General features: G+C 38.1%; 11 protein-coding genes, 1 long non-coding RNA gene and 1 pseudogene across 29 annotated transcripts; 7 read left to right on the top strand and 6 right to left on the bottom strand.

Annotated features, from left to right (window-relative positions):
• Positions 1 to 18,301: 18,301 nt before the first annotated feature.
• LOC123707393 lies at positions 18,302 to 20,212 on the bottom strand. The gene is made up of 2 exons (XR_006753491.1): positions 20,082 to 20,212; positions 18,302 to 18,787 (listed from the first exon to the last, which is right to left on the bottom strand). It is a non-coding gene; the product is annotated as an uncharacterized LOC123707393 (long non-coding RNA).
• Positions 20,213 to 53,970: 33,758 nt separating this feature from the next.
• On the top strand, positions 53,971 to 172,722 carry LOC123706999 (leucine-rich repeat-containing protein let-4-like). Of its 5 annotated transcripts, XM_045656726.1 has the most exons (8): positions 53,971 to 54,191; positions 68,473 to 68,511; positions 85,682 to 85,718; positions 104,233 to 104,277; positions 117,947 to 118,000; positions 141,792 to 141,851; positions 168,334 to 168,393; positions 171,187 to 172,722. In XM_045656726.1, the coding sequence occupies exons 6-8, from the start codon at positions 141,798 to 141,800 to the stop codon at positions 172,720 to 172,722; spliced, it is 1,650 nt and encodes a 549-aa protein (XP_045512682.1). In that variant the 5' UTR covers positions 53,971 to 54,191; positions 68,473 to 68,511; positions 85,682 to 85,718; positions 104,233 to 104,277; positions 117,947 to 118,000; positions 141,792 to 141,797. The 5 variants fall into 5 exon arrangements, with proteins under 5 accessions (XP_045512682.1, XP_045512684.1, XP_045512681.1 ...); XM_045656728.1 differs by lacking the exon at positions 68,473 to 68,511 and having other exon boundaries at positions 104,233 to 104,272; XM_045656725.1 differs by lacking the exon at positions 68,473 to 68,511.
• Positions 172,723 to 172,755: 33 nt separating this feature from the next.
• LOC123707000 lies at positions 172,756 to 174,211 on the top strand. The gene has a single exon (XM_045656731.1). The coding sequence runs from the start codon at positions 172,756 to 172,758 to the stop codon at positions 173,161 to 173,163; it is 408 nt and encodes a 135-aa protein (XP_045512687.1). The 3' UTR covers positions 173,164 to 174,211.
• Positions 174,212 to 187,146: 12,935 nt separating this feature from the next.
• On the bottom strand, positions 187,147 to 188,615 carry LOC123707553 (translationally-controlled tumor protein homolog). Its single transcript, XM_045657682.1, has 3 exons — positions 188,474 to 188,615; positions 188,023 to 188,281; positions 187,147 to 187,549 (listed from the first exon to the last, which is right to left on the bottom strand). The coding sequence occupies exons 1-3, from the start codon at positions 188,499 to 188,501 to the stop codon at positions 187,318 to 187,320; spliced, it is 519 nt and encodes a 172-aa protein (XP_045513638.1). The 5' UTR covers positions 188,502 to 188,615; the 3' UTR covers positions 187,147 to 187,317.
• Positions 188,616 to 188,896: 281 nt separating this feature from the next.
• LOC123707772 lies at positions 188,897 to 193,760 on the top strand (annotated as a pseudogene).
• A 45-nt stretch (positions 193,761 to 193,805) lies between these two features.
• On the bottom strand, positions 193,806 to 205,199 carry LOC123707770 (tyrosine-protein phosphatase non-receptor type 23). 2 transcript variants are annotated; one of them, XM_045658110.1, is made up of 18 exons: positions 205,011 to 205,199; positions 204,726 to 204,928; positions 204,326 to 204,648; positions 204,070 to 204,243; positions 203,704 to 203,990; positions 203,427 to 203,620; positions 202,624 to 202,768; positions 201,978 to 202,542; positions 201,605 to 201,886; positions 201,320 to 201,400; positions 199,996 to 201,201; positions 199,459 to 199,868; positions 198,732 to 198,830; positions 198,470 to 198,604; positions 198,234 to 198,397; positions 198,005 to 198,165; positions 194,252 to 194,362; positions 193,807 to 194,173 (listed from the first exon to the last, which is right to left on the bottom strand). In XM_045658110.1, exons 1-18 carry the CDS (start codon positions 205,095 to 205,097, stop codon positions 193,995 to 193,997), a joined length of 4,806 nt encoding a protein of 1,601 aa, XP_045514066.1. In that variant the 5' UTR covers positions 205,098 to 205,199; the 3' UTR covers positions 193,807 to 193,994. The 2 variants fall into 2 exon arrangements, with proteins under 2 accessions (XP_045514065.1, XP_045514066.1); XM_045658109.1 differs by having other exon boundaries at positions 193,806 to 194,362.
• Positions 205,200 to 207,633: 2,434 nt separating this feature from the next.
• Positions 207,634 to 210,367, top strand: LOC123706751 (U11/U12 small nuclear ribonucleoprotein 25 kDa protein-like). Its single transcript, XM_045656138.1, has 4 exons — positions 207,634 to 207,744; positions 209,688 to 209,855; positions 209,963 to 210,034; positions 210,120 to 210,367. Exons 1-4 carry the CDS (start codon positions 207,721 to 207,723, stop codon positions 210,351 to 210,353), a joined length of 498 nt encoding a protein of 165 aa, XP_045512094.1. The 5' UTR covers positions 207,634 to 207,720; the 3' UTR covers positions 210,354 to 210,367.
• On the bottom strand, positions 209,906 to 216,769 carry LOC123706750. Its single transcript, XM_045656137.1, has 14 exons — positions 216,497 to 216,769; positions 216,168 to 216,421; positions 215,587 to 215,687; positions 215,067 to 215,216; positions 214,823 to 214,987; positions 214,534 to 214,740; positions 214,057 to 214,457; positions 213,517 to 213,987; positions 213,287 to 213,442; positions 212,962 to 213,213; positions 212,384 to 212,897; positions 212,218 to 212,309; positions 211,553 to 212,155; positions 209,906 to 210,588 (listed from the first exon to the last, which is right to left on the bottom strand). The coding sequence occupies exons 1-14, from the start codon at positions 216,527 to 216,529 to the stop codon at positions 210,460 to 210,462; spliced, it is 3,528 nt and encodes a 1,175-aa protein (XP_045512093.1). The 5' UTR covers positions 216,530 to 216,769; the 3' UTR covers positions 209,906 to 210,459.
• A 3,937-nt stretch (positions 216,770 to 220,706) lies between these two features.
• On the top strand, positions 220,707 to 221,276 carry LOC123707589 (mitochondrial import inner membrane translocase subunit Tim13-like). Its single transcript, XM_045657758.1, has one exon. It carries the CDS (start codon positions 220,866 to 220,868, stop codon positions 221,136 to 221,138), a length of 273 nt encoding a protein of 90 aa, XP_045513714.1. The 5' UTR covers positions 220,707 to 220,865; the 3' UTR covers positions 221,139 to 221,276.
• On the bottom strand, positions 221,226 to 222,949 carry LOC123707588 (splicing regulatory glutamine/lysine-rich protein 1). Its single transcript, XM_045657757.1, has 3 exons — positions 222,343 to 222,949; positions 221,892 to 222,202; positions 221,226 to 221,424 (listed from the first exon to the last, which is right to left on the bottom strand). Exons 1-3 carry the CDS (start codon positions 222,722 to 222,724, stop codon positions 221,338 to 221,340), a joined length of 780 nt encoding a protein of 259 aa, XP_045513713.1. The 5' UTR covers positions 222,725 to 222,949; the 3' UTR covers positions 221,226 to 221,337.
• Positions 222,950 to 224,433: 1,484 nt separating this feature from the next.
• On the top strand, positions 224,434 to 246,052 carry LOC123706662 (patronin-like). Of its 9 annotated transcripts, XM_045655961.1 has the most exons (25): positions 226,583 to 226,785; positions 233,246 to 233,341; positions 237,074 to 237,466; positions 237,545 to 237,789; positions 237,874 to 237,962; positions 238,249 to 238,374; positions 238,545 to 238,736; positions 238,809 to 239,033; positions 239,102 to 239,260; positions 239,368 to 239,487; positions 239,562 to 239,761; positions 240,008 to 240,055; positions 240,131 to 240,201; positions 240,273 to 240,510; positions 242,027 to 242,233; positions 242,306 to 242,865; positions 242,935 to 243,118; positions 243,199 to 243,435; positions 243,515 to 243,713; positions 243,791 to 243,862; positions 243,948 to 244,052; positions 244,200 to 244,307; positions 244,769 to 244,957; positions 245,027 to 245,309; positions 245,383 to 246,052. In XM_045655961.1, exons 1-25 carry the CDS (start codon positions 226,666 to 226,668, stop codon positions 245,525 to 245,527), a joined length of 4,611 nt encoding a protein of 1,536 aa, XP_045511917.1. In that variant the 5' UTR covers positions 226,583 to 226,665; the 3' UTR covers positions 245,528 to 246,052. The 9 variants fall into 9 exon arrangements, with proteins under 9 accessions (XP_045511915.1, XP_045511917.1, XP_045511914.1 ...); XM_045655959.1 differs by lacking the exon at positions 226,583 to 226,785 and adding an exon at positions 224,434 to 224,857 and having other exon boundaries at positions 240,008 to 240,201; XM_045655958.1 differs by having other exon boundaries at positions 238,599 to 238,736; positions 240,008 to 240,201.
• A 3,942-nt stretch (positions 246,053 to 249,994) lies between these two features.
• On the top strand, positions 249,995 to 278,864 carry LOC123706761 (protein spire). Of its 4 annotated transcripts, XM_045656166.1 has the most exons (15): positions 249,995 to 250,561; positions 258,788 to 258,825; positions 263,874 to 264,006; positions 267,154 to 267,299; positions 267,378 to 267,584; positions 268,033 to 268,205; positions 268,326 to 268,389; positions 268,552 to 268,651; positions 276,033 to 276,172; positions 276,340 to 276,433; positions 276,641 to 276,718; positions 276,998 to 277,206; positions 277,285 to 277,533; positions 277,603 to 277,731; positions 277,845 to 278,340. In XM_045656166.1, exons 1-15 carry the CDS (start codon positions 250,315 to 250,317, stop codon positions 278,199 to 278,201), a joined length of 2,364 nt encoding a protein of 787 aa, XP_045512122.1. In that variant the 5' UTR covers positions 249,995 to 250,314; the 3' UTR covers positions 278,202 to 278,340. The 4 variants fall into 4 exon arrangements, with proteins under 4 accessions (XP_045512122.1, XP_045512121.1, XP_045512124.1 ...); XM_045656165.1 differs by having other exon boundaries at positions 276,998 to 277,533; XM_045656168.1 differs by lacking the exons at positions 276,641 to 276,718; positions 276,998 to 277,206 and having other exon boundaries at positions 277,845 to 278,864.
• Positions 278,865 to 279,764: 900 nt separating this feature from the next.
• LOC123707565 (cytochrome b-c1 complex subunit Rieske, mitochondrial) lies at positions 279,765 to 281,515 on the bottom strand. 2 transcript variants are annotated; one of them, XM_045657701.1, is made up of 3 exons: positions 281,180 to 281,515; positions 280,963 to 281,121; positions 279,765 to 280,321 (listed from the first exon to the last, which is right to left on the bottom strand). In XM_045657701.1, the coding sequence occupies exons 1-3, from the start codon at positions 281,382 to 281,384 to the stop codon at positions 279,855 to 279,857; spliced, it is 831 nt and encodes a 276-aa protein (XP_045513657.1). In that variant the 5' UTR covers positions 281,385 to 281,515; the 3' UTR covers positions 279,765 to 279,854. The 2 variants fall into 2 exon arrangements, with proteins under 2 accessions (XP_045513657.1, XP_045513658.1); XM_045657702.1 differs by having other exon boundaries at positions 280,963 to 281,106; positions 281,180 to 281,501.
• Positions 281,516 to 288,358: the final 6,843 nt, after the last annotated feature.

Genomic DNA, 288,358 nt, shown 5'->3' with positions numbered 1-288,358 from the left:
CGCAGCAAACGCCCAGGACATAATTATTCTTAGATTCAGTAATATGAACCTAAAATCCATTAAATTGATTATCAAACATTCCAGAATATAAAGCGCTTGAAATTATTAGTAGAAATACCGTAGCAGTCGAGTGCATGGAGTATGGACAATTGGAAATAACATGCATCGCTGCAAGCCTTCCAGCTCAATGGCTGCAGCTGATTTGCTTGAGTATTGTGCAAGCATTGTGCTTAGAGGCATTCCTCTAATGCTATTTTCCTATAATAATAACGCTTGATATAAAAAGTAAGCTACTTTACCAGTATATAAAATTTCTACATAGTTTACTAAAAGTCCAAGTCAAGGGTATTTATTTTAATAGTCTTTCTAAATGAAAAATAACTTTACATAATGCATACAACTATTATGAATATTTTCCCTTTAAAATATGTATATACTATAATTAACAATCCTGATTTTGGCCATGACTCTCATAGGCAAAATGGTATCTTTTATATGTAATACAGCGTTGTACTCGCTACCGCAATATATGCATTATTTTAATGAAATATAGCTGTGAAAAAGGGCGCGTGTCAGGCAACACGCTGACAGAGCGCGTGACACGTGTCGATTATGTTGAAAGCATGAAACAGTCTGTTGCGACGTCACTTGTCACGGAACATTCTAGTTGCGTGCATTTATGTGAAAACAAATACGACCAGATTTTTGTTATTATATTTGTTAATATAATGGAATGTTAACCTCATCTAAAAAAAATAGGCTGATTATGATATAAGGTGACTTTTACCCAAAGTTGAAAATAAGCTTGATATAATTCTTAAAGTGTTTTGAAAGGATTTCTGAGAAAAAATTGGCCACATATCATTAACATTTTATCATTCCAACAATATCACATTTATAAAAGAAAAGCTACCTTCTTTTTTAAAGGTCGGCTAAGAATATGTAGCATTTTTCTACTTTTAATGTAAATTCTACACTCTACTACTTCTTTAAATTCTAGCAGCTCTAACGTAAAGTGTTTTACAAATGTACATATGTATTATACATAAATTGGACATCATGCAGTATTCGTACCACTGGCACTATTGTATAAAAGATTATATGAACTTTAGTTATTAGACCAAGCAGTAACACTGCTTGGTCTAATTGTGAACTCCACCTGTTATGTTTCTGTCTATATATACAATCAACGCAATATTCATACAGAGAATTCTTAATGTCTTTTAAGAACACAGAGTATTCTCAGAACGGGAATTTTACACAATACAAGATACGTTGCTTCTCAGTAAATAAGTACATAATTTTCTCAAAGACGTATAACAAACAAACCCCGCCATTTAATTATCTATTCTCTTTAACATCTTTCAGGTCAAGGCTTTCGCTATTGTAAGCAGATTTATGATTTTATACTAATTTATCTTTAAGATTCAGGTTTATAAATCTAAATAACATTGATGCTGTACTTATACCTATATAAATAATATCCTATGTCGGCGAGGAATCTAAACATTAAAATTTACCATTACGAAAGCGGGTTGCGAATAATTAATAAACTCTATTACAAACATTTTAATGACACTTTCCGCATTTATTAGTCTTAACAATAGTCAATCGCATATATTAACAAAGTCCTCGAAGCCAAAAACCCAAAATTCCATTAAAAAGTTTAAAATAAAGCTTTAATATTAAAAATACACGCTCCAAAAAGCTTACGCGCGTTTTCAATTATCGTATTTGTTAACATGCAAATTACTGGGTATCCCTGGCTAATAGAAAATGGACCCTTTCTATCGAAACATTACGGACCCGTATTGTCTTTAGATAATCTAGTCCTTATCGACAAGTTGTTCTGTACTTTGTAAACATGGAAGGTAATTCGTGTTTGTTTTCGCTTCGGGAGTTTAAAATTGTTCAATGTTGATGTAGGTCTACCGCGATTGTTGGAAATTATAATTGGAACGCCTGTACGATTGCTAAATTAAAAGTGAACTCGGAATCGAGACTGTTAAAATTATTTTATTTAGTTTTTAATGCGAAGCTTCCTTTGTTACCCATTCTACAATACTGATAAACAAAAATCAAAACTAATAAAAATTACTAACTAAATTAACTAGAATACACAATAATATATTAACGAACATTTAAGAAATGAAAGATATTTTTCGTTTCCTGTAATGTTTGGTTATCTGGACAAACTCAGGAGGTTATCATTCTACAGCGACGATATTATGTACTAGGAATATCTAATAGCCATTGAACGAATTGGCCTTATTACAAAAAGACGACACAAAAACAATTCTTTGATGTTTTCTGTTTCTTTGTGTTAAACCAAAGCTGCTAGTAAGATTTTTCTGATCATTTTGCTGTAAGTCATCGGCAATAATGACAATTATATAACCTATTTGAATTGTTTACTATGTTTCTAAAAACCTGGCTACAAAAATACGTATTCAAAATAAAGTATATTTCGCAAAATTGTGGGTGCCATGAAAAATATTAGGCTGAGTGGCGAGGGTTTTAATCAGAGCGATAATTTTACTTTTATGCTTGCCAAAGTATTTTGTGTGCATTATTTTTATTAAAAGGGTTTTCTAAAATTTAGGGGAAAATGTTTCCCCAGCTTTATGTTTTTAGGAAAAACCGGTAATTTATTGAAATAAATATATTTAGGTTTGTTTTGTTAATTTCACTAATTATTAAGAAAAATTTCAATTATATTAAAGATTAATTACTAGAATAACAATACAATAAGACACTGCCGTTTAAAGCAAATATCACCGAGTATTTCAAAGAAACTATGTAGATACAATCGCAAGCTCTCAGTAACTTGAACTTTAGACTTAAAAGCGAGACAAATATTGAATCACAGCTTTTATGGTATCGTATTTGCGTGTTTACGAAACCATTGACTATTTAAACCAGACGCCGCAAACATTTGGTATTCTTTTTCGGAGTCTGTACTTTGTTTAATAATTGTTTTGCGGAAAACTTAAAACAATTGCTATAATTCGAGTGTATGTCACTACGCGTATCAGTTGTTTAATAAATCTAACTTGTGGAATAGGCTGCCCGATTCCATACGATTGGCTACCTCTCTTTCATCTTTTAAAACTCTTTTATATAAATACATCTTAACCTTATCTTATCCAGATCAATCGTGACTTGTGTAATTCTTGTGTTTCCTTTGCTTTTGTATTGTATTTGCATCGCTATTCGCTGTTCATGAATCTGTAGGACTAGCTTTTTAATTTTTGGTTTGTTATTAATATTTTAATTTTTTATATAACATTTGGTTTTGCACTTCTTGAACTCATCATTTTTCTTTTTTAGTTTTTCTCTTACTAGGAAGTTGCCTGGAAGAGATCGCTTATTAGCGATAAGGCCGCCGTTGCATCCCTTGTAATTTTTATGTATTGTGTTATTTGTGTTTCTTTTTTTTTTGCAACGAAGTGTGAATAAATAAAATGTTTTTTTCCGTATTCTCACTCAGCCCCAGCCAGGGAAGTGAGTAGAAAAGTGAGCGTGAGCGTTAACACTTACTGGCGACGATATTGCAGGAAGAAGCAATTAGGTCATCTTCAAGAGCAGTAACAAGGTCTAAGTGTAATTATGATATTTAAATTACAGGCTTTACTAGCCAAAAAACGTTGTTAAAAAGTCCAGCGAAAAGCGAATTTACGTAAATAAAACGCGAGTTAAATAATATTTGTTTTAGTTTATTCGACACACTTCTTTAGACACTGTAGCTCTAAGAAAATATACACAGATTATAATTTCGATGTAACCAAAAGCTGTGAAGCTCTGAGATATATTCAACGCGAATATATATTAAATATATACACGCAGCGTCCATTATCATAATATGTACTTTACATACGACGAATTCACTGAATAACACTTTATTGTTAAGTGAAAAGTGTTGTCTTTGTAAATTTGAATAGAAACTTATTTTAATATGACGAAATAAAATTATTTGAAAGCGAAGTCTTTAAAAGGCCAATTATTAATTCTGAATTGAAAATAATTTTGTGTGCCTCTTTGAGGTGAACTATTTTATGAATAACTTTAATTCAAGTAATAATTTATGGAGAAGAAAGACTGTTTAAATGCCCTTTCAATAGGAAAATCTAAGACGCGTTATAATGTCCAGTTATATGTTAACTGAACGAAACCACACACGTTACGTTGGCTGACTTCAATGTGTTCATAAAATATCATAAATTAATGATTAAAACTAAAGTTTATATTTTGTTTATGAATTTCAGTTGAAATTAGGTCGACGTTGGAGAAGTTAGTCTGAATTCTTGATAACCACGACCGCGACGCGCTAGATAAATGTGTAGATTAATTTTCTCTAACTTACTTGGATCTAAACTTTAACAGTTTGTATTTATTTAGGCTTTTAGCATAATAACATCTCTGGGAATATCACTGCAGAGCAATAATTTAGCGAATATTTGTAAAGTTTAGTAAGAAATACATTTAACTTAAAAATAATCAGCCGATATATGTGTAGAGTGCATCATTTTAGTCTCCCATTAATGTCCCACCTTACCGTTTTCAAGTGTGTTTAATTATAATGAATTATTTATTCCTAAAGACCTACTCCTGTCCGGCGTACCACTTTATTCAGAACAAGTGGACGCGTGTAAACAGAGTTTTGATTTGGTAATGTGTTTTCTTTTTCCCTTAACACCTTTTCAATCCACTTTTGGGATGCTGTTCTGTAATTAAAAATATGTCCTAAACTTTTATGCACTCAGCTGGTTGCGAATGGAACTTTTGTATCTCTATAAAATAATTTATAAAATATAAATTCTTTCACAGAGAATATTCTTGGATCTATTGGAGCATGTTTAGATAGAACGCGCTCTCCTAGTAGAAAAATATATCTTTGTTACGTGCTACTTACCGGGATTTGAACGCACGACCATAGGATTAATATTCGCAGTCTTTACCACTGTAACATCGTTGCTCAATTATATTGAGGTTCATACAGAAAATTATAAACTATAAATATCGCGCTAATAGCTTTTTTAAATTAAAAAACAAGGTACATTAATATTTTTATTCACAATTATTACTGTTATAAGAGATCCGACTCAGAAAACAGAATCCTTATTAAAACGCAATCAATTGTCCCGTTTTTTTTTTGTTAGAACCATTCGAAATTCTGGGTACATCGAAATAGACCTCTCTGGACTATAATTAACCAGGCTCCATTAAAAAGGCACTTAAATGCGAGGCCATTATTTAGCTGTCAGAATAGCTGGGAATTACGCGAAATATATTAAAAGTAACAAATATAACCTCAGGTTAATAGGCTATAAAACACCTTAATACTGGATTTGCTTATTCATAAAAATGTAAGCAAAATTTAACGTCGGCCAATTATAATATCGCGTGAAATACGTCTTCATTTTGAGGTAAATAATACAATTTATTTATAAGCTACTTTGCTGAATAAACTCTTTGATAAATAGGGCTGTTAACGTCGACCGATTCTTCCAATATAAACTTGAATTGTTGATGCTTACAATTTGCTTTTGTGTTTCACCGTAAAAGGGCAGATATTTTTACATATGATGATATATAATTAGCAAAATGGTGTAAACGAAAAGTTGAATTACAAAATGAGTTATATGGGGTTTTATATTGTCTAGATAGGTGTTTCCCAATGTGGGGGCAATTTGATTATTGCTAATCGACAATTTATTAAAATTATTTGGAATATAAATTTCAGATTTTCATTATATGTTTTGAAAATTTACTTACTGTGTATAGTTATCAATTTACTTGTAATTCCTTCCTGAACAATACGTACGTATTACGTGAACAATTCAATGTTTAATATTAAAATAGATGTATGTGAGGTATTTTATACTCCATAAATGTTTTAGAAAGGCTAAGATAGGACAAAAAAGATTGCTAAACACTAATCTAGATTGACTAGTGTTGATCATAAAGTTTGTACCGTAGAGATTAAAAACATTTTTTTAGTTTTAAAACCTTTCTCTTCATTGGTTTAAATTAAAAATTCTTAACTATTAAAAAGCACTATAGTAATATATAGTGTAGTGCTATAGTATTACTCTTTATAGGAAAAGCGGTTATTGTAGCCACCACAGGGCAGACCACAAATTATAAATTCAGTACATGAGGTTGCGTCGCAATTCTAAACTCCAAATCCCCGGCGTCCTCTACGTCACAGCTCCTAAATTAGCATATAAATTAATATATTTTATAATATTCTGTTTAATAAATTATATTATGACTGATAGTGATCAGACATTCCTTAATTGAATTTCAATTAATTCACTATTTATGCATTATGCATTCGGGATATTTATTGAAGTTAGGAGATTTTTTTTAATGACCAGGTTACGTACACGCGGCATTTGAAAACAGGCGAAATAGGATCGTGCCTTGAGGATTCCAGGAGTTATTGGATTGACACATGTCAAGCATCAACAATATCAACATTCTTTTGTCCTCTCGAACCTTCTTTTTCCCTATTTTTAAAATAGGGGGCAAACGGGCAGGAGGCTCACCTGATGTTAAGTGATACCGCCGCCCATGGACACTCTCAATGCCAAAGGGCTCGCGAGTGCGCTGCCGGCTTTTAAGAATTTGTACGCTCTTTTCTTGAAGGACCCTAAGTCGAATTGGTTCGGAAACACCTCAGCGGGCAGCCGGTTCCACATAGCGGTGGTGCGCGGCAAAAATTGCCTTGAAAAACGCTCAGTCGTGGAACGTCGGACGTCGAGGTGATATGGCATTAGCATGGCAAAAGTGCTTAAATTAATTATATTCTCTGTTAATTTTGGTTCCGATCGCATAGCAGCTCAGAAGTAAAATAGAATTTAAATACCACAGATGATTAAGTAATGTTGACGTTTGACGTAAATTTTACCAAAGGTTTATAAAGAAACAAATATACCGTTCGGTTTCGCGAATTTCTTTCATACGGTTGACTTGAAATAATGTTCGGTTGTTCGTAAATATTCAATGAGCGAGCTTCGTGACCTTTGCATCCACCGGCCTCACAATGGAAGCGGAAAGTAGCGGGCCAGAGGTGCGCAACAATTACGATGCGTTCCAAGTTATGCGCTTTTAGGATTTCACTTAAAAACCCGGAGAAGGGAGTTTATCTTTCAGATAACACACTTGACGATTTCATATCCAACGGGCTATCTAACATAAATAGTTGGAATATTAAACCATTTCGCATTCGTAACTCTAGTGCGTCTTCTTTCAGGCAATAACCCCGCACAGTAAGGGCTTCCTTCCTACCTTCTTTTCTAAATCGGACGCGGTTTGTACTTTCATAAAAACCCTTATAAATTTTACACCTACAAGAAGCTTTAATTTTGGTATTTTTATTAGTACTACTGCATTATTTTTAGCCGGGCGAAACAAATCCAGAACGTACTAGAACAGGACAGGTCCAAAGTACCTACGTACTTTAAAGTATATTCCCGCTTTACCCTAAGCTTTGAGCCACTCCACTCTGAGATCTCAAGATAACCATTTAGCAGTTGCAACGAACCTGCCTATTACTGCTCTGGAGGGCCATTGTTCCCGCTAAAATAATAACCGGCTAAAAACTACCCGCCTCTGCCTCGGGAGGCTGTGATCAGATATGCTTATTGCTTAATGTCTGTAAATTCTTGGGTATTCTTGCTGTACTTTGAAGGATACGTTTTATTGGATGTACATATTTGCTTATCATTTTCTGTTTCGGAGGTTTAGATTGTACATCCAAAGAAGAAGATATGAAGCGTTTCGCTTGAATATGTGATTGTCATGAGGCGCGTGTCTGTAAAATTAATACTGATCATTAGAAATAAATAAAAAATTGCATTGTGCCGTTTTTGGTTTCACATTTTAAGACCGTAGACTTGCTTACTAAACAGTTGTTAGACGAGATAACAACTAAGACACGTTCTCTCCTACAGGTGACATTAAAATGTATCAAGTATTATAACTATATATTACGCTCCTCTAATGTATGGTTTTTGGAAATTCCAGCTCACTTTTAGGTAATTCGTTTAGGATCTCCGCCATTAAGTTGTGGAATACGATGCTCGACTCACACGATTCACAACCTCGCTAACATCTTACATTCTTCTAACTTTTTTCTACATAAACATTTCCACAACTATAATATATATATATAAGAAGACGATTAAGTAGTTATCGTAATTCACAAAGCCATGAGATTAGCTTTTTTATGTTTTTAGTTTATTTTATTTTCTACTATTTTAGATTAACATTGGTGGATAAGGATTTGGTTATGCATTTCATGCACATTACCCATCATTTTTATTTTTTAGTTTTATTCTTGATTTCTTTTTGATTCTAACTCTGTAAAGCGTTATGCATCCACGGAGGGCTCTTTAGCTTACCATAGTTGCATTATCTCATAATGTATTTCGCTCAGTAAGTTAGATGCTATTTGCGGGAGAAGTCATTACACAAACATCAGAACTGCATCCTAAACACCCAAAACTCCTGACAAAGGCTCAAAGCCCCAACACTCAACATCGTTCCTCACACTCTCTTGTTTACTTTGCAGTTTCAATCGCAATCAGTTTTGACATATAATTAAATCGTACTTTTAATGAACAAATATTCAATTTGTATATGTTCTATTATACATTACGGCATTTTTTGATGTATCCATCTTCGTAGTAGGAGGTTAACACATAAGGTGTATAGCCATTGATCCTGGTGACTCTGACGGAATAATGTTTATATTAAAGTAAGAACATAAGAATCCTTACCTTACTTGCCTTAAAAATTATACATTTTGGCAGTTTTGGAACGCCAAAAATCTAATGACGTGCTATACAAACAAGAACAGCAGTCTCGAAATAGGATTCACATTCGATACACAAATGCAAGTCGTAAACTCGAGCTGTTTTTTAGTTTGAGAACTTACAAGCCAATTCCTAAATCATATAACAAAGTTCGTAGCTACGAAAGCGCCTCCAAACTTCCTAAACAATTTATCGGCAATAGTGAGGCTATTCCTTTAACTTTGATGGGATATTCCCTGTAACTTGTCGATTCAATTCCCTTTTGTTCTCAATTCTTAGTATTGAATGTGTCGAATTAATATTTAGATTCATTCGGTACAATTGAACTGGTGGCGTAACAATGAACATCTGAAGGTAAATTGCCGTCATTTTGTATAAAAGATTTAGAACAATTACATTAATTGAGTTATAATAAAGCTTAATAATTATTATTATGTCTTATATTTTTTAGATATGGGGAATTACAGTGGTAATTCATAAACATTTTAGATATAAAAAATCAGTTGCGCTACAACCTTAGGTCTGGGCCTCAGATTTATGTATCTAATCTAATAGGCAAAAAGGTAACCTGCCTTCTGTGCCTATATACTCTGTCAACTTTTTGGGTCTAAAGCAAGCCGATTTCCTCACGATGTTTTTCTTCACCATTCGAGCGAATGTTAGATGCGCACATAGAAAGCAAGTGCATTGGTGCACAGCCGGGGATCAAACCTACGTACGACCTCAGGGATGAGTGTCGCACGCTGAAGGCAACACTGCTCTACGTTTTACATAGCTCACGTAATAACCACGGAGTTTTCAGTGACAAATTTTTTTAACAGTGTATCTTTATATATTTTAATCAGTCTAGAAAATTTAATTGATTCTATTTTGTATTTAAATTGTGACCGAGATGTTTATGAAGCGCTCTTGTCGATGTTCAGTAGCCAGATTTTAAAATCTGAAATTTATAAAATTTATCATTTTTAAAGAATATTTTAAATGAATAAATAATCAGACAGCTGCGAGCAGTAGACAGGCGAGGTACAAGTTTGTCAGAAAGTTATAACTGGCAGGAAATTGTTGTGCGTTTGACAGCTCGTATATAAACATCCTGCGGTAATGCTATCATATTTTGAAGGCTTTCAAATGCAACATTTACACAAAACTTTACATACAATTGTTGAAAAATTGTTTAATATTGATAACTAGAATACTAAATGGGTATAATGTAGTTTTGTTGTTTATTTAACTAATATTATCGTGTAACGTGAGTAAGTAACTTAACATTCGTTACTAACTGTTTTGTTAAAAAGGAAAAATAAATGCAGCATTTTCCGATAGCACTTAAGTGAATTGTCGCCACGTATATTCCTATACAGAGCAGTGTATCCTATTGGCTTCAGCGTGCGACCCTCATCCCTGAGGTCGTAGGTTCGATCCTCAGCTGTAAACTTAAGGACGTTCTTGCTATGTGCGCATCTAACATTAGCTCGAACGGTGAAGGAAAACATCGTGAGGAAACCGGCTTGCTTTAGACTCAAAAAGTCGACGGCGTATGTCAAACCCAGAAGGCTGATCTCCTACTTGCCCAGTAGATCGACAAATTACCATGAAATAGATTTAAAAAGTCTGAGGCCCAAACCTAAAAAGTTAGCTCCACATATTTATTATTTATTTTGTTTTTAAAGTATATTCCTAAAATGGAATATGGTGAAGCTGCATTCGTTATAGATTTTTTACCTGATTTTTAATCCTATAACTTCGGTGTGATGCGCAATTGAACGCGCTCACCAACGTACGTAGATTTTCGGACTTCTCTTTAAATGTTGCTTGAATAACACATATATCTCATCTACGCATTAATACCCAAGCGACTAGCGGGAGTTCCACACAATAAATCAACAGAAGGATATGCGACACTTGTCTAATCTTTCATCTCATGCCTCAAGGGACATACGTGCTCAAACATTACCTTATTTTGGGAAAAATATCATCTAAGCTATAGAAAACCTTAAGGAATTACTACTACGTGATGATAATTATATTTTTCTGTACCAAATCTCGGTTTGGAGCTGGTTTCTTATGATCACATCGCCCATAAGAAGGCACTTAAAATGATGTAATAATTCGTTACACATTTGTACATGTCTCTCTAAATATTTGATAATTATGGAGCAATTAAGTTTTTTACATAAGTGATACATGCCGCGAAACTCCGCTACCTTCAGAGTATATATATTATAGCCATGATTCTGCAACTGTATAACTTTTCTTGAAAGAATCTAATATGAATAGCTTCGAATAGACAGTCAGCTTTTAAATTTTGAAAGCGTATTTTGTATAGTTTAATTAAATTAATATTTGAATTCACACACGAAGTCGTTCATTAAATCGACTCTGACTGAGCGTGATCATTTTTATTTGTTGTCACTACTTAATGATTATGTAACCGTTAACTCTTAAATCAGTCTGAATTACGATTTTTGTGTCTAAATAAACTAGATTTTGATATATTCGATTTAATTTAAATACAATCAGAATAGTTAAGAAGAACTACCAGTTTTAAGTCGACACATGCCCGAATTGCTGACCCGTTAGAATTAGTTCTTATTAAAGCGGAAAACTGCTGAATTGAAAATGTCCAATTCACTTCATTATTCCATCAGCCCTTGTATGCATAAGCATGGAAAGTTTAATCAAGAAAATTCGTCTTTTAACGTTTGTCCACAAATCTTCGAAACTGTTAGCTCAGTCAGGAAATCAAATTAAGTGGAAATTTAAATCGCGAGTTAATTTATTGGGAACCGTTTATTATTTTACAAGAATTTTCTGCTTTCTGGCCTATAATCGTATCGGAAATAAAAATGTACTATATATCGCTGTTACTAGTTCAGCAAAGATAAGCAAGTCATAACTTAAAATTTAATAAACAAGCTTCGCAGCGCTGAGGTCGGACGTTTAATTAATTATTTTCTTAATTACAAGTTAATTAAAACGTAACAAACGTACCGATAGATAACCGGAGGAGTTAATTTGTTTAATTTACATTGCATCTAATGTAAATGATTATTACATAATACGTATATTATGTTTCATATATATAGTTAGAACGTATAGTTCACCTAGAGTTGTTTAACAAGTAAAATTTTATTCTGAAATAACCGGTCTGGAACGAAATCAGGTAACACTTGACAAATTGATTCGACCATTTTCGATAAAGTTTTTTAAGATGTGACCACCTTTTAGTCCGACCCAAATGTTTCACTTTATGCCGGTTCCTCAAAAAATTCTGGTGAATTCAGCGTACGAGCACGAGTCACAGCGTTCAACCGCTGATGTGATGATGACCACTTGGGGATCACTCCTCTTATACTGTGTTATTACAGAAAACCTCGTAGCAAATTTAAAGTGTTTAACCAATATCTACGTTCTATGTATATCTGGTACAGGAGCCGGTAGTGGGTACATATGTCTATGTAGCAGTAAGTCAGAGGCGACATGCATAATGGTGTGCGAACTATAACTCTTCCCGCGGCTCCTGTCGCTATCCAACTTGCTACTTGATTAATGTACTCCGTGGGAACTGTAGAAATTACGTATTTAATTTTATCTTTCTATACCATATTATTGGACTGATACCATTGGCTAAGTGAAGAATGTTTTTATATATTTTATTAAACGAATTAATAAAAGACATAAAAGTATTTTTCTAAAAGTCCAACTTAAAATAAATTTAAATATTTGATTTTTATTGTGAAATTCAACTGAATTGTACTACCGAATAAAAATAACCACCAAAAGCACATGTAGGTAATGTTTTCAATGTGTGTGTGTGACATACAAGAAGATGTCCCAAAGATAACAATTGGAAGTATTAGTTAAACAAGTTCATTGAATTGCAATAACAAAGGAAGCAACGGGCCAAAACAAGGAATTCAATTCGGACACCCAATAATGTACCGACTAGATTGCGTTTGCATATGCACTAGAGCGGAATACCTACTGTGCAATGAAATTATTATTATTGCTTATTCATCATCTGTGCAATAGAAGTCTATTCTATGGTCTATAGGTGTACTTATATCTCATTATAAGAACCTCGAAGGTCTAATATTTGATCGTTGTCGCAAAATTATGTTGGCTGCTTAGATTGGCATTTCACTAAACAGACACGCCATGTGTATTGGAAAGGAACTAGAATAAAAAATAAAAATCATAAATAAAATCTTTTCGACGTGCGTCCTTCTACAACTGAGCGATTTTTATGGCAGTTTTTGTCACTATGTGGAACCACCTGTCCACTGAAGCATTTCCGAAACAAGTCGATTTAGGATCCTTCAAGACAAGAGCGTACTAGCTATTAAAAGGCCGAGAACGGACTACAGTGTCCATAGGCTGCGGTATTAGTTAACATCAGAGCCTCCTTCCTGTTTGCTCCCTGCTCTATAAAAAGAAACAAATACAATCACCAAAACAAGCCAATAAACAATTTATAAAAGAAATTAAGAATTAAATAATATATATATATTTTTTTCTTTTTCACTGAATCTTCTTAATAGAGGCCTGTATTATTTAAGAGCTGATATACTCTGAGCACAGTGTGTATATTTGGTTTCTGATACTGCTGCTAGAACAAACAGAGAAACAGACAAGTGTTGTCGCCGCTCGGGACGATTTACCTAAGACAACATAGAATCGCTGTGCTTCCACTAACTCTACCGTCACGGGAAGGAACCTGACCTTTGAAATTGTAAAGGACAGCAAAAGATGAGTAAAATGTGAGTGACATAATGATTAGATTGTGTGTTTATTAACATTTGTAATCATTTTCTTAAAAAATGAACTATACTAGTAAAATCATATATGCACTTCGCTTTATTCAATTAGTGGAGTCGTGAATATCTCCAGAGTTCGATACTGTATTAATAATCACAGTAGCTATATATGTAGACCGGCAATATCACCTATGAAGAGTGTAATTTAGGTAAAATCGGTCATATGCATTGTATTTAAACTCTACTATAACAGAATTTTCGGTTGGCATGCACAGTGGACACAGGGCCCGAGAAACAGACGGTTTGTCAAGGGCCATCCCAAAGCAATGCGATTCCACTCCACTGTACATGCTCCGTGCACATACATGATAATTATATTACCAGTGCGTAATGTGTACACTGTCTAATGAGCCGTGAGTATGCTATCATTATATTTTTATTGTAAGCATCAAGCACATAGCATATTTAGGCCCAGTTCAATAACTAAGTCTCTATTTATAGTCCGAATTCTCCATTTAAACCTACCAAATAAATAATTTACGTAAAATATCTTGGGCAGCCTTAACATGGGAAGGTTTTTGAACAACCCCGTTCCTCGGATGAACATGTTTAATCGGTAACCACATAGCAACGATGGGGTTCAAAAATAACTTAGTGTCAATTTAAGATATAAATCTGAACTGTGTTCGTTCCGATGCATTTCCTGAGATTACAAAGTGTAAGTTAAATTATCGCTATTCATCAGGCAGGCACCTGCATCAGACGTGTCTCGACTTCCAACTTTTCTAACTTCTAACGCTCTATGTGCTTCAATTATAAGATTCTTTAGGATTTACTAAGAACTTTGCACGATTTAGGTTTATAGCTATTTGAAGAATAAAATGAAATAAGACTGTCAAACATTAACGTTATATTACTAAATATATCACGCGTTGATTGAGAGGAGATATTATTTATATTTGACACTGTTTATGACATATTAAAGGCTCCCCCATCACGTACAAGTCGAGGCTATTCAACTTCTTGACACCGGGTCTAGTGGGAAGATTGAAAAGGACAAAACCATTTGAATTAGTGAATTAGTGCACTACTAGAGTAGACTAACTAGTCTTAAGTCCTAAACAGTGGTAAGTGAAAAAATAAAATACAAGAACAGAGTGTTTTTCTCGTAATAGAAACTGTAAGTAGTTATTGGACACTTTCTTATGTTAAACGTCCTTATTAGTAAATAAGGTATGACTTAAATTAATAAGTCTTAAGTTAGGCTAGAACTTTCCATGATAGGGCCTCATAGCCTAGCAGTCTTTGTATGTGACTGCTGTGGTGAGGGGTACTGGGTTCGATTCCCGGTTCGAGTGCAAGTTTTAATTTAATTTAAATTCATTGTCGGCCGTACATGGAGAGCACAGTCAAATTTCTATAGTATGCAGTGGACATCGAACTATAGAAAGGAGACTGTGTAGGTTTAGAATGTAGCAATAGGTTCTAGGCCGAGGATGGAAATTACAAGTGGTCAGTAATTCAACATTCCTATTCCTTGGGTAGATTGCCTCGCGAACCCATCTTAAGGTGATGTGTTTTTAGTGGGTGGGGTCTCGCTACCCCTCTGAATAGCAGAGGGATCTGAGTGTAGACCCAGCCCCACAGTCCCCGCGTCAATCACGACATCCTTGGCGAGGGGTGGCCATTTAAAAAAAAAGAATTTTCCGTGATGTCACAGTAAATTGACGATGTATTAAAATAATACTAAACACTATACTTGTACCACAAAATAAATGTATTTTTATTCTTAACGCTGTTAGAATTTCCAGGCAACTAGAGCTAAAAGCAACTATCTATTAATAGCACAAAACAATCACGTAACACGTGTAACTCATCCACGTCATTATTGTGTAGGCCAAACGAATGTAGTATCAAAACAAATTACCTAAAGTAATCTGTGGTTATAGACTAAAATAGTGTTAGGTGTTCACAAAATATTTTAACTGTAGAAACAATTGATTCTATATTATATGTGAAAATAATGCCACACCCATTTTTCAAAATTGCATAAATCATTACCCCCACGAGTATATCTTTAAAGTAGGTTAATAAAAGCGGTGTCTCCAACAATAAATCGTGTTCCCACTACATCGACGCTTCCTAAATCCTTAAGGAGACCACCATTCTTCATTTCCCGTCTTTCGTTATTGTGTAGCCGACCAGTTAATCTTGACACCTGTCCATTTATACGTGAGCACCAAAACCCTACCAGGTACAGAATTTACTGCGGGCACAGAGGCTCTGTTTATACTGGGTGGTGCTGTTTGAGACATATTTCACGCGTAGTCCGGGGAATATGCCGATACGATGTGTAGTGGGTTAGGTATTAAGATTATGCTGTATTTATATAATAGCAATAAAGCTCGATTATTTCAAATATTTACAAATGTTAAAAATGCAGGTTAGCTTTTGTTACATACATTTTTTTCTTGTTATCTTATTATGCTAACTTCCTTCAGTATTTCCAAATATCTCTATCCACGGTTTTCTTTCTCCCTCTTCTATTTTCTTCTTTCTACCTTTTTTAAGGCGGTCTCTTCTCCTTCTTCCCCTTGGTCCTATCCATATCTGTTTTTTTTTCTACAAATATCTTTAAAGTGCACCTTTCTGTGCCTCATGCTATATGCCCCGCCTTTTGCCGTTTCTGCTTTAGGGCTGTATTTATATAGTCTCTTTAAAAAATATGACTTTCCAAAGCAAGTAAACTCAGATGAAAGGTGCGCATTGAAACATTAAACGACATACGTTCTAACCATAAAACAATTGAAAATTCCTCATTAGCCTTTCGCCTATTTGAATAAGCGACTGCAATAAAGACATAATTTCAAGTCATCATTACACACACCATCACATCTAATACTTCAGTCACGTTTTTTTTTGTCTCGGAGCCTCTTTCGCTCGTTAAACTAAACTACTTAATACAAAATGTTCTAGTGCACTCATTATTTATTGAACAATGAATAATTCGGATTAATCTTCGTGCAATAATCTATTCCTGTCTGCTATCGCATCAATAACTTTCAAGAGCAGTTTCAGATTATGTACCGATGATTCTATGCTTAGGACGAGTTTATAGTTTTATTATCACACATTGCCCACAGATCCATTGTATTCCATTTCATTTGTGGGCGTTATAATAAATATTGATAGGTCGATAAACATATCATGTGTTATCTTGAGACTGTTACTGGTACAAATCACTGTGATTTGAAACTGTTATTTTTCTTGAGAAGCACAAACCTAACATTTGTAAAATGATTATAAGGTTGAAAGAGAACATTTTTTTAACAGATTAAAGCTTTGTATTATTATAAACCTATAATAATTTTAAATTTTTCTGACGTTCTGTGTCTGTGTTCTAAATAAGTGTTTTCTTTCAATGTGTAAAAGCTATGTTTTCAAAAGACAATACGATTATAAGGTTTAAATTTTTTTTATTAATGTATAAACTGCAGAAAACAGAAATTCTTGTTTTATTGTTTCCACACAGTCTTCGATTCTCGAGTATCTAAGATTAACCGTTTTAAGGTATTGATAGTTCCTTAAAAATCACAGTGATCCAAGGGACGTACTAAATAAAAGGTCACTGTTATTTTCACAGCGCTGTTCCAATCTCGGCCAACACTAGGACTCACCTATACACCTCCAGCACAGCCAAAGGGCGAACTAGTATAGTAATAAATTCGCAGTAAATATTGTGCATTGTGTTCAGGATAGATTAATTTAGCCATTCGACGCTATCGCACGCAGGCCGACAAGATTTATGTATATAGCCAATACGGACGCCATATTGAAAAATATAGTGACCGGCTCCAGGATTTGATTGTGATAAGCTGTGACAAATTGTGTTAGGTTCGCTTGACGTTATGGCGTTGACCTTGAAGTTAGCATAGGACTGCAGTATTTATATTATTTTACGAATGCGTAACTTCGCACAGCATGTATCTTTACATCGTGCACAATCGCTATAAAGAAAGCTATGCTGTTCATACCAAACATATACAACATTCTTAATAATAATAGCCATATCTAGCTTAGATATTACTTAATACATAGCTAAATGATAAACAGATTTAGATTATCTGCCTCCTTGTACTTTATAAAACTTTACTGACATTTGTACCACGAAATGCTGATAAATACTGTAATTTTTAGTTTATCTTGAATATTGAAGGCGAAACTCACGCAAGGCTGTGTTCTTAGTGCGTGATTTATTGCAGTTACAACAACGCTTTGATGTCGTTTTATGTTACATTGGCCACCGGCTATCGATAACAACATATACAATGCTCTATAGTATGTTGTTGATATTCAAGCATAAATTATATACCTAGTGTTTACGCTAACACGCCATAAGAAATACGGCATGGCCATCCTTTTCTCGAAACAGTTCAGGTAATTTTTGTCCCCCTATAACTTGTTTGTGGATAAAATTGGATAAAACATAAAAGATTTATAATATTGATACGGTCAGTATAAAATGTTGTTATGTTAGCTAATTACGTAATAAGTTAAAGAGGGGACCTCTTAGGGGGGCTTCAGTAGGAACTGAATAAATTGACCGACTTGGTATCACATGGATCTCACAACTTTTTACGTGACTTTTTACAAGTTATGTTTTTGTTGGCATATAATTTACAATCTCTGTCTCTAACCATATTGAAGCTTAAAATACGAAGAAGTAGATGTTTTGTTTATTAGAAAAAGCAAGATTCAATAAACTTAAAAATTAAATTATATGATTTTTATAATGTTACAATTTGTATTAAGCCGCCACTGTTGTAGCGGCATCTATATTCGTAGAAGTTTCATTTCCACCTTCCACTGCTACTGTTTGGGCAGTTTCATCTGTATGTTGCAATGTATTCCCGATTGTGGTATTTTCCTCAGCTGTTCCGTTACTTGTTGTCGTTAGTATTTCCAATTCAGTTGTCTCAATTTGCTCTACCGCATCAATTGAATGGAAGTCAGAGGGACCAGCTCTTGATGAATAAATACAGGTAGCTACACATTCGTATTCGTCCTGGAACATGTTGAGATTTGGGAGACAGCCACGCCAAAGTCCTACCTCACACCTGGAACCTGGTCTCCAGTAGTACATGACGGGTACGGGCGGCTTACCACAATCTTCCCATCTAAACTTTGCGTAGCAGGCCGATGGTGGTACTGGAATGATAATTGTTTGGTATTTTCATCGTAAAAATTACTGCGTCGATAAAATCAGAAGATGAGTTAGGAAAAACTACCTAAACTACTAAAGTTAGGAAAAGGAAAAACATTACTATTAGCTTTAATTATGTTCACTTTGCTACAATAGTGATAAATTTACATAACTGATTGTTTTGTGTTAGATATTAAATAAAAAATCATTAAACAAAATAGTTCTTATATAATATTGTAATATGTCTAACATTGACACCATGAAATGCTAAGGAACAACTCTGAATTGTTTAAGCTGTCGAGGAATATGGTTAATACCTAAGATTATTCATAACGCGAAATCACCTGCATCATGAGCATACCCCACATACACACCTTCTCGTACATACCTTCAGTTTTCACTATCACATAACACCTCCAAATTAGATATATTACTCAGTAAAATGTATTGAATAATTGTTATTGTTTCTTTTTGTAAATATTATGTATTCCATCTTTGGCTACATTTTTAGTGTAATTGTTTGATTTTGTATAAAATTTTGGTTAGCTGCAGGATTACGAAATAAATAAAGCAAACTTCGATAAGTTCACTTGTTAGAAGGCACGGAAGGTTTTAATGCATCTCAACAATGTTGTTAATGTTTCCGAGTTATTACGAACATAACATTAAACCCTAAGAGTCAAAGCCGACGTTCAAATTTATTCTCTTTTAACGACATCTTCTACATTGTAGTTTTAAGAAACATTAGTGGGCAAGACCACACTGAACCTTTGGTATTATGTTACGTTTTAATTCTTCAATTTTGTTTAACGGCTGTAAGTCTTTACTTGCATAGTGGCACGAAAGTCTTAAGGCCAATATTTAATAACAGAAAGATCATATGATGAAACCTACAGTGTCATTCACTGGACAATCAATTTTTTATACGATTGCTTACTCTCCAAGGGTCTTGTCAATTGTTTGAGTATACAATATTGTACTTATAATTTATTCTAAAACCTAAAACGTGGCTCGCAATGGCATTACGAGCATTATTTTTGCTTTTGTGTAAATTATAAAATTTCAAGCAACATTACTCAATATATCAGTGCTTAAGGGCTTTATTCTGTTTCGCCTTAGGTTGGAGCTGTTACTATGATTTATGGATCTAAATGCTGGGAAACCCAGGTTATTGGGAGACCCTTAAGCCAGTATACCAACACTGATCATAAAGACATAAGAATTTGAGAAGGTTAAACAATCTCAAGGTTAATTTGTGGTTGTTACAGTTCCAATTTAATGATAATAAAATAAACATACCAGAATTTATAATTGTGCAATGAAAAACAATAAAGAATACTGAAAATAAAACGAACATGTTAGAATTATAACGAGCTGCAGGTGAATAAAATTTTAATTAACAAATTAATTAACGTAATATTTGTTTATAGATCGTTTAATTATTGTTGGTTTATTACTGTATTAATTAAATTGAAACGCCGACATTTTTGTAGGATAATATGTATACAAACAGACTACGAGTATATGTTAAAAGAAGTCCAAAATATTACTTTAGGGAATTTAAACAGCGATCTAACTTCGTCTTTTACTATTAATTTGTGTTTACGCATAGTTAAAAAAATCAAGATCAATGAAACATACGCAAAATATGTCTGCCACATTTGAGGAGTGTAATTATTTAAGAAATCGGCACCTAGTTAGCACATATAGAGATTCTTGAAACTAGAAAATCAATATATGTATTTCGCTTTATTTTATTCAAAACATTTGACATCTAAAAATAATTATGTGGAAATGAATAACTAGAGTTTAGACATTACGGGCATGTCAAACGATTCTTTAATTAAGGCAGTTTCAAATAAATCAGTTAAAGTGGAATTAATTATAATTAAGCGCTGAAATGCATACTTCACGTGACTCAATAAAATATTAATGTACAAGTCTTGTATTCGATGGTATATTAATTCGTAACGTTCATACATTATTTATACGATAATATAATTAAAGTGTGTCACAGTGAAATTAATTTAGCGTTTAAATTATTAGCTTTTGAACGAGCTGCTCTGAATAGCGGTAATTAGCGTCGGAAATTTTGTTTGCTTAATTTAAATTGATTTTTAAATCTGTCAGCGTTAATAGTTGTTGACGTCACCATAACCCACTTTTGATTGACTTTAATTGTTTCTACTTCGTTTTAATCGGGCTGATCTTTTTTCAGGCTTCATGTACATACACAGGTGAAACTAAGAGGTAACAGGTTGAACAGTAAAACACTGCTTAGAACTGATAGACATTAAATTCTTAAATACGATTTAATCAAATACCAAAAATATAAGCATACTAAGAGAAAAATAGTAATACAGTTGACTGTATTACTATTTGTATTACGGTTTGTGTATTAGGGGTTTGAACCCGTTTACGGCGAGAACGTTTAGAACAACATACCGATATAACAACATCTTGATTCCGGCTAAATTCTATGTGTTAGGTACTTAATATCAACGTCATTGACTGTTACGACTATCTATTTTTACGACCAAATATGGGAAGTCCTTTCGATGTCGTTATAACAGATTTTGATTGTAATATAAATGTTCAAATACAATTTTAAAACATTCATTTCCGCTTCCGAGTTTTCCTTGCCATGAAAGCAATCAAGAATTCGTAATATTAATCCCGTAACGAAATATCGTTTAGTCAAATTAATAACTAAACAACAAGGAAGTTGGTGCCGCACCGGATATTATTTCGTTCTGAGAAATCTATGGACTTACAGCGATCTAGCCGTTAAGTTTTACATAAGTAAATACTCAGTTTTAATAGTGATAATGTTCTTTTGGTTTCTTTTTGTACATATTTATGGACGTAGATACATCCTACATCGATTAAAATCGATGGGATTGTAGACTATCGTTTCGATTTTCTGTTAAATTACTGAGCTTCCCTCAACTAGTAAAACATTGACAATCCTAGACATAATATCGGTCGCACCTGGAATTGAAGATAATCCAAACTTAGTCTAGAATGTGTGAATGTTAAACTCAAGAGGAATCGCCGAACTATCACGGTTTGTTATAAACTTGTTCGAGTCAATAGCGAGCCGCTATTGGCTAACTTTGTCAAAACTATTGACAGACTGACTAAATGCTTCTAAGATCTTTGAGATTAATATTATTCTGTATCGCGAGAGTTTCTTAGTCTAAGTAAACGTGTGTGTTATTATATAACACAACAAGAAACAAGACCTTATTCGTTATAAATTAATGCGTGCAATATAGTTTTTACTTCTATTTACACCAATATACTCATTTAGCATGCTTCGTAGTCTATGTATAATATTTTCTTATTCACATTATATCTTAAAATATATAAAGAAAAGCCAATATAAATAAACAAAGCCTCACTTTATGATGGTCCTGAAGGTTGAATGTTTATGTGTCGGGTTGGAGTGACATGTGTCTCGAGGGAAAAACTTTATTGCTAACTTACAGCCGAGTATGCCTTCAGAGCTTGTAAATAATTATTATTGTGCCGAGAGGTCTAAGCGCAACTGACAAACTAAAATCATATGTATCATAAAGACGGTTGTAATCTATCAATCTTAGCTACGATAGCTACGACACTACAACCTTTTTAGGTCTGGGACTCAGATTTCTGTATCTGTTTCTTGATTATTTGTCAATCTAATAGACAAATAGGTAATCACTCTACTGTGTCTGACACACATCGTCGAATTTTTGGGTCTAAGGCAAGCCGGTTTCCTTACCATATTTTCCTTTACCGTGCCAGCGAAAGTCCTTTGATGGACACTGAAGCCACGAAGCCAACACTGCTCGGTAAATACCATATACTCCTTGTAATTAGTTACGTTATTTTGAATATAAAAATATTTAGTAGTTTCGATAGTTTATAAACAAAATGTTTATAAACTATCGAACGAAGATACGTCAACCCTTTACACTATGACTTTAGAAACGTATAATATGTTAAAACTGGTGTTATTCTAAAAGAATGCTATTTAATGCAGCTTCAGCAGCTTTTATCCGTCTTCGGAAATGGTTGTCGAATATACTATTAAGTCAGAGACTAACTTTAACCTATTAGAAGGTGCTTATTTCCCAAAAAGGCGCTACATTGCAAGTTTATAAAGAAAACATTTTTTAAAAGTTATTTTTGTTATATTCAATTTATCTATAAATATTCTAAAATTATCTTAAACGGTGAGTCCTACCTAAGCTCCAAACCAACCCACAGTAGCAGTAATTTATTGAGACGATATGCAAATACATACAGAGAAACCTGTCTCCGCTTAACCAATATTATTGAGCAGGGGTCGCCACCCCATTAATTGATTTTTAATCTCATTTCAAACCACTTCGCTTCATTTCATATGTTTCATTTGAATGGGGATTAGTGGATAATGGAGTTGTAATCGAATTCTTTCAGTGTGAAGACGCTTTAAACTCTTGTATTTATAAATATATATATAACTATAAAGCGTGTTTATATATGAAGAGTTATAAAAATTCAATATAATATAAGTACAACGAAATGTTATATGCCCTGCTATGTAGTCGTTTATCGACAAAGCAATAACAATAGATCTTTACATTATCCAAAGTAAAATAATATCTAATTTAATTTAAAAAAGCCAATATGAATTGCTTCAAGTAACTTGTAACGTTGAACTATTTGAATGTCTATGACCACATCCGCAAATTATTATCAACTACAGTTAATTCGCAATAATGAGTCGAAGTTTCTATTGTCCGTACACACACCCGAAACTGCCGCCGCCGGCTTATAATTTATCGCGACCAATTTTAGGGGATCCAAGTTAACAATTGGCATAATAACTAAAACTTAGGCTAACCGTGGTCTAGACGTTTGCGGTATACCTACTTTATAGTCTTAAATATGCCTTAGGCACTGATTACTTCCAATTGTCTTCTTATAGTCTTATTACGTATTCAATTATTTTCTAATGCAAGGTGGATGGATTAATCCTTCTGTGCCTGGTTATGGAGCCGCCTGGAATCAAACTCATGAGCTGGATACCACATTAATTGGCCTCGTCTGAAAAGACGTCGCCAAAAGCAATTGCCAGTTTCGATTTCTCCAAATATATTTACTGAATTGTTGCAATTATAAAAAAAATCCGATATCCATATGAATATAGAAAGTGAATGAAATGTCAATTGTATCATGTTTAATGTGACACAATTTTAATATGCGTAAGTGACAAATGTGTGTTGTAATTTAAATGTCATTCACAAAGTTTCATTGAAGCTTTTAAGGGCGTGGGTGCAAGATACCTATTTTGTTATTTTTAATGTTATTTCTATTTTCGTAATTAGACGATTTTTCGAATACTCGTTTTTCATAGTATACTCGCTTTCATAATATACTTAGTAGTATAAAATTACAGATTACAATTGACAAAATCTCACCCAATATTTATGAACACTCAGCTTAATATTAATAACTGTCACATACGAGGTCAGCTACGCCCTATAATTTTTCACGTAGCGTTTAACAACCGTTTAGCAATAAATGGTATTTAAAATAAAAGTTAATCAAAATCTGTTGAGCAATTGTAACAGGTGGCCCCTTGACCTTTCGTTATTCGTTCAATGCGGCATTATATTACGAGGGCGAAATTATTTGCAATTATTTTCGCGACTTTTTTCTCTCATCAATCACAAAATAAAATTTAATATTATATACAATTATTTAACAGAATATACTTCTAATGAAACTGTAATTTGAATGATTCCGATAAAAAATAGAAAATAATTACACTGTACTACGGAATTGTATGTTTCCAATTTTGACATAGAACTTTCTTCTATCAGCAATCAGACAGGAAGTTCGTCTGTATTAAGTGATACCGCCGCTCTGGAACCAATATTCATGTATAAAAATTGAATATTTGTAAAGTTATTTTTACTTTTATGATTTTAAAAATTACGTGAACTGAAAAAAAAAACGTTTTCATTTATAATTTACATCACTCACAAACGGGGTTTTCAATACATATTATAAACCTAGGGATTTCTAATTAAATCATTCTGAAAGAGGGCGAAAGTACTTGTTTCACTCATTAACCAGCTATTCAGAGTTATTGCTGTATCTCTGATCTTAATTTCCGGTCCCATTGACCCACAAATCGAAATTGTCACTCCTTCGTATTTCGAAATTAGCTCGAACGGTAATCGAATGATTACCACTAATTGTTCTGCCATTGCGGCATGTCAGGTATCAATTCGACTTCATTATCGATTCAGTGCAGAATTGTTATTAATTATGTAATAAGCTATTTCAATACAATAGTTTAAATACCACGTTTTCACTACAGTCCACCTTTGCATTCAACTAGACACATCCCTGCATCTGTTGTATTAATTGTTCTTCTCTGTTATTCCTGAGGTCGTAGGTTTGGTTCCCGTATGTGCACCAATGGGATTACATAATTTATCATTCACTCGAACGATGAAGGAAAACATCATGAGGAAACCGGCTTGCCCTACACCCAAAAAATCGAGGACGTGTGTCAGGCAAATAAGGCTGATCACGTAATTACCTATTAGATTGACAAATAATCATGACACTGATAAAGAAATCTGAGGCCCAGATCTATAAAGGTTGAACTGATTTAATTATTTATTAACACTTCGTTGCATATAATATAAAAAAGTGAACATAATTAAATTAAAAGGATGACAACCACAGTGAGAAGAGAAAAGAAAGATATTAAATTCTAACCTACCTAAGGTTAGGCAAGAAGTGCAAAAATACATATTAGACGTAGTTCTTGAGACAAAACTAAACAGGGACAAATTATTTTATGTCCAAGTTGATGAGTCGTCGTCAACTGACTGTGGATGAGCCCTGGGTAAAGAGTACAAGCATATATTAATTACGGCCCAAGTGTCAACATACTTAAGTACTAAGCTAAAAAGGGAAAGAAAGATAATCTAAAAAACATCTCAAATATCATAAAAAGACTTTGTAGGTACATGAGTACATAAAATAAGTACTTCAGTACTATGTAGTAAGGAAAGGGCAATGTAAACGTCACAAGAGTGATACATTTTGTGAACATTAAGCGTAGCAACTGGTCATTTATCTCCAGTTAAGTGCAGGTCTCTATTCGAATAGCTATTTCTCCTAAATAAACTGTCCTAAAGATTCGTTTATATAAAGGGATTTAACCAACCAACTAATAAATCATTATTAAACTTAACAACGAAAATAACTTAAATATATAGAACTTCAAGAGGCAGATAAACATTAAAACAATGCAAAACATTTGCGCTGGTGTCCGTTAAGTATTTAGTCCTAAGTGGCAATGTATGTAAGCATATGTCCAAGTTTTAATTTATTTTACGATTTTTGCCAACGACTGACCCACATTTATGTATGATAAAAATATTAAATGAACTGTAGCATGGGAAGTTTATTTAACCTAAAACTACGTCGCTTCATAATCAACTATATAATTCTAAGCGCGATATTATAAAACTGAAGATGGGATAAAAACTGACTGAAATCAAAGCAAAAATACAAAATAAGTTGTTCTCATTTCAATAAATATCTAGCGTAACGTTTCATTGTGTGCACATCGCAATAATATTTTTCAGGTTAGTGGGTCGGTTTTGACCCGCGAGGATTCGAGTGCAGTGTAATGGCTTTATGGGGCTGAAACGATCCCAACAACACTACGAAAGCACTTAATGCCGTATGTTGCAATATTTAGGGTTTAGATCTTGCATTGAACGTTTATTGAGTTTTACATTTTTATACTAGCGTTCGAGGCCCATTACTTTTAAATTGTTGCTTCTGTATTCTGTTAGCAATATTGATGTTTCGTCATCGGACGTCAAGGCAGAATACAAAAGACATCCGTCTTTCCACAACTGAGCATGACCGTTTTTGCCGCGCAAAGTATTTGCGAACCAATTTGACTTAGGGTCAAGAAAAGAGCGTACCAATTCTTAAAGGGCCGGCAACGCACTTGCGAGCCTTATGGCAATATATGTATATCACTTAACATCATGTGACTGAACTTGAGGTTTACCAAATTGTTAAAGGAATTATTATATAAGAAATGTTATTACACCGTTACAAAGTATCTTACTTAGACTATAAAAATTAAATTTATTAATAATGTTAACTACATTCTCCTTTTCGCAACGTGAAGCCAAAGGAAATATACCAAATAAATAATGTATAAGATTAAAAAATTATGAGAATAGAATTAACTATACGTAAGGCATCACAACATTGCTGTGTCACATGTGTGTGATTTTTTAACTGCCAGTTAAAAAATACAGGTACATATGTTATACAGGTTTATAAACCATTTCCACGGACTTAACGGAATTTCAATTAAATTAAAAACATTAACCGTATAAAATGTCAACTATAAAGTATCAAAGTGACACTATTCCCGCCCTAATTAGTATCCTTCAACCATGATAAGCTGCCACACTCCAAGTTTCTACTTATAAATTACACGTTAAGTTCTCTTTAATATTTGTATTTCTAAATTTGAAATGGATAAGTCTATTTAAACTAAATAATAACTGCGTTATTTAATAATTTATTAGAAATTCTTGAAAAATCCTAGCCTACAGAGCTTGGCTTGCTCAGCAAAGCAAGAAGGTACTTAACTCCGTACCATCGCTTGCATCTGTATAAAGCGCAAATTAGGCCACAAATGAAGAACTATCCTTACTTTTGGGAGGGAGCTCCCCATCCTTGCACTTGGGCGTATTCAACGAAGAGCGGTTCGAATCTCTGACGACCAATCCCTTTCAGAGCAGCTAAATCCGTTGGCGTTGCGTAGAGATATGGGGTCACTGTGCATTTTCTACCACATTTTTCTTGGAAAGAATTATTTTACTCTCTCACTTATATACTTGAAATTGTTAAAATATATTTTAACTAAAGCACAATTAAAAAGAAAGATACAAATTACTACTATTCATATACACACTAAGCTGATGATGACCCAAAAAGTGTCAGAGTCGTGATTATTGGTAATTAACTAAATAAATTTATTTCCTTACCTAAATGACAGAGATAATGTCAGTGAGATTTGTGGTTTTCATTATTTAAAGACGGTCAAATTGACCTAATGTAAGCTAGAAGCAAGAAATGCCACAACACTAGTATTATACGTTTAAAATATCAAGCCTTTGATTAATAAACGTCAGACATCATAAGTTATACAATATCATAAGATTAAAATGGCGTAGCGCAGCTGGCGTGACGAGGGTCGCGGGTTCGGATCCGGAGATTTATTAGTGTATGGCTCACTAGCGATGGGTGTTTTGTCGGTCTTGGACCCAGAAAATCTTTACTTAGTAAATAAAGAAAATACAACTTGTCGAAACTTCAATTAAGGATGTAAATAAAATGTTTTTATAAATGGATAACTTTAAGATTATGAAAAATGAGTAGGAATAATGTATATCTTAATTACTAAGGTGGACATATGTCGTCGGAGGTGATTATTACGAGTATTATGCTGTTTGTAATGGATAAATTTGTACCAATAGAAAGATATACTTACAGCATAACATTTATGCCCTGCAATTCTAATTAGCATGGTGGACTCATCGAAAAATTTAAAGTAACGCGTGAAAAAATATCCTAAGTAAAATACGCAACGGGACCTTATAACCTAAATAGACGGTTTACCCAATGTCTAATAATATTTCACTGAGATTTCGACGAAAACTCATAAATAATATTTAGACTAGCACCTTATAATATGTATGTATGTCTAGTGCCAGCCGAAAAAGCATCTGCCACGACTGTGACTTGGAAACTTTCATAGAGAATAAATAATCGATTTTTTATCAATCGATCTTTGTCCCGGCCATTCGATACAAAGCGATTATTTAACCGCGACTCGAGTGAGCGATCAGTGTGTCCGATACAGACGCGCACTCGACGGCTACCATTTGTCTAATCAAATGATTCATGTTTGCCAAACTTCATACAGAGTGTTTCATGAAAGCCCTATGACAACCCCAACTGACGGACCGTTCGGAAATAAACTCAGTTAATGCATGGTGGAGATTTATCTATCTAAAATTGTCCCGTTAGATCGTATATTAATTAATCGAGCAGCTAGTTTTGTAAATAAGCTACACCGTTCCTGAAATGTATTATCAAATGCTTTGATGTTAATTCAACGCACGCATATAAGAAAAGTTGCAAACAAATTCGGTGGAGTAATGTACCACAAAGAACGATTCGGTGGCCGTCGATACACAATCTTATACTAAAATAGTAAGTCCTGAGTACATACCTCGTTACAGTATATTCTTGGACCTTCTACTTCTACCTGGAATAAAGGCACACAATATTATCAGCCGTAAGGATTTGGAGAAATTCTATTTCTCCTTTGGGAGCAAAGAGTTTAGACTGATGCCTTATACCTTGACTCACGATAACTCTCAAAAACGCACTAAACACTCATTATAAAATTCTAAATAGTGGACGTAACTATTATCAATTATAATAAACAAAAAGTAAATATAAAAATAAAAATGTATGTGACGGCGCCACTATCAATGTTTTGTAAAACAACGTGCAACGGGCGATTAGTCGAACGATCGTACGATGTGTCACTCGATCCCCACTACAGAACCAATATAAAGCAGCGCGCGCGCACAACTTAGGCAGTCGTTCATCGACCATTGCCCGGTGCACACGTTACGTAATTACCGAGTAGCCTTCGAAATATTTACCTATTGAATTTGTTTATTGAAATCGTATTGAATTAAGAGACTGAAATTAGAATTGGAATAAATCATGTGATTGGGAGAAAACTTTGTGTTTTTTATCTTAACAATGTGGCCTGACGCTACATATGCAACGAAACCCGAGTAAATCTCAACAATGACTCAACTAATAAATGTGACGGTAGGCCGAGAAAAAATATTTGAGATCAACCTGATCAAAAATTATTAAATTGAAATTATGTATTTCGAACAAGTAATATGACACCAAAACAACCAATTCGGTAGGAATTTTCATTTATAATATAAACGGAATATACCTAGAATTTTCCGAATAGTTTTGTTTGTCGCGTCAAACGAATCGCAGTCACTGGCAAGTTTTTCTATCACTATTACGCTAAAGACTGATAGAAAAAGCGTTCAATAAAAAAAGGTTTCTATTTTGACAGAGCCGAAACTTTTCACATATCCCTAAAATAAACTATTCCTGCGAAAAATAGATAAAAATCGGGTATCGGCGAGCGAATCGTCATTTCCATTAATACATTTTTTGTTTCCGAATCTCAATATCCGGCTTTCAGCTCGAATCCTAAGCCTAGAGCGCTCGGACACGTTCACACTCTATTCGCGATTCGTTTTAGTCTAAGATACGGTTAATTAATTATTATAGTTTTATTTAAATGACAGGTTGTCAAGATGCGACACGAAAAAATACACTAGGCGCTAGTAAAGACGAAATATTACTTTTACAAACAATTTCAGTAAAGCATCGCCATTTTCTTGTATCGAGGATTATTTATTTATCAAAATAGTCTGCTAACTATATATCACTTGACATTACTTACATAACCTGATGTTTTGAGTCTCCAGTTGGTAGAGAACAATTTGATCAAAAGATTTGAGTCTAATTGAAATGTTGCCATCTATAAAAGAAATTTAATGAGCATATTTTATCCACCTCCTGCTCTATACCTTTTACCCTGGTCGGATAAAAAGCGTTAATCCGGTGGAATGGCGAGGGCCCGTACTGTATGTTTACACGAAACGCCACTCTTCACTACACGTACTCTTTAGCCCGAAGTCACTGAAAAAACCGGGTAAAACTCGCTAACACCCGGGTAAAGGGGTTTTCGCCAGTGTCATATGCCCGAGCTTTCAATGGACGCTACAATGACCTCTTGAACTAGCAATTTTCAATGACGACAATACACGGTTTGATCTTTAAAGCGTTTTTTGAAGCAAAAGTGAAAACTTTCCGTTCAATAATATATCTGACCTCGATTGATGTTAATAATTAAACATAATTTAAATTAAACATTCTTCGTGATAAAAACCTATTTTTTTCAACCTTCCCCATATGAAACACAACCAGCGTTATAGCAATAAACTGGCTTTAAAACTCATCTAAAGTTTTACTTTACTTTTACTAAAAAACGTGTATGCGATGAAATGGATTTAACTACTATTCTGACATGTTTTATAAAAATAATTATATTATTTATTTATTCAGACAATCATAAGTCCATATGGTTATTATTGTGTTAGTTACAATATTGTCCTAAATATTATGTTAGTTATCTCAAATTATTAGACAATCGCAAACGTAATGGTATAAATGTAATGGCAATCCAGCCTTCACGCTATTACTGCCAGCATGCTGTAAGGGCTCCCCCACACGCGCCTTATCAAACCTGCACAAATAAAAAAATTAATTTATTTAATAGTTTCAACATGCACTCATGAAAAGTTCTAACTAAGAACAAAAATAAGAATAGTTACTAATTACACTCGATGTTTCGCGACTAAACTTTCAGTTTAACATTTGAAACATTTATTCCTTATTTAAATATAATACGAATAAATTAAAAGGTAAAATGTCCTGAACCTGAACTCCTGTAATTTTTCAATTAATCTTTAATCACACATAGTATAGTTCATTTCAGTTCATTATACAGTGCATGGTATACGCAATCTAGAGCGTTGAACTGAATTTGATTACCGCAATGTTTAATTAAGCCACAGATATCGAGCCTCTGTTCCTGATGAAATATCTCGGCTACAACAAGGATATTCACTACTTGACCTACTGGGGTAAGAATATTTTATCCGAACTTTCTAGCTAAAACTAGCATAGGTTAGTATTATGTGCTCCTACCTATGGAGGTGATGGCACAAGCCTTGTTTCTAGCATTTATGTTTTATAACTAACTTTTATGTTTTGAAACTGTAAAGGACAATTACATCATCAAAATATATTGAAAAGAACGATATATATATTATGTTAATAATTATTCTCCAATAAAAACATAACGACCACCGCCAGGCTCCATTGTTTTGTGACATTAATTATTTATATTCTATAGATAAAATTGTTGACTTTGTCAATTGTTTTTTTCACAATTAATCTACTCTCAACGTAACAATTATATTCACTTTCTATCTATCACTATAACGCCGTCTTTGTGACGGCAGTGCTAGCGTGGTAGCTTCAAGATAATAACAGTCTCGAAGACACCAACATCGTTCTGTCCCAGATCCAGTATTCCGTAAGTAACAATAGCGTTAGCTATTACGATCCTGACTTTAATATTGAGTTTTTGTGTCTCGCGATCCAAAGTTTCCAACATCGGCGCTACGAATATCGTTATCACTATATCAAAATTGTATCCGAAAACGTTGGATGGGTATCGATTTATAAAGTCATAGTCGGCAGATAAATACCACCTAAATATCTTAGTCCAAAACTCGTCACGTTACGCCTTAGATGACGAAAAATACTTTAATTCCTCGCACCTTAAGAACTTATGCAAAGACATAAGTAGTCATTTCAATTGATTCCCATCGCAGTCACCACACAGGCATGCAAATTCGGAAATCATAAAGCAACGCTGAGATTTATCGCCGGTAATATATCTTTAACAGTTTTATGCTAAGAGTTCGCAGAAATAGATTAGCGGTTTTAAATTTATGTCTGTAATAATTTACAGAAGAGCAAAATATGGAATATTAATTAAGTTGTGCAAAAAATAACAATGTTCCACCTTAGTACATTATATATAAATGGTGTTGCCGTTAGATTTGTTTTAATTCTTTTTCCTTTACAGTTTATTATTAAGATTTTATGAAAACCACGTCTTCTATTCTGTATTTGTATTACATATTCATATTTACAACTCCGAAGCGCCTCATTTTTTAAGCTTTGACATTTATAAGTATCAAACTTTTCTTTTAAACTTTAACTTTTAAGCTTTCATGTTTATCTTTAAAAAGGCCTAAATAAGTGAATATTTCGTTTAATTTCTCTGAACACCACAGTTTCAACGTTAGAGGCACAGAAGCGTAAAATTGTCCTCCATTAAGAGGCTTTGGGTTTATTTTTTGTTTCCCCGGTGGTAATTAAATGACAATTACCGGGATCGGAGAACGGGGCAGGTTTTTTTCCGCAAAGGTACGGTTTGTTTATGAAAGGATAATTGTTGTGATAATTTATTTTAATATTTGAATATTATTTATTTGTTAACACACGTCTACTTATTCAAATCCTTGTATGTGTTTTCTGATTACGACGAAATACGTAATATGGGTGACGTTTTTTAAGTATAGTTATTACGATCATAATTATTAATTCATTTAAATTATATAAATGTTTATAGTTTAAGTGGCAAATTTTTTTTTACTGATTATGTCACTTTTCAAAAGCATTTATAATTTGTAATAAAAAAAAATATTCCTTAGAGAAATATGCAAACAGTGCTAAGCAAATCAAATAGAAATAATTTTCTGGAAAATGATAGAGGGAATAAAAAAGTAGACATTCTAACTACCGACCTACATTGCTTATCATTAAATGCAGCAACAACCTGTCATTTTAATCAGAATTCCAATTCATACTAGTTCAGTTCTAATTTTTATTTGCAGCTTTTTTAATCATATACCTTTTAACAAAAGAGACACGTATTACACAACTGATATTGTCGGGTATTTTTTTATTAAAGTGTTAAGCAGAAAAATCAGAAACAAAAGTAAATAAAATAAAAGATAATTCAATTATATTTAAAGGAATGCATAATTAAGTTTGTTATGGAAGAGCTGGGAACCCTGACACACGTATTTTTTACTTTAAAGGGTTCCCAAATTTTACACATTGTAATGCATATGTACTTATAATTAATAAACACATTTTTATTTTATTAATTTATTTATCCAGGCAAGACACTCTACTCTACTACTTTACTAGACTACTCTTGCTTGACCACTTGTATAACTTGCGTAATAACTTCATTGTATTAATACTGAGGATAGATCTTATTTTTATAATAATTTACTATAACAATACGTTATCTTTCCCTTATTGTGCCTTTTTAAAAGACAAAATCAATTTCTTTAAAAAAAACAGCAAAGTTGCATCATCGCAATTCATTCTAACAAAAACGTTTTTCTGATTAATTTTTCTCGAAAAATCCTAGACTGTTCTTGCAAAAATATACCAAAAAAACATCGACAACAGACAAAACCGCAGAACAACGCTAGCGAAATCTGCGGGTTCACTCGCATTAAAAGACGTAAAATATTAACCGCGATGCCACAAACAGATGCTTTGTATAATTCCCAACATCTCATTTGCAAATGTACATTTTATTTTCAATATTTTTTTTTCGTTTCGCGAGGGATCGGGAAACAGAATTTATTATAGCGAGCCTGAATGATTCTTGTTTTTAAACAAATGTATTTTGCCCATAGTTATTTTCCACAATTATTATTTAAGTTTTGCGATGCTGGCTTCGTCTGTCTATCCTATTGTTTAAATGAAAACGACACAAAAACTACTATGTATGTCACTGATAAATTGAAATGTAACAGGAAACCAAAGAAGGTTGTACAGCGGTAAACGGAAATAAACTTTACAGTATTTATGTAAATGGACGGAAATTAGGATATTTAATACAAGCTAAGTAAGAAAATGGAAATTGTTTTGTTTTGTAGCACAAATATATTTACCCCGTAGTCCTCTAGTTTATATACTCCGTCGGCACTGCATAAAACTCAAGACAATAAGAGCGTCTCAAATCGATTACTTAATATTCTATCGTAGGAACGCTAAGTACAGCCTAGATTATAATCTATTGCTAACCGATCGTCGGTATGCGAGTAAAATGTTAATATATCTTCACCGTTACATCACTATACGGGCCAATCTAAAACTGCACTTCCTAATAATTCCGTAACCCTACTTACATTGCCATAAGGAATAAAATCCTTTGATTAATTATTTGACGAAGTCTGGAACTAAATTGTCTTAGGAAATTTTCGCAAACCAACAGCTGCATGGATTTAATTTTGAAGTGTTTTAATGCAATTGATTAAGGGTGAAAATCGAATGAATTCAGTTTCGTATGTGAATATCAAGTTGTATTTCCTAAAGGCGTATTAGTAAGCGAATGAATCGGAGTACAAATGCAAATGTTGGAATGGAGAGCTGGAGGTGATTTCTTTGGAAATGATAAGGGGTTAAGAAATGTGAGAATAGCAATTAAATTCAAATGAGACTTACTTCTCAGGCTTCTATCGTCTTTATTATAACTGATTGTGGTATTTGTTTAACACTAAACCGTCAGTACAATATGTGTAAAGTATTTATTTTGCTAGACAAGAAGCACCTAGGTATTCAGCTATAACAACATGAAAAGGAGAAGGGAAGAAGGAAAAAGGTTGTCCCAAAAAAGTTGGAAAGATGAAATAGTAGCGAAAGCAGGAAGCGAATGGAGAGAAGAAGCTATGGCAGAGACAGTTGGAAATTCCGAACGACAGTACTGAAGGTAGCTAGGGTATAGGATAATAAGATTTTTAATGATTGGAAATGAAACGGGCTTTTATTTCTATAATCATTATTCTTAAAGCTATAATTTTGACCTTGAATATATGTGATATGAAACTACACTACCTCTCTTTCCACAAAGGTTCATCAGAAATTCACTAATAAAAGTACATTTTATTATATACTGTATTAGAATGCTGTATGGCTCAATATGTTACGATGCAGTAAATCAGATGGCAACCCTCGAGGCAACAAGCAAACAGGACCATTACCATTTTCCCGCCACAATTTATACCTGAATACCTGAATTATAATTTGCATACATTGCCTTGTTTAGACAAACACGGGCTATTTGCTTAGTGCATTAGCAGATGGCTGAGTTAATATAAGATTAAACGAGGTTATTGTCTAAAATTATACAGGTTTACCTAAATAACTTAACTTTTTAAAATAACCGACATTTTAAAATGACTTTTCAACTAAACTCTGCTTATACAAGAAAGTGTACCTTTTAATGCACCTGGAAACTCCTAGATCTGAACCTGGATCATCTGGATAGGAATTGGTCGTCGACGATTCAAACCACTTTTCGTTAAATACAGTCAAGCGGAAGATGTTGGTACTGGGGGCTCTTATAGTTCTTTTCATTCATCTAAGCTTTAATATAATAAACAATCTTTAAGAAAACATAACATGTTTTATCGTGTTATGTTTTCTTAAAGATTATCACATTTAACAAAATGCCACGGATCGAGGCTCCGAATTCCCAGTTAACTAAATATCCTTTTGTTATCTGACATATATATGAATATGTTATTTTACGTTTTATATATATCCTTTTTTATTAATAGATATCGCCAATTACCTATTAATAAAAATAAACGGCTTTATAACTATAATATGATTCACATTTATGAATATTTCGTAATACTTATTTTAAATGGAGCCGACTAATATCGCCTCCTGACACACATTCGTGAATTTCAGCAGGTACTTTCGGAGCGATTTTATACTATGAGCTTCTTATAGTATTGTGTGAGTTTCAGACTCGCTCTTCTGTTTGCTGGCTCGGCTCTGTTTGTCTGAATATTGTAGAATCTTCTTAGAAGCGGGATTTCAACGAGTGTATCTCATTTATATATTACATAACGATAACTATTTATAGTACATTAACAACGTAGTTGAGGGAACGCCAGTAAAATTAGTATATGAAACCGTTTTGTCTAATTATCACTATCCCAAAATGCTATAATGCAATTTGAAATCAAATTCGTCTTGAGAATTTCTAAAAGCGTTAAACTTCATTTAAAAAAGTTAAGAAAAACTTTTTAAACGGTTTTAAGCTATGTATTATTATTATAAACTATAATTATTTACATAATTTTAAATTTTCCGACGTTTCGCGTGCTTTACAGCGTGCGTGGTTACGGTGACTTGACTGAGTTTATAATAATAATACATAGCTTCAATCCGTTTAAAAAGTGTTTTCTGAATGTGTAAAAGGTATGTTTAAAAAAGTTACGTCCTTTAAAACAATTTTAGTTAAGCACTCAAAATTAAGAAATTGTATTTCATAAAAACACATAGTTCACAACATTATTGCATTATAACGACTGAATTGCGAGTATTAGTACAATAATTATTATGAAGATTAGTGGAAGAAAAACGGAAAATTTTAAACGTTAACCTGCAGGTGTAATTACTGGCGTAATGAAATACACGGCACTGCATGTTATTATATAATTTTGCCTTTTTCTACTCTGTACTGAGGTTTTATATAATAAAAGCTTAAGTATTTGTAAGCTTTATGAAAACTTTTTACAATTTAAAAGCTTGAGATTTTATTATCGAACAAATAATATTTGGGAACAGCGTTGTGATTATTTAGCTCCGTATGATTAAAAATGTGAATGTGAATTAAACTTTTAACAACTTCAAAATCGAAGATTTTTAGTATAACTACAGCTCTTAAAAACGTCGGTAGAATCTATTATTCAAAAAGAGAACAAACAAAAACTAATATTGCTAAATATTAAGATATCTAACCGGCCACATCTTACGTTTAAAAACAAACTTCAAATAGTAAGCCGGTATCGGAGTAGTAGCGTGCACAAAGTCTAGCAAATCAGCTTAGTCAGCCATTTCTCTCGCACTGCTATGCCCAGTCATTAAATACTGAATTCCTATACGAGTAGTATTACCACAATTATTATAAAACTAAGATTATTTTCATCATTTTATTCCAATAGATTACTATTTACTTGAAAAGGAAACCTTACAATGTACGTTATCAAATTATAATTGGTTGGTTTAACAATAGTTAAAGTCGACCTCCGAAATTCAATCGGAAAAGTCTCTTTATCCTCTTAATAACGAGTTCCGAGATTAATCTTACGTTAATCAAGAACCTGCATCGAGACAACGAAAAGCATGGTCACCTTTGAACGATGTCTGAGCGTCGCACCAATGCACCGAATACCGCAGCACTTTAAAACCTCGAACCTCGTAGTTGTAAACGCTAAAGGCTTTAAATGTAATGGTGATCTCACGAATCAATAATTCTATTCGACATCATAAATAACGAGTATAATATGTATGGCGAGTATAATGTGTTGGTGAACGATTACCTCCTGCTTTTAAAACAAAAGTAAAACTACAAGGAAATACAAAATTAAATCAATAAAATGTGTATTAGAAAACTATTCTTTTACACTTATAAAAGATGTTTTGTACTTCATTTGTGAGGTTTATTATTCAATGCTTAAACCAAGGATCGATTAACGAATTTAAGTCACATAAATTTAAATTTAATACACTTTGGAATTTGTATAAATATATAACAGCGCTATGTCAAACACGTAGGTAAAAGAAACTTAATAATCTCATATACGAGTACCTATACATAGCTATAAGCTTGATTGTATATTAAACCGCAACTCTTTGAATCCACCACACGGCAGCTTTCGTTAAGACTAACTCTTCGATAAAGTTAAACGAACGATTCAAAAGGATTTTCGAAATCTATCTTTTACTAGCTCTTGAAATCCAGACAACTTGAACTAGACAGGGCATAAACTGAAACGGTATAAAGCTAAACTTCTGCTAAAACATTACTCTCCTAATGGTAATGGCTTTTCATGTTATTGACGTAACAGTGATAAATAAAACATTTCGATTATTAATATGTACATATAATTATTTGTTTACTGCTCTCATTTGGGTAATCGTTGTTATTCGAAGTCTGTTAATCCTAGTGAAGCCTAGAATCTTAATTCTGCTACCTGAAGATTGTAAAGCTTTAGGGCTCAGAATATTTCCTTATATATTTATTACTTTGAACAATATTGCAATGTAAAGATTTGCATTCGCAAAGTTTCACACAATTTACATGATGTTTTTCGGCGCTATCTCTTCCGAAGTTGCGTTAACGGCTGTTTTGTAGTAACAAGTTTTTACAATTATGATTTCGGCCCGCTCCTGAATATTATATTGCCTTTCTTTAAGTACTTTTCTCGACTGTGAGACATATTTTTAACTATTATTACTATTGAAACATTTACATTTCTAAGCAATTTTTTTATCTATAGGTATACAAGGTCGGGGGGAGGAGATCTTTTAAGGTTGACATTTGTCCAGGCAATTTCGCAGCCTTTAGGGACGGCAAAATATTTGATGCATTTCAATTAATTGAAATGAAATGTCTAATTGTAAACCACCCATCCTGGGTTTTTGTACGCCGATTGCACAATCGCTAATCTCATAAAAAGCATACACTACATATATTATATGTACTATATATACATGTATAATGTATATAATATTTAAGTAGGTTACTTTCCTTAAACAATTAATGTACTATTGAATGCCATATGCCTAAAGCTCTGAGCCACAGAGACCACAATTGATTTGACAGACAAAAATCATCGACAAATTTGCTCACTGCCGCTAACAAAACCGGAAGATGAAGTCCATTGTCCATAATTTGACACACTTTTTCTTCGGGACGTCGCTACCTGACTCAGGTACATTTGTTTGACGCTCTGTAAAGAAATCGACCCATTCATCAATCGTTACTAGTTTAAAGAAACGTTACTAATGCTCTGTACTTTATCTAACATAACAGCGATACATTCAAGTCGTGTGTAATTGTCCAATCGCCAGCTCCATCTTTCGCAGTTAAAAGAAAATTTACACACACATTAATGCGTGTGTAGGAATTACTTGATTATTTCTTTGCTACTACTGGAAAATTGCTCACATCTCTGGGCCGTTGTTTCCAAATGCCAGCTTCTTGGCCAAATTCAGCATATCTCTTGTTAAATGGCTTAATTATCTCTCTCTCTCTCTCTCTACGCAGAGACATTGCGTCTCTATGCTTTTTTATGAACTTTACTTTGGAGATTTTCCTGAAGAGTTGTTTCGGTTGATCCCACGTTGAACGAGGCAGAAGCCTCGTTTCTGCACATCCGATGGTAGTCCACTTGGGGATATACAACCTCCAATTGTTTACAAATAGAGTAGACTCCTCTCTCAAAGGCCGGCAACGGCAACGCACCCACTAAAATAGGTGTATCTGGGCTGTCTATTTCTGTTGTCGCCTAGGTTCGTTTTCCCCCTATACTACAACAAAAAAAAATATTAATAACATGTTTTTATGTTGCAGTACTCCAGTTTTCCAATGCAATATGAATTAAACATTTTTTAAGTATAGGCCAATAATACATACACAGTATTTGCTACAATTTTAAGTTATACCATATAGTCATCCACTTGAACTGGGTCATAGATAGAAGCGAAAAGATGACCTCGAGAGGTAGAAGTTAATATTAAAAGCAGAACATTATAATTTTTTACAAAGTAATTTCAAATAAACTCACCTGCAGATTTGCGTCCGTCACAATTCACGACCTACTCACACGAATAATGGTATATCTCTATAGTCACCATACATTGCTGCTTCTTTATACAACATCCTTGCAAATGCGATCTGAACCCCTTGTTAACGCGGCAATGTATGTTCTGTATCATTGAATTTCCTTACAAAAGATAGTTTGAACTTTAATTCCTCGTAGCTCGGTTCTTTATCGCCATATTAAAAGAAACCCATCAAATTAATATTTCAACTTGGAGAGAAAATAGCTGGTCTCTAAAAATTAAATCCTCAATCATAAACTTTACTGATAAAATTAATTTGACCTCTTATTTACGGTAAATACTGATTTTGCTAAAGGTTTGAGTTTTTAACCGTGAACTAGTGTGTTCGAACCGAGTATGTATAAACCGTATACTATACGGTACATGTTTTATGTATATTCAAAGAACAGCCTTAGCGCTAGTCTCTTGCCTATTAAAATACCAAATTTAACTTTTTAATCGACGTTTTTTATATAGAACTTATTATATATTAATATAGATATTTCGCCAGAGATAATAATTATTCATATACCATTATGTATACAATATTATATACTCCATAACATCTGGGTTAAAAGCATCGTTTAAGCGAAATGGGTAATCCCTCTCTATTAGGTACGACTATCATGCGTATAGAATAATTATTATATTATGACTAAAATCTTATTATGTAGGCATTTAGGCGAAGTTAGTATAACACACGATAAGCTTTAAATATTGTATCGGTACATATACATTGTTTTATGTCCTATAATTTAAAAAAAGCTTTTTTCAAATTACCTTATATTAAATATCAATCTACTTTTATATGCAATATATGTATATCTTAACAAAATAAATCAGTAGCACTACAACCTTTTTCGGTCTGTGCCTCAGATATCTGTGTCTGTTTCACGATTACTCGTCCATGTAATAGGCATGCCTGTGCGACGTTTTCTTTACTGTTTGAGCGAATGTTGAATACGCACATGGAAAGAAAGTCCATTGGTGCACAGGGATGGAACTTACTATCTCAGGGATGAGAGTCGCACGCTCAAGCCAACAGTGCTCTTTATTCTATATGAATATCTATCTTAACTGAATTTATAAGTGTTTACTTCCCACATAAACACCTTTTACTTATATTGCGGTAACAAAAGGCAAAATGAGCCAGGCTTACATTAAGATTCCTCTGTGACCGAAACAAGCCAGAACGTAAACAGCCCCTTGTCATAACCGTTACTCGCTTAATGGCGGGTATAAAGTGACCGGCGACGTATGAAACATTTAACTAATCGAACTGGCGAACACTTTGCCCTTGCCAAGGGCTCGTTGCGCCAACGAATAGAAAAACATCATCTTCCGTCTGATATTTGAATACGTCATTGAATATCTCGAGCCGCAATTTAGTTGCTTCATTCAATACAGGTACAGGTAAGATTCGGAGCCGAGTCAGGACTGCCATATGTCAAAAACATATTACATTTCGCACTAAGTCGTACCTTAAGAGACGAAAATTGCAATCACGCTAAATCATATTTATGAGTAATTAATGAAAGCCTTATAAATAAAGGTGAAAGAGGCGCTATCATATTTTATAATTTATATAACATTTAGTGAGACAATTAATAGCAAAGTATCTCACCATTAACAGTTATATCCCATATTACGAAGAATAATACAAAGACAAAGGATTTTGGTTGTAATAATCATCCAAAGATGGAAATAATCAGGAAAGGCTCTTGCCAACTGAGTAGAAATAATATTCTTATGTAATTGTCTATAAATATGATTGTGGGAATATACAGAAAAGTGGTTTCTTGACCTATGTTTTAGTAACTCAATATACCGATATTTTAAAAAGTATTTCATAAAAAGTACCGTGTTACTGCTTCCATATACAACTTGTTGGTTATGATAGAAGTTACTAAGTTTTCTAAGTTTAAACCGAACCAACTAAACACCTAACTTTACTTTACTATATATCTAACTTTATGACTCAATTATTTAAGTTAATATGCTGTACACTTAGTTAAGCTCATGTACGGACGCATATCAACTAATAAAAAAGTGAAAGAGATAGATATATCAAGATAAATTTAAGTGGTAAGCCACGCCTATTTGGCCTCTGAAAGAGCTTGAACCTACATTAAAAAGACGTAATACTTATGACATACATTCTCCCATCACATTGTCAGCAGAGCCGTAAGGTCGCAGGTCACGTCCCATTTTGATGGCCCATTCCGTGACAACCCTCTCAATTCTTACATACCTCATTTCATTTTAAATTGAAACTTAACATTGTTTCTTATAGCCATTTTCGTCTGCATAACATAACTTTTTAAAACGTTTTAAATTCATTGGGTTCGAAAGCTTGTATTATGAGCGACTAAGAACTTTACTCAATGCCAAATACAGGTAACGAACTCTCAACGCATAGAATGGGATGTCACGGATTAAAATACTTCACAGATTATATCAAATTACCAGTCATTTAATAGAACATAATGTTGGTATATCTGATTGGCTTAGTTGCATTAACTTTGGAGCAAATTTTAAAACTAAACGTCGGTCACCCTTGAAACACACAAAGAACGGTTCGGTGGCTATTGATACACAATCTTATAATAGAATAAACACTCACTATAAAATTCTAAATTAACGTAACTATTATCAATTATAACAAAAAGTATATATCAAAATAAATCTCAACAATGACTCAACTAATAAATGTGACGGTCGACCGAGAAAAAATATTTGGGATCACCCTCATCAAAAATTATTAAATTGACATTATGTATTTCGAACAATAGTAGTGGCAAAAAAAATCAATCATGAGTAAAAGATATACTTATATTGCGACAGGCGCAAACTAGCTGATCTCTGGCAGAATAACCAGCACTGTGGAACAGTCTGCTCCTCACCATAATGGTGAGCCAGGGCCAGTTACAACCACAATACACAAGCATTACAGACTTAAAACGTTCTTGGTCTTTAAAAGAAAAAAAATGTTATTTTTCAGTATCTTTTTATTATTATTGTGTGTGTGTGTGTCGTTAATAATAAAATTTATTACTTTTGCATATAAATATTATTAATTCATATTATTATTTAAAAGATAAATATATATCAACCCCAATATTTACAATGTAAGGGACATCTTGCGATCTTTTCCTACCACAGATCTTCTAATTGCGTAACAGACTTCTAACTTAATCTGTAGAGCGAGCTACAATGATAATGAAATGTAATATAACGCTGATACCAGCTTATCCTGATTTAAGGAAGGCCAATTCTTCGCTATGCTTTTATCAGACGTAAATGAATTACATAATTTAATTTCAAGCTAAAATTAGATTAGGCTATTATTACGAAGTGTGACAATATTTTTAACTAAGTTAATCCTAGCAGTAAACCTAGGACATTTAAAATTAAAATTTTTATAGCTACCCGCTTCTTTACACAACTAATGTATTATCCGATTTACGCAACGACCACTTTTACACAAGTATTTTACAAACACATATTATTCACATACATTATTGTTGCTGAAAAGTTAATAAATTCGCGGCTATGTTGTTATAAAATTATCATTCTAATACATACGTTTATTTATGTACTCGATTTTTACAAATTATTCTTCCAATTCTCAAAACAGTGCAAATCACACAAAGACTGGACAAATGGAGTTTCTTCAATTTAGATACTGATTGAAAATATCTTAGGCGATTTCGAACAAATACCGACACGATTTGATACGAATTCTACTGAATTAAACGATTAAAGTTTATTGAAATCTTATCGAATCATTTTGGATTCATAGCGTTAAAATCATTCACATTACTGCATTTAAAATTAGTGTAATTGTCTATTTCAGCACTTTTAACCTCGTAGTCCATGGAATTAGCAGACCAATACTGAAACCATTATTTAAATGTTCTTGATTACTTGCCATCGGTTTTCCTATTGCAAAAAAAACCATACAAAAGGCAAAACAATTGCGTCCAACATTTAGATCTAGATTGAACGCAGCTGGGCCGTTTTTCCGACCTATTTTCCTTACTGGAAAACAGATCGATATTGCGTACTTGTGAAATAGTTAAACTTTCAATCAGCGTCTCGCATGCTGCCTTCACAGAGCTGCAGTTGAAAAACATGAAATATTGGTGAGCTTAGTGGAGGTTTTGCCGCGAATTGTAGGTTTCAGCGGAATGTTAGACCGGATACAGAGTCAAAGATGAAGGTTCCGTCCATACATTTGAAAATCATGAAAGGAACCGCTTTCCAAAATGATTATATAATTATTCTAATTGCCCATATTTTTGTTTACAAAGGAAGGTAATACTAATAAAAGTAGTTTTTATTGCACTAAAGGTGTTACGGACCTCAATCACTCAATGGTTGCAGACTTATTTCGCTATGATTTCCACTTCTAAATCTACATCAGTTGTGCTTGGTGACGAATTGTACCAGTAGCCTCCAAGTAAAAATCGCACAGATTGCATTCTTCTAACACTTGAGCCTGAATCCAGTAACGGTAAACGGAATCTCTCATATCGCGAAGCATCGATACGCCGGATGAGCCGGGTTTTTACGACGCGAACCGAAAAATGTGCAAATTATTCTGAACGTTATAGGAAATAACCAACGAATTAAGCAGGGCCAACGCCAGCACTTTTACAGGGCGAGGTTTTAATCTGGATTGGGAAAAGTTGATTTTTGCGAAAAATATTCACTAATAACTTTCATTAATATTATGCTTTAACTTCCAGAATCGCATAACGTGGCTCGCTCGCTCGTCTTTATTGAAAACTGGATGGTTTCCGTGACCTGGCCAGCGTAGATTTAAACACATTCTTATTAAAATATTGTCTCCGTTCGCCATTTAATGTCACTACTATAGATTAAGAAGACTACTTGCTACTTATACATTGTTTAAAAACATATTTAATTTATTGATGACATATGATGATCTTTGAGATAAAAAGAGAGGTTATACAAATATTAATTTGAATATTTTCAATTCTAAAATGTAATAAAAAATTAATACAATAATTCTGCCAAAACAGTAGCATCAAATTCCAGATCCAATGATCTCGTTCCAAAGCTGTAACGAGCTTGATTTAATTTTTCCTAAACACAATAAGTTCCGTAAGCCAATAAAAAAGCAGTTTCCTCGTTGATAGTGGCAACTCGGTAAGTACCTAATTCCAAAATACTTTAAGTTGAAGCCAGTAAACCCACATACTTCTGCTTCCGTCGCGAAAAACTTAAATTGCCTGTTAGTTGCTTTATCTGTGCGAGTTGAACCGCACCGGGAAGGAAAGAGTGGAACAATCTTGCTTTCGGGGAACTTTAAGAGGCAAGAGTTTTACGCCGTTTTAATAACTACATATGTTTATACCCTGTGATACAAGACTTTACAATTACTACGAGTACTTAGTGCAACTTTCTTAAAACAATTATATATTATCTGCTGATGTTGTTTTGTCAGAATTTATTCTTAGATAATAATTACTATGCAATAAAAGATATTGATAAAATACAAATGGCATGTTATACCGTGTTTTAAAAGTAAAAGTAAACAATATAGATTTATATATATATTTATAAACACTGTTGCATATTTGGTACGTATATACATTCTGGTAACATAAATTAAGAAAACAATGGGCGGTCTTATCGCTATCAAGCGATATCTTAACCCCAGTAAGGAAAAAAAATACAAAAAAGTTGCAAAGATTAATAACTTAATAAAAAATAAAAACTAATCTTAACCGTCTTGAATCACAAGGCTGGGTTCTAAAATACATAAAAATTATATATATGATAAGGATATGGTTAAGGGGTGTTGTATTTGATTTATTTATGCGACAAAATGTAGCCTGTAGCTTTGTCGGGTTTAAAGTAACCTCTTGTAGTGTCGAAATTAAATTAAAGTAAACTTATTTACAACTTATCCACCGAACGGGCTGCCTAAAATATTCACACGAGACTTTAGTGAAACATTACACCTTAAGAAAAATACAACCTTATTTATATTATTGAGTGCCTTATTTATATAGTTCGTGTGACAATTTTTACACTACATAGTGTATTTTTTTCATTAAGAACAAGAATTTTACTTATATTGCTTATTATAGATATTTACTAGAGCTGGCAAAGTAGTTCTTATAAGGTACTCTTTATTTTTATGTATAAAGTGTTTGAAAGTGAAACTGTGATATGTTTAATAAATAAGTATCAAGCCATTAAAGTTTGTTATTACTTATTTTCTTCTATACTACCTTCGCATCGTGTACATTAAAAATACCTTTTAGGATGTCCATTAAAATTAATAATGAATGCAATTGGCCTGCGGCTCTGTGAACGTGTAAGATGAAAATACAGACACGTCTACTTCCGACTAATTGTAATTTAAAAAAGATGCTTAATTAAGATTGAAGTTTATTTTACAGGAAATGACAATTCATTTACTGACATTTAGGGCTATAATTTGTGTAATTAAACTAACGTGTCTCTGTTTGGACCGAGTGTAAACTATTAAAAATTTAATTTTAAAAGATTTTTTATTTATTACTGATATTTTTCTTAATTCTTATAAATAATTAAATTCATACATATTTTTCATGGAATCACATGTAAATCCAATAGAATATACGTGCATATAACACTTTTAACTAATTAAAAATGGAAATGATTACAAAAACATGTAACGAAATGTATGGATGTTATTAAATCTTATTTCGATATTAGAAATATTGCTGTGTAAAATGATGGTGCAAATGTAAGTTTAAACGTCTGGGACGTACAGGGAATCGTAATATCGGATATGAGTCTTCGCCAGGCAGAGCCAATTGTTAAGGTCGGCTATTTGCATAGGGCAAGCGTGCTCCGTTCACAATGCCGTTGGCGGTTTGACTATGCCCTTATAGTCTGCTCGGCTCCATTGCTAAGGAAACCAAATATTAATTGAACGGTCTTTAATGATTGTTTTAGTAATGGGACTTTTTTGCATGAATTTCTTATACATTTTAACAGTCAGTAATATACAGTAACAGTCTAATAAATATAATGTAAGGTTTGACAAGTCATCTAACTAAACATTTAAATTTTACAGTTGAATCTTCACTTACCTTTTTTATAATTAATGGTATCCTCTTCCTGCATTTCCGAAAAGCCGATAATATTTCCTCAGTATGAGAAAACAGTTAAACAAGTCGTGTCGTGGTTAAATGGAGCCAGAGCTTCGGCAGCCGGAGGCGGTCGTGTCGGCGCAATGTCTGCCCATCGAGTATCGCACGACACCATCTTCAACGGACTTTCATCTTGTACAGTTACTGTGATCGTTCTAGTTTTATGTATATCTTCTGATGAGTGATGCCCTAAGGATTGGATTAATAGTCTGATAAAAGCAGATCGGCTTCTTTTTAAGTTTTTAAGATAAATATTCGAATCGAAAATATCGCATGCACAGCTCAATGTCTTTACAACCACTTATATTTGCTGTGAGCGACGTTTCTCTATCAGTGGTTCTATTGGAGGCGGTACAATTTAACTATGACTTGGTTTGAGAATAATAATTCTTACCTTTGAACAGGTAAAATAAAGCAGTAATATCCCGAACCAAAGGGTCCATATGGCCGGGTACCTGAGCATGCTCAACAACAATCTTTTTAAACAATATAATAGGACAGATATGAAGTGAGAAATCTTTTGTGATTTCTTATCATTCATCAAGCACTTTCTTACAATTTACTATCTAGATTGTTCTTTGTGTTTAGTGACTTCCCATACAACTGGCGAACGTACTGAATTGTGATTATTTCACACCTCAACATATGAATTGAACCAGATGTAATATTTGTAACGTTTACTTGTATATAATAGGTATAAATTTATTGTTTTTTTTTATTCACCGCTTCCGCTATAAAACTTCGTTAATAAAGATAGAAGCACTGCTATAGGAAATATTTGCTGTAACAGTGTTGGCTTAGTGTCTTCAGACTGCTACTCTCATCCCTGAAGTCGTGGGCTCGATGCCTGGTACCAGGTACTCCAATGGACTGTGTCCGTATGCGCATTTCACATTCTTAAGCCCAGACCTAAAAGGTTGTAGCGCCACTGATATATTTATTTTAAAGCAATATGTTAATGTAACCAAAAATAAAGAAAGACACGTAAATATGACGATTGAAAATGAAAGTCTTCGACGAAAATTCGCCTTTATATCAGGTATATTAAGGTGAATTTGTTAATGCGATTTTTTTGTGCTTAATTTATTCAATGCAATGTTAAAGCCTAATCAAAAGTTTCCCCCAAATGCTAGACCGCCATTATACATGTAGTACCCGGCACCCGGATGTCCTTAGGGAACCTAGGGAGAGTTCTCGGGTTCATTATTTATAAAACAGTCACTCGAAGGGAAGTAATGTTGTAAAATTTTATGTCCTGGATAGTTTAAAGAGATGTTACGCTAATTGAAGTCGGTACGTAATTTTGCTGAGTGCATTTCTACAAAATTATATTCGTATATTTTTAAAACTCGCTATCTGATTATTGAAACTTAAATTTAGGGTTTCTTTTTATTATTTCGTGGAGAAAACGTTTAGGAACAGTGTACAAAATATACATAAAATCTCCCAGAAGATTTTCACTAGATAAAATATTCCACGGACATTTTACTAAAACCCTCATTAAATTCGATCCAGCACTTGTATAAAGCTGGAATAAATATAATAATATTTTGTCCTTAAATTTATAGCTTTAAAGTTAAAGATGTTATTAAACCTCAGTCCTGAAAGTTATAACCGTGCCTCGACTTTAAAACTTTATAGGGGCTAACTAAAACTTTCAACAATTTTAGTTGGAATCCAGCGAATAAGTGTAAGAAAAACAATAAATCAGTCACTTCTCAAAGAAATCGAATCGTTCAGTTTGATAGCCACTGAAGTCATTGTCTTAAAAACTTCTTGAGACAGCGTTAATGCTACAAAAGTGGGCTGTACACGTGCGCACTTGGTCGCTATTTTGTCTATGGCTTGGATCAATTTTAAATCAACTACTATGTCAGTAACTGTCGTAAGTTTCGGAACTAGGCTTATGCTTTATATTGAGAATTATTCTCTAAAAAAACTCTAATAAATGGTTGAAGCTATTTGTTTTGTTACACATTTAGTTTCTTTAAGTAGGAAATAATAACGTGATAAAAATTTATCAACTAGTTTTCTTTCACGAATCACGAGTTATTATAATGACTTAACCAATGTTTATGATTTCATCTATGGGTCCGTCTAGAGGTTTTCAATATTTAGTAAAACATAATGTCTACACTAAAATTATGAAGGGTAAAAACAGTGAAAACGTTGTTTATTATATCGTCGTTAGTGTATATCACGCCTAAAAGTACAAAGAATGCGTTTATAACTGGACAAAGTTTCCGACGAACGATGATGGCATTGAAAGAGATTTCGCGAGGGCTGAGTAAGAAAGGATTCTTTTTGGAATAAAACTGTCGTTGCTTTGTGCTTATGATCCACGAAGACAAAACTCGGGAAGTGATAAACGCGAGTTCGTCTGTTTAGTTCTTTATTTGTAACTATCTAACAAAAATATTTAATAATACACACAATAAATTTGCGTAGAAGCAGAAAAGTTCTATCACAAATGTTGAGTTTCGTACGTTGAGAGTTGCCAATAACTAAATTTAATTATCACTATATAAATTATTAGTAGTACAACCTAGTTATCTATCCGCATCATGAAAAATCCTACTTTTTCTAAGGATTATATAGCAGAACTTCTCTGGCTTCGGTTCAACAGTCTTAGCAGAAAAAACAACGTCTACCCGCGGCGCCGTTCGTTCGTTCCATATCACAACGCTTTTTAAGCCGCTTTCTACCTCCTTATGAAACCAGCTGCCGGAAGAGGTATTTGCGAGCTAATACGATTTAGAAGCTTTCAAGAAAAGAGCGTACCATTACCTCAAATGTCACAAGTCCACCTGAAATGCGTGGACACCATACCTCAAAAGCTACTAACCCTTCCATAGTAGAATAATGTATATAATTTTTAGTTTTCGATAAAATATCATACAATTCTAAGAATATCACATTGAGGTCGGTTAATTAGAGTTTATATGTTACGTCAACATATGTATACATGTAGCGGTAGTGCCGCGACGAGTCGCCAGTTTACGGAGCTGATCCAAGCTGATCCAGTCTTATTAAGAGAGTTTTAAAGAATCATTACTAACACAATGGGCGTACTAGTGCCAGACCAATAAAGTATCACAGTTTGTGAATAAGCAAGTATACGATTTGCTTTCTTTTGCAATATGCTATGCATTTGTTTATTCCTCAAGAAATACAGCCTGTGAATCACAACGACGGTTTCATTCCTATATTCATCAAGTTTTATATCGCTGTTAGGATTTTACGAGTTCTGAGCGACCATTCGTCTGCGCCAAGAAAATGCTAACCGCTAAAACCATAAAACATTGTACTTTGTTCTTAACTCGTGCGAGTACTTTCGCAGCTTTGCGACTCAGGCTGTGAATATGAGACTTTAATATGGCTGCTTAAAACCATGTGAAGTCCCGTAGCCACCCAGCGGAGCTAGGTGATCATTCTTCGTTGTCGCACGTAGATCATTTTTAGGTCTAAAAAATGTCTGAATTTACAGCGTGCCTAAACGCTAAGCTTATATTTTTTTGTTGACAGTATATCTTAAAACCATCACCGGAAATTGGCATCAGATCCTAATTTATCGTTATCCCAAAGGCATTGCATGGTTTCAGTTAAATGAAAGCGCCACACGATTTATGTCTGACAAAATTTTCGCTGAATCCCTAACAAATTAACTTTTTTTCTGAGCAAATAAAGTCGCGGGCGTCAGTAGTCTATAATATCCTTTCATTCCGTCTGCGTTTGTCCTACATCCGGTACACGTGTGTACTTTTCTTTAGCATTAAAAGTTTAATCTTAGCATCGTGGGTCGCCCCAGGTTTTCATTGTCTCAGCTGAATTTAATTTATCGTGAATGGTTTTTGCTTTTATCCACCCCATTGAATACCTGCTCTTTCATTGGAAGGAAGGTGAAATACAAAACTGCTCGCGAAAGTGCCGCAATTTCTTTTATTATTGTACTACTGTATTATTGTATACTGAAGTCGTCGTTTGTTTATTGTTGTATGTAGTACGATGCTCGTTTGACATATATTTTAAATGTATTGTCGCATTATTTATGCATATATTATTTCCCAATATATGGCGCGAGTTCTGTGACCTAACAAACCTTACACGTTGTAAGCTGCTTCATAATAACTCACACGAGAAAAGTAAAAGTGATCGACATTATCGGCTGATGAAAGAGAAAGTTCGATATTTCACGAAATATTCGAGACAAGTACAAAATGCTTATACCTATAAAAATCTATAGTACGTATATGTAGTTGTTTGTTGACAGCTTTAAGTTTTAATAATTATAAATTAACTTGAATTTTACCTATATTTATTACAAGTGTGACAAACACAAACTTTTTTACGACAACCTTTTGGTTTTTTAACCGTTGTCTTTATATAGAGATAGTTCTTATTCCTGTGTCTCTAAATTAAATGAAAATAGCAATTTAATTTGGTATGAGGATAGCCTTGATTATGTTACATATAAACATATAAACGTGGCATCCGTGAACAAGCATTGTGATAACAAATCCTGCAGCTATGAGTATGAAATAAAAGTGTCTATTAATTTAACAGTCCCTACAGACATTGCGTGACCAACTAAACTACAATTCGAGTATCTATCAATGTACAGTTTACTTCGTTTCGTAAATAGTGATTAATGTAAAACAGTTTCATATAAGTTCCGTTTATTCGATTATGATCGATCTTATCATAACGCATGAAATCGACACATTATTTATGTGAGGGATGTCTCTTTATTGAAATCTTTCATGCCACTGTTATAACATTCACAGAATAAAAAGCTTTATCGTAAACGTAATAAGGCCGATAGCCACTTATCACTTTGCGGTTTACTTATCAAGGTACAGATCTCAACAATTCGTAACGTTGGAAGCGACTGCGATACGGGTCTATTTGTCACACATTAAATTGTTCCCATTTAATTGCTTGTTTGTTGTTTATTGGTGAATTAGATTGTTTCAAAATAGGAAACCAATTTGGTACAGTTACGCACGAATATCGTGTAATTAATCTATTCTTTAAAGTTGCGTAAAGGTTTTTCATTAGTCTCTGCTTCACTTATTAGTTGTCAAAAACTTATGTAATATTGATTGACATTTTGAAATAATAACTCATTGAGAAAAGAACGTACTTTATGCCAGCTGTCAAAGTTCACATGTGGGAAATTTATTTCATAACCGGTCTTTCGTTCACCGAATCTTTTTTAAATAGATACTTTCCTTTGAAAACTTTAATTAACAATTTATAAACTAAATTCACATTGTAAGTAGAATATTTGCCTTTCGATACATATTTATAGATACTTATTTACTAGCCTTTCTTGACAATAATTCCATTCTAAGTATTGAGATGTATTCATATGAAGAATTGAACATTGTATACAGATTATACCTATTTCTGTATCCACAGAGCAAAATAAAACTAAAAATTAGAATTTGTCTATCGTTACTCTATGAACTATGCCGATTGCGCAATGTAAAATATTTCTACTTGAAAAAATATAATATGATAATACTTAATGGACCAAATATATATTATTATTATCCTAAATTACAAAAATATAAAAACAATCAACACATCTGACGTTGTAAATCTTCTAAAATGTATTAAAAAATACATATGTATCCATAGCCTGGATTCGCGCGAAGTTTTTAGGGATTTTTCCCAACGTTGCATCTTTTGGATCATTTACCCGTCCTTCGTCCCGAACGGTGTCTTTTAGCTAACATTTGTTTTCAATTTAACTTTGGGGATTTTCAGGTTTCGTAAACAAAACAATAACTGTTTGATTTGAAACTTTATAAATTGCGTGCTTGCTTTTTTTGTTATAAATGTTTAATTAAGTTACGGCGACACAAAAATTCATTACAAAACTTTTATTAAAAGCTTAGAAACGCTTTGCCGAAAGGTCCTCTATTTTAAATTAAATTAAAATTTTATTCTAATACTATCGCTTTTATTGTAGGTCTACTGTTAGAATCTACCATTTTTATAACAAGATTATTTTTAGAAATAGATTTAAATGCGCTTTGCATTGATTACATAATATAAGTTATAGTATTAATATGCAAATCACAAATTTACAATTTTAAAATTAAACAGTATATTTAAGTAACGTTATTGTTAGTATATTTGCAAAATTATTTTGTATCGTGTTCCATTTCATTTACATTTATTAAGTTTATTTACATTTATTATACTACCGATCAAGTTAATGGATAGGTAAGATGCTACACATCAAGTATTATTTTTTATATCCTGAAAATTGATTTTAAAGCAAGTAGAAAGTATGTCTACGGTTTCCATAACGTAAATTGCTCGTATACATCATGGGTTTAATACAATGCCTAATGTTTCATAACCATCAAATACTAGATGTAAATTGTAATGCCAAAACTATGCGAAAAACCTTATTTGCTATCAATATTTCGTACGCACACGCGGAATGCGCTCAATTCGTTCAATCATTCAGTTCCCCTCAGCTTGCGCCGAGCGGCGTCACCGTTCCGCCGCTCGCCGCTCAGTCATTCAGCTGCCGCCGTGCAGAGTGGATATGTTGCTATTCCTCTTCACAGCCGCGTATTATTCTTCGTAATTTTTAAAACTAGTGTGACGTGTATGAAATTACAACTGTTTATCTTTTACCGAGTACATGTGCAAATAATGTGTTGTGTTACAAACGTGTTTGTTATACTAATGTGAATTTGACTTGGAAATTACTCAAGCCGGTTTCGAGGTACGTGAAATTGTGGTTAATCTTAAATGTTAGGCTATAAACATAAAGCAACGGGTTCATGCGATTACGTCTTAAATAAATATGTATTTGAATGGCACGGTGACTAATTATTATCCAAGGTAACAGTGACTATTCTCAAGTGGGACGGTGTGCTGTTTCACGCTTGAAGATTAGATTTCTTGTTTTTGATTGGGTAATGACTAAGGATTATCTACTAAGTAATGTAAGGTTATGCAGCTGAAAAATAATTAAAACAGTTGTAAATGAATGAATCGATGAATGACAGATTAAGTTTGTTAAAATGATTTAGTAAATACTAATAACTAAAAAGAGATTAGTTTAAAATTCGAAATTGTTAGACGGTAAATACGGCATTTTGCCAGAATAAAAAGGCGATTGTCAAGATATAAAGTCGAAATGTTTTCTTATTTATAAATTTTATCTGAATGCCTCAAATATCTCAGTTTATATTGCAAGGAAACAAAAAGAAACTAAAAAATGAACCAGCGGTTCATCCTCTTCCACTCGTCCTAATGAAACTGGAAAATGATTGCTATTCATTGTTATGAATGAAATATTAAAATGAACTAGATCACTGAAGGTCAATAAAATCAATTGGTCATTCCTGTCTGTACTAGAAAACAGTGGTGTTTGTGGTATTTTATATTGATTAATATATTTACTTTATCTTAGAGGCATAGACAGTTTTTATTACGCTTGGTAGGTACACAGGGAATATAAAATGAGCACGGACTTGTAAGAAAGCATAGACAAGAAGGAAAAAATATATGACACAATATAAAGTTTAGATCACCAAGCTGCATTGAAATATTCAAAAGTTATTTTGCATACTATATTAAAACTTCGTAACTGGTTCAGCTTGAGTTTGATACTTTATTTATTCGATATTTTGTTACGGGTTCTTAAGCAAAATAAAGCTGTAAATGGAGATTAAAAAACTTAATAATAACAACAACTAGATATGAATTTAAAAATAAATCCTAAATTTATAATTAAATAAAGATTCCACCCCATACAATGATACTCAAATTCCTAAACTCTCAACATATCATAATTGAATAGCTTCTTGCATAATTGTTTGGAAAAACTATAGCTCCGAATACTACGTAGTAGACTCATATTTTTACAGTATGAAGTCTCGCGGGTATTTCGCACAAGGCAGACACGTTTGTTTCTTTATTTGCAAGTACCTATTTATACAGCCTCCTGAGTTTTCGAGACACGTTTTCGATTTTCGGTTCTTATATGCCTAAAAGGTTACCTCGTTTTTTTTTCATTTCTATGTACGAGCTGTACGAGCAGGTACTGTACTGTATTGTAAGCGCACGTAGAAATTATCTGGGGTTAGAACGCATGACCTCAGTAACCGTTGCTCAACAATTTGCAGAGATATAAAAGCGTTCGAAAAGAAGCGGCCCATTGCGGTATAGTGTATCTTGCAGCATCATACTATAGGTAACCTTATTTTGGCACTAAATGTTAACTGAGAAACCTGTTAAAATAAATATTAATGTCATAGATATAAAGAGAGCACAAGGTTTCGTTTTAATTAAAAATATTATGTAGGTTTCCAGTCTAACCTATTTATTTAAAGTATACTAACGAACTGCGGTTTGCTCCTTCATTTTTAACTTTCTTATAGAATATTTCCAGAACGTTGTTCTTTATCGAAATTACTCTCTATTGTATCATTATCAAAAAGAGTATGCATATAAAAATGAGTTTTTGTTATCACGTAGGCAATTCACGGCTTTGGGGTCATATATTTTTTTTTAATGTAATAGCAGGCAAACGGGCAAGAGGCTCACCTGATGTGAAGCGATACCGCCGCCCATAGACACTCACATTGCCAGAAGGCTCGCAAATGCGTTGCCGGCCTTTCAAGAATTGGTACGCTCTTTTCTTGAAGGACCCTAAGTCGAATTGGTTCGGAAATACTTCAGTGGGCAGCTGGTTCCACATAGTGGTGGTGCGCGGCAAAAACTGCCTTAGAAAACGCTCAGTTGTGGAACGACGGACGTCAAGGTGATACGGAAGTTTTTTGTTTGTTTGTTTTCTTTGGTTACTTATTTCAAGATTATTTTAGCAGCCTTACACCCCGTAGCCGTGAAGGCGCATTATGGAGCTATAGTATAACATTTAATCACATTAGCCCTCCAGATAAATACTCGGGAGATGAAGCTCGTCCCAACTCCCAAGATAAGGGCCTACATCAAGGCAATTTGCGTTATGCGGTGTAACCATTAAAACTTTTTGGGACATGTTTTATCTTATCTTACAAGGACGATCTTCTAAATTTAAGAGTATGTCACCAAATCTGAATTTTATTACTGCAAGATAGACTTTTGTATATCAATACTAATATTATACTATGGTTTGTTTGTTTGATTGACGCACTTTTCAGGAACCACCGATTAACATTGATAAACATTTTTGCGTGGGTAAGCCATTTATCGAGAATAGCTACTTAATGATAATATAATCACGACCAAAATAGTTCAGTTAGTATAGTAGAATGTATATAACATTACATTATTTGAAGTTTTAACTGACTAAATCATTAAAGTTATTCTCTGAAATAAAAAAAAAAACAAAAAGCTTAGAACCTTAATTAGAAAAATAAACAAAGCCGGCTGTTTAAGCTCGTTCAGTTTAATCTGCGATAAAGTATCATTCAACACCTACTTATCAAAGTACAGTTCTAAGAAGGCATTGTAATACTAACGAGTAATATTATGCACGTAAAACAATAACTTGTAGCTATCTTCACTAAGAACTTGCCTTACAGCATTCTCAGTAGCGTCATTCAGATATTTTCATCTGCTCGTGAAATAAGCTATTTATTTATTTACGAAGCATTTTTAAATAATATCGAGTAAGAAGCAATCGTGTACGCATGCTCCTCTCGCAAATGTACCTTGCAACTAAAGTCTAGTAATAACAGTTATAATGTCTAAATAACATTTTGATTAAGAGTTTAAAGTAGCTTTTCTTAATAGTTATTGTTTTTATTAAACTGATAAATATATTTTAACTAAGCATAAGTTTACATGCAGTAGTTTCGTCCACACAAGTAGGTAATATTTAATTTGATCTGGCCAACAGCGGACTTCTGGGAACTCGTTTTAACTTTAGCCCTTTGCCAGCACGTGTCTAGTTTGTCTACTTTTAGAATCGCTTTTGTAGCTCATATCTGTTGTCGGTTGTAATTCATATCGTACAAGAAATTGTATTCTAAGAATTTCTTATTGCTTTAGCTGCGTTGTATACTCTACTACAAATCATTTTCATTTTAATAGAAGCGTATGAAGTATTATGTATTTATATTTGATTAAAAATTAAATGTAATACGTCTATTTGAATCACGCAAAATTAATCGATATCAATGTAATGAAATGGAATTTGTTAAACTCATGTATGTGGTGGTAATACGCCGCCCGCCTATTTGCGAATGTAATTACATTGCGGCCGATATTGTTTATCTGTTCTTGTTTATGGAGATTGATTTTGTTATTAGGTTATGTACGGTTTTATTAGACTTTTATACCTAGTCCAGTAAAAAGTTCTGTTACAAATATAAATAAATTTTTTTTAAATGAAGTAATATATTGAAGTTTATTATTAAAAATATATCAGATATTTATTAAAATCTTAGCAAAAAATAAAAAAATAATTTTCTATTCTATCCGCATTTATACAGGCCTTTAATCTTTTGGGCTACGAATCTATGGACTTACGCGCTGTTTCCAAGGGAAATCTCACCACTGCTTGCTCCAAAGATTTTTTAAGAGACCTAGCGGTAATCTACATTTCTAGCAAGTATTTTTGCTTTCTAAAAGGATATCGACGAATTCTGGCTTAAACAACCTTTGAAGTTCTAACAGCACGCGGCCTCCCCGATCTTTTCTGGTTTTCTACAGGCGAAGTGTTGTTGTATCTGTTGATAGTACGGACATGCGACTGATACCAAGCTTTGGAATGGTCTGTAATACGACCGACGGCTATACCAACTTTGTGCAAGGCGATCACTGCAATCCTATTTTCTTCGACATTGTATTCTGTAACATTTCATATTGTAATTTGATAATGAACACGAAAAATATGTGGAATGGCACAAAATCGAAAGAAGCTATTAAAAGAATACCTTCCAAATTCAAAATATCTAAAAAAAATAAAAAGAGAAAAGTTTATATGTATCTTTATTTATGGCCAGACAGGAAAGTGTAAAAAAACTTATAATTGGACTAATTATAGTATTCATTTAGGTAAATAACAATATAAAATATAGAAGATTGTCTTGAAATCGCCTTAATTTGATTTTCCAGCTGTATTGCTCATCCTTAGTAAGTTGAAGGGGAAAAAGTCCCGTATGTTTACTCCATTAAGACATTTTAATGTTTACATTAATAGCTTTTACTTAAGCCGCTTAACAGGTGCTCTAAACATTTTAGAACTCTAAAAAACTTGAGTGGTTAGTCGGAGAGCTATTACTTCGAATATTTGTTCTTTTTGTTTTGTCTACAAGTTTTATTTGTAAATGTGTATACTGTTTTATATATATATATAGATTATATAAGATGTCATGAAAGCAGATAAATATAAAGTAAACATTCCATTCTCAAATTTTTGCCGATGATAAGTTGTCGATAGTGTCCTTTAAACAAAAATAAAAATTAACACCTGAAGACCTTCCAGCTCCATCTTTACATTGTCTCAGTGATACCTGAATAAATTGGAGCTTAGAACTAACAGTCCGTTCGTTAAGTAGCCACACGATGACACGGACAGGTAAAGGGAGTTAATAAGAGAAACAAACACTACATAAAGACTTCGGAGCGGCACACCCAAAAGCGTTTTTGCTGTCATAAAATTCTGCCTGGCGCCCGAACTACAACCCCAATCGTGACATTCATATCTATTTTTCTAAAACACACGTGCTACCACAAAAACATAGATAACACGCTCTTTTTACGCTCTATTATTTATTTAACGAATATGGAAGCGGAATTAATCGACCGTTACAGAGTGAATTCAGAAAAACGATATAGAACAAAGTTTGAAGGTTTTTGCAGTTTTTATTCGAAGGGGATAACAGCTGCCGTTGCTTGTCAGCTCTAAATATAAAATCAACATTTCATTTTTATTATGAATCGTGTTGGAAGTATCGGGTTTACCAAAACAAATGTAACATATGAAACGTGAATCCTATTTTTGCAATGTTAATTAAATAACAAAGTTTATTTGTTATTTGGGAAATAGAGAAGTAATCTGTACCGTTGTACACATTTAATTAAGTTGTTATAATTTTAGTAAAAACTTATTAAGTAGTAAATGGCGGCCTCATTGTACATAATGTATTCGTCGTAGTTTTGGGTTGCTAATTTCGAGCATCGTTATAAAATTATGCAAGGTTATGTTTTGTAATGTAACGTGAAGAATAATGTTTACATTCACAGAACCTTTTCTTATTTAATTATTTTAGCTATTATTGGAAACTGGAGAAAATTTATTAAGATTGAGACATTAGAAAGGGATCATTCCGGCCAATTAGGTCGAATTAAAATTGTATCAATTTGAATTAATTATTGACTGAAACGTCTCTCTCTATGTTTTAAAAATAACCATTTTCTATACAACTATTAAATTAGAAGAGAATTCTCTAGCATAGTTTTACAACAAACACATAATTTAATTGTCTTCTATATAATTATACTACATTAGCAAATGACTAACTGAGCCGAAAAGTAGAATTTTATGTTTTTAGAATATTAATTCCCAACGAAGCTCGGCTGTGCGCCGCGCCCAGTCTAAATTATTAATCCGGAAAATTGAAATCATATCATGAAATTGTATCAAGTTGCGTAGTGTGTATACAGCCGACTATAATTAATCCCTTTACACGTTAAAATTAATTAAATTCAATGTGCAGTAGTTAAAGGAGCTTTAGGGATTGTTTAATGAGTCATCAACTATTGGTTATTTTTGTATTAATTTGATAAGTGGTAATGTTGCCATAGCGTGCACACAGATACAAGATTTTCCTCTCACACACCAGTGTTGGTTAGGGATATCCGACACGACATGGAGCATCACGAGAGGCCGCTGCAAGTGGTGATTCGTGGCGAAGGAAAAATTACAATGTTCAAACACCATTACTTAAAGCTATGCAGTCCAACATTCTAATCACTCGACCAATGCGTCAATTATTATCGATTTTTCGCATTTGCAAAGTATAACGAAAGTATCATCCGCAACGCTTAAACTAATCCGCCAACTTGCCGAGTTTGAAAGTTTAAAATGTATTTTTAATCACTCCGTAATTCCCGGGACGTTTTGACACGGTCTCCGATGTATGGACTAAATAAAATGTAGGTTAGTACGTCGCATCTCGTCGAGGGAAATTTTAAATGCGGCTCATTAGCGAAATTAATTTTAATGTTATATTTATACGAGGTGACGTTTATGTTTTTTTGAATATTTATATTTACATGCTGTATTATGAATCCGTCCATTTATAGACACATATGTACTGTGATTTGTAGAGTCGAATTCTTAAGATCAACTACCGGGATATTTTGTAACTTCGCTGACAAGTGGTTTGTTGATGACTGATGATCACATGGCACTTTCGTCTTCGATGACGTAATAACTGAAATTCAGCTTTCTTTGTCCTATTTAACAAGGATAAAATCCTACGTATGACAGTACTTAGGCAACTTATTAAAAATCCATACTGTATTTACATTTGTTGCGCATAATTTTTATTTATTAATAATTCCGAGTTTAATAGAGCTCCCTGAAATGGGTAGAAATAACAAAACACATTTGCTTGAGTGAAGCAATATTTTTATTAGAGGTAAACATTGTATAATATGATGAAATTGAAGGTATTTACAAACAAAATGTGAGGCGAGGTTTGTTTTGGCCTTGTTCACGTAGCGCTGAATAACATTGCACTAACGCGTTTATTGCTTGCGATGACCCAAATCATAGGAGCCAGAGGAGTAAAAACTATTCGCAGTTACGTTCGCACTTAGTTTCATTTGAAGAAATCAACAATTGATCCAAAACCACAAGAATATAATAGAATACAAAACAAGGGTATATCGCGAAATGTATATATCGAAGTCTTTAGATGTAAATAATCGACATGCCGATCAATTCAAATGGGAAGCAAACATCAGTTTGTATTGATAATAACTGAGAATTCTCGTGGCAGCTTACTATCGCTTGATCATCGCTCAATTGCCGATTGTTATTGTTTTACACCCTTCTATCGTGCATCTAACAGAAACATGTGACCAAACGATGCAAATAGAAACCCTTGTACAGATTCGTTGAATTAGCGCCTATCGGTCTCTCTCAGACACCATTTGCCCGACAAGGATGTTAGACACAGAACAGTTAATGCAGGTGCATTGGTGACGAATAACGTGGATACAAATTTTACCTATATTTACTGGGGAACAAAGTTTACTTTAGCGTGCGTATAATCAGTTAGTGTAATTATTGGGATGTGGGTACAAATATTACACCGTCACTGCAGGTGTGCGAGCGACAATAGATGACGCCAAAGCATGTCTTAACACCTAAAGAATAAGGCTGTATTTAGTAGGAATAAGTTTCAGTAATTATCGAGGTGCGACAAACCCGTTACTCATTATGAGGCTAGTCATAATCAGTTGGCAATACAAAGTTAATTTATTTAGGCAAGTTGGTAATTAAGTTGTAACTTTGCTGGGGATTAATTAAAAAGTTGCGTTCGCTGTTTATACGTAGTTCATTTAATGTCTAATTTCCGGTATAAGTTTTTTTGTAACTGCTACAGTTAAGTTGCCAGTGAGAAGTTGCTGAGGTAACCATAATGATAATTATTACACGAATTTTACGGTTTGGACATTCATCTTTCTACTTTGATAACACAATAGGTCGGCAACGCACCTTCTGGCAATGTGAGTGTCCATGGGCTACGGTATCAATTAACATCAGGTGAGCCTCCTGCCCGTTTGCCTCCTGTTACATAAAGAAGAGTTAGTAGAAGTTACTTTTGAACGTACTTGTCTATATTTATTTTTCTCTTCAGCATTTGTGTCTTCTTACATTCAAAAGCTACACTTTTACCAAAAGTGGTGGGCTTTCTTTGTATTTTAACATCAATATGACATCAAACAGATTTTTACAAGAACGAAGTTGTGCCCATACCTAGTATTCACTATTTCAATTTAATGAATTACCAATTAACAACATTACATTATACCTAAAATTTAAACAATTGCCAAATACTTATCTTGTCACATAATAAATATATAATTTAATATAACTAGTTAGATCCCAAGATCAAAGCGTATTTAACAGCATTAAAGGATTCGCCTAAATGTGAAATAATTAAGAATATAAGACAGGTCTCATATCAATTTACTTTGTACCTGAAATTAAGAGGGCTGGGAGGTCGGCATTTGCAAGTAATAACTACTTTGAGCTTCCTTCAAGGGGTTTTTAACCGGCGGTTTAATTTTATTACAATGTTTTCAAGTTGTTCTCAAGAAAATAAACGATTAGTTAGTCACACTAGACTAGAGCTACGGTTTTTTTGAACCACTCCGATGTTCGCCATTCTAAATCGAACTTATTTATATCAGTATTGTTTAAAAAACCATATATCCATATATATTTGGCATGTAGGTACCTACTTAAAATTATTGTTTTGTGGGAGTTAAGTTTAGAGTTACGATGACCACCAGTCTTCATCGTTGTACATATTAGTAACTACAAAAGTTACTACAGTTAAACACATTTCGAAGTATATATAATATTAAATTAACGAATACCTTAGGTGCAAGAGTGTGAGACTAAAGAAGGTTAAGTAGTGAAATGTTTGAATTTAAATAAGTTACGAAATGTTACCGGACCGGAGCTTGCTTATCTTCAACTAATTATTGAGGAATGCCTCTTAATTTATTTAGTTGTATTGAAGTGTTAAAATTTTACAAGTTTGATTAATATTGTGTGAAAGGTGTAATGGTGTCTGCCCATATTATGTATTCTGTAGCAATCATATTTTCATATACATTGATATCATTATGTATGTTGCCATTAACATCAATTAAATAGGTAATATTCGAATATGTTTTAATGACGTATATAGCAATATTTATAATTGTTTGACTTATGTAGTATTTTTTTAATTTAAATTTAATATTGTTTCTTGTTATATTAGTAAGAAGTGTAGCTTATATATCAATTAAATAGTTAATATATATATATAGGTTTCTTGCATCGGCTATCTATGGCGCGTCAGTGTTTGGATTTGTTTATGACGTTTTACGTGCAATTTTAAATCGCTTGAATGGTTTGATTGTTATAAATTTACAGTTAATATGTCACTGGCCTTAATATATATACATATATATATATGTTAATGATTTAAATATGTTCGACGTCCTGGTGGATAGAAAACCTGTGTACAGTTTGTGTTTCCACCACACCAACTTCCTTTATATTAAGAACACTTATATAATAAATAAATAAAATATATTTTTTATGAAAAAAATTGTGTAACAGGAATTTGCAAAGCTTTTTTGTTCTATATAATTGTAAAAACTTAGTAAAGCTTGGCTCGTGAATTACTAAATAAATCAGGCATAGACAACACAGAACAACCACGCCTCGACGATCTATTCCGTAGTGCCGTAATTATTTGTAATTGGTCGGTCAGCTCGAGCGCCCTAATCACCGGGTGTCTTCGATTGTACGCACCTAATGAATACTCGTAACCTGTGCTTAAAATAATACGAGCCTTTCTACTCCAGCTTTGTTTTCTTGGGAATAGTGTTCGTTACTCGATGCTAACTTTGCTGCTTCAGAACTCCAATAATACTGTATCATCTGCCTAGGCTGGGGACAAAAATATAAATTATTTTTATTCCATTGGCATGAGCTGTGTTAAAGCTGTCGGAACTTCACTCCTGAAACTCTGTCGTAGGTATATTAAGGAGTTTTGTCTGTTGGCACACTTTAATCAAGCCAATATTATACTTAGTCTGGCCATAAATACTGTTACAATTAAAAATAAACGTATTATATTTGAATTTGGAATTTGTCATTTTTATATGATTGTTCATTGGGTTTTCTCATTTTGGCGCCAATACATTGTATATTTTGTGCTATTAACATGGAGTGCGGTGATAAAGGAAACCGAATCGCTGTGGTTGCATTGCACAAAGTAGGTATGGAGGCAAATGCCATTGTTAAAACTCTCCATATGATTAGTATTAGTAAAATGTTTGTGTACCGGGCTATTAATAGGTACAATGAGACCTATGTTTGTGTGAGTAAAAGATTTTTTTTTCTATGTTTCAGCATTTATGGCTAGACTAGGTATATATTTTTTAATCTATTAATCATTTTTATTACGGCTCACCCAAATTATTCATTACGCTCACTCTTCCGATGCAATAGGAAAGTTTTTCAATTAATTGCAGTGCACGCGGTCCAATGCGCGCGGTGCGACGCAGAGGCGCGCCTAAGAATATTTAACTGGAAATGGAACGCGAACTATGAGTAATATACGTGCTACGTGTCTTCCGGTTTCATCTTCACGTTTTACAATTAGATTACATTTTAATTTATTGGTTATTGATATAAATAGCTGTTTTTTGTTTGGTCCTTAACGTTACTTACAAACACCATTAAAACATTCAATCCTTTTCGATTTCGTCTTAGTAATTTTCGATTTTTTCGTTTTTTTCGATTTTTTGTTTTTCGATTAGATTTCGTCTTAAATCATTACTTTATTTTAAAGTAATGATTTAAGTTTAAATATTAATTGAAGTGAAGTAGTAGTTTACTTAGTGGAAACTACAAATAAATATTCGATTTTTGCACAGCAATTCTATTTCTTATTTAGCCATGCATGAAAACAAAATGGCGGCTTGTCACTTGACATGAATCGGCCGTGAATAATTCGCCATTTGTTGACTTTCCCGCCATTATTACTTTTTACGGTTTAACAAGCTATTTTACCCATCTCTTTGTGGACTGCAATTGCCATTGTATTATTTTTAGGGTCGCACTAAGTACTGAGGGGTGTAATGTTGCGGGGGCTTAGGGTCGGACTTTACATTTTAGGCACAGGAGTCGTTAGTTATTGAGTTTTCATTATTCGTCTAAAGCTAAAAGATAAAGCATATTTAAAAAGCTCATTCTCCCATCTCCCGCGAATACATTACGTCCGCATACACATATGACTTACTATAGAAACGGAATTACCGTTTACTGTAAATAAATTGCCCGTAAAAAACATAAAAACGTAATAAAGCATCGAGTATGAGCAATGTTTGGTTACATCGCCGCGTGATTTATATTGTCGCGTGAAATCGCGGCACAAAACTAGCGAGCTATAATGAAATCGGAATTGAATGCGACACAGGCGGTCCAATAAATCGTCCTATCTGATCGCAGGGTAGCGGGTTCAATTATGTTTCGCGTTGATAACAAATTGCTTATTGCCGTCAAGTTTCGTCATTTCATTATTCAGAGATGGGATGCGATCATCGCGGCACATCTGCCGCTAGTTTTTAATCGTTTACGATCATCATGCCGCGATAAAAACATTTTCAAGTAATAATGGCGGCGATGAATATATTTTTCTGTTTCCTGACGTGTAATATATATTCAATCCTAACATACCTAAACAAGAGAATAAGTCTGATTTGGTTAAATGAGGCTTAAGATCCTCGAATATCAGTCGATGTCATGAACACGGTCGGGGCCCGCAGCCTTAAAACTGTGAATATCGATTTTAAAAGTGCTAACTTATTTAACCCGGCGATCACTCGACTTTAATGATTTTCCCACAAAGCTCTATTTGGGTGAATAATGCGTGGCTCGACCGGCAAAAAGGCAACCGATAAAAAAGCGCCTAAAAAATGAGCCAGATCGCTGTGTCATCGGAAAATCACTGTTATAAATACTGAGGTGGCATTTCATGTTGCCACGCTTTTGGACCAAAACGCGTCGACGCTTTTAACTTAACGAGATACGAAATGATAGCTAATATTAGCTTAATGTTCGGCGAGTTCTTTTAAGTTTGTCATATGCGTTTTTTTTATATTATTTTGTCTATACCTATAAATTTATTACCGTAGTTCAACGTAGTTGGGCGTAGTTGAGCGAGAGATTTGGAAGGGAAAAGGGTTATAAGAAAAAGCAATTATTATTTTTACTTATTATTTAACAAATTGTAGAGATGTTATTGAAACTGGATCTAATTACGCGTGATTTGTGAGTGATGCGGCCATCTGTCGAGGGAGGGGGTTCATTTATTTCGGTAATTAGCCGCATTGTTCGATAACTTGCACTATTGGGGTTTGGGCTTTTTTCGGGACATTCTAATCAACTGTTGGATTTCTTAGTGTGGGGCTAAAATTATTTAGTACTGTTGGTTTCAAAAAGTGTTAACTATAGCTATATGTGTTGGGGACTGATTCGAAAACATATGCACATTAATATGCAGATCAAATTGTTCAGCTAGAGTTAAGCTTTTAACGAATTTCATTTTCTATTTAATTTTGAGAGGAACAGATGTGTTTTTAAAATTCATAAGCAATTTAAAATATTGATGATGCCCCAGGGGTCTCTAAATCAAGTAGCTCGTTATCAGGAGCCGCAGTTGCCATTCAGGGCACGCCCTTCCCCTTTTTCATTACCTTACAGCTACCATTTTATCCCGGAGAATGTAACGCGCGACTTAAATTAAAGGCATTTCGTAACCCTTTACAACAACGCCTGACAAGTAAGAGTTTGTTTACGAGACTTGTGTTTAGAAGAATATTTGCGTTTGGTTTTTGAAAAGTAGTCCTATACGTTTTATAAAAAGAGCTAAATAATTTTACGTTTGATACAAAGTGAAATGCTATTTCAGTGAAACGTTTGTTTATTTCAATATTTAAACAAGTAAAACAAGAGTGCACATTTCTTTCCGACATGTTATTCAAAGTAACTTTGTTTCGCTGACAAAGAGCCGAGATAAAAGATATTCAAATGGACTCGGCAGAACGAATAAATAAACACTAGACGATTTCGTCGAATAACGTCTTGCTTTTATTTCGTCCTGTATTCCGTGGCTTAATTATAATTCTTCTATAACATAATAAACATTAAAAATTAAATATATAATGTATTTTTTCACAGTATTTCATCTCGATGCAAAACCTGTATTATTCAGTCATCTAATTTAGATGGATATAGGACTACTTTTCAAATTAATATATATTGCTCATATCTAATGACAGCAGTTACTTTGAAATTAATTAAATTATTCCTAAGCGTTAGATTTATTAAGATCTAAGCATATAACCCGTGTGGTTTCACAAATATTTAAAGCGTTTTCTAGGTAAAAGCAGTACCAAGTAGGATTTATGCGTGGTTCCTAAAAAGCCTGAAGGCTGCATTGCGCTCAATGCACATCCTTTGAGCATTCGCATTTCGTTTGAGAGATTTTTGATTTGGACTTTTATGATGGCATCCTCAATACTGTTTATCCTTACTGTTTCTGATTTTATCTATTTTATGAAGATATTCGGATTGAAAATCTACAGAAATTGTAAAATATTTTCCTCGTTCGATGCCATGCCCGTTTATTAGACATTAAAATCGGTTCAGCTGTTTAGTGCGACCAAAAATGCTATTTTATGTTTGTAATTAATTAACTTAGAATCGTTTTCGCAAAATTATTTCTAAACTATTTAAAAATAATAATATAATACAGGGTTTAACCCACCCTTTCATGTTTAGATTTTAGATGAATCTATATATGTGACATAATAGATTAAACAGTCTCCCCTCTTCGTCACAGAGGTGTCTGTTTTGCCAACAACAAATATAACAACATCAAAGGGCTGTCTGTGTGCTGAGCAAACATTGTGTATCTGATACAGAAATCGGTTATGTCGCCGACCGATAACGGACCGATACTGCCGATAATGAAATGATAACGATGAGTAGTTGCGAAATAGGATACCTGAGTACCACGTGTAACCTAAATTGTGTGTTTGATTTGATAATTGCATTTCCTTTTAGACATTTAATCGTTAACAAGGCTCGTGACACGCGCTTCTATATTTTGCCTTACGACCAAGATTTTGTTGGTCAAGTGCAGCTGGGTTGAGAATCACTCGCTTAATCAAAGTCAAAATATGCATGAATAATATAACTATAGAATATAGACATTTAGTTTTAATAATATCATTTTTACTTTCAGGTAAATTTTGTGTTCAATAATATACGACGCTGTGAAAATGTGAGTAGTTTCTGAATAGATCAATAGGAAAGTTTGTTTTGTTTTTCTCACTGTTACGCATTGAACATTCTAATACCAATCAGGAAATGATTACAGCATAACTCTCCATATAGCAAAGTATCATTATGACACACAAGGTTGCGAGCGATAGACGACATCTTTGTCATAACATGACCATAATTGTTGTATATTTTTTTGAATCAGCAATATTTTCCGTGTAAACATAGTATCGAAATTTAATATCGAAAAGAATTTATTTTATTTGGTCGTGTTGGTTTTTAACTGTGGTAACGAACGATATATACAAAACTATAGCTAAATGTTAAATTAATATTCTCATATGTAAGTTTTTAGCAAGAATAAAAGATGTTGAATGAGTATTCTTATCTCGCAGTCAAATGTCATCATCGAGGCCACTGGGCCGTGATATGTATCGTAATAACATACTTTGTTCGCTCCCGTTTTACTTTTCTTTGTGCTTACTCACATTATTAAACTTATAGTTGACAATTGAACTAAGCTAAAGGCACAAAATTGTTGAAATAATATATATTACTTAGTACCTACTAGGGTTTTTGACGCAATCTCGTACCCGTCCTTGACAAAGCACGCCTCGATATCCTTACTTCCTTTCTCAGGGATGTAGGATAAGACCACCCGAAGTCTTCCGCGGCTGACAGCTTTTATCAGCCGAAAGCCCGATTGAAACCATGACTAAGGATTTTATAGCGTTGCGGATACGGCCATATTTTCGAGGAGCGTGCTTTGAAATTATCATGTACTCGAATGTACTGCACTTGAATGAAGGTTGTTAAAACTTTTCATCTCGACTCCTGCTCACGAACAGGATATGAGAAATACGGAGTATCATAATTAGTTTTTGAACAATAAAAAATTACGTAACCTTTTTTTGTATACGTATATTTTTCTTGTTTTATATTCATAGAAAACTGAGTTTGTTTTCTCTTCGTTTATATTAAGCACACATACTAGTCCACTTCTCTTTAAAAACCAACGAGATTCCTATTCGGTATACGAGTATGTCACAGACACAGCCATTAAATGGTCGAACTCTGCAATTAAGATTGACTTAAATAAAGGTCTGGTTAGATCGGCCAGCCCCGTAGAGACCCAATTTGTCAATCTCGAGACCCGATAGTGGGACATTGGGACAAAATTGAACGCACCTTAATTAACCTCCTTTAACCGTTTAGTCTTTAAAGCTTACTCTTGATAGAATTCTATTCAAATCATCTACAAAATATATACCTATAGATTTACCTAAAAGTAGTTCCATAGTTTGTGTAAATGTTATTATTACTAGTTAACTAACGTAGCATTTTGGTTGCTAGCTTACCTAAATAAGTGTTTAAGGTAAATTAATTTCAATACAACTACTAATTACTAGTCTGAGGCCCCATATATTTTACTATAAACACAGATTAAACGTATTAAAATCACGTTAATCTCAAAGAAACCGTTAATCGCCGCCGAAACACCAAAACTCCAGGAACTCCGTCTTTTTTATTCCAATTACTTTTAGATCTGTAATTTTGCTTTGGTTCGAAAAGGATAAATTGGTCGAATGCCTTCGAAAGAATAATTTCGTTAAGCGATTTATAAGAGGCAATCAGGTGTAATACCCGCTATTAGATCCGCGCTGATAATCCTACCCCTGCGATGGAAAAGCCTTTGCCCTGTGTGTAATCAAACTATACATTAATAGGCATACAAGTGTATTAAATATTGATTAATAAAAGGAAATTAACATTTTCATAAAACATATATATACTATGTAATGTTACCTATATGTTTCAATTTTCGTGATCTAACAATAGACGTAGCTCTCGACGTAAGCTCGCCTAAGTGAAACATGGAAGCCTCACAGAAACTGGTTAATCAGTAATCAATTAGGTAGTTTATTCAGGAATATTACACTTAAAATCTAGACACAAAGTGATATTTCAATTAGACAGCATAACTTATTTATTGTAGTCTTTGCTAAATTCATATTAAAACGTAAATCCGTTTTAACTTTCGCTATTTAGCTTAAAATTATACACGTCGAAAAGAATTGTATTTCATACCAACCAACTGCTTTCCGTGGTTTGTGGACTGTGGTTAAACCTTAATTTGAGTATATTGCTTATTATGTACGACTTACTAATCCGGAAATGATTAAACTATGGCCATTCGCCTGTACACATGCAGTTTCCTTCAATTAACTGTAAGCTGGTTTAACTGTCACTAATCGCTAACGCAGAATTTAGACATTTTGGCTACATATGCAGCGTCGCACAAAGACCGTGATTCTTTGTGCTGCAGCCAATACCTTCAAAACTGTATGCCCAATGTCCAGGATGTTACAGATCAAATTATGCCAGACAGTATTTTAATTAATAGCGGCCAAGTACACGGAAGGTACTATATACCTTTGTTGCCGAGCTCATGTTTCTAAATAAAATATTGGGAACTTTCAGAATGCAGGTCAAAAGTGAAGGAATAAATCCAAAGTGAACAATGAATACGATATCCTATTTCACGGTATTAAAACGCTAACAAACGCCCATAAATTGAACGATCCGCGGGCGTTCATTGTATCTCTGATAGGACTATTAATTTGATAGAAATCCCACTATTTGGAGAAATCTTGCATAATGCCGACCTTTCCTCGCCTCCAATTATTTATGTTATCTTTACTGTTCTATAAATTTTCCAAATTATCGATAATATGCTGCATTTTTATTAGATACTTAACGAGCGTTTAACTAAAAGTTAGAGGTCAGAGGCGTCGGTTTACTTCGTATTTTCTTAATGTACGAATTGGTATTTGCTAATAATTGTAATAGTAGGTAAAAATTCTATCAGTGAATCTGTATCGAACGAAAAGAAAATCTTTTAAAAAATTGGCAAAGTTGTGAGGCACCTTCAATAAAGTATCGGAAAGACATTTACAAGTGTTTTTATTGACTTTCATACGCTCGCTTTAGTTTCACGGTTAATAGAATTCGCTAGGCATTATATATAGACACAGCGTATTTACTTAATAAAACATGTCTTTTACATAGACATTATTAAGAAGCCCATTTTCTGAATAACGTTATATTTTAATAATATTTCGCAGTTGTCTTCAACTTATCAACGATAGTTGTAAAAATAAACTAATTAATAAAACATATCAGTACAAATAATATAATTTTTCTTTGTTATTTTTGTTGTAGAAACGCCGCATTTTTTCACAAAATACTGGATATAACCACTATAACAACGAGCCGTTTTTCTATACATAAAGATTAAAGTGCTATATAAAAAAACAATGTTTAGAGCAGTGTTGGCCTAGTGGCTTTAGCAAGTGACTCTCATTTCTGAGGTCGTAGGTTCGATCGCCGACTGTGCGCCAAATGGACTTTGTTTCTATGTGCGCATTAATTTTCGCTTGACGGCGTATGTCAGGCACAGGAGGCTGATCACCTACTTGCCTATTAGATTGACAAATTATCATGAAACACATACAGATCTGGGCTTCAGATTATTAAGACTTAAACTGGTTGTAGCCGCACTGATTTATTTTATAAAAAAATCAACGCCGTCTAGTATGTTTGACATGGACATTTCAGCCTATACAAATAAATTTACAAATAAGGTTTTTATTGTGTCTAAGCACTCTACGGGGAAAACTATGTTAAAAGGGAAAGCGGTGCGGCGTGTTCCGACCTTGTTTAGTTATAAATGTCGCACATTGCTCGGATACTGCCCACGGTAGAGAGATGAGAAAGCGTATGAGAAAAGTGTTCAAAAATAAATACCATTTACACATAATGTAATTAAGTATTTATATTAAATAGCTTTTTGTAAGATAAGCAAGCTTACTTTGCGAATATAAAGTGTAGTTCAATACTTATATTTACGTATTATCTTTTGCCTTTTATAAGCAGATGTTTTAAATGTGTAAATTGAAAATTTCAATTGTTTGTCACTACTCTACAGTCATTGAAATATTAAAATCCTCAAAGCTTGTGTCAACTGGCCTTTTACTATAGAAATAAAATATAATTCGTGACACATCCTCGATGCTTATAAAAAGTGGGTCATTTTTATTTTTCATATGAGACAAACGTTTTTCATATCTCATTGGCTATCGTAACGTTCGTGTCACGTACTGCTTAGCTCGATAAAATATAAGGGTCCTTATACTATTGCTGACTAGACGCGCCTACAGATAATAAGATCTCCCCGATTAAATGCAGGGCTTTAGATCTGAGATTTCGACGGCTTTAAAGTCTTCATTTAAGTATTTTTATAGTTTTTGTTTTAATCTTAATCTTTGTAACTGACTGATAAAGAGACTTAATTGTAAAATTACTATGCCAACTTGTACCTGCGTACCTATATCAAACCCAATAACCATATAATTTATTATTAATTTTGTTTGTTACATTTCACTAAGGAAACGCAATCTTTCTGTTTATTAGTGTTAGGTTTGTATGAACATTTATGTTTATGTCAACCAGACAAGTAGGCAATCAGCCTTCTTGTGCCTGACGCTCACCTTTGGGTCAGTCAGTTCGTCCGTTCGAGCGAATTGCATCTATTGGTGCAAAGTCGTACGCAGAAAACACTAGGCCAACACTCCTCTATTTTTTAACATTATCTCTGGCTTTTTTTGTTTATGTTGCAACAGACGAAGATGTGTTAGCTCATTCCGAAGAATGAATTCTTAGATAATTGTAATTAGAAAAGCCACAACATTAATATTCAGGCTGCAATAAAAACACTTATATAACGTTGAGTAGTTACAAAAAGACTAAGCGCAGGTGCTAACGCTTTACGATGATTGCCGTCAAAGAACAATAGGTACTTATTGTTTTATAGGGGCTGTCGAGCATAATCTCCGAGGCCCCAGCCCTTAGTGGCCATGAATATGTAATGCCACATCTACACAATTATTGCTCCGTGACGATCGCGATTGCTTTACGACCGGCCATTCGCGATATTCCAGTTGCTATAGCAACCAAACGACCTAACCGAAGTCATAACCACAATAATTAGTCTTTATTGGCTCCGCTCCCAGTGCAAACAGAATTTCGTTAATTCTTAATTGTTTAAAATTAAGCTTCTTATTCTAAAACATATTGTCTTTTCTTTTAATATTCTATAGTGTATTCAACTAACTTATTTACTGTTCTTGAAAGCCTGTCAATAGAGTTGAATAATAATTGGAAATATTTATCATCTGTAATCGTTACACATTATCGTATTAATCGTATAATTATTAGTTTCATCATTGGGCCTCGAGGCAGAATACGAAATTTCCGTATCACAAATGAGCGTTTTGTTGCCCCACTTCACCACTATCTAAAGCCAGCTGCCCGCTAAATCTTTTCCGAACCAATTTGGTCCTTCAAGAGCGTACCAGTTGCTAAAACGCCGACAACGCAGCAGTCTTCTAGCAGTGTGTGTCCATGGGTGGTATCACCTAACATATCGTACATTAAACATTTCAAGTCAAAGTTTTCAATTTTAACCCCGTTCGAAAGGTAGACCCTTAACCGAACTACTGTCACTAAGCAGCCTCGCCACGAGATATCCATAAATCTCCTAAATTATGAGCTCCTGCGAGAAATCGAAAGTAAAATTGTGGAAAATTATTCGCGCCGCGTAAGGTTATTGGCTAGGCCAGTAACCCGACGCCGCCTGCCGATCTCTAGAGCGTATGAAATCTGCGGCGAGTGAAATATTATACCGGCCATAGAGTGTAAACTACTCAGATGTACCTTGGAATGTTTTGTTTTTTAGTAAATGTTAGACAAAGACAATAATTTAACTATTAACTCTTTTGTAAAATATCGTACTAGGTTTGTCAGATCAGAGCTTGGCTTCTCGAGAGATACATTTACATATATTCACATATCAAGGATCGTCCTGCTCGCTTAAGTGTCATTACTTGTCGCGACGTCCATGCGTCGGGTCTTCTGTCTCCCTAAAATATGGCAGGTGGCCATGCGTCATACTCGTGAACGGGTGCTACTTGTGGTGACTGGTGAACTTGAATTCGTGTATGCGGTGATGTTAGTTATTTTGACTACGTATTTGCGTGTTGTTCCCAAGAGACTGTATGTGCGTGCTCCTATTTCACCATGCCTCCTGCTGATAGAGGACAACATTTTGTTTTTAATTTATTATTATTAAATAACTCTTAATAACTAAATATGTCATGTGGAACATAGTGTAATGGTTACAAACGTTGTGTCAAACAAAAAACTTGGCGATTAAAAAGAGTGGCGGAGAGTTTATTGCCAGTTCTTCTCTTCTGTTCTACGCCCTTGATTTGAGCACTGGCAGTAAATGTAAAATTAGAAGCATTTATTATCTATTTCTTTTTAGACGTTCATAAGTGCACATTCTGTTACCTATATGAATAAATGATTTTGACTATAATATATAATGCCCATAGTAGTTAATGCTTGTTCCACTGAGGGACAAACCAAAGGTTAAATCCACTTCCCTAAACTAAATGGCACATCTGTGAAACTTTTCCAGCGAATCTTTGTCAGTGCCCTGTGAGAGCAGTCCTGGGGCCGGGTTATATTACGGCTCTCGTAAAATTCACGTTTTACCACTTTACAAATAAATAACTTACTATAAATTGTATGCCTACAAGCCAACATACTTTATGCTGTAAAATATTTGTTTATTTTTTAAATGTGATTATGTGTGATTACTCAGAATTCTTTTACACATATACAATTCGCTTTTTATGTACGCGTTAGTAGAAATGTTATTTTTAAAATAATTAACATGTAAATACCTAGTCCTACCTTGATAGTTTATTTAGTCCAAGACAATGTCTTCATAGTATTGCATTTAAAATACTTTGGGGTCGAGACACAATTAAGAAGCTGCCCTTTAGTTAAGCTTGCTTTAACAGTGATTACAATGTCAAAGTTAACTGTTCATTTTAACCGTGAGCACTTGGGCCTTTCATAAGAGCGGCATTATCTGTTTTAATGGAGACCTACTTTGTGGCACAAAGAGGGAGGGCATTTTAATAACGTCTCTAATAATAAAAGTTTAACAAGGATTTAGACGATGTAACTTTATTATGCCTAGTTATGAGAGCAGACTTAGTAGTCGCTTAGGAGTGCGACCCTCAACCCTGAGGTCGTGTGTTTTTGTATATTTTTACATTTGCTCGTACAGTAAATGCAAAATCCGAAAGCTCCGAAAGCCTGTACACCTATTCTAAAATAAAAATTAACAAATGAGATGTAATATGAGGTCAAAAAGGGTTGTAGCGCCACTGGATTATTATTATTATTATTACATATACTTGTTTGTATATGACGTGTTGGCAAAACTCGAAATATCTAGAAAATAATAATACTTCGTTTATTAAAGCTTAAATATAATTAATCAAATTTACAGTATTTACAATTACCTTAACTTACTTAGTAATAATAATAATAATTGAAAATTAAAACAAATTTTAAAAGTTAGTTATTGTGTGTAGCCTACAATAAAACTGTCGGCTCATATTTTTGCTCATAGGTGTCATTGCAATTTCAGTTTTGGCTTTATATACCAAAATGATTATGTGTTAGGATCCACAGAAAGACTAATTTGATCTCCAGCATCACATACACTGTCTAGACTTCAGTTACAAAAACGTGTATAAAGTTCGTCAGTTAGACGTGCAGTTAAGTGAATACTACCAAAGCGATAAAAATACATTTCACTTTGTGTTATCGACTCTCAAAAATGAAATATTAATTTTCTCAGTTAAACTTCAAACTTTCTATATACTCGAATACCAAAATTTCAACAAATGGGTATTTGGAATTTTGAAAATACGACGTTTTTCATTTGTTTGATATAATAAGCAAGAATTACTTTGATATAGATTACAAAAAGGCATCAAATAATACTATGCTAATGTTATTACGTAATGGAATCTTGAAATGACATGATGTCATATTACAAAAACTACTGTGGTTTCTTAGAAGCGGAAACAATAAATATTTAATTTTAATCTATTGTGTCTTATATGAATCATAATCAGATTGTTATCGGGTTCATGTAACACCGTCTTTCAACAACTTTGTCTTAAAATTATACAACTATCGACGTCAATATTTTTCTTTATGTTTTTTTTTTGTGAATCGTCCTCTGAATTAAGCGTCTTATAACTTTAATGTCTCCACATTCTTAGACTTATTTTGTTTGGAAAGTCCCAAAGATTAAGTAAACGATATTTGTTTGATTTGAACATTGATTTTAATTAGGTATTAAAGTCGTGAGTCTCAAATATTTATGAATTTTGTGTTGCACCAAATTACACCTGTCGCTACTGACAGATTTGATAGACATAGAAATGGTAGATATAAATTTTTTATTAATTACTAGTCACAATATATATAATAGAAAAATGACATAGTCCTCTAAAAATTTATTAGCGCTCCGCAATAGCGCTCAAGGTGAAAAACACATTAAATTCGCTCCCGTTTCGTGTAATCAAAATTTCTAAAAAAAAATATTCTTTATAAATAAAAGAAGATTTCAATATCTGAGATATTTTCCCTATTCATTATATCTGTTAGGACGCGTCTGAGAGCCTCTTTCAATGAATAAAGAGCTTTACAAGTTTTTTCATATGTACGGAATGGAACCCACTTAACTGGAGTAAATATTTGTTCGCAGGTGAGCGTTTTTATATGTTATGTACGTGTTTTGGAGAATTGTGTGACTTTTTAATTATGTATCAGTCACGCACGTGGCGAAGTAGTCCGTGGTTAGGTGTTAATATATGTGTATCTTTAATTACTTGCCTTATGTTGCGCAAAAACTGAGCAGCAAATGAGGTTAGCTGGCATAAGAAGTTTCAACAAAGCTCTTATTTAGAACACTCGAAGTATTCACAAAGCTTAAGTGACAGTGCCCCGTGGTTCAACGTCATATTAGTAAACAATGATGATTGCCAAGTCATCATTTCCTATACAAGTCCAGGCAATGACCTCGGCCCTACAATATCTATTTTCTAGTTCATGAATGTTCATAAAAATGTTATTCGGTTATTGCATATGACAGTTCTTAATTCATTCTATGTTCTTCGGCTATGTGTTCATGTGTAGTCTAATTATAGGTTAGTAACAAATTAAAGCAGCCAAAATAATTTAATTTAATGAATTCCATATTATCATTTGAAGAAAATCTTATTATTGTGGTAAGTTGAAACAATCGTTTCAAAGTTGGGCTGACACATTGCGGGCGGGCCTACTCAAGTCATTGCTAACAAAGTTTTATATTAAAAGCCGCCTCTATACTCTGTATTATGAAAACATTTCTTTATTAACTCAAGAAGCGAAGAGACTTCTAAACTTAGAAACCTTCGAACCACAACTTTCCACTTAGTATTAATGGAAGTCATTGAAAAAATACACTTACGCCTTGATGGACGTTGGTCTTCATTGTCCGGAATCTGATGTCACCATTTATAAATGTAGTATACCGTTTCTGATATTTTAAATAGGTACATATATTTATTGTACTTAAAATAGTTACCATTCAAATAATTGAATTCGGAAAGGAGGAGAATATTTAGCTGTAGTCAATTTTGAGCCTTTATATTAAGGATTACGTCATATTTCACGTGGCTGAAGAATTATTTTGACAAGTGATTACCGCACAGCCTAATTGGGCGCTCAGTATTATTCACCGAAGATATTTTTGCGTTTGAACAGTTGATTGCGCGAATTCGTGGTTTAAGTTTATGATCAGAATGAATAATACAACCTTTTGTTTAAAGCCCTTCTTTTAGCTCAACTGGTAAATTTATTAAACGCTTTAGGCTATCGTTTCTCAACCATTTTTATGTCGCGACCCTCGAAAAAGCAAAATGTTAAGTATAACAGTTATAATAATATGTACATATTACCTACATGTACGAAGTTGGTCCCAAAGTTCTGTCATAAATGGAAAAAAATGATAAAAACAAACTTTTGTGTCAGTACTTACTGATCAGTTTTTTTATGTTTTGACGCTCAAACCAGGCTTGAGTGGGCTTGGCTTTTTACTGTTTTCCTACTGAAACCCTTCTACAAAGACATCATCTTGTGTTTTCGGACAGGATTTCTTGCTATCCGCGCCTTGATAGCTTTGATTACTGCTGGTGTATACTGGAGACTTCATTGTACCTATCAACCTAACCCACAAACCTAAGCGGTTTGTGTACCGTACTATTATTCGGCAGCTATATATATCTCGCCAATAAAAAATACTACTTAACTCTCGGGAATCATATCCACGTTATCCAAGCTCATCCACCAGGTTAACAAAGCTCGGCGTATAATCTGTATTAGGAAACTGTCGCGAATATATGAAATTAACAATACGACCTACCCTTTATGATTTCGACATCAGTTACACACCTGAGCTCACGCTTAGAGAATAGTCATTAATCATACGCCATTACATAACCGCAGTACATTTAACTACGACGCTAATGACAGATGTAAACATCAGAGAAATTGCCGGGATAATCGAATTATTGCGATTATTCGATTTGACGTCTCGCAATCAGCGGACACAAACAAACACGCGAATGCAAACAGACCTCGAACGATTATCAATTCGATTGTCGAAAATGTCGAATGGATTGTAATGATTGAATCCATTGTTTTTGTTTGTCGACTCATGAATTGATATTTTCATGATAAAATTATCGTGTGATTTTGTTGTATTTAAATGAGGCATTTTTAAATATGTTAAGAGGTGATATACAATGAGAATTTTATAATATGTAATAAACAAATTTTAATAATTCTTTATTTTTACCATCTTAAAGGCCTATAAAGCTGGTAAATGGCAATATTGTTTGTTCTACTTCAGTGATAGCATTTAATATTTATGATATCCCGCAGAGGTTAATGTGATAAATACTGGAGCCAAATGTTACAAATTATTGGTTAAACAACAACAGTTTTAGGCAAAACGTTCTCCTTGTCCTATCTACATTTATGGGATAATTCAAAAATTTACACTGTAGTTAATTTATAAAATTTTTAATTAATGTGCCTTTCTTAGAATATTCCTAATAAGTTAATGACAAAATTGGAGGCGAAATTCAGGTCGCTGATAGTCTGAGATCCGGACGTGAGATGAAGTTAATTAAAAGTGCAAAATGAAGCGAACTAATATTATGCATTACAGCTCGTTATTCTTGCAGCACCTTAAGTGCCTTCGGCTTCCGTTATATCAGCTGCATTTTGTAGGTAATAATGAGCTGAATTGCTAAATTGGTCGGGAAGATATTTTCCCTAAAGGTAAACTAGTCTAAGCAAATCGGATATCGCCCTTGTCAACAATTTTTAATCTTAAGTTCAAATACGCCTGAAGGTGATATTACACATTTTGTTCCTTCCCATTTACAACCACATCCCTCTTTAATTGTAATTATGCTTTGAGAATATGATTCAGTTTTGCCTATTAAATTCCGATGTAAAATATTAAATGGAGATGGAGTCAAGTAAGATATCATTAGACCGACAATTGGAGTCATCGTATGACATGCAACGGAAATACCTCTTAAACAAATTAGCCGTTTAGCCGTCGTCCACAGTTCTTGTTGACATCTTAGACGTTCATTATTTAAACAACGTATTAACATATTTACATACTTACTAGGAAATTAATAATAATATAATATTTAATTGCAGATACTTTTACACTTAAACATTATATTTTTATCTTATTCTTTTGAGACCCCGCCATTCATGTCTGCACTGTGCCTCTCTTTGCCATGTGCTACCCGCTCTCGGGCACAACATTAATACTTGCTTGGCAGGAGTAACAGAAAATAAATAAATAAATAATGCTGGAATGTTAAATTTCATATATATGTATATAAATTAGCTACTTTTTTGTTTAAAAATATTACGCAATTTAATCACTTCCATAAAGTACGTGGAACTTCCATAAACTAGGGCAGTAGTAGCACTACAGTTCACTTTTGAAGCTCCTAATAAAACAGTTTAAAATTCGTCCATCGTAGAATCGCCGTTAGCATCCATTTAAAGAGTAACATCGACGATTATTCAATTTAAACGCGCTTTATTGAATAACGGATGTGTTAATTGTGACCACGCTTGACTTTAGTATCGTCGCACCTGGCTCTTTGTGTTTACATTAAGTAAAATCATACAAGTATTTCCTCTACATCCCGCAGTCGAACATACGAATCGTGAAATAAAAACTTCTGAATACATTGAATTGACTTAGCTTTATTTTTCTTTACAAATATTATAGAATTAGATCAAGTAGATCAGTTTAAGCATAACAAATGAGACGCATAGAATAGTTCAGTAAAAAAGCAGGAAGTTAAACGCAATTCTACTAAGGGTGCTTCAAGGAAAAGAGCGTACCAATTCTCGAAAGGCAAAAACGAACTCGCGAGCCCTCAGAGGCATTGAGCGTGTCCATGGGCGGCGGTAAGCCTCCTGCCCTTAGCCCCCTGTTCTATAAAAATGATAACTTGCGATACAACAAATACTGAGACTTAATCCAATAAGCTTAAAGGATTACATCTGCAGGTAACTCTAATTGTATACTGCATAATTAACGGCCAAGCCAGCCGTGTAATATCCTCCAAGGTGTAGTGCTATTAAATATTCAAGTATTAATTTTGTTGTGTTGACATTTTGGCCTTAATTGCTCCAAATCGAATCGCACCTAACCTGCTGTATCATTGCAGTTAGCATACTATGCAAGAGGGAGTATGGGCTTTACTAGTCATTCTGCCGACAACTTCAGACTACAAATATAAAACTCCGTTTATTGACGACGGGTAGTCAGTTATGAAATCCATAATATTCTTTCTCTAAGTCATGAAAACACCACTACATACATTTGATAACTAACAACTCTTGACAACTTATGAACTAGGAGAAAAAGCAGTGGCGCTACAACCTTGGCCTGGGCCTCAGATTGATATAGCTGTGTCATGATCTTTTGTTTTCAAAAAGGTAACGGTAACGTTGTCGATGAGTGCCCATTTTTGTGCCCATGATGTCTCGGTTTTCTTCAAGAGCGATGGATATATGCGCACATAGAACAGCCCATAGCTGGCGATCGCATCTACGACATCATGGGAGACAGTTGCACGCTGAAGCAACTAGGCCAACACTGCTCAACCAATGACCTAAGAAGTTATCTTTCTGTAACAAACGGTAAGAAGAGAACCTCGGCTATTTGTTTATTTATATATTTCAAAGAATTTGGCAACTTAAGCTTAAATACGCCATCGCAAACATATCAGTTTCGATCCCGTGAACCAAGATTATAAAGTTGGCTTTTACATAGCTTATTCAATATGAAAAAGTGAGGCGAAGGCGGTAATGTTAGTCGCGAGTTGGCTAAGTGAATAAAGAATGGCCCCATTTGTGGCGCATGTGTCGCACCTCTGTTACGAACTCGCGTTAACTTCCAAGGACGAACTTGTACAAATCAAATAAGAATTTAGACGGAAGAGAAATGAGGCTTAACATATTTTAATAAAATTAGTGTGAGTCGCGGACGAATAAAATCAATTAGTCAACTGTAACAATTCTCTTTAATGTATGAGGCAGTTCAAGTAATACGGAAGCACTATACCCCCTGTATTTTCTTATTTGGTGATTACGCCAACAGTCATTATTTAATTTTGACACATATAACCAACACATTGTCAATGCTTGAAAACGAAATGCGTTTTCGAGGATTCCTACAAAAAATTAGGCTAGCGTATATCTAGCTACTATTATTTTTTAAATATTGCTTACTTTAACTGACAAGAAGAAGAGGTGGTATAAATTGTAGTAAATCTGCTTACGTAACACTTGAACGGCCCCTATATGAATACAAAGAAAAGATTCAAATTCTCAACTCAATGGACAACATATTACACCATTAGATCGTGTTTACATGGCCGTCGCTGGCGCATTAAACAGTTATCGTTGATAATTCATAGTCGTTCTACAGAGGCAATAAACATTAATGTGGACTGTATAGAGGATTTTGTAATCGCATGTAATTGCCGTGCTGTGCTCGTAGTTTCACAGTTGAACGCAGTGAATCACACCTACTCTAATTATATCATATTTTATTAGAAATGGTCGTCCCACGACCGACTGCTTCTAAAGAAAAAGGTTTCAAGTAAGGCATTTCAATAAATATTGTTGATATAAAAATTATAATTAACTCTTTCATGTTATCAGGCAACTCGATCAAAACGGGAGACTCGTGAAACCGACTGCCGAGTAAATGTTTGAAAGGTTTTAATTACGGTAAGTGAGGGTCGCACCATCAATCTGGTTAATGCCAGCCTCACCTGAAGCGGGAACTTTTTCCACGTCATTTGTTTAGAATTGAATGTGCCGTGTACATCTAACGAGCTTCATTTTACGGCAAAAGATCTCATTTCGCAAGTCTTTCGTGAAAAAACCTCTTTTCAATCACACGAACATTGTGATCGAAACTTTACAAGATTAATTTCAGTGTTTGAATGCAAGTTATATCCATGATATTGGATGAATATTCTTTTTATTCATGTCTTTATTTGCATTACCCCACTTTGCTTCCATTCACGGATCACTGAGCAGTTATTAATACCACCAAAAACATAATTCGCTTTGTACGTAATATGAAATTGCGTTTTATGCTTTAATTCAAATAAAATATCATTAAGCTAAGTGCGGACCGCCGCTTCGTAATAAGTCACAATTTTGCAAAACGCTCATTATTTTCGTCGTCTGGTTTAATTTCATTTACCTTTGTATTGCTAATTGCACTTTCTTACATCTCTTTATGATATAAGCTATGATTAAAGACACGGCGTCGTCAGCTAAAATATTCAAAGAGGTGAATACCTAAATAGGTCGGTTAATGCGGCCTCACGCGCCTACGAGGTGCTACCCGGTGGGTTTCTGAAGTGCCCTCGTCGTACTTTCCTCTGGATGCCGGTGCTCTTTAGTTGGCCGGATAAATCTCAAATTAGATTAAGCCTGAGGCCGGTCGTGACGCCGCAAAGAATATGAATGATGACTATGTACTCCGCTGTAGCGTCCAACTCGAGATGGCCTCTGGTGCTCGACGTTTTGTTTGATTCCGCGTATTACTTACATGGTCGTTCTATTATACGTTTCACAATCATTACGGAATTAAAGCAATCTCTGTGTTCCGGTCGTAATAATTGAACCTTTTTGTTGTTCGTAATATCAATGTGAATGCACTGTCCCGCTATGTGCAGTGACGCAACTGTACTCGCACGACGGATTTCCTGGATTCAATTCCCAACACTGGAATGTTTACTGATATCCAATTCCCACAACTGGCAATTGCGAATATGTTTTCAATGATACCAGACATTTTCGCTAAATTTTCTCAAACTTAAGTCAAAATACACCTGTATGCTCAAAACTCACCCGAATCAATCAATGTACCAGGGTCGTATAAAAAGCGGGAGCTTCCCGATTAGTTAATCAGACCGACTCTAATCCAAAGGACTATTTGTCCGGTGATCGCAACATTAGTCCCGGGTCCGAATCCGGGGTCCCGCCGGGTTTGCCCGGGATTGCCTGGGATCACCCGGGATTGGCTGACTTCTCCCGGGTCGCGGTCGCAGCAATACCGGCATTATTTCCCTCGCCTGGAATGCGTTTCAAATTGCGACTCTCTGAGATGTTGCTACCAGCATTGAGGAAAATGGTGCTACCAACATTTACATAAAACTCAGTTATCCTTTGCATATCATTTATTACATGTATAACTCTGTAGTGCTCTCAATGTTGCCTGTTTGCGGCGAGCAGACAATCAGCGCTGAGGTCAGCAATTTAACAGATAATTAAATGCGCTTTCTGTATTGGTTTCTTTCTTATTGTTTTAATAGTTTATTGAAATTTATTTTTCAATAAAAATCTCTCGTTTACTATTTTAACGTATCGAGATGAATTGCGTATTAAAATCAGCCATATAGTTTTTTGTGACATCACTCCTTAAATTAAATAATAGTATATCTATGTGCTTTTGTAGTTAGAGAGTTGCAGTATTGAGGTAGGTACATTGCACCTAAGTAACAAAGGAATTCGAATTGCAAGATATCATCAAATATTGTAATGTTTGCGTAATCACGCTTACACACTGCAAATACTTTGGCGTTTGACTGGCAACAAGTTGCTGCATATTTCCCCCTTGTACGATTTAAATTAAAATACTTTTATTAGATAGTTTTGTGTTCGTGAAATTCTATTCCACAAATTCCTTTTAGATTGCTAGTCGAAAAGTTTGACAGCTTTAAATAGCGATTACACAGTTCAGTGCAGTTTAGACATGCAGATAGAGCATCTGCAAATTTTGTTTCATTATTCGACATTATTAACATTTCATTTATATATATTACATATTAAAACAGTTGTTTAAATCAAGGTTATCGTTAGTATGAATATATGCGTAGTAAGTAAGCACACTCAAGACGGCATTGTCACGGCTATTGTTGTGCAATTGCGAAACTCATTACGCACTATTTGTGCGCAACGTATGTGTGCTTTGACCTTAGCGTGGTGGTTGTCTTCCTCGTATAGTTTCGTGGAAATTGGATTGTTTAAAAAGTATGAGATTATCTATACTGGTAAGTATTATTTGTTGAAAAAGTGTTGGTTTTCGCATTTAGGATGTACTATGAAACATCTTCTGTATGAATGAAAATAATTTGTTTTTTACTTATTTTACTCTCCTTTCGAATTCAAAAATAAGGATATTCCATACGTTTTGAACTAGACGGTGTCACCCCGAGCCTCCGATAACGTGAACAGGCCTGTGAGCACGCCCGTTGCGGCTCTGCGTGATTGATTAGTCACTGCGAGTCACTCGCGTGACTGACGGTTATCGCTAGTTTTTAGCTCCAACCGGGATTTGTCACTATATTTAACGTTGAATGTCGAATTAAACATACTATCTCTAAATGTTTCTTGCCCCTTAGTTAATGATTAACATATGAAAAACAGCGAAAAGAAGGAAGGTTTTTCAATTTAGAAACAAATATAACATCAAAAATGTGTGTACCTGTGATGGTAATTCTATAAGGATTGTGTCAAATATGTTTACTAAATATTTTCCCTGACTTATTTGCCATCTTTTGTTTCAGATACGGCGGTAATGATTTCATTCAACAACACACCCTGGTAAGTGAGACTTTTTCAAAACACTAAATCACTAGTAAGCCAAAGCTCAACCCAGATAAGGCCATATTCAAAGCTTCCACATTTACACTAAAATTTTCCACAAATCCCGTGAAATCTTCGATCTTCCGGGCTTATCGCAATTTTAAGCGCCGCGTATATTAACTGAAGCCCGATCTTGGGCCATAAAGCGATCGGTTCGTTATCTGGTGTTAACGGCTCGGAAAATAGACGCGGTCCGGTCCATTACTGGTATTAGCTGATCGGTATCGGGAGCTTCGAGATTTTCTTTACAATATTCAAAGTAGACAAACAAGAAGGCTCTTTGAGACCATCATCCTGTTGCCATTTCGGTGGTTCAATCATAATTAACTTGCTATATTTATTTCAGACAAGATATATAATCATTTATTTTTTCTTTCATTTCCTCATAAATAGATCGGTAGAATTTCGGAGCGTTTCCGACGGACGGAACTGCGGAGCATTGTCTGTGATAGTTCGGCCAGAAATTATTGAATTACGGCCCGATATGCCTCGCGAGGGGACGATCGCAAACTTACATTATGGAATTGTTTCTGGAATTATTTCCGGTGTACGAATCAATATGAAGAATTTACCTTACATATCTTTGAAATATTAAGTAGGCAGGAACGTTTTTCAATGAACTTGTCCATTTAAATTGAACCTGTACTTAGGGCTGTCACGTGTAATACTCAAAATTATAAAATTGCAAGTGAAAGCTTCCTTTTTTTGAAAAATATCGCCGCAGTTTCTGTGCCTTGGAAACTATTACAGCAGTATTTTTAAATCAATGTTTTTATATCTAAAATATGTTTCTGCTCTATTGATTATTGTTGGATTAGTATTTTATTAATTTTTTTAATGTATATGATGTGGATTGGTGTTTTCTTGTTTAATAGTAATAATTCCTATACGTAAAAGGGCTAATCGGCAGCCCTATTTGCATTCGCACGTTCGCAGTTTTTGTTTATCTTAAATGAGATGTCTTACATCTTATCAAGTCTCGTTACTTTAAGAGGTTTATCAGATAATTGCTCGTTTAAAAATGCCTACCCAATATGTTTACTTCTATTGGCCTCTTGCGAATGCGATAAATAAAATAAATTATTACATTACAATGTAATTTAAATATTTCTTTTCAATTATTGTCATATTGAGTTCATTAATTTTGATAATTTATTGGTCACTTTGCACAAATTGGAATATCCAAATATTTTATTTTAAATATAACAAGGAAACAGATTATATATTTTCGTGGCAGATAATTAGTAGGGACCCGGGGCGTCGCGTGCGTATCACGGGTATCGAATCTACGAACTGCACGCGACGGGCTCACGTAACCCAAACGCCTGATTTATTACATCAAAAATTATATTCTAACACAATTATTTTAGTAATCTATCTGTTTGCTTGCTAGTTTCGAATTGCGTTTATTATTTTATAAGTGTTCATTATGCAGTAGATGACGATGTTCTCATCAATCGAAATGTCTTACTTAAAATAAATCTACGAGTGGAAGCTTCATTTCCTTTCCGATCGCTTTGAGAAATTACGATCATGCAACGTCATTAAGGGGCGACGACTGCGACATTATAAGGTAATAGTGGTATGATTAATACATAAGTTACGTCCGCTCGCGACGGCATCTAATGAAGAAATGCCCGTGTGACGATGTGACGCGGCTTATGTACTCCCCCACCATGATTGATGACACCGCCCGTGATGTGGGTAAGATCCTTAACTTAATTACATTGCGTGAAGAGCGATAAACTGAAGAGTAACGGACATTGGAATTTCTAACCAGACGATTTGACTTTGATCTACAGACTGTTTACATTAGCCTACTTAAACGACATTTAAATACGGCTTCTGGATATCAGCGTTATTGGTTGGCATCTCTGTTTATTTTAACTGCAGTTAATCATGATGAGATGTTTGTTATTACTGACTGGGTATTTGATATATTTCTGGTTAACTAGCCTAAGATCGGAAGAGTTTTGTGTATATGATAATAATTAAATAATTGGATGTCTTGTTACAAAACTTTAAATTAAACTTTAAATTGACTTGTAGCTTTTATTGTATTGAAATTTCAGTTGTGGATACAGCTCGAATAGTTTGTAGCTCAAACTAACGCTTAACGAGCACAAGTTCTATCTTCAATTATTGTTATTTTTAGATGAATAGTCTTAGACAAATAATGGCCTTGTTATAAAGCCTCAATACAGTTCTAAATTAGACTGTTTTGTGGTTCAATACTTTCGCCTTTGTCAACAGTTTCAGTTCAAAACTTTAACGCAACAATAATAGAGATTTAAAGTCTGTGTTATATTATACTTTTGTATGTTTAAAAAGATTCAAAGTTCCATGAACCAAAATTAATAAAATGAATATTGCGTGTTACGTGAATTTCCAGCTTTTTAATAGAGGGTCGTACAATTAAACAGCTGTAGACTTTACATTTTATTGAAGGTTCATTTGATGGTTTACGAGATAACGATTTCACAAAGACTCAAATTTATGCCTATTGTTATACTTTGCTTATGTGGAGTTAAAATTATTTTTCTATAATCGTAATATATTATTTATCTACATGACAATTTCTATAAGGTATTAAATTTATAATTTATTTATTTATTCACACTTCGTTGCAAAAATAAATGAAACACAAAAAGAAGTACATACAAATTACAAGGGATGCAACGGGCGGCCTTATCGCTAATAAGCGATCTCTTCCAGGCAACTTCCTAGTAAGAGAAAAACTAAAAAAGAAAAACGATGAGTGCAAGAAGTGCTGAACAAAATGTGATATAAAATCTTCCTAAATCGTTAATTTAAAGTAATACAAATTAATAACGAACTAAACATTTAAAAGACTAATGTTACATATTCATGAACAGCGAATAGCGATGCAAATGCCATACAAAAGCAAAGGAATCACAAGAATAATAAGTTAAGAGAGGCTGACCATAATTATTAAAAAAAGCGCTTAATACTTTAAGTAATACATTTTATATATACTGTATAAAATGTCTGAAACAATATTATTATGGGCCTGTTAAGCATGCATATAAGTATATGAAAAGCAACAAAATTGTATTATCATATTCTGTGTGTGTTTTGTGTTTACCGAAATAGACTATAAACAGCGTTTTGATTAATAAGTGTCGTTGACATTCTAATTAAGCCGGCTAAAAGTCAGGCTTTTGTTTCAGTGAGGGGAGCGCTCAAATGCCACGGCTCTTAGATACGTATTTACATTTTATGTGGTGTACGTTTTCGTTGGGGATACATTGTTTTACGAAACGCTCGACTGAGCGTAATAAAAAAGCGATGTGGCTATGACATCAGCTAAACTGTTGTTGTTGTGTACGTTTAACACGGGCTTTTGTGATAATTTAAGGAATACTTTAATATTCTTAAGGACTTATAATAAGTAGTTTAATAATTTAAACAAACCAACTTTTTCAAACTCCAACTATCACGCCCTGATTTGAACGGTTAAGAAGTAAACAATGAAAAAGGCAAGTAATAATCACGCGTGACCGCAACGCTTTGTCTTGGCCTCAGCTTGCACCATTAACGATTTTTCTCTTAGGTATATATATCTATTTAGAATGTCGTAATATTTTTTTATAAACCTGCACGTTCTCATAAAAACGAATACAAGCTAATAACACCAAAACACGTATTAAGAACAAATGCAATCCCGAGGTAAAAATTTAAATTAGATGCAAAACTGCGTCGTGCGCTAATGGTGTTGCTAGTTTAAAAATTTTCCCGGGAAATGGCGGCCATCTTTATTCGGGCTATTGTTTAACGGGCTCAACCTTAGCTTAATGCTTTTGTTTAATATGGAAATGGTTTCACCGATGAATATTTGTATCCAAATGAAAAGGCTTTAGTGTTTGCGTTTGTTTCGTTTACGACAACGTTCTTATAACAGGTTTTATTCGTTTATTGTGTATTTAGTGAAAAAATTTATCGGAAAGAACGTTATACTTGAATTACAAACATTATAAATAACCTCTCAAAAATCACCAAGAAAAATCCAAAGGGCTAAAGGAGAAGAGGGCGCCCTATTAGAAAATGGATAGAATAAATAGAAGCGTTAGCAGGAAGCGAATGGAGAAAGAAAGTCGTGGATAGAGAAATCTGGAAAAAAGCTGGAGGAGACCTTCCAACCCGAAACCGGATCAAGGATACGGAAGGAAGTTGGATATTAGGATAACAAGATTTTTTTTAAACAAATCTAATATGTACATTTGGAAAGATTAGAAATGAACTATTATTATTATTATTAAGCCTTTATTGCTGACAATTAACACTTATTTAAGTTACATAAAAAAAATCTTTATTATACATAAATATAATCAGCGTGTCCTGTGACCCATAGGCCTCTTCCAGTTGCTTCCATTCTTTTCTAACGTTAGCTATTCTTGTCCAAGCTGTGCCTCCTATTCTCTTTATATCGTCTGCCCATCTCTTGCTCTGTCTTCCTATTTTCCTTTTTCCATCGCGTGGTTGCCATTCTGTAATTATTTTCTCGTCATGTGCCCGGTCCGGTTATTATTATTCCATATCTCTAAATACTTCTGAGGCGAAAGCAGTACAGTAGCTTCATAATAGCTTATGAGCATTATTTGGATGATAAAATGCAAACTTTTATAAGTAAGCCGCCCCAACGTATTCTCGGACTTATCGCACCATTGTTTTCCCGGTTTTAATCCTTTACCCTTACAATGATTTTGTTTTAATATGTAAATCGCGAGATGGCGTTATAATGAATATAAATAGAGCCTTAAGCCTCGTCTCTAATGAAAGAGATTACGCGAACGATAACTCTGGATTAAATAAAAGTATAAGACAGTTATATCCTGGGAAATGTTTAATTATGGATTAAGCGGGAAACTGGGCCAGATTTAAATATACTTGGCAGGTTTTTAAATATGGCTACGAGCTTGCATTTTTGCCTTTTCACTGTTGGCGGATTCTAAAAGATTAAATGATTACAGATGGTATTATTAACAAAAGTGAAGATTTGTTCAAAACACTTTTGACTTGCAGCTAGCATAACCTTTTTTGGCCATATGTAGTTCAATAATAAAGTTATAAATAAAACTCGCGATATTATTGATATAAATAATTGCAATTTACGTCTAAAAAGATTTAACTCCGTGAGCTTCTCTTAACCCATTCAAACACACAAACTATACATTGAATTACAACTATTTATAGATTACAGAATAAATTAAAGAAAATTACATTTTCGCCCTTTGATCTCGGGCTATAAATAAGTATATAAATAACGCCGGAATCGTTAAGTCTGTCGGTTTCAACACGAACGCCTATAAACAAGGGGAAACGAACGGAACCGCGTAATTTTATATAAGTTGTGTGTCTTGTACACGCGAGAGAAAACGATTCTTATCGATTATCAACCGTCGACTTGTTCCTATAATAGCTTTACAATCAGCAAATCCTTCATAATAATATTAATAATATCCTTTTACACGCAACACATTATATTTCTATCATAACAATCTTTTTAGATATGTGTCTTATTTTGGGAAAAGCCTGCTCCAAATTCCGCCATTCCTGTTTGCACTGTCTGCCTTGTACCACCAGCTGTTTCCTTAATTTCGTCTATCTATCTTCTAAATAATCATTGAACAGCTTTGTGTGCTGCACTTTAGTCGGCACCCAAGTTTGAGATCCATATGTTAGTGGAGGTAGTACACAAGTATTGAAAAGCTTTATTTTAATTACCATGCTTGTTCTCTTATTTTTCGTGCTCAGGCGCCCTAAAGTTCTTTTATGCTATGGATATTCTTGTGTCATGTCAAACCATTCATACTTGTAACTAATTGTACAACCTCTACTGTTTAATATCATTTTAGAATTCACCAAAATAATTATAAGTTGCAATAATCATGCTGCAATTAATACGAAATACGTTTTTTGTTAATCGGAAGGGATACTTATCGCAATATTCAATAATATCAGTGAATGCAAAGATCCATTCAATTGGTAAAAATATAATTAGCTACATATACAAAAGTAAGTTTGATAGCGCACGTCGGGACCAGACGGTCTTCCTTCCTCGTCGCTTTCATGTGGAACCCGCCTGTGTGGTCCCAACCAAAAACTTTTCACACTATTAAAAAAAATCATACTGTTGTTATTTCATGAAACATACCTTGTTATATTAAAAAACTACTTAAAGCCAGCCACAGATGTAACTTTAAAGCTTTAAGTATATAATAATAATGATACTTGGAATGTATGAACAAATTATTCCTGACTTTTACGCATTTTAAACCAATTTTCGTTCTGCGATTCTAGGTTTTACTTAAGATTGTTTATTTTTTCTTGTTAGTATAAATCGCTTTCACCAGTCACTCAAGCCCAGTGATACATTCGAAGTCCCGAAATAACGCGATTAAGGGAATGAAAGGGCCAAAACGAACAAAAGCAAATGTGATTACCGCGTTGTCGACTAAAGAAATAAGTAATATTTCTTTTCTTTTCACTATTTCGGTATAGTCCCATGCCCCACGGAGCGAATTATACGACTAATGAAACGAGTGATGAATGATTCAAAATGTAATGTCTCGTACCTTATCAAAAATTGATTGATGACTCGCTTGTGGTTTTAATGCTCTACGAATATTTCTGTAACCGAAAGCCATTTAAACTAGTTTCAGATATTCGCTTTGTCGATAAATATGCCGAGGCTTTGGCGTCACTGTCGACTGCCATTGTCGTTAATCTGGTGTTGTTAACCAAAGACAAATTAGTTCAATATCTGTGCCTTATTTGATTTGCCAATATTAAAAGATCCACAAAGTAACGCCTATTTTGATAGTCAATTAATAGTAATAGTGATTCCATAGTAATAAAAACTGAAAAATGTGTGCGTGTACTACAATCGTAAGAAGAGAAACTTCTTTATGACCCTTTTTTCGAAAAATGATCTACTACATATATGCAACTTTACAGAAATTTGTTTAATAAAGTTAAATTAGATAAAGTTTAACGAAAGGCTTTTATTTTCATAGACATGAATACAATTATTTCATTTTACCGTATTACTAATAAGCTTATTAGAGAATTTCATTAATTGTCATTGATTTATTACAATCATTGTTATCGTTATTATATATTTAAACCTTTGTAACTTAAATTAAAGAAGAATAAAGTAATAATTTGTGGATGCAGTTCTAAGTTCTGCTGGCTTAAGTTCCTACTCTGTAGTCGATTCGGGTTCGGTGATGGTACGAATACAAGAAATATCACGAAACTTTTTTTATCACAAATTCGGGTTGCTGGAAATACAGGCACTGGTTGGTACGGCGCAGGTAGCGCGGATCAGCAGCAGGCAGGCGCGTAGGATAGAGAGCTTATTCCTGATGAGCAATTTGCATGTAGAATGTCCCGTTTCTGCTTTTATCACGCCCTAAGATTCACGGAGCACATCCTTACCGGGATAAATACCTCTTTGAAACCGAGAGCCACGGGTGCATCCTTTTTCGACTTAGCGAAAAAGTTGGCTTGGCTTACAAGCTCTACCGCCTTCCAGTGCCCACAAAAGTCGTGTGAATCGTTGACGACTTTGTTCGGCCGCTCCAAGCGCAGTCGTGTAGAGGGAATCTTATCTTCCCTCATCAGTGCCGGAGTCCTTCAAGGCTGGGTCCTCGTGCCCCTCCTCTTCACGCTGTTTACTGGCGACATCCCGTAAGCTCCCAATGTTAATAAAGTTAGCCCTTTAGCGATGACACCAGTCTTTTCTAACCACCCACAAAGACATAGGTGTCATCGTTAGCTCCAAACCGCAACCACCTCGCCTAATGGTCTCAGTTCCTTGTCCTTTTGCCAGTCTTTCCCTGTTTTTCCATTGATTGCCTTTGTCTTAACCTAATCTCTCCGTCATTATTGAGTTGGCTTCTTAATAACATGAGTACAAAATCTTAAACGTATGTAATAAATATTCTAACTCTCCACCCATACGAAGTCGTGAACAATCTCAGTCTTTCATATAAAGTAAAGTTACATTTGGCTCATTTTATCTGCCCTGTTGGGACCAGCTCGACATCCGGGATAATATCCGCGGGCGGACGAAGTTTCTGTTTAATCTGAAGTCGCCAGCTCGCGGCCACTTGCAAACAATTCTTATTTTCTATTGTTTTGTCTCAACCAACTTCGTCTCGTAAGCAATCTATCCTAACGTAACAAACAAAAACAAAAATATTAGTCAAGAATTTTGACAATTCGAGATTCTAATCAAAGCAGTCGTTCATAAACAACTATGGATGTTTATAGATCGAAAGCTAAAATTGGTAATGTTCTTCCAGCCTGTAATGCAGGATATCGTTTTAAAGAAGAGAACATTTGGTAAATATTCTATAATTTATACTTAACAATTTTGTGACACTCTCTAAACCTACCGACGGAACCTAGCACCGCGTTTTGTTCTTCCGCCCTTCACCAATAAACGAGAGACCGCCGACATTTTCCAGCGCCACTACTCGAGAAACCATATTAAATATACATAAATGTTATCTATTTTAAGTACTCTATTCAAAGATATTACTAATACAAATCATCTATTTATTAAATTACCTGATTTAAAATAAACTATATATTAATTCTATTATCACAGACTTTATACAACCATACGGTGACGGAAATATCGTGAGGCTCACAATAGGAGTGTTATTTATAATCTAATTATTAAATTAAATAAGTATATATATCAACTATTTAGATATACAATAACCATGAATATAAATATTAATTATGGTACATATAGTAACGTATTCATTTTACAAATTTAGAAACCCCAACAATAACTATAATAACAATGCCGTGCTTAAACTTAAGATGGTATATATATATATATATATATATATATATATATATACCTTTTTGAACAAACACAAACATTCCGGATATGATGAACGTATAAATCCGACTGACTCACGATTCTGATTCAGCCTAACAAACCGAAACCGATAATTCGATAGGCAAAGAAAAACATTGGCGGTTTGATTAGAATTTGCCGAATTTGGGCCATTGTTGATGGGAGTAATAGGTATACAGATATCGCATTGTAATAAAGCTCGAAATACAAATTTTGTTACGAAAGACGTAAAATTCAATGAATTGCGCGTAATTTTAATTGATTGTAGATTTCGTGAGAGAAACTCTATAATACCTTATCATCTTCATTGTTTTGATGATCCCATTGACGCGACTAATCTAAACGCAAAGGGTCCGCTTCTAAATCGCTTATTATTTTTAATCACAAGTCCTCATCAGCCCTGAGTTTTACCCGGCTTATTATCACGTCTCTGAATTGCCGAATAAGCAGAAACCCTACCATTTAGGAATATAGAAACGAGCGATTTCCTGGCTGTTGTCTGTGCTGCTCAAATGATGGATTTTTGAAGTTTGCATTCGCAATATTTTGTTGTAACTATACAGTTTATGACTAAACTTCTGGAAAAAAATATTTAAACCTGTTGTTAAAAATGTTAGTTCCCTCGACAATCAAATCAAAAACCGAGTCCAGTTTCTATTGACCAATTCAATTGATGATAGGTGTGTTGTAGCGAATGCTGAATACTGCTAATATACTAACAATCTTTCTCGAATATCTGCCTAGCAAGCCGCAAAGTATTACTAGATAGGGGGCAAGAGCGAGTCCGATTTGCATGGAATGAGTTCCTTACAAGGCCGAGAGAGTCGTCCGCCGAATCGCCGCTTAAATGTTATTTCCATTCATATTGCCCGCCTTATCGCAATCTTTTTATGTCCGCGAAAACAATTCTTGTTAGAGAAAATGAGATTTATGAAGCGCATTCAGCAAAAGGACTTGTAGTTCCAGACAATGAATTTAGTATGAGTTAAATTATATAGGATTTTCATTTGTGCTGTTTTGTGAACAAATTCAAATATCAAATAAGTATATTCGCACATAATCTTTTCTATATATTAACATGTATATATTTAACTATGTTGTAAAAAATGCTTAGTACTTAATATTTGCATACGTTTTTTGTCACATGTTTGTTCCCATGAAAAATAGTGATAATATTTAAAAAAATTAGAAACCTCTGAGTAACTTGTAGTATAATAAATTTCTTCTACGCGACAGCTAATTGAACTTCGGTGGCAGAGATTTATCATGCCGCGATAAAAACCGAACACTGATTGACAAGAACCTGTAACAATAATTAAAACCCCGCTTCGGCTTCCGAACACATCGAAATATCTTCATTACGAAGGAACCGACTGGAACTCTGTATATGTGTTTATTTCTTAAACATGTAATTTGTAAAAGTAAAAACTCAATTTTACAGAATAATTAAGAATGTTTCGTTAAAATCACACTGCACTAGAATTCCCTATGTCGTTGGCAGCTAGTCTCAGCAGACATGTTAACGGTACTAGACGTAATAATTTCTACATTTTATATATATTAAAACTATTCTACAATAACATTTCTTTCAGTTGAAGCATAGGACAGGTTGAGAAGACGTTTTTAAGAAAGTGGTTCAAGGTGAAAGGGCCTCTGAAGGCGAAAAGGTTTACTCAGTGTTTGGTTCCAAAGAAGTCATATAGCCATGAAGTAAAGTTGTCTAATTGTATTTTGAAGTTGATTAGCGAAATTCGTATAGGAATCGAAATCGGAAAAGCGGTTTCATATATCCTATATGATCAAGAATGGCGCGTTGGGCAGGCTCAATTTACAGTAGCACCTAAAGGAGTAAACCGGTTTAGTAGTTTGGTTTAGTGGCCTAGAAGCGTAACAAAATATCTCGTTTTGCATTAATAATAAAGTTGGAATTCTTGAATAGCAAAGTTTCCCAACTTCGTCACACTCATGCTTAATTGGGAATCTTCCAGATTTCGAAGCGTTGATTGTGATTTGCAAGTGTGTGTAATTAAAATCTGCCACAATGTGTACGTGTGTGGAGTGACAGCCTCTTTGGGATTCAATTGTGCTATAACTGGTGAATACTTGATGAGTCGATAGTTTTCATCACGAATTAAATGAAGAAGAAGGTCATAGATTTTATTCAAGTAAGGATCATCCTTTTCTGTCTGATACGCGTTATCAATTTTGTTTTCTTATTTTCCCCCTTCCGTGAACAGCCAGGGTTCGAATACACGATCTCAGAAATGAGATGCGCGCCTAACTACTAAGCGAACACTGCTCAAGACACAAATACTCGTAAATATGATATAATTGATTTGTAATTTTTGATGGAATAAAATTACCGCTACGTACTAATGTAACTTTTAAGTCGAACGAAACCAAAACCCACACAAAGTTAATGTTGAGCACGAAAATGTTGATGCTTTTATCGCTCTGTAGATAAAATATAAATTGCTTGTTATTTAAGAGTATTGAAATTGATTGAAGTATTCTCATACGTTTACGGGTGATTTGTATTCAATCTCAATAACCGTATATACACCGCAATGTATTTTAACATAAAAGTTTAAGTTAAGCTCGTACTGTACGTTTCATGCCTCATTTATTTAAAAACATGGCTGGAGGAACATGTATTACGGATAAAAGCCTACGCGAAAGCCGGCGACCTATATTTTATTGTCATGAATATAATTTTTCTACAATTCTAATTTTGCGTGGGTGGCTCATTTGTAATTCTGATTATGCAAGGAACCATTCTGTTCAAAAATTAAAAGGATATCGTCGCATGCACTTGGACGAGTTATATGTGTCGATGTGCGCCGCAAAAAGACGGCAGATATTTAAAAGGCGGGGGAGCGTTAATTAAGCAAGAATTTACCGTATTCAAAGTGCGACGCGAACTTTGAGAAAACCCCAAACTTTAGAAATTTGTTTTGCGTGTTCAAGGATCTTCGTTAGCTCCGGTCCAAACTTATAACGTATGTTTGACTAGAGCGTGGGCTACATTAGTCTTGCGGTGTCGCGACGCAAAGCCGATGTTTGGATCGGCACTAATTTTGGAGAATCCGCCCAATTATAAGCCGGGTCGACGCGAATTTGGACCAATTAGATTCAACGAAGTGTGTCGCACTCGGGAGCAGTTTTGTCGGCAATATAATTTATTAGGGAGGCTCAAAGTTGGTTTCGACCTTAAAGAGTCGACTCAAATTTGATTACGGAAGCTTAAAACGTGTCTTGTACGCGCCTTCGGGTGAGACGTCTCCGCCCTCTTCCCAACAATTACCACAGAACGTTGACTTTTTATAAATTAAAACGTGTAATTAGTGACCCTAGAACGTTCTCGGCAAATTAATAGCAATGTTTAAATATTACTTTGGGTTTCTTCCTCTTTAAATTAAGTTCGAGAAAATTGCGGTATAAACAAAGTTTGATATTTGTTAAAGAAGTGTGTTCATGTAATAATTGAAAATGTCTTTCTTAACCCGAATCAACCGGCTTAAAGTATCAAGTTCTAATAAGAATGCGATAGAAGGGATTAAAAGTGTACCAATAATAATGTTAACGTGTCATCGAGCCGAGTGATGTTATTTAATTATAGAGGGAATTGAAATCCTGTTCTAAGCAAAGGAAGTGAGTAGAATTAGAAACTCGTTTATATCATTCATCGAGTTCTAACGGCGTCCGTTTCGAGCTCGGACCCTCGCATCGAACCCTCACTTCTTATCAATGAACTTATTACGAAATATTTCCCTTATGTATTCATCGGATGGTTACACACGCGTTTGTAAGTTGTAGTTACTCGGACTTTGTGTTTACAACTTCCTTTGTAAGTTTGTGCGATTGATTTTAGGAAATGTATTGAATGGGGTAAAGTTTTATAACACTTTGCCTACACATAGGGGCACCACCCGCATGGGATAAATCAGCGTGTATGTGTGTGTATAAAATAGATTAAATGAATAGAATTGTTACAAAATATACCGTATTCAAATAATAAAATGCGTTGTAAAAGAAATGACTTAGTACGAGAAACAATCCAGGCAGCGAAAAGATTCACTCCTAAAGACGTTCTTGAGAATCAATTAAATTCTTTTGTCGTACCTTTTCTATCTATTTTCTTAAGTCGAGGGAACATCAAAAAGGTTCTGTCACAAAAAGGCCAATTAAAGGTTTTTGAAATTGATTCAGTAGATTTGGTCGGTCTTTGTAAACGATGTTATTGACATAAGATGTTCCCTGACGTTTGATGTAACGATACCATTTTCCTTGTACGAATCTTCGATTTGATTTCATATGATTTATGAAGCCTTTGCTTCTCGACCGTACAAATTTCAGATGAGTATCTCAAATGACGACCTCCACTTCTTACATAGGAATATACCCATAATGTTGTCCGTTTTCTCCGTTAACAATACCAAAAAACACGTCATCTTGAGCGCGAAGGTTTCAGTACCCTCGTGATCACGACTCACGACCGCCATGTCTACTACTTTATAAAACACACTCAATTTATTGTTGCATCGTCACTTTCCCCATTTGGTTTCGTTAATTAAAAGCGGCACATACACGCTAAAATAGCGTTTATTCTAATCGTCTAAAGACTTTAACCGCATGTGACTCTTTACGCGAGCCAACGTAATAAATCATGAAAATTGCAAAACGGAGCCAGGTTAATCAATTAATCACTGGGGATTGGTGCGCGGAATCTTAGCGATAGGCCTCCGCGACCCAGGGAAGGGTTGATTTATGGGAAAATAATACCCATTGGGAAATTTAAAGTGCTGACTGTGTAAGTTTGGTAGAAACCGCCTAATTAACGCTCTTGCAAAAACATGGCGTCGCACGCCGCTAATTATAATGTATGTTCCTCCCGAGAACTTAAGGGAAATGATAGCGGAATATATATTGTGAAAATCTTTTGTAACTTTTGTACAATTGTAAAACGCTGTTTATCATTATCAAAATAATAAACGTTTGAATGATTATAACAGAACATTGAAAGATTCAATTCAACTTAAATTATAATGTACTTACTTAAAACAACTTATGAAACTTTACCGACTTTCAAATATTTTCTCTCAGTCCAATCCATCGAGTGAATAAAAATAATAAAAGGTGAGTAATAAGTTGAAGGCGGTGTCCCCGTAGGAGCTCGCGAGCTCGCAAGAGTTACGCAATTACAAATCGCTTCTGAACGTCCGAGTTGCGAGTATTTTCGCCTTAACTATAGACTTGAAGATCTCTAGTTGTCGGAACCAACTTCGGGGATTTATCTCAGGGGGCTCCATTAAGCGTCCCTTCACTTTAAGGACCAATTCATCAACTGTGTTTGGAAAAAAGCTCCTTGACAGTTTTCACGGGCTTTAAAGTTTGTCAGATTGGATTTTCTTATCTCATGCCAATCGAAATGAAATTTTATACAGTTTTATGTGTTTATCTTTCCAATGCTATATCTACGTTCACATTTAGCTTACTTTACATGTTATTGAAGAATATTAAGTAATTGCGTAAAATGGCTGCATACAGTTGGACCTATCTTAATTTCCGTCCATAACTTGTCATTAAATGGCCCATAACCGAGGTAAGTCGCGAATACACAGTTAACCCAATTTCTCTTTATAGGTCACTCGAAAAACATTCAACCATTGTTGTGTCAAGTATCAGTCAAGTGACTGTATGAAAAGACTCTGCCACTTGGCGTTTGTTTATTATTTTATAGACTTGTACTTTCATGTCCTTCTTTATCCGGCTGGAGATACAAAATAGCTCTTTTCAAGAAGATTACTGACCGTCATCGTATAAATTAGTTATTGATTGGAATTGGAAACAAAACAACGTGACATTTTTCATCTAAAATCGCTAAATTGCATAAGGTGACTGTCAAATTTGATTAATTTGTGCAAAACACCCTCCACCTGATACCGTCATGTTCCATCCTTTCAACAGATTATTCGATTATGTTCATAATATTATCTATCATAGGGACGTTTTTGTTTACTTTTTAGATGCCATGAGGTGTAACGGATTTGATTATTTGAAAATGAAATCATGTGTTTTGTGTGATTTTATTATCTTGCGAATGATTATAAAGTATTACTTTTAATTATCAAAAGCAAACTTTTGCTATAAATAATACGTAAGTATAAAAATAGTTCCTCAAAGATCAAGCCATTTTAATTTGAATCATATTATCTGTACCCACATAGACGGTGCTGTGAGACGTACTTAAAGCTGCCCCAAACCCAATCTTCTGTAAGCGGCACTTTGGTACAATCGCTCGCCGCCACAGAGCAAAGTAATCCGCTTAGAGGGCGCCATTAGGCGATAATTATTACCACTGACCCTCAACTTGACCCTTTTTATGAATTATGATGCGTCCTGTCAAACTATCCCTCGTTAGTGAAAGTATTACGATTCTGCGACTATTTACTCATTTAAACTGATTGAGACATTGGACAGTAGTCCAATCCAATGACGGAATTCAAGGCTGCATTTATTGTTTTAAGAATAAATAACAGTAAAGTAAAGTTAAAGACGGGTCAATATTAAACACATATCGTAAGATAGAGCCGAACAGCGTTCAATCGTGGCCGCGTGACGTTGCCAAGTCGTTTGGGCGTTTTTAAACTCGATAGAGACGCAATCTTCACACAAAACGATTTTATTTGACGTGTAGTCGCTTGTTGTATGTAAATGTAATCTTTTGTGTGTATTGAAATTTTTGAAATGGCACTTTTGATATAGCGTTCCTTTCAAATGCGAAGATATATTGACGATATTGTTATTGGAACATGTGTTTCAACTTTGAGTTTTTCCTCAATTCGTATGTATAAAAACTATTACGTTAGAAACGTCTTATTTGTTATTCCGTTTGGTAAAATATCGTTTTATTTTATGAGGAACGGATTGTTTTCTGAAATTTAAGTATTGTTTTACAGTCCGCACTACTCCAGAAAGCATTAGCCTTTTATTCAATATAATAATAATTGGAACATTTAAGTAAAGAATCGTGTAAAGAATTTCGAGAGGAAGAATAAAACATCGTAATGTCAGGTAATGGCGTGTCTGTGCGCATGAATGGCATTTAATTTAAACAAAAAAGCGGATAAACAAGTTGCCGTGAATCGGCCAGGTGCGCGGACGCCGACGGCGTCATATTGTGTGGACTAAACAATACACTACAGCGGAAGTTATACAGTTTTCAAAGCTTTCTAGGATTCTTATTTATCGAATTTCACTTTCTGGTAACAATTGTAAACAAGGCACTGCTATTAGTACTTAAAATGTACAGATAGATGACAGATGCAAAAATGTGTCAGCAACGCTTCAAGTTAGTGAACCATCAGTTTTTATTCAAAAAGAAAATCTTAAAGAAGAGGAGTTTCAAAAAGAACTGAGGTTTTTTTTTTCCCCTCGAGATTTATTTGGACCATCGGCTCCTCTGTTGTCATCAGACGTAGATAATAAAACTTACGGGATGATTTGTGGCCTTCTCACTATCAAACACATAAATAATGTCATTAGACGTTTTAATACATGCTTCATTAATAGCGTTTAGTTTTAATACAAAAACTCGCCTGAATGGAAATGGGTTTTTATAATTGTCACTAAAAGATCTCATGGGAAACATTATTTCGCAAACTCTTGCCTTGGTTATTGGTGTTTGGACTCCGTTTCCGCACTTAGACGCTCAATAGGTCCATTGTGCGTAAAGTCCTGGCTAACTAAGCCAGCCTAACTCCTTCCAAAAGCACAGAAGCCTCCTGGGCACTTTGCAGGCTTCACGGAGCGACCTCTCTGTTCCAATGATTTCTGCACGGTGTTTCGCAGTGCCGGGGTTCCACCGGTTATTGCTTCCAGCGAATTGTAACACTCCAGTATCTTAATACAAAATGTTCGGTTAGAGCGACACAATCACATTGAAAAATTGAGCTGTGTGTGCCTACAGGTAGGTGGATGCTATGATCAAGTGAGAGTTTTCCAGCGCCGGAGCCACGCCCTGTTTTTAAGCCATCTGTATATATACGTAGCTCATTCAGGGTTGATTGAACGTTCCTCTTCTCTCATTTGTATCAGGTATTTCCTGTTCAGTATGAACAGATTAACGATCCTATCACATGGCTCGGCTATTACAAGTTGATACTCTATTGCCATGGTGAGAATCGAAGTTGGGGCTCCATATGCTAGCATTGGCCTGATTACGGCAGTGTAAAGCGATAAAGCCCATTTGACGCATTTTTTTGCATTCATAAAAGGCGATCGTTGCTTTGTTTAGTTTATGTAAAACTCTTGCATTTTCGAATAAGTTTTTTTTATAGATTAGATATTAAATAGGCAAGAGGCTCATCTGATGATAACCGCCTCTCATCACAATAACATATGTATATCATAATAATCGTGTTTTGTTGATTAATAATAATCGTTAAATTTCTCAATTCAATGTGCGTATGTTAAAAATGCAATGTTAACTCACGCGTAGAAACTACAAACCCTCGCCTCCAGTTTAACCCCACTGGCCCTTAACCTCGTGAATACTGACCCGACTGAATGTAGACACAATGGCTTTGACTTTTATTTTATAAATTATAAGGTATAACTTAGCAATTGTTAGTTTAAATAAGTTTGTAGACCTTTCGAACAATGATTTTAATTAAAAAATAAGATACATATTTCATTATGTTGGCCCATATTCCCTGTGATAAGGAAATTTTTAAAATCATCCGACTTCAACTACATTGTCATTTTAAACAAAGAAAAGTAATATTTATAGTGAAACAAAATACTTAATCCGCAGGATACATTGTTGTATTCCTGCGAGGCCTACAAACCTTTTCAGGTGTTAAATATTAAGGCTGAAGCCTAGGTTTTGAGACCCTCGTATTTTCTACGACGCCTGACAAATGATTTATCTTGAGGCCTTAATATTCAAGTATTTAAAAAATAGCTTGTAATATTTAGCCATTTTAATCGTAGTGATTTAAATTATTTTATTACGAATGTGTTAATGTAATGAGAATCGACATTATGTTCTATTCTTCCTCAATTGAATTTTACTCGAAATGTTTAGAATTAAACATGAACCGGTAAGAAAACATCTTCCACACACAAAACACAATACTCGGGGGTGAATCGTGGCATCGCCAGTTGAAAGCAACTGACCTAATTTAAACAAGTCGTCTATTTGATGTAGAATCAAATATTTTCCTCCCGGTAGCCATTTAAGTCAGAAACGTAAAGTTTTCGCGAAAGTAGCGAAATTAAACCTTTTTAACTGTTTACAGAAAAACTGCAGGTTAAATACGAACGTTCAACTGAAAGTTGCTTTTATTTTATGTTTACTGTGCTAGTTACAAATATAGCTTCATAATAAATTTATTGCTAACTGCAGAAACGTTACAATTTCTTATTTATTGCTTACTTATGTACGAATATAAATATATATTGATTTGTTATAAATGAAGTAAAAACCTCGACGAAGCTTTTTTTTTCAATTGATTCATGCAATATTGATATATACCAAGCAAAATTACAAAATATTTTATTTATTTTCAGGAAACTAATAATCTGGAACGTTTAGGCGACTCCCAACTATGTAAGGTGAGTTTCTGATTTTTATTATAATCATTATTTAATTTAATTAACGGAAATCTTTTAATTGTCAGTATCGTCTTCAGTTGTTCAGTATATTAGGTCTGAGACTAACTTTAACATAACTTAAACTTAACAGGCCCGTTTGTCACAAAAGTTTTGTAAATTTTTTGTCGCTGCAGTTTCGACATTCCATTTATAATTATTATATGAACCATATTATTGCAATAAATTATTATTATAAATATAGAGGGTAACTTGACTGAGTTAAGACCTACCGTTTAATATTTATAAAGGCATTTAGGTAAAAGGCCTCGAATGGAAATCCTTTCTAAGAACACTCGGCATGATGCCCCACTGTTTGTTCTCACATTGATATTCTTGCATTCATCTAACCTACTTGTAGAATACAAACAGAAATCAAATGAATTCGAGAAACATACTTTATACCTTTAAAAATTTTAACAATACATCGTAGTATTTTCGTAATGTCTTATTAACCAACACGACAATGTGTGTGTAAATGACTTTTAAACATCTTCGAACTTATCAAAAGACCAAATTTTACACAAAGGCCCAAAATTATGTATACCATAATATGTATCATATAAAATAATGAAACACTTAATATAAATTAAATAATATGAAAAAATAGATGTCTGAGAAGTACTCGACTGTTATTCACCGTGTATTCAATAAAATTCTAATTAAATCGTTTCGTAATCGCAATCGGTTTACGATTAGAGCATTTCGCATCCGTTGCTTCGGTTTTAATTGAGTTTATTGAGAAATTGGGTCGCAGCAGTATCTTCGCATTCATTTGATAACTCGCTAATAACATTAGCCTGGCTCACGCGCTAAGGCTATCGCGCCGTTCACTAACTAAACGCATTATTACGCTGATTGTGAGTTGTATTTACAAGTTTACGTAGTTCATTTACTAAAGCTTGTTAATATATAAGATTTTTGTCGCTTAATACTTACGTTTCAAAGAGAATTAGATGAAATACCATTGCATGTTAATTAGTAGGTATAAAGCAAGCACATCGTTTGAAATATCAGAGATATTTTACAGGACTAGGTGAGTAAGTCTATTGCGAAATAAATTAATTTGGGTCACGTATACAGTATTAAATAATTAAAAGAGTAAATTGGCGGAGGCTTTGTACGAAGCCGCTGAGGCTCTCGACCTAGTTGCTCTGACTTAATAAAATAACCTGATGATTTCAGTTATGTGCATTAATTAGTTTAACTGGAAGCCTGAATAGCCGAAGGACCACTCGCGAAACGCGGCTTCATCAGGCTTTCACCTTCTAATAACCCAATTTTAGAACTTTTCATTTCTAAACCGCGTTAGAGTTTCACTAGATGGACCAAATTATAACCATAACGCGTAACAAATGTGCATCGTTTACCCCTGAAAGTACTATATGGATAATTATAAAATGTCTCGAGTATTCTCACGGTACTTTTTATGGATAGTACCACCATTTACATCCGTTAGATACTTTGAACATTGAACCTGACCCGCACCTGCCATTGCGACACAATGACCGTGGTATTATTGACACGGTGTTTCGCCAACTCACATTAATTCTGCGCACGCGCCCAGTGTAAATATGCGCATGTAAATTTAAAAATTGATTTATGCTCAACACGTGATGCTTATTTAAAAAAAAGTTTTTAGAAGGTTGCGTGTTCATATCACGTCAAAGGTATTAACTTAAACGCTGCAGAGCTTTTAATTTGTCTATTATAACTGCCCAGTTACGAAAGTGCCTTGTTTTTGTGTTTTTGCTATAGAGTTTTGTGAAACTTACGGAACTTAGTTGTAAAAATTTGAAGATTTTATGTTGAGAATCAATTGCAAATAGTATTGAGGTATCGTTTCAAAGTTTGTTGTTGGTTCGCGTGGCTAAAACGCGATGTTTGTTCCCAACTTCAACCGTTCGTGATATGCCAAAAGCTTTGAGCAAGTTTTATTTATATGTGCTGTGCATATTTCGTAAGCTCCAACTCCGATATCGGCTCCGCACATCTTGCGTTTTTGGGCATTTCAAGTTTGTAGCTTCTTACCTTGGTATTATGTTCTGTAAATATTCAATAAGTATTTAATAAAAAGTACTATTTAAAAGATGATAAAATAATAAAAATTGCACGGTCTAAGGAAGTTTATACTTAAATTTCAATAGCTGTGAGAAAATGATTTCCTTTTAATTCAGTCCCATTGCGCCGCAAGACTGCGAGACCAGATTGTCTGCACCTGCGTGTCAAGTTACGTGATACTGGAGTTACCTTCCTACCTGTTGTGCTAATGCTATACCAATTTCTTTTGGGGAATTTATAATTTTAAAAAGATATAAATGTATATATACTACATTATAAGATAATAAATTTATGTTTTTAAATGTAAACAAATTAAGTCAATGATTAAGAGGAAATAGAATTGTATAAATATTTATTAATAAGGGCTTACTATTAGCAAAACTTCTAACACACCTCAAAAATATCAAGCTAATTATATGATGTGTACAGTATCACTAGCATTTAACATACAGGCCGGGTGCAAAGTGACCTATCACGAGCACTGCGCAGGCGCATTTGAATATCCGCAGTGTACGAGCGGCCTTAATATTACATGAATCGCATTTGAAAGTCAATGACGATCGCCGCAACACTTTTGTTTTAGCATTTAGATATACGAAATATGAAGACGACTCGTGATGTTGAATAACGCAAAACTTTACTGAATTTCATTTCGTCACCATTTCTGAACTACCAAGAAACAACTCGTATTGTTCATGGTTGTTTTTCCACCTGTCCTGTGCAAACTTACATTTCAAAAACCCTGGGAATTAAAAATATAATCATGCATCTTTACAGATATCAGTCTGTCACTATTCTCCTACCTACCTTCTATTAATTCGTAGCAATGAGAATATTTCAATAATCCAATAACTAAACTATACATTGATCATTATTACGTGTAATAACCAAAGTTGTTTTAATTAATTGGACCCAGTTGAACGGTAATCTGGTAATTAGTTCGACGCTATTAACTATATTTATCGGTACCTCGATTCATTTATCCCTAAATTGGACTGTAATCTCCCGGTGCGTGTGCCAAAGTCTTGCACACAAAAACCATATCAATTGCACATAATCTCCGAGCCTTAAGAGCTGGAACAAAAAGTCAGTAAATACTGATATCGAACAGTAATTACGATCATTTCTCAGCAATTACTATTAATTGAAGCGGCGCCTTACATGGAACATTGCTTTATGCTTTAGATCTTTAACTGTTTAATATATGGCCTTGCTATATTAGAATAAAGTTCCTTCGTAGAATTTTGCGAAGTACTTAGCGGCTGCCGGCACCCGCTTCTGAAATAATTAGAAACAAAAACGTTTGAGTACTCCATGTAGTAGAAACGCGTGTTCGGTGACTTCGTTGCATACCTTATCGACACATTGCCTTCTACCGATGTCGAGTTACCTCCCTCCATTCTTAGTGGTGGTGTAGTATTTGCCGGAATATTAGGGCAAATTAAGCCATTATTAACTACACACAACAGGTCTGAGGTTAATAACACATTATCGATTATTGAATCGATAACCGCACTCGATGTTATCTCGAATTGTTCACCAGTAATGAGATAACTCGAATTCTATGGGCCATTAATTCGATGTATCGAATGAGTACGTCTATAAATCCTAGCCTAGAGATATCGATTTTAATTATTCCTTGCTTATCTCTAATGAAATTGCCTTTGCTATTAATGCTTAAGTGCACTCGCTTAGCTGGGAATTTACCTAATCTTGAAATTTTATCACAACGATAAGCTTTTTGAGATTTTTGTCATGTTTAGTTTTACAAACGCGTTAATTTAATAAGCTCGAGGCTTTCATGCAAATATAAGCGACGATACGCCACCTTAAAAATCCATAAAATATTTCATCTGAAAAAGGCGATATTTCACGAAAGCCTTAATAAAGGTATAGGCCTGGTGTTATGATGCCGGCGCTTGCGATAAAAAGTCTCCTTGAGGGGTTAAGATACGGTTATTACCCCAGCAGGCTGAGTGTATGGGTTAGGCTGAAAAAAATTACTATCCAAATTAAAGATTTGAGATTTAATTTGTATATTTGTATAGAATTTGTCTGTGATGCCGCTTTTTAATTAAATAAAAAGGTTTCATTTCATTAATATTGAATCTCAAAGAAGTTTTTACTAAATCATTAGGTTACAATGACACATAACATTTAAATTGTGTACGAAATATCAACTTATAGGTATAGTTCGCTTAAACCAATGTTCGCAGTTGTCTAATGGTAAACAAAACAAGGTCATTGAAGGACACAATGAACTTAAAACCCGATCGCCCACAGGCTGCGACGCGACGCTTCCTCGTGGGCGGAGCCTTCTGCTGATCATTCAAGGCTCTATTACGTCGACAGGAAGACATTTATGCTTGTTCTATTTGTTTATTATTAAAATTTCTTTTCAACGTTACCTTGCATGTGGTGTGTGTTGTTTGCAGGTTCTTTGCATTATTTGTACAAAATACTTATGTGTGAGTACAATCGTAATGTCTTACCATGTCAAAATATTGAGTTTTAGACGAAGGGAAAGGATGCTGGTTCTATAGAGTATGATAGAAATAGAGCATATTTAACTGTGAGCTACATTAAGATATTTTGTTATTATTAGGATATAACAAAGATATGGCTTTTACAAATAGTCCTATTTGCGTAGCGGGGACGGGCTTCGGCGCTAGTGGGTGCTCGCGTGTGACCCATTTGAGCCCAGTTATAGGTAATTTCCTCCGTTTGATTAAACCCACTTGTCGGCTGAATCGATTCGCGTTAGCTCCGGTAGCTCCTATTAATAACTTCATATGGACCTTATAATATTATTATTTTAAATACCTGGGACGTTTATATTTATACTTAACGTTTATATTTATAATTTGAATGCTGGTAAAATGCTACATTATTGTATTAATATCTTTATTCTCCTGTTAAGAATACATTTATTATAGTAATATGAAAATTTAGTGGTTATTTTACATAAATACTTTTGCAGGTGGTTTCGATGTGTGCAGTTATAAAATGCTATTTTCAAACTCCATTTGTTCTTTTAACTTGAATAGAATAAAAAGTTTCGCAATATTCGAGTGAATAAATAACGTCTTGAAAATAAAGCAAATCTTAGAGCGAACGGAATAAGTGCTTCAATTTAGGAAACAAAGCCGGCGGAATTCCTTCGTATGTCTGCCTGCAACAGACAGTGCTGTAGGGCCACTAAGCGACAATCGCATTTGCGTATAGGAAAATAGATTGCTTTTAGTTTAGTCCAAAGCTTAGTTTTATGTAGTGGCCTTTTCGACCAGTTCCTGAGTCCGTGATTCTGATAGTGTGAAGAACGCTACAACTACGAAATAATGATAAAAAAATGTTTCATAAATTTTTTGCCACAAAATATATAACTACATATATTAGACGATTCAATAACGTATACAAATACTATATAAATGATATTTCTCTATATCGCCATTGTTATAGCCTCGTGTTGGCATGAGAAAAATAGAGACGGCACGTAAACCCGAGTGCAACATATTTTGGCAGAGTTTTGATTGCCTTTGCCGAATTCACAACTATCTTCACATTCCAGTTTCGTGACAAGTCTTTATGTTTCATCTATTTTATTACACTCAATCTTATGAAACTAAAAAAATGCTATAGTACGGGATCCGGCTGCAGGATTAGTGTTCATCTGTTATTTGCGTAATACCAATATTTATAATGCGTCGAATGATAGTGTTCTCAACCTCCGGGGATTAACAGAGTTAATTCAAAATGATTTCATTAAAAATACTAGCGGCCAAATTTTGATAGATATATATTCTCCTAATTATAAATACATATAAATTTGGTTTTTAGCAAATAACAGATGAACGCACTAACCCTGCAGCCGGATCATAAACTATTATCATACATTGACACTTTAGTTTTTCATTATAATTACCAAATGATCTATTTAATAATTATTTTCCTTCGCAATTTGTTACACGTTTCGAGACAAAGAAGCTCAAATAGTTGTGTACATTGCACAAACTATTATCCGCACACATATTCTGTGTAGCCTACTGCTGCTAATTCACTTACCAGATCAAGCAAAGCAAATAAAGAGCAACACTTAAGTATGCACGTTGTCGCAGCAATGATGCTAACGCTACAGCATAAACCCAAGCCTCAACGTAACAAAACTTGTACGTTTTTGGCAACATCAACGGGCGAACTAATTTGTTTTTACGACGCTGCTGCAATCGGGTTAAAATTTTATATTTTCTTATTAAATTAAGACAGCATTTTTAATTTTAACCGTGCATTTTGTATGTTATTTACCCAAATGAATCGTTTTACATCGAAAAGCACCCTACGCGTAAGTGCTTATCTTAAACGTAGTTTTTATGCACTCTACATTCAACTTCTATAGCAATGGCACTGAAAGGTGGGCGAAGCGAGGCTCGTATAGTTACAAAAGTATGAGCTGAAAGCGTAGTTTTCCGTAGCCTGTTGTGAGGAACACAATCGCTCCATTAGCGCACGACACGCCGAAACCAATGCCTCACTTACATTTGAATACAGCTTCGCGGTATCGATCCGTGTTTGCGGAGAAAATATTTGAACTTGCGGAGAAAAGACAGGCGACAACTGGTTTATTGTTAAACAAATATCACCGATATTTTAGTCTTTGTTTGAATTAAAGTTTAATGTAAATTCAAACTAAAATTATTGTTTGATACATAAACATTTATAATATAGTCGTAACGTTTGTGAAAACGTTATCAATACGCGAACTGTCCATCTACGAGAAAGATGAAACAATGCCCTGCCGAGAATAAATCTCTCGACTACGGGCCGGAGATTGAAATGTAACTAGATTTTTACAACTCTACTCTTTGTAAGGTTCGTCACTTGCTGTTGATTTATGACAATTTTGCTATTAGATATGTCCATATTGGGATCATTTATTTAAATTTTTTGCCATCGATCACTTCAACATAACGTCAGCTTTGAATCGGTATGCGCTATTACAATTTCTTGCGGACCGAGAAAATCTTGAATTTAAATTAGTTTTATGTTTGTTTGAATACCGGTATTATCTGTCTGGGTGACGTCGGGCTCAACTGTCCGTTTCTCAGGACATTAGCAGAGTTCCAGCTCATTATGGGGGTTACCAGTCTCCGTAAATACTGTTCAGTTAATGTCTCACGTGGCACGCGCCGTGCTGGCGTCAGGCCAGTGTCGCAACAGCATGGAGACTAATTTTATGGCCGCCTATCAGCTGATAATGATTATCTGATTGACGCTTTGTATCAATTCTCAAAATTGTTTGTATTTCTAACGAATAATCCAGGTGAAGACGGGCATGACCTTCGCTACATTAGAGTTTTTATAAATATAATAATGCTTGAGCTAATATATACCATATTTGGTAATCTTAAAATAGCAATTTAATGTTAGTTGAATAAGATTATGCGAAACGTCTCGCCAAGGTCGAAGCATCCCTTTACCAAAGCTCGTCAGAAGAACTTTGGCAAAGAATTTAATATTAATACCTTAAAGTATCTTCTAATTAAGAGTTCTTAACTAGGTTTCTTTCTGAGCATCATGTCACGTAGTCAACATCGTCCAAACCAAGGGTTACAACTTTCTCAATCTCTCCAAGAATCAGGCTTAAAATTAAAACTAATTTAATTCTGAGTTAACCCGAGTTTAGTCTAGGAGTTAGTCGAGATCTAAGATAGTTTATGTTAAACTGGCGTCTCGCTAACCATATCTTTAAACTTCCAAATTCCTGACGTATGTCGTCTAACTTATAATTTGCTTAAGTTTTGGAGCGGATGCGCCGCTGTTTGAAAACAACGCAAGCCTTAATTTATTGCCTTTATGAGGCAGTTTTGTACTATATATAGATCTATATGTAGTATCTATATCTTCTCTCATCACTTGATAGACGGAAAATTACACATAGCTGTCAAAATATCACTATAAAGAACATATTGATACAGCCTCAAATCAAATTACTTCAATCGCTGTTATAAATTTTACGATCATGACAACACTTTGCATCAAATCTTTTATTTGCTAATGTAACCTTTAATAGCTTGTAAAATAAAGTACTAAATAAACACAACTGACTCTAAGATTCACTAAAAAGTATAACAATTCTTATTTGTTATGTATTATTAAGAAAATTAAATGTATTACTTATTCATCAGCTTATTACCTATAAAAACGGACATGAAGATCGTATAGGCAACTTTTTGCAAGTCGGTCCCAAGTCATAATTATATACTCGTATGTATGTATTCATCAAATTCGTAACACAATACTTCTAGATTTAATAATAATATCTGGCTTGTTCATTATCTAAACATATGGTGATTGTAATTATAATTATAATATATATACACATTGATTTCGTATAGGGTTATATTGACTACAAATAAGCTTCATTTTACGCTGTGATATTATTTAGAAAGGCACTCTGATGTCTTCACACGCTATTGTCGGTTTTATTATCGACATATTACATTCATTAGACAAATTTAATGTACCTCATAACTTTGATATCGTGACGTGTTATATCATGATTGCATTAATAAATTCTTAAGATTGTGATGTGACGAACATGAGAAATGTTTAACAGTTTGATCCCCTAGATGGACAACGAGCTAGACACGGAATCGCGTTTGTGTGGGCTTTGGAAGTGAAATGTAGAAAAAATATTTTTGACAAAGACTGCTTTCACGGTGTTTTATTCGAAGTTCTTGCAAAAGTGTTGAAAGTAGGTTATTCCGAGGCTCAAGTAACACTCGTAGGTATTTACCTTGCTTAGTCTAACCGTGCCACTTCTGCCTTTTCTTTCCACTCCACTGTAGCTGAGTAGGTAATGTCCCCTTTATGAGTGTCATGCCATTTGATTTGATTTTGTACTTCAGAAAACAGTAATAAATATGTAAAACTGAGTGAATCGAGAAGGTTATATCAAAGGATTTATTATCTTCGCGTGAATAACGTCTTTATTTTTATATGAAATTGTATTTTAATAAAACCTTATTCAATAAAGTAAATAGTTCGTTTGTGAAAAGATTTGAATGTGGACAATTTTATGTATAGAAGCGTAGAAGTTGGAAATGTGTGTTTTGAATGTTAGGGTTATCAAATCGGAGTGCAATCACTGCCAAATTCTAAAGGCATTGTAAATCGTGTTCACTTTAATAATAAAGTAGCTCGAAATCAAACATTTATAACGGTTGGCGGCGTGCCACCAGCACTCGCTCGTTGTGTAACGGATTATGCATCTCGTTTTGATCGAATCGGAACATTGGTATCTTATACAAAGCCGTGTTATTAAAAGCAGTTGTTTGTGCTTGAGCCCAAACGCTCAACAAAAGTACCCCTCCATACATGGTAAGCAGAATTAGAAGTATACATGCCTTTAAATAAGGCAAATAATGCACGAGGCGCCATCCAGTAGGTCTGCGACTTGACGTTCTGCTGTGCTTGGGATTTTAGATTAGGCAATTAAAAACTACGGAAATATAATATTAAGTGGCCTAGTAGTATGTCGTGGTTAATTTTGATATTAATTAATATACTTTATGAAAGCTGCGAGGTATATTAAGACATTAAACACAGCGTCCCGGCAATAATATCTCACATTCAGTGCGAAATTACTCCACGTTCCGAGCACTTCTCCCGTCTACGATATTTATGCACAATAAATAATGCACATCACGCTGCATCTAAAAATGCATTTCGCTATTAAGGATGGCCATGACGTATTATGCAATCTGGAATATTAAATATACGCAGTGCTGTGCGTGACTTGTTCAGTAATTTCATGAATCTAAATAAATTCATATTGAGATATTACTTTTTATTTTTTGAAGATTTATTTTAATATCAAAGACTCAGACCTTTTGAAGATTAAACTCAGTCGAAATAAAATTGAATATTATAATTAGAGTCGGTATTAAAGTCAACTATGTCTACGATAAACTCGAAGGCCAATTTCTGAAAACAATTCGAATACTGAGTGGAACAAATCTCCCCGCTCGTGAAATTAATGCAAATTATAAGCTAAAATATTCGGAGAGCTAACAAAAGGCAATAAGGCAATCAAACGAAGCGTCGATATCGATAACTCACCGCGGACGTCACTATAAATCACTAGCGCACTCCGCTGATAGTGATGCCTACGCTCCAAATAGATTATCGATGAATATTCTAATCTTGATACTCATAAAGAGTACTAAACGTGATTTAGTTCAAACTATCAAGCCTTGCACCTAATACAGTAGTGTTTCCCAACCATTTTTGTCCCTTATGTAAAATACGTAATTTATATATTAAGTGAAGATACGTAAAATTTTTATTGAATTGTTCACTTTGATATTAGATTCCTATTTGGTTATCTTCAGTATATGCAATCAAATTGCCACCGGGTATCACGTTGGGAAACATTGTACTAAAGTAATTATTTTTGATACCCTAAAGTCAAGGTTGCTATTTGACATATAAAACGACATCGTTATTAAATAAACGTCCTCAACTAACCTTATCAAAGTCTTGACCAACATTGTATAAAGCTAGAAATTAAGAACATCAAGAAATAATTAAGGAGGAGCCCATCAAAGTAACATTTAACGTTTCCAAAATGAAATATTTCTTGAACTTTTTATTCCTGACTGAATAATTGTAGTCTCACTGTCGTATAAACTGGCAATTTTTATTAGAATCCCATAAATATCCGTCAAACATTCGCCATATTTCGACGTTTGGCCTATTTGACCTTTGTTATTATAACGGTGAAAGCCTAAAGTTTTGTTAGTCATTCGAATTTCATTTAAATAAATATTGTTTGATATTATTTTTGTTAGGTCCTCCGTAAACAGAGGGGATTTGTTAACTTTATTACAGAAACATTTTTAATGGTTCAATATTATTAGCAGAAAGTGTTTAAGAGAGCATGTGTAGTCAAGTAAAAAGAAGACAATTTCAATTGCTAATAAAATGTGTGATAAAACATTTTATTAAAACATACAATGCATTACCCTTTAGAGCACCTTAAGTGATGATATCAATGAAATTCTTCAGAGAGAGTGTTTCTCAAACAAGCATCGTAACATCTTCAAAAAATTATGCAGAAACGTGACTCGAAATTGGGAGTTATGCATATTCGGCGTCGCCCGCTGTATCGAGCTATCACGAGCACGTCTCGCCTAAACTCAAATATGATATCAGTTTAAATTGCGGCCTCCGTGTGAAATTTTATGCATTACCCCGCTCTCGTGTCGACGACAGAGCCGCGACCTGTCACTGCTCTGCATTCGCCGCCCGCCCGACGCCGCCCGCCGCAAACCGTTTTGACAGCTACACACCATTATAGCGAGTATTGAGTTTGAGGTTATATTCAGTTGTCTCATCTGCAGATGATATTCTCCAAATGTATTAAACTATTCGCCGAGAATGGAAGGTATTAACGGTGGTGACAAGTTGCTACCTGTCGTGGATATATTCACTTTCATACCTTAAGTTGAAGGTTACCTTCATAATATTTGATGTTGCCCTTTGGCCTAAATACAGAATTTGTGTCATCTGTTAGTGCGTACTGTATAACCATAAAACCAGGTCATTGGCTACCCTTAGGGACGCACACATGGCATTATAAATGGAATTATGTACGTTTATACGTTTTTTATTATCAGTTGGTTAATGGCTTGGCAACTACAAAAAATTGTTAAAATTAAGGACGATCTTTTATATTTTCAGAGTTTTTTGTAAATAGTATCATTGCAACAGTTATCAAAAAAGTTAAAGAGCGGAAATTTTATTTTCCTTATTAAACTGCAGCCTCTGAGAGAAAATTAAAAATTCCGAACGAGTTCATTACGTTAGTGTTTATTTTAACTCGTTGCGAAGCACAACTTATAACTACCTCTACATCGCTCTTCTGCTGCTGCTTCTTAAGCAGCGCATTTTTATTCATACTTTTCGAAATTAACAATTAAGGCAATAATCTCATACGAATTTTTTTATTCGCATCCATCGCTCGCCTCTCGTGTTGGTACATCTTGTAGACTTTGCAAGTAACAAAGCAATAGAAGTGCAAATCGCTTCGAGGCCAGATTGCTTTAGCCTTTCCCAATAAGGTGCTAGAGGCACTCTAACTCAATTCTAATTGGCGGCGAACAAAGGTGGTCAAAGCCGGCTCTACTTAATGGTGGTGAAGATTACTATACAACGTTCTGTGGCCGTCTCACTCCTTTGTGTCAAATAGTTCTGCTTGAAAATTATTATTTTGTTCCAATATATTATATATTACACGTCCTATTTGTTAAAAAAATATTTAATTTTCCTGTGGCCTTCAATTTTCCCTATTTAAAACACTTCTGTGTTGCATTTACAAATCACCACCTTCTTTCTTATGTCGTAAAGATACCATAACTTTTATCCCAACTCTCATTCACACATCAGCCCTAGAACAGGAACGTCAATCAGTTTAACAAAGTAAAGGTTACGTTGTGGTATTCCATTGCGCAAGAAAACTACAGTAGAGTCAGTACCCGTACAGTACCCGTCTGTATGCAATGTTGATGAGATTGAAGATTTTTAAGGCAAAAAGAAAATAAATTATAGATTATAGCTTTTTGAACTGCATAATTGCTAAATTTTCTCACGGTTTCTATGCAGATTTCGCAATACTTGTGAAATATAATTTCCAGGAATCTTGATACTCCTGCTACGAGCGTGTTGAGGATAACAATAAACTCCCGCGGGAAAGCTCAGTGCGGGCGACGGACTGTGCAGTTCTACTGTACATTTCTAACAATATTAACCGAAATACATGCATACCACCTTATATTAACTTTCTATTTGTAGCTTAAGAAAGTTTCTATAATTTATAGAAACTTACCACACATTTTTTGCCTATATTATTAAATTGCACACGAGACTGAAAGTGTCCAGTTAAAAAGGTAAATAAAGGCCTGTTAAAGTAAATAATTAACTACCATTGTATCTACGCCGTAGCTATTCCTAATAAAATCTGTATTGCTACAGCGTAGTCGACTGCGTAGAGCGTAGCAAATAGTAATTTGGTACGTCATTAAACTATTACTCAATTAATGAACAACAATTATTTCCCATCTTAAAAGGGAGATCTTACGGTATTAGCGTTTTCGTAAATAAAACGTAGCGTATATTATTGTAAATAAAGCATGTTTGGGTAACAAACACGGTGGTTCAGTAAATTACCAGGCACGTATAGGGTCGTCCCAGGTGCAACACTCACTCCATTACCCCAGCCCAAGCTCGGTCCTGCCAGTGATGAATATGTATTGTATCTTACTAAAAACGAATACAATTCCATTCCGTGAACATGTAACAAGTGAGCTAGTTTCACAGTACTTTAGAATATTATTTTTTAAAATATGTTTATCCTTATACCCACAGGTACATATAGTGTTCATTTAAAAATCCTTTAATTAATTTTCAATAATAGTACACCCACAAAGAGCCAAACCCATAATCTAATTGGCGTTTATTATGTCCGTCCTTGTTAGTTTCCTTTGTAAAGACAAACTTTTGTCATTTGTTACAGAGAACTGATGACAGCTGCTGATTTGTTCACCGTTCTCCAAATACTACAACAAAGGCAAGTAAACTGAAAACTTAATATTGTATTAGTCTTAATTAACTACAACAATACAACGTGGTAAGAGCGTCTTACAATCTGTTACACAAGACACAGTTTACTTTCATAATGCAAAAACACGGTAGCAAATTACATGCTTCGCAACACCTTAGATAAAATCCTAGCGTCTAAAAGCTGAACATACGGGCTCTTTAGCAGGCTCCAGTGGAGAGTTACTCAGTGGAGTGGGGGGCGAGGGGAGAGAGACGGTTCCTTTGAGAGTAACGAAACAAACACACGAGTTAAGAATGCTTTTCAGAAGCTTCGGCCATTGTTAGTAATAGTGATATCTTAGTGCGGCGTCTTAGTTTAAAATTTCGAGACAATTTATCACTCCGTTGCCTCGAAGACGCCCCTGATAAATGATCTTTTTGTATCAATTTCATTAGTCTAGTTGTTTTCATTTGCTTCCCGTTTCTCAATATAAAATGATTAATAGATTTCACTGTAAATATACCAACCGGCTTAAAGAATCAAATCTATTTCGTTTTAGGCAAAATACATTTCAGCTACAATTACACTCAATTGGGCAATTTAGTTGTCTGCCCGATACCCTCGTGTTTATAGAAAACATTTAATCAAGAAAATGAACGGTTAAAACGGTCGTTTTTGAAATTGGGTAAGCGATGTTTGGTCATGAATGATAATAGAATAGGAAAGAATTACATTGTTTACAAGAATGCACAAAGTTGCGAATAAGTCCGCTGTCCCGAGAGTAATCTGAACAAAATGATAATGCGAGAGACGGGGGCGAAGCGCGAAGTTAGCGCCAGGAAGGAAGGGTCAAAAGTTTGACCGAAAAAAACCCGGAACGGGCTGAATTTATCCCCGCCGTTTCCGATGTTTAGAAGCGTGCGTAAATAATATTATTCCGGGTTCCTTTTGTTTTACACTTTAATATTCGTGGTCCGATTGCGTGACCCAAAATTAACGCGGGCTATGCGAACCCACAATGAACCTTAAGTTTTGAGAGCTTTTGATACAGAAGAAAAGTAATTGGTAAGCTCTAACGAAACAATAATTTCTATATTTTGCTTTTTATGTCTTAATATTGAAATTACATATTTTTCATAGTGTTTAATTTGTGATTAACGTGGTAGAATATATTATAGGCGGAATAGGGGTTCCTTTTCAATACCCGAAGACAGACGTTCGCATTTATAATATTAGCGTTAAATTAGACTTGCTCTTTCCACTGACCATCGATTCGAGAGGTCATAAAGAGAAGAATTTTATTCTCCGAATTCCGGAGTCTTTTATGAAAACGGTCCCCTTCGAGATTGTGTAATTTTGCTTTGAGTGATTCCGGTATGGATGGGCAGATGGTGCGATATGACCCCTAGTTTTATGAGCCAGTAGCCAAACGTATCTAACGTTAAGATAGTCTTAACGTAGCAAGTAGAACTATAGTAGTCAAAACTGTGTAGACTTGAAATATATTTTACAAATTATTATTTAATATAAAACTAAATACACTCCACTATATTAATGAAATCTCAATTAGTTTAGTTGCTCTTTTTAATGAGAAAAATTTGAAAACATATGATCAGTGGAATTTATCAAACCTAATACATTACGAACATGAAAAATATTTTTCTTTCATAATAATTCAAGTGTAGATATTAATTAAATTCGTAATACCTTTGAAGCGTTGTTATAACATTTAATAAAATACTTTATAACTTTTGTTCTAAATTGTGGAAATTGAATCTATCGTATTGACCGGCGCAAGCCCGCTGTAACGAATAAAATGCTTAATATTTGTACATTTCGTTCGTTAGCTCGAGCTATTTTGACGCAACCAATTTAACCCTTGTCGAATTTGCGCTCGCGATATCTTATTTATCATATATTGAATATTGTCTTTTTATATTACTAATTATCCGTTAAAAGCAACTTCTTGTTTGAAAGATCTCCGTAGATATCAGTCAGCAGTCGGCGCTCAATGTGCCTAGGGTTATCATCAGTAGTATGGGTGACGATTGACGGTAACAATTTGTCTCGATTATTTATCGGCTTGTAGTTAAACTTATCTCCTGTTCAAATAATTTATTGCCACTTTGACCTACAGCGACGAATGGCAGATGATTTATATACAATGACATTGAAATAATGGATTTATAGGAAAACAATTTTAAAGCTTCGTTCGACTTATTAAGGCTCTGTAGGCATTATCGAAATAATAATATTTTAGAACGTATAGAACATAGGCAACGCTTATACAATTACTAAGCTATTCTTAATGAAAACGTCTTTCGAATATAAACACAACGAATAAATAAAACATATTTCCGTATCCTGCATTTGAAAGCTCTGAAATCAGCTGCATTACCTAACAACTTACACATATTCTTCTCGTGCATTAACTGTATAAAAATGTGAAGATATTGTCTTGCAAAGAGCGTACTTAAACTCACAAACAGACTTTCTTTTATGGGCTACATCGGCCCCCTACTCGTAGTTGATTTGACCCCCTAGTGTGGGGTCGCTTCGACCCCTGCTACCAGATGTTTGCCGCTCTCCGATTACTCGTTTATAGTTAAGAATACGCATTCGATGTTTGCAATGCTCTTATATCACAAGAAAACGTCCTCAGTTTTGTTTTACCTAGCTTTGTGATTTGAATCATTCTAATTATTAACTTTGGAATTAAGAAAATGTAAAGTAAAACTCGGCTCGAATGACACAATAACGACAAACTTTTAGCCTAGTATTCAGAACAATCGTGATGAACTTTTTCTATTTAACCGAGAAACTTTACTGATCTTTGATTTTTTATCAATTTGATTGATTCGCACGTTCTATATTTAAAATCTCATTGCACTTAAGCTATCGCCTCCTAAACTTACACCGGTGGGGCAAAATCGGTTCAAATTGACCATAAAAATGTCCCGATCCCTTCATTAGGCCCCCCATAGATATGTCCCTTGTCGAATCTCCTCACGTCAAACCCAACGGGCATCGATTTTCTGAGAGCCACGTTACTCAGAATAGTGTGTGTATAGAAATAAAATAATGTTTGAACTGTCGATTTCAGATTTGATAATAAAAAACTACTATTATCTAACACTCTTTCTACATTCCGAAACTTTCGTCTAATTCTGAATTAATTTGTCTGCTTCTTAGTATTTTTAATGTAAGTATTTATTTATTTAAACAATCTAGAACTCGAAAAAGCTTTTCTTAAATATACCAAACTTACGACGGCTTTTTATTGAGATTCTTTCATCACTTGTATACTTGCTAAAACACCGTAACGCAGTCAGTATGTTGTCCTGTGGTGAATTCTAGGTTCTTTTAAATAAAAAATTATATCTATCCCTCGGGTGCTCTGCAGCAAATCGCTAGGGATTTTGCATCTGTCAATGTTCTCCGGCTACTCGGCCCATATGCGCTCCCGGTAGATACATGCAACCGCACCTTAGGGGAATTAAATTGTATCTTCTTACGTAAATAAAATGAAGCCCCTTCTTAAAATATTTAAACTTTTTTTACCATTTACTTATATAAGCCAGAATTATATGCACTGACTTAGTGGATTAAATCTGTGTTTACCGGACCTGATGAAACTGTTTGTTGCCAATATCTATCATCGTCCAAGGTGAGCAAACACAATAAAAGAACAACAGTGGCATTTCTATCCCTCGGAGAGGAAACACGAGGGGAGTGCGTTCTTATTGAACCCTAGACCCTCGGGCTCACCGGCGTACTGCACAATTGAAGCTTTGCAAATTATTAACCATGTTTGGATATAATTAGTGGAAGTACTGGTTCTCTTTTATTATTATTCTATTTTAATTTCTATCATATATAAAAATGCGTTTAATTAAACGTATGTTTTACCTTATTTAAGACGCCCATAGAACATAAAAACGGGTTAAACTTATCCCCTCTTATTTAGAGTTAAGATTTAAGTTAAACTTTCAAACAGCTGCTTGATAATGGATTGTTAATATTTGCGGATTTTGATATTAAATAGACATTGCTTCAGAAAAAGATTAGAGGAATTATTAATGAATATTTTATTAATGTAGTATAGCAAGCACGGGGTAATTTATAATACAAACTCTTACATTTTTTAGTTTCATTTGTGATCACGCTTACGCTTCTAAACTAATTCCGGTTTTCTCACATATTGCTGTCGTTTAACCAAATTGCAATCTTATAAAGTACATAAAGTTAAATACACGGAAACATATCGCATACCTCATTTCACATTTAGCTCGATACCGATATAGATAACCCAATAAAAAGGCGAACTTGAACCGGCTGAATGGCCTGGCCAAAGCGGCATAAAATTTAAAAAAGTTCGTTTTGAAATGGAGGGAAAAATTGGAAGTTCCGCATTTCGGTTCGTTTTACATGAAAGGTTTTAACGAACGCTTCGATGGCTCCTTTTGAATGTTTTATTGACTTTAACTTTGTTATTCACATCATAACGTAACAAAATAATAATATTTTGCGTTGCGTTTTTGCGACGCCGCGTAATACTTTCCGCCGTTTATGGCGGGAAAACGTACGTTTGTTACGACTTTTTCAAAATAAATACGAATAAAGTTTGTATGCGAGCGTAATGTTTAAAGGCGGTCTTTATATCGGGCTATAAATGTAAATATTTCTCCTTATGTAAATAATATAGAGGATCATAAAATTTCTTCTCGGTATGTCTGGAAAGTTGCAATGATAATGATTTTTTAATAAAAGCCAGCTTAAATCCCATATACCTAGTCATATAAAAGTCTTTCCTCTCTAATTAAAGCAAACGAATTGATGTAAAATTGTCTTTCAAACTGCAACATCTACATTTGGTTCAGTTATATTTATGTTTGGAAACGTGTACTAGTGCAGACTACAAATATAACGAGCCGTGTATAAATAGGTTAGGTCGATGTCCGAAGACATTGACCAGATGTGGTTAGGGGCTTCCGTCATCATAATCACATTCATTCATGCTAACTTTGCTTTCGATCATGCAGAAATAGTTATGATAATATATCTGTAGCTTATATTTGAAACTTCTTTATCGGCATTGTAAAAAAAATTGCCGTCACATTATTTGGTTACGCGCCATCTTTTTCTTGTCCCTACTACGGTTGATTCAAAGAGATTCGAAGCCATTAATAAAGCAATTATTTAATAACGATAACAACGATAGTAATAATATTAAATGAAATAATGTTATTATTTGTCTTCATGTCTATGATAATAAAAGCCTTTTGTTAAACTTTATCTAATTTAACTTTATTTAACCAATTTCTGTAAAGTTGCATGTAGTAGTTCTTACGTGTGTACACTAGTACACGCGAACATTTTTTAAATGACTCTTGAAGTAAAACATACTTAAAACTTAAAAGTAAAATACTACATAAAACATATATATTCGAATGGCAATTTTTGATGAACTACTTAAACTGTTAAAAACATTTGACATCTACGCCTGACCTACTTAGCTTTATTACACCTGTGTAGTCTCAAGTAATTACATATAATTAAGAGAACGGTTAAATAGCACCAATGTTTGAGGGAAAATATTGAAATTAATTTTTCGCCGATCGACACGAAATAACATCTAATTGAGGCATGCCGCGCTTCCCACGCTGTATTTGCGTTAATACACACTCGGCAAACACATTAAATTAGGGTCTAATATTCGTTATATACATAATCGAACATCCACTCGAGTAACGGCTAAAACTTACTTGTGTAGTACCATAAAGTTTAGTATTCGTCACTAATTCCAACGAAATTGTCTGCGCACTGTCTACCGCGATGCAAACTTCGCCACATCGAATCAAACATTAAAGCGTGGGTGGGAGCTATATATCTATTTATTTATATAGCTCTCTAGTTTAATTACGTTACTCGATAATTCGACTTAACACACTATGTGCAAATATTTTGTTACATACTTTATTCGTGCAGTGGCCAATGTTTGGCTGAATTCCAATGAGGAAGGTCGCTGAATTCATTCATCACCCGGACCCAAGTTTCTATTCTAGCGGAAACCTTTTTTTGTCCCCGCTGCACTCGGCTAGCCGTACACCCAATTCTCTAGATTAAACTGTCAATTTCGATACTTACTATCTTCTTCCTTTAACTCGGCGGGAATTAAACTTGCCCCTCGAAAATGATTTATTTAATCTTGATAGTCTCTTAATTCTCGTTCGCTTTCGTAAGTTAAAATCCAGCGTTTAAATAGTTCTGCAACTGGAGCAGTTTTTTAACTCCATCGCATATTGTATCTTCTATATGTTACCCGTGGCTCCGTTTCAAGAAAAATAGAACGCCCTACAGTATGTTTTAGTGTTCATCGATCTATATCGATATACATATGTAATATATATATTAATATATCGATAGACCATGTCCTTACCATGATGATGCAGCATACAAAATTGGTTAAATACTTACTCTTTGCAGATGTTTTCATATTGAATTTTGAGAAGTAGCTTTCTTCGGAGGCTTTCTGAAACTGGTAGCTGAAGCGTAGGTATAGGGTTCTTTCCTGAAAAGTTAAATGTGTAATGAGACTAACGCTGGTGACTTTTCAAAGTTCTCATCAGTTATTTAATACTTACGTGTCTTACTTGACAATCCATCCTCCGCTTGGCGTAAAAAAGGGCCTTTCAGGCAAAAATACAAATAAAATATTCGCGACGCATCCTCGATACGTTTAACACTATATCAAGCTTCACTAAAGAGAAATAGTGCTATAAACAAGACAAATAAAACTACGTGTTCCCGTTACCAATTGTCACTTTATTTGGATTGTTTCCCCCATGTCAGAGCCCTTCGTTACGCGTAAGGGCCATAATTTAGGCCTCCGCAGCTGGCTCATGTAATGTTGATTGTATTGGGCACGATAGCAACGTAATCGAACGCTCGCCCTCCTCATGTGGGCAGGCTCGGGCTCACTGTTGCACTTATCAGACCGACAGTTTTCCAGAGGACAGTGTGAACAGCGCTTTATTATACAATCTCTTTATTTCGGATTAAAAACCTAAAGCTTTTATTAATATTTTGCCACTTATACAACAAGCTGAATCATAATGTAATCATTTAGTTGTAGTAATAATTAAATACTTTGCGCGTACTTTAACAACCAGGCGCTAATCTTTTACAGTAGTTGAATGGTGAATAAGGTTTTCCCGAGCTTTTGATTTATAACAATCGTAATTACAATAATTTTGACCTATGTTTATATTGGTTCTATTGATTACGTAGAATTTTATAGGATTGGCACTCTCAAGCCATAGTTCACTGAGGCTAGTAAACGATAGGCCGATGTAATCCCTCTTGGTGTGTACAAAAAACTCAAAGGCGTTTAATTGAAAGTGAGGAAAGCCCTGGTCTCAGCTGATAAGAGGTAATCTTCGTTTAAACAGGGGATTACGCCTCGCTCCCGGTTAAGGCGGCTCTACATCTGCCGCTAATTGTGCTGGAATTTCCTACAGAAAATATATATCAAAATGGGCCTCATGGACTCTGGAAAAGATACACACCAAATAGACAAAATAGATTCCCGCCGCGTTGTTTAAAATATAAATATCATGAGCAACTTTATGTATATACAAATAGCTAAAAATTGTTTTCTTTTAATGTATAAAAGCTATGTTAACCAAAGACAATACTAACTTTATGTATATTTCTCAGTGCGCTTTGTTGTACATGATTGGTTGGTTTGTGGACTCCGTTTCCGCACTTATCCTCTCAATAGATCCGTTGCGCGTTGTGTTGTATATCATACATAACCAACAATTAATTACTCTAGGGCAGCGAGGAAAATCTGCATTCGCGTCTCAGTAAAACATAAAAGTATGTGAAAGTCAATGTAATGGTTAAATCGCTCGTTCTTAGACCCCCTAAAATATCCAGCGTTAACTGATTACAAGTTGTGACGTAATCTCCGGTTTGTTTTAAGAAATGTCGCGTTAAAGGATTAGTCGCGGCCCGTGGATCAGCTGAGCTTATTACTGGCTGATACTTTGTCATCGAGAAGTGTCAAGTGCCACTGTCTACTGCCAATTATATTTTAAATAATACTTAAATTTATACTAAATGATGACTAAGATATTTAAAATTCCTGATGTAGAAACGCATATAAGGAGACTGAACACAATTGACGTACATAAATAAGTAGCAAGTTTATTTTTTAAATACTGAATTCGTCGTATTTAGAGAGGTATATATACGTAGGAATGTTTTTAAACTATATTTTAACGATTCGTATATCAAAAAAGTTTTATTCGGCAAACGCGTAGTCACTGAATGCCGGCCTGGGATAATTTTATCCCGACTCTAATCCCGCAGGACTTCAGTGAATCGCTTTTATTATGCTGTTTTCGCAGCCATCATTTTAGCGAATGCAATTAACCGAATCGCGTGTGTCATTCAGAAGCCTATTGACTAGTACCTGGACCTGGCTTCGCCTTGTTCATCCGATGTGAAGTCATCTATTTAAAACACTATTTACAAAATGTATACCACACTATTACTTATATAATGCCCTTTTCTACATAATATTTGAATAAACCTATGTAAAAAATATAAACGCCAATTTGTTATGAAGATTCACCTATTTCACTGTTCGGACATCCGGGTTAAATATAGTTAAACCACTGAGAACTAAACGAGCATGCCTTGCAAATAGGAAATTCTATATTTAAAAAACCGTGAGATTCCATAGGCGCCTGACAATAATGGAGTCGATTTCGACCCCACGACTCCGGATAATATTATTCCGGGATTGATTCCCAGGATAATATTATTCCGGCGGATACGTCACCACGTGTCCATTCAGCTATTTCTATTATTCTCTACGATTCTGCAGATTAAATAATAATCCTGATAGAAGTGTGAAATCAATACGTGAGGGTTGAATGCAGTCATCGCGAAAATTACATGTTTTGTTTACAATATAGTATCTGTCTATCAATTAAGCTGAATTTTATTTATTAAATACCTAGGGCGTTGTGTATTTTATATTATACGAAGGATATTTCATTTATAAATATTTCAAATAGAAAAATAAAAAACATAAGTACATGTTAACCAACCGTTCATAGAAATCCTGAGCATCCAGGTTATATAAGATTAGTCTAATAAATATATAAAGACTATAAAATTAAACTATTATACCCTTTGTAGTTGTCTTTGGTGTTCCTTTGACTATCTTTACAGAAAACAATAATCTAATGTGAAGCTTCTAAAAAATAAACAGTTTCAGATACGTTCAAAGTGTTCAATTTTCCTTTATACTTTCTTTGTACGAAAATGTTTCCTTTATTCCTTCCATTGCTCTTTTTCGGTTTCAAAACTCATTGATGTAATCAAAGTTGCGTATTTATTTAACATTAAATTAACTGATAAAATCTCTAATTAGTCGCGTTGACTAAAAAGACACTTTTTTCATAATTAATTTAGGGTGTGATAAAAGCTTTTTAATTAATACAGAAATTGAATAATTTATTCATGATAGTGTTGTTTACTATTGAGTTTAATAAGTTTCTTGAAATGTTTAAGCCTGATTAAATTTAATAAATGATAACATATTGGGTCTCGGTTTGTATTTAATATTAATAGATAAATATAAAGATTAAAGCTCTCCAGCACATTACAAGCTGTATAATTGTTCTTAGATAACAGTGCACTGGAATATCTTAATTAAGGTTTTAGGAGACGCAGTAATGCGTGTGACGAGGCTAGTCTGCTTTAATTGTTCCTAAAACGAACCGTAATTGTTCTTAAATGAAACTTTGCGTCTGGCTCTTTAACTATTTTAAATTAAATTAATTCTGTCCAGACACGTTTATTTGATGAAACTTTGTATGTATTTTATTTAAATGATCCTGAAGCTAGTTTTGTTAATATTAAATACAGCTCTGTAGTCTGTTTTAAATGTAAAGCTTAACACGTGAAAACATTAGCTTTATAAGTGTTGACTGGTGGTTAATGGGGCGAATCTCAACCCATTTTTTTTTCTATTGATTTTTATTTATAATGCAAAGATAATTGAAAATAGTGCATTCGAACATTATAGCTATAGAACTCAAAATTTGCTTCATACCAATATTAATAACGTTTTCAATAACGTATATCAATATTCAACTCAACGCATGAGAATAAGCGGCCCACCACGTTTATTATGTGATTATCGCCACAAAAAGCTTTCCTATTACAATGCAGGCGGCTATGCCCCATGCCCCGCTCTCCGAGAGTGATTGTAGATTCATATTAAATATCAAACTTTACACACTGTGTTTATGAATTTTTTTTATCAAACTTTTAACTATTAATGTAGTTGAAAGTTACGTCCCACGCCAACACTTACAAATAAAGACAGAAACCTAGAAGTCGCTGAGTTTGACGGACGGCTTTCTCGTTAATAAACTACCTCATGTTAACATTTGCAGGAAATGCGAAGAATTCACTTAATTATAATATCGATCGTCGAAAGGACGTTAAAGATTGTTAATATATGGAATGGATACTTATAAGGAATAAATAGTGCACTCCTGCGTAGTGAGGAAGCGTTTGAAATGCTATAATAACAATTGACGAGTAGATATGCTAAATGGATTGTAATGGAAAGCGATTGTAATTCGAGATCGGAATGTTTCTTTGTTGACTTTAATATTTAATCGGTTCAAGGGTTTTTTTCAACTCCGGACTTGATGTTTGTCTAATGCCTTTAAAACAATTTTTTATCAATTGTTTTATATCTTAGTCGGATTGCAGTTATACATTTGAAATAAAGAATATTGTATGAAGTTTCCTACGGCAAGCATATAGATATTTAACCTTATATACCTATATAAGGATGAAATTATATAAATAATGAGCTTTATTATTATTGAGTGAATAAAACTTTCGGAATCAGCTACCTTGAAATAGCATTAAGAGGAAGAAAATGAATTAGAATAAAATTTGGTTTACAAATAGTCGGTATGAAAAAAGGCCGCTCCTTACATCAAAAGTCCATTTGGTGCGACCAGTTTCGGTCTGAACTGTTATAACTGTTGAATGGCTTACTATTCTAACTATTGATTTCTTTTTGTACTCAATCAATATTGTTTTTGCTTCATTATTCATTTCAATGGCTAAAAGAAAAGGGTTAGCGAACGTCAATTTCACACTTTGAATGAAACCTATTTTAGCGATGTCTCTGGAAATGAACCAATGTTTTTTTCTTCGCCCTTGCTTTAACTTTACTTTGACAGGGCTCGATATTGCTCCATTTTATTTACAAAGAATGTTTACTCTCTGAGCTTTTTACACGTCTCTACCTTTTTTTTTTTATTTACACTTCGTTACACTACAAAATAAAAGTAAAAATTAACATAATTAAATCAAAAGGAGGGCAACTGGCGGCCTTATCGCTTACGAGCGATCTCTTCCAGGCAACCACTGTGACTAAGAAAAAAAAATGTATTAAATTACATAAGATAGGCAAGAAGTGCAAAAATACATGTTATACACAGATATTAAAACAAAAACTAAACAGGAATAAAATATTAAAGATACTTTAAAGAGTAAAAAGACACATAAATCTTTTTTTTTTTTTCACTTTTTTTTCAAAGGGATTAAATAAATAAACTAAAATTTAATTGGCTGTTAAATAAATATATTGCTAGATTTTCCATTTATATGCAAATAATGTTTAAACGTTTTCTTAAGTTAATATTTCTATTATATTTTTAATTAACGTCGAAAGAATAGAAAATATATTTTTTATCCTTCCCTTTATCGAGCTTCTGCATTTTAAACTAATAGTTAGGTTTTTTTGGTAGCGTCGAATAGGATTTGTAATGTATTGTAACGTCACTCGTAGTGTAGAGTATAGGCGGCTGTCAGCAGCAGCCATACCTGCCTCTATTTTGTTAATTGAACGGCCAATTCAAACACAATGTGCCTTTGTTTACTTTCAAATTCGATCTGAAGTATTGCCATACGTTCCCACTACGCGACAAAACCGTTATCTCTCGCAGATCTCTATTTGAGTTTACAATTTGTTGCTTCCATTTTCGATATTGATTTTCTATCGTGTTAGTTTGTAATTTCAATATATTCGATTATATAAGCTTTTTGTTTATGAAGATTATATAGGAAACAAATCTCGGAGCACAACGGCTCTTTCGAAGGCACTTTCTCACAAAAAAAAACTCAATTAGTCTAAACAAAACGGCATAGAAAAATGGTTTAAACCGTACACAATTATGTCGGGTCCAATTCTCCGTGTACCATCCAATAATACTATTTCAATATTTGCCAAGATAACAAATAGGACAAATGTTTTGTGCTCCGCAAACAGCGCCATTGTCGCTTCCAGGCGCGGGATTAACTTTCAGTTAATGATACTGTCACTATGGACGATATAAAGGCTGTTGTTGTCCTATTTCCTGCTTACACGAGACGCGCGAACCTAATTGCATACTGAACAACACTTCTAATTATATATAATTTTATCGTGTTTCTCGGTAAGTTTACACAGCTGACCTGTATTAAAAAATAAGTGATTTTAAAGCTGTTGTCGTAAAAAGCTTTGCTCGCATTTTCCTAAATTAAAAACGAACGAGCTGAGTGCGGGCGACCGCTAAGTAACTCGGTACAACTTCATAATAAACAGCAAGAACATTTATCATTAGAAATTTCGAACGACAACCGAATGTTGTTCGAGCGAAGTTTCGAGTTTCGCTAACGACCGCCCGACTCGGCCACTCCATTATTTCCCGAAAGGGAACACGTTCTATTTTTCATTTTCACCTCCTTTGCCCAGGCGGATAAGGTATACCTGCAATTAGATTTTGATATTTTTTGATTAGAGTTGTTTGTATGCGGCTGCAGAAGAATTATATCTTAGCTTTTAATTTTCTACTTAAATGAGCACACCAAAATGTGAAGAAGCACTTCTTAGGTTAGCAACGGACACCCATATACAAATTCTAGTTGCGTAATTGCCTGAGAAGAAAAGTGTGGTGTACTGCAAGAAAAAGGCTATGTGTACGATCTCCCAGAAAAAAATTGCTATACGATATGTTCCTGTCGTCTAGTTCAGCACTAAACAATGGAAAAACCGGCGTTACACTGTAAAATACCCGGTTTGTTCAGAAAACAATACGAAACATTATCTTCTCTCTTACCACTTATCGCGCTCACTATTTGACTTTATAAAGAATCTGAAATTTAACGAAATAATGAAGAGGTTAACGGAAAATTGAATCTATTCTTCTATTGCGAGTGTAATTACCAAAACAGAACCGGACTGCTGGAAAGTTTTAATATGCGGAAACGTCGAACAAGGAGGGAACCGAGCCCCGACTAACTTATAACTCGAAGGCGAGTGAAACTGGGGAAGCGTTTTAGTGCACTCAGGCCGGGCCATAAACTAATGTTATTCGGTTTGTTATGCGCCTTTCGGGAAAAGGCGTCCCTGACACATAAATATTTCATGAAGCGGCCATTTCTTCGACTCAGCGGAGAGGTGATTGAAAAAACGAGTTCCGCGATATTGCTCTTCACTTGCGGTCGCTGGCCAGGCTCGCAATCAAAGCGTTTCGCCGCCTTTCAGTCGCTGCAAGCATTTAAATTGTACCGTCACTACCCAGTATCCAAGCATAGTCTAAATGCCTCCTGTCAAATGCATAGTAATACACAATATATATAATTAGGATTAATATTCTACTGTAGCCAAACCTAAGCTGTCAATTCAACCTCAAGGCGTCATCCGCTGTCTCAAATCCCAACAGTGTGAGGATCAGTAGTTCTCTCCGCCGATCTTAATCTCGCAAAGTCCCGACAGTCGAGCCTTTTTCACTTGCAGCTTAAAGAACATCAAATTTTGAGCTTTTAAAATTGGAATCATAAGCCTTTGGTTAAATTTAATTCGCACATTTTGTATGGGATTTCGATTTGAATTTGACATAGTTTGCTGTCTGTTAAAGTGCGAAGAATGGTCAATTCAATGGTCAATGGACTGCTGTTTATCTCGAATGAATAGTAAAATTCCCGTTACCAGCTAATAATAGGTTTTTTGTTTCAATTAGGAAACGGTTCTGGGAACAAAAGCGTTTAAAAAGTATTCGTGAAACAAAAGTTTTGCATAAAATCTTCGTTAGCGATGTTTACTGTTATGTCTTTTTGTTTCAAACGCAAATTAAATCAACCCGCTTTGTTACAACTTTTTAAGTATGAAATTCAAAGGAATAATAATTTGACGTGTTTTTGAAGTTATGGTTTGTTATCAAATTTAAGCGACCACTTAGAAATATTCTCGTTTTACAATGTTTGTTATAACCTTGAGCTTACACCGCGTAGAGTGACGATGCTAAACACAGCAGGGTAGAGTCCAAATTTGTGCAAAGGTAAGTTGTAAATGATGAAACTAATCCACTTTGCGATTCCGTTTGTATTCAGCCACTTGGTTCCAAAAACAGATCGGACGTCGCCTGTTGCGGCCATATTTGCATTTGTCTGATTGATTATTCAATCGGCCGGCAACGCCAACCCACTGTGGACTGCTCTCTATGCTAATTGATATTATAATCCTGCCCGCCCTCCGTCCTACGCCCGTACTAACGTAGCAACAATCTGGCGGCAGGTTCTTTGTACGTCGCATATAATACTGAGGTTGTTTGGTTTCGAAACTATTCTAAATTCAAAACTGTTAAAATAAAAATCTAGGTGTTTGTTAAGCACTTCCCATAAATTATCAAAAGCAGTAGCGGACAATAAAACACGTAACGTCTAACTCTCGGCAGTGGGACGCTGCGGTAGCTCACAGGCACTATATAATAAAGTGTCGCTGACAGCTAGTGTCCGGAAAAAGTGTCGCGCACAGGTGTCCCTAGTAAATCTCAGCTCTACAATAGAGCCGGCTTACTGTGCGATTTTTACTGCATTTTCGTGAAATGTGTGTTGTATAACTTAATAAGTAGTGCGAATGAGGTTAGAGAGGATGCATTATTCAGCAATGGAGACTTTAAGCGAAAAAGCTTACATTTGGCTACATTCAATGCATCCCTGTCTGCTTTATTGGCGCTATTTTTAAATTAAATGATTGCAAAATATATTAAAAATGAGGAAAGAAATAGTCAAGGAAACGCAAGAAAAGGAAATTTCTTTTAGCGTGAGTGAGTCGGGCGTACCGTCTCGAAAACTCGCCCGAGGATATCCTGCGGCACAGCCGCCATTTACACGAAAGACATGGAGTATTATAGTAGTATACACTTTACCCACAGTACTGTATGGCTTTCGTTTAAGCAAGTATAACCAACGTTTTAAATTTACTCTCACACGAATTACACAAGGACCTCACAGTAGATGGGTTGTGGATTCACTGCGTAGTTTCTAAATACGAGTTGCAATATTAACAGTCAAGTTATCAACACGAAAACGTATTCATTTACAGTATGCCATTTTAATAAATTTTGTTGCTTCGATTGTTTTTTCAACAGTATACAACTATTTTAATGCTATCTACTGTGGTTTCATCTCCGCCCTCGAGTTACAATTGAGAGGATGAAAAATTACAGTTTTGCATTTCTGTGGAAAATCCTATACTGGGTTATTTGCTTTATTGCGAAAATGTAGTTTGAAATCGGAGTTTAACATAAAATCTAACTTACTAGCTGCGATAAATTCATTTCATTTAGCTAAGTAACTTGAAAATACCAAGCTAAAGAAATAATGAGAACTATTGTACCAGACACGTTCATTGTAACTAACAACTTGAACATTAAATAAATTGAACTGTTGGTTTAGAACTAATCGCTGGCACGTACCAGTAATCGGTTTAAAATTCCCCCCTAATGTATCCCCCCCCCCCCTATTCGAAGCGAACAACTCGACCGGGCTCACAACTAACTACGTTCTTCTTGGAGGTGTGCGAAAACAATAGTTAAGGACTCAACTGTTTCAGGAACTTTCACATATGAGTACAATCGCGTGATTACAGCCATAGAAATACCCATTTGGGAATAAGTCAACTAAACTTGGAGTTTCTTTCATTAGCAATCTAATTTCAGTGAAGTCGACAGTTTTTTGACACTGTTAGCACATTTCTAGTAATGTATCATTTTGTTTTACACTTTACGAAACAAAGCGGTACAAAATACATATGATTTTGATTCATTTGCGGTAATTATAACTCCCGAACGTATTTCATTACGGCTTGACAAAGTTTTTACGAGATATCAAACGCTTGTTACTGCCTGTAATTTAATTTGTCAACGTGAACGTAGGCACTCCATAAACCCGTGACTTTACGACTCACGGTTTATGTACGAAGAGTAATTGAACTGTTTATAGTACATACGATATTGCATTACCATTACATATTAAGTAATAGTGCGCAAGTTCACAAATATGTATACATTACCATCATTATTAAATATATATATTATATACAAAATGCTATAAGCAAATAACAATACAGCGAGTCGGCAGAGGAAGATGCTCGAACGGAATGGATTCCATCACCGATTGTCTAATATAGATTATGTTAAGTCGGTAATAACGCTGGAAGTCGATTTGTTTGCTCAACAATCTCGGAGTGAATCTCACTAGCTTACACATAAATCCTGAGGAATCGAGTCGGATCCCATCGAGCTAATACGCAGTATCGTTAATCGAAGCTTATGCTTATTGACTTTGCTTTGGCTTCTGACTTAAATTATTTCTCGAAATAGTTTTAAAGCTACTTGCCTATTACCCATATTGGCCATTTACCGCGCAATTCAAATAAATTCAAACAAATCACCGCTCAGGACGTGACATACTTTGCGGAGAAAACTTTTGCTTATCGTCCGCTACTTTGTATGTATCTTTGTAACCATTGGAAATTTGTACTACAGGATACCATTGAAGATATACACATTATTACAATACATTCTGAATTAATTATTGAAACGAATTTTATAACATTAAATCGAAGACAATTCTTATAATTTATTTCTGATAGGGCATAAATCTTAGTTAAATTGCGTGTGGGGTAGGTACTGGGGAACGCTATCTGTCCTGAAATAAATCCACGGGAAACCAGGGGACGAACTTACGACGAGTTTCATTAGCGATCGTCCAGATACGGTCGGTCGGCCTCATCATGCAAGGATTCCTTAGTAGTACTGACTATCGGAAAGCTAGTATATTATGGAACGCATGACTTTGTTTCGACGTAAAGGATTTACAATTTAATTTAGTGTATGATTTGCAAAGTTGCATCTGTAAACCTTAAAAAAATGCAAGTTTTGACTTGTTTTTACACATATTTACCGACAAGACCGTCTAGATTTTAATTAATGTAAAATTTTAATACCTTTAATTATTTTTTAATCGTACTGAATTACATTAGAAAGGCAATTCACATACTCATTCTAGAATTGTTGTTCGTTTAAATTATAGAATTTGTTACGTCACGTTGCGTCAAAAGAGTTACTTTCAATTAACAAGTCTCTCGCTGACCACACTGTTGAACTAAACTTTGAGTTTTGTTAATAAATAGTTAAGGCGTGAGCTATTATTCAGTATTCGTTTAAACAAAAGAACTGCAACTAATTGTACATAAATACTTTAACTGTAGTTAATTTGGAAAATAATTATATTAAATCGTTGTTTGAAATGTTCCCAAAATATCAAATAATTCTGTCAAAATCCCGAATAAAATAGCAACTCCGAGTGGGGCATTAGTGCCTGTTCGTCGCGCCTGTAACGTCACATCCCTCATATTTCTTCTCATTCACTGCTTTAGCCGCGATAACATTTATTATCATTTCAAACAACGATTTAATACAATTATTTTCCAAATTAACTACAGTTAAAGTATTTATGTACAATTAGTTGCTGTTATTTTGTTCAAACGAATACTGAATAATCACGCCTTAACCATTTATTTACAAAACTCAAAGTTTAGTTCAACAGTGTGGTCAGCGAGAGACTTGTTAATTTAAAGTAACTCTTTTGACGCAACGTGACGTAACAAATTCTATAATTTAAATGAACAACAATTCCAACAAAGGTGCTGAAATCCGTTGAAATCTTCAATCTCCAACATTAGGTGGAGCGCGAAGCCCACACGAGGGTGCCTTCCCCCTGTGTCCCTCCACTTTCTGTGTCGGTCACTGATTAATCGCTTAACACTAATGAAATAACTATAGCGGCGACCGCAGACCGCCTGAAGGGCCCGTATCAATTGCAATATCCCTCGTATTGCGAGTACACAAGAGTCAATTATTGGGCCCAGCTTTGGGCTTTATTAAAAGCGGAACTACTTCTTCGGAGAATCCCTTTTATTTTTCAATTTAATAGACCGAAGAAGAATATTATTCCATACAAACTGCCCTTCACCCCTGTACCTACGCGTTGGATGTCGTGGGGCTTCAGTAGTTCGAGTAACGCTTTAAACGCTAATAGATATCTCTTTACAAGACAAAAGACAGTAAGCTGAGCTCTTAATCTAAAGCGGAATCCGTTTTTACTGTCTACAAAAAATCCCCTAATCCGATCGAATGCCCCCTCCCGATTCACATTCGATTACTGTCTCAGCAATAAATAAGCGGAGTTAAAACAAGTGAATCTGATCGCGCGCCAACTCCACCCGAATTACAGGAACATACGACCGTTGCGGAGAAGTTCCAAAGCATCCAGCAATAGTTTGCACACCGATATACTTTCTCAAATTAATATAATGATTTGACCCACCCATGTCGACGTGGAAAATATCTTGGAACGCAGCTAGTGAATGATGACACTAAAGAATTTTTATACTGAGCACACCTTAATTTAATTCTTCATGGCTCCAGAACTTTAGGAGAACAGAATGCTATTGCAAATCGATACATTTGGAAAAAGAATAGGCTTCATTCAGTTGAAAGGCAGCGGATATTAGGCGCCTAAAGGCAATTTTCCATTGTCGGAATGATCCGCAATCAATCGGGAATGAGCGCCATTTCTGAGACGAACATTAATCACGGCTATCATTTGTTTCGTTCTATTGTTTATGTTTAGTTTGGTGCTACTGCTTTATATACTCACTGTACCCGACCAACACTTAACTAATGATAATTAAAACACGTATTAATACTATTATACGAAAGCTTAAATGTATAGCTTAGCTCTGGTGTCATGTAACCGTCCATTCGCCGAGTTGCCCAATTATGCTTGATGTTTGTTTTTTTATTTGACTCGGTAACAGTGAGTAAACCTACAAAATAATGGAAGCCAGCTTAGAAGGGCGGTAATGACGATGCAAGGGCCCTCAGCCACGGAACGTGCCTCTCCACCTGTCTGCTTATTTTTCTTACCATTGTGTTCTATATAATGTCGAACTAACGACCCCTTCGGAAGGTGTGTACGCATTAAAATTGTAATTAGACGTGAACAGTCACCGAGTGTCATTTGGAATGTTTAGTTATTTTAATTGTAAAGCCTTAGCAAATGCTATATATACTAACTTCATTGAAGCTAGATAATATTTATTTATGATACAACTTTGAATGTCAATCTTGTGTGTTTAGACCTCTGCATGTACTAGAATAGTTGCGTTATCAAAAGTTGGGGTGATTTTGCTGAACAAGTCAGTATAAAGCTTTCAAATGTAATGTTGCGTAATTTTATTTGCCTGCAATGTGGTAAAAGTAGTAAAAGCCGAGCCGATTAACATTACACCGCATTAAGGATGCAAACACACAAATTAATTATTTATGGAGCTCTTTGCAGCCGGCTGTTTCGTTAACATGCCGTCGACACAAATATGCATATTCATACAGCATTTCCAAAATTGTATGCAACCTATTTCGAAAATGCTATTGCCAAATTTTTATCAAAGCAACTAAAATTTGCGTTAGATCTGTGACATCATCCGGTCACTTAAATGTCGTATATTGTTTTTAATTTGCGTAGAATAAAGTATTTCACAGAGATTCGGTTTTGTATCCTCTAATTGTTATGGCGAGAACGTTACCGTTGAAGTGCATATAGAAATGGTAATACTCTTACCGGCAACGTGCTAAGACTAATTCGGAACGCCCCTTATGACTAGGACTGAGTGGAATGGAACAAAGGATGACCGGAGATGGTTTCTAATTACGAGACGGTTATGCAAATCGAGGGTCGGGCTCGGTCTGTAATAAACATGCGCTCTTATCCCGAAATGCTCTGCCTTTAACAACCATTACTGCCCTTTGATCAATCTATTTTTGCATGGACTTGATCCTTTTAGATTTGTAAATGCATGCAAAAGCTTAACGGTGAATAAAACATATCTTATTTATATACAGATATTGCTAAATCTAGAATAATAACATCTATCGATTTCCTAAATAAAAAATGTTTCCTAGATCGTTAATATAATCTGAGCGAGATCCTCAGCACTATTAGGTGAAGCTATTTAGCGGAGCACTCCAATTGACCGGCGAAGGAAATCGTCCGGTCGTGCCGTGACTGCCCGAAACTGGGCTAAAAGCGCCGCATTCGGGGGCACATTTTTCACGAAAAACTGTCCGCGGACAAGCTGCCGGACAAACGAGTTTACGAACGTTTTAAAACCCGCTTCGTATTTTAGTAATTTCGATTAAGGCGGAGATGTGTGGATCTACTACATAATAGACCCCAGTTATACTCGATCCGAAAATGAGTTCGACATAGTGTAGCCAAAAACTTTTCAAAGGAAATGAAATGCCTGTATTTATTTGCTTTCATCGTTGCCGAATGAAATATGCAAAACCGCTCGTTCTCTCATTGAAATGCAGCCTAAGTCTGGGTGTAGGCTCAGTTGTAAAACCTTTTAGGGCGGGGAGTGTTTCCGTTTGTAACGAAACAATCGGGGCTCGTCAAAGGCGCTGAGGGCGGCTCTCGCAGTTCAATGCGTTACACTCGTTAGTGACGAATAAAAACAACTGCACCACAGTGTACGGCATCAAACTAACACTGAAAAGGTCTGTGACCAGCTCTCACCCCCCAGTTATGGCATCGAATGCAGACTTCTGTTTGAAATTCTTGCCAATTGACCTCGTTCAAAGTAATAAATGTATCAATGTAATATGAATTTCTAATAATTAAATTTGTTAATTCAAATCTTATTCCTAATTCCAAAACTGATATTTTAGACATTGATTAATAGTGAAACATCTTTTTTAAATTGAATCAAAAGCGTCTAAGATATCAAATCCTACTTAATAGGTTTGCCAAACGTTTTAATAAAACTGAAAATAATTTTCTCTCCAATTCACAAATGTTACTAGACTGTGGTGTCTGAATGTTTCCAATGCAAAGTGAATATCGGCAGTGTGTCGGTGGAGTTGTCGCGAAGGAGCGACATCACTCACGCATAAGTTGAGTCTCGAGTTGTCTTCACCGTGTCAACGACTCATTGTTTCCATCGATTCCTTTACACCCACAGTCTATATACCTTTATTGTCACTTCGTAGAAGCAATAAAATTGTGTCATTTTTTAAAATATAAATTTAATATATTTAAATTAAAACAGCCATATTCGAATAACCAATAATCGTTTAACGTATGTGTGGTTCCCGTTTCAATAAATCGAACAAATTATAATTGTCCATTGAGGCGGAACTTAAACCGAACGACTTTCCTGTGCGGGGTGACTCACGGACAGACACAGCCGTTTACGTAACTACCCTCGTCACAGACCATTTCATTTCGTATTAAGCTCATAACATTTTCAAATTTCGTTTACACTGACAATTAAGGCGCCATGCAATTGCATAATCCCCACCGTTTGCCCAAAAATTTAAAATTTCTTTATTTGTATCCTACGTCACTGTGCAAAAGTAATTGAATAGACTACATTCTATCGGATATAATCCTCTTACAAAAGCAGTATTTGTCGGCGCACGTTGTAAGTGCGCAAGTGTACATTGTTTTAATTACGCGCGAACCCGTTGCTCGGCTTTGTTAACCCGATGTTGACTGCACCGCTGCTATCTGCTGCACTCACATGACAATATGCCTACATCGCGTTAAATTACTGCTCATTAGCAACACCTTTCATCAATTTACGATTAAGACTGAAATGTCGGATGACATATGAAAGGGCATAGCGATCTACTAACTTAAAAACAACTAGAAGGAGTTACTACACAGTATTTTGTATTATCCTTTGTACTTGTTCATTTCTAATCCTATCTGAACACACGCAAAAACATCGTTTCCACACAGGTCTGCAAAAAGCGATAGTTTCACACGATTGAAAATTCATTTTTTCCCGGAATGTACACGAGTTCGCGACAGTGCAGACGACAGGCGATGGGTCGAGTGTGATATAGTGAGACACCTTACATAACTTTAATTTGAATTGCAATAGGCTTACGGCAATCGGCCCAACAGTACAGACTACTTCTCGCTACTTTATGATCTTCTTATCTTAGCCTATGAATAGGAATTTTTGAGTTTAACATTTTAAAACTGTCCCGACGTTTTTGTTGTTATTTACAATGCGGAATCACACATAAATATATTTTGTTCTTTTCACTTTAAATAAAGAGTGTATTTTTTTTTCAAATAAAACATTAACAAATTTCACCTTATATATTTTTATCCAGTAAAAGTGCATGCTTTTTTCAAAAGCCGCTGTTTGTTGATACTTGTCTGTATTTTTGAAATATTTTGAAACGTATTGTTAATACGAAAATAGCAACACTACATTGTGAATATCGCGTGTCGCTTAATGAATGCTGAGCAAATTTTATTTGTGGTGGAGGTTGAAAATTAATATTGTGTTTCGAGAATATTTATAATATATTATATTCTCGTAGGCAGCTCTCACAGTGGGTCTCTTGTGCGATGAATTATTGTATCGCAGAAACAGCAAAAGATCGGCTTGTATTGGACTGAAGCAGAATATTATGAGATCGTAATAGATTTTATCGTAATAGACCAGATAACTAGGCCTAGGTTATAACCTACCTACATTTGAAGCAGACTCGTTGCAAAACATGTGAAAAAATTAAATTATGTATGTTCTAAGTAAAATATGAAATTTCCCGCCAGGATTTCGTAATTAACTAAATAAAATAAACTAATCGAACAGTTACCACGTTCCTATAAAGGCGAATACGCAGCTCTATTTCAAGGCTGACTCATTAAGGCGAGGGCGGGCGGAGGAGGGCGGGCGGATAATGACGCTAACCGATATCCTTATTTACTGCAAATTGCGTTCCGCCCGATACTGGGCTCATTTGGCCGATGTGAGCTCGGCTCATTCACGGCCCGGCACAAACTAATGTTTGGGATGGACTTGGTTGTTACCACGAATACTTTAATCATTGCGCAAACAAATCATTAGGCCTTGTGTTTAAAGATTTGCCTACGATACTCGTTGAAATAAAATTGAAATAAATGTCAAGAAAGAAAACACCTTTCAACATCTTACGTACAAATATTGGAAGCGTTGCAAATATTGTCCAATTCTTTACAGCGTAAAATTTGTTCCATATCGACGAGAACCGTCGATCTTAATATTTAATATAACGTGTACTCTACATATTGCGCACAATAACTCCATCCTAGGAGCTAATAGCTCAGTATTTTTCTCTTCTTTGTTTCGTTATTATTTAAAACGTGGACACGAGGCTTTCTTTCCAAGAAGTGTTTCTATGTTTTTAAGCCTCGATTGAAAATGGTTTAAATTTTTGTAGAGATAAATCTTGTGCAATTTGTAGGATATTTCTTGAACTCATCAATACGATATCAATATCCAATTAATAACCAAATTATAACAAGAACTTTTTGTCCACAGATAACAATGAAAGGCATCGGAAGACACGCACACAGCGACGCCTCCTTCAGAATATCCACGGTGAGCAAAGTTTACCTTGTTACGTACTCGTTAGGCGCGCACTAACTGCGCTAATTAGACGTGTCGATGTAGTCCTGTGTCTGTAGTCTGTAGTCATATGTGTACCTCTTCAGACAGATGATTATTCAAGAAACTTAAACTTAGAAAAGAGATTTACATAATTTGGGCCCGTCCGTGGCTATATTTACTATACCCTCGGCATAGTAAATATTCTTGTTATTATCGATGTCACGATAATTGCTCTGTAATTCACAACTTTGGTACAAGGCAAAACAGAAAACATGCACAACAAAGAATACGCGTGTCAAACGAAAACTACAAAAATAGTATTAGAGAAACAAAAGCGGCGAGGCCATAAAGGCTGGTTTCCACGCCACTAACCCGTTCATAAATACAAGTCACGCCACACACGTCACATATGTACGAGGAACTGCAAACTACCTTCAAACAACCCCCGAAAAACGAACACACAACCGTGTCATTCCGAATCTGTATTCATGAGTCGTACCTTTACAGCTTTGAAAATTGTAAAAAACGATCGGAGTCGATCGCTGCGAGCTCACTTGCGACCCTTCACTCTTTGCTTTAATTGCACTTCAGTGTGTCCTCTGTAACGAACGCTTTTTTAACTTAAACTCTTCGCAGTTCGCTCCTGCCAATTGCTGCAAAGTTTGTTTCCTACTTGGAGGAAAAGAGATGCAAATTTCAAGCATAAATAAGTGGTGCTGTCTCCTTAAACTCCATGGTATAATAAACGGTTGAGTGATACTTTATTGTTATATTGCTCTTTACCTAATCTTCGGCAATCTATATACCAGATAAAATAGGCTGGCGTTGTCAAAAAGTCCTAAATCATCACAGGATGTGTAGAACTTCACAAACTTACTTTGGCCTAAAGTGAAATAATATTCAATGTTCACTCTTATACAATGGTAACAATTATTACACAAATTTTGGCTAAAGTACAGACTTTATGATTCGAGAAAAGTGAGTAGCACTTCGCGTGGCTGTTCTGAGCAGGAGCACTTCGATTCCACCAGTTTTGCAAAGATGCCACAAAAAATAATATTGCTTGGCTTATTACAGATATACCAATTACAAGGTAATGAATTCTCCGCTATTCCCTGATCTTGTAACATTGAGAATCGAAGGCCAATGTTTTAATACATATCCGGATGCTGGTCGATAATTAAGGTGTCAACGTTGTAAGCATTCGCGTAATGAAATGCTCACCGAGCGTAACCCATTACATTTAACTACGAGAAAACTAATTGAAGCCAGAGTTAGTTTCCGAGCGAAATCGCAAACTGGAGAAAGAGAGAAAACAAAAATTAACGAGAACGTCAGAAACACAGGAATATTGAAGGCAGAACGAGAAATAACTCATTACTCATAATTAGCCGCGTAAACTTAATTCGCTCCAAGTGATGTAGCCGCTGGCCGGTACAAGCAATCTCGCTTAATTATACCATTGAATTATTGGTGGCTCGCTGTAATAATTCCGTTTGAGGCAGCCTCTTGCGCTAGATTGCGAACGCTTACCAAAATGGGGTTTCCCGCCCAATGAGATTGGATAGTTCATGATTTGTCAAGTTGGGAATAAGTGGATTTCTACCGACAAACACTTCGTAAATACAATCTGTTTCGTAGGTAATCACGTTGCCATGATAACGCACAAGAGCTCAACGATCTTAAACGATTTTCAAAATTAGAATTAAATCTGTCACAAGCCGTTTCACAATAATGTTTCTTTGTTTTTTACAACAAACAACATGTATGTTGAATGTAGTAAAAATACAATGGATAGTTCCCATTAACAATTTTTACAAGACGTTGCCGTTTTGTGTTGCGCTGTTATGGAAATATTATTTGTCCACGAGCTGGTGCCGATCTCTTATGCGCGCGTATAATCTTAAGTCTTACGATTAAAGAAGTTGTGATTTGTTGGTGTGGAATTAGCGTAAAAACCTAGGTATAAATAATAATATTTGCTAACAACAAATATAATTTTTTTTCCACATCACTACAAGGTAAACGTTAAAGTGAAATGCCGCAAAAAGGAGTAAAAGTTTTCTCGGAAACAGCCGTAAGTTTCTTACTAAAACCTTATTATTGTAATTGTTTGCATTTTATTCTAAATTTTATCATAAAATAATAATTTTCATACACAAATAATCATCGTACATGCAACATAAAGTAGATCGACTCATTTGTTAGGATAGCTTATAGGTCCAGTTATGTAGTTATGTGAAAGATACAATTATCAAAGACTACGCGGCACAGGTTAAATATAGTTGAGATTTATTAAAATATTCATACAATACATTGAACATCTAAAAAGTAAACAATCATAGCCTATTAATGTGAATTTGTTATGATTTTGACACATGTGAACTTAGCGATAATATTTACGGCCCGGTTGTAGGTATTCTTTTAATATAGGACACCAATGTACGGCGTTGCCATTCACTGATGTCTAGTATGAATGAATTAGCAAGGGTGTTAATTATTACTCTTACGTTAATGTGCATAACGTATAAAACACGTTGTAAGTAGCTCATGCACTCTTGCATTACATAATATTGTAGCACTCTTAATCTGTATTATAACAATTCCTAACACGTGTGTTTAATTATTTCCGTGGGCTGAAAAAATAGCAGCGAAACAAAAATTGGTAAAAGTAATGCTAAATTAATACAGATCGCTCCCCGATCCAAACAATATGTCTCGGCCTATTACGAAGGTCCACAAATGATTCATGATGACACGACAAATTAGTCGTCCGAACTCGACTGAGGAAAAATTCTATCGAACAAAACACGGGGCGTTAATAGCCAACTAATGTGACAGCTAATTTCCTGAAAGAAACGCCCCACCTTCGAGGTTTTTATTGTTGGCATCGAGAGTCTCGTCACGAACCGATCCCCCTCAAGGGGTGCAGTCATCAAGCCCGAAAACTTGCGAATTAAAACGTGCTTAGATTCTTAGTGCAGAAGTTGGAATCGACGAGATTGTTCCTACTAAGTTTTCGAATCCATTAATTTCTCAAGTCGTTCTTTAGATGTCTTCGTTGTATCTACCTTTTGACTCGAAAGCTGTGGCTGGAAGTACCTACTGAAACTATATGCAACCAAGGCTTGTGACCTAATAAAAAATCAGAAAGGGTTTATTAGTGAGCTTATCGATGAGGATCCGATAGTCATAGTTTAATTGGCACGGGTATTGATGCTTTCGTAGGCCCATTTCAGCGTAAGCAGACAAGCTAGCTCGTTACCAGGTTTTAATTAGTCCCATTGACAACGTGGGTATAAAACGGCAGGGCGTTATGAAGTAGCGATCGGAGTGAGTTCACAAACTGCGATTGCATCGAGACTCGAAACATAACAGCTAAGAGTCGAGAGCACTAGAAGCCCGGAGCTCCACCGCAGCCCTAAACAGACGCCGTTGAAACTAATTGGCGCTGAACTGAAGCTCAGATTGCACTCTCTAAGATCTGCTAGTCACGTAGCCCTAACTTTCTAAGGATTGTAGTTTCTGAATACACTTGGATCTCTTGGAGATTTAAGTGTACACTAGGTAACGCTTCGTTACAGACTTTTTCAGGAAGCATTATCATTCATAACCACGTCATTTCTTTAAGCATTTATTAAATTTTTAGTTTTGATGATATGCTTCTATTAAAAATTAATGTATTTCGCGTCGGTTGAGAAGAAATCGTCTTTCATGCTTGACGCCAGCTTATCCGAAAATAAAAGTAAATAACTGTTGTGACAGGAACCTCTTTTCCTTATAACGCTCAGTCACGGAGTAGAATTTAAGGAATTCGGTATGTAACCAGCTCTTACGGCTAAAAAACTTAAACAAGAACAAAAATAGGTACAGTAAAACGATTGCTGAGTATGGAATCGTGGAAATGCAAAACAGGACACAAACAGTTGTATAGCTTACGTAGACAAACATTAATGTTTATTGTCGATTGCGGTTTTAAACCTACTTTGTGGTAGCACCTCGTGACTAATGGCGCATTGGAGGAATAAACGGGAATTTTCCACTTTTAAAAGGCATTAGAGTGGAACGGTAGATCATATTCCGAGCCATTTATTCGCAAATCAAGTTATTGCTCGCTTTACACAGGTCATTTGTGGGAATTGCAAATTTCTGAACTTAGATAAAAAGATTAATGACTTCACTTTTTAGTTACCATTCTCATACAATCAGTCATCTGGACGGGTAAACGTTAAAGGACATTAATAAATTTCCCCTTTTCAAGGAAACAGTGACGCAATTTCTCACTTGACAAAACCACAGTTTCCTGCTTTTAGAGCAAAAATTCATTTATATGCTTGTCTCATAGGAACTATGGTAACGTTTACGATGTCCGTGAAATTAGAAGAAAGAGCTGAATTAACTGTTTCATTTAGCTCCTGTAGTGGAGTCAACACGCCTCAATTGTTGCCTCCGAGGCGGTGGTGGCACTCTTTCAGTCTGTGGTTGTTGTTGTAAAATTAAAGTTAGCGTGCATTCCTGGCGGAACGTAATTTATTTTGTATTTAAACTGCACTACCACGCGACTGTTTGTGCAAATTATCACAAAGGGAAATCGAGGCAAGCGAGTGACGCCGTGCGCCTGGGCACAGTTAAATTCATTTATTTTGCTACATGCACTTTTGCATATCGCAAATTAAATTAAGTGTTGGACTACGAAACGAATAACAGTGTGCTTGAAACCCGTCACGGTTTACAATTGCAAACTATAATTTTATTTTTTGGATTTGTTTTGATCGCTTTAGTTCTATGCTTTATATTGTCGTAATTAGACAATCTAATACGGAGACTGTCTGCTCGTAGTACGTATTTGCTGGCATGGCCCTGGGAATAATAAAATGGGGCAATTTTATACAATTTCAGTTGAGTATGACGAGACACCATCATTAATCCGACACGGTCGAGTAAGACGGGAAAAGCTTTTAATAACACAATAACGGAGCTTTCCCGGAGCGGTATGTAGCGACAATTTGAATTTAAACCAACAAGTAACAACCGTCCTCCGGCGAGATTGCGAGATGCGTTTAAATTTTGATAGGATCTTTTATTTCACGACGCGATAAAAGGCACACAGCTAAGAGGAATATTTTATTTCAGTTTGATCGTCGTTTACGTGAATCGCTCGAACATTTAGAAACATTTTTGTTATCAAAAATCAGTAGTCTTGAGAATAATAGTTAATTAACATAAGTGATTGTTTATTTACGTAACGAGTTATAATCGTTTATTATTTCGGGTGGCCTATTCGAGTGTCGTGCAAGCGTATTATTATCGAATCGCACGCGACTAGCGTTAGGGCGCGTTGCGTGCGCGGAACGCGAGCGTTACCTTGCGCGCTAATTGCGGCCGCGCCTGATAACTGACACGGAACGACTGTTTATTAATTCATGGCGTTGTGTCATTTGAGCAAATAAAAAGCTATGGTAACTTTGTCTGCTCTTTGCACAGATTAAAACACACATTAATCTTGATTAAATTGTAGCTAAGCGTCAATAAGCAGAGATGAAAACTTTATTGGACTTAAACTTGTATTTACAGCACAACTTTAAACACCCGGCGTTTACATCGCCCACTCTCGATTCGCGGCTCACGGCTCGCAACTCTCGACTCCTAGCTCACTCGTTCGCTTTATATATAGTTCTAGTGGATATTTCAAACGTAGTTTTGCATTTGGTGAAACTACTAAAGCTTTATAAAAATATCAAACGCACTGCTAATTTGAAGCAAATACAAATTTTCGCTACATGTAATCAAAAACTTGGAAAGCAAATGAAATGAATGAGAAAAGTTGAAGTGCTGAAGTTAATTAATAGCGCGTGTGAAAGTTTACTAACGAGGCAAATTTATTTATTTTATTATCAATAACTATATGGAACTTTTTATATCACGTCAAGCACACGTGAGCACACCATTTTTTTTTAATAATACCGTGAATTAAATATACCCTAAAAAAAATTATTTTAGCCTGCCAAAGCAAGTAATACACAATGTCATCTTAGCTCTCCGACACACATCTTTGACTTAACGGTATAATAAGCAGAGGCTGAGAGCAAAATATTTTTTTAAATTTGTGCTTTGAAAATTATATTTAATATATTGTTAGTTTATAAATCAAAGGATTGTCGATACAATTATAGCTTTGGTCGGAATCCAGCCTTTTTATTCATCAAAATCTATTAATTATTAATGAACTGTAATGAGAAACTTTTTTCTATGTTTTTTACTATTTAGGAACTGACATCAAACACATACTACATGTGTACTATTATTTGTTATTTCTATTTTCAGTCGGTACACGATTTTTTTGAATATGTATGAAATTCCAGATAATCCTATGTATTTTAAAAATATTATGCATTGACTATCAGACTCTAATGTACAGTTAGTTATTTTAGTCGTGCTCAATCCAAACGGTTTATTGTCCTATGTCTATTTTCCCATTCCTTTCGGGATGAATCGGGGAATATCGTGTGTGAATAGAACAATAATCGTAATACGAGCACAGTAGTAGCGATTTTATATCTGAGCAAGTGTGAAAAATAAACAATGCCTTTTCCAGCCGCGTGGAGTGATGAGCGATGAGACCGATGGTGTAATAAATGCAAGCTGGCCCTTTCAACGTCAATTTATCGACAATTTCCCACGACCTTTTATCGTGTTTGAGGTTATTATTTGCTCGTTAATAAGTTATTACAAGATAATTATTTCTCTTCGTTTAGAATTAAAAAACCTTCGCATTAAAAGTTTTATAAAGAAATCTTTCATAGAGAAGGTTTTTATTACTGGGTAAGACGATGATAATAATTGAATTAGAGAGTTATGATATGAAATTCGTAAACTAACACAAATTAAGCCGCGGCTCATATTTACAAAATACCAAATTACCTCCAAAGATATTAGTTACCCAATGGCCTGTTTGGGGCCGTAATGTTAACGTTTTGACCGGAATTGTCTTTAAAATGTTTAGCTTAAGTACAATTGATGACAATTTGATGTTCTCAATATAAAAAAAGTTGATATCAGGTTCACAGTTACGTTGATGTGATGAAAATTATTAATTACAATTTAAATTAAAAATATATATATTAATGTAGGTATATAATGGGTGAATTTCATATTCTACTGATTCTTAGAAAGTGAAAACCGCTAATAAACGCTTCTTTGAATTAAATATTTACAAACTTGTTAATTGTTAGAACTTCCGTTGATTCTCTTAACGAGGCCGCGATGGAAAACTAAACGAAGTCATAAATAATAAACAGCCGTGAACGGATTATTAGCATTCTCTCCTTAATTCTTAATCGGAGTCAGTCTCGCCATTCAGCAAATACTTAAACAATTAAACATTGAAATTTCTGAGAGTCTAGACTTAGAGAATTTTAAGTAAATACCGCTCCTTTGAAAAAAGCCTTAATATTATTTGGCAACGACGTGGTTTTAGATTTAATGGCTGCACTGAAAACTTTTCGGAGAATTGTATTTTTTTCAAAACAATTGCCATAGAGTTTACGCGAAAACGTTAATGTAATTTTGTTAATATATTTTGTTGTGCTGTTCCTACGGGTGTAGAGAGATGTCTCACTTAGTTGGGAACAACTCGCAAGTGTGAGAACAGAAGCTCGGCAAAAAGGCTTTTAAGGCGCGCGTTAATAACGTCGCCTCGTCTCAAGTTCATCCTTTTGTTATTTCTTCAATTAAATGAGCTTTTGCCTTGTTTTTCTGCTTACTCTCGCCGAGAACAACATCTATTGTACCAGTGTACAAATCTATTCAACGATTTGTGTCCGATATTTGTGAAACATTGCTACAGTTAACAAAACGCTTTCTTTAACGATGATGAGATATTTCGAAAACAATCTACAGATTCTCTGGCAGAGAAATTATGCAACTCGCTGTAAATATTCCTACTTCTGTATTTGATTTTCCACGGTCGGGCCTTAAAACTGAAATTGCGAACCCTAATTCCTATCATAGCCGACATAATAACTGCTAAACAAATTTACGAGCGTCGCTAAACATAAATGAAACATTCTCGGAATATTATGGCGATCTAGTCTAGTTGGAACAAAGAACATTCCCGCCACAGACGCAGCGGAAACGGCCAATGCATCGTCCTCTCTGTACGGGGCTTTACCACAAACTTTTAAAAGTTCAATTGTGAATACTATAATTGTATAAAATAAAAAATATTTATTATTCTACAATCACTTGTTGATCATGAACATATAAAGACATTTATCAAGTCTTTTTTTTTATATTTTAATAAGCACAATCCTCCAATTTCATTTTAAATTATTATCGTAGTCGTATTAAGTCGCATTTTGTACGAAACAAACATTTTTGAAACCCAACCTTTTCTCCCAAAGAACTCTTTATTACCGGGGTCACATGTGTGCGTGTAATTTATGCCTGCGAAAAGCCAAAGAACCACATTACCTATACTCTTTACATTACAGTAGACTTTGTGATATTATTGTATTTTTCTAATGGGCAAGCTCACTTGAATATTGTAACTTGAATACATATTAAAAAAAAAATTTAATCAGATATATACATATTTAACCGTAGCGTTAGCTATCTCTGAATACTATAACGAATTTACCCTTTTATCAAATGCAGTTCGCTCCAAACTTCATAAAACAGCGGGTATTAAAATTCGTCTGCGCAAATAAAGATAAAGCCGTATTCACACAAGAATATCAAATCTGGCGAGGACTGCAAACACGGCAATAAATGTAAAATATACACGAAAACGGCTCATTATTCAAAACTCTATTTTAATATTTAAACAAGCACAATGCGTCTGCGAGCGACGGATGTGTCGGCCATTTCGCGCGAAAATCTGAATTTTGCACAAAATGGCGGCCACGGTCAGTCGCATTGTGGCTGCGGCTTCAGCAACTCGATGCGAGCATTATGGCTTTTATAAAACCGCTAATTGTTCTGCAAAAGTATTATTTTTTCTTTATGAAGAGAATTCATTGAAATTTTCGAAGCCCATTGTTCTCTAATTGTGATGTTTTCGTAAGCTGTCATTCTGTTCGTATTGTTTATTGTGATTTTAAACTATCTCGATTCTACTTTCTGCTCCAAAAAGAATTAAAAGGCTTTCAAGTTTTATTTGTTGGATCTTCCCATATATATTATGTTGGTTTTGGGTGTTACGGTTTAAGGTTAATCTTTGTTTAAAATCAAGCGTCGATAACACTAGATTCCCGATTCCCTCTACTATTGACGATAAACTTAATTTTAAAGATACGCTACAGTTCAACACAGTTTCAGTGTACTAAGTAAAATGCTCCGAATTATAAACGAATGAGAGAAGATAATATCGACACGATGTCGGCTAATTACGGACAAAGCAAAATAAAGCACGTATCGAGCATCGATCGACAAACATCGAGACGTTGACTTTTCAATTAAGTCCGATCGGTGCCGACAAGCGTTCGATTAATCAATCGCAGCTCCTCTATTCTCGGCCCAATCGATATCTGGAGGGCAGTCCGCTCGAATCAATTATGTGGACATCACTCATTCCACTACACCTCTTTGGTCTTGTACTCACTTGATTTGACTAAGTGAACTTTCAGGTTCTACACTCTATAGAGTTGCCTGCGTTCAAAATGACCCTGTACCATACCTAAAGCCTTGTTATTTTTCGTTGCTTGTTTATTGCAAATATAATTCAAATACAACTAAGCCTGAAGTGTTTGTCTTCACTGAAGTGTAAATTGCAATTGTTGGCAACGCAAAGGTAGTATCGCAATTATAGTTGAGCTTCAAACCAAACATCACCTCACGCGATCGCGGTGCGTCTGCGGTTACTGCACAAACCTTTACTCAATACAGTTCTTACTTGTAATTGCGAATATATTTTTGAACTGTATACGATTAACTATCGACGAAAGATCGTGTAACATTTAATAAATATGTATATTTATTTATATACAAGTCTTGTTAATTATGGAAAATTAAACCATCGAGTAATCGGATCCCAACGATAAATCGAACGCAACACATCTCTGGTATCGAGAAATCTTAATTATTTAGTTACGTATATTCTGAATTCCACCTGTCGATCGCTCCATGTTTACTTTGAATTATCACTACGTTGCCTCACTAATGTTGTATCTACCAAATAATAGATAGACATCAGCTATTATGTTCCGTTGTCGAGTGGATGTCGCATGATTGAATAATAATAATGTGAGTTTCCACATTTGTTCGACCCATTCGTCAGACTTTGCTATTAAAATTATTTTATAAATGACTTTAGTGTAAGTGGAATATTACTTGATGTTTAGTTGATTCGTTTTTAATTTAAATGTCGTGACAATTATTTGATTACTTACATATGTTATATATGACCGCCGCCCTTATTTGCCATCAATGAAAAATTAAACTACTTCAGTACTTGAATTAAGGACACTAAAAAAAGGTTTTCTAATGAATTCCATTTCGCCTGAAAAACCTTTATCCTGCGGGGTTGGCCGTACTCGAGACAATATCATTACAATGATATTTGAATCGTTAGCTATTACAGGCAAATAAAATGATTGCATTTGTGTACAGTATCGGACATGGCGGTCGCATTATACAATCCGCAAACACCACCGAGTTTAATTATTTATTGACAGCAAGATCGGTTACAATCTGTTATATCAGATCGCTACGTGTAAAATAAAACAAATATTGTTCTAGGCAAACTGTGTACGATATTAAAAAAAATATCACGAAACAGATACAGACATCTTAGGCCGAGACCAAGGATTGTATCGCCATTGATTTTATTGTGTTACAGTGGGTACAAAAATATGTTTGGGTATTCATATTAAAGAGAAGATATAAAGCAGGCTCAGTAGTAAGCTGAAGTCAGAGGCTCTTCTGCAAAACAATTATTATTCCCTAATCCCAGTCTAAAGGAGAAGAATGCTAACGGCACAGATTTAATGGTCCCTTTTGGGTTAACGTTGCTTTGTTCAATATTTTGAAACATAACGTATAACCTACACATACATTAGAAAGTTTCACAAGACATCTTGTGGCGGACGGATTTGTGTGGTTGTCTATTAGAAGATCTTGCTTCTGCTTCTCGACACTGTCCCAAGTAAAAAGGTATCAGAACCAATGGACTATAGATATAAGAAGCATAGATAGATAGTGTCTTATCAGTGTAGTCTTCTTAGTATATTTGATTAAGGGTCTATTAATTTGTTTGTACGTAATATTCAACTTAAAAAGCTCAGAAGTAGACATTGAAAACTCATCTCCAGTACAAAAGTTTCCCCGCGCTAATAAACAGTCGAGTGGAAACACTTTATTGTAAGCGTCGGATCTTAAAATTCAAGTGCCAAGAAACCCAATACTGGCCGCAATCGCAATATTTTCCGTCCGCTGTAAACTTGGAGCGAGTTTACAATAACTCCTAGTAATTTAGTACTGGGATCCGAGACAATAATCGTTATCGAATATTGTACGAACGGCCGAAGTTAGCTCGCTCCACTTCTACGACCAATCATCGCCGGCTTCATAACTTTACATTAATACCTCGCGCTATGTTCTAGGAGTTATCTTAAGACGAATGAGGAGTATGGAGATAACCACTGCCTCTGAGACACTAATAATTTAATTCCTTTTTTTTAGAAAATGCCTAAAAACGGGATTCGAGGAGCTGGAACTTATAACTCCTCGAACGTGTTAATTATTTACTATGTAATAAGCAAACATTTTGATGTTTGTATTAAAATGTTGACGGTTACACGTGTGAGCTTTGCTGCCTGCACAATGCCTAGAATAAAGTCGAGTGTAGCTGTAGGAATCCTGAGTGAATAACCTCAATAATCGACAAGCACGGTGGGCCGAGCCCGAGGATTTGCCGGAGTGAGAACATTTCCTATACAAAGCGGGCTAATAATGGAGTTGAGAATTATCGTTAGTGCACCCGGACGCATTATCCAACCGGCCACAAATAGAGCGAAACCGACTTTATAGTCAGACGGCAAGGTGTAAATTTGAATGATGCTTCCGCCACCGGTGCAAATGTGGATGTGATTCGCGCTGATAGCACCAAATGATGTTCTCAACATATTCAATGAACTCAATTTTAGTTTGGATACGAACTGCTTAATAGTATTTAGCGAATGGACGTTTCAGTGTCCCAAATACCTGAAACTGTTCTTTATTACCTCGAATAAAGTAAAAAAAAACTGTTACAATACGAAACTGGTCAAATAGAAAAGCTTTTATAATAAAAAAAACGGGAAAATTTGCGGCCGGTTTGTTCTAATCAATTCCATCAATCTAAAATGAGAAGAGCATCGCTTAATGCCGCGTCAATCAGTATTAACATCGCTGCAACCGAACAAAACCTGGGCCTGATTAAAATCTGTGCACCGACTGAAACGAGTACTTCGGTCAGTGCTAATTAGTAGATCGTTAGTTTAAATTATACCTTAGCCAATTTAGAATATATCGCAAATTCCACTTGTTTAATATCGTTAATATCATACTATTGCTCACTTATTATAAGTAGTAAACTTCACCGCAAGACTCACTAAGCTATACAGTACTATCTAATAAATCAGGTTCCAGCCTCTTGCCTCTAGGAGGGATTATAGCTCGGTTATCATAGGATAAGCTACTTTATTACAAGCAACCCTTCCTTGATGGAATCTCGTTCAAGCGAGTTTCTTTTACATTGCCGTCATCCCAACTCGATTGGTATTATGCAAAATAATATAAATAACCCACACGAGTGCCGTTATTGGGTGATATCTTGCAGGATTCATCTGCGGTATAAGTTGAGCAGTTTTGGCCTAGTGGCTTTAACGCGTGACTGTCATGCCTGAGGTCGTAGGTTCGATCATCGGCTGGGATTTGATTGATTTCTTGAATTAAATAGTAATTCGGTACAGTTAAGAAAAATGTGTTAATTTTATCAATACATCGAGTTAAAATGGCCGCAATTATTGTGTATTAATGTGATTGAAGCGAAACTACAGCTTTGGTAAAGTATAAAATTATTAAATGAAGTCAATTTGTGGCCGGGTTCACTTCGCTCACTATGATCGGCTTCTCGACTCCCGATCAAAGGATATGTTCAGGCAGATCATTAAATATATCGGCTCTAGGTATATGTACTCTTTATATAAATAGTACTCAAGTTTATTATAAAGAAAAATTTAGTCAAGAAAGAGATCTGTACCAATCAGAATCAATTCAAAGAATTAGAAATTATTGAAGTTTCGTACTACGAATAAAATATTTTAATTGGAGGTTTTGGGTAAAACTTTGAATTAGAAAGTGGCTCTAGTGGCAATAGCCATTCAGCCAACATTCTTCTAAACGTGACAAAAGCAATTAAAGGTGTATCTCTATTTCCAAAAACATTTAACGAATTTTAAACCAAGACGTTTCAATATTTTCTCCTAAACACTGCAGTTCAAATTCGACAACGGTTATTAAAAATGGTCAGCTAAAGTAATTGTCCCCTTAATAACCCTTTTAGTCGTGCTTTGATGAAATATACAGCGAAGGGGAGTGGCCGCCCGCTTATAACTAATGGCCGCTACAATAATGCCTTTTATGCTAATTGGGATTAATAATATTAGCCTGTGATTATTCCAATTAAAGTTCATTTCGATTTTGATATTTTTATAGTCGTTTGATCAGTCACCAGCCACATGTTCAAACAAATTTCGAGACTACCCGACGGAGTTCCGTTATAAGTCGGCAACGTTCAAAATCACTCAACATAATTAACGTCTGCATTGACGTACGATATCGGCGCGCCCGCATACGTCGCACGAGACATTCCAACAATACACCTTCAACTAGTATATATATACCATAAATTATTGCAGAACTTATCGGATATGAACCATCTAAAACTATAATAATATTGTTTATCTAGCGGTGCACCTCGTCTGAAAAGAAACGTTTTGCTCGATAGACAGCATAACATGTAATATTTGTTACAATACATTCACGTTTGTGCTTATTTTCCGCATTGATAATATTCCCGAGCGCACTTCAAACGTCGGAAACTTTTAACGCTTCAATCATTACTAATTTTGATTTTACTTTGAGCACAAAATTGGTTTCCCGAAGCAAATGGACAAAACAAACAAATATGATGTATTCATAAATGTTGTTGTTACTTTCTGGGATATAATGACTGACATTTTTATTCATTCACTCGTCCCGAACCAACACTACGTTTATAATTTCACCTATTGTTATTCACTCCGTTAAATTTTATTTTTATTACCAGCATACACGCTTTAATATGTGTTAAAACAACATAATTCACAATTTATGAATCGAAATCGCATCGTTTTCAGCAAATTTTACGTTCGCCGGAATTCCATATTCATATTTCGTACAATAATACGTTGAGTCCATACTTAAAGATCCTAAAACCTATTTGTATTTAGCCCAATAGAAAGTGCAATTTTTTTTCTTACATCGTCTATCGATCAGCGGCCCTTCATTGGCGGGTTACGTCTAACTACTGCTTAATGTGCTCAGTGTGATCGATCACCGACCCCCCATCGCCCCCAAATCCATTTAACCCCAGTTTAATTGATCGCTTGACGAATTGAAAATTGCAAAAGTAATCCTTAACAGTAATGCGTCGCTACTGACATCGTCCGGTTCCATTTGCCAGTCCGTTTTTAATTAATTTATTATTTTATTCACAAAGGTAGATAGGCGTAGCTCACCGGCGAACGATGAGTGCAAAAAAATTGTCAACGTATATATAAGTCACGTGCTTCGGGATAAATTTCAGGTTAACAATCCTCAACACTACAAAATAAATTCAAATATAGGCGAGCGTAAAAGCACGTAGGCTCGACAAATGTATCACAGCAGAAGGTTTTATAGAGTCCAGTCGATCCGAAACAGTTTAAAAATGCAAAGCTCCGGCAATTGCGACACGGACCACGTCCTTGATACGGTAAAGCACAATTTTTATGAGAATCGCACGCGTCTTCTTATTTATTCCACAAACAGTCCTCGGCGCTGTATTTCAGTGTTTTCCCTAGTTCAGAAATGGTAGGAATTTAATTCGGAAATGGCACTCTGCATGTCTGCTGAAAATGTTTCGAATCACTCGCTGCTCCGATATTACAATGAAGTTTCTGTACGACGAGACTGTTTCCGTTTACGCTCATTATGCGATAACTGATGTTTTTGTTTCTACTAATTAAATACTAATGTAATACATATTATAATCAGATTTTATTTAGAGACATACTCTAATCTATAATATAAAAATGAATCGCAAAATATATTGGTAAGCGCATAACTCTACAACGCCTGAAACAATTGTACCAATTCTTTTTTTAAATGTTCGTTGAAGTTTAAGGATGGTTTTTACGGCGCGAAAAATTCGAATAATTTCCGGGAAAACCCTAAAACAGCCCTTTTCTTTTTCCTATACAAACGTTTTGTAAATAAAATGTAGACTCCATTTGAACTTTATTGCTATTCAATAAAGTTCATATTAAATTACGAGCACTCACTGTTGTATAAGCAATGTTGCGTGTGACAACATTGCTTATACAACAAGTGATAATATCGCTAAACCGACCAAATTGAATAGTCAAAAAATGTGAGAGCTATAGATCATTAGTACTGATTTTTAATTTGGTTGGCTTCGCGATATTATTTCTTTTATTTTAGTTTCGGCATGCGACATAAAATGCATATGTTTTCACGTCATTACATCTATCAAACAAATCGCGTTAAAAAAAGGATTTAATTTTTGAATTATTAATTTAATATCCCTATCTGAGCAAAATTATTTGAATACATACTAATAGGAAAATCACTCACACACACTTCTTAAATATTTGTCACTTTTAGGTTCCCACTATCCTTTAAGATTATTTTCCAATCAGGTTTGAACCCTAAGTGCGCCTCTTAGTTTGAAGCCCTCTAGCAGACATTCCAGTCGGGGTTTTTTTAGTGGGTCACAGAAGAGTGGCACAAAGTTCGTGGAATCGAAGATACTTTGGTCACCCGAGCTGAACCTCACACATCGGCCTATCATCAGGGTGATGGCAGAACCATCAATCTCATGAGAATTTTTTGTGCCGACTATAAAATTGGTAGGAACAAAAAACTGTCACATTTCAAATCTTTTTAACAGAACGAAGTCTGTGGGATCCGCTAGTACTAATATAAAAATAATATTGCAATAAAGTTAAACTAGTAATATCACGAATATTACTACCTGTGGACAGCATACCACGTTCTATGCCTCATTGCCATGTATTCGCAGGACTCAACAAGATTTAGTTTAGATATAATATACTGGTACTAATTTATCGATACTGGTACGAAAGTACTTGATTTACCGATTGCTTGAATAAAACCTTATGGTTTACCACCAGGCTGGTAGCCATGTGCCCATCTACGGCCATACCAAATTTTATAGCATGAACACGGGACCAATTTAGTTTACAAGTGTGATGAGTCGCTAAATTATTTTTATTTAAAGCACTGAGATTTTGTAACAATTAATTATTTAAACGAATGAAATATATACACATACAGTGCGATATCAGTGGAAGAAGGTGCACAATAGCTGATAAGTCTCAGTGATCCTTCGAGCCGGGCACCATCGCGGGCGCGGCACAATGGCGCGTGATTGCGGCTTGCACCTGCATAAATCACGCTCGTTATTCGTGGTGCAAGCTATGGAAGATCAGAGAGAGCGTCCTGAACTCTTAACTGGATTCTGTCATATTAGAAAATCATAAGAAGTCCAGAGTAAAGTCTTTATTAGTAATTGATAATATGTCGTCTTTTCTTAGTAAAATAATAATATTTCAGTTATTAATAGTCGTAATTGTAAATTACGAATATATTTTTGTGTTGATTTCATTTTAAAAATAGTTTAATGATTTGTGCAAGAATTTATTAGAGAAGTATTAATTGTATACTCTCGCGAACTGCTGTACCGGGGACCGCCTCGAAGGCGGATCGTCTCTAAGAAATCCCAGATAATTCTAGGAAAAGGCAGGGCTCGTTCGTTCCCCTGTGATCGATCGCACTCTATACTTTTCACCGCCACAACGATTACCAAAACGGTAGGAATTATCTCTTACACTACATCTTCCTTATCTATTCTTCTTCTCGCAACTAGCTATCACACTAAAGGGGCTACACTTTAATCCATTTACTTTATATAAATTCCCTTTTCCCTTTAAGTTTTACTGAGGATAATTTTATGTGCAAATTTTAATAGGACATGTTTCTCAATTGAGCTTACAGCCACATTAATGCAGCTTTCATTAGTGTTGTGCAAGCGACTCACGGGTGGTCCGTCCGCCCGACTATCGATACGAATCATCACCACTATTATTGTCGAAGTAATCCTAGCCAAACTACAAATATGCTTCATTTAAGATCACATCTTCATCATTATATCCCTTATAGATAAAAATTCATGAAGATTGCATCTGTTTTAATGTTAACAAGTAAACTCGACATTGGATAACTAACGGTTAATAAAACTACTAAAACAGTATTGATAAAATTAAACATCAGTAAAATGATTAACTTTGAGAACCAACAGGAAATATGAATACACATAATATATCGAATACATGTACGAATTGTGTTTAATTGAATGTATTTGTTTTAGTTTAGATGTATCAATCGGATAGAAGCCTCGCATTTTCTTAGAGTATCTTAATTGCGGCTAATTGTGAGAGTAGCCCCCATTATCGTGCAAAGAGTAAACGAATTAACAGACACGCCCGTAACAAAGAGCCGGTAAATTCGTTTTAAAACAGCGCCGGTTCAGGTGCGAAAAAGCTTGCTATTAAGTAAAATTTATTAAAGTGAGAAAACGCGAGAGATTTCCACGCGCAGCGAACGAACAATAAATGTACACAAAAATCGTTGAACCGTTTTTCGGATTACATCGTATGGCTACACGGTACACGGCAAAGTTCACGCCTTTCATTTAGTTATATAAATGTTTCAAGCGGCCGAATCGACAAATGCGTTCTCCGCAAGGGCGAACGGCGTACAGATAAGGCAGGCCTGTGCTTCGTAGGGCTCCAAAGCGAACGAGGCGTTTGCTATAATTCAAACTCTCTGCAGACACACGTGTGGTCTAAAGACGTAATTACGGGAGATAAACGTCCGCACAGATTAATGGCAGAATGCATTAATTCCGAACATCTTATGTCGGCTTGTCTCACCGGCTCGCTGCACCGGCACCTGCTAAGCTAATCTGCACGAGTTACGTGACGTCTCTGCACGCAAATTAATTCAATACTCACTCACATGATTCATTCATTCATTTAAATTTATACCAAAGCATTTTATAGTGTTATCTTCATTAACTATATCGTATATAGGCCTATAAACCCTTTTTCATAGTACGTTTATGTGATAGTAGCCATTACGGACTGAAAAATTAAGCTTATTTTTATATCAATTCATTTAAATAAAACCTGACTCTGCGTACATGTTCGTTCGAAAGTATGGAACGCAATTATCAATATATTTTACGTATACATGTGTAAGGCAATCAAGTGTTAATGTTTCCACTGGAGTTATCTTGCCATAGAAGTTAGATAAATATGTATGCATGTGTCCGAAATTAGCATTACGTATATATCCAGTGACTAACTATGCAAATGGCAGGTGAGGGCTTGCACACCGTCAAAACTGCTCGCCTGCTTTCATCTTGGGTGACTCTAACGACAGATTTGTTTTATGTAATTAGTAATCTACATAACTTTCATGTGTTATCTTCTCTTTTTTTATTTCAGGCTAAAAACATTTATTTAACGCAAAAAATTCTAATTTAGTGCCTTTGGAAGCGGCAGCTTTACTGTCGATCCCTTTCGTTCTATCATAACAGTAGGTTTCGCTACTCTTTAAGGTATCCTAAGGATCCTCGATTTTTAATATAAATGATGGACGGTCAATAAGCTCCAATCACCAATAATTGCGAATGTAATTGAATGACACGAGTTTAGACAACAGATGTACTGGCAGTTCAATTGCCGGGTGACCGCACACTCTACGTTATTAATGTCGCGTTGTGCCGCAACGCGTCTTAACCTATTTCGATATCAGAACATTCAATTATTACTGAATAATTCGACTGAAACATAAGGTCCGTAATTATTATATTACAGTATATACTTAACACTAATCAATAAATTTTAACGAGTTTTTTAGCCATTTGATACATATAAATTTTAATTTCTATTATTACCTATGTACGGTGCCATCGAAACTAAAACATCAACAAATACACAATAAAAAATATTTTCAGTTCTTATTTCGCTCAGACAACATGTGGGCAGCAGCCAATGTGATATGGCAATAAAATGAGGATAATTCGATTCGGTGAAATATGAAGCCAAGCGATTTACTTTGATTACGTTTACAAAATGTCGTCTATAAAAAAGTATTGTATGATACATTTATTAAAATTGTCTGAGGAAAAACAAGCGTCTCGTTTATATCGCAATCATAACAGCGGATCCGTATTTCGTGCATATGGCTCGGAATAAGAACATTTCTGTGAATTCTTAAGCAATATCAGGAATTGGGCGACAAATCGCCCCATAGAGCTTCCAAGATTTGGACGCTTTGTGATTTTGAATTTCACCGCCTCTAAACAATGCATCAACAAAACGATAAGCCTTATATACATTCTGTCGAAAAACTATCGGCAATTGATTGATTTATTTATAGTTGAAACCTCCGTTTTTTTGTTGTTATATTGGCTCATCTATCAACTTTTAGATTAAATAATTTCATAATGATATACTCGTATGTAGTATGACTTAATACGTGCTTATGCTTATGGTACAAAGCGGTCCAGATGTGATGGAAGATCCCCTCGCTTTGGTAGAATGTCAACGAAATAGAGACTGAAAATCCTCATGTGATAGAAAGAGACAGAGATAGCCGCTGAAATTTGTGTGTCACGAGTCCATTCGTACCATTTTAATGAAGAAGATTTTGCACCACAATAAAGCGCCTACGCACAAGGCCATCATTGTGAATGAATTGTATACTAAATTCTCATCAACTACAATCGACCAACCGACCTATGCTATCAGATATGACGCCGGCTGACTTATTTTTCTTTTCTAAACTTAAATTACTTCTTTAAAGGCGGTGAAATGAGTCAAATCAGTTCCTTAATACTTCCCTGATGAAAATGAGATGAGATGAGATGATTTAATCACTTTATGGAATATAAAGTGATGAAAAGTATGTATCGCTAAAAGAATATTGAAACACACCTCAGTCGATTATTTTTGCAGGAAATTACGTGGCCACTAACAAATTTACTCAAGCTGCCGCTTAAACATCGCCGGGTCATTTCGCGGCGTAAACTTAATAAAGCATTTGTGCGCTACCAACCAGCCTTATTGCTTAAAGTGTACGGATTAAAATCCTTTGTATCCATAGAGTACAGTTTGTTTCGCGCTTTTCCCTGATTTCCCCGAGGTCCGTGTCAAATATTTTTAAATTTTTCGCCACAAAGACCGCGCTTCCTTTTCCAGAATTGTCTTTATTTTGACGTGTTATTCCATTTTCTCAGTTGTATTTTCGTTCTCGTCCGAATAAATTTGCTTTATCGTTTCATCTTATTTCTTTTCGTATTAACCGTATCGTAACAAAGACCAAGATAACGTTTTAACCATGTTTTATTGTATGGTCTTTAAACAAAACGCAAAAATATCAACAACGTTGGCATATTTAGCACGATGGCCACAAAACTATCTGCACTGAACAAACCTCCATTTAGTGCGTTAAAACAACGAAAGGACCTAATTCAGATCCGAAATGTTTGCGAACATCACTTGGGCCGGCAGATCGAAATACGGGAGGATCGATTTATAATATAATGAATAGATCCATTTACAATAAATCACACGTATTTTAGCGTGAAATTTTTATACGAATATATATTTTCAAAAATATTGCATACTTTACACACCACCCACTACTAATTATAATAAAACATATATATCTGTAGTCCAGTACAGCATACTATTTGCTCATGACACTACACTTAAAATAATAATTAACAACGAACAAGACTTAAAAAAGTACCTTAATAAATCTCTAGACAAAGCCGAAATCAAATTATCTACAAATAAATATGACCTAACGTAACGTAATTAAAAAAAACATTGACATACAATAAAAAAAACTCTTAACTAACTCTTAATAACAATTAACTTTGTAATTGGAAAGCACACATTGAAAAACTGTCTAAGAAACCCTGTTAACCATACCAACATAACTGCTTATCATTCATCTATATAGCTAGATATAATATTATTATTTATGGAAATTCAGCCGAAATAATACCTTATTTACTTACTGGCTCAAAATGAATTACAGCAATTAGTGGTAAACAAGACTATCTTGATATTTGTGTATCTTTCTTGAAGAAGATCAAAATTCATCTGTTTCGTGTATATAACTAGTCTGGCCAATGACTGTTATATTAAAACATTTTATTTTTTATCCCTTTTTACTTACTTCTAAAAACTTTTTGCGTTTTGCGCCATTTCACAGATTTTATTCGTATTCATTATTAAATTACAATATGGAATGGGGTGTTAAAGAAAATATGATTGCAGTGATCGCCTTGCACATCACAGCATTGCATTGGCACAGTGGTTATTGAGCCCTCGGGCATATTACAGACATTTCAAAAGCTTGGTATAAGACGTATGTTCGAATATCGTACTATTAACAGATACAACAACACTCGTCTGTCCAAGACCTGAAAAGTTAAAGCCAGTCTGTTAAAGTCTGTTAAAGCCAGAATTCGTCCTCATTAGGAAGCAGGTGAAAAGCACAGCAATATTTCTCTTGGAAACAGTGCGTAAATCCATAGATTCCAAACAAACAGATTAAAGGCCTGTTTATAAGCTAAAGGTAGGATAAATTTTAACAATATTACACAATACTTCATTTGAAAAATGCGTTTTTATTACAAACATAACTTATGGCTGGACTAGGTATATTTATACATCTAGATTTTCCTGACATTTCCTGTTTTGTTCACAAAAACATAAATATTTTTATATCAATGGGAAACATTGGTTACACCAAAATTTTAACTGGAATTATTTAGAACAGTCACTTTTATCTTTCAAAGACTTTTAATGAAACATAATCTTTCTTAAATATTGGAAGATCTTAGAAATCAATGTATTATCGTACCAACACCACAGCCTTGCAAATAAAGGATTATTATTATGAATGTTCGTAAACTTCGTGTTCAAAAGGACACTTAGTAATTGAATTCCGTGAGAGCTCTAACTCGCACCGTACAATTGAATTCGTCGAAACGTTTATAATTTGGCAACTTTTAATTGTGTTTATTACGTTAATTATCTCGTCGCTACGAACAAGTGTCGGTATAAGGCTGTCGAGGCTCCGAAGTGGCGCGGCGGCGGCTCGGCAGTCGCCGATGCGCGAGGGTGGACACAATGTAAACTTTCTGATACTTATCGACGGCAACATCTCGGGGACAAGAATGTGGTATTTCGAACTTGTTGTCAAAAAACACAGTAGTGCCTCTAACATATATTAGTTTGTTACATTACTAACAGTTAACAGTTATTATCAGTAACTGAGCATAGGTCGTTTTACTCGTCACCCGATCAATTCCAATCGTTCCGGATTTTGTTAAGTTCCTAATTCCTTCGCAAACCCAATTAATCGATATTTCTCAAAAGTGATTTGAGACGTAATCAGTAATTCGCTGACATCTTCTTTTGACTAGATGGTGCCACCTTATAAATTTGGCGAGTGCAGGCGAACCAATCACCACCCCTCTCGAGGGCCGCGGTGTATGGAGGGCTGAGGACTGAAGGACTAATAATTCTAATAAATCACCTTCTATCCCGCTCAGAATTAGTAACAGTCGGATTTAATGGCGCACTTAGCGGACCTTTCCTTGTTAAACCGAACGAATGATGAATAGCACAGATGTATGGGCTCGCTAATGAAATTATAAAAATACGTGTTTCTCGAGTTACAACCTGACCACAGCGTACGGAATTGTCAGTTGTTATTAATGTAGTAAACCTGGCGAGTCTTCTTAAGTCTCTAGTGGAGATGCCAAGTTATTGTTAAGTTAGAAATTAGTAGTGGAACGAGTGAACTGCTATGTTCATATTATAATCAAAAACAAATTTAATAATAATAATAGTTAGATAAGACACATGACATTTTAAATATAAGAATATCTTTTAAAGAAAGGTATGTAAACAACATATAGCATATGACCAATGTAGTTTCAAAGATGGTTATAAATTATGTATATTATAAATAAGTGCTAATTGTGAATCCTGTCTGAATATCTAAGATTCCGCTCATGAAAGCATGACGGAGCGTTCATATTGTTGAACTGTAATTCGGATGGCGAAAACAAAAGCGTAACTTAATATGAAAACGAGTGAGTTTGCAAGTTTCTCAGCGCCGCAGCAGTCAAAGTACAGTTAGGTTCAATACAAAGGCAGACAAAGTTATCAGCGATCTGCGCACGCACAAACGAGAAAATATCATCTATTGTTACACTTACGCCCATACTGAGACCTTGTGCTATGTAGGTGTTTGGCTTAATTTCATAGATTGGAAAAAGATTTTTTTCTTAAAAGCTTGTTCATAGTCCTTAATTTGTTTAAAGATTATATTTTCAGACACAGAAAAGGGGAATTGCTATCTTTCCTAGCAAGATGGCCGCGTTCTTGTATACTTTACCCCACAGACAATTTAGGGGGAGCCCTTATCGCGACACAAGCTTCGTGACGCGTGCTTATTTACGCGACCTAATCCCCTATTTATGCCTTGAGATGTATCTGAAATTAGGGATCACGCGAAACGGAGTTAATTTGCTAGAGGGTAGAAACATTACTGAGAACAATGTTACTTCCTACGAACCCTGTATTTACAACTCGCTTTATATTTTCTTAAAGTCGCGTAAATGTACACAGTGCCTGCCTCGTTGCATTTATTAATAATCTAATAACGTCTTCAAAAGCTTAGAACTCTTGGCTGCTTTAAAAGAATCTTTATAAATGATTTTAACGTAATTTGCATAAAACATTTAGGCACCAATTCAACTAAATCGAAAGAGAAACTAATCTACCCTTTTTGATTTTTGATCTACCGTTGTACGTAATGTTCATGTTCGGTACAGATTGCGCTCAGCTAATATAAGAGTATAGAAGCAGGTATACAGCCAATGTTCTCGTTGTAATTACTGCCCGCTAATGGATTTTTTATCTGCGATGTTGAAAGTGGGCTAGCCGTGTTATTAGTTATTGTAAGGCCGTCTTCAATGTTATTATAATTGTATCTTTTGTCCGTAGCAGATCGGCGAGCTTATCTTCTCTTGAGGAATACGTGAAAGCGCCTTAGTTATTTATTGACCTATGGAAATATATTTATACACACTTATTTGCCTCCTAATACGTCGTATACAAAACGCTAACCAAAAAAACTGTATCCATATAAATGGGAGAATTTATTTCACAACCTCTCATACCCTACTTGTAGAGCATTCCGAACTAAACGTTCCGACAATATATTTTGATAGGCGAGTATTACAAATAGTACCCCATTAGGGCGCTGCGGAGAAAATATTCGCGATCGGATCACGGCCGGATAAGCGTCGCTGTAACAAGAGGAAATGGCGTTTCTAAACAAAACATAATACCTATCACCTCTGCCTTCGTATAACCGAACAGTTTATTTCCAAATCTGCAACTTTATGTATTCTAATTTAAACGAAAATAGGAAAGAGATTGTTGTATATTTATAACTTTTTTGCAAATATGTGGGTAGGTTCAAAATATGAATGTGATGAATGTGTCATGCAAGAGCCATTGTGTACGTATATAATGATTTCATTATTTCAGATATTATCGTAATGACTCCGCAGCCATAAGCGATTACAACCATGGCTTAAATTCTCATAGCAGATTTAATAGAAAGCTTTTTATTACGATGCACTTTAAAAAGAATTGCACACTGGGCGCTTAAACGTATTTCGTATTATATTGGTATCTCGTACAAGAAACATAAATCACACCGTGAATGAGCGAATGGACAGTGAAGAATATAGCTTATTTGTAGGGAACGTGTAATAAAAATATATTTTAGCGGAGGACATATTTAAATACTTTAATAGAACAGTGGTCCGTAGCAGTGACGCGTCGGAATTCCACCGCGAGTGGACTCCGAAAACTTTTAGTGGCTCGGTTTGTTTGTGGCGGCCTCCGCTCGTTACCGCTTCCAAAACACGCTGAAAGTAATTTGCGACGTCACTTCGTAGCTCTACAAGGTATTTACAAATGCAAAACAAAAAGCTGGCGATGACGACGCTAGTTTCAAACCGGTACAGTGAGAATTCACGCGGCCACAGACACGACCGCTGCCAACTCCTTGGAGCGTAAGTTCATTCTTTGTATCGCGCTAACATTTATCAAATTAACTTATATTTCGCTGTTTCATTTCATTGTTTTCTCTTCTTTATCGTATTATATATACAGAACATGAAACAGATCAGATATTTTTTGCTCTTTTGATTGAAATCGGGGCTGGTGATAATAAAATATATAATATTAATACAAAACGATTTTATCTAATCAAAATTTCACTTTGACCATATGTAAAATCGTCAAAATAACTGTTAAGCAGTTATTGCTTTGCAGTGTATACGCACTCCATACACTTATTGCGTCTTGTCAGAGTGTGACGTCAACGAGCAGCCTCCACAAAGGTCCTAACTCCCGAGCATTAAAGCCTTTGTCAACATGCTACGTACACTTTGTGTGATAAAATTGTATTTTATCTTCGCTTTTGACCGTATTTCACATTGATATTTTGTGGTGTGTGAACTGAGTGAGATGTTTACAAAGATCGAAGGCCGTTTGTGATGAAAGTTAAGTTTCATTTTAGGTTATTGTCGTCAATTACTACAACTGTTTGGATGTAAACTATTTTGGTTCTGTTCCTGATGCTCCTCCCAATTAATGAAGGCAAAACGAAGTCTGTCTAAGTCAAAAGTCATAACAGTTTTTACTTTAAATGATTGGATTTAATGTAACATTTATAAAAACTCGGCGGAGCATGGTTACTTAATATTCTGTTTATTGAAACCAAGAATTAGCAGTCTATAATCTACAATCAAAATCCTTTTTATACTTTATTACATTGCAATAAAAAGGTTAATAAATAAAATGGATAATCGTATCATTACATGATATATTAAATCCGGGATGAACTCTTAAAGCTCGCGGAGATATCCGGGAGTACCTCCCCTCATAGAGGTGGACATTTGCAACTCAAACACGATTGCAATTTGTCGGATTGAAATTATCGGGTGCAGCGACTAATTTATGTCTCCTCTCCCCAGATGGCACGGGCGCGCTGTGCGACCAGGCTTCTTGAGGTCATCGCGTCGAATGTCTTATGTGTAAGTATTAAATTTCTACTATTAAAACTTAGTTTTTAATTTTGAATTTGTAGCAAAAATAGTGATTAAAACTTTACAAATACAAACCGTAAGCATTGGACAATGAATCGCCGCAATAATTGATAAGGCGAGAGCTTCACGAACAATTTGTTGCAGTTATCGTAATTAAATCCGCATACATCGAACCCGTCTATTTGCGCGACAAATCGCCGACGATTCACCAACGATTTCCCGACAATTCGCCGGCAATTAACAGTTTCCGATTAAACGGCTCGCTGTTGTCGGCCGCCTGCGTGCCCCAGGTACAAAATCTGCATAATGCCCAACTCATTTGCCGAACGTTTGTCGCCAACAAATGAAGCGGGGAAATGCATTTCGCTCAGCGCCGGACTCTTCAGAGTAAAGCAAATACTGGCTTGATGGGAACCAAATATTTATTTAAATATCACTCACTACCGCCTACTTTGACGAGCGTACTTGGATTCATTTATTATATCGGACCCATTTTCTCTCTCTCTAAATTATTTATTTCGAATTAATAGCACTAACACTGTTATAGTGTTTATAACTCCCACTAGGAGTGCGAGCCGACTCTGTGCTCCGACCAGGGGCCTATGATCCCTCGTTCTTTGAATGGTCAATACTAACTGATATCAAAGTGAAATGGTCAGGAAAACGCAAATATTCGCAAAATGCCCACTGTAATAACCGGGACGACCGTGGCAGCTTTTATTTTTCGTATCAATGCTCTCGAGCCTCCGAAATTGGTTTTAGTTACAGCTCGGTCCGAAACCTGCTTTTCGAAATAGATTATTATTGAACCTGAGCCTTGTTCTATCTCAAAACCATTTAATCTTATTTCATTCTTCAGTTCACATTTTTTTATTACATTATTTCAAAATATAAGTTTTTTTTATTTTGCCTTAAGATTCCCCATTTGACTCGTCGACTTGTCGAGATCTTCAAAGATTTACAAGAATAACAAGACAAAGAAGTTTATAGCAAGGTGTAGGAAAGAGAGACCAGACATTAATTAGAATACAGTTGCTGGCTCTTTGTTATTATGAACCTTAAAAAGCGGCTGAACATATGAGTTATATGAGTATTTTCGAAAATGCTCCACTTTATGATGCGAAATGGACATGACGAAGTAGAAATGAAATGTCGTGTGCAAATTGTGATAAAGCGAAAATTGAAGCCTCGCACACGTCAAACAGCCACTTTTGGCAACCTGCACCACTTTTTAAAGTAAAAGATGTGAGCTAATTTTGTAGCATTTCCGCTCTGAATATTTTAAAAGATTAAACGAGGTACATACTCAGTTACGAACCTGAGCGAGAACATTATGTAAGTTGTCGTTTCCATCTCGAATTATTTCGGCAAAGGGAAAACACTAACCGACATTTAATTACCCTTATGTACAGTTTTGAATTATATTATAAAAAAATATTTAATTAATCGGGTCTATGTCCTCTCGGCCTAATTTCCGGATCTCTTGTTATTCGGCATTCGACGCTCGGCTCTCGCATTTTTAATCACAAACCCGGCAAATTCATTCACTAATTTGAATAACGGTAACGTTATCCTTTGCTGAAGAAATGGGGATTGTGGTCGCCTCTTTTTTCATCATTTAAATGCGTAAATACTATCAGAGTCGTCCAACTGCGCACTTTGTCGGATATAAGAAAGGGAGATGCTGTACTATTTGTCCACTTTGCTGTTATTTTTCTGTTAATTGTTATACATACAATTCTATCATAAATTTAAAGCGATTTCCTTTACTAAATGAAAACACAGCGAGTGGTACTTTTATACAAATGAAAAAACGTTAAGCCATTGTACGCGAACATTTCCGAAACAAGTATTCGTTGAACGAACGTAATCCACGTCGAATAAATCAAAAGCTCTCGCTAAAATCTATACGTACACGTGAATTGTTAACAGAAAACTGATTTCGCAAAAACAACGGGACATTCATAAAACAAGAGCTCGCGAGGAAATGCACCAGTTTATTGGATTTGTCTGAAAACAGCGAGCTTCAGCCCGACGCCCGCATACCTAGAGGCTAGTTAAGCCCGAGGGCTCCGTCACTACTCGCACAGCCTGTGCTTCGACAAAAGTTTTTGGGGGAAATAGGAATGATATTAGAAATAAGTCTCAAGCAACGGCGCGAAGAGAAGTGCTACAATTGGATTTCATCCAGTGAATAATAAACTTATTTGCGACAAACTATCCTCTTTGTAAAACACAGACTGTTGATGTTGCATCGGTAATCGCCGCCAACGTAATTAACTCCGCGAATCCGAAGCTGAAATCTCTCCATCGCTCAGATCTGCTAATTGTTGTAAAGGGAAAAGTAATAAAGGAGCTCGCCTTTGAAGCAAAGAAGCTGCCCGTCTCCGCCCCGGGCTCTCGACGAGCGCATTTTAATAAATTAAAACTTCGCGAAATTCCCATTCCAATAATTTTTACTTTTTTCTTTCGGCTTCACCGAGTTCCGTTTCTACATTGATTCCGTTATTTCATAATGGAGAGGCTATCGCCTCCCACGACATTTAACGATGTTCGTTTGTATTTTTAGGGAAATGGAAATGTGGGACACATATTTAAAGATAACAAGAGTATATGAATTCGTTACATATGTATATGTGAAAATACCTCATTCACTTTGTTTGTATGAAAAGCGTACGCGTTGAGACATTCGCACACATTTAAAATGCTATCGCTTTAATTATTTCATCCGAATCACTATGTCTGAATTGTCTTTTTAATTTGGAATGTTATGTATTCCAGGTGATCATGTGGTCTATGGCGCTGTTGATTTGGAGCGGAGGCGCGACTGCGCTGGCCAACTGCCCGGGCGGCTGCAGTTGCAACGACGACACACTGGTGGTTCTGTGCGAGGAGAGCCGCCTCGACGTGTTGCCCATTGCGCTCAACCCCTCCATCCAGCGCCTAATCATCCGCAACAACAAGATCAAGACTATAGACGCATCTTTGCAGTTCTACACTGAGCTACAACACCTAGACTTATCGCAGAACCATCTCGTCAATATACCCCCGAAGTCGTTTTCGTTTCAGAAGAAATTACAAGAGTTGCATTTGAATCATAACAAATTGTCGTCCGTTTCCAACGCCACTTTCCAAGGACTCAACTCTCTCACTGTTCTTAATTTAAAACACAACTTTTTAGAAGAGCTTACAAATGGCGTTTTCACCACACTGCCGCGCCTAGAAGAGCTAAACTTAGGGCAGAATCGTATATCCAGAATCGATCCGAAGGCATTTTCTGGACTATCCGCGTTGAGGATTCTTTATTTAGATGATAACCAGTTAAGTTCAGTGCCGACCACGTCTTTTACCCTGCTAGGGAGCCTTGCCGAGCTTCACGTGGGGCTTAACGCATTCTCCTATCTACCAGACGATGCTTTCGCCGGACTCAATAGGCTTGCCGTACTCGATCTTAACGGAGCCGGTCTCTCGAATATTAGCGAGTATGCTTTCAGAGGTCTTCCAGGTCTAAGAAGTCTAAATTTATTCGGTAATCGCTTGACAGCGGTGCCCACAGAACAATTGTCCAGTTTGACGCGGTTAGAAGAACTTTACCTGGGGCAGAATGACTTCATCGCTTTGGAAATTCATTCTTTCAAAGGATTAAAGAACTTACGACTAATAGATATAACGGGTGCGACGCAGCTCGAGAGAACAAGTAAAGGCACCTTCGAAGACAATTTAAACTTAGAAACAATTGTTCTATCCAATAACAAGAAATTATCTGTCATAGAGGAGGGGAGCATGCTGGGCCTTCCTAAGTTGAGGCATTTGTCGTTGCGAGACAACGCCATTATAGCCCTGAGCGAAACGACTTTTATCGGTAAGGAGCTGAGGCAACTGGATTTGACAGACAACCCGATCTTCTGCGATTGCCAACTGCTCTGGCTCCGGGAACTGTTGAACGACAAAAGCAATTTTACACAAATCCAGTGTGCGAGCCCCGAAAACCTTAAAGACAAATATTTACGGACTCTCAACGCCGACGACCTGGGTTGCGTCCTTCACGACTCGCGCCAGCAGACGATCATCTGCATCATCGTAGTGGCCTGCGTCGCGTCCGTCGCGACCTTAGTTCTAGTTCTGTACAGATATCGGAAGAGCATGCAAGAAAAACTGAAGGACTACAAATGGAATAAGGGAAGAAAAAACTTAGACTACCACAAGCCGATCTCGACCGAGGAGGACTGCATCGTGCGCGGCATCCATCCCTCGCACTACCCCGCGCCACCTCCGCACGCGTCCGGCCTCAGGCCCATTCCGGTGACGGAACTGTAGCTAGAGCTTTACGCCTCGCCGAGCGTGTTCTTCATGTCGGGCGGCCAGGGCTCCGCGCGCCGGCCGCCGCGCTCGGGCGGAGGCGGAGGCGGCGGGGGCACCTTGCCCGCGAGCGGCTTCACCTACGTCGGCAACAGGCAGCCGCTGACGCTCAACAACGGGGCGCCGGCGCCGCACCTCAACAACGGCTCGCTTCGCTCGTTGCCCGACAAGGGGAAGCGCAACGGGACGGCGTGCCGGTCGGACGACTTCAAGCGAAACCTCGACGCGCGTTACTCGCGCAAGCAGGATAACGGCTACCCGCGGGCCTCCGAAACGGTGCCGGGGCTGGGCCGAGGGCCGGATCGAGACGCCGACTACGGCGAGCCCGAGTACTCCGTCATCGCCGAGAGCTTCGCACGAGACGACTACTGCTCGCACTCGAACACCTTCAACTGTTGAGGCGCCCGCTCCGAACCTTTCGACTTTGTGATTTTGAAATTCTAGCAATAATTCTTCATTCCGTTAAGTTTTCTGGGAACGTCCCGAGACGTTTCGTCGAGAGAGTACCTTATTTGTAAATTATTTAATATAATAATTAAGTTAACGAGTAGCGATGGATCTATTTTTCAATGGAAAGTTAGCAGAAAGCCGAAAGTGAAACTTTCGGCCGCGAGCCGGTTTCGTATCGTTCGTAATTATAAGATTAGGTCTGTACATAAAACTAAATTCTTCGATAGAGCAATAGTTATCCAGCGTGAAGCAATAACGCACGAGCCGACGATACGGAGCCTCCGGGCGTACAATTGACTAGTCGTTACAAGTATAGTGAGGGGGTCGCGTTGCGATCTGCGGCGGCTGCCGAGCGGCGCGACGGTAGCTCGCGGAAACTCGTTTTGTACAAAAGCCATTCCATTAAGCGGTCGCTCTCGAAGGCACGCGTCGGAGACCGAGACTCCTTCCCGTCTCCGAGGCGCGTCTCCGAGTGCGTCTTTCGTCTTATCAATTGATTCATAGACGAGGTGAGTGTGCGTCGAGACACCAATGCGTAAGAGAATATTAGCTAGCTTTAACGATTAACGAATGTAAATATATTTATACTACATTGAGATATTTATAAAGTTCAATAAGGTCCCGTTCTAAAAGATGACAAAACTGTTTCTCGTCTCGTGATGACCGATGACGTCGTCTCGCTCTTGTAATACTTTGTATGTTAAACGCGTTATGTGTACCTACACTGCGCTCTGTAGATATGAAGCACTCATTTTCTAATAATATCACACGTTTTTACGCTCAATCATATTAAAAATTAATTTTTATAGTTAAGAAATTGTATAAAATTTTGCCTTTGATAGACCATTGTAATCGTAACAAATTCCAATAAAAGTCATTTCTCTCAATGATCGGGCTTCGGTGCGAGAGAGACAATACTTCGAAAAGCGTATCTTGTCCCTCATAATATTTATTATCGATCTTAGTTACTCACACAATTATTTCTGCACTAAACTAAGTTCGGTTAATTTTACATAACATAATATGTATGTGTAAAGTATCATCATCAGAGCTAGAAGGCTACTTTGTGATATGTTAAAGAAATGCGCAGGATTTGCAATGCGCGAGACCTATTTGGCATATAATGTTGTTCTTTAACTCTACACAGTTTGAAACAAAATATATGGATCCTTCGGCGCCATCTAATTATCAGTTAGTTCGTAATCAATATTATGACCTTGTCTCGCTGTAAACCGAGCCCGACAGGCTGCAATTTATTTGAATAAGCGTTTGAATAATTTTGTACATACGGAGAAATTAAAGACTAAAGCGATGTAATAATGGCATATTACTATGTTAGTGCCTAGATAGAGCCTAAGTATACAACATACATATGAAATTTGTGATTAGTGGTCTACGGCCGCCGTCGTAACTCTTTAATGATAGATCGTCGATCACTTCCGTACTTTATTGTAGCTATTACCTACATACAAACTCGATAAATATAACATACCTCGAAATAATGTATTTCATTTAATTGAACCCCGTTCCAGATTCACTCATCACAAAAGCTGCGCATCGTAGGGCGCGCCGACCCGCGTTGACAAAAATACTTTTGGTTGGCACAAACATTATCCAACTTGTCACGGTCTGCAAAATTGTATAGTGAAACATTTGCATGAAAACGTGTATTGCTACCGGTTTCTAAATACCATATTTTCCATATTAATCATGAAAACAATGATCAATTGCTCATTAGAATACCCCATTATTTGAACCTATGGAATTTAATCAAGTTTTTTTTATTTATTTATTTCCACATAATTATAATGTGACACACTAGCGACAGAACTACACAATCATAACTACACCGATAATCTTACAATTAAAAATCATTAAAATATTACTCATTTCATTGTTCAAAGACATAATTCGGGATTTGAAGTGTATATCACACCATACACTAAACGATCTGCTCGGATTACCGGTATTGGAACCGTATTCAAACACATATTTGGAATTATAACTGAGGATGACGCACTTAGATATTATAAAGCAATTCCTAAAATGCAACAAATCCATAAAGATATTATATCAAATCTACATCTCTAAATCCGCAATTCCAAATTTCAATGCTTCTATGAACGAACTCAATAAGAATCAAATCCTACTGAACGATGTTATCGATAAATTATCTCTTTCCGTCAAAAACATTTCTGAGGCCATCAACTCGTGTCAAGTTTCAAACAAACATAGATGAAGTCTCGAGTGTGTTATAAGCTAGCCTATTAACACCTTCATTCAAAATTGGAGATATTGTGAGCAGTGTATTATTTTCAAAATCAAACACTATTCATCCTTCAATTATTACTCCTAAGCACATGTAGCGTCAAGGCCCCGACATTGTTAACATAACAAACACAAGTTTTCTCCCAATCACTTGATTTATTCTAATTTCAGTCTCTTAATTCAATACGATTTTAATAATTCAATAGGTAAAGAATTCAAAGGCTATTCGGTAATTACGTAACGTGTGCACCGGGCAATGGTAGATGAACGACTGCCAGAGTTGTGCGCGCGCGCTGCTTTATATTGGTTCCGTAGTGGGGATCGAGTGACACATCGTACGATCGTTCGACTAATCGCCCGTTGCACGTTGTTTTACAAAACATTGATAGTGGCGCCGTCACGGCCATACTGACATACGCTCGTCCTCGTTCGTTCATCCTGACACATTTTTCTAATAACAGTTGCAATAATGAACAACTACAATAATGAGCTGGTCCGGCAACCCCTTCAGCGTACTAGAACTCTTAAGTCCCTCTCATCAGTTTTAAAACCGGAGACTAGATTGCGCTAGACCGGAAATCTCTATAGCTGTGTTAGCTAGACCAGATATCCCTGTAGCGAATGCTAGACCGGATTGCAATCTCTATAGCCAAAAGGCTAGACCAGAATGCAACCCGTATAGCCGAGTCATTGGACCGGACTCCCTGCAATGACTCTTTCCTACATTTTTTGATATAGTACTTCTTTTTTTTCCCTTTTTTTCCCTTTTTTTTTACTTTTTTTATCATTTTAATATCTTTCCCATTTTTTTCCTACTAGCTTTCATCATGGTGTACAATGGCATTAGTCACAATGCTGATAGAATCTGGTGATTCTGATGATAAACTCTCTAAACTATTGCTATTAGCGCTCAAGGTACGTGAACTAGCCGACAGTCATGCTATGTTAACCTTGACCCTAAATGTTTTTTCAGCAAAAGTAGCCGTTTTAAAAACTACAATAACTGACCACTCAGCTGTGTTCTTATACATATTCAAACACACGACTTCGACCGAAGTTAGTAAATATAATACCATAACCGACTATGAAAGTGCACTATCCACCCTGACGCAAACCGACCTCTCTCATCTATTAACAATCGATAATCCCAATGATTGAACGCAAAAACTGACTGATATCATTACACAGATTCTTGAGGCAAACACTAAAATAAAAACTATCCCAAAAACCAAGCGTTGTTTAAAGCCCTGGATTACACCCGGTGTTCTGAAATGCATAAGACACAGGAATAAACTCCAATTCCAACTCAAAGTAGACTCTAGTAACGACATACTCCAGATAACATACAGACGTTATCGTAACTACTGCAACAATTTAATCAAAAATCTGAAGCGCAAGTATTATCGTGACCTATTATCTAAACCAAGCAATAATACTAAAACCCTCTGGAATGCAATTAAAGAAATAAGTAATCTACACAAATCAAAAACCAATAATTTAGAACTTATGCAAATAAAGCCTACCATTGAAGCATCACTTGCTCATATAAATAACTATTTTGCAAATATAGGTCAACTATTAGCAAAAGAACTACCATCCACCCCAAGACACTTCGACTTCCAGTCTAACAATAAGACGCAATTAACATCAATAGGAATTGTTGACACTGAACCCAATGAAATCTCTGCTATAATAAAAAACCTTAAATCAGAAAGTGCAACTGGAATAGATAATATTTCCAACCGCTTCTTAAAACTAGCATCACCATTACTTTCTCCTATTATCTCTCAACTATGCAATGCATGTTATAAAACCGGTGTCTTCCCTACCATTCTTAAGAGTTCAATTATCCATCCAGTCTTCAAAAGTGGTGATAAAAAAGACATCAGTAACTACCGCCCAATCTCTATCTTAACAGATATATCCAAAATCCTAGAAAAAACTATTAACTCAAGAATAATAACCTTAATAAATACAATCTCCTCTCACCAACACAATTTGGTTTTCGGTCAAATTGTAGTACTGAAGATGCTATCCTAGCCGTTATAAATTACCTAGTTGAACGCCTTGACCGGAAACAAAAGTGTCTTACACTATTTATCGACCTCAAAAAGGCATTTGATACTGTTTGTGTTTCAACTCTGAGCGCCTGGATAATATTGGCATTAGAGGAGTATTTCTCAACCTCTTGACCAGCTATCTGACAGATAGGACTAAAAGAGTCAAGCTAGGTAACTTAATTAGTAACGTGAATGAAAACCCGATTTTTTTTCGGCGTCCCTCAGGGTTCGGTTTTAGGGTCAACGCTGTTCTTGATATATGTCAATGAAATGTGCAATACCAAAATCAATAAAGGTATCATCGCTTGTTATGCTGATGACATGGCACTAACTTTTTATGGGGATACATGGGAGGAAACTTATAAAAACGTTGAAGCGGATCTTCACAAACTTAACGCGCACTTAACCAGCAGTCAGCTAACTATTAATCCATCTAAAACTAACTTCATAACTTTTGCTATACGTGATAAGAGCCAACCCCCCTCCAATCTTAACATAAAATTACACTAAATTGCAATTGTAGTGAAGACTGCGGCTGTGACACGCTGCTTAGGGTGAAACAGATTAAATACTTAGGTGTGATTATTGACCAAAATCTAAACTGGCACGCCCATGTTGATGCAGTAATAAAAAGGATACGTAGGTTAAGCTGGATTTTTTGCAATCTACGTCATGTAGCGGAACCAAAAATCATATATACCGTGTATAAAACATTAGTTCAATCTGTTATCACCTACTGTATCACAGTGTGGGGTGGTTGTGCGAAAACCAAAGTTCTAGCACTTGAAAGAGCTCAGAGAGCAATTATAAAAATAATGTTACTAAAATATAAAAGTTTTCCAACTGAAGAGTTGTACAAGTCTTGCAAACTACTGACCATACGCCAGCTCTATATTCTCCGTTGTGTCCTTAGGAGACACGCAACCTCTCCACATAAAACAGACACACCTCAAAAAAGCTACACAATTTGCAAGACAATCTTTGCACGTAAGCAATACAACAATCGCTCAACTTATCTCTATAATAGTTTAAATAAAACCCTTAGCTTTCTTAATCTTACATACCATAAATGTAAAATAACTTTAAACCATTGGTTCGGTACACTTAACAACAACAAAACAGAAGCATTGTTAAATTATCTAATATAATTTTTTCCTTAATCCATCTTTTCATGCAACACGCGCACACATTTGTTTCGTCTTTCACAAACACATTACATAGTCATCATAATATATTCATATATTTGTTTATTTTTATTTATTTATTTTTCTTTTTGAAGTGAAACTTCTTTAGAATCGTTGTGATTTCAAACCGGATGCAACGAAAAAACGACAGGTAAGAGACACAAATACAAAAATGTGTAGGATGAAGCCAGGGGAAAGAATGAGACAGAAATATACATACAATTTGTATATTATCGGTCTCTCCTCTTTGTGCCATACTTCGTAGCGTCCCCACTCCCGTCTTCTAAGCATAGTCGCCTGTAATTTGTGAGCCAGAGCGAGAGAGCAGATGTCAGTGTGTATGTATATTGCACACTGTTTAATACGTGCTTGTATTTGAGCATTTAACGTGTGTAGTGCATGTGAAAACTACGTGAGCTTACTGTACACTGTATGCGGCTGCGTATTACAGCGTTTTAGTAAGATAGCGTGGTGTGTTATTATTTAACTGTTTGTGAGTATTTTTTTCTAATAGGCAATGATCAGGCTTCTGTACTAATAGACAATTAAAGAAACACATAAAAAAACCTTAGATTCCTTGACTATTGAAAGCGATTGGAAGTGAAACTTATTTATCGGCGTTGGAAAAAAATTACCGTCTCATTTTTGAGTTACGCGTCACATATTTCCGTTACGTACTATCTTTTTCGTGTCCCTACCACGGTTGATTCATTAATAACAAAAATATATAATAACGATAACAACGATATTAATAATTGTATTACAATTAATGAAATTCTGTAATAATCTTAGTAGTGATAAGGTAAAATGAGATAATTGTATTATTTGTATTCATGTCTATGATAATGAAAGCCTTTTGTTAAACTTTATCTAATTTAACTTTATTTAACCAATGTATATAAAGTTGCATATATTGGATAATTTTTCGAAAAATAAGGTCATAAAGACGTTTCACTTCTTACGTGTGTACACTAGTACACGCACACATTCTTTTTTAAACCAATTGTGTTGGTTGATTAAACTTTGTAAATTTAAAGAAGAGCGAAGCTTCCCTGTCACAGGTCTCTGACTTACTAGGGAGGCCTCTATCTGAATTGTATTGTACATATATCTGAACAAATAAAGAATTTTGAATTTTGACAGTGTTACTATTAACAGATATAGTGTCGCTATCAGAAAGTTCATCGTCAGCGTCACGAATTATAGCTAAGTGATGACTAATGCGAACAGTTTCATGAACAAAATTACTTTGGCTAGCATCCGCCGTCACGGCATGATCATTATAAGTTTCGGATACTTCTAAAAAACCTAATGTACCACGGGGTACTTCGCGTAGGTTTTCATGGGCAACTTTGTACGTTCGTTTGGGCCCGTTAACAAGCTTCAATTCATACCTATCGTTTTCTAGGACAGCAATGATTTTATAGGGGCCTTTATACTTTGGGTCCAACTTAGTTTGATGTCTTTCTTCACTTTTCGCGAAAACGAAATCTCCAATGGCAAAAGGCCTTATTTTGGCTTTACCCCGGTTAAAGCGCATTCGCTTTCATGTCATTACATCAGACTGAGCCAGTCTCTTTATATTATCTGACGCACTAGACCGTGCCGCTTCCAAATCTAACCTACTAGGATTATCAATATTCGCAGCTATTCTGGAAATACCTAACGAGTTACCTTACACTCCAAACATCAACTCGATTGAAGTGAAGTGCCTGTAACTCTGCATCGAGTACTATTCAGTGCTAGTTGGATCTCACCTAACTGTTCCTGCCACGACCTGTCGGAATTACCTTCAGCTATTGTAAGTAGGCTCTTCAGAGTTCGCATAATGCGCTCCACTTGACCATTAGCTCTGCAGGCTCCCGTAGCGATAAGATGTAACTCAATATTGTTATCTTTGCAAAAGTCCCTGAAATCTACATTGTCGTAAGAGCGTCCACGATCGGCTATTATTCTCCTTGGCGCTCCGAACAAATTTACCGAGTCTTTCACTGCTTTAATAGCGTCAACGGAATTCAGTGTCATTGTGTGTTTTAGTAAGACATTTTGTAAATGCATAAATAGTGACGGAACAATACTCCTTGCGGTAGCTCTTACCACCGAGTTTTCCTGTAAGATCTAAGTGGAGAGTGTGCCATGGGAGTGGAACCTTGGGGATTGGATGCAGGCGTACTAGTTGGGCACCAGATGGACCCTTTCGAAGACTTGCAAACCACACAAGAATATACAGTGGAAGTGTGTGCGATTTCAGAGGGGAATTGATTCGCTTGTATTTTAGAAATCAAATTTGAAATTTCAGAGTCTCGTTGTTGCTCTACAGATAACCATCCCTTGTCAAGTTCTGTTTAGCTGTGGATGGTTTTGAAGCATTTTGTAAGTCTTGAACTATGCGCGGATTATGTTTGAGAGCTCCTGAGGACACGACATAGCCTAAGTACTCGATCTCCTTTTTCATACTTGGTGAAAGCCTGAGGCCATGTCCACAATACTGTAATAATTCGCTCCATGCAATTTATTAATTTGGTCACTGATTAGAGGAAGTGGGTAGCTATCCGGACGAGTATTGCTGTTGAGCTCTCTGTAATCTACACAATTGATCGCTACCGTCTTTCTTTTTTACTAATAGGATGGGGCTTGAAAATGGGGATGAACTTTCTCAAATTATACTAGCATCTAACATTTCTTGAATCTTTTCATGAACGATATAAAGCTCTAGAGGAGACAAACCATATGGTCTCCTGTGAACTATCCTAGCAGGGTCAATAAGATCGATTTTTAGTTCACCGGTTTTAATACGAGTAGTTGGCAATGTCTGTATAAAATTATTGGAGCATTTTTTTGGTATACCCAACAATCAGTCGAAACAGTCGGTATCAATCGAGACTTCGTGAAATGGCAAGGGTGTTGTACAAGAGTTTGATATCTGAACGGAAATCCCTAGTTCTAAAACATCACGGCCTAATAAAACTTATTCACTGAGAAATTCATCTGGCAAAGCGTGATAAGTGATGTCAAAATTAAGGTTTTGGACTATAGTGGGACATTTGATTTGTAGCAAAGAAATCACATTATTACTACCTACACCTTTTAAAGCTATTTGTTTATGAAACTGTTCACCCTTAATAAACTTGCAATAGCTTTGCTTAATCAAACTACATTCCGAACCAGAATCAAAACAAAATGCAATTTTATGCCACTTATCTCAATCAATCCATGCGCAGCTCGAGTACACACGTTAACCTGCTTGCTGGAACATACCGAGGCTACATGGCCGGGATTGGCACACACGTAGCAGGCGACAGATGGGCGAGGATTTCTGGGGAATGGCTGAGAAACGTGGCTCTGTCTTGGCTGCCACTGAAGAGTCCCTTGCGACGAATCTATTTCTGTCGCGGCAATCTAGGCCTCGATGACCGTGTCTCCCACAAAAGTGGCTGCTGCCGCGAAATGGTGTATGGTTTTTAAAGCACTTCGTGTCCGCATCAGATGAACCAATGTTTTCGTTGCGTCTCTATAATGTAAAACCACATAATGTGCGAAATAATTGGCTTTTGTTATTTATAACCACTGAATTTAACTCTCGACGAAACTTTTCATCGCACTGAGTCAGCACAGAGATTGCAAAGCCAGTGAACACCTTCTCGGCCATATTCACTTCAGGAATTTTCTCAATTAATTGCCATAATCGCATTCCCGCTTCAACAGGGCTCTCTTTGCCATCTAACTGAAATTTATTGATCTGATCGAAGTAGTCTTGAGTCATCATGGGCTTAGCAAATCTTGACACCAGCATCTCCTTGATCGTCAGCCATGATATTTGATCTGGTTTGATATTCGTCAGACAGGTTGCAGCACGCCCCTTGAGAGAATGTGTTAGGGCAAGTATTAAATCGATTCCTTTTAGGTTTTTCTGTTCAATTATCATTTCGCTAAGTGTGCACCAGTTGATGATGTCAGATTCAGGTTCATCCGGGTCATAATTGACAAATTTTATCGGTGCATGCTGACAAGGTGTCATATTATCAGCGATTTTTTTGATGATCTCTTCCGTACCAGTCGAAAATAACATCATTTGCTCCATTACTGTATTCCTCGGCGCATTTGGCGATGATGGTTGGTGTGGGGGTGGATCCGCAACTTCTGATGTAGCGTCAAGGCCCCGACATTGTTAAGATAACAAACACAAGTTTTCTCCCAATAACTTGATTTATTCTAATTTCAGTCTCTTAATTCAATACGATTTTAATAATTCAATAGGTAAAGAATTCAATGGCTATTCGGTAATTACGTAACGTGTGCACTGGGGCAATGGTCGATGAACGACTGCCCGAGTGTGTTGGTTTATGCTACACCCTCCCTCGCGAGGGGGATGTTTTGTCCTGTTCGGGGCGTATGCCCCCTTCAGGTGGTGTTTTTGTTCGCGCCCTGCTGATACAGGGCGGTACGGGGGCGGGCATATAGCCCTTGGTGGGGGCTGCAGGCGCGCGGGGAGACTCAGTCTCTACCCGCTGCGCGCAGCCTATGGGGTCATGTCCGGGATGTCAAATCCGGTGGTAATGAGGGGGCCAAGGAGTAATCTCGACTTGGCCCTGGTGTCATGATAAGTGGTATCGGGCAGCTAGCGCGGCTCGCGGTCAAGCTCCGCCGGGTGAGACCCCCGGTGGCCCCGGGGGAGGCCCAGCGAGGCGACCAGCGGTCGAAGCCGCAGCTGCTGCCCTGGTGTCGTCGGGACCCGCGGAGAAGAGCTCACGCGGGTACTTGTATCGGTCGGGCGGCCTGGAGTGCCACGGCGCGATGTTTTGGAGGTGAGGATGTTGAGAGGCGTCCGCTCGATCAAACATCCTCATCGTGAGCCGTGCGACGAACTCGTCGATCGATTCCATCCGCAAGTCTCGCGCTATGGTGGCGTTCCTCACGTAGCGTGGTGCCTTTACTGCGCATCGTAAGACGGCTGCCCGAGTTGTGCGCGCGCGCTGCTTTATATTGGTTCCGTAGTGGGGATCGAGTGACACATCGTACGATCGTTCGACTAATCGCCCGTTGCACGTTGTTTTACAAAACATTGATAGTGGCGCCGTCACACATATATTTAGTAAGTAATATTAAAGATGTATCTAGACTTAAGGATTTCCCTGTAGATTTAAATTTAGATAATATGTACTAATGAACCTCGCTAAAGTATTTTCATATGTTATCGATAATCATCTAGTATTTGTAATAAACATTTCTCATGTAAATGTAGAAACATACAATCTTAGTAAAGTTATACCTATCCCTGTACCTCATAACCCGACATCTCCAAATTCATTGGCACTTATTACTGCAACAAACCCTTTTATATGTATTAGTGAAGATAAGAAATTATATTTTAATTTTGATAATATAGATTCTTGTAATTTAATGATTGGACAGCAGCATATTTGTAACTCTTAGAATATTCTCAGTGTTGTCAATAACCGAATATGTAAAACAGAAATAATCACCAAAGCTGTTGAAAATTTACCTAAAACTTGTAATACAAAATTTATATACGGTAAAGTTGATATCTGGCATAAATTAAATAATAACAAAGGGTTTTATGTTGAATCTAATGATGAGAAACTGACTATTGAATGTTATCATAAATTAATTGACATTGTTATATCAGGAACCGGAATAATTACCTTGACATCCGGTTGTGCCGCATTTTGTAAAGAAAATAGATTTGAAGCAAAGTGTTTATGAAATTACCATAAGTCTTGTTGTTTCAAACATTACCATTATCAATGGCAGATGTTGTAATTTGATAGAATTTTCCAAAGTAAATATAAATATTTCAACACATCAGTTACGTCATGTGAATCTTGATGGTTTAAACTTAATTCACGATTTACCTATTAAGTCAATTAATGATGATTTAGATGATATCCTTAATGACCCTTCATACTATGTTAGTTTAGCTTGAGCATAGTTTCCTTTATAATCCAGATAATACCTCTTCAAACAGTAAAACCCCACATCCTCAGACTCGTCTTCGTATGGAATAACTATATTACCCTTTTCCTTTTTGCAAGCTTACCTAAAACCGTAAGTTTACTCTTAAGCGGGACTTTGTTATATTATAACCTTGCACCATGTCTGGTTGACACAGTAATACCGTCTGTTTAGTCAGCATTTCCCACCTAGAGGTGAAACGATAACGCTAGAATTCTACATGTTTAATGCTGAATAGAATGCTCAAAATTAAAACTGCTTTATCAGCAACTATGTCCGATGCCTGGTTCACCAAAAATTTACAAAACTTAGAATGGGAAGTGGTTCAAGAATTAGCAGATCTTTTAAGACCTCTTGAAAAAACTTACTGCAGTCTTTTCCGAAATCTACCTACTGGGATCCGAGATTTATGAAATTTGGTTTTGGCGTAGAATCTAATGCTGATAGGGCTATGCCGTCCGTGATGGTTAAATATGTATCAAAATAGTTATTTTATTCTACTAGCGGCATCTAGTTATAATATATAAAGAAACAACTACTTTGTGGGTCTATGCATGATCAATTATCCAATAAAACTTTTAGTTTGTGGCGAGCACTTGTAGTTTCAATAGTTATTGATGAAATTGACACAAATTCAGGTAATCAAATCAAAACAGAATCGCAGTCTTCGAAGTCGTCAAGCCAACCGCAACCTAAAAATAAGGATGTAAATGATTTATGGGAACATTTTGATACAAAACTTTCGGAAGGTATTACAAATCAAACATCATTAGCCTTGGCTATTATCATGGTGAAGAAATACAAAGACGAAAAATACTTAGATAGAAAAGATGATCCTATTGCTTACTGGGAGAAAAGGAAACTAATTATGCCAGTTCTGTAATTAGCTATGAAATATTTATGCATCCCAGCGGCTTCTGTTTCTTAAGAACATGTTTTTTTTAAAACTGCGCTGATATGTAATCAAAGAAGAAACCGTTTGCAAGGGAAAAAATTGAGCAAATCATTTTTTAAAATAGTTACTACAGAAATTTCAGTTAAATTTGTTATCTCATAAGAAATACATTATTTCTGTACTTTTATTGAGTTTATTTAAGTTAATTTTAAAACATGTTTATTATTACCTAAAATGTGTGAGAACGTAATAAAACTGTTTATATTTGGATCTCAAAAGTTTTTTGTTAGAATAAATTGAATTCGATTAGAAATTATTAGTAGTAGATTATAATATTTCAATTTTACTGATAGTTCATATAAGAGGTTTTTTGATTATGTATGACAAGTATAGTTTAAAGGAAAATTCTATTTTTTACATTTTTTTGAGTAGCTTTTACGTGAATGCGATAATTAATACACATTTTCTATGTAAAATTAATATTGTTTTATTCGTTTTAATACTGAAGTCAATAAAAATCACTCGAGTCGCATTCGAGTGCGAAAGTTACCAGTACCGAGTGGCTCGTGTGAAAAAAAATGACTCGAGTCGCATTCGAGTGCGAAAGTTACCAGTACCGAGTGGCTCGTGTGAAAAAAAATGACTCGAGTCGCATTCGAGTGCGAAAGTTACCAGTACCGAGTGGCTCGTGTGAAAAAAAATGACTCGAGTCGCATTCGAGTGCGAAAGTTACCAGTACCGAGTGGCTCGTGTGAAAAAAAATGACTCGAGTCGCATTCGAGTGCGAAAGTTACCAGTACCGAGTGGCTCGTGTGAAAAAAAATGACTCGAGTCGCATTCGAGTGCGAAAGTTACCAGTACCGAGTGGCTCGTGTGAAAAAAAATGACTCGAGTCGCATTCGAGTGCGAAAGTTACCAGTACCGAGTGGCTCGGGTGAAAAAAAATCACTCGAGTCCCATCACTTCAACGAAACTATTGAATTCAATCTCCGATGACTTTCACTAAGTGTCACAGAAGTCTTCTGTCAACTTCAAACCAACCGCGATGGCTGCTAGCGCCATCTAGTATATAATAAAGAAACTATAATTATTATTACTAATAATATAGAAACTCTTGTGAACCCAGCCAGCGACAAACAAATAGGTCTATCCTTGAAAGAAATTCTCTCTTGTAGAGGTAACAGGTAAATTTACTTTGTACTCGCTCTAACGTGAGACTGCATTTAGCTTCAAACGGGGCGCACACCAACACATTGCACTCCAAGTTACTTCAAACAAAAACCACAGTTTTCTGTAAGCCTTTTTGCAATGTCTTGATGCAGCCATCTTCTATACTCTCATACAGTGTATAGAAGATCATCAACATCACTATGCATTCTTGAGGACAATTATATTCCAGATAAAAATGAAAAAAGTTCTACTTAAAAAACATATATTAAAATGTAACATGTGAAACCATTTAATTAAAATTAAATAAATTAGCATACAAAAGTGAGAGAATAATCCTTTACATTAGCCGAAGCATACAATGAGAGAAATGAAAAAGGACATGTTATTGTTCATTGAATTTATTACAATAATATGCAACATTTTATCTTTACAAAAGTTCAGCCTTTTGACGGGGAGTAGCCAAAGCCGAAGCCATACGGACATGATTGTAAATAAATAAAAAGGATATAGGCGTTAGTCTGGAATAATGCTGAGTATCACTTAAGATATTATGTTAGAATTTTTCCTCCTCTAAACCATGTTTGAAAAACATCATCACTGGGGTAGAAACTCCATTGAGTTCCCGGTATTCCATCATGGCAACCATCCCATCACAGTCCATAGATTCACCGGTGAAGAACTGTAGCTCCTTAAACCTTCCCAGGATATCTTTCATTACTTTGTTCATGTTAGTTTTAAACACATCAACTTGGTCAGGAGATTTTTCTTCTAGTGTTGAAACTAACCTGAAATATTTAAAATTTACTTTAATTTAAAAAAAGTGTGTCGACACATTTTAATTCCACTAATTTAAAATTAATGTAAGCTTCACTTCATTAACAGACATTATAAAATGAATGTTATTTCATTTAAAGTTATTTTCTCTAGCATCGTAGTCTCCAAGGTACAATATTGACAACTGACCATGGTATTAGATGATGCCCCATATCAACAAAACTTATCTTATTTATATCTAGACAATTATTTGTCAATACTTTTCTATAAAACTACTGCCATCAATGAGCTTGACATGCATTGAAGCACTACTAGTTTCATAATTGAATTATCTGATAGCATGTCATGGTTAATGTTGTTATTGTTGAACAATTGAACAAGTTTTGTTGTTTTTTATATACCATATGAAAATGTTATTCACGTACTTTTCACAAACAATTCGTAATTAAGCTTAATGCTATATTACTCGTCACAAAGCACTCACTTTTTCATGTAGTCTTTTAGGTATAAGGTGTAAGACTTCTTGTCACCAAAGGCATATGTCTCTACTAGCCTGTGGTTAAGAACTATATCTACTCCACTTTCAGTGGCTGAGTCCGTGCCTTCGTCCGCTTCTTCGGCTGAGGGGTTGAAACCCTCAATTTTTATATCGCCCTGTGATCTCGTCACCAGTTTGCCGGTCACTTCGTAAATCACTTCATCCACTAATTTCATTCTGTATGTATCCGAGAACATCTCGTCACCTGAAATATTAACACACTTTTAAGCATCATAATTAATTAATATTCCAATCACTCCACGTAGATAATACGGCTTTAAACTACAAATCCAGATTTCACACTAATGATGATCGCCAAATGACAATTGCAAATATTCAATGAAAATTAAAAATATTAGCATATAATCGCACTTTAAAATATATTTTATTAAATTACCAGTAATAATGTCCTTATAGATCCTCATTTTATTCGATTGAGGGCGATTTTAAATAATAAAACCCAAAACTACGGCTACTAGCCCCGGGTACTAAACCGGAAAGGGCTGTCAAATTTTAGAAGGACCGAATGACGAATTCGTTTATGTCACAGATGACAGAACCAATTACAGACGATATTTAAGTTATCAATACCGGATTTTTACTTAGTTATTCTTTAACATTATGTAACTGAATTAAAAAGATAATATAAGATAAATAAACAAATCCCTAAGATGTATTATTGTTAATTTTTTAAAGTAAACATAAATAATCTCATAATAATAAGATGGTCACGTGATTTGTGATCACGGTTGTATACAGTGCTAACATATCTGAGCTTATCAATTGTCGGTTTGACACAAATGAAGTAGGCGGAAGTAGATGACGCCATATTTAAATTGAGTGTTTTCACTCTTCTATAATGGAAGTTTATCTTTATAATTCTACAGTTTGCAGACTTTGTGGAGAAGAAAATGATAACGGAACATTATTATATACTAATGAGGAATATAATCAAGAATTGAGTGAAACCATTAATAAGTATTTGCCACTTAAGGTAAGGTCCTTAATGTAAAACGTACTTGATTTGACTTCTTACTAAACCAAGATGTCTGACAGCGGAAGACATTTTATAAAATAACATGTAAATATAATGAATAACAACTACAATTCAGTTTTTGTAGTTTTAAAACATGTCAAATAATACGGAATAATTTTTAATTAAGTAACTACATTAGCTTCACCGAGCATTATTTTCTAATGAACTTAAATAAATACTCGCGCCAGTATTTGACTTAGCCGATTCATATAGTTTAGTATAAACTTCTCGGCCTTCTCCAAATGTTAACACATAATTATTATAGGTGTCTGATGATGGACAGTTACCGCGGACGATTTGCCCTGGGTGTACTATTCAGGTTGAGGCAACTGTAGAATTTTTCAACCTTATTATTAAAGGACAGGTACTTAGCCATTACAATATCCAAGGATTGAGAAAAATCGCGACGGAGTGTTATTTAATTACCGTTTGGTTTTGCAGAAAATATTGCGCGACTTACATGAAAGGGAAGTAGAATATAAAAAAAGTATTACAAAAGAAATTCCTGATACAGAAGTAATTGCTGAAAAAATTGTCTATGAAAGTAAGTTAAATCAGATTGAACCGATCCGCATCCCCATAATCCGAGAAAATGTGACTAAAGTTTTCGATACTACATAACATATTTATTAAAAGACCTACAAAAATAATGATATCTAACACAAGTTATTTATAATATCACACTAAACTAATATAAATTCGGGTTCCAGGGCATAAGTAATCGGATTAAGCTAGATTTTTCCTAATTGTAATTTCAGTAAATACAAGCGATGGCATTTACCATGTGGAGCATCCGATCAGCCTGCAGATGGCGGGCTTGGATAAGCCGAAGAGGAAAAGAGGTAGGCCCTCCAAGAAGCTCAAGACTCCCGAAGAGCTGGCTCGGGAGGCAGCCGCGGCCGTGGCGGCTAAAGAAGAGGAAGCCCGACAACAGGCGCAGCGGGCTCAAGAAGAAAGTCACGGAAAGAGAAGGAGAAAGATGCCCACAAGGTTGAAAGGAGCCGTGCAGGTACAACTTTAACTCACCGAGTCTCGGTTATTATTTATTAACAAAGTGAGGAAATAATAAGTTACAACTGACCTACCCGAAACCTCCAGATATTTTGATTCCGCGCAGGACTGACTAAGATTCAGCCGCACAGTGTGCCGAAACGTTTATCATCGTCTTATTAATATTTCAATATCAAGGGAGAAGTCTGAGAGATTGTTCCGTTCAGAGAAGCGAAGCGTTCGACCTTTTTTTTCAGGGAAGGGAGCTCGAAAAGATATTCATAGAAGAGGGCGTCATCGACAAAGCGGAGTGCGACCCCGACACCGCGGCGGCCAAGGAGGACGGCGCGTCGACGGAGCCGGAGGTGAAGACGATCGGCCACGTCGCCTCCTCCGGGGAGCCGGTGGTGGTCAACGTGCGCAAGGGGCGCGGCAGGCCCAAGGGAGGTGAGCGCGTCGGCGTCTTCGCGCGCGGCGTCGTCTCCGACGTCCGTCTTCACGTTAACCCTCTCCCTCGTGTGCAGCCGTGCGAGGCGCCGGGCAGCCGTCGCAGTGCGCCCTCTGCGGGCTGCGCTTCGCGTCCGCGGGCCGCTACATGTCGCACGTCGCGTCGCACAATCGCGACCCGCTCTTCGACGTGAGTTCACCCGTCGTCTCGTGATCTCCTTTTCGCATCATTCACTCTCGTCGGAAGCATCTTAGAGTTCAACAGTTGTGTCTGGTCGCCAATGTATTCAACCCGTTCGGCGAGGCCGGAGAGGGCGCCAAAAAGTTTTTATACCATTTATCCTTTAAAAATAATAAATGTGCAATTTTAAGTAAATATGAGGATAGGTTAAATTGATATACCTCGGAATCTCTGAGCGTTCGTAGGGCAAACGTCGACTCGCTATACCCATTTAAGGTAATTCGGACTTGCGGATTGCCCAGAAATTTTAAAACATTTATCCATACGAGTTCCTCGGGTCGGGAGTCGTGTATACGATCGTAGATGTTTTCACCTCCCACATTGTCGAACAAACGTTGCCAGAAACTCTCCAATAATGAAATTGCACAGAGTTTTGACATCTTCCATGGTTCTCTGGCCTCTGCTAAGTGTAGAATTAGGACACAGTACCGATAATTTATTTTCTTAGTTCAAATAGTTTAATTTTTTTATAATTAGTATTTTAATTTTTATGATTGTTCGTATTAACACTGTATATTGAGTCTACTCGACTACGCCGGTCGTGTGCACGCGTTATAGGGACGGCACAGCTTTTTTTATTTTTTTTGTATGTATGTCAATTTATATCATGTGTTTGTCCTGATAAAAAATAAAAAAATTTCATTGAGCGGGAACGGACCTCGTTACACATTTTCAGCCCGAAAGTGAAAACCGGCCGACGCCAGAAGAGAAAGAGTCGACGATACCCTCCATGCCGATGCCCATCGAGATGAAGGAGGATCCGGACGCGCGACCGAACAGAGAAGCCGACGCGTCCGTCGCGGAGGAACCACTTCGTCAGTATTCCATTGTTCGACGTCACGAGGCCTGGTCCGCCTCGCGTCTCTCTGATTATGAATACTTTATTTCGTTTAAAGGATAACTAAAACTTGTGCTCGCTCACTCATTCAGCTCCGACGGATCCGGATCCGGCTCGAGAGGACGGCGAGGAGGAGCCTTCGGGAGCCGACAAAAAGAAATTCGAGTGTAACCAGTGCGACAAGAAGTTCGGCAGCAAACAGAGCAAGTCCATGCACATAAAGGTTCCGCCCTCCCTCCTGCGGCACTCACCACGATCACGATGAGACGATGAGTCATAATAATGGTCTTCGCCGTAGGCCGTTCACCGCGGGGAGAGGCCCTACCGGTGCCCGGAGTGCGGACTCTTCTTCGCCTACCCTCGCTCTCTGGCCCTGCACACCCTGGCGCATCGCAGGAGACGCGCCCCCGCCGACGCCGGATACGCCTGCGACGTTTGCCACAAGGTCTCCGCGAACGCGAGAGCTCGAAGCGGCGCTCGAGCGGGACGCGAGTCTGACCGTGCCGATGCCCTCAGGTGCTGAGCCACCCGTCGTCCGTGACGTACCACAAGCAGGCGGCGCACGGAGCCACCCAGTACGTGTGCGGCCAGTGCGGGAAGCGCTTCCACCATCGCCAGCTGCTGCAGAGGCATCAGCTCGTGCACTCCAAGCGGCGGCCCTTCGACTGCGAGGTAACGTCGCGGGGCGCCCGTGCGCGTTTCGCTCGGACGCTTCTCAGACTCGAGCCGCTTCCAGATCTGTGCGGCGACGTTCAAGACGAAGGCCAACCTGCGCAACCACCTGCAGCTGCACTCCGGGGTCAAGAAGTTCTCTTGCGAGGTCTGCCACCAGCGCTTCTCGCACCAGACCAGCCTCACGCTGCACATGCGCTGGCACACGGGTAAGAGGAGTCGCGAGGCGGGCGACGGTCGGGCGGAGGAGCCTTTCGCTTAAAGACGACGCGTTCCGTCCCCAGGGTCCAAGCCCTACTCCTGCGAGACCTGCGGCAAGAGATTCAGCCAGAAGGGCAACCTGTCGGAGCACGAGCGCATCCACACGGGCGAGAAGCCGTTCGCCTGCCCCCTCTGCCCGCGCCGCTTCACCACCTCGTCGCAGAGGCGCCTGCACGCGCGTCGGCACGGGTGAGCGCTCCGCCCGCTCGTCCGTCCGCTCGTCGAGCGGCGGACGATCGACGCGACGAGACGTCTCTTCCAGGAACGAAACGTCGAGGAGGGCTCCCGCGCCGCGGCCCGGCCCCGAGCGGACGACGGCGGCGCCGGCCCCGGAGGCCCCGGGCGACGACGCGTTTCGGGTCGGCGAAAAGGTCATGTTGGTGAGCAAGCAAGAAGTGGGCGGCGACGTCATCTACGTGACGTACGAGGCGTCCGACGCGTCCGCCTTCCGCGTCCTCCGTCCCCGAGAGGTGAGACCGTCGCCCGGGCCGCGTCGGCCCCGTCGCCGCATTTCCCGAGCGCTCGAACCGCTTCCGCAGGTGGAGGAGGCGGTCGAGGCGGAGGCCGAGGACGCCGAGGCGCCGTCGGCCCGCGAGGCGTACCCCGACTCGCCGCTCGCCGAGTCGCCGGTCGACCGACCGCACTCGCTCCCGATTCGGTCGGGAGGCGACGCGGGCGGTCGATCCCCTCTGCGCCTGCGCATGCGAGACGGCTCCGTGCTCGCCGTCACCTCGCTCGACGGAGAGACCCTGCAGGTACGGAACCGACCGAGGCTCGATCTTCGATCGGTCACGTTCGCTATAAAGACGACCGAATCGTTCGCAGATCCTGACGCAGGACGGCCAGGCGATTCCGGTGGAGGTGAACGAGTACGACGAGGCCGCGGTGAGTCTCTCTCGGTGGCGAAAGCCGGCCGAAGACGTCGGACATCTTTCAGTAGAGTCGCGGTCGCCTTTGCAGGAGGGCGTGGCGGCGAGCGAGCTGGAGGCCGACGGTGCGGAGCCGGCTCGGTTCTTCGCCATCGTCTAGCAGACGGACGCCCTCGCGAAGTTAGATTCGTTAATTAAAAACTATGAATAGGTAAAGATCTCGTTAATTTAAATAAACAAGAATGTCGATGTCACGCCTCGCTCTGATTTTAATTTATGTTAGAATGCTTAAGAGTAAGAAAAATGTATCTCATTAAAGTTATTTTTTCACGAGCTGTTTTATTTTCGACGGGACGAGTTCTATCTGCATGCAAATGAGCACAGTGTTTTACAGTTTACACTTTATTATCGATATCCGATCTCTATAATACAAGAGAATTGCAAACAATTGTTATATTCTTATAATAAGGTTAACCTTTAAACATTGAATAAATATGCTCCGCCGAAGCCTCTGCGCGGGCTGAGATCTTGCATATACACGGAAATGACGGTGCGCGACGGCCATTATTTCTTTTTGAGGGTCCAGAGCGGGTCCAGAAAGTTCAGAGGGTCGGTCATGTCGCCGCTCTTGAGTCCCGCCGCCTGCCGCATCTCCTCGAAGGACTCGCGGCTGAACCTGTTCCGGTGCGCCGTCGGCCGGGGCGCGGGGGCCGCCGCCGCCTCCCCTTTGAACGCCGTCGAACCTGGCGAATCGGAGGAAACGTTAGCTGCGTCGCGAGGTTCCGTGACGGGCCGCGAGGCGCGCCGGAGCGGAGCGTTACCGGAGTGCAAGACGCCCCGCGCGTAGAAGAGCACGGAGCGGAGCAGGTCGACGGGGTCTCCCGCCGTGCCGCCGCCTCGACTCAGAGACTCCATCCCCGTCGATAAGGTGTCTGTAAAGAGACGGATACGGTTCCGACTATAATGAACGCAAAAAACAATGAAACTTTGCAAAAGCTGTCGATCGCCAATTGTCAGACAAAATGCTGCCCGTCCTTGAAGAGACGGTGTTACATGTTCTGACCGACTCTCCGATGTATGGGTACGACGGGTACGACACACGAAGGCGGATTCACCAGAAGGCTGAGTAGGTTTGAGCTTAGGGCGGCGGATTCGAGGGGGCGGCAAATTAGTCCCAAAAAATTCTTTATTGTCTTAAGGAAATAAAAAATAAATAAATACCTAAATGTTATTAGATTACACGACTGAACCTGTTTTTTTTTTTTAAATCTTATTTATTTAAAAGTAAATAAATATAAAGCCATTCATCTCACGATTAAGCCGGCTTAAATCTAAACTTAGACTATAATTTGTTTTACATAAACATACTTTTTAACAAAAACCTTATTAAATACTAAGATATAACATTGACAGTTTGGTTGACTTCGTATCTTAGGGTTAACGATTACCTTAGAAATCTGCCACTATATTCATCTTTAAAGCCAGAACTGAGAATGCGGTGGAAAAGGAACATTAAATTCCCCAATTGGCACTGAGTGTCTTTCAAAAATAAAATCCTTTCCTGTTCGTTAATTTCACACTCGAGTACCAAATGAAGAAGATCCTCCTCCTCACGAACCGGGCATTTATCCTCAGTGGCTTTTTTATTAGGAAATTAAATTTATTTAAAGGGACATGGATATGATCTCAGTCTAAAACAAATAACCATTTCTCTTCTACTTAATTTTAAGGAGGTAAACCGGGGCACACGAGGAGGCTCACTAACTAATGACCTATACCATATGCCTTTACCTATAATCGAATCATCATCAAAATATTTATTCCATTGGAGATAACTATTATGTTTAACATAAGGTATGCGATCAGCGAAATGTGTCTGTACTGAAATCGGAACTCCGTTGTTTTGAGCTTTTAGCGCCAATCTGTCAGCCATCTCATTGCCAATAAGACCGACATGAGATGGCACCCACTGAACACGGACTTCGACCCACTACGTATCTACGTATAAGGTAAGACTCTTTTTCTCCCTAATTTACCTCTAGCACAACCTAACAATTGAAACAAGCTACTTTTGTTATTAGTAAAAATAACCACCCTACGATACGAAGTTGATTCCAAATAGTGAAATGCTTCACAGACCCATAATTGGCTTTCTCGGCTGTTTTGGAACTATTAGTATATATGTGACAGTAGTCTGAATATGGTTCACTTACCCAAATTTCAGTTAAAGACTTTAATTTTTTATTAGTTAAGTTAGCTTTAGATTTAGTAATAGTTTTAATATCTGTGATAAAAAATTAAGTTCCATGAAAAAGATGAAATCTGGAAAGGTAGTTCGAATTCGGGCCAAATTTCCGATTTAACCATATTCAAATGGGAGTACTACATAAAACTTTCTATACGTAAGGGAGTTCTATTTTTACGCCAATGATGTAAACCATCATTTAGAGAATTTCGAAAGTAAATTAATTGTTGAATTAGAGGATCCTTATCACTCAAAAAGGATCTTCTCAAGTGTAATCGAATGACACATAATTCACTTTCCATGGCAAACACAGGTGTTGAGCGTATAAATCCACCACAAATTCGAAGAGATTTATTCTGTACAATATCTAGCATACAGCATACTTCCGTATTCTAATCTCGACCTAATCATAGCTATATACAGTCGTCTTAAGTGAATGGGATGTGTGTGAATGTGTAGATGGGTTTTGCCCAGCTAAGGCGGCGATCGACCCACATACCTAAAAATTTAATGGTACTAACACACTAAAACAATATTATTAATTTTTATATCGATACGATATCTTCTAGTAAATACACAGAGTTTAGTCTTTGTTATTGAAATTTCCAACCCAATATTTTCAAGTAATTCATTAACCATATTAAGACAAGACTGATTTTGATGAATACAAAAATATAAATCAATATTGATACAGTAAAATGAAAAATCATCCGCATATTGAGATATTTTCACAGTGTTAGGCAGGTTTCTGCAAATATTAGTAGTAACAATGTTAAAAAGAATCGGAGACATCGGATCTCCTTGGGCAAGACCACGTCTGCATATTCTAGTAAGTACCTTCCCATTCTGTAGCTTGTAAACCAAGACTCTCTCCTTCAGAAACTCTATAATATCTAATAAGAAAAGGGTCAACATCGAATTCTACAAAGAATAAATATCAACGTTATTATAAGCATTATTGACATCTAGAAAGGCGCAAGAACATATTGATTATTTGAAAGAGCCATCTTTGGCATTATCTTGGCATGAAAAGCCCCTACGAAATCCTATTGTGCGTTTGTTAAAATAGTTATTACTTTCAAAATGAAATTCTTTTAAGAATGGCTATGAGTTTTACTTGTCTCCATTGCATTGGCATGACTCCAGATTCATAAATCAAATTAAATATGTACAGCAAAAGTTCCTTGGCGTTATACGGGAGATTGTATGTCATTGAATAAGGGATATTATCGAGCCCGGCAGAATTGTCCTTTCTTTTTAATAATAAAACTAATTCAGAAATTTTGGAGATCGAATTTCAGAAAAATTATAGTTGTAGTCAAAGGGAGGGGGATAAACCGTATCAGCTAAGATAAGCTGTATCTTCTGGTAAATAATCTTTAGTAGAACATCGACCTTTCATCCATTTTAATTTACGCCATACAACGCTACAGGACATAGAATCAATACTATCACAAAAGGTTTGCCAGGACTCTCTTTTAGCTTTTTAAATTAGTTTCCTACGTGATTTTCTAAAATGTTTAAGAGCCAAACGTCTCTCTGCAACCGCTTTAGATAGTTCTTTATACCACCATGGTTTCGGTTGGAATTTTGAGAATTTAATTTACATATGGAATATTTTTGTTAGCTGAATCTTGAATAATATTTAAGAACTTATCGTAACTTTTTTGTACTTCCCCATTTAATGTAATATTATCACAAGAGTCCTCAATATCCTTACTATAGTCCAGTCTGTCTTACATATGTTCCTTTTCTTTTCAATAAATGTTTGACTGTTGTTTTGTGTCTTGATGAAAATAATAAGGTGGTAACCGACCAATCAAGTTCTAATGAAATGTCAGGGCTACAGAAAGAAACGTCTGGAGAGGTACAAATTATTCTATTATTATTTGTAGCGCAACGTGTTAAGTCTCCATTGTTTATGAAAGAAAACTGAAAGTCAGAACTGACGTCTAACAGTAATTTACCCCTATCAGTTAAATATGACCACCCAGCATTATGTGCAGTAAAATCACCTGCAATTAAAGTTTTTTTGGAAAAATCCTTGAATAAGGCTTCATAATCTTTTTGATTTATACTAATGTTGGGAGAGGAGTAAACTCCTACCACGAATTTCAAAATGCTATTGTTTAAAATTTCTAAGCACAAAGTGTCTATGCGATTGTTAGTATACCACTGAACCTGTTAATACTTTTATGAAAAAGTTCTTTAAATAAAATATATAGAAGGGGAATTATCTAGGATTATAAATTTTAAAAAAATATTACTACCACCTAAAGATCGCGACCGCTCTGTCGAGAGTATACGGGATGAGAAGAACGAGACTCACCGGCGAGTTCCACTCGTCCGGCGCGCACTTGGCACACGACGGCCAACAGCAGCGCCGTCGAAGCTCCCTGACCTCCGCCGTCGCAGAGGAGGCACACCCCGCCCGGGCCGCTCGCCCGCAGTGCCGCGTCGCACAGGGCCACCCGCGCCGAGCCCGGCGTCCTGCAAACGGCACATCGTGAACGACGTCGACGACGCCACGCGGACGGAGACGGCCGAGGCGAACTCACCCGCCGGACGCGGCGTGCGGCCGGAGGAGCGTGAGCGCGCGCTCGCGGGTGTGGGGCGACACGCGCAGGCGCAGGCGGCGTTCGCTCCAGTACGCGGTCGGACGCGGAGGCTCCGGCGTCACCGTGACGTCACCGGCGGACGTGAGGTAGATCGCGCTCTGCGTCTGCCCGTGAAAAGTGAAGTTTAGGAACGAACGAGAGAGAGCGACCTCTCCGCGTCGGAGCGACGGACGTACCTCGGTCTCCGTCTCCGACTGGCAGCAGACGACGCAACCGATCTTTTTCTCGAACATCGTTCTCCAGAACGTGTCGACGTTCGCGTCGTCGGGAGGTTTGCATATCACGAGGGGGATCGCCCGAGGCGCCAGTTGCTGCAATTGAATGACTACTTTGTGTTTTTTGAAAAAAATTAGAGTCTTGTGAGAAATTCATGTCGAAATACGGAAACGTACTCGTTTAGAAGCCGGACGTAAACGGGTTATGCGACTTCACACGTACCTTATAATAGCGAGCGTCGAGATCGGATCTGAGCGTCAATCTCGAGTCGGGCGATCTATCCGTGGACGTGCCCTTCGACCTCTTCGCGTCTTCTCGTTTCTGAAAATGAGAGGCTGCGTTATAGCAAAAGAATGAGAACGTGAGAAACGTCGTAAAATGTAAGACAGAAACGAACAAATCTTTTAAACCGGCTTTTAAATCTTTTGCGGAGATCACTAACGGCCCCAAAAGTCCATCACCGACGCTGGAGAATGAGACGCCTAACTTTGGTATAGAAGAAACGTTTAACACCATTCTTTAAAGATATATAGTCTATTCCCAACAAATACAGTTATAATAAGGCATAGTTTTACATACTTTGAATATGAAATAGAAAATTATTCACGCTTTTGCTGTGAGGACGTCGTCACAAGAATGAAAAAGCCTGCTGGAGCCCACGACCAAAGGTGGACCATCGCGGCAATGTCGAGGCTATTCAACTTGTTGAAACCACGGAGCCCAGTGAGTTGAATTAGTCTTACGTGCTCAACAGTGGTAAGTGAAAAAATATAAGAAAAGGACAGAGTTCCCCTTAATAGGGACTAAGTAGTGTTATTGGACACCTTCTTATGTTGAATTTCCTTTTTAGTAAATTGGGTTAGTTTTCGATTACTTATTAGTCTTAAGGTAGGTTAGATCGTTGTGTTCCACGATGTCTCGGTGAAGACACACGTATAAAGAAACTCACTTGCGCCTCGCAAACGTCCAGCACTCGTCTCCAGTCGGCGCCGAACGACGTCGACCCGTCGCCGGGAGAGGTCCCGTTCGACAGGAAATCGACCAGATTTTGTAAATGTTTAACCTCCTGGGTGAACCGGTTGACGGACCCGGGGTCCGAGAAGACATTCCCTTCGGCGGGTGGCGTCGTCGGCTCCTCCTCCTCCTCCTCCGGCGCGGGACTCGGAGCGACCCTCGGAGCCATCGCAGGCTTGAGAATCCGGGCGATCTCCGAGACGCGGGGGACGTTTATTTCAGGAGTCAACGGTTTCCGGTCGACGCTGAAATCTATGTCGGAGAGCAGATCGAAGGCGCTCGGTTCCCCCCCCTCCGCGGGGGCGGAGGGAGGGAGCGGCTCGCTCGCGCTCTCGCCAGCCGCCGCTGGAATAGGAACGGATAAATAAAATACGGTCAACGTTTCGCACCCGTTTATTACGCTTTCACAATACACAGTCGCGGAACACTCGGCGCAATTTCGACGTTTAATCCGCCAGATTGACGATCTTACCTTGCGGAGCGGGCGCGAGCTGGGCGTCGACGGGCGGGACCGGGTCGCGGAAGCTGCGTGCCGGCTCCGGCGCGGTCTCCTGCGGGGTTTCGGCCGGGGACTGCACCGTGTCGTAGTGTCCGGCGCTGGTGTACACGCCGCCGGTCTCCCGACGCGCGTTCGCCGCGTCCGTCTGGGGTTCGAGGTCGGCCGGACGCTCGCAGGCGAAGTAGGAGTTCTGCGAGCCGTAGCTGTAGTCGTAGTTTCCGGTGGCGACGTTGTACGTGTACCCGGGATGGTTCTGGTAGCTCTGCCCGTACTGCGCCGCGTACCCCTGACCCGCCGCCGCATTCGGAGTTTGGGAAATCGGATCCGGAACGTAGTCGAGCGTCACGTAACTGGGCATCGGCATCGGCCCGACGGACAGGGCCTCCCCCTTGGCGTGGGATCTTATAGGTCTGTCGAGTTCGTCGAGCCGAGCCAGAGCGGGGTCGACCGCGGAGCTCGGAACGTCGTAGGGGCCCGGCGTCCGCGCCTCGGAGCCGCGAGCGCCCGGAGCGAATCCGCTCGAAACGCTAAGATTCACGTTCAGATTGGGATCGGAGCCGTCGGCCAGGCGGGGCGTCCGGTCACCGGCGGTGAAAGAGTTCGAGTCGTAGAACAGAACGTTCGCCCCCGCCTCGGGAGGGACCGCGTAGGACTGGAACGCCAGAGGGACCGGGACCGACACCGTCGAGTACGCGCTCGACGAGGTCGGCGGAGCTCCGGGGGCGGCGAAGGGGTCCGGTCGCTCGACTCGCGCGTACGGGTAGTTGAGGGCGTGAGGCGCGTGCGCCGTGCTGCTCGTGTGGATGTCCTGCGCCGCCCGACTGTACGTGGCGACGTCGCAGCTGCTGGCCGGGTACTGCACGCTGAAGTACGTCTGCGCGTACTCGCCCCCCACGTGCATCCGAGCGACGTCGGCGCTCAGGTCGAAGGTCGCGTCGACCGACGGCGTCGGGCCCGCAGGGGCGAACGGGCGGTAGATCATCTCCGGCGCCGGAACCGAGAACTGTTGCCGGGAGCCGTAGAAGTCGTAGTTTTGGACGTCGTCGGGTCCGTCGGGGGGATTCCCGTACTTGTACGGGTAGGCGTCGACCTCGGAGGGCGCGTAGGGGGGCGGACACTGGGCGTAGGCTCCCGACGACACGCCGTCCGAGAGACCCCCGAGGAGGCCGACGTCCGTGGCTTAGGAGAAAACCGAAAAAGATTTTAATTTTAGTTCACACACACGCTTAACATTCGGAGGCGCAATGCGACATCGAACAGTTCTAGCACAGACTGAACCGAGCGAGTCCGCGCTTACCTTCTGAGCCGAGGGGCGCGGGGCGGACGGCGGGGGGGCAGAAGAAGTCGGGCGACGAAGCGGGCTGCGGCTGCGAGGGACCTAAAGGTTCATTCGTATGTCTGTTCATTTATTTATTCCGAGCCGGGCGATTACTACTACTACTACGGGGCTACTTAACAGGTTATCGTAATTATTTGAATCGTTTGAATTGATATAAATGGATGTAATTCGAATGGAATTACAAAAGAATGAATGTCTTAGAACGTAGAGGTTTCACTGGGACATCGAGACTCGAGACCCTACCTTGTGGCGGTACGGTCCTGGCCGACGTCCTGTTTTTCATGTAGGGCAGATAGTCTTTGAGCTTGGGCGCAGCCGAGGGTGCGGGAGCCGCTGCGACGGCGGCGGCGACCGGGACGGGGGCGGCTTCGCCGAGTTGGGCTCGCTCTTCGCGCTGCACCTGACAAACGGAGCGGGCCCGAGCGAGCAGCGCCGTCAAGTTGTGTTGAAGCTTGCGGTAGAATTCAAGCCCCTTGGTCGACTTGTTGACGAGCTCACCGAAGCTGTCGTACGACGTCACCAGACCTGCGAAAGATGCGGTCGTAGACGATGAGAGCTACTCGGCTCTCGATCGGCGCAGGACGGGAGAGGTGGGGAGGGAGCCCGACGGCGTTACCGTTTAGCATGGCGTCTCGCTTGCGCAGCACGTCGGCGAGCAGGCGCCGCGAGTCCCCGTACGCGGCGTACAGTGAGGTCAGGCGATTGATGATGTTCTCCTGGGCCGCCAAGTTCTGTTCGATTATCTTGACCTCGGGCGTGTGCTTCTCGATCTCGAGGTCGAAGAGGCGGTCGCGGTCGCTCGCGGGGTCGGCCAGCAGTCGAGGCGTCACGTCGTCGGCGGCGAGCGCGACGCGCAGCTCGTCCAGCAGGGCGTGGCGCTGCGCGCGCATGTCGTGCGCCTTGGCGAGCACGCGGCGCATCTCGCGCATGGCGTCGCGGTCCGGCCCGGGCAACCGCGCGACGCCGGGCAGCGCGCCCAGCAGCTCGGGCAGCGGACGCGCCAGTAGCTGCAGGTTGGCGATGTGCAGCGTCATGGCCTTGTGCAGCACGGCGTTGCTGTCGGCGGTGCGCGCGTGCGCCTCGCGGTACTTGTGCAGCTCCCTGGCCAGCTCCGTCTGCACCAGCGACGGCGGCCGCGCCCCCATCGCCTTCTGGTACCGCTTCTCCGCCTCGTTCTCCTCCTGCCGGATGGAAACGTTCGTCGTTCTATTACGCGGCACAGGGAAGGACGCGACGCGTTCTCCGCGTCGAAGGCGCGGTACCTGAATGACGGCCTCGACATCCGCGAGGGCGTGCTCGACGTCGGTGATGAGTTCAGCGAGAGCGTTCATGGAGCCGGCGAGGGTGTCGATCATGTCCGTGTTGGCGTTCATGGCAGCACAACGGTCCACGACCTCCTGCGGAATCCTGCCCGACCGCATTAATTTTTATTTTTTGCACGAACGCTGCTATCAGTCTAAAAGCGGAGTACGTCGATTGACCTTATCGCTCTTTTAAGCGAGGATAAGTGAGTCTCTTCCTGGCGACCCGCGCTTAAAGAGTGCTAAGGCAGGAGGAGTATGTTACACTTTCGATGTTTTCCAGATGCATACTTTTATATTTTTAAATTATTATTTTTGATAGATTACTCAGCTGTACTCTCACCTAAATGACAACACAGCCAAGACATTACGAGGCCAGATAGAGCCACAATATTAAAAAAACAGCTGACTTAATATGTATGTATTATTATTATTAAAACTAGCCGCCAGCTCCTTACGACATTTATTGCTTTTTAAAAATCTTTAAAATAAATAAATAAATTGTTTAGTAGTTTTTGGGTTCCAAGAAAACGAGCAAGTAGAAGCAACATTCCGAGACTTAAATGATATAAAAATACATAAAGAACAACAAGAGTCAACGCCCTAATCTGCGATATCGTCAAGATAAGGCGATAATAGCTCTGCCAGAACAAAGAGAAAATAAATTTAACTTTTTCTATGAATTTAAATATGTCAAATGGCTTTAGGGTCTGTTTATAATATGTATATAATGAAGTATGTACGCGGATTAAGCGAGTACTGACTTTTGGTCGTCATCGTCCAGACGGTCGAGCTGATCGAGCTGAAGCGAAGAAAGGAACTCGGTGAGCTCTAGATCCTTGGCGTCGGCCTGGGCGCCCACTTGGCGCAGGAGCTGCGCCTTCCGCTCCGAGTACAGCGAGGCCGCCTCGTGCGCGCCCAGGGGCACCAGCCGAGCGAACACGTCGTTGCCCGCCACCTGTGCCCGAAAAGACAACATTAAAGACCCACAAAACACACGCATGGATTAAAGACGAAGGACCTACGGCTACAGATGCTCACCTCGGGGTCGTTGAAATCAATCGCTACAGCTTTCACTAAGCACACAGGCTTAATTTCGGTTAGCATATCTTTGTCTGGAACTTCTTCATGGTATATAAACTCATTTTCGTTCTTGGCCGCTTTTCGTTTGCCCTCAACTATGTCGTTTGTGAAGGTGAGACCTTCTTGGGTCACTTGCACCGGTTCGATGTACTTTGCTAACTTTCGAGCTTCATTCAATTTATCGACAGCTAGCTGGTAGCAAGCGACACGCTCACCCATTTTCTGCTGTTCTTCAGCACTTATTCCTATCAGAATACAAACAACTCATTCATATACATTAATTTTAACACATTCAATAAGTTTGATAAGTACTTAAAATTGTACCTTGATAAAGAGAAACAATGCAACCAATGTAGGAGGCCTTAAAGGACAAGTGGCGATACCAGTTATTGTATAATTTGGTGCCAATTATCTCATGGATGTTATCTGTTCCTGTCGAGGGTCCCAGTATAGCCATTGAGTTTTTATAAAAATGTAAGACCTGTGTTGCCACCGCACCTGTACCGTTTAGAAAATGTATAATTTAATGTGTGTCTGATTTGCAATACTTTATTCTGGCACCAAAGTGTACTAATCATACCGATAACACTAGGTTTTCTTGTATCCTGTCTGCTCTTGTCCAATATACACTCTTGAGCTTGTGCAAAACATATCTCTTGTAACAATTTGAGAATCTCTGAAGACACATCAGCCCCAGATGGTTGAGGGTATTGTTCTCTTAAGTACTGGAAAGCCCATGCAGCATTTTGAAAATGCTGACATGCCAGTTTTAAACTATCTGCAGATGTACGTGTTTCAGATGATGCCAGTTGTGTATGAAGAGCCCCTATGTTATACAGAATACATGCCATCTCAAATCGCAAGTCTGCCAATGATAAATTCATATTTGCATACAGATCCTTCCTGCAATATACAAACATCTCAATTGTTACAACCATACAAAATGGATGGCTAGACTAATGTCATTAAATGAATATTACCAAACAAACATGCAAGCAGCAGGTTGTCCTTTAGCCATCGGAAATCGACTCTGCATAGCTCGGAGCTGACAAAAGTATCTGTTTAAAGCTTTGAGTCCTGCGGAATCAACCGTCGGTCGTACAGCAGCAGATCGCATGCCTTCTAACTGATGCATTTCGGCCGCATAACTTTCAGGATCCTCTCGATATACCTCTGCTATATACTAGAATATAAAATAATTCATGGAAATAAGAATACTTTTATATACATTTAATGACATAGATAATTTAATACAAATCACTTACTTGTTTTAGTCTTGGCCCAAAATGCGTACTTTCTGGGCTAATCTTTAGCTCAAAACTTATAAAAGCCAATTTTGGTACTGCCTCCATATTTATATCTCTAGCAAAATTTAACAAACTCACAATTTATTTAATATTTGCTTGATTCATTATAATTTTGTTATTTGTATGGCTTTTTCGCTTTTGTAATCTTTCGTGACTATGACAATTGATCATTTAATGATTTGACAGAGCTACAGACTAAATAAAAACATCAAGATTTAGCAGAGGTTCCTAAAACCTAACATAACCTCGCCACAATAGAAAATAAATATGCCTTATTTATTTATTAAAGCTTACCACATAATACATTGTACTTAATCTACTGCATATTTTATAAAATCTTTCATCTAAAATGTATGACAATTGAAGTAAACATAAGTGTTTCAAAAAAGAAATTGAAAACTTAAAAAATACAATTAAAACATATACATAAAAAAATATCATCAGCAAAACAGCGTATTAGGTTCGAGATAGGTACCTAACAATGCTTTCTCTAAAACCGATCAGCCCACTACATACATAATAATATATCCAGCTCCGGATAAGCACTATTGAATCCGTCCGAAATCGCGATGAATTCGAAAGAGAGGTGCTTGGTCTCCTAGGTAGGCTTTTGTAGGAGAAAGACCTAGTGACCTAAAAATATTTATATCATGTAAGAGGTCACTGCTCTGTATATGATTATTTAGCAGATAATAAGGTAACACCAGCTAAGGTTCTCCGATCATACAGTGATATACATATATATATTTTTTTTTAAGTCGCTGTTGGTTCGGGTGTCTATGTGAAAATCCTCTGCTTACAAAAGCTAGGTGTCGCGTAAAAGATCTTATAATGCTTTCAACGCGTTGCGAATGGATAGCATATAGTGGATTCAATATAATACTGCCATATTCAAGATGACGTGTAAAGAAGTGTTTTAGTCGTACAACCAAAACAATCTGTTTAAGAACATTTAAGAAATCCGAACATTCGTGCGGATGTGATGACTACTTTGTAAACCTGAGAAATAAACGTGAATTTTTTGTCTATAATTACACCAGTCACGAATCTCTTGAACCTCCTTCAATGGCGCGCCGTCAAGCTCATACATAGTAACAAGTGTTTTTTTTAATATGAAAGCACTTGTTTATATTGAGGATCATGCCATTTAAAAAGCACCAATGTTTAATACCATTAAGGTCACTTAGAACTAGAGCAGCATCACAGAGTTAATAACTTTATAAAATTTAAATCATCAGCGAAGAGGGACGCTTTACAGTGCTTTATATGATTCCTAACGTCGTTGACAAATAATGAAAATAGCAACTGCCCCAAATGTGATCCTTGGGGAACACCAGATCGCGAAATGTATGGAGTAGACTCAGCGCCTCCAACGACTTCTGCTCTCTCTATGCTAGCTGCTCTCTGTATGCTAGCTGTAAGATTACTAATAAATAAATAAATATATTTATTTACTTTTCACTCTTCGTAAATCTAAAACTAGTATACCTAAAAAATTTGCGATTAGCATTTCTTAATGAAGCACCATCTCATGCCACTAATTACTATTGGTTTAACGAGTTAAGGCGTGTACATAGCAATCTCAATGATGATCCGCGTGAGGGACGTCTTTTAACAGCGACTACTGAAGATAACATCAGTACTGTGCGACGCATGATAGAGAGTAAGCTATCAGCAGATGCAGAGGCAATTGGTATTGGCCTAGGCATTGGTATGAGTCAAGTTCAAAAAATATTACACGAACATTTAGGCGTCAGGAAGCTTTGTACCAGATGGATTCCCCATACTTTAACCGACGACCAGAAACACCTTCGCATGGACTGGTGTCGCCAAACGTTAGATAAGTTCAACGTTCAACGGCGGTGACTCAAATGCTGTATTTGACATCGTCATCGGTGATGAAAGCTATATTGCTACGAATCCGAAACCAAAAGACAATCACCTCAGTGGGTGTTTCCTTTCGAAGATCGGCCAACTAAGTTAAGAAAGGAAGAAGTTAAGGAAAAAAGGTAATTGCCTCATACTTTGGTCGGAAATATCATTTTGCGACGGTTGTACTACAAGATGGAAGGATAGTTCCTGCAGACTGTTAAGTCAATCGCTGTTCGCGTGTTGTCTTGGAAAAAAACCCTGTTGTATTTATTCCTAAGAACTAAAGACAAAATTCGAGGTATTCTCTTTATGAGCCCTGAAGATGCGATGAAAGCGTACGAAATTGCTATAGAAGGGAAGAATGGGCCCACTGCTTCTCTCGGTGGTTCCATCGAATGCGACGATGTGTAGAGAGGAACGGATATTACTTCGAAAAACAATAAAAGTATTGGCAACTTTCTACATTAAGCCGTTTTTCATTTTCTAAACATTTTCAGTATTAGGTTAGGTTTTTAGATTTTTTTATATAATGGCAGTAGGTTTTAACTTTATGCCAGTTTTTAGATGAAATTAATAGCTAAAATAGCAAGTTGTTTTCTGTACCCTTTGAGTATTGTTGTGAATTTTCGTTGCGAGATGTATGTAGCACAGAATACGTGAATACGTAAGTGAATTATGTATTCTGTACCTCTCAAGGGCAAGTGTCAACGGTGGAATTTTTAAGTCTCATTTATAAGTAAACAACAATAATTGTGAGAATTGTTTATAATTATTGTAGGATTTCATAATCATATCGATGTTGATGGATCGCAATTGTTCGGTATATATGTAAAAGGTCTGAGATATAATCTCAGAATCTCATTATTAATTTAGAACCAAGTCGCCGCCGTCTGCGTTATCTTTAAATCTCCGTAACTGTTTATACGGACGGAGGCTTGTCCTTTTGGTAATTCTCAAAATAGTAAGTGTACGGTTCCGTGGTCATTTGGGTGCTTTAAATAATAGAAGTTTATTGTTTTATTCTATATTAAGCACTCCCATATTACAATTTTAACCGAGAGTGCCTAATCCTGGCTATGCTCTCGGGGTGTAACTCCCATGATTTATTTAATTGCTATGAAACGAATAACTGTAATGTAGAAGAGAGTGCCTGCGTTTGGCTATTCCTCGGGGCTTAACTCCGACAATTTAGGAAATCGTCGCGCTTATAGGTGATCAAAATGTACAGCCATAGCACATACATACATAGGAAATTGTCATGGTTGTAAATGAGAAGAATGTGCAAGTCTTAGCACGTACATAGGGATCATCATGCTTATATAACTAAAAAAGCCTGAGTGAGCAAAATGTACAGCCTTGGCTCATACATACAATATCCCCCAGGCAATACTCCTCCAAAAGTGCAAGATGAATATGTAGTGCTTAACAAGATTCCATCCATTATATGCTTAATAGTCTCTAAACTTTTGCTAACACTTCTTACACTATTCTACGGCACTATTACTAACACTGAGAAATATCAGTGTCCAGTCCCGGGTGGGTCTCCCTGAGGCCATTGCGAAACTGGCTGCTGATTCAGCTGTTGCTACACCTACTGGTCCGCGGCGTCCCCTGATATTTATATGATCGTAATGTCCTATCCATTATCTGTCCAGAGCACATTCTGAGAACTATCATGAGCATAAAAAGTACATAACTGTTTTGTTGAATGCAACCATGACCTAGGTTAACATGGGCAGGAAATTGATATTTATTATTTACTAGTAAATTTTAAACGCCGAGTTTTACTATTCTGTAAAATCATCAATTAAAACAACATGAGGTTAACAGAGGAAGTCATATAATTACTAATCTTCTTAAAACTTTATTTTTTTAATGTATTGAAATTAAGACTAATAAATCCAATTAAGCCGTATTCTCCTTATAGAGGAGCCTGAGTTTGTGAGCTCCAGCTATCTTTGTGATTGTACTAGTGACATTCTATCCTATAAGGTCCTGATGCAGGTTGTCCACCATTATGACATTTTATTTGTATCTAGCTCTTACCGGTACAGCCCCACAGCTGTCTGCTCTTACAGGCATCAAGACTTGTTTGTAGAGTAAAACTCCTAAATACTATCTGACCATTTTTTTTTTATCAATTTGAATTTAGGTTTCTAGGTGTTCTTAAAAACCTCAAATTTTCGTACTTACAGCCCATTTCCCATCAGGAGCTCTCATAGTTTCTTTACATTATTTACAGCTTCGCTGCAATAGATGGTGGATTATTCAAATGTTATTTGCTTTGAGAGACATTAATCTTTGTTTTACAAATTTTTGAGTTTACAGAGTTGATAATGGGTCAAAGTTTTTTGAGCACCCATCTATCTGCCACCGTTCAAGCGGGCAGCCTTTTTGCCTTTCAGAACGTTGGAGACGAAAATTGAGAAATGTGTTTTCGGTACGCCGATGTGTTTCCCGACTGAATATATGCCGACTTACCAAATTTCAGCCATAAGGGCTCCACAAATGGCGATTTTAGCCAAGTATGGCGGTCATCTCGCTTTGGGTATTTCGGATTAAAACTTTCATCACACCAGATTGTCACAAATTTAGGTTAGGACTGCGTTAGGTTAGGCGGCCCATTTAGAAATTAACGAACTTTCGGTCTGGCATTGCGAGATTTTGTACCGTTTGAATTATTCAATAATATTCAAATGAAAATTAGTTACGGAAACATTCTACTAGCAGTTAATATCTTTAAAAACATTTGCACATTTGCAGAGCGGCAATGAGACGTACAAAATGGAAGAATGGAAAAGTATCGTAACCACTTTGACGCACGATGAAGTCGTCGAAGTGACAAAATCGTCTCTCTGCACCTTAATAAGCACCGATCCCGTGCTTAGAGATTTGCCTCTAGATGTCATAACAGAGGAAATATTATTACTGGTCGGTATAGTAATCTACAATTATGAACTAGAAATCAAACACTTTATACATTCCTTTTAAGAGTTTATTGGCCTTATACTGTCTGTAAACTGTCACTCCTTTCGCAGACTGCAGCGGAACACGGAAAGTGCATTACGATATTCATTCGTAGGGAAAGCGAACCCCCGTTAAGAGTCATAGTAAGTGTTTCGATTTGAGAGTTTAACCAAATAATCGCAATAATTACTTTAACGAGATGAACACGAGTCGTTGTCCGTCATCCAGGTACCGCAAAGCGCCACGGTGAGGAAGTTGAAAAAATCGATAGCGCGTCATTTCGAACTCTCGCAGCAGAGAAACGGGCCCAAGGTGAAGATTTCTTGGAAGTACGTCTGGAAGACCTTCGACCTCTGTTTCGACGGAATCACATTAGACGACGATAACGGTTCTATCGACAGTTACGGAGTGGGTAACAAGGAGAGCTTGACGTTCAAAAAGAGAAATGGCAAAAATAGATAGAATTTAAACCGGAACTCGTGTTTTCTCTGCGTTTTCATACATTTCCGTGAAGCGCCTCGAGTGGCCTTTTTTATCCTTAACGCTAGGCCGGCAAGCGCCCGTCGCCTCAGAGCTGTTCGAAGTCCGTCTGCGGCGGCGGTTCCTGAGGCAGCGGCTCGAAGTCCCCGAGCGTGTAGTGCTGGTCCTCGTGGCGCGGCGTGGCCAGCGGGCCCTCGTAGCGGGGCGGCTCCCGCTCCTGCGGACGCGACAGACCTCGATAAACGGCGGAGCGGAGTTTCAATAGAATCTCTATTATAAAGACTTAAAAATAATTAATTTTGTGGTTTCTCTGTAAGGGAACTCTGTCTACAACTGTTCACCTCACCTCATTCGTTTAACATATTCTACCAGAAGCTACGAGCCTTCTTCGTCTAATATTTTTAAGCATTGTTATCATTTGTCGATTTGGTTCATTTATTAACCCGTAACGGCGTTAATGAAGTTATTAAGGTATCTGAAATTGGTTCTGTGTTCGGATTAGTTGTTGTCCAAACGTGTTGTTTAGTTCACATAAACTACGCGATTTAATTTACGTATTCATAGTTTTTTAGGGCTTATTTTAATTATTATTCGTTTTGACAACACGCAATGTTTTATATGTCGTAAAAATACTATGCATAATTCTCATTGGCAAGTTTTACAAGAGACGTCGCCTCTTTGTGGTACTCTTTTGTGCGAAAGGAAGGGAAATATCGTCTTGTACCGCTCGGAACATCGCCTGCCCCGCCTCGCTTTCCTTCCGATACCTAAGCCTAAGCTACGTATGGTTTTTACATTAAGTTTAATAACCTGAGTTAACCCAGTTTAATTGAATTTTATCTCTAAGTATTGAATTAATTAGAAAGAAATAGATAATTATAATTGTCTTGCGCTGGCGCAAAGCGTAGTTGTCTCGTCTCAATGGAGCGATAGGAAGCGAGAACTAATGTGATGTAATTAAAATAATTGAATAAAAACCAAAACGTAGACTAGAGATGATGTCTTTCTTTTGAAATCCTCGGAACCACAAAAGGCTTTAGTTTAAAAGTTAACAAAATAAAAAATATGTGTTTCGCACAACCCCAACAATGACACCTTCCGCAAAGTGCAGAGCCCTGGAATCGGATTGGTGCAAAGTGTCGTCGAGACAGTCGAAACGAGTGAATTCGATCTCTCGGTACCTGGTCCTGCTGCAGGAGCGAGGGCGGGGCGAGGTCGTCCAGCGACAGCTGCGTGTTGATGACGGACGCCGGCGCGAACTCGGCCAGCGGAGACAGGCGGCACTCGACGGGCCCGTCCTCCTTGGCCGCCTCGGTCGGCTCCTCGCGGGCCTCGACCGCGCCGGTCCGCTCGCGGGGCGTCTCCGCGCTCGCGGGAGAATCCTTGCGGTCGTCCCGGTCGTCGGGCGCGGCGTTGGCGCGCGCGTCCTCCTCCGAGGCGTAGACCGTCGAGTGGCGCGTGACGAGCAGATGCGTGAGCGCGTCGGTGCCGACGGAGCTGGAATAGCCGCAGACGCAGTGCAGCGGGCGCGGCGCGGGCCGCGGGGCGTCCTCGAGCGAGTGCGGCCCGGCGCAGAAGCCGCTGTGGCGCAGCATGGCGCGGTAGCACGACGTCGCGTACGGGCACTTGCTGCACGACGTCACGCCCAGGAAGTGCCGCTCGGCCTCAAGCGGCGCGTCGCACTCGCGGCACAGGCGGCCCGTCGGCAGCACCAGCGTCAGCCGCTCGAACGTGTCGCCGATCGAGTGGCTCGTCGAGTCCTTCACCGGGGGCCGGGCCTTCGTCTGAAAGGCGAATCGCGTCATCGCGTCGTCCCCTCGGAGACCGCCGGCGATAGAAATCCTACCTTGGGTCGGTTGATCAGGTGCTCCTCGGTGCACAGCGGCAGCGCGTCTTCCCGGGATTTGTGGTCGCGTATCTGGTGCTCCTTCAGCCGACCTGGAAAGCGGAAACGCGGAATCAGCGACGCTCCCGGGGGCGGTCCCGCTTCGCCGTCGTCGTCGAACACGTACCTAGATGCACGAAGCGCAGCACGCAGCGGTCGCAGCGCACCTCGAGGGCCGCCCCGTGACGGCGAAGGTGGGCCAGGAACAGCGCCACGTTGGCGCGCAGCTCGCAGCCGTCCGCGTACACGGGCACGGCCTCGAGGCAGAGCGGGCAGAGCACCGCGGCGGAGCGGCCGTGGGCCGAGAGGGCGTGGTCCACCACGGCGCGGTGGGCGGAGGCGCGGTAGGGGCACGCGGGGCACGCGTAGGGCAGCTCGCGCGGCGCGTGCGTCTTCTGCATGTGCGCCGCCAGCGTCAGCACGGCCGCGAAGCGCACCTCGCAGATGAGGCAGGCGTACGTGAACAGCTCGGGCGACTTGGTGTCGACGGGGTGGCGCCGCCGCAGGTGCTCGGCCAGCTCGTCGGCGGGCATCCGGGTCAGGCAGTAGGCGCACGTCGCGCCCTCGCCGTCCACCGCGTGATCGACCAGGTGCCGCTGCAGCTCCCCGCTCTCGGAGAAGCTCTCGTCGCACTCGGGGCACTGCGGAGAGAGCCGGGGATCAGCGAGCGCCCGTCCCGCGACGCGCGACGGAGGCGGCACTGACCTGCACGGCGACGGCGACGCGGTCGGCGGCGGCGGCCTGCGTCTGGCCGAAGTAGTAGCGCTCGAGCGAGACGGTCTCGTCGGCCTTGAGTTCCTTCTTGATGTTCTTAAGCGGGATGTCGAGCTCGTTGTCGTCCTCGTCGACGTCGAGGTAGGACTTGGCCCGCTTGCGTCGGCCTCGGCCGGGCCCGCCGCTCTCCGCCTCTTTGTTCTTTTCCTGCTTTATCTTGTTCCGGCGCTGCGCCAGCGGTACCTGAAAACTTCGAGATTCGTCAGCCTGTGTCGCGACGATCGAGGGCGCCTCGGTTCCGGCGAACGTCACCCACCTCTTCGTCGTCGTCGTCGTCGACGTACAGCGTCTTCTCCTTCTTTCTCTTGCGGGTGGGCGCGACGGGCGGCGGCGAAGGCTCCCTCTTGCGGCGTCCTCTTCGACCTCGGCCCGTCTCCGGCTCCGCGACCTCCTCCGCTTCGCGATCCCTTTTCTGCAACGATCCACGTTTGAGTCGGTATTCGGCGACGCCTCCGGGGGACCGTCGCCCGTCGACCGCGATCCCACCTTGGCCGGGTACTTCCAGTTTTTAAAGGGGTTGGCGGCGATCTTGTTCAGGCGCACGGTGATCGAGTCTTTCGAGTCGAGCTTGGTCTGCTCGGCGAGATGCGTCACGATGTTGTCGAAGGCCTGCCCCGGCGTGGAGCCGAAGCGCTCGCGCCACACCAGCTCGTCGAGAAACTGCTGGATGATCTGACGCGAGAGCAGCGACAGCGTGTTCTGGAACATCCGCGGCACGATCCGGCGCAGATACTCCATGATGTTGGCGTTGGAGTGCTTGCCCGCGTCTCCGTGCGACGACGACTGGTGGACGTTCTTGAAGCCCATGCCGTGCAGTGTGCTCTTGTCGACAGTCAGATCCGTGAGGATCGCGGCCCCCGGATGCACCCACTCGGCGAGAGGCTCCAAGATCTTCTGGAAGCGTTTCTTGTAGTTCTTCTCGTGCTCGGCCAGCGGCTCCACGGCACGTAGCCGAATCTGAAAACGGGAAAATTGCACGAATCCATGCGGGGTCGAGGGGGCGGGAGTGTAACGGGAGACACCCACCAGCTTGTCGGCGGGGTCCAGCACGCCCAGCACCTCCACCTTGACCTGGCGCTGCGTACCGTCGTGCGACGTGGTACCGAGCGAGATGACGCCCACCTCGACGGGGCGGCCGGCGGCGCCGAGCGGAGGCAGGTGCCGGTGCGTGGCAGCCGTGCACACGCCGCGCAGCCACGTGAACAGCCCCTTCACGTATAAGTTGTCCACCTTCACCCACTGCACCACGTTTTGCACGTTGGTCTGACACGCCCAGTGGTAGATCAGCTTCAGCAGCACGCTCGGCGGAAACGTTGCGCCCTCGAACAGGGAGCTGGAGAACACCGACACGAACCGCGTCGGGCAGCACTCCGATATCCAGACGTACCCACCCGAGTACGGGAACTTGGTCGAGTCCGAATACATGCCTGAAAGAGAAGTCGCGGATCAGGCTCGCGGCCTACGTCGGTCGACACGCGGCAGAAGCGAGACTCGGGGACGCACCCAGCTTCAGCTTGTTTCCGCGATGAATGGCGCACCACTGCTCGGAGCGCACCAGACCCTGCTGGATGAGCCACTCGGTAAACTTCATGGGCGTGTGCACCAGCACGGATTTGACCTTGGTGTCGAGCGCCGCGCGGTCCGAGGCCGGCGCATCTTTGGAGCGCAGGTAGGGCCGCGCCACGACCACCAACGACGGGAAGGTCTTCCCTGCCAAACAAAGGAGCGAACGCATTAAGATCGACCGACGTCGGCCAAGTCGCGAAACACTGAGCGAGACGATCGTGTCCACCTTGGAGTTTATTGAAGGAAACTTCTCTCGAGTCGGCCACGTTCTTGTTTCCGTCGTCTTTAGTCAAGTCGACTATGGCGGTGGTCTTGGCCGCGCTGCCGGTGAGCAGACCGCCCACCGCGGTGGCCTCCGAGGGACGCACGTTCGTCACTACGCTGTGCACGTCTGAAAAATTCATCCAATGCACTTATGAATTAAGCGAAGGAAAGAAAACACGTACATACTATAGATGGGAATCACTAACTAGATGGAGCCAATGTCTTATCCTTAGTTTTGGTTATCTCTTTGGTTTCTTTATCATCTTTCTTTTTCTCCTTGTCTTTCTTCTTTTTCTTGCTGGGTCGAGGTTCCGGACTTGCGGTCTTATCCCGTGAATGATCGCGCTTGCCTCTTGCTACAATGATATTATGGCAATCAAAGTTTAAGCACATAACACAATTACAATGTAAATATTGTTTCACAATTTACGTTAATTATTTACATTGATTATACATACAATTAAAGAATACTTTAACAATATATAAAGGGATTTTGTAACTTAATATGTAGTTAAATAAACAATGTTCCCCTTGTTTAAAAGTACCATAACACTACTTCATTGAAATAAATGTTTATAATTGATACTTTGAAGTGTATCACAATGAAAAGAAGTCATTAATTGAAAAGATTGCAAACTATTTCTGCTATTGAAATTGATACAAGTTTAAGTAATTCATGAAAAGTGATACATATTTCTTATTTTTGGTTATTTCTAAAACACTTACTTCTCTTTCCGGACTTTGACTCTTTAGATATTGATATGGACCGAGATCTTGATCGTATAATTTCTGCACTTTGACGTTCCAAGTCCTTCAAAACAGGCTGCCTAAAAATATATATATCATCATTTTAATGGTTCACAATTACTACGTGTTAATTTTTCACAATGAAGGAAAGGTAATTTTTTTTGCAAAAATTTGGAATTTGTCAAATCAAATAGAATTTACCACTATACAAAATACAACATTCCTTAAAATTTTACATAAATAAAAAATTTACAAATCCAGGTTTTTGGTGTGCTACTTAAACAATGAATGTCCAGTTTTATAAGATATATATTTTTGATTGATTTTTATAGATCAATTGATGAATGTGGTGGAAAATTTGGGTCTGCTAGTATTACAGGCACTTGAGTAATTGGTGATATATCCCCAGAATAAGTTAAAAAATGAAAAAAAATTAAGAGGTTAAATAAATTTACATTATTAATGGTAATAAACATAGACCTAAGATACAATTAAGCAAATATTGGATAAAAACATTAATAAATAAAATAAATTTAAAAACAACACAATTTCATACATACTTCCCAAGAAGCTGATATGCTGTGAATTGATCTCCATTATATACAATCTTCCCTCCTGTGTCTTTCACAATATCATCAAGAGTATTTTGTATTTTCTTGTATTCTTCATCAGCATGCCTGTAAGCTTGCAACTGCACTTCCGAGAGTTCCTCTTCCCAACATTCTAGCTCTAACGTCGGTACATCAGGACCAAAATAGGATCGTTTATATAAGTCTGCCTCAATTATTTCTGGTGCAGGTAGTGAGACTGGCTCCTACATGTAAGAAAAAAAACAAACAACCATACAGAACATGTATAAACTAGTTACACAAAGATACATGAAACAAACCTCCGAGTCAGATTTTAACTTCTTTAGCTTCATTTTTCAGTTTTATAACTTTAGGAAATATTAGCAGTGCGTTTTAAAATTCATTATTTATAACTTTATTTCAGAATTAGCACAACTCACAAACAAAAGCCTATCACTAATATGACAGTTTAAGCTTTGAAGTATGGACCAGAGCTTGAGACATTTTTTTTTAATTTTATGACCTGGTAACATAAACCTTTAAGTCACAACAGATTTGGAAAAAGTTCATTACTTTGGAGTCACTACATATCTTTTAGCTTGAGATAAAATGTAGTATAACCACAGAACACTATTACTTCTAGCGAGAATAACGCTAAACAAATTGTAACAGGAATGTCATTAGCTCACGCTTTGTCACATAAATTCGTTTGGCATTGTTACAATTTCAGTCCTCTTTTCAATAAAGATGTGGCACAACAATTTATGCACTACACGATTATTATTATATAGCCATTATTATTTTTCAAAACTAAATAAAAGGTTTCGGACGCACAAGCAAAGTCAAGCAAACGACAGAGAGCTACTCGCAATACACTATGGCTACGAAGTATTTTCGCAAACTATATGAAAGAAGGGACTAATAATATTAACAGATCCCAAGCCTTTACGCTTTAGGAACTATCGTCGATGACCGAAACTTCAAAACGCATACGGCAGCTTCTTTTCATTAGCAAATTAACTTTAAATTCACCACGACAACATTGTTGCCGATACACTGAGTCCCTAGACGAAGCCATATTCACCACCCCATTCACCCACATTAACCACCGCAATATAGACGACTTGCATTTGCTACTCTTCACAACATAAGTGCACCCGAGGCATCGGGGACGGAGCAATTCAGACGAATTAATAATATCGGTGTTAGATTACAAACTAGTTTACGACTACAACGTGTACATGCCAAGGCTGTACATTTTGCTCACTCAGCCTTTCTTAGTTTTATAAGCGTATTTAAATTTGCAAATCCGCCACCGCCACCTTGCAAGAACGTTTAGCCCTGGTTGGCTGTGACAGATGGGCACCGCAGAAAACGGAATAAAGAGTTCCAAGCCCTGCAGGATCACTTCGGCGACAGAGTCAACGACGGAATCTGGAGCAGCAGGACGCAAAGAAAGACTGCGTCCTGTCCCAATCTGTTGACCTATAGTGCCAAATACGGGGACAGCCTGCAAAGTGGGGCCATGGAGGGTGCGTAGTAGGCACAGTACTCCGGACCAGGTCAATGATCTGACGAACCCAGGAGAGTGTCGACTGAGACTTGGCAGTTCTCTGAATGTGAGGTCAAGAAGATCCAACAAAGATGGTTTGTGACTACATCTGGTATTTACCTTATTTGTGTCAGGTCATATGCTTGGAAATACCGGGCGTACTAGTGTAATGGCTGATATAGTTCTGACGTGTTAAGAGTTTCTCTAACTCATTATTAACCGAATATTTTATTACGGCAATTTCGTATTAATATGATATAAGTACTTCAACATATATATATTATGTATGTAGTATTTAAGATATTATGTTTGAACAATAAATTAGGTTTGAATATTGCTCTGTCGTATACATTTCTCGCTTCCTCTCAAAGTGGCGAAGACTATTTCAAGCCCTTAATTATCGTGGTGTGCCTGCCCGATAGCTTTGAAATAATCCTACCACCTCAAACCTACCTTTGACCCTACCCGTAGGGCTCCGTCTGTTACCTTAGGTCTCTTGGTGCAGACATCCCGTACTTATTTATATATTCACTATTTATGTGATAGGGTACATCTGGAGGGCTTAGGGATCCGTAGGGTTGTTAGGTTCTTACATCTCAAATATTTAGTTATCTAGTGCAGCTTGCTCATACATACATTACATATACAATACAGAAACTCCTGACATACAAAACATATAAAAATTAAACACACATTTCACATTCCACTAGCTAGCAAGCTGTACATTATCCATAAAAAAAATGCGCCAAGCTTAAGACAAATTTCACTTTTCGACAGGCGTGAGTCATTAACGCCAAACGATTTTACGTATTAGTGTTACTACGGTTTGAAGACGGCTTAAAGATACTTGTTTAATACAGTTGCTCAAAAAGTGGCGTATTGCAGAGACGTATAGCGTTCGGGATGTGATCTATTACACACTTGAGCTTTTTCTTTACCTTTTCCGCACTCGTATGTTCTCTGTCTCAACTCTTAAAATAATGTCTATTAAAAAAGAAAAAAACAACCACGATTTTTTTTAGTAAAAAAAATACAATTATTGTTCAAGTTTAAGATAAATAGATATTAAAAACTGTAAAGTTTTGTGCTTCATGTAAGTTAAGTTATAAGCTTATTAAATACAAACTATTTCCGTAACTCAGATATGTATCATATACCATTAGATGATAACATAAATTACCAGCAAATATATACTTAATGTAACTCAAAATACAAAAATGTGAGCGTGTACTAGTGAATACACGTAAGAAGTGAATCTTCTTTATGACCTTAGTAAAAAAAAATCTACTATATTCAACTTTATAGAAATTGGCTGAATAAAATAAAATTAGATAAAGTTTAACAAAATACTTTTAGTATCATATACATGAATACAAATAATACAACTATTTCATTTTAGCTTAATACTACTAAGATCATTACAGAATTTCATTAATTGTATTAAATTTATTACTATCATTGTTATCGTTATTATATATTTTTCTTATTAATGACTTCGAATCTCTTCGAATTAACCATGGCTTTGTTTCCAAGAAGTTCCACTTCAAAAAAATAATAGATTTTTTTATGATTTATGCAAATATTTCTAAAAGACTAATTTGTTTCAATATCAGATTTAATGATTTGGTTCAATGAGTTAGCTTAGATTTCATGACATTTCATCTCATTAAATTTCATTTCATATCAATAAAGAAATTCTACTGGAGACATGGCTGTATGGGCATAGTACCCTTTGCCTACCCAGAATGGGTGAAGAAAAGAAAAAAAATCTGCTTATATTCTTTTACGGTTGGCGGCATTTTACAAAAAATTGTCTTGCTATTTTAGTTGTTTGTTGCACAAAATCAGTAATTTCGACGATATTTTATTTGAATCAATACCACCCGAACTCAGTATAATTGCACAAAATGCTTCGGAGAACATTTTACCGGAAGTTCAAAAAATCGCTACATATACTACATACGACGAATTTATTGCGTGGAGGGAACATAAAAAAGCAAATAGTTTTATTAAATTGCTTAATTTTTTCGCAACTGTTTAAAAAAAGTTGTTCTGTACACGTGCGGGACCGTCATTGCAACTTGTTCAGACTGTTAACCTTTGGCTGCGCCTCGGCTCGGGTAGACATTTTTCGGAACTCTTGCAACGACAGGCTTTCCGCAGTCGTAATGCAATATACTATATTCCGTGGGATGGGAAACTGGATAAAACTACCCACGTTATATAATAATCCTTCGTCATTTCAAGTTGAATCTTGCTATCCTGGGGTCGACTTTTGCCAGGCGTTGAAATTTTGGTTGACGTACTAGCAGCCACTTCTCCTTCTTTGGAAATTTTGGTTACAGTTTTTTCGGATATACCTGGAGACAAAAAATACAAAAATGATAAGTACAAAACCTGTATTTGGTATACAATGTGAAAAACTAAATTTTTAATTCTTGTGAAATTAGGAATTTTATGAGATTTCATTCGTGGCTCGCAATCTTATTTTGCTTACCTGTCTTGGCGGCAACCCGAAGACAAACTAATTCATACGGAATTATTAGCCCTTTGTTCGATTTTTCTTTTTCACAACACGATTTCACCTGCAAGACCTGATGGTCTAATCATGCCAAAAATAATAAAAGCGATCACCCTTTTATTGGTTTTGGCATGATTTAACGCACAAAACTCTCAAAAATTCGGAATAAAATATGGAACTCGACAAGGCGTTTTTACTTTTTGGTGTTTTGAGAAACAGTGGGTCCAACAGAACGACGAAGGGAACCATCGTGAAACGCACTATAGTATATCACGCCTGCCGAAGTGATTTTGTGTCGGGCCCTATCGTAACTTCTAAGTTATTACCAAACCTATTATTAACTAATTAAATTAACGTCAAACAAAATTGACATTGAGATTTATTTTGTTATTAGACTTCGATCTACATGTCTAGTCTGTGAAATCCTTTATGTTATTGACAACTGACACAAACTTATCTATGGTGTGCAGTATGCATAACAATTTTTTCTCGGAATTGATATATGTGAGACTTTAAGGTTAGGTATCCGAAATTGTCGTTCTAAAATATTGATTAATATTTAAGAAAATTTGCTGTATTTTTTGTCCTTGTAATTGTTACATCATACCAACGAGCAATGGATTCTCTATCCACTGGATCACTAAGCGGCGCACAGAAGGAAGATTTAATGGACCAAGTCAAACAGCAGATAGCAATAGCTAATGCTCAAGAGTTACTGACAAAGATGTCCGAAAAATGTTTTAAAAAGTGTATCAACAAACCTGGCACTTCATTGGACAATTCCGAGCAGAAGTGCATAGCAATGTGCATGGACAGATATATGGATGCCTGGAATCTAGTTTCTAGGACTTACAGCAGTCGCATTCAGCGGGAAAGAAACAACATGTGAATATGTTTATAGGCAGACAAATCTGTTGAAAGTGAAATTACAGTGCTGTATATAATGTAGAGAACTAGAACCAGAAAATGTTACAAATTGTGTGTTGCAATTGTCTGTTATGTTTATTATTAAAATAAATTTAGGTTACACTTTTTTTTATTCAAAATTCATATATTCACATCACTCTAACTGAAAAACTTATTGTTATTTATAACTCTCCTCTCAACATTTTTTTTCGGTATTGGTATAATTTCTTAATCCACATCTCTTTTAGATCTTCTTGACATTGAATTTCCTGCAATATAGAGAAAGGTTTAATAGCAATAGCTAAAGAGCAGATACCTAACACTAACATATATCATACATTTATGTATGAGTAGCTCTTAGTGTGACTCCGATACAATAAATACATTATTTTTAATATATGGGAGTAATACTTAGGGTGTGACAAACAATACTTACTCCCATAACAGTAAACAAAAAGATTTTAACTTATTTTTGAAATAGATGAGATTGGAACACCCACAGCACATAACATATTTTCATAGCTGTGCCACAGTTACATCCACATTAATTTCAGTCGCATCTCGTACATCACAAATTGATGCATGGTTTTTGTTCATTATTTTGCTACAAATATTTTTTAAATATTTGTAATTATATTGGATTTAACTACAATAATAACTCCCAAAATAATAGTCAAATCTCTACATAATCTCCAGCAAAATTTGTGATGAATTACATATTAAGATAAATACTTACACTAAAATTGATAATTGAATCATCTTTTCTAACTTTAACATCAGCTTCTGGCACTTTAACAGTTTCTGCATTTAGATCTATAACAATATTTTGCCTTTTCCTTTTTGTTGATGAGAAAGATTTTTGTACAAATGAATCATTATTTAGTTCATCTAATAGGTTACGATCATGTATTGTAGGCATATCTTCTTTCACAGCCACATCTTTGTACTCATATGTTGGAATCTTAGTCATAGTCAAGCCTGCTGCCTCTGCTGCCTTTATAGACTTTTCTACTATGGTGTCTGTATCATCTAATTGTAGAGGAGGCTCTAAAAGTTTTGATATATCAATCATTTCTTTTATTATTTTTTTTGGTATGTATAATACTATACTTAATACCCTGTACTAATAAATTTATTTATAATATATTATATAGAACTGAATAAATAAAAAACATAAGTTTAATTACCTATATCGAAAGAATTTGACCTGCTCTTAGACCGAGACCACTTGTGACTCTTTTTATTATATTTTCGGTCACGAGAGGACAAACGTGACCGAGAACGGTCACGGGAGTATTTAGAGCGCTTAGATCGAGAATGTGAAGATGAACGCAGTTTAGACCTACTTTCATACCGCTCTATTGACGCACTTCTCGAATAACTCCGTCTCCTATGTTTTGACCTAGAATTGGATAGTCTTCTCTTATGACTTTTTATAAGTAAATGGTCTTTCGAACGCGATCGTCTTTTATGTTTAGTTTTAGACTTTTTGCGCTCGTAAGATGACTCCGAGCTATATGAAGAACTTCGTCGATCTCTGGAAGTACTTCTTTCACGATCCCTGGGCATAATAGAAATCAATTAGATGCTATGCATAATAATGGTAAAGGGTGAGCTCAAGTTCTTATACTTGTAGAAATACTGATAGTTTGTATTAGTATATCTATGTTTAATGCTAGTTCTGATGGTGTAAGAATAATGTTTGCACATCCGAAACACTATTACTTAAAGATGAACGAGAAAAGTTATTTGTAACTGTAACTTTTTTTACGAACTGTTATAAGAGTATTCAGTCATAAATGATTAAATGACAAATGACGACAGTTGTCATTTGTCACTGAATTTTGTATTTTTTTTTTGAAGATTTTATGGCCGGGTAAAAGAGACCGAGTCTTTTAAGCCAAAAGAGCAGCTAAAGTTTTAGTTCTCCATTCCAACATATTGTAGCTTTCAAAATGAAAACGAACCGTGTAAACGGTAAACTATATGCTATCAAATTAAGTCTATTGTTAGTAAACATTCCTCAAAGTCAATTAAATAACAACGTTTACGTTTAGTAAAATGACATATGATATGATAGAATTTACAAAAATATGTAAATTTGTGGATGTTATTTTAATATATATATATATATATTGTAATTTACTTTGGTTAGCTTTACGTTTGATGTCAAACATAAAATCGAATTGTAGTGGTTATTCTTTTGGTATAATAGTTACGTTAATATTAATATATCGATAATATTGCAAGCAAAAATAAAAACGAATAACTTCATAAAGTGTGCGGCTTAACTAATCAATTAATTAGTCATACGAATATAGAGGTCAAATAAAAACCGATTTATACCATACTCGATTTCTGTAGAGAATGAAATAAAAATATTCTTTGAAGAAATTATACCAGATAAATCTTGTGAAAATATATCAAAAGTGTAAAAATAACATCAAATAAAGTTAAGAAATAGATGTGCAGCAACAGTGTATAATAAGACACATTAAGTCCTTCCGCGGACTCCTGGTACCTGAAAAATCTCTGCAGCTGAACTTTTAAACAATGTGTCACTGACTTATACGAACAGCCTCGGTCAGAAAGCGTCTATATGCACTCAAGCCTTGCACGGTGTAGTCCGCCCCGTAGACGACGAAAAGCCGGATGTGCTATCGACCTACTCAAGAAGTGATGCCGTTATAGCCCAAATCGTTTTAAAATCCCGTACAATATAAATTCGGCAGTAACTTGAATTAGCTTTGGCACAGCGCTTTGATGCTAGATAGAATCTCCGGATAATTATACAACTTATTAACAGCTTTATACAAAAAACAAGTGGTCCGCAATCCACCTTTTTTGGTTGTGTTACCGCTCTTTATTGATAAAAAATGTTGACAAATGAAAACACTAGTCTGGAAGAATACTACCAGCCTATTATTTTAGCTCAGCTAAGGATAAGGATGGTGTTAGGAAATAAAGGATCCACATATTTTTTAATCTATGCAGATTTTTGTTCCTATGTTTTTTTTCTTCTAATTATTTTAATGCAATCCACTGCGAAGATTAAAAAAATAGATATAACTTCATAGGTAGATAGTGCCGAAGGCCCGTAACGTGTACGGCCGCCTTTAGTCTGAAAGTACGTATATTTCTTGATTTAAAGTCCAGTGATGCCAACTCATTTTGCAGCCGGATTTAGTAGCACAATTTTATCTTTCATTATCGAGCGATGGCAGCACTCTTAAGCCACAGATTAAGAATAAGTTTAAATATCTAGGCAATATTGCAATATTCGATGACGGAATCTCCCGAATATTCAATCATCAATGAGTAAATTTTTATCAATTTTACGGTAGTGATTGGTGAACAAATATGTGTTTTCAGATTTTCGTTTCAATTAATTAGCAATCTTGAAATATCGCATTTCTTATGATAGATAAATTAACATCTATGTTGCTCCAGCTGCCTGTAATAAAGACTAAATGAAGTATTGTACCCGCACTCCCAAGAATTAAACGTGTTTGTGAGGATCATTGACATTCGATGTAGCGATATTCTTTAAAAATCTTTAGTTAGTAATGTTTGTGCTGGTTATATGTGCCTTTATTGCTCCCGGTAAATGGATTAGACGTTTCTGATGTTTTGGAAGCCATGGAAAGACAGGAGCGGATCCACGGCAACATGGAGGCGCCCGATACCATCGACACAAGACAGGTACGAGTTTTAATACCGGTCCTTTGCCTTTGTAGTTTACTCTAGAAATTATCATAATAGTTTTTAAATATATATGAACAGGGAAGTCTTAGACACTTAGCAATCCAAAATACATTTTATTTTAATGTTATATATTTTAATATATAAGTTTTCAAGTCATTGTGTCCTAATAACATTCATAGAAAATATTGTATACATGTTTTTGTGATATGTTTCATGAGTGAATGGTGTCACCATATTATATTGTCTGTACAAATAGTTACTTGTGTGGGTGATGTAGAGAGGTGACTGCAGGGTACTGCCCACACAGCACTCTGTTACTGTATAATTTATTATTCATAGGATGTTCTGTTCCTTACGTGACTTTAAAGATGTCATTGCCTACAAAAGATTGTTAAAATATACAAGCTTAATAAATAATAATTTCCTATAGCACCAATCAACCAAGATATTAAACATTTTTGACAAACACTTTGTAAAGCGTCTCAAGACCATGTGCAAAATTTTCTTATTTAACTTTCCTTACATTATTTAAAATGTTCACTGAAATACAACGGCTGCTAAAAATGCTTTTTTTTCTTAATTATCTTAAGTTAAACTATATAGTGACACTGATGGGACACATTTTCTGGTATTATAAAGAGTCGCATGTGTATGTTATGTAAGAAAACAAGGCAAACTAACTAGAGTCAGGGTATTTCAAAGTAAAATAGATGTTGTGTGAGTGTACATTTTATTAAAAGAAGGACATTCCTCCACAACTTTTCCTTTAGAACATGCATGTTAAGTAATAAGTTGTAGTTTATAGTCAAATTGACTATAAAATACAACTTCAATTAGAGTGATAAATGATCAAAAGTAGTTAACAAATTTGTAATTGCATTAAATTTCTTAAAATAAATATCTTACAATATTTAGATCCCACTCATAATGTATACTTACATCTGAAAAAAAATTAAACATTCATTTGTAATATTCTAAAGATGAGCTTCAATATAAAGGCTATGTACTAGGTTGTTGATTTGTTATCAATATCATTATCAATATATCACCTTTCATATTAACCACATTAGTCCAATTATACACTCTTTTATTTTAAGTAAAATACTCAACTGTCTCTTTTTGTGTCACAGTGTAAACACAATTTCATATAAAGAGACAAAACACTACTTTAGTTAATTCATTGTGTTTATACTGATATATTTTGTATGAATTCTGAATTTATTAAATTTACTGCGTAAACGACACCCTTTGATTATTATAATTTAGACAGAAATCATCTCCAATATCAAGAAATAATAATCAATGTAACATTTGCATAATAATAGTAAATTAATTAGAAACCTCACTTGGAAGTGACCAGGCACAAACCTGGGGAGGAAAAGTATTTTTTTTTTATGTGTATGATGTGATTAATGTACATATAATTAATTTGCATTTCTATTCACTTTTATATAAAAAAATACAATTTATTGAAGACAAATGATGCTCATATATTTTGTGTAACTTTTTCAGTATTCAGTATTTGCATGTTAGGTTAAAACAAAAATACATGACTAAATTAATAAAATTTGTTAATTTCTATGATAAATAATAGTTGTGAAGAAGCTGCTGCAGCCTCCGCGTGTCAAATGGCAAATGTAGGGATACAATGAGAAGTTGTACCTCTGCAGAGTAGAGTGAAGGCAATGGTGGGGCGGGTGTTTGTGGATGTCAGTAGACTCGCGCTCGGCGCGTTGACCACGCGCGCTCTTCGCTGGCGTTCAGTGATGATTCCACGATACCTAGTGTTAGTGTAGTGTTTCGCTATGGTAGCTATGGTTGCCTCTGCCTCTGGATATGGCACTCTGCGCAGATTCCTGAGTGCTCCAAACGGCGCCCACTCCGATGACCCCGCTTTCGTACCGTCCGCTTCTGTAGCCGTCTCGGTAAGAATTGTCAAACGAGCCTGGCAATTCGAAAGTGTTTAGTTTGAAATTCTCTATTTTAGAACCTATCTGTAGACCTTTTCTCTCTTATAAGATAATTCAGAGGTCAGTGCCTCCGCTTAACATATTTATCATCATTACTTTTGATAATACGAACTGCTGTAGATGCGTTGCGACCTTGGCCCCAGCACATGTGTATTGTGATTTCAATTGCTGTTTTAATGGTATGACATATGATGTCACGCGCGAATATATGTCACCAGCATGAGTAGGAGTGGTCGGGATCGAGGTTGAGCTAGCAGGGCCTGGTTAATGAAGTTATTACGTTGGTTGACGAGATTGTCACCAATTTTCTGTGTTTTTTTGGCCAGCAATGTGTCTTTAATGAGATTATTATATATATAATACGTAAAATATACATTATTTGAGTCACAGGGCGGCATATTGTACTGACCCGTCACAGCTGAGCAACGCCGAGCGCCCGAACTATTTTCGCATCTATATTAAAATTTCATATCTACATGCTTGGATTTACATATTTTTCATTTGTTTTCATAGGAAAAAACAGTGAAAATATTTAAGCTACACCTATGTGTGTTTGCGTTTCAAGTGCGAGAAATTTGTAAACATTCTGAGAGACAATTCAACCCAAAACGAACTTAGCTTCCCCTTATAGTATTAACAAGCTGTGCCTTGCAGTTATGGTACTATTGGTATGGTATTGTTTTGTTTCGAAGTAATGCTTTACTAATTAGGGCTTAAAGAGTGTTTATGAATAGGAAATGTTTTTTTTTCTTCTGGTGTAATGAATTATTTATACTTTTGTTGATAAGGACATGACGAAGGTCCGAGAACTAAACGAGTTCGTATCAAGAATTCCAATAAGGCATTATGTTGCATTGAGATTGGATTGCCTTTGAATTAATTATTGGTCTAATTTGTTTTGTATATTATGCAATGACTCATTAATATGGCTTGTTTGTGAGACATGTTGTGTTAAAGGATAAAACTTATTGATAGCTTCCAAGTGGTAAGGTATTTATAAGTTGTCAAGACCAAATCAAAGTTGAAATCAAGGTTCCCAGCACCAATACCGAAGCATGGACAACTCACCAACTACCCGTGTATGCGCCCACACCATACCTCTTTTGGCGTGGACCTTGTTAGTTGCTAACGTTCGTGTGTAGGCTCATCTATATCTCGCGTTTCGCAATTATTGCCAATAATGCTTGTTTGGCAAAGTTTCATCTGGGCTTATACAATTATACCTAAGCGGGTCTCACTTTAGTCTTATTTTAAAGAGATCTTTAGTGCCTATTAGGTATACTAAATATCAAAACTATTTATCATTTTTTTATCGTGCGGTGATAGGTAACAATGACATCTCTGATATGATATCCATTTCTCCGTTATCTTTGACTTATATGTACTACGATCTGTAATATTTGTTATATATTGAAAAATGACCGGTTTTCATCTAAGTAGAACCCAACCATCAAACAGGTGGTAACCAAACACTATACGATTTATATTTACTAAGCAAAATTTTTGCTCTGACTTAATTTAAAATATTATGTTATTTACTTAATACGACAATGGACTGGCCGACGTGTCGGTGAGGTTAATTTAAGTGGGTGTCAGCAACTAACAAAAAAATTGGCCCCAAAACCACCCACATACATTTCTACCGTATGCATAATGGTCCATAGCATGTATCAATATTTGACATCTTACGTTTAGTTTGCACTACGGATTGGAGATATCTGCAAGTCACAAAAACGCTTGTGTCCGGTCTTAGGTGGCATATCTTACTCTTAGTCGTGTATTTGATATAAACTTGTATGAGTGGCTATCCGAAGTGAGGAACAATTTCATCGCAGTCACGCATTGCCATTATTAAGAGTTTATCGCGCACTTTCTCGACCTTGCCTTGACCATCGCGCAGTAATGGTGCACCGAAGGGTGCCTCGTGCCTGGTCATGATCAATACTACCACATCTTGTTAAGTTATTTACAGTTAAATTAACGAAAATAAATATTTGCATGAGGTCCAAGGAGCCCTTTGACATACTCTATTAACTACACGTGTAGCGGAAGTCGAACCTAATTAGATCTCTTGTCTTAAAAGTGAAGTGAGTAGCGAATGGTGATCAAGCTAATCGCGACGTGGGAATTGACGACTTCATTAATGAATAACTGTGAATAAGATAAACTATTTTTTTGCAATTTATTTATAATATGCGTGAAGTTTGAATATTACAATGAAAGTTGTTTGTGAGTCTGGACGGAACCATCTAATTCCGTTTTGAAATGCTTCAAAAATAAATATAATGACACTTAACGGAAAATAGGAATAATAACTAAATTAGTATAAGTATTGGACGGGATTTCTGAACTACAAACCAACGTAAGTAACGTTGGTTTGAAGGCTATAAATGTTTTGAATATTTCACAACAACATCTACCTTATAGTTCTCTGTCGGGCGGATTTATTAACATTTCATTCATTTCTTAACAAGCCATTTAAGATTTAGTCACAGATTTTGAGATTATAATAGGTTGGGGGAAAAGTTTCTTTGATTTTTTAAATAAAATTCACAACATTTATTCATATAGTTTATTTACATTTAACTAAAGTATGTAGATACCATTTTGTTCGATAACTTTTTGCCATCTTGTAGGTAGGGACAAAGGGTGATACCATTGCTATATAAATTTTGGGGTTTCTGATCAAAATACCGCGACAATTGGATTTGGCAGTCCTCTGAAGAGAATGAAACAGGTGGAAATCTGGCGGATGCATTAACACCTCCCAGCTCCTCTCTTGATTTTTGCTGAGTCGCTAAAGATGTTTTCATCATGATTGAAAAACCATACCCCTTCTGTTGATTAATTCTGCCCGCTTTCTCTCAACTTCTTGCTTTAATCTCATCAGTTGTTCGCAGTAGAGTTCAGAATCGATGGTCCTGCCTGGTGGTAACAGCTCATAATGAATAATGCCCCACTCCACTTCCACTCCCACCACACACACCGCATCACCTTGTTGCGAGTTAACACGGGTCTCGCCACAGTCTGTGAAGCCTGACCGGCCTTTGACCACGACCTTTATCACACGTTCTTGTCGTACGTGATCCACTTTTCATCACCAGTCATCAGATTGTACAAAAATGGTTCGGTTTAATTACGTCGTAATAAAGAATCACAAATGAGTGCTCTGCTCTTTGTATATTCAGTTTTTTTCAAATGCGCCAAAACTGTTTTGTGGTCAATTCCCAGTTCTCCAGCTACGTCGTAACTACTGATATGCCGATCTTGTTCCACTTTTCCGAATATGACATCCATTTTCCGGAGATATCCGGAGGATCCGTGACCGGAGTGATTCAAAACGCTTAAACTAAATTTGTGCTACTCTTACAGACACTGCACTGGGTCCATACATTTTTTTCGCGGCTTGCGTTACATTTTTGTCTTTTTTGTAGTAAAATGTATCGAATTTCTTCATTAGATGCACTCATCTTGATAGTATGAAAAAAATTAAGATAAATAACACATTTTTCACATCAAATTTGAACCTAATATATTCATCAAGTCTATCGAAACAATCGTGATTATATTTTCTTTAGAAATGAAACTAAAATTTACATTATTATTAACATGTATTATTATTTTATAATAATAATAATACATAGCTTCAATCCATTCAAAAAGCGTTTTCTTAAAGCTTTTAAGGTTGTTCAAATAGCCGACAGTTTTTGCTTATTCGTAGAAACTTTAAGAATTCCTCGAGACCGCCAAAGCTCAATCTTATAATAACTATCATTGGAATGGGAATTGAAGGCATCGTCAGCTGTTATGGTCATGGAGCAATCGTCGTTTTTTACTGTCAATGTTATTTATATGAACGTGGAAGTGTTTTAGTTTCCTACATACCCTTATATGGGAGAGCGCAGATTCTAACTTCCATAACGGATCCATAGTCCGCAGTCCGCACAGATGCAGCGAACCATTTAAGAGTCACTTTTCTCGACATCAATACTCCTTATTATTAGACTTGTCGTAACCGTAATTTTGCTTTGATGTTATTTAGCTTAAGCATATGTTGAGTCAGTTCCTGAACCGGCCGAAGATTGCCTTATAAGGGTAGGTCTTGTTGATATCCGATGCGTGCCGACTGCTGTGTCCTTTGTCGTCGCGATGCGGTTCGATGGCTGACCCTTCGAAAGAGCAGCTTTTGTCCTCGGCTAGTTTACGATTACCTTAACGACGTTGCATTTATAGTTAATTATTATTAAACGCATTCCTCGGAAGGATACCTTGCTGCATCTTTACACTATTGGTTGGGAGAGATGTCTCGCATCCGGTGGTATTTGGAGATTAGGCAGGAACCAAAAAGTCGGCGCGTGCCTAATTAGCCCGCTGAGCGTAATTAAGTAGCATTCGGCGAGAGTTTACTTCGCTCCACTTCCTATATGGTGTAGGTTTGAAAGTAAATTAATAAATAGAAAGATGCGGTCACTGTTTCGTCGCAACAAGCCTCAAATAAATTGTTTACTTGGCTTGGCTTGAGAGTGCGCCTCTCAACCCTCAGGTCGCTCGTTCGAATCACGGCTGTAATTGGCATGTCTTAAACACAATAGTACGTGTACGTACGTGTTTCTGGCAGGGAAGGCTGATCCTAATCTACTTGGCGATTAAAAAAATATTATATCAACTGATACAAAAATCTGAGACCAAATCAAAGACTTTTTGTATTGTACGTCTTAAATGTTACAAACTGTACACATGTTACATTATAACTCCTTATAGCGACTCCGATTCAATTATTGAGTTTTTGTACTGGACGAAGTTGAAGTCGTGACAATCCGTATAAAAATTCATTCAAAAAGCTTTATAGAGTTAACTAATTTGAAGAATAATAACTTTACTATCAAAATAGCCACAAACAATAAGTGTCGATTTGTCCGTCACGTGACACGCTTGTAAATTATATATCGCCTATCTAATCCTCATACTATTCCGGAGTTTAATTCCGTCGAAGTCTGAGACTTGAAATTATTGTACGAAATTCAAAACAATCATGTAGTTTCTACATTATTCTATTCTAAAGGCCTACACTAGTAAAATATCATATATTTATAAGTATAAATGTAGTGTGACTGTGCCTACGTGTGTGTTTATATTTGTTTGTAATTATTGTAGGAAGCCTTTGTTTTGTTTAAAGTGTCTAATTTAGATAATAAATCATTCGTCCACGAATTAAGTACGGTAGCAAGCACTGGGGTTGAAGAGTTTTGTATTCAAGATGAATCTTGAATTTACAGTGTTTGATTAGCGTTTTTATTATTTATGTGAATACGAAAGCTGCGTATACGATGAAGGTAACCTTTCAAGTGAAGAAACTGTAAATAACGGAAACGTATAAATATCGTCTATCGTCGAGGGACATTCGTAAGTTGTTTTTGCACTAGTCAACGGACAGTGCATCAGATACAAGCAGAGGTGTAGATCAAACACGGCGCGTGTCAGTGGCTTGTGACGCTCGTTTAATGAAGCCCCGAGTGGCTTCCTATTTGGGAGTGTCTCGATGACCTATTTTTATCTCTGGCATGCCTTACGGGGCGACGCACGCGACCTTTTTGTTTTACGATGTGTCCTAACATTTGATATACTCGCTGTTCGTTCGTTCGTAATGACTTCCGACGCGGATACCACACGAGGAATTAGATCTCCCTGCGCTTTGGTGTTCGTTTGTAAACACAACCGATGGCATTATGGGCATAACATACGATTGTGCTTAACAAACAAATGTTTGCGTGTTGTCTGCACACATTTGAAGCCCTATAACAATGTTCGTGTTATTTTAATTATACTCCGTAAAAGTGGCCTTTGGACGACGTTAAATGGATTTTACGTCCAAGAAGGTAGTGAGGCACTGTTGTTTTTGCTGTACAAGTATTTATTTTAATATATAGTATAGATTCCGTATCCTTAAACAGACACATTCTTCAATAGTATGTATTGCGTTATGTGTTCGCACAAGGCTTTATACTGCAATAACTTGTTAATCTCGCTAATCGCCAATACTGTTTTGTTCGACCTCGCACCGAGTTTCTCGTTCATTCCGCCAACATAACAGTATCTTGCTGGCGTGATAGCTATTACATACAATAACACATTTTGAAAACTGAATATTGCTTAAATATATTTTTATTATTATACATTTCCACATGCAGATCAATTATTATTAACATCTAATTATATAAAATCTCCACATTGACCAAGGATTGTTCAAAGCGAATTCTTTTAAATAAATAACACCACAATATACAATTTATAAAGGCTTGTCGAAGTCGTGTCAAGAATGTTAATGTGATGCATAATTTTACCACTCCACTATTGCAAAGCCGCAGTAGACCAGCATTAATTGCATGTTGTTAATTAAATTGCTTTGTCATTTCAGTCGAAGCAGCGCGCGTCTATCAAATGGCTGCTCTCGAAGGCGTTCAACAATCGGGTTCCCGACAACTTGCAGGAGCCCTTCTACCGGGATCATGAGGTGGGTGATACTCTAGCTCTCCGTGCAGCAAAAATTCAAATTTTGTAGTTTCAGAGATTATTCAACAAAATTGTAGAAATGCATTGTCTAGCTTCTGTTGCTTTGTTACATGAATATGAACATTATACACATATAAAATGCAATATTACTTAACTCGGCGCATCTTGATATGATTAGATAGAAGTGCTTAAACCAGCTGATTGATAAACACGTCTTGAAACATCACTACTATAGCAAACATAAATAAAGTGTAGTTGCTGACGCGGCATGCCGAAAGGATCTGAACGATGTATTTTATAATTATTTGAGTCGTTATGGTAACCGGGCTGGCTCTTACAGTTATTGACCCGTCAGCCGATATCGTAGGAGACGTGGTGCGCCATCACGCGGTCGCTGTGGTCCCGAGTCGGTTCTTAAGGAGTGCCTTCAAAATTCTTTTGCGTAAATGTAATTTGTCCAAATACTAGAAACGCCGAAAAGTTTAATTACTTATTTCACTTCGATTGTTCTGAAGGCGTTGTTTGTTATTCAATTCATTTATATTATTCGCGAATTTTGACAACAAATAATGTCTTTTTGTTTCTCTGTTCGGAAAAATGTCTTGTTTTACTATTTTTTTTTATCTTCAAATTGAACAGCTGGTTCAGACCGGACCGAAGTGATGGCCTCTGTCGTTATGTATGCCGTGTCTAACTGGTTTTCTATTTACATTCATACCGAGTGGCGTAATACTAACATAACATAGCACCTGAACCTCGACAATGATTCGATGCGTGCATTTTCATCAGAAGTTAAACGATAAATAACTTGCAGAGTTCTTTTTATCGTTCGTGTGGGAATAGAGACGGAAATAGTATTCCAACTCTAGGTGTAAGCTTAAAAATTAAATATTAAACTACGTTTGAATGGGTATACTGTTTTTATATAGATAATAGATAGACTTACCTAGAACATCATGAACATTTTTGTAGTTCAATCGTCACAAAAGCAATATTCATATTTTGTGTAGATATGACACAGGGTTTGAGTGAAACAATTTTAAAGAATCAGTTGCTTTCCACTACAAACAAACAATTTTATTTGTAAATCTGTTGTCGGACCTTTATTATATATTAAATAAAATAAGTAAATAAATCATGTAAATTCGGTGACGTCACACGCCCCACTCATACCGCGCCCGGTACTTACCAAGGTGACACGCATGTCTGTGACGTCACCGTCGCGCCCTAGAAAGACTAAACTGAGCGGTATCTACACTGTATATATATGTGTGTCTGTCTGTCTACATTTAGAAGTGTCTATACTCAGTGATAGTTTATTATTATTCGACAAGCTTAGACTGTAAATTTCTGCTCGCTCAGGTTTCAGATTTTTACATCTGGTCACTGAGCCAGCACCTGACCAACTATAAAATCTGTATTAAATGCTGTTTAACTTATATGCTAAATATAAAGTTGGCTAATGGCTAAAGTCATATAAGTTTTAGTCCCTACCTATAGTTATTATCAATCGGCAAACGGTTATGTATTTATTTGCAGCTTGTCCTTCGACAATGGCCTCCTCTAAATTTACCAATCTTGGCATTCCGTAGCAGTTCGAATCCACATTGGACCCGCCACCTTTATTATATCATCATCCCATCTTATCTGTCTGCCTCTCTTTCTTTTTCCACTACCACTACCGATAACTCTCCGTTATTATTCTGTTTTAGTTTTTGCTCCTTTTCACTAATCATATGACCCACCCACCTCCACCTTAGTTTTCGGTGTTATATCTTTCCGTTTTTATCTTTACATTGCTTCGTCTTTGATTAACTCGCCTAGTGACCAGAACCGTTTCCAAGTGTTTGCCTTTCTTCAATTTTATTTTAATTTTATTTTAAAAGGCACTCTAACGAAACACATACAAACATTTACAGAAAACACACGACATACAAAAACACAATACATGCATGACAAGTGTGCACAACATTTAGAGGGAAACGTTACAATAATAAAGAGGAACTAACTTAAACATTAAAAGTAAAAGACACACTAGACTAAAAAACACAAATGTGCAATTTAATCATCTTAATATATATAAATCTCCTGTCACGATGTTTGTCCGCGATGGACTCCTAAACTACTTAACCGATTTTAAATTAAATTGGCACACCGTGAGCAGTCTGGTCCAACTTAAGAGATAGGATAGCTTAGATCTTTAATTATAGTCGCAATTTTATTTTATTGCAAATTATTTTTCTATAATTAATTGACAGTCACAATTATCTGTTAACTTCAAAAGATTCTAACAGATGTCGATACTTTTCGACTTAGTAAGTAATCAATAGATGGCACTGCTATGGTAAACCGACAAACGTGTTCAATATCATGATTACTACGTGTTATTGAGGCTAAATAGCGTGAAATTGAATTATTTCTACTTTTTTAATTTTTGGTGTTAGCATAGCCAACCACGTGTAACTTAGACCGAAGTGTAAATGAAATTCAAATTATAGTGACAATAATACAGTGAAAATATTATTTCGTGTCACGGTATTAAGGCTAACTAAAACCACATTAAGGAGAAACTAAGTTCGCGGGGGGCAGCTAGTTTTAATATATTTCTACTTTACAATTGTTATTATTGGTGACGAAACAATAGTGGCTGCGGCATCTTACGCTTAAAGACATAAAGACATTAAATGAATCTGCTTCGCATGTACTCAGAGCGTCGTGTAATGCAGATAGAGATCTGTTTAGAGGAGCATAACAACCCACGTTGGTCCTCACTGCCCAAACGTAAAAGAGGACTGATGTATGGCTTGTGTTCCTCTTGAAGAGATAGTAGTTGCCCTGAATAAATGTATTCGTCTATGTATTCTTTTATTTCGTCGTAAATTTTTATAGCTTCTCTTTATGCAGAATTTGACATAACTTTTGTTTTTGTTAAGTTCTTTGAAAAACCATCCTTTTCAGGTAACTTTACAACAGTTGTCAAATATACGGAAATTGTCTCTAAATTATTCGGGTTAATTCGTAAAACAGAATAGAAGAACTGGCAATAAACTCTTAACCACTCTTTTTAATCGCCAAGTTTTTGTTTTACACAACGTTTGTGAGGAGCTGCAATCATCATCACTATGTTCCACATGACATCTTAAGTAATTAATAATAATAGAATAAATTAATAACCAGCTATATCTGCTTTATCGCCCTTTTTGTGTAACAGTTGAATTATTGATTTAATCCAGGCCGAACCTTGGTTTTTTTTCCTCAAGAAACCTTAACATAAATTATTTGGTAATTTCCTTCTGAACCCGAACTTATCATATCCAACTTAACAAGCTAGGTTGATTTTTTAAAGGAAACTCGAACTTCTACTAGCTACTTTCTCTTCTTTCTCCGTCAAATATTAATTTCAAGGTTCACTGCCAGAACCTTGATAGATTTGTAAGTTACATTATTGACTCGGTGAACCTTAGCTATGAATATTGTAAAGATACTCATTAACAGGTAAACTGTAAAGTAATATTTAAAGCTTAAGCAACATTGTTATATTTTTAAGCCGCGTTAATCAATTGATGTAAGGCTTATAAAATAAATAAGAAAATAAAAAAATATGATTCATATTTAGCTAGGTTCCATTCGAGGTGTTATGATTGTACCGATCTATTGGTTGTGTCTTTCTAGAACCTTCTAGGAGTTAGCGTAGCAAATGTTTGTTTAACGCAAATCGCGCACCGTTTTACAGGGTCAAGAGCGGCTGAAACCGGCGATAACGGGCGGCTTGGCGAGCGCCGAGCTGTACTGTCTGGCGCTGGCCAACGTGTACTCCGACCCCGGCTTCCACAGCCTGAACCACACCGCCATCTTGCAGGCCCTTACTCGCAAGGGTGCGCCGCCCGTCGCGGCCGCGCCCCTCACCGAGACCGTGCTCATTCAGAACAACCCCCTGCGGTTGAGCGCGCACCTGGCCGTCACCGAGGCGCTCATGGCGGTGTACGCCCGCGAGGTGGTCACCCCGGAACGGGTGGCGGCCGCCGCGCTGCGTTTCGGCGGAGGGCCGCCCGCCGGCGTCGCGTCGCCCGAGGACGGCCTCCTCGTCTGGATCAACGCCGCGTGCGCGGCTTTCAACCGGGCACGGGTACGTACGCGAGTCGGTACTGACGAGTCGAACGAGTATAATCGTAGTTCGCTTGATCGAGCGTCGCGTGCGTCGCAGGAGGCGGGGTGCGCGGAGGTGGCCGGCGTGCGTAGCGTGGAGGAGGTGTGCTCGGGGGCGGCGCTGGCGGCGCTGCTGGCGTGGTATTGCCCGGGCGCCGTGCCACGATCCGCCGTGCGCGCCGCGCCGCTGGCCTCGCTGCACGACTCGCTGCACAACCTGTCGCTCGTCTACGACTTCTGCCGCGACCACTTGCCGCACAACTGTTTCCACATGCTGCCGGAGGACGTAACCTACATGCGCGGGTATGTCTTCCGCGCCCTCTCTCTCTCGAAGGGCTCGCCCTCTGTCGCGTCGACGGCCGACGGCTGACGGCTGACTCGTTGCAGGTCGATGCGGCAAAACCTGGTGGCGTTGCTGGCGGATCTGTTTAACCTGCTGGAGGTGCACCCCGTGCTCGCCGTGCAGCGCTCTCGCGGTCAGTACCCCTCGCCTCGCTCCCCTCCTCACCTCACGTCCGATACGATAACTTTGCCATCTCGATCCGAATCGGGTCTGCGATAACTATATGAGCTTTTAACCGTCCGTCCGTCGAATTCGACGCCCGCTACGAACGCTGTTGCATGCGCTGGGAGTGTGTGGTCATAATGTCGGGCTCCGCTACTAATTCGAATGCGACTAACGTCCGGTTGCGAGGCGTCTCGCGGAGCGCGATCGTTTAACCGGAGCGGACTCGCTCAGTAGTGATGTGGTATGTGGTGCAGCGGGTCCGTCGGGGTCGGCGGAGCGGAGTAACGCGTGGGGCGTGCGTCACTCGCGCCATCTGCCGCCGCCGGACCCCGTGCCCATCCCGCGCCTCCGGGACTCCCTCGACGACCGGCCCTTCGCAGGTACCCCGTTCGCTCGCGTGTGTGGTCTCGTAGTGTGCACGTAGAATTACTCGCTTTTCACCGCTCCTCCACGCTTCGCCTTCGCCCAATGCATGCAAACGCTTCCGCTCTGTCGCCTCGTTTGATGTTCCTCTCCGTTTCGATGCGTTTGACGTCCGAGTGTGTTTTAGAGCCGTTGAGAGACCGTGACGACGGAATGATGCATTACGCAGACGTGCACGCAGGGTCTCGGTCGCCGTCGTCCGGCGGACGAGCGTCGCGGGCGGGAGGCGCGGGCGGAGACGACTTCGTGATCCACCGCGGCAAGGCGGTCACGACGCTGTCGGCCATGTTGCGGCGGGAGCTGAACGAGGACGAGAGCGGTGAGTCTCGCGATCGGGCGACGACGTCTCTCGATCGTCGACCCGCGTCTCACCCGACCGCGTCCATTTCAGCCGGCGAGCAGCAGGCGACGGCGGCGGGCAGACCGTCCAAGTGGGGCTCGAGCCGCGAGGGCAGTTTCGCCGGTCGTCGCTCGCGCCGCTCGTCCGTCACCGACGACAGCCAGCTTACCGTCGAGAACTTCGGCGGCTCGGCCGGCGTCAACCACTTCGCGCAGCGCAACCCGCAGAAGGACCTCGCCACGCTCGATCACCTGGTCGACTTCGCTCCCAACCGAGGTCGGTCCCGATCCGCGCTCGGCGGTATCGCCTTCGTGGCACCGCGTTGACCTTCGGCCTGCCCGCAGGTAACCCGTGTCACAACCCGCCGCTGCGTTCGTCGCGGCAGGACATCCGCGGCTCCCTGAGCCTGGCGCACGACGAGACCAACGGGGAGCGCTCGCCCCCTCCGCCGCCCCCGCCCCCGGCCGGCGACGGGCCCGTCCGCGCCAACGGCCAACAGAGAGGTGCAATAGGGCTCCAACAGAGATACATTATGATCACATACTCGCGCCTTTTCCCGCTTCGCTCTGACCGGTTGTGCGCGATCGTTACATAAAGACGTGTTGAGCAGGTCTGCAAGCGAGCGGCGGCCGGGAGGACAGGGAGAGGCGGAAGAGCGCCGCGGGTCCGGCGCAGGGCGGCACGACCACTTGGCACGAGCACTTCCTGCAGCACGAGCACCAAGGTCACAGTGAGTGCAACCGTCAAGCAAGTCGCGACCGAAGTTCGGCCGACCGAGCGCGACTGAGCCGCCGCCTCTTTCAGACGGCGACGAGGAGACGGAGGAGAGCGACGGAGGCGAAACGGGCGCCGGGGGCGCCATGGCGGCGCAGCTGAACAACATCCGCCTCAAGCTGGAGGAGAAGCGGCGTCGCATCGAGCAGGACAAGCGCCGGCTCGAGCAGGCGGTCGCCCGCCAGCGGCAGAACCTCGGGCACCAGGCCTTCCTGCAGGCCGTCACGCGGGTGAGCGCCTCGACCTTCCCTCCGGACGTAGGCTCCGTCGACCTCGTTAGGCTGGATGTTTGCAAAGCCGGCCGAGGCGGTGAGTGGCCGAGATCCGTTTTGTCGGTCGGTCGTCGCCATCTTTCGATATCTGTTTCGTTGCCCGAGATCCATTTCGCTCTCATTTCGTAGTCGAGCGCACGCGCACGTTAGAGTTAGATAGTTGAACTCTTTATTTGGCGCTTGTGTGACGGTGGCATGTTGCAGGGCAAGTCTCGCGGCGCGGACGCGGCCCCCTCGCCGGACCCCTCGCAGGTGAGTGCCTCGAGCCTCGCCGTCTCCGACGAATCTTTGGACCGTCGGTCCTCACGACGTTTTGTGTCGATTCAGGAGCCGGCGGAGGCCCCGTCGAGCGGCGCGGAGAATTCGGCCCTGGAGCAGTACCGGCAGTCCATAACCAGGTCGGTCGACGTCTCGCGGACTGTCCCCCTCCGCTCGCTCCCCTCTCGCTCACCCGCTCCCGTGCTTGCAGAATGAACACGAGTCTGCAGGACATACAGAGCGACATAGCGCGTCTCGCCACGCAGCACAGTCAACTTCAACAGCAGCAGCAGCAGCAACAACAACAACAACTCCAACAGCAGCAGCAGCAGCTCCAGCAGCAATTGCAACAACAGCAGCAACAGCTACAGCAGCAGCTTCAGCAGCAGCAAGCGAAGCAGTTGTTTCAGCAGCACTTTGATCAGTATCAATCGAATATTCCACAGTTGGTGAGTGGGATTGATGATTTAATTTATTATTGATTATGAGGCTATGAGGCTATGAGGTTCGTCGTAGGGAATGAAGTAAACACGTCCATCTCGTACGGATGGAGATATATCTTGTGTAATTGCACCCGAGACGAATACTCTATCACAGTTAGAAAATAATTATCTTATTGGCAAAAACTCCCAGTCACTATCACAACCACAACACTTATCTAGGAATAAAGAAAGACCTAACCATGGAAATGATCGATCAAGCTGCGCCGACGCGATAAGATCTAACCAGAATACTTATAATATACCAATACCTACAATTGCAGAAATGTTAGTCAAACAAGCTGAAAAGTTTGATAAACGAACTGATTGGAACTCATATCGAGAACTGGTCTATGACAGACTAGACCTAAAAATTGCCTTAAAATTGAAGCAGACATTGATCACGCTGGATGTCCACGCCCGAACTCACTGCTCGTTTGCCACAGAGGAAGACCTACTCGGACATCATAAGACAAAAAATATTAGAAAAACGTCGAATATGGCACAATAGCAGATTGACATAATTATGACAAAAAGGTTTAAAATCCCTAATATCCGAAGCTAACGAAGCAGCCTTGAGTAAATACCTGAAAGGATTTACAACTTGCAACTTGCAACTTGGAGAGCTTGCAAAAACCTAGCTCGACCACTACACCAAAAGCCACCACTACGAACGAGGAACGGGCAGTGAATTAGAACGGAACGAGAAAAAGGTGAAGTTTTTGCTAATCATCTCAGTCAAGTATTCAAATCGAATGACCTCAGTCCTAATGTAGATGAATTGGATATCGATCTAATCATTGACCAAGACCTGCAACTTGATCTACCATTAAAACTAGTGACTCCACGGGAAATTAATCGCAACATCCAATCTATGGACAATAGATAAAGCACCGGGCTATGACTTAATAAACAAAAAGTTCCTCGAAGAATCACCACGCAAAGCGATAGTGTACCTCACAATGCAAATTATTTGAGAAATGTCTACTACAAAGAATGCTGAACATAATAAAACAAAAGCCTATCATACCAGATCATCAGTTTGGCTTTAGGCAAAAACATGCCACAATAGAACAAGTCCACAGAGTATGTAGAAAAATAAGAAGCTCCTCGAGAGAAAAGAATACTGCTCATCTGTATTTCTTGACGTACAACAAGCCTTTGACAGAGTGTGGCACAACGGTCTTCAAAATAAAATCCTTATTGCCACACACATTCTATAGGATCCTACAATCTTACTTGTCTAACAGGATATTTCAAGTTAAAGAAGGTGCCAGCACATCCGGTTTTTATGAAATTTGCGCAGGTGTGCCACAGGGCTCCCGTACACACTGTATACACACGACCTACCACAGAGCCAAGAGATTACTATCGCCAATAGAAGTCCCATTGTGGCCTCTAAAATCCTACAAAATGGCTTAAATAGGGTAGAAAACTGCTTGGCCAAATGGAAAATTGCAGTTAGTACCTTTGCATAATTTTTCAGCACAGCCAGTTCAGTTCGGCGCAGAACGTTTCGCTGTCGGCGGGCGGCGTCTTCGGCTCGTCCCCGCAGCTGGCGATGGAGCCGCAGTACCGGCCCATCGAAGCCGCCTTCCTGTTGCACGACGCGCCTCTGTCCACGCCGCAGCGCCGCACCTGGGCGCAGCACGCGCGTCTGCAGCAGGAGCACAACGAGCTGCGAGGCTGGCAGGTGCGCCCCATCCCGTCCCCGGTCTCGGCCGCCTTCGACCGTCGTCCCCGTTGACCGCGATTCGTTTTTCAGCCCTCCCGGCAGAGCCAGTCGAGCGAGTCCTACTCGCCCTACTCGGAGAGCGGTCGCGCCTGGCGCTCCCCGTCTCCGGCGGCCGGCGAGCGCGGCGGCCGGTCGCCGCAGGGCTTCGTTCTGCACGACCGGACCGCCGCGCCCAACGGCGAGGTGCGGCACGCCAGCCTGGCGCCGGACACGCCTCCCCCCAGCCCGCGACGGCAGCGACCGCCGGCGCCCTCGCCGCCGCCGTCGCCGCCCGCCGACATGGAGCCGCAGAACATCTCCTTCATCGGCGCCGCCGAAGACGAGGCGCTCGGCGGCCTCGGCCGCCTTCACATCTCGTCGGGCACGCGCACCTACCGCATCCCCTCGCCCACGAGGCCGCCGCTCTCGCGGGACTCTTTCCGTCGGGAGGAAGCGAACGAGAAGGGCTTCTACGTCTCCTTCGACGACGAGCAGCCCAAGCGCGCTAAGCCGCCTCTGCGGCAGAAGCGCGGCTCGCCCCGCGTGGACCGACCCGACGACCGCGTCGACGCCCCCGACGCCTGGCCGGACGACGACTTCGTCGTGCACAGGTACCCGTCTCCCTCCCTTCCGACGGACGAGCCGGACGTCCACGGCGACTAATGATCCGCCGCGTGCAGGAATTCACACCCCGAGTCGAGACCCGATCGACGCGAATCGCCGGCGCGGGAGAACGGCTTCCCTCGTGATGAAGTCGCGCGCCAGACGCGGCGGCCCGCTCACGCCCCGCCGCCGGCCGCCGCCGCGCCCACTCCGGCTCCCGCCCCCGCCGCTCTAGTCGTCGGCGAGGTGACGCCCGACCCGGTACGTGAAGCGCGAGACGCCTCGCCCTCTCGCCCCGGCGGTGCGAAGGGCGCGCTCGACCCCCGCGTGACCTGTTACAGAACGGCGCGGAGGAGATGGAGCGCAAGAAGGAGCGCATCATGTTGCTGTCGCTGCAGCGGCGGCAGCGCGCCGAGGAAGCGCGGGTCAAGGCCGAGGCCGACGCGGCGGCGAGGCGCGCCCGAGAGGAAGCCGCCGCCGAGCTGAAGGCGGCGCGCCGAGAGGAGCAGGCGCGACGTCGCGAGGCCATCCTGCATCAGTACAAGCTCAAGAAGGCCATCGAGGAGGCCGAGCGAGAGGTGAGAGACGCTCCGCCTCGATCCGTCCTCCGCGTCGATCGAAACGATCGCAAAAAGTTTAAAATTCGACGGGTTTCAGGGCAAAGTGCTGGACAAGACCGAGTTCCCCGACGCGCCGTCTCGGGCGGGCGGGAATCTGACGGGGGCGACGGGCTCGACGCGACTCCGCGGCCGAGCCGCCGCCCGAGCCCGCCCCAAAACCATCCACGTGGACGGCGGCGCCCTGCACGCCGCCGAGGGCATGCTGCGGCGTCAGCCCTCGCACGCCAGCCTCGCAGGTGAGCGCTCGGCCGCGGCCGTTCTCTCGTTCTTAACCTTACCGACCGCGAGTAGTGCAAGTGGTGTGTTGTGGCAGGAGGCGCCGGGCGACGCGACTACTACCGAGGCTCGCAGGACGACCTGCAGGACCGGCCGGCTCTCGCCAGAGGTGAGGTGGCTTCGGCGTCGTCGACGTTTCGAATATTACTTTCGGGTCGAATTAGACGTCTCTCGTTACTCGCGTCTGTCTCCAGGTCCGCCTCCGTCGGAGTCTCCGGGCGAGGAGCGCGGCGTGACGTCGCCGGGCAGCTCTTCCGGCGGACCCCTCGCGCGCCGCGGCTCCTGCAAGACCTCCAGAGGTAGGCCGTCTCTCGCGTTTCGAGCGTTCGCTTACGAGGCTGGCTATTATTTGTATTCTCCAGACCTTCGATCCCCCTCTCCCCCGATCGCTTCGACTCCGATCGGAATGTTTAAATGGACGGCAGCCCTGCCTGTGCGTGTTTCAGAGCGCGGGGCCGAGGAGCCGCCGCCTGCCCGCGGCAGGTCTAAGTATTCCACTTACCAGAGTAGCTTTAAGGCCGGAAGGAAATCTAGCTCCCTCGTCAACTTGTGCGGTAAGACCCGTTCATTGGCCGCGCCTTCGCCGCACGTCCGCCGTCGGACGTCCGCTTCTTCTCGCGCGGGCGCGCTCGTCTAGCGAGCCGTCTCTCCTCTGTTCGGTGGCGGGTAGTGGGTTGCATGGAGTCGCGTCTCGGTGGTGGCACCTTTCGTACTTCTCCCCTCCGTCTCCGTTCCTTTCGATCGGCCCACGCTTCGTGTCAACCTTCCTTTCCTTAACATTTTATATTTGTTTGCGGCTTCGCTTTCTGTCCCGCGTGCGGTCGTTTGCTTCTTCCCGCACGTCGTCATCGCCTTCAGAACTCGTCACCCGACGTCGATAGCGAAGTGTGAGAGCGCGTCGAAGGCGCTTCTGAGAAGTCGCTCGGCCACCGTCCGTGCTGACCTATCGTCGTCGGGTGGGCCACGGGCTCCGGAGCCCCGCGTGTCACGTGTCATGTGTCGGGCGTGTGCGCAGACTCGGGGCTGGGGCGCGCCACGCCGCCTCGACGCGCGGCGTCGCCGGGCGTTCGGACGCTGGGCTCGCCGTCGTCTCCGGCGTCGGGACCCGGCTCGCTGCCCGGCGCCATCGGCAAGCGGCGCCAGCCCGCCCACGACGACGTCTCGGACGTCTCCTCCACGCACTCGTCCATCGTGGACTACTCGGGTGAGCCATGCTCCGTCCTCGCGGGCGATATCGTTCGGGCCGAGCGTTACAGACCGAGGGATGATTCAGGTCCGCGGCTCTACAAGCAGCCGGCGACGAAGTCGAACCGCGGGATCATGCTGAACGCGGTGGAGTACTGCGTGTTCCCGGGCGCCGTGAACGCCGAGGCCAAGCGGCGCGTGCTGGAGGAGATCGCGCGCTCCGAGAGCAAGCACTTCCTGGTGCTGTTCCGCGACGCCGGCTGCCAGTTCCGCGCGCTCTACGCCTACTGCCCGGACACGGACCACGTCACAAAGCTGTACGGCACCGGCCCGCGCTCCGTCAACGAGCGCATGTTCGACAAGTTCTTCAAGTGAGTCCGCCCCCTCCCCTCTCCGTCTCCTCTGGCCCCGCCCCCGCTGACCTCCTTTCGTTTGCGGTTGCAGGTACAACTCGGGCAGCAAGTGCTTCTCGCAGGTGCACACGAAGCACTTGACGGTGACCATCGACGCGTTCACGATACACAACTCGCTGTGGCAGGGAAAGAAGGTGCAGTTGCCCAGCAAACGCGACATGGCGCTGGTCATCTAGGCCTCCCCTCCGGTCGACGGTCGGCCTAGCCGCCTTTTCGCCTTCGACGCGACGCAAACTGAGCTTTAAAAGACATTTATTTTAAATTTAACGCGAATATTCCCACGACCGACCGTCGCGGGCGCAGAGCGTCAGTCGTTCGCTTGCACTCGCAATGGGGCCACGGGAGGGGGCCACGGGGGGGTGGCAAGTTAACTTCACTAACCGCTTGTGGTCTAACTCGTCTCCGAACGTTGCGTTCGAAGCGTTTACGTGTTTAAGTTAAATTTTGTACCGCTTGTATAGCTAAACTGAGGACGAGGCGCTCCACGTGCTCCGCCAGGACTGCACTGCCTTATTCTGTAAATAATTGTTTTTCGTTTTGTATACAGCTATTTATTAAAGAATGTTAAAGGAAATTGATGAATGTCATTTTTCATTGTTCGATGGTCGGCCATCAATTATATTATACTAGCTACGTAATACCGCGAGTATATATATTGTATTAATAAAACGTAACGAAATAATATTGAATTTCATATTAAATCCATGTTTCATTCACCGGACCTTTTGTTGTTTCTGCACCCTCTCTCTCTCTCTCTCTCTATTTTATATTAACCCCGATAGTATCAGTCGGGAGCCTGAATTATTTATTCCTTCGCGTAACTATTTTGAAATACTTCGACATGTTTAGGTTTTAAATGAAACACTATACTCACTTCTTAATCATATATTACACTAATGACGGCTGTTGAGAATAAAACTAAAAGATCCCTATCATATTTAATTTTATTTATTTATTCATTTATATTTCATTATATTAAATAGGATTACCGTTTGGGTTTCTGTGTGGTTGGTTGACTAGTGCGGATCACAATGTATTTTGTGATATAAAAAAAAGTCCTAAAATAACATGTATGCTTAAAATATACAAGAAAATATGACTTCACAAATTTACACACGTACATAAAATAAAAAATATCAACTAAACAAACTTAAGCCTCATTAAGAGTGTGATACACAATATTTAGTAGACTTCCTAGTTACCGTAATTATGGTTGTAAAATATATCAATATTCTCATTAATGTTAGTAATTAAGTTGTGAGATAAGCGAGCGAAAGATACGTGTGTAACTCTAGGATTACAAAAAGGATGAAGTGGAAGTTATTCGGAAATAAGAATCTCATGGTTAACTTTGTCAAACGCCTTCTGAAAGACAGTATAGATGACGTCAATTTGCATTCTATTATCTATTGCCTCATAAAGATAATAAGTATATTCAGAAAGGTAAGTGATCGTAGATTTATGTGATACAAACCTCTGGAACAAGTATGGGTTTAATAAAACTATATATTTTATTGTATATGACGCGTTCAAATACTTTAGCAAAAGTGTTTACAATACAAATTGGCCTATAGTTGTATACGTAAGATTTGTCTATTAAATTTATTGTTTCATACATGGGTACACATGCTAAGATGAGATACCCAATGATAAATATTTATTGTAAACAATTGTTGACGGCAATTAGAGAATATTAACTCGATTTTAAGAAGTGTTACGGAATTACTTAGGTTACCATTTGAGTGGTAACATAAGAAGTAAGTAAACTACATAAAGATTTTAAATATTAAGACTTCTCAACAGCAAAATGGGACTCAGAGAGTCTTAAATGCAATAAAGTATGTTGAGAGACTGCTTCCAGTCAACTGTTTACTGTAGTAGTTGTCCTTAGTCTTACTAGTCTGTGGCAGAATCGTGCGGGTCAGTGTTGTCATATTCATAATTTGTTAATGTGGAACTAGGGTACCAAAACAGATATTTCATCCAAATTTAACCCTCGCCCTCGTACAATTTATAGAATATTAAAAAATTACATAAGTACTATATGTGTTGTTACATCAACTGATTAAGCATCTTAAAATAACTATTTTTTTTTAATTGCGCTAATTTGTAAATTTACGTAAACAAACACCGAGCGGTTGCAGCGCTGCGGCCTCACATCAGTTCATCGATCGACTAGTTTTTTTTTGTACAATTCTAAACATGAACAAAAAATCAAGTTGAAGAATTTATCGATGAGGTTCAGAATCGTTCAGCTATATGGGATTCGAGCCCCGACAAGTACAGAAATAAAATTAAAGAGAAAAAGGCATGAGAAGAAATGTGCATTAATTTTATTGAGAATTTCACAACCTCATGTGAAAAAAATAAAGCATGTAAATTGTAAGTATATTTTTAACACAATTATTTGGCGTGACAAATCTCCTTCTGCGCTAAATAAATTAATCCTTATTACTTTTAATAGTAACACTAAGAGCAGTGTTTATTCGTCAGAGTCCATCGTGAAACTATGTACTCAAACCTAGCAACAGTAATGCACTAGTAGCGCGGCATATTTGAAGGCGGCCTAACATATAATATGGAGGATTTTCAAAATAGACCACAGATTGTTTCTCTGAAAATACAAAGAAATAACACTTGGAGTTCACTGATATCTTCTCAATGATTTTCTTTAATATATCTCTCTACAAGTTATTTATAACAATATAATGCACAAAATAATTTGTACGTCATTATAATAAAGTATTAAAAGATAGGAGATTTTAGTCGGAAACGGAACATGTAATAATTGTAAGGATACAAAAAGTAGGTGCGGCCATATTGGGAACAAGAAAAGAAAATATGGTCGAGGTCACCAATATCTTCTCCACACTCTCAAAAATTACTATAGCGTACTACACGCAGAAGTTAAATAGGCACCTCGCTGTAATGACGTCATAGTGATGTACTAACTGCATAAAAATTCAAACAATCTTTAAGGCCCCTCGACACCCGCGTTAGTAGGTATCTATTGATTATTTATAATATCAACGGTTATCAATAAGGGCGTTAAATGTAGTTATACTTTTGGTAATAGTTCTATATCCATAGGTTAATAAAACAAATTTAGTTTATTTTTTAATAAAATGACAAAATAAAAAAGTACAGACAACGTTGACATCGCCTGTTATTCACTCATAATAGGTTCAACTCCTGATAATTCAGATTCACTGCCCGTGTATTCTGAGCAGCTGTCACTATCATTGTCACTTTCGCGAGTGCGTTGCTGGCTTTTTAAGAATTGGTACGCTCTTTTCTTGAAGGACCCTAAGTCGAATTGGTTCGGAAATACTTCAGTGGGCAGCTGGTCCCACATAGCGGTGGTGCGCGGCCTTGCCTTAAAAAACGCTCAGTCGTGAAACGGCGGACGTCGAGATGATACGGATGGAACTTTGTATTCTGCCTCGACGTCCGATGATGAAACTCAGCTGCAGGTATTAATCCGAACAACTCCTCTGAACACTCTCCTACACTAAGATGCAGAGTGACCCCACTTCTCTGTTCTCTGCTACGCGCCTGATGCAGTTGTTCCGAGGAACTAGCTGACCCGAGATGGATCACAAACGTAATCAGGCGAATATAGGTTGAATACAGGTTGAATACGGTCAAGTGGAAGGAGCTGTATTTGCGTTTTATAACGGTAGCCTTTCCCTCCAAATGACCCCGAAACTGAACGTCGTTTGATATGTCAACGCCAAGTATTCCGATGCTGGCTGTGGCTTTAAGAAGAGTGTTTTAGAAAAGAGGAGTAGCGACAAACGCTTTTTTTCGCAGAATACGCGCAAATTTGTGTCTTCTTGGTTAAATTGAATAAGGTTTAGTCTACCCCAGTCCGAGACTTCACGTATTAGAGTTTCGACTTTAGACAAGTTTGTTCCGTTACTCATCGACAACTTCCCGAGAAATACCTGCCAGTCTATTATACAGAACAGCGAGAATTTTTTGAAATTTCCGTTTTTACCGAGTAAAAGCTATTTATAATATTTCTAATAATCCGATCAAAGCTATCCAACTTTATTTTTCTGGCACTTTTTTTCTCTTTTTACCCAGTGTAGATAATTTTGCCTCATGCGACGAAGACGATTGTTGCATAACGATGTTATACGAAGAAGTGCTCGCTGTTTCAAAAGATGCATCTTGCAATAACAACGTAAAAAACCTAAAGACGTGCACGGGTAACGGTTGTATTTAATTTACTGATCGTACTGAAGCGTCAAAGGCAAAAGCGGTAGGTAGTGGGGTGTGGTGGGAGGGGAAGGACATTCCACGGACATCAACGCCAAGTTGATTTCTGCGTGTAATAAATCCGTTCCGTTCGCCTACCAATTTCCACAGACAACTTATAAAAGCGCGTCAAAATCGAATCAATGAAATGTCATTTCATTATATATACATGTATTATTTTACACCATTATTTGGATTGTAACACATGAAATAAATATGTGCGACCTTTAAATATATTCAATACACAAAAGGTGTTTTTACCTTGTACAAAAAAACAGTAATATCTAGCGCTTTTTCAATTCTACAGCGCGCTCTCGTGAGCGGGAGATAAGCGGGAGCGGGCGTTGGCAACACTGCTCAACAGTTCGGTTGAACACGCCGATAAGGATGTTTGTGTATTCTGTTGAGCTGCACGAGCGATAGCCGCGCACGCGCTTTCGCGATCTCAGTGATCCAGAAGAGTTTGGAAATAAAAATTCATGTTACGAAATCGCAAATCAACGAAAGTGACAGTTTGAGACATTTTTGATTTCGGGGTGTTCAGCGATAAAGTTTGATTTATTATGACCGTGTAGAATATAAAATTTCAATGTCCTAACAACCTGACAACTCTTAGTGTAAAAGCGGTTACAGTGCAAGTTTGAGTGTAGAAAAGTGTTGTAATGGGGCAGGGTGGCTGTACGAGGTAGGCCACGTGAAGATGAGCACGGTATGTGCGCTGGACGCAGGCGGGCGGGTGTCGCTGCAGCAGATCCTGCAGGCGTTCAATTCCAACGTAAGCGAGGAACATGCGTGGGCACTGTGCCATCAGGCGGCGCGCTGCTTCCAGCGGTGTTTGTCTTCTGGCACCTCGCCGCCGCCCGCCTGCTTTCTGCCAACGCGACCCTCGCATCTCCTGCTGCATGCCGATGGCTCCGTGCACCCCGACACGCTGCTGGACCCCACAGGTAGGCTGCATGCATCTGCCTTAAATACATTCCACTTACGAACATAGTAATTAAGTAATTATTGCAGACGATTCTATAAAATTTCACGTTATCTGTCACGTTGATGCGAAATGGTCAACAAATTTGTTATCACAGAACATTTTACAAAACAAATAGGTACCTACAGATTACTCGGAAATCATAACTTATTATGTAGCTTAATTTTTGTAACAGTAAATGTATTCGTTGTTAATATGTATACGTTTACTACTGATTTAACGTTTTCTTTCTCAGCAGGCAATAATAGTTGACATAGTCATTGAAGTGAAAATTCAATAAAGTTCCTTTGCGTGTTATAATTATTACTAATGTTATTAGTGTTGTTTGGTGTAAATTAATTTCTACCTATAATCATGATACCGCATATTTCTGATATTAAAGTATTCATTTGCTATTTTTAAAAATTTTAAGTTACCTAGGCTATATATTTTGTGTTGGATACTCATAATTTATCGAGTAGGGCTATATGTATTATCACACAACGGCAAATATAAAGAGCAAAACATGATAATGACGTTGAGTTATGTCGTAAGAAACGGGATATATTACCGTGCCCTGCGTGAATTTCTAAAAAAAAACCGCGGCTTCATGTGAATCTTTAATGTCGATAAAATTAATTCTAGAATAAATATGAATAAATTTTTTCAAGGTTTAAAAAAACTTATCTATACTACAAATATATATGTATATGTATTAATTATAACAGGTTATTTGATTTGAATGAATATTTTAATTATTTTATAACTCCACTCCATTTTTAGTTAAAGCCCGACGTTGGGTATAAATCGACAGCGTTTATGATTTTTGTTACAAAAAATAATTAAATTTATTTATTTTACGAAACGAAATGGTTACATCTTCGCTGTCTCTATGACTTTTTGTGTTGTGTTAGCGGATCCATTAGGGCGGGTCACGGTCAACATCGATTCTAATCTCCCTCCTCAATTTCCCGTCCTCCGGCGACCTCAAAGTGTCACTTCAGACACCAACATTTCACGAGCATTGCTACAATTCCTAACAGGTAGACTTTGGTGGTTAGTACTTGTCTTTACTGGGAATCGTATTTGATGTATTTATATGGAACATATGTTAAAACGATAGGAGGCTCATCTGAGTGTAACCGCCGCCCATTCAGGCACCTGCAATGCCAGAAGGCTCAAAAGTGCATTACTTGCCTTATAGGAATACCAATTCTTAGAACTCTGAAACAATGAAACTCAGCTGCGTGGGTATTAATCCAAACACTTCACGGTAAAAGATGCGGTAGAAGATGCAGATGGACCTCACATCTACGCAAGGACAAGGGGTCAGGCCGCTCAGAAAGTTATTCTCTTTCGATATGCACCGGTAGCTTGACCAGGCGCCCTGATAAAGCCGGACATAGTTAGGATTTTTGATTGCCGGAATTGTCCGGCAAAATAAACGGCATCCAGCTTATCCGGCTTTCGTTAGGCTTTTCACATTTCGATAGGTCAGCAATGGTCAAAACAAACGCAACAGACTACATGTTGACACCGTAGCTAAAATGTTGGTTGCAAAATTTAATTTAAAGCAATGATTTTTACAACTGCGTTTTGAAAGAAACTTTGAACTTGAGCTTTTAAGGCTGCTTTCCGCCACCTAAATTCTCAAATTATTTTTATGGCTTAACTTAATGAGATGAAGTTTTGATTGGTTTAGATTGTTTTTTTTGCTTTGAAAAGACTTATTAGAATTTTAAAATGTTGATAAATGTTTATCTATAATTTAATTTTGACAGATTAATATTAAATTACTTGGACTGATTTGGAATTCGATTTAACTTATATTTATTACAATAGAATTTTAATACGGTAATAATAAAAAAAAAGCTTAATTTTTTACACACAGTTTCTTTGTCGTACCTATATTGGTAACTGGTAATACTCGTACTGGAAATCTTAAACGTTGGCGACCTGGCAACCCAAAGCACTCGTTATAATATGTAGTTGAAAAACTTTATTTAAACTTTACTAAAACGAGTTCTTTTAATTGTGCATATTCGTGTGCATTTTAAATTGCGTAATAATACGCTGTCTTTAAAGGCATATCTTTTTTCGGCACTAATCGCAGTAGGTATTTCAATGCGCTATCAGCCACCGCCGACCTTTGAGTGAGGTATCATTGATTTAAGAATATTTGCCTATCGGTAAATAGAGTTACCGATATTGAGACTTTGGTTCGAGGCTTGATTTTATATTTTGCGTTTATCTTATCAATACGATGTGACGCAATTTAATTAAGTATAAAACATTATGAAAATAATATAAGTGTAGGTAAGTATCTAATAATAAAGGATTATCTTATCAGCAGTGTGAAGGCAACGGTCGCCGAGCATTGAGAACTGATATATACGTCGTAAAGAATACAAATTACATAGGAAACGTCACAAATACCTTCAACAAGTATATAGCCCTAACATCTTGATTCTTTTAGATGTAAAATAACTTTCCAAATAACGTGGGTCGCGAATTGCGATACTGAACACGTCATCGATATCAGTTACGGAATACATCATTTCGCATTAATTGTCACCCGAAGGTTGGCTGCTGTTGTAGGCTACGTTTGTGCGTATGTCGCAATTCATATACCGACAATATAATATTTATACATTTACATATGTGTATGTCTTAGTAAACCTATGTTGCCCGCGGTTATTCGTGCCACTACTCACAGTGTATGGATACAAGGTATTCTCTAAAAATACATTGCTTAAAGCCCACAGCAGCCTCCCTATAATGGCCGTCGGGGTGTCTATGGGCCTTCTAGCTACGGTTTGGCTGACCAAGAAATTGCGGAGTGCCCTCTTTGATATCCATAGAAAATTCACCGTACTGCCATTTGTGAACCGACTTCGCTCACGCGTCACGGCCTCCTAACAAAACCCCTGTATACTCGCTGTGTCTATGACTTTGTTTTTGTTGGAATAAAAGTACATATAATCACTAATCAAAGGATCTGTACCTGCGTGACCGACCGTTTCAATTTTATTACGAGTTTATCACCACTTTCACCGCTTTACATGTTTTAGATTTTTGGAAGCATAGGTGTTGATATTAAAATAATTGAACAAAGGTCTAATTCATCATATATCAAATTTAACAACACATCGATCATGGTCATGGAATCAGTGATAACGTGAGATGCGTTTTTATTGGTGTTTTTCCACTAAAAACTTGCTGTTTTCAGCAAATCGATTCAAATAAAATGAACGAACGATTCATAACTTGAATTCGGCTATATTTTCTGGGCCACGTTATATCCCATACGACCAACGAGCATGCATCGTGAATGTCATGATAGTGAATGAGTAAGAGTGAGGTATGTCAGGACCGTAGCGAGATGAGATCCGTGGGTCTCTGCTTATCCCTTCGGGACTATTATCCCGTGACATATCCCATGTAATTATTGCATGGGTATTCATTGATCAATATCAAAGACAATTTCGTTTAAAATTAAATACTTGAGTGGAATAATGTAGATATATATTTTGATAAAAGATATAGCATATAAGTCTGTCGCGAATTCTTTTAAAAAGGAACACTTTCGTCATATATGATATTTGTGTAGTTTCAGATGTTAGCGTTTATTCCTCATTTATTATTAATTATTCGATTTTATTGGTGGTTACGTGGGGCATTATGAGTTACGAATGAGTTATCCAATACAAATGTTTTATTTAGAAGCAGTGAATCCTAAGACAAGCTTTATATTACGCATAGATTGCATTTTACAAATAGCATAATGCATTTATTTAGAGCCATATATATATTAAAAGATACTGGTTTGATTTGGTTTACTTTATTACTTCATTCGGTGTTTTCTTATATTTATTTCAATATTGTTATGTTATATTAATCTTTATTATAGAATGTGCGTTAAGTAAATTATTTTTTTTGGACACAAGTGAATATCTAAGAGCAAAATTGAGACACGAGAAAAAATACGTAATGGGACTCACTTGAACTTTCACGGCCATAATACGGCCTAATGTGTATAATGTCCATACGATTAGTTAAAGAGAATTAATTGAGTCGCAGTAGTGTCAGTGTTTTTGACGATCTGTTATGTGAGTATTAGTCACACGGCGTCTGTTACGCGTGGGGAGTGCTTGAGGTGAATAAAAATCATTTACGAGCAACTAAATGCTGTTACGCAACAGTTACGCATCCGTCGCGGCCATCGCTCTTGCAATGTCAATGTCAGTCTTGCTGCCGCAATATGCTTCGATATTACACGTGACCAAGTTTCGCTAACAATACTCAAATCTAAAAGATTTTCTACTAACATATTCTATTGTTTTTCGTATAACTGACGTACGTATATTTAAACATATTTGACCTGCCTGGACTTTCTTGCCATAAGTACACTGAAATATCACTCTTTAAGCGAATAAATGACACATCATAACCATGTATCGCGTGGGTTGGCAACGTCTAGGCAGTCGACTCCACCGACGAACATTGGGCCTACGTATATAATTTACGGTGGCCTTTTTGTCGTGACTGGACTATCCCCCTGATATAAACAAACAGTCCTAATATAAAATGAATGTTATAAATAGCGCTAAGTGTGTGTGAACTCAACGTCAGCCCAACCCAAGCCTTCGCTGTGTGCACATCAGCCGGACTCACTTTTCCCACGCTCCGCTCTACAGAACCTATTAAAACCTTTTATTAAATCTGCGGACAATCGCTCACTTGTAATTTATGGTCTTTCAGTGCTGGTTTGGTTCAGCGTAAATGTGGCCTTTGTGTATATAAAAGCCTATGTATTTTTACAAGTTACGACGTAATTAATAGTAAGTATTTCTAGTAAGTTGAATTCCACATTACTAAACTTGGCCTCAATTTCGTTTCGCCTAAATAAACCCGATCTTAAAAAAAATACTCCTAATTATTAATATTATTTTAGTTTTTAATTAGAAATACAATTTATTTTTACATCATTTTTGTTTCTACTCAACGCGAGTTGAGTCAATCTAAATCCGATTAGTAATGATATAGAAAAATATATATTATGATATGCTACATATAATTGATAGGGATTTGTTGTTACAACAATGGTAATGCAGTTCGCGGAGGAGGGTCGTCCCGTGGGAACGCTCCCAGGTTCCGCCCCGTGCACATTAGATCTTGGATAAGGTAACATTAACGTCTATTTTTATATGTCATTAGTACTGAATGTTATTCACGTTAAACGACATTTTAATAGTTCCATACTTACTCTTGGATTCAATATATATAGACTAAATTATTTACGGACTAAATCAAAATACATACTATGATGCTGGTCCATGAGCTAGCATAATGATGTGTTACATGCACAATAGTTGCCTCCTCTGCTTATAGCAAAAAGTTCGTGTCTTAATTCAATACATTACACTTATAATAATACTATTATGCCCGTGTATATTATATGTAAACAAAAATCTAGAAAATGTGTGAAAATGAATATAATTGTTTTGCGGCTTGCACACATTTGCATTGCACGATAAAGACGAAAGCAATCTTGTGTGTTATCATTTCATACATAAACAGGTGAATCCGTTTGAAATAATTTCTGTACTAGAAATTCTTGCAAAATTGGCAATTTAATGTCTGGCAAGCTCACATTGCTTAACATTTAAAATGGTTAAATTGCAGGTCTGTGTTTGTTGCCAAAGCGATGCGTCTGCGATAGCGACACCATCCGCCCGGAACTAGATTTCTTTGTTTATATTAAGTAACAACACAATTGCCGTTCATGTGAAATCCATCTTCCGGCTCTAGTGTCTTTTCGTGTCGCTTCTATTCAAGAAAATGTGCCAACGAATGCCGCTGAGAAGATTCCTTCGACTGATTTATGTCACCTCAAAAAGTAGACAGCTCCGGTCGAACTCGTGACTGTGGCCGAAACCACAACAATATGTCAGTAGTTCGACGATTGTAATGTGCCAGAACTTGCGGTCGGCCGTCAGGCACATCGTGGATAAGTAATGGGCGGTCATTTTACGTCAATAATTCAAGAGAGAGCAGTCAAATAATTGCATTGAGCAGGTTCCCAGCGTGTCTGCAGGCGGCGGGTCATAATTAGCCGTTGCGGCCCATACGCAGAGAAAGCCCGCGTCCTATATTTCCCTGGCACTCTCATAATTGACTTTCGAGCCTCTGCCCGCCGCAGGCACGACGAGCACACATCATCCACAGCGTTTTAAATTCAGCTGCGCGTCCTTGCAACGCGACCTCCTGCCCGTGTTGTAGTTATCTTATCGTGATCTCAAAATTAGGTCAACCGACTAAATACAATATTGTTCTTATTAATCCGTGTATTCGTGTGAACCTAGTTACGGTTTTCAGTTGGTACTAATGTTCATTCGCAATAGGATTATTTTTATTTTATTTAATTGGACGATTCACGTGTGGTTTTTCGCGATTGTGAGCCTCATCCGTTCAACCTTGTAATTTTTATTTAGCGTATGCTGTCATTAGTCACCAATTTGCGATATCTTATACGACAAATGCTGTACTGATCTTGTCATGATATAACGTGTCTAAGAGTGTCCAGGGCACAGTGAAACCAGTTTAAGCGATGCTTCGAAGCTGAAAGCTATCAAACGCGTGATATTTGTGTTGTTATAGATTTCCGGCGGAAGGTTTTTTCTTTATTGAAAGTACGTCCACAAACTTGAATTGACAACTATGAACATTAATCCATTGAACTCTTCGTAATCGTATATGTATACAAAATATGTGATAAATATATATATGATGCGGATATTTCCGCCCACTATTGCAATACTGAATCATTTTGTGATATTGTATTGATAGTTTTCGCGAAATCATAAGTTATTCTTTACTTCAGCCTTGCGTGTAGCATGACCGCTCTATTACGTCGTTTTCGTTGCAAAATATGTGGCAAGAAACCGATAATTAGTAGTCGTGTCGGCAAGTAAGTGAATATACTATTACACGCTGTTAATGCATTGATTTTTTATTATTATTATTGTAATTTCACCAAAAAGTATTGGATATTTTAAATATCTTTGATCACATGAGCCGTGCAATCGATTGATTTAATTTAAAATCACTATGAAAACTACCGTTAGAAGATTGTTATTAGTTTGTATAAACTACACTACTTTTTTAGTTAGACAAAAGTAAAACTCAAAAGCTTCTTCGATTGAGAACAACACCAGGGTGAGCGGGGCACGGGTTCCGATAAACTTGCATAAATAGTAAGCAAAACTCGTATATTTTAATCGTTAAAAGATTTGAATAAAGTCCGAAAGGCACGATACCATGTTTATAACATGTGTGGTCGTTGACCCGTCGGAGGATGGCAATGAGCGCGGTGTCGCCTGGTTGTGAGCATAATGCAGTGGTTAGTAGAGTGGAACTGAGCGCTCGCTACATACATTGAGCAAATGGCCATGGGTTTGTGTAATAGGAGACACCATGCCTGCGCTGCCAATGCTGTCAATTGATTCAATACTGTTCTGAATTGAATTACATTTGATTTTCCTCCCCACTCAGGTTGTGGAATCGAAATTTCTTACTAACTACACACTTGTCTATAGGTATTATGATTTAGGAACTTAGATACTATATCAACTTAATACTTTTATTAAAAATAATATCGTATTGAATGATTTTAATTATATAAATCCACAAAATCGTCACACAACGACCATGCTAAAATACAGATTTAAAATAAAAAGCCAGTCTGATATTTCAATTACCTTTGAAACATTGTAAGGGTGTAATACATTGGTTACACCAGTGCCATTAATAATATTATATATATTTGCAATGTAAGAGTAGGATAAATTAAGTCCCCATCGCGTATTCTGTAGTTATCGCAAGATAATAGCTTCAATTGCCTCGTTTAAAGGTCTTGAATGTGCACTAAATTCGGCAGGTGTTTTTTTAACTTGTATGTATTGTATATGTATTCAGGGAATGCAGCATTCAGCAGGTACACAATATTTATTAATACCTTTTGAAATATCATTATTTATACGTTTAGAACTCAAATTCCACCTGCTACAGTGTCCCGTGTTTCGAAATAAAATATTATACATCACGGCTCGCGCTGATCCTCGTACTATATATAAGACACGTGTTTGTGTCGAATGCGTCAAAAATGAATGTTTATTACACATAATATAAAAATGGGTTTTTGTTTCAGATGACAGTAGCAGGCCTAGAATTAAATCAGAATATGAGGTTAGTAAAACTCTATTTAAAACTATTTTTGAGCAAACACTCCACAAACACTCCGTTATTACCTTACTTAATATATACCGATAATGGTAGCGATATGTACAGGTGCAAGTCTACTGGTTTAGGCAAAATAAGTGCCCAGAGGTGTGTTGGACCTTGCAGCACCGTGTTATCTTGAATTTACTTCAAAGTACTTTAATGTGGAATATCTTGAGAACAGAAGATACGAGTAAAACAACAAAGTGGAGCACTTATTGGTGGGAAGTAATTGGTGCGAAACAATGGAGAACGTCGCAGGAAATGTAATGGTAACGGCCGCGGCGGAAGTTGGCGGCTGTTGCTGCGAGAAACACGTTGTGTAACTGACTATAAGCAACAATCTGCGCCTCGGTGACTACTTACCGATGGTAGGTTCCTTAAAACTCCAGTTTCATTCGAAGTACCTGGTGAAGTTGTTTCTATGGATAACGATCTGAGTTCAATCGCTCTGCTTGCGGTAAATGAAATATAAGCCAACCGATTGCAGGACTGAAAACGAGTAAGGGAAATACGGTAGCGGTGAAGTCTTTTCTACGAGGAAGTGTTGCAGTATTAAGTATTCAATAATGTCCGATGTTAATAACCCTGCTTCTTGTAATAATTTACTTCTGTTAGGATAATACATGGTATGGGAGATCATTACTCTCACATTAACATATGTTTTTGTTAAATTACATTACCTACGTCATTAGAGGCTTAAGCTGTTAGCGGAATATTATGATTACAGTGGCGCACATTGAGCCCCGCTTATAATTCAATAAGCTATCCATCATTGGCTCGACATCAGCCACAGATTGAATCGACTCGTATTATTAGGGATACCCGTTAATGCCGGCTTAAGTATTTAGTGGACACGTTTTCAATTTGTGTCATATTTGAGCGGTGCCTCGTCATTTCAAATAACTGGCCCGCCCCGTATGCAACGGGTAGGAAGAAACACTGCAATTAAGTATTAAAATAACAATAGTCTTTCAAAACTAGTCGTATCTGTTGCACACGTTTTATACTAAAAGTAAGATTGGTTATCTCCTTACAATCTCTATGTAATACTAGCATATTCGATAAGCGATGGGCCACGATCCGACGTGACCAATCGGCCACTATATCGGTGCGCTGATTAGCCGCGTCTCATCTAGCATTTGTCTCGGCGGCTTAACTATGCCAATTTCGGTAATGTCGTTATGCAAATGGAAGAGTTCTGTTAGATTAATAACTGACGTTACACGGTTTATAGGCTTTTAATTTCTATATTATTGGAGCCCGGCTTGGAACGCATTTATAAATTTCTCTACGTTTTACATAATTTTACTATTAAAATTCGAACATTTAATGTATGTTTATGAGTAATATTAATAATAAAACGTGCGTGTAACTAGCGTATGTGCGCCAGCGCATGTGCGGTTACGGTCAAGGCCGAGTGCGTGCAAGCCAATGTACGCCTAGCAATGTAATCGTCAATAATTTTAAGAACTTTTGAGCGTCTTTGAATTAGCTATTGGCTTATAGTAGTTTCGCTTTATAACATTGCCAAAACCGGTTTAGAACCTCCTGTGAGATTAAGGCCAGTCAATAAAAGTTTATAATTCGCTATAGACATATCTCATTTGTTGGTGGCTAATGTCAGTTTAATTGAGAACATTTGTCTTAGAACAGGTTGCTGCTTGCTCAGACCAGCAGAAGGTCAGGTGATGCCCGATGCTACTAGTCAGCTGCTGTTATATTTGCAAAAAGAGATCAAGTTGCCACTCAGCTGCTTCACGACGCGTGCCTCAGTAATGCCCTCTTTTTGTGCGACAGCTGACAACTGGAATGCACCGACTGCCACATACCTGCATACGATTGCAATTATGATGAATACTTATTGTTTGCAGACTCCTCGCGTGGCTTTTGGGTCCTTTCATTTTAATTTTTCAACGTCAACATTGTCGAAGAGTGAGGCAGTAATAGTAGGTATCGGTTGACACAGTTATTTAATTATATTTAGCCGGGCTGCTGGAAAAGGAATCGAAATCGAAAATAGCAACGTAAGCTATCAATTACCCATATATATTGTGTCGTTCGGGTAAACTCTCTCTCGTGGAATTTGTGCCGACCCGCCCCGCCCCTCCGCAATGATCGCAAAATTCTACACGACCCGATCATATTATAATAGCACGGTACAGGTTTTTTATATGTTTTCCGAGATGGCCGACGTCAACAACAGCTCTCGCTAGTAAATCATTTGAGGCTTTGTTGAAATCGAAGCTCTTTAGTTTCAGTTACGTTCGAGTACAATGTCAACAAACCATTCTATTGCTTGTAGGTTAGACCATTCTTTCTCAAGCAGGGGGTCCAGTTTGTTTTAAAAGGAGGTCGCAGTCTGTTGAAATATAATCAATCTAAAATGTACATTAAAAATATGTGTTTACTTTTTTTTTTTTATAAAATAGGGGGCAAAAAAAACTATATAACTATATATTTAATTCGTTAAAAATAGCGCGCTATGTACATATTATTATAATTCAATTAAAATTTTCATATGATTAATCTAACCGTTAGACGTTAATGTAACTACATATTACTTATGTGATGATCGTTACTAAGATTCTTATGTTTGGTTTATTTCCTGCCTTATCCATTTGTATTCGGTGTCATTAGGAACGTCAACTGTTGCGCCCTTGTGGTCGGAATACAGATTTGTGTAAATTCAAAGTTAAGTACTTGTTTTTTTAGCAATTTATTAAGCAAGGACTTGTTGATTTGCTTACACTTTTACACTTATTAACGCTATGTGTCATGTTGTATTTTCTTAATAACTCATTAATAATAATAATAAGTCTTTGGTCAATGTGAGTAATCAGCACCTAGCCTCGATTTCTGTACCCCTTATTTGGACTCGTGCAATTCTTTTATGTCTTATACTAAAGTAAAAGTTAGAATACACTTTTACTTTCGTTTATCGATTGGCGAAAGCTTTTTAATATTGATCTTTCAAATATATCATCGATCAATTGTAAACTTTATACCGATTTTTTTTTTATAAAAGTCGCTGCTTACAACGATATACCCATTTCAGCTTTCATCTTATAAAAGATTTGTTTAAATATTTATATATTAATATATAAGGCAGTGGCCACTTGGAGCTTCTCCGCGTGGCTTGTAGACATTACGTATCACTCGTGTAGTGCTCGGCTTTCGTGGATAATAATTTTTTGTTCCTTCTTAGGATAAAGATTTAAACGACGCACTGAGACATCTTCACATAAGCCGAATCATTTCAATTGACATATCTAACAAATAGCAGAGGTTGCGAGCAAACAATAATTGAAGGAAACCAGTGGCCATAGATTACTTTTGAGATGATGAGCTACCATTTTTTGGAAAGGAGCTTTACGAGATAGTACTGTTTGCGCAATCCGTCACTTGAGAATGTAAACAGTGCCATCTCCAGTTTAGTTCACTGTTTTGATACAAATAATCTTAATCTAAACGAAAAGATGATAAAATGTATTAAATTTGTAACTACAAATGTAAAAAGTAGTACTGCTCAAATAATAACGAAAAAAATACTTTAGATAGAATGCAGCTGACATTAAATCAATATTTGTAGTGCAAAAGCGGACTATAAGAGCGATCTGAGTGGGGACTGATTTCGAAGGAAGTTTAAAGAATTACATATTTAGACTTTGGCAAGTCAATACATTTACGGCAATATGTGCGGAAAAATATTGATATCTTTAAAGAGAAAAGTAGCCTTCGTAATTATACCACTCGTAATAAACACAAAATTAGAGCACCAACCTCAAGGCTGCATAAAACGAGTAATTCTTTCCAAGTCAATTGTATAAGTTTTTTCAACGAAAGCCCTAGACATATACAAATGTTGTCAATAAATAAATAAAATCGTGCGTTAAAGAAAAGCTACTTGCTAAGGCCTATTATTATACAAATGAATATTTGAACGATCCTAGTGCTTGGATTTGAATTTCTCCAGCATAAAGAGGTAGCGCGACTGAATGTCTCGGCTTCATTTCCAGATTTGGGGGCGATCGTCAATATCCACTAATGTAAAGTGGGAACAAGCCGTGATCCATGTGGTATCAAATTATTTCAGTATAATTCTTATTATTATGATTTTCATATGTAGCCAAGTTCACATTTAAATTGTGCTTGTGGCGGCGTCGAAGCGTCGGTCTCTCCCTAAAATATGGCGAGGGTGCCGATGGCTGGCCATGCGCCATACTCGTGAACGGGTGCTGCTTGTGGTGACTGGTGAACTTGAATTCGTGTATGCGGTGATGTTAATTATTTTGACTACGTATTTGCGTGTTGTTCCCAAGAGACTGTATATGCGTGCTACTATTTCACCATGCCTCCTGCTGATAGACGACAAATCTTTGTGTTTAATTTATTTTATTATTATTAATTACTTAAGATGTCATGCGGAACATGGTGTAATGGTTGCATCTCCTTACAAACATTGTGTAAAACGATTTGTGTAAGCGATTAAAAAGAGTGGCGGAGAGTTTATTGCCAGTTCTTTCCTTCCTACGCCCTTCATTTGAGAACTGGCAGGAAATGTAGTATTAGAAGCATTTGGCGTAATATATATTTCTTTTTTAACGTTCATAGGTGTACATTTTATTTCCTATGTGAATATATTTTGATGATTTGAGTGATGGAATTTGTACCGAGCTTCATATACCAGAGGTTTTGTAAAATATTGACTAACGGGTACATAAAGTGGAGAATAACGAAGCAGATTCAATTTTTTATAATGGCGTTTCTTTAGCTTTAGCTATAACTTGGCGTAGCGTTTGGTTGCGTATCTGAAACAACACAACAGGCTGCATATTTGCATACAATTGAGTGTTATCTGACGCCTCTTGCCTGTCAGTCTCTGTTACTAATACTGAACCTAACGCACCGCCAAAACCACTTCTTCGTACTAAGTAAACTGCGCTTAGCATTTACGCATATTCTATTGCACCTATGTTAAATGCCATATGTATGAGTGTTGACTTACGTTTCAGGTGGTAGTGAGCTTGGGGCTGGTGGTGTACCGCGCTCTGGACCACACGCACGGCGATGACGAGGAGCGACTTATCTCTCCCGACCTCGAGGCGCTCATCTCCGACATGACTCTCTCCAACGGAAACCTTACCGGTAAATATACGCAGCACACACGGGGCTACATTAAAATTGCCTTAACCCATATCTTGATTAAATAGACAGTCCGTCGTCGTGCCTGCGCACTATCAGGTACAAAAACTAGATGAAAGTACGGGCCCCTCATGTTTGTTACTGCTCACAATGGCGAGGCACCTTACAGCCACCGCTGAACTTTCCCCTCGTTGACCTTTCTCTCTGTTCGCGATCTCTAACAATATCGTGTCAAAATAACAACGCTTACCCCCACTTTTCACATCGGTTAACCGAATACAACGTGACCTCTGACATATTATTCCAACGAGAGTTGGAGCCCTTTGAAGTGTAGAATAGACTTAATAATTATATCTTCTTATCGTTCTTATTTAAGAAGTTTACGACTTAGATCTATGTTTGTTACATATCAATTAAAGCTCCTTTGCTCTAACAACTAACTAGAAAGGAGCTGACAATCTCCCATCTCGAGAATCTCCAACCCGTTATTTTCATTACCTTCCGTTATAAAATAAATACGGCTCCACAGAACGGACTTTGAAGTGTATAATGTAGATAATGTTCAAATGGAAAGCTCAATGGGAGGTGGCGCTGGCGCCATACTGCGATGGTGATGACCAATAAAGACTTGTAAAGATACAAACGTTCACGTTCTACTGCGGGTCGAATTATTATCCGTGAGATTTTTGTGATTATTGACCGACGAGTAGCATTGTGAAGAGTTTGGAAGTGGGTCGGGCTCGAGTGTGCTGGCGCCTCCGTACCCGGAGCACTGCGTGTGTCTCTGTTCTTAATTACATGTTAGTTGAGCCAACGCATCTCTCCAATACATGCATTATGTTTGCGATCGACTTATATCGTCTTACTCAAGATATTCGAAGGCATAGCTTAGCTGCTTATCAACACCCACGCGGTACAAAAACCCTCGCAAGCTTTTCGGCTTCAGTGTTATTATAATTACACAGATATTAGCACGAAATAAATGTAATAATGATCAGATGTGATATAGAGACTCTCCGTTATGTTATCTCTATGGGTTGCCCATAAAATACCATTTATCTTCTAGGTCTCTCAATGTCGAGAGAGGCTCGCCATGTGTCGCAAGTTCGCTTCGCGTGTACGGTTCGATGTCTAATAATTGTGGCATCCACCGGAAACTATACAGTTTTTTTCGCTTCTCACGGTACTCCGAACTGTATATTAAAAACACTTGTTTAACATCAAGGTGTACGAAACTGTAACAATTTTCTCAAGTACGCTTTCAATCGAGATGCCCAAGTCCGAAAATTTAGCTTTATATGTAGATTTTGGAAGCGGGTCACCTTTGATATCATCTAATAGGAATTCATTCCAATCGAAAGTTCGGCATAGATTGAGGTTAACTGCGTTGCCATATGGCAAAGCAGCTACTTTTTCGCCTTCGATTTCCCGGTTGCTTTAATTATAACGCCATATCGTATTTGAATGTAATTAAAAGTAGTGTATTGTGTATGTGCAACAAGTTGGGCCACCAATTGGTATAACAGTAGTGGCAATGACCAGATGAGTCGCAGAGGCCGGTTTTCGTGAGTGGGTCACTGGGCCCGGCGTTTTAGCACTTGTGTCGTCTCAGTGTGTCGAATTTATTACGTTTTAATTGACGACCGGTCTCGGTGTTATCGCTTGACAATTTCCTTCATCGTAAAAGATACGCTACGAGAAATAAGAAAGTTTTAAAAGTTGTATACTAAATTCACTTAAGAGCTCTTCTCACGAATTGCTGCGAATGTAAAAGTCTATGAGGAAGTCGTAGTTCGTACTCTATACATTAGCTCTGTTCAATAAACACTTTCCAAACTTTTCGGGTTAATTTTATTCGATTTTAATTTTTTTTTTCGTTTCACTTAAGTGCTAATGTCTTCCTATATCTATATAAAATTCTATAATTTTTCTGGTGGGCGTCATCTCCTTTTCTTTCCACTGGACCTTTCCAAGTAAGAGTCTTCTTGACCCATCTGTCATCACAAACGCGTGCAATGTTACCGGCCCATTTCCACTTTAATTTTTTTGAATGTCTTACGACGTCTGTTATGTTTGTTTATTATATATTACACCGTTTTTATATTATTTAAATTACTAAATATTAATTAATATTGTTGTCAAACAATTAATTCGATTGTAAAATATAGCCAAGTTTCCAAAAAATCCAAATACAATAAACTTGAAAAAATGAATTTTATTTTTGACAAAATCCACATTCGAAATGGCGGTTTGCGATTATATATTTAATAAGGATTTCGCGTAAAACCTATCAACACGAAATTAGGTTAATTTCAATGTTGATTATTTTATAACTTTAAAATTTAAAAATGAGGAGATAATAGATAAACAAAAATATCTATTATTTTTTATTCCTCGATTTTTCATGCAATGAAAAACATTCGATTAATTAAAATACCGATTTTATTATGCAGAATGTCACATCTCTAATAACCAATAGTAAAGCAGAAAATGTCGGATTGTTTACAAATTTCAAAACAATAATAAAAATAAAATATTATTTGCAAATCCGGCAGCAAAAATCACCAATGGAGGTACCAATCAAGGTCCCCCGAGACTCCTACATAATCAGTATCATCAAATTATCTAGGAGTACACGGTTCATTAGGTTTGTTTCAGTGAGCTCGTGAGGTATCGAATATCTTCATTAGATTGTCACATCTTGATAGTACGAATAATAAATAAAAATCACACAATTTCCTAGTTTGAATTTGGAATTATTTTCTATAAAATTTAAGCTTTTAATGCTACCAAAACCAGCCAGTTACAAATAGTATAGCCAAAGAGATTTTATTACAAGGTACTATAATGCGTATCTTTTTTCCCAAACCTAATAAATAAATTCATAATTGAATAAAGAAATAACGATTTTTTTCATTTGGTATATGTGTATTAATACCAATAATTGGTTTCATTTAGCTTTTGTTCCTCTCTTTAGAAATTAGTGTATAGTATTGGCTATTGAACTAAATCTTTAACCCTGTCAACCCTGTCAAACAAAACTGTATGTATTTGCATTTGTTTCGATTTGTTGTTATTGTTACTATTATTACAACACTACACTTCCAATTCCGTTGGACGTAGACGTGTAAAACTGGGTGTCGTTTTCAGAGGAAGAGGAGGAGTGCGGTCTGTCGGAATCGCTGGAGAGCGTGCGCGCCGGCGATACCGACGACGAGGGCATCGAGAGAGACGCCGAACCGCCGCGAGCTCGCCAGCGACGCCTCGCGCTGTTCCTGCTCGAGGACGTGGTCGAGGTAACGCTTGGAGCGACCGGTCCCAAAGGTCGGAATCTTCGGAGAGGCGGGACTGAACGAAGCACCGGTATGTTGCAGCGCTGCGCGTGGCACGCGGGGGTGGGTCGCGGCAGAGGCGCGCGAGAGACTGCGGCGGCGCACTATCGCGCCGTGTGCCGGGCGCTGGTCGCCGAGGCGCTCGAGCTGGCGTCGTTCTTGGCGCGAGTCAGGGTCACCGCCGCCAGGGACCTCGGCGCCGCGGATGAGTCCGCTTCGCACCTGGACACGCTGCAGTTCTCCGACTGGGTAACTCTCCCTTTTACGTTCGCGACGAGTGTCGTCGTGCACGTTAGCGAGACGTAGGGCGTTCGGAAACTTTTAAAAGACGTTTTAATTGTTTTGCCCCTTACGGAACGAGTGGGTGTCGGACGCAGATCGAGCGCATTGCTCGTCTTTTCGCCGCAGAACATAATTCAAAGTGATATTTCGATGCAGCTTAAACTTTCCGAACCGACCCTGTTGAAATAGCTCATGCAGTAGTAGTTTTGCTTCGGTAGACCATTGACGCCCAATTTACCTTTAATCGTTCGTTTCATTTCGTTGTGACGTAACTAACGCTAGTGTTTCTGTTGCTAGTCCAACCGCAGGATCTGGAGGGCCCTTCAAGTAGGTATCGGTGGGGGGCGAAAGTGTGGAGCGTTGTGTGTGTGTTTGTGTGTGTCGACGCGGCAATGACGTGGGCTTCGGTCGGCAGGCGCGGTTCTGGATGCAGGTGATCGGCGAGCTGCGAATGGGCGTAAAGCTGAAGAAGGTGAGCCACTCGCGCACGCCCATCGAGTACGAGTTGACGCCCTACGAGATCCTCATGGACGACATCCGCTCGCGGCGTTACACGCTGCGGAAGGTGGACTCCAGCATCCCGCACAAGTGAGCCTTCCGCCAGCCTTCGCTCGAAGGCGTCCCGCGCCCGTTGCCTCGACGCATCCGCGAGGCGCAGCCTCCTCTCGGCCCACGATGATTGAGTGATATTTCGTTTTCTCTTTTCAGTGTCAAGAAAGACGCACACGCTATGATTCTCGAATTTATTAGAAGTAGACCTCCACTCCGAAAGGTAACAGTTTCAGTTCTGCTCATATGGGAATAATGTGGACTTAATACTATTTTAAAATACTCTAATTTTTAAACGCTGCAACGTGTAATACGAACGTCAGTCTGTATGGAATGGAAGAGCGATTTGGCATATTAAAATTAAAAGTGAGCTCGCATCGAACAGGCCTCGGAGCGCCAACTGCCGCCGGCCAAGCGGGAGGCCACGCCTCGGGAGCAGCTTCTGCGCTCCATCCGCCTCGGCCGGCCGCTGCGACCTACGCCCCGTGAGTACTGCCGCCCTAACTCCGCCCCCTCACCCACCGCCGACCCGACTCTCACCCACTTCTGTTTCCAGGTACCTTCTGAACCCTCGCTCCTCCCCTTGCCTTTTGTATTCCCTTTTTTGTTTTATTTTATACCGCTCTACGTACTATACTGATAATTTTGAATGTGTATAAATCTTATACTTTGCCATTTATCTTGTATTATTCATTACAATAATTCAAACTTTTAACATGACCGAATGAAGAAACGCGGAAGATCCGTTTGCTGGTGAATTAATTATTAATATTTATTTAGCCATAACGTATCACGTCCTGAAGTACAAGCTTCCGTTTGAAAACTTTTCACTGCGACTCTTCTGAGCTCTTTATGCGTTGCAAAGAGTTTGCAACGTCTAACAAATAAAAAATATTTAAGCCGACCAGACTAACTAACGAACTATTGCAATGGGAACGGAATGCGTTTCATTTAATAAACATAATCTATTTATTTTACCACATCGCATGTTTAAGATTTTTAAAAAACTATAAACGTTACTCTTTCGGTTATTAATTTCAAAATGACAAAGCACGAATAAGAAAACAAAATTATCCAATCGCCCGGACGCATTGTACGTACGCGGTGTAGATGAAAAATTTATTTTCTATGCATCACGGAAATGCAAAAGTCGGAACTAGTTCAGCGTAATCGGATTGAAAACCTCACGTGTCGGGAGGCCCTTGACACACCGGTGACGCTATTCTTTACCACGCTTCTTTTGACGCTGTCTATTTGTATATTCCTGCTGATTTTTTTACAAAAGTCGTCTCACTTTCGGAAGGAACCTCCTTACAGTTGAAGACGTGAGTGGATGAATGTCAAATTTTCGGTGTTTTTTGTGTGCATCAATATGATATGTAAAATTGAATTAGCACAAACCTTAAAACCGTCGATATAGAGCTTATTTTTGGAAATAAAATTTGAAAAAAGGTGTTATGTTTAGTTTATTTTAAAACTTACAGACGATGAAAGAGGTATGTACACATATCACCCTCTCCCAATAATATAATTAAAAACTTTACTTTTTGTGCGTTGAAGAAGGTGATATGTACGAACATAACCTTTTTCTCCGTGAATGAAGGTGTTAAGTCGCAAACCTTCATCCACTCAAGAAGTCAAATGTGGTGATTGCGTTCGTTCGTTGCAGTTTTGCTCGCTTTCTGTTATTGTCGATTTGTGTCTGTGGGATGCAGTGTAAAATATTGTTTAAAATACATAATTGACAATATGTAGTGTAATCGCTGAAATTATGAAGTTCATCGACATTATTTTGTAAAAGTAATATGCAGAAAAGAACATATTGTGATAGCAACTAAATATGTCATAATGATAAAATAAAATATTACGATTTTTTTCCAGATATCGATGACTATTTATTGAATAAACATTTATTTTCATTAAATACAAAAACTTACGAATTTATTTCAAATCGTGACTACTCAATTAGTTTAATCAGTGACTTCGGTAATAGTTATATTCGATGTTGCCTCTGAGGACGGTTTAACTGTGACAATTGGTCGATGGTAACTGAAGTATGTTACAAAAGTATTGGACATAACATTAGTAAATTTTAATTGGCTAGTTATTTCAATATATTACTAAAATCGTAAATTATAAGTATCAATAATGAATGTTTCACAATAAATTTGTTTGTTAATTGTTACAATAATAATAATTAATCTAACAATATATACAGTCTATATGCAGTAGTGTGTACGGCGAGGCGTCGCCACGGCAGAAGTTGGTTTTACGTGCGGCTATAGATGTTTCACATCAAAAAGTGCAAGGTTTTTCCAACAAAAGAAAATAAATTCAAAAAACGACCGAGGAATGAACAATCTTGGAAGAAAAATTATGCAGCTACAGCTAGAGCAAAAGGAGAGGAATATGTATCTTACAAACGAGAGATAGTTCCGAAAAAAAGATTAAGAAAGGGATTTTGTGTCACGAGAACTCAACTTTTCCATTGAAGATAGCAATTCATCATTAAACAGCTTGACTGGACATCAAAAGTACGAATGCCCTTTTATTCAGCAGCATTAAGAGTATGCCCGTAGTGAATAAACGCTGTAATGCTAGAATGCATAAATCTGCTTCCTAGTTCCTACAAGTATTACGTATAATATACAGGTTTGTTCGGCATTTATCAGATTGGTCGCCAAAAATCTTATTATAAAAGGAATTAAAGAAGGACTTGCAGCTCCAAAACCAGATCAGAGAGGTAGACATCAGAATAGACAATGACGTTGTTAAACGTATTAAAGAGCATATTTCAAGTTTTCCAGCTGAACAATCATCACATTACTCATAAAACAAAAATATAAACAAACTCTATTTATCACCGCTACTGAATGTGACCAAGTTGCACAGTATATATACCTTGGAATATGTCGTAATGAGGACCTATCAGACAAATACCGTGTCAAGAAAACTTCATATTATAACCAAATTTTCATCACACAATTCAACCTGTCGTTTGGATACCCAAAGAGCTAGAGCGTGCGCTACGTGCGATGCTGGAGACTCAAATGACGAATGTAAGTCAAATTATTATTCTGCTGTTGAAGCTATGCAAGTTGACTGAAGAAAACTAACCCGAGATGGAGATATTGCGTACGTTACGATGGACTTACAACAAACCATGCCATTACCAAAACTAACAACGTCAAAAGCGTTTTATTTGCGTCAATTGTGGTTTTACAACCTGGGTATTCGTGTTTGTGATGTGAAGCAAAGAAAAAGCCGTATGTTGTACCTGGACTGAAGATGTTGCGGATCGCGGCAGTGCCAAAGTTGCGAGCGCATTTCTAAGATATGTGGAAGTAGATCCAAGTTGCCAAAACAAAGGTCAAGAAGTTTCAGTAGAAATAAAAGGGAATATCCGGGACCAACAGAGTACGTGAAGCCGGAATTTTTGAGTAAATTTTAAGCCAACAATAGTATTTTTATAAGTGTGATATTAATATAATAGCCTATGTTTTTGAAAAGGCTTGTTATAATTATTAAAAAAATATAACACGCTACCAAAATAGAACCTAATTTTATATTATATCTATATTTAAATAAAATATCGAATAATATCGCAAGAATTTTATTACCAACGTACCCTCAATATTGTAAGATCATTCACACTACTTTGCATTGAAATTTAAGCCATAACTAATCATTTAAGCGACTTACTAAAGAAAATTATTGTAAAACTTTAACTTCAATTTACTCAAATACAACAAAAAAATGCACTTATCACCTCACGTCTTTAGTTGTTCTCTAAATTAAGAATTGCATTAAAAAAGAAGCTGGTTGGCTTGTCGGGGCAGTCTTCAGGACCTGCCGACTGACAGTAGTAATTCGAGTACCTCCGCGTAAAAAACCGGTTTGAAACGTAATCGAGTTGCACAAGAAGCCGAGTATCTTAGATTACTAGAACGATAACACATACTCCCGATATGCAGAAGGTGTGCTCCAATTAAATCTAGTATGTATGTAACTGTCGTAAGACTTGTAAGGGAGACTTATAAGATGCAATTAACGAAGGATGTATATTAGGTACTATCCGAGTGCGGCCGAGTGATTTGTTGAGTTTAACTCGAAAGACAAAGTAAATGTGCTGAACCGAGGAAGTAAAGCGGCGATTGCTGTTCAGCGTTCGCTCTTCAGTCGTCACGCGGCAGTCGCGCGAGCAGCGCGTGTTTCTTGTCGTTTGGATCGAACACGAATTTTACACATTTGTGATTGATGTGTGATCCTTGCCGACATGTCATCGATTATGACTTAGGGAAAATTAAAAGCTAATCGACTACCGACTCGGTGGTGGAGTGGGTTGAGAGCATTTCGTTTGAAACAATTGTTATGTGACGTGTCGATACTGAGAAAGGACAACAATTACGTGAAGTAAAGACTGCAACATGGGGGTGTGCGTTACGACCTCACTGGCCATGGAAATGTGTCGTATGTAATTTTTTATTTTTCTCAAAGGTTTTAAGTTTAAGTAATAAAAATAAATCGTAAGGAAAACTTTGCGTTTTCATAAACTTTCAAGTGACTACAACCAGCATGCGACCGATTACGCAAATCGTGTCACGGCTTACGGGGTTTTTCTAAAGATAACTGCCTCGTCTGGGAAATACGCGATTGGAGTCTGTCTTCACCGATGTACCTACTCAATCCATACAAAGTAGGGCAGGTGCGGATGCGATAAAGATTAGATGCTAGGAAGAAGATAACGATCTTATCGGATCGTTGTTGTCTCGAAAGAGAAAAGAGGCGTTGAAAATATGATTCAGTGTCGTAACGGTTGTAAGGGTTTGGGGTCAGGCGCCAGTTAGCGCCGCCGCTGGTATTACAGTTACAGGAATTAGTCACACACGAACGAAATATATCAGTTCCCGCTTTGTGCTACAATTCTTTTGTGGCTCCTATTACCCTCTCCTAAAATGAATTTATCAATCAATCAAACAACGTTTATTCAGTTTAGATGCGTCTTAGCGCATGCTTATGAATGTCAAAAACGTTTACAAAATTCGCGTAAGAGTAAGACTACGGCATCCGTTCGCAAAAGTAGCAGTAGGTCTTGTTCTGGGAAGAACGGGCAAGAAACTCATCGTGTTTTACCCTCCCTCTGCATTACAATTATTCAAAGGAAAATGTCATAAACCACAACGTCATTAAAGTTACATAAGTAAAAAAAATTGATTCTATGATTTACCACATTCACCATTACACACATATTCGCAACACTTCAAAGGTAACAAAATGACTTATAACAATATAACTAGAACTATTGCCACGCATTTTTGGTTTCTAGGTAGTCATTAACTGTGTAGTAACCTTTATCTTATATAGTCTCTCAATTTAGGCCTTATAGATATTTCGTCCGTGAACGTTAACAATGTTTCTTAATACCATCAGTGGTAATGCACACTGAAGTAAATACCTAATAATGTTACTATTACATCTGCCACTAGGCTGAGCTCTGCAAAGGGAAAATGTAATTAAAGAAAGTATACTTTCCCACATGGCAAATCAATCATTGCGCATCGGCTTAATTGCAACAGCAGTAGGCTTCGAGTAACAACTGGACTGTTCTCTTCTTGACTCTTGTCGCGTTTCATTAAGAAAAATTTAATTTGTTAAGTATCCTTTAGCTGTGTGTGAATAGTAAATCATCAATTCTATTTGAATTGAGCTCAAAATAGACCTGAATTATTAACGTCTACACTAGTTATGGAGCCAATACAGTCAGTCGCTGCCGCAATCAATCGTGACCGACCGGAGAGCGGTGAGCGGGCTTGGAACTAGATCTTGCCCAATTTGTCCTGCGTTGTGCCACTGCAACATGTCATTCTACCACGTACTACGGAATTGATTGTTTCAGAATAAGACGTTTAAGAACGCATCAACATAGTACATAACATAAATGGAGTCCGTCAAGCTATTTTTTCTCTATTGAGTGACCGTTTACGCAGAGCCTAAGACCTATATTGAAGCTTGATACACATTTTTTGTTAAGGGGCCTTAATCTTCTCACCTAAACTGGTATATGGGCCGACCAATAGGGTACTGGTCAATTTATTGATTGAAAACTTTCTATTGTATAGCAAAAATATGTCAATTGGCCCTTCGCCAAAGGTTACATCGCCAGATCGAGTCAGCGGTGCCGAGCCTGTGCCTTTTACGAGGAGAAAATGGGCCTAAATGCGTTTAATTATTGACGATAAAAATGTTTACACAAATGGCGTCTTTCTTTCGAGGAATAAAATGCTAACGCAACGGTGCGAAGGTCACGTTTCAAAGAAAAGCGGTTGTGTAACGCGTGTGAACGATTGTATTGTGTGAAGCAATCTATGGAGCGGCTTTTCGTGTTCACCTGATCCCATATTTCATCCTCGTTATAATATTAACGACGACCACCGAGGGAGCCTACGGCTTATCTTCCCGTCTTGCATTTCCTTACCCAATGACGTCTTTGGGGCCGCGAGTGGCGTTCAATAAACGGGTTTAGACTTTAGAGCGTGAGCGAAATGTTTCAAGTAAGAGGAACTTTGAAGTCAAGGCCATTCGGTCCGTTCGTACGCTGTTTATCCACGCGTATACTATATAAGTCGCAGACAACACACGACTTTCGTAGAATTAAGCTGACCTCGAATGAAATTAAAATTATTTGTAAATTATTTTGCGGCTCGTCAATTCTTTTACTTGTCACGTGAGAGGTTAGTCAGCTGATTGTGAAAAAGATTTTGTCCATCAGCTGCGTAGCGCTCGAGGGGTCGATATCTCCGAACCCTCGTTTGAAACGGGACGTAAGTTTTACGGGACCGCGCATGCGTCCCGCAGCTTGCCCTGCGCCGATATCACCAGTCGGGTTCCCTCTGTCCCCGCTAAAGCACGAACAAACTGTCTGTACGTGCAGCGTTTCGCTTATATTCCGATAATATAGAACACGTGAAAGTTAGAGAAGACGCGGAAGACGACTGCAGCCCGCAGGCGCCGCGCCGCAACGATTCGCGCGTTTTAGGTCAATGCCATACTCTATATTGGAATCGAGTTCGCGTTTCTACGGTGAATTGTTCACAATCCATGTCTCCTCTTGCACGAATCGATGTCTTAGGCACAATAGTGTCCCATGTTACTCGGGAATAACCGTCCGACAGTAATTGTGTGCGGAGCGGCCGCTATACATTGCGAAGTGGGTGGCTTTAGGAGTCAACATAGAGCGGAGAAAAAGCGAGGCGAAGGTGCGGCGGCGGCGAGTGTCCCCCGTGGGGGGACGCAGCCCCGACGAGCCGCCGCTGGACGTCGCTCAGCACAAGGCCTACTGGGGCAGCGTCGCGCGCGCACGTCCCCGCACCGGTAACACGCAACAGTCATATTGTATTTAACTGAGACATATCCGGTTTAAGTAGTGGAGCTCTAGAGAAGGTATAGGTACAGCGAAAGGAATTGCACTCAATTGATATGAATTGTTTAAGCGTCGGCCTATATTTCTACTTTGTATAATTACGAGATCAATCTGTCATAGCCTTTCGTGAGAAACGTGTAAATTCTTTGCTTTGCGAGTGTTATGTTCGGGCCATATTTAAAATGACAGAGTAAACTCCCGTTTTCAAGAATGATAGGGAATCCCCATTCATCAAATAATCATTTGAAATAGCCAAACTTTTGCGTTCTTGAAACTAGTCGATGATGTGATACGCTCATTGTCGCAGTCAGCGTGGCCCGGTCACCGCACCGTATTGACATTGGAGCGGTTTACAGTTCTTACGAATGTTATTTATGACCCATAAAGGTGATTGTGAAGTGATGATGAGTGACGACGGTGGATCTAATTTATAATTGTAACCACAGAGGCAAGCGGCAGCGTGAGCGGTGGCGGGTCGGAGGATAGGCGAGCTTTAAGTGACGTCACGCGACGGACGAGCGGTGACGTCACGCCGCACACGCAGCCGCAGAGGAGACTCATCAAAGTTGACTTTGATAACCTTGAAGTAAGTATGTTTAATTAGGGACTGTTTCCTTGTCAGCACCACCATCACTAGTTCTGAGCCTGCTCCCAATAGTCCACACTCCACTGCACTCTAAAACACCAATCTTCATCACTTTACAAGTAGTGACTACTATGAGTCTTAACATAGAAATATCGTTTCGATTCCAGGATGACGAAGACGACGAGGAGACGGAGAAGTGCGCGTCTCCCCCGCGGCCCTTGCCCAGGCACTCGGCGCCGCCCAAGCCCTGGAAGAGAACCGGTAACTCCACTTTACGCTACGCCGGAGACGCTTTCGTCTTCCTCTCGATTTTAGAAAATAATACCAGCTATTTCGAATTGATGACCCATTAACTGATGAGATGAATCATTTCGGCCCTAGATAGGCACGTCTTAAAAGCTAAAGTGTGCACTTTGTCCCGAATGCCGGACGCGGCGCGGCCCGACGCGACCCGATGCGGCACGGCAGCTTCCCGCCCGAGAGTTCCGCCGCGGGCGCGTCTCTCGCACGACGAGTACCACCAGTTCTGCGATGAGACCCTCGAATGTACGCCCCACGCTATCGCATGACGCATTCCATCTCTTTGCGGGCTTTTCTTTATGATTTGTAGTCCTTCGCCACCGCACGCGCCGCCGACCGGAGCGTGCGCTGCCGTTTGATCCTAGACTTTCTGTGATTTTCCGTTGCATCGTCCTAGAAGCTATCGCTCGTCTTAGACGTGTCATCATCATTCGGCTTCCGGAATCGATCGGCGCATCTCATATCCGTTCGATTCCGGAAGGTCCGAAGAGCGCCGGAGAATAACCGCGCCTTGCGCTGTCGCAGCGTACGACCTGGCGACGCAGTGCCCGTCGCGGCGCGCCTCCGTGCGGCGCCACTCGGTGGCGAACGCGTCGATGGGGCCCACCGGGGCTCCGGGCGCTCAGTCGGTGCCCCACTCGAGGCCCGAGTCGCGGGGCTCCCTGGGCGGCCTGAGCGACGACGCCGAGTCGAGCTGGTCCCGCTCGTCCCTGAGGGACGACCTCGTCGAGTCGGTCAGTATGATCGTCGGCCGCTCGGCCTCGCTCGGGCCGAGGGCGGTCGACGCTGACCGGCCTCCGCCTCGTGCGCAGAAGCGGTGGCGGGACGCGCTGCTGAGCGAGGAGCGGCTGTCGCTGACCCTGGAGGAGATCGTGCACATCCGGTCGGTGCTCACCAAGGCGGAGCTGGAGGTGCTGCCCGTCGAGGGACGCGTCAAAGAGGACGTCGAGAAGAGGCGCGTGTGCTTCCTCTGCCTCAAGACCCGCTTCGGCATCTTCGGCCCCTGGGGGCAGAGGTGCAAGCTCTGCAAGAGGACCGTCTGCCACCGCTGTTGCACCAAGGTGAGAGTTCTTCCCCGGGACCTCGTCCCGCGCGTCGGGCCGTTCGCTGACCGGCCGGTCTGTCGACAGATGCGCATCCCGACGGAGCATTTCGCGCACGTGCCCGTGGTGCTGCTGAGTCCTTCCTTGCTGCCCTCGCCTCCCGACGAGGAGCCCCCGCCGCCGCCTCGCTCGCTGCTGGCTCGGCTCGCCGCCCCGGTGAGTACTCCGTCATCTGTCCGAGCGGGCGGATCGCATTCGGTCGAACGTCCACCGCCGACGACGGGGACGGGTCGAGCTTCCCGCGTACGAAACCTCGCTTAAATTTGCAGGGCGGCAGCGTGGAGAACAGCGTGGGCAGCGCGCCGAGCAGCCCGGGCGCCGCGCGGCGGACGGCGGGATCGGAAGGCGGCGGGTCGGAGGGCGGCGGGTCGGCGCCGGGGTCGCGGGGGGGCTCGGCGCTCGGCTGGTGGGACGGCGGCGCCATGACGCGCAGCGTCGAGGGTCCCGCCAGTCTTCCGGCCGCCGAGAGGCTGCGCGGCGTGCCGATGGCCGTGTGCCTCGACTGCAAGGCGCTGGTGCTGCAGATCATCAAGTCGTCTCGCGCCTGTCGCTCGGCGGAGCGAGACCGCGCCCTGCGGCACCTCACGCTGGACCTGGCGCCCTTCTATCCCGCCGCCGACCGCTAGCGACCGGGACGGCGCGTTTACGACGCGAAAAGCGAGATATTTCCCCTATAGAACTGTTCGACCTCCCGAAGCGCGTCCCCCGACGACGACCTGATGCCGTGCCATATTGCCATCACCGGATGAAACGTTTGATCCTTCGTTTACGCTTTTTCATATTCGACTTGACACGAGGGCTCCTCCTCTTCGTTCCCGTGAACCCTTCTCCGTCTTCGAGAGATCGACCTCGCCTCCGCGCTCGCGAAATTTAACATTTGTATATATTAAAGAAAATTGTTCACTTTAGCCGTAAGTTTGATGGAACATAAGTGTAAAATACTCGTCGGTATGTCTCGCCACAAAAGTATATATATAGTTCTTTGGAAAATTTATCTTAAAACTGTTATTTATTAAACCGAGAGAAGAGAACGGCCGCCGCGGAGTCGGTCTCGTGATGAAATCCATCCAGTGCTTGCGAAGACGGATCGATTTATTTCAATTGTACGACTGAAAGCTTCGTCTGGCCGAGGACCACACCCTCGCAAAGGTCACCCGACTCGTCGAGCAGACGCCGGATGGATCTCGTCTCGAAACCTTAATATTGTAATATAGTGTACTTATAATTATGAGATTAGATGTTATTACAGAATGTGAAAAGAATGATAAAATATATTATAATAATTTAAACAAGTTTTTATCCTTCAAATCATGCTCCCTAGCCGTCATTGCTAACCGTTTCATCGATCCGAGGAAAGACCTTAAATGGTGCCGTGTGAAAAGGAATGATATGATATTGACGGCTCTGTTTGGACTTATTTCAACTCAAACTCACTTCCTCCGTGCCGAAGGCGGACTCCTACCCCGTCTCCATGTCGCACGCTGACTGCAAGTAGAGGAAATATTACTTTGATTGGATCCCCCACGGACGTGGCTGCCCGCGCCCAACAGTGGAGACCCTGATTGTAAACCGGTCGCAAGAGAGTTCAGGTAACTAAACGGTACCGGTAGAGCACCGACTCCCCGTGGCAGTGTTCACTGGGACCCGATAGGACTCCATGGAAGCGGGTGGGGCTGTGCGCGCATTGCACGCGCATACATCCGCCAGGATAACCATTTGGTGGATTTCGGTACGGCCACAGGTAAACTCGCATGAGCTCGTTTGACTTGAAAGGCGATAAGCTGTGGGACAGGTGTACGAGGGCGAGACATAACATTCATGAGTACATACTGATAATTATCATACACGAGTCTCGACTTGCCTCGGAACAAACCACTCTCATATAATCCAATACATCAGTTTCTCCAACGCCGTCTAGCGGCTACATCGTACAACTAAACTTACTTTAAACGTAGCCCAAAACCAGGTTAATGGAAAATATTGTTTTTAATTCGTTTCTTTTTTGGATTAGCCTTAAAAGAAAATAAGTGATAATGGGTATGGATGAAAATCTGATGACGTTAACTTTTTACATGAGTAGACTGTGTACTTAAAGATACGGTATCGCTAAGCTTCCTCAGAGGAACCTCAGCAGGGCCGGTACTGCGCACTCGACTTCGGGTCCCCGCGATACAAAGGAAACAATAGAATTAAATAGAATTTATATTTATCGTTCAATCGTTTCTATACAATAACACATAGGGCTTAAATAAATAAGTATTGGCCTAGGAGGAGGTGGCTCAGCCGACCACCAGGATGCCGTCCTCGCCGAAGGTGTGCGGAGGCACCTCGAGGTTGAGCGGCGCGGGCCCTTTGCGGATGCGGCCCGACGCGTCGTAATGCGATCCGTGGCAGGGGCAGTAGTAGCCGCCGAAGTCCCCGGCGTTGGCGATCGGCACGCAGCCCAGGTGCGTGCACACGCCGAGTACGACGAGCCACTCGGGCTGCTGCGCGCGCGCGTCGTCCGGCTGCGGGTCGCGCAGCACCTCCAGAGGCACAGCCTTCTCGACGGCGATCTCCTTGGCCGTCCGGTGACGAATGAACAGAGGCTTCCCGCGCCACTTGAAGGTCACCGACTTTCCCTCGGGGATCTCCGCGAGCTTGATCTCGATCTTGGCCAGCGCCAGCACGTCGGCGGCGGCCGCCATCGAAGACACGAACTGCGTCACCACCGACTTGGCGGCGTACGCGCCCGCCATACTGCCCGCTACACAGATAATAAATGTTCGTTCAATTCAATTTTTAATAGAAAGTAAAAATCTATAAAATTATCAACTTCAATGGTGCGTAATAAATCTTGCAATTCTCTTTAGTTTTGTGTCTTATTTGGTAAAAGACTCATCAATACTATGAAAGATTAATAAAGCGTCCACATGCGATTTTGTTTTCATTTTCCTTTATACCCTGAATTGTACAATAATTTACATAGACTTAGTTGAATTAGCTTATGTTTGTAGTTCATCTACTGAGAATGTGTGAATTATGATTATTTTTTCATTAAAAAAGATGCTTCTTTGTCAAATTGAAAACAGTTTTACATTATTATACTACTGTAAATTAAGGCAAAAATCTATATGAAAATTCATATTTGTCTCAAACTTAAAATTACTTTATTCACATAGGTTACCAAGTACACAGAGATGTTAAATTGATTCTCAATTTACATTTACTACCAGTTCGCAAGTCAAGGGAAATCGGGCAAGAACAGCACCAAACAATTTTGATATGGACTATATATTATTTAATATACATACAGGTCTTTAAAATAATAGAACATATCTCAAAAGAATATGAAAATCTATGTGTTAATGAATAGTTGATTCTGTTAAATAATTCCTGTAAACTTACCACCAGCAATGAGGTATGTAAAGGAACTACGGCCATCTGTATGTTCCTCTGCTTTAACAGTTGGGTCGAGGGTGTCCTTGCGACGGTACGCAGAGAAGTCGGGGACTGCAACATCCGAGTGTGCATATCGGACTTGAGTTGGTGCTGTAAGAAGTAACACTATGACATGTTATGTAACAAAATCCTAATAACTAAATCATCTTGCGCTTGCTCTTACATTGTGTACTATGTCTAACTTTCAAACCCTGAATTGGTAACGAGCCGTGGAGTGACTGCACTGTCGAGGTGTAAGGCAGGGATTGCGAGACCAGCTTGTCTACAGGAGTAGCGACGGCCGACACAGGTTTGAGCCCATTGGAAATCACACTAGACGAAGCTTTAAAATACGGTGCTAGATGCCCCGCTCGTACAACAGAAGTCATTTTGAACTCGGAGATAATGTGATATTCAATTAAAATATATTAAAATTGAATTGCGTTCTCCTGTCGAAAATTATGAGACTTTGTTGCACAGATTAAAAACTACGAAGTACCACAGAATCGTATACAGATGTAGAACTCATCACAGAATACAAATAAGACAATCACAGTATCAAATTTATAGAGAGAATATTGTGTCCGGGGTAAAGTAACTCTATTTCTCAATTTTGACAGATCGCCGATCGGCTGTGTTTGACAAGATTAGGGTTGCAACTTGCAAGTTGTGAGACCTTTACCAACAAATGTGGGAGTTTATACTTTTATTGTATACAATAAAAGTTTGATCTGGAGACTCGATTTCAGTGTTGCCAGATGGTCTCGACGACGTACCCCTAGACTAATTTGATTTCCCCCCTAGAAATCCCCTAGGATGTGATGTGATTGTTGGGAAATGAAAGGCATTATGCAAAGTGTCTGTAATAGAAAATGGATTGACATGTTCAAATTTTATTCGGTTTTTGCGATTCCGACCATTCTTACTATGTGTTCTAGGGGGGAAATCCTCTGATCTGGCAACACTACTCAATTTGTCCATCAAATTTCCTAAATTAGTCTGCACGATTTGCACTGATTTGACATGTTCATAATTTAGAATCATAAACATTTGTCCACAGAGTGTGGTGAATTTTAAAAATCCAAGCTGTACAATCGCTTTTGTATAATCTGTGATTCAACTATCACTATGCATCGTCGGTGACAATTGTCATGACTTGAAGCGCGGGAATGTAGAAATGTGAAGCGTATATCACACTATAGAAGATATCCATAGATATGTAAGAAAAGGCAAAGGTTTGCGCATCGTATACAGCGCGGGATACAAACGTCAACCGATTTACCAATCATGCGATCGACACGTCACTCTGAAGATTGTGCATTATTTGACTGAAATATGAGCCGTTGAAGAAGAAGAAACCGTCTGCCGCGTCTATATAAATGGCATTAACTTAAAAACTAATGAATGGATTTTGATAAAATTTACACCTATAGATAGATTAATTAATGCCAAAGGTAAAACTATATAATTCTTGAAGATTGTACATTAATTGTGTTCAGACTTAACGGCTGCGCAAATATTACGCCAAAACACCATCGCGGGAACATTGCCGTCACCCGCATCAGGCGTTAGAAGATTCTTCATACAATTCTGTCTACTCATGTCACTTGAACTACGATCATTGTACAATTGACATCCTTTTTTGAATTATATTAATTTACTAGCGGATCCGACAGACGTTGTCCTGTCTTAACTATGAATATTAATTTAGAATTGGTATAATAACTAAGAAATATTTCAGAAACAAAGTGTTTATTATTCTAATGCTTTATGACAACAACATTCTTTATTTGCTTTTCTGGCGCCTATATAAATAGTTTTATTTTTATTCCGACACGGGAACAGGCGACATATAACTGGCCAGGTGAAAGATATAGATTTTCAAGATTAATGCCACAAACAATTAGCAACTGTAATTATTTCATATGTATTTTATCAATATAATAACTCCGATCGAAGTATTTGTAGGTGATTAGTACGTGTCGTAATGAAACAGTGATGTGTCCTGACAAGGACAGTTGTAAACGTTATCGTCATGAAACAATAATTTGTTCTGTAAAGAACAGTTAATTGGCGTTATCGTAAGACCACGATATCGAACTGTTCTGAGAAGAACACGTTCGTACGCTTCGACGGTTGCGCGCAGAAAAGGACAACTTTTTGCCGCGCCTCGATTTTATCGTCTACGCACCCTTCGCATCTTGGTACCACATGTTACCACTAGTGGCCAGTGTAGGATAACTTTTGTATATAAATCTACAGTTTTTAAAAATTAAACACGTTCCACATTCCATCTTCACCTCTTCTCAACGAATTATTAGGAAGTTTTATTTTAACCAAATAAGGACCAATCAACATAAACCAAACAAACCTAAAGTGGTGACCCCGAGAAGAACACCAAGAAAATTGAAGATTTCGAACACAGAAATTTCCAATGCAGAGCGTCAAGTTTCATCACAACCGTCGAGCCAAGACGTCTCCGGTATCTCACTGTCGCTCCTTGTGCCACCATTCTGGCGCGACTAGCCGCTCCTCTGGTTCTGCAGTTTCGAAGCAGCAACCGCCGATCTGAAACGAAGCCAAGCCCAGCTCGCCCAGATGGTCATCGCACAGCTTGAAAAGCAAGATATCCAAAACATCGCTGATCTCATTTGCACGCCGCCGGAAGCAGATTACTACAACGCCATTAAAGACCGTTTAATATCGCTTTATGAAGAATCTAACAGCGCAGATACAAAGAAGCTACTGTCGCAAGTTGAGCTTGGAGACCAGAAACCCAGCCAGCTGATGAGGCAAATGAAGCAGCAAGCGGCGTGTGGACTTCCATCATTCATTGCCTGAATGATGGAAGTCCACACGCCGTCGCAACGCCTTACGTACCTGTAGCATCGCCACCACCTCCAGAACAACCAACCATCGACACCCTCATCGGTGAAATAAGAAGGTTGTTTTTGGAAGTTGCCGAGCTACGAGCACAACCTCGCGACAACTACCGCAACAGTCGTTCTCGCCACCATTTACAATCACGCTCCCGGAACGCATCAACAAAGCGCAACGAAAACCGACGAGAGTCACAGATGGAAGATCGAAGCCGGAAAAAATCTCCAATGCCGTACTGCTATTACCATCATCGCTACGGTATGGACGCGAAGAAATGCACACCATCATGCCCATGTTTCAAGCCCATAAACCAGTCGGAAAACTAAAAGTAACGCTGGCCGCGGCGGGAACCGGCGTTACCGAATCATCACACCGCCTTTTCGTTACCGACAGGGTAACGAAACTTACCTTTTTGGTCGACACAGGAGCCAATATCACCGTGCTACCAAAGACAAAAGGCTCACGCGAAAAACCACTGCCATTTCAACTCTACGCCGCCAACAATACGGTCATTCCAACATACGGAGAGAAGTCACTCCAACTTGATCTTAACCTCCGAAGACACATGGAAATTCGTCGTAGCAGATGTGTCTAAGGCAATCCTGGGAGCAGATTTCTTGCAGCACCACCACCTCATTGTCGATGTCAAAAACCGAAGATTGATCGACGGGAAAACAAAGCTGGTAACAAACGCTCAACTCAGTACTGCAGCCATACCTACAGTTCGTAGTATTGACATTGAGCAAAATTACCACAGCATACTAGCAGATTTCCCAGGCACAACCAGAATCACTTCAATGAAGCTTAGTCCCAAACATTCCGTTGAACACTTCATTGAAACAAATGGACCGCCCCTTCACTGCAAGCCACGCCCGCATCGTTACGTAATGGTCAGGAAGGAATTTCAAAACATGATCGATCAAGGGTTATGCAGACCAAGCAAAAGCCCTTGGGCATCACCTCTTCACGTCGTGCCAAAGAAAAATGGAGACCTACGCATGTGTGGCGATTACCGAAGGCTCAACGCCATAACCAAGCCCGATCGGTATCCCATACCACGTATACGTGACTTCACATACCAACTCGCAGGGAAGAAATTTTTCTCCACACTCGAGCTCAATCGCGCGTACCAACAACTGCCAGTCAGCGAGCAAGATGTGGAGAAAACACCTTTTGGTCTTTTCGAGTTTCCGCGCATGTGTCCTGGTCTAAAGAACGCCGGACAGACTTTCCAACGCTTTATTCATGAAGTACTGCGCAAACTCGACTTCGTATTCCCTTTCGTTGATGATCTACTCATAGCATCAATCGACGAGGAAGAGAACCGAAAACATCTACGCATCGTATTACAGCGACTAGAAGAATACGACATTACCATCAACCCATCAAAATGTGTTTTCGGCCAGCCAACTGTCAAATTCCTCGGTCACCAAGTCACGGCGGAAGGAATACAGCCACCCCAAGAGAAGGTACAAGCTATTACAGACATTCCAAAACCACAAACCGTAGAAGAACGACGTTTTCTCGGTATGATAAACTTTTACCGTGAAAATATCAAAGATGCCGCCACCATACAAGCGCCGTTAAATACCTACCTGCACAACGTCAAGAAGCGTGACAAAACTAAGATCGACTGGACCACTGAATCAACGCAAGCTTATGAAGCATGTAAAGAGAGCATAAAAAACGCCGCTTTACTTGCTCATCCGTCTCACCAGGCGACACTTGTTATATTCAGCGATGCTAGCGACAAAACAGCTGGTGCCGCACTCAATCAATTTATCAACAAGTCATGGCAACCACTCGGCTATTTCTCGAAGAAATTCACCGACGCACAGACTCGCTACAGTACCTACGATCGAGAGCTACTCGCTATCTACATGGCTGTTAAACATTTCCGCAAAATGTTCGAGGGACGAGAAATAATAATATGGTAAATATTATTTACCACATATATACCACAAGCCGCTAACTTTCGCTTACACAACAACAAATACAAACAGCGAATCACCGAGACGCACCCGACAGCTACTTTATATCAGCGAATTTACCACTGATATACGACACGTCAGTGGATCTCAAAACAGCTGGTAATCGAGCACGTCCTGCTCCTTAAGTCCGTGCGACAATTTGCAGACTCCACCACACTGCAATAGCTACGACCACGTCTAGGAACAAGGCTCGACCACTGTCCGCAGTGACTTTCAATGCAAACGGTTTCAAGCCGCAGGCAGATTTGGTTCGAGATTTCCTCGTTAGCCACCAAATAGATATTTTCCTAGTACAGGAATCTTTCCTCAAGCTCAGCGTTCGCGCTCCCAGATTCGCGAATTACAACGTAGTGCGAAACGACCGACCTACGGCGAAAGGCGGTACGCTCATTTATTATAGACGAGCGCTTCACTGCTCGCCGTTAGACCCGCCCTCCCTTACCAACATAGAGTGCTCTGTGTTGCGCGTAGCCATGACCGGCCATTATTATCGTGTCGGTGTACCTCCCTCCCGCCAAGGACATACTAGAGAGCGATCTCAGAACCCTGTTTGCGATGGGCCCCTCGATCTTATTAGTCGGGGATCTCAATAGCAAACACGGGGACTGGAATAGCTCAAAACAGAACCCTAATGGGTTAGCCCTCAATAGGCTTATAGACGTGCTCAATTTCAACGTCATTGCCCCCATACAACCGACTCGCCGTGGCATAACAGGCAACGGTCTTCTCTCAACGGACGTCATAGACGTAGCGGTTTTACGTAACGTGGCACTACAGCCGCGAAGCGTAGAGACGTTACACGAGTTAGACTCGGATCACTTCCCGGTTCACTTTGAATTCGGCCCTAACACTCGAGAGAAGAGGTTCAAGTCCATTGTCGACTGGCAGAAGTTAGACGAGGCCCTCAAGCCCGCCGACACCTCTGCCCTCCCAAATGTCCCCGACAATTTAGTCTCGTCCGCTCACGCGTTAGACGCGATCTCCTCGGTCACTAGCCACATTCAGACCAAGGTCGCCGAGTCGTCCCGGAAGGTCCCAGATGAGTTCGCTCAACGCTGGGAGCTTCCCCCGGACGCGAGGCGTCTGTTGACCGAGAAGAACGCGGCGACTCGCGCCTTCGCCAGAGCACCGACCGACGAAAACCGCAGAGCACTCCGTGCCTCGCAGCGCCGAGTCAAAGAGCGCATGCGGGAAATTAGAAACGAACGCTGGGACCGTCTTACCAGCGAATTGTCACCTTCGCACACGGCCTATTGGTCTTTCGCGCGTTCTCTTAAAACCGACACGGTGGCGTCCATGCCCCCTCTCAAGCGTCCAAATCTGCCTGACGCATTCGACGACGACGAAAAAGCCGAGTGCTTAGTCGTCAACCTAGTGGAGCAGTGCACCCCGTATCTCGATCATAGCGACCCGGCGCACGTCGAACACGTGAACCGCGAGGTCGAACGCATCGTAGCACTGCCCCTCCCTCCCGAGCCGTTCCCTCCTACGTCGATCGCCGAGGTCAAAACTCTAATAAACAGTTCACTGCCTCGTAAATCTCCAGGTCTCGACGCCATCTCGAACAAGGTCCTCCGGTGCCTCCCGCCCCATCTGATATGACTACTAGTGTCCATTTTCAATTGCCTCCTTGAAAACTGCACCTTCCCGGCGCAGTGGAAAGAGGCCTTTGTCATTGGTATTCACAAACCAGGCAAACCCCGTAACAACCCCACCAGTTACCGCCCTATCAGCCTTCTCAATACGCTTAGCAAGCTTTATGAGAAGGTACTTAAAAAGCGCCTCCTAGACTTTGCCCTAGATAAGGGGCTCATTCCCGATGAGCAGTTTGGCTTCAGGCTGGCCCACTCGTGCGTTCATCAAGACACATACTAACGGATCCGGATGATCCAATTACCGTAGCAAATGATAAATTAAAAGCCGCCCGCGCGGCCAAAAATAATAAAAATAGCCAATCACAGATTAGGGTTAAAAACCGCCTTCACCGGGGAAGGCGAGGTCCTTTACTTCGCACTTCGCTCACTCCGTCCTGCCCTTCAGGCGATTGACCGCTCCGCGACGGCCCAAGCCAAGGTTCGAGTCTCACAGGAGACACCCTTGCGCTAGCCGCGGGATAAAACGCCATTCTGGCCGAGCTACGCTCGCCAAAACAGCCCGAGCTGAGCTGTAAAGGCCCTTAATGCCAACAGCGAGATTCCTTCTTCAAAAAAAAATCAAACGTCCAATTGTCAAATTAAGTCCCTTGCCAGTGCAGAACAGCAGTAAAGCAGCAGCCGAAAACGAGTCAAACATATCTGCAAAACCACGGCCCATACTACGAAAGGGTCTCGGTAACGTTTTAGCGATAATGCTTTCATTTATATACTTTTTAACATACGTATCAGCTACGCATCCGGAAAATTATAATACAAGTACATTCAACAATAATAAGGGGTTATACTTAGACAAAATAAGTAATATGCAATTAATTCAGGAAAAATGGAGAATCGTTG

This window comes from Pieris brassicae, chromosome 3, assembly GCF_905147105.1.
Source record: "Pieris brassicae chromosome 3, ilPieBrab1.1, whole genome shotgun sequence".
Lineage (NCBI taxonomy): Eukaryota > Metazoa > Arthropoda > Insecta > Lepidoptera > Pieridae > Pieris > Pieris brassicae.
The sequence above is the reverse complement of the archived record's forward strand: the minus strand, read 5'-3'. Positions and strand labels throughout refer to the sequence as shown.

What these genes read in the sequence shown, in the direction of transcription:
- LOC123707000 (XM_045656731.1), top strand. Translation starts at nt 172,756, where the DNA reads ATGTCGGGCGGCCAGGGCTCCGCGCGCCGGCCGCCGCGCTCGGGCGGA.
- LOC123707589 (XM_045657758.1), top strand. Translation starts at nt 220,866, where the DNA reads ATGGATTCTCTATCCACTGGATCACTAAGCGGCGCACAGAAGGAAGAT.
- LOC123706750 (XM_045656137.1), bottom strand. Translation starts at nt 216,529, where the DNA reads ATGAAGCTAAAGAAGTTAAAATCTGACTCGGAG. An exon ending in TTCCTTCAATAAACTCCAAG is followed by an intron (nt 214,741 to 214,822) that starts GTGGACACGATC and finishes TTTGTTTGGCAG; the next exon opens with GGAAGACCTTCCCGTCGTTG. An exon ending in ACCTGATCAACCGACCCAAG is followed by an intron (nt 212,156 to 212,217) that starts GTAGGATTTCTA and finishes TTCGCCTTTCAG; the next exon opens with ACGAAGGCCCGGCCCCCGGT.
- LOC123706761 (XM_045656165.1), top strand. Translation starts at nt 250,315, where the DNA reads ATGAGCACGGTATGTGCGCTGGACGCAGGCGGGCGGGTGTCGCTGCAG. An exon ending in CACGCTGCTGGACCCCACAG is followed by an intron (nt 250,562 to 258,787) that starts GTAGGCTGCATG and finishes TTTTTGTTTCAG; the next exon opens with ATGACAGTAGCAGGCCTAGA. An exon ending in GTAGACCTCCACTCCGAAAG is followed by an intron (nt 268,390 to 268,551) that starts GTAACAGTTTCA and finishes CGCATCGAACAG; the next exon opens with GCCTCGGAGCGCCAACTGCC.
- LOC123706751 (XM_045656138.1), top strand. Translation starts at nt 207,721, where the DNA reads ATGTTGATGGATCGCAATTGTTCG. An exon ending in TGATGGATCGCAATTGTTCG is followed by an intron (nt 207,745 to 209,687) that starts GTATATATGTAA and finishes GCACATTTGCAG; the next exon opens with AGCGGCAATGAGACGTACAA. An exon ending in CAGAGGAAATATTATTACTG is followed by an intron (nt 209,856 to 209,962) that starts GTCGGTATAGTA and finishes CTCCTTTCGCAG; the next exon opens with ACTGCAGCGGAACACGGAAA.
- LOC123706999 (XM_045656729.1), top strand. Translation starts at nt 141,798, where the DNA reads ATGAAAGGCATCGGAAGACACGCACACAGCGACGCCTCCTTCAGAATA. An exon ending in CCTCCTTCAGAATATCCACG is followed by an intron (nt 141,852 to 168,333) that starts GTGAGCAAAGTT and finishes TCCTCTCCCCAG; the next exon opens with ATGGCACGGGCGCGCTGTGC. An exon ending in TCGCGTCGAATGTCTTATGT is followed by an intron (nt 168,394 to 171,186) that starts GTAAGTATTAAA and finishes TATGTATTCCAG; the next exon opens with GTGATCATGTGGTCTATGGC.
- LOC123707588 (XM_045657757.1), bottom strand. Translation starts at nt 222,724, where the DNA reads ATGCCCAGGGATCGTGAAAGAAGTACTTCCAGAGATCGACGAAGTTCT. An exon ending in GTCAAATTCTTTCGATATAG is followed by an intron (nt 222,203 to 222,342) that starts GTAATTAAACTT and finishes CAAAACTTTTAG; the next exon opens with AGCCTCCTCTACAATTAGAT. An exon ending in ATTCAATTATCAATTTTAGT is followed by an intron (nt 221,425 to 221,891) that starts GTAAGTATTTAT and finishes TCTATATTGCAG; the next exon opens with GAAATTCAATGTCAAGAAGA.
- LOC123706662 (XM_045655957.1), top strand. Translation starts at nt 226,666, where the DNA reads ATGGTAGCTATGGTTGCCTCTGCCTCTGGATATGGCACTCTGCGCAGA. An exon ending in GACGTAACCTACATGCGCGG is followed by an intron (nt 237,790 to 237,873) that starts GTATGTCTTCCG and finishes GACTCGTTGCAG; the next exon opens with GTCGATGCGGCAAAACCTGG. An exon ending in GTCCATCGTGGACTACTCGG is followed by an intron (nt 244,958 to 245,026) that starts GTGAGCCATGCT and finishes GGGATGATTCAG; the next exon opens with GTCCGCGGCTCTACAAGCAG.
- LOC123707770 (XM_045658109.1), bottom strand. Translation starts at nt 205,097, where the DNA reads ATGGAGGCAGTACCAAAATTGGCTTTTATAAGTTTTGAGCTAAAGATT. An exon ending in CAGGACCGTACCGCCACAAG is followed by an intron (nt 201,401 to 201,604) that starts GTAGGGTCTCGA and finishes ATGAACCTTTAG; the next exon opens with GTCCCTCGCAGCCGCAGCCC. An exon ending in CGCGCCCCTCGGCTCAGAAG is followed by an intron (nt 201,202 to 201,319) that starts GTAAGCGCGGAC and finishes TTTTCTCCTAAG; the next exon opens with CCACGGACGTCGGCCTCCTC.
- LOC123707553 (XM_045657682.1), bottom strand. Translation starts at nt 188,501, where the DNA reads ATGAGGATCTATAAGGACATTATTACTG. An exon ending in CTATAAGGACATTATTACTG is followed by an intron (nt 188,282 to 188,473) that starts GTAATTTAATAA and finishes TTAATATTTCAG; the next exon opens with GTGACGAGATGTTCTCGGAT. An exon ending in CTAAAAGACTACATGAAAAA is followed by an intron (nt 187,550 to 188,022) that starts GTGAGTGCTTTG and finishes TAAATATTTCAG; the next exon opens with GTTAGTTTCAACACTAGAAG.
- LOC123707565 (XM_045657701.1), bottom strand. Translation starts at nt 281,384, where the DNA reads ATGACTTCTGTTGTACGAGCGGGGCATCTAGCACCGTATTTTAAAGCT. An exon ending in AGTTAGACATAGTACACAAT is followed by an intron (nt 281,122 to 281,179) that starts GTAAGAGCAAGC and finishes AACATGTCATAG; the next exon opens with TGTTACTTCTTACAGCACCA. An exon ending in TACATACCTCATTGCTGGTG is followed by an intron (nt 280,322 to 280,962) that starts GTAAGTTTACAG and finishes TTATCTGTGTAG; the next exon opens with CGGGCAGTATGGCGGGCGCG.